This window comes from Thalassophryne amazonica, chromosome 21 (genome assembly GCF_902500255.1).
Source record: "Thalassophryne amazonica chromosome 21, fThaAma1.1, whole genome shotgun sequence".
Lineage (NCBI taxonomy): Eukaryota > Metazoa > Chordata > Actinopteri > Batrachoidiformes > Batrachoididae > Thalassophryne > Thalassophryne amazonica.
In genome coordinates this window covers 6,802,973-7,086,199 of record NC_047123.1, presented here as the reverse complement: position 1 = coordinate 7,086,199, position 283,227 = coordinate 6,802,973, and the positions used below count along the sequence as shown (strand labels likewise).

Here is a 283,227-nt window from a genome sequence, read left to right as displayed (position 1 = left end):
GAAGGCAACAAACAAACCAAACAAAAAAGCACCATTGGAATCATCTTTTGAGATATCTGCATGCAGTTTTTGTAATTTGTAAAAAGTAGAACGCCCCTCTCAGAATGCACATTGCTAAAATAATACACATTGTTATTGTGCTATTTTTAAAACGGTTTGCCCCACCCTCGTCTCCCAGCACAATGTGTTCAGTCTGAGCGGTTTGAACTGACACAGTTCAGTCTGCCTGCCAATTGAGCTGGCTTGAAAACCTGTTCATACAGCAGTATCAGCTGTGCACTGAGTTCCACCTTATTATCCACAAAAATAAATACAAGAGACATCAGACATGAGAGAAATCCAAAAAAGACCAAATGGAGTATCTTGAAAACTTCATGTCTCCCCCCCATCGTCCTCCAAATACACTGAACAAAAATATAAATGCAACACTTTTGTTTTTGCTCCAGTTTTTCATGAGCTGAACTCAAAGATCTGAAACATTTTCTATACACATAAAAAAAAAACAGTTTCTCTCAAATGTTCACAAATCTGTCTAAATCTGTGTTAGTGAGCACTTCTTCTTTGCCGAGATAATCCATCCCACCTCACAGGTGTAGCATATCGAGATGTTGATTAGACAGCATGATTATTGCACAGGTGTGCCTTAGGCTGGCCACAATAAAAGGCCACTCTGAAATGTGCAAAGGAGAAGTGCGCACTAACAGATTTAGACAGATTTGTGAACAATATTTGAGAGAAACATTAATTTTAGGGTCAAAGGTCACAGTCACTGAGCTGTACTTTGTCAAATCCTGCTGCAGAAAGTATTACTCACCAATGGTAAACTTTACAGCGTTTTCTCAGGGCACCATGAAGTAGGGCAGTGTGTGTTCGGGTTTATATATATATATATATATATAAGTCAGACAGAACTTTTATTAGAAATCATGAAAGCTATTGATTAGTCTCTTAAAGTTTGCCATTTTTATATATTTTGAAACCTTTTTTCAACCATTTAACTTAAATCTTTAGTTTTTGGTAACTGTTAATAACTTTAAAAAGTACAAATTCATTTGGGCCATTAGATCTAAAAATCCTGAATATTGACCCCGAATGAAAACGAAAATTATTTATATTTTTATTGAATAATTGTTTTTTAATAAAGTGGCCTTTCACTCTCAAAATTTAGTTATTTGATTTTTGCTCCTTTATTCCCCCCCCCCATTTATCCTCTGTTTAATAAGTAAAGTCTATTTTACTGTAAAGTCAAATCAAACTAAATTCAAAATAAATCTATTCAGCTAGATTAGAATAGAATAGAATAATTCTTTATTGTCTACTGATGTGGAAAATTGTCTTCGGCTCACCAGCACAAAAAAGACAACACTAAAATACAAACATATTCATACAAACACAAGAATAAAACAAAGATAAGATACATAAAATACATTGAAGTAAAGGAAGAAGTAGAATAAGACCTAGTAAGATAAATAAAATGTAAAATAAGATCTAATAAAATCAATAACAGAAGTAAAGCAGTTCAGGTTTTTTGTGGAGTGGTCACTTTTTTGAGTTCATTATGGCGACGGCATTGGTTTAAAGGATTTATTTAAAAGAACCTTTGGCCAGAGGAGCTCTGTAGCACCTCCCAGACAGGAAGTGCTACAGAGCGCTACAGGAATGGGAAATGCATATCTTGATGGTAATAAATTTTTTGATAAGTAGTCTTTACAATACAGCAATTTTAGTTGTAATGTAGTATTTCTACAGTGTGGTCGCACTAGTTTTACTTGAGTAAAAGGTCGGAATACATCGTCCACTACTGCATGTTCCGGTGCTGCTGTTTCTGTGCCTGCATGTAACAGAATGAAGAGCAATCAGAATTTCAGACATGCATGAAATTTCTATTTATTTGTTGTTCTTCGTCTTGTGCAGGTGGGTTTGCGTCAGCAGGACATGTCCCTGCTGTGCCAGCTGTGGTCGCTGCACGAGTCCATTCAGGAGTACAAGGGCAGCTGCCACGACCTGAGCGCCGCCTCCAGCCTCAGCATGATGGACAATGGATATTTCGACGAGGACGAAGAGTATTACCCAGAGCCCGGCTCCACGCCCACCGGGGAGCATCCCGACGGAGAGCTTGGAGACGGGACAGGAAGGATGTTGGGGACGGCCAAGAATGGGAGCAGTGGCAAAGACGACAGCTGGGACTCCTTTCACGTCACCATCTGAGGCCTCATTTCCCACCACGTAACTGCAGACGGAGGGAGATTTTTGGCGGTAAACAGACTGGGTTGTGGTGGAGGAAAAGTTGAGCGGGTTTGGAAACCTCTTGGCCCGGGAGGGAGTGGCTGGTTTGGAAAAGCATTCTATGGTATCTGGTTACCATAACGGATGGTAAAGGTCCAGCTCAACTTCTAACTCCTGCTCAGGTGAAACACAGCCCTGCTTTTGCTACAATATGTCCTTTTTTCTTCTTTTTTTTTTCCTTTCTGGCAGCCTAATCATTGACTTTACCAGACTGCTGAGTGACCGGGTGTCTGAGAAAATGGTTTGCTACCAGCCTGGAAAACACTCAGGAGTTGAGATGCATTTTTGTCATCAAAGTCTGGACTTTGTATATTCACTATTAGGCTGTATACCTTTGAACAAAACAGCTCTGCCATATATATGTATGTACACATACATATATAAAATCCAGCGGTTTTACTAACTGGGCTATTAGCAGAGTATTTTACTTATAAATATATGAAAAAGTTTACTATTTATGATATAATATAAAAATAACATTACCTTTTACCCTCTTAGAAAGTGTGTTTTTTACTTTTTAAATATTAAACTAGGACAAAAGGTACAGCATTTACAGGTAGTAAGTTCAAGAACTTACACAGGATCAGATCTGCAGTCGGCATTATTGGGAAGAGATAAATAACGTTGTAGACTTTCCGCATTGTCAAACCTTTCATTGTAGCCATCCAGAATGCAGAAAAAGTCCTCGTGCCAGTGGGCAGTGTAAAAAGATTGTTTCAGGATGACACTTCTGGCCTTTTGTAGATGGAGTTTGTGTTTGATCGGAAAATGTGAAACTTTAAAAATGCATGTAACAGTTTTGGCTGTTTAGGAGTTAAATCAGGAAGCTCGGTGTATTAAAGTGCTTCCTTGATTTATCAAACGTATTACTACGTGTACACGCTGTGGGTAACTTTGAAGTGTCACTCCTTGAGGTGGATGCGTGGCGGTCTGGTTGCTTCCTTGTCATTATCCGTGGCGTGTTTGGGGTTGCCTTCCCTTTTCGTTCTGCAACTGCGGCATTGACACTGTCGCATTTGTCATAGAAATGTCAGTCACAATCTCCAACGCTGAGTATGAAAACGGAGGGGTTGCAACTGCAAAAAAATTCAAACTTTTCAACACTTTTGTATCTGTGCTATCAGTAGACTAGGCACAAATATTCCAGGCTCTGGAACCTCACACGCTTGATACATGTGGGACATCAGCAACAATGAAAAATGTATCACAATGATGAGACGAGCGTTGAACTTCTTTGTCCGTGTCCTTGAGATGGGTAAGCGGTTGCTTCGTTCAAACTCTTGATGGCTGGTAGATGAAAATGTTTACCTCTGGAGACTTGTCCAAACTTTCCTCTCGCCAGGAAACCAGTGGTAACTCTGGCGTCAGTTGAAAATGAAACGGTGTATGCTGGATCTGCTGTACACTCTGAAGAACATGTTCTTCATTTTCTGGGATTTAACAGATTTCCAGTGGAGTGTGCCAGTATTCATACTGGACAGTGTTCTATCAACATGTTTTAATTACTGATGGGCTGTAGTAAAGAAAGTGCTAACCATGTTAGCATTAGCATATGTGATTGTTTCTAACTGCAAAAATGCTGCAGAAATTTGATAATTCCCAGAAAACGGTTGTAAGCAAGTAAAACTTTTCTTTTTAGCCATAACTGATATATTCACGTAGCAGTTGTCTGTTAATTTGCCATGGACGCTGTGGTTTTCAGGTGTCTGTTAGCCTGTTAAACCTTGTAGCAAATATCAGAAAACATTACCTGTACTCCTCATTATCATAATTTTGAACTTGACTTGCTCTTGGCGTGCATGCTGTGCAGCATTGTCTGTCGTTCTAGCTAATCAAAAGGCCAGTTTATATCAAAGGTATAACGTGCAGAACTGTAAGTATGTTCTAGCTTTGGATTTTTTAGCTGTTTGGATCTGTGTCTGAGAGTTAAATAACACAATTGCTGGAAAAGAGGTTTATAAATCTGCACAATCCGCCCTTGCCATTGCTTTTGGACTCTAATGCATTAGCAGGCGTTAATCGCATACAATCAGCTCTTGTTCTCTGCATAACCTGTTAAGAATGCATTTGGTTGAAACTCAACATGGAGCCAGCCCCTCTTTAGACATTTTACTGGTCATATATCTTTGGACAAGCAGAGACGTTTGCATTTGTGAATGTTATTAGCTACGTATAAACTAATCTGTGTGCTTTCTCTTTAAATTTTAAAGCCACTTTGGGTTTGAGGGGTGGAACAATACATTGTGAATTGTGATAATCGTATGTTTGGGCCTGTATCGAATCATATTTTATAAAAAAGAAAAGTGTATCGTGATACCGTGAAAAGCAGCAACTTCATGGAAGAAATAACCTGTTCCAAAATAATCATGAATAATTTATAAAATATCCAAAAAGGAATTTTGTTTCTTTAAAGTCAAACATTTAGCACAGATTACTTTTTACATACAGCGTGAACTGCACTGTAATTATGTATCATAATATCTCTTGAATCTTAGGTGTAAAGCTCCAGCGATTGATCAACTTTCATTGTCCGTTAATCATTTTGAGTCCTTCTCTCTCTCTCTTTTCTATTTTCAGCTTCTCAAATATGAATATTATTGAGGTTTCTTTACCTCTTGCAGATAACACAAAAATATTTGGGTTGTGGCTCCGACAAGACGTTTGAGGACGTCATCTTGGGATTTTGCAGTCACTATTTTCTGACAGTTTTATGGCTCGAATGAGTCTGTTAATCAAGAAAATAATTGTCAGATTAATCAAATATTAACGTAATCTTTATAGTTAGATCCCTGGCTAGGTGCATTGTCATATATAGCGTATTATGGAGCTAGCGTGTAGTTCCACCCCTAAAAGGTATAGTAGCATGTTATAGGCAACGCTGTGGCATATTTTATATCACAGTTACTTATCATTCGACCTACAGACAGACATTATAACACCTTTGGCAGCGCAGCAAAAAATGTGTTTACATTGAAAAAAAAATTTCAAATATCTATTCTTAAGCAGTGTGTTGATCAAGTATGAAGTTATATTTTGTGCTTGTAATACACAGAACAAAGAAAGCAGAGCACTTGATGTATGAAGGTGCCTTGACACTTGCACAAATTTGATCCACGTGGTGGTACGCAATCTGCCGTGCCAGAGAGTAAACGCGGTGTAAACTCCTTGTAAACCGGTGTCAACTGTGCGCGGCATCATGCAAGTGCGCAAAGAACATTTTGAAATGTTCAAAATCTCTGTCGCGCATTAATTATGTGAACGTCGCATGAGCATTGTGCAAATAATTAAAAAAAAAATCAGTTACTACGAGTCATTGCATCAGCGTAGTGCATCACAGCGTAGCTTATCTGAATGATTATGATGAGATGTTAAAGCTATCATAAACATACTTTTATAGCTAGAAGAAATGAAAATGCAACTGTTTTACCAAGCCATTACAAATAATTACCTTTTAGACTATTCTAAATGCGTTCTCCATGTTATGATGCACAAGAGAGGAAAAAACAGCTGTAGAAAATTCCTGTGATTCCGAAGCAATTAGAAGTGGTTTCATCAGCCAAACTCTGAGAGCAAATGATTAATCCGCTACGAAATAATTATTTTATATAACACATCTTGTGGCACAAAGCGCAGCACCCAGTGAGTCGCATTGGCACGATGATTTGCGCGGCAGTGCAGGGGTTAAATTGTGCAAACGTTGAAGTAGTGTCTTGACTTTCTGTTCTCAAATGGTTTGCCGATTATCTTTTACCGTGATAAGCATTGACCCTCAATGCAAATGTACAAGATTGCTAACATGTTTGCTGTGTACTCATGCGGATGACTGGTAATTGATGGAGTGATAACAAGACTTTTAATCCACTCTGTAGAATTCTTTCTCATTTTAATGTAAACCAGCTCAGACCCTACGCATGGAACCAAAGCTGGGAGTTCAGTTCTCACAAAACATTACAGCAGGAATGGTCAAAAATGTCAGATGTCGTATTTTAATCAGCTGTGCTACGTTTCCTAACGGGTACCTCTCCATCAGCTGTTAAATGAATTGAAAGTTTGCTGTTTTTTGTTTGGTTGCAGATCTTTTCCTCTTGAGGAACGTTATGCGTGTACTCTCGGTCTTGATGTTCTAAAGCATTTCCAGTCTAAAGATGGTTAGGCAGCAAAATCTAATGCTTGAAGCAAGTTGAAGAAAAAATACAAATTGGCTTCAATTTAAAAGGTGGAAGTTTAAAGATTTTATTGGATGTCTTCACAACTTGTGCCTTTTTGGGTCTTTTTCAGACCTGCAGCTTGCTGGTCACGTTGGAAGCATTCGTAACTCTTCGACTGCCCAGACTTTGAAATCTGATTGTTTTAGGAGCCTCTTAAATCTCTTCCTGGCACTTGTTGCAAAAGACGGCTCAGTCTCTGAGTGACCAGATGTTGTCAGTCTGTGCCACTTGGCGCGTTCTCTAAATCCAGAAATCACCCAGTGTCCCGGAAAGACCTCATTAAAATGCTCGGGTAAAAGTCTGACCAAAAAAAAAAACCTTTCAAGATGTTTTCCCAGAGTTCACACTAATCTTCCTTGTGTTTTTGTTGTTGTTGTGTTTTGTTTTTTTTGTTTTGTTTTGGGTTTTTTTGCCGTTTTTATCAAAGGTTTGTTTTGCATTTTAATGGGGAGACACAAGGGAGGACAGATTAGAGGTGCGCTCAACTTTCAGTGCCCCCTGCAACTGCTGTAGCTTCCCTTTTGAGGAACTTCCCACTAGTCCTAGAACTAAGGAGAGCATGTTGAAGTTGTTTTTACATTTATGGTCAGCTATACATTGCACTAAAGTACATTAAGTAATGTTATAATGTTACAAAAGTGTGACAATAAAAAAAAAAAAAATAATTATTGTGAATTGCCATTTGTTGATTTTCAATTCAACAAATTTATAGACAACAGTACAATTAAAGGTGATTAATGGTGTATGTCAACAGAACCATATTATTTTATTTTTATAAATCGAACAAAACCTGATCTGGTTTGTTAGCTGTTTGAAAGTATTACATTTATTTGTGAACTTTAAAATCAGTTTGGGGTTGTAATATACACTATCAAATCATATAAAGAGATTATAGGACTAGTGGACCCTCCCCTTCATTTTGTGTACGTTAATCTTGCATATCAGTTTGTTGCAAACCTTCAAGTGAATAAATGAAAGTGCGGTAGTGAAGGAAGTTTTCTGGAAATTACTGGATTTCGGGGGTACATTTTTCTACTTATGCCAGACATCTTTATGTTGACATGGCACATTTTGACTGGCAGGTTGTTTTCAACGAAAATGCTAACCTCACATTATGCTAATTGGTGTTAGCATGATCGTGTATGCTACTGCTAACCGTAGTTACAAACCCACCGGGATCACATCACACTGTCGGGCATAAGTAGTGGTATGTTCGAAAAGTGAGGAATTTCCAGAAAAGTTTCACTTCTGCTTCAACAGCAATGTACAACCTAATTTAACAATTATATTTTGTGTGACACGCCTTGAGGCAACTTTGTTGTGATTTGGCGCTATATAAATGAAAATAAATTGAAATATTTTTAACATTTCTAATAAAAGGGTAAAATGTCACTGATTCAACTTGCAAAATTTAATAACATTTTAGAGTTTTTGGCAATCAAGCATCTTGGTGCTCTACTCGCCTTTTTAAAGATTGTTTTGTTTCTAAGAAATCCTTATTTTAGGAATGAAAGCACGAGTTACGAGAGGCTAGGCAGAAGTTACGAAAATTTGCCGTATGATTTTTTTTTTTTTTTTTTTGAATTCCTGTTCAATGGCTGTGCAATTTGCCTTATTTCATCCGTGGATGCAGAGGATGATGTGGTTTGTACCCAAATAGACTCATAACTAATGTCTTCAGTGTTTTCATTTGTCATCACCAAATCAAAGTGTAGCTAGTTGGTTGTTGGATTGACCGCCTTTGTGGTTCAAGAATGTTGAAATACACACACCTCTTTCACGTTCTACAAAGTTCATGTCCTTCAGAAATAGTCCAGGTTTCCCAATCTAAGTCTCCAAATAATAGTTTGTGAATGGTTTTGATATTTTCTTTCTTGGCTGTTGTCAAGTCTTTTACTTGTTTTAGCAGATATTTAGGCTCAGATAAACACATGCTGTGACTAAGTTCTCCGATAAACTAAGGGTGGTGGTGATTCATGTTTCCTCTTTCGTTTAGAAAGTTAAAACAATTCGGCATCCACATCTTTATTTATGTACAGTGTTGTACGACAGCCTTCTTTATCTAACTTCATACCGCAAACCTCATAGAAATCATCAGTATTGTAAACTGACTGATCTAATCTTGATTAGTTTTGGTTCAGTGATTCCAGTGATATTTGGTAATTTTTCCATTTGTCTCTCAGTATTTTGTTTGGTTAGACAGCATTTGTTTTCAGAAGTAATATCCTTTTTTTTTTTTTCTTGCTTACTTTCTTATTCTGTCCATTGTTGGCATTGTTCTTTTTGTTCTGGTATTCCAGGAGTTGTCTATTAATTTTGTAGTGTGGATTGTTTTTTTAAAATTTCCTTGGCAGCCCCAACACTATTACGTAATATGCATTATCGCTCACTCACCATTGGCGTAGTGAGCATGTGCTACCATTGTGGCGTTTGGGTTCAGCATCCTGGCTCTGGTATTCTCACATTTTCTGATGTTGTAAAATGTGACACAAGTTGGGAAATGAAGATAAAATATACCAACTGTCATAGTGAGACTGTTTAGCAGTCCTGTGTTTTTAAAACAAACACAAAAAAAAGGTAGCGTAACGCCGATTGGAATCAAGACTCGGATCCAGCAGAGCATCAGTTCTCCATTTTTGGTCACTCAGGATTTTATACTTGCATATGTTATCAGTTTGTATGTCATTGCCGGTGTTGCAGACCGAACAGTCCACCCCAAACATCGGTCCGCCTTTTGCATCTGCGCATGCGTCATTTTGGAGCTCTGCCGCTCATGTAAGACAGAGTCTCTTCACCCAAAGCAATCAAATGGATTAATGAGATTATTAACCACTAGATGATAAAAGTAAAACCTCTTAAATCATTCTAAAGTCAGTTTTAAGAAGAAATAAGGCCACTTTAAGCAGAAACTTGACGCTTTGAAATGTCTGACGCTCAGTGAGTGCATCAGTTATCAGCTTGTTTAGCCGCTGCGCTCTGATTGCTTCCGCCACCTTTTATGATGAAATAATGCTGAATTTATGTTGAAATGATTGTTGTAGAAAGGCTTCAGATATCTGTCGCTGAGATAGATGATGACTGGAGGCAGTTTGAAGCAGAAACAAGGTTTTAATCCGTGAACCACGGCTAATGACGTATGCCCAGATGCAGAAAGAAGACCGATTTTTAGGGGGGACCGTTTGGTCGGTGACACCGGTGTGTTTTACTGAGAGAACTCGACAGATCTGGTTACGATCCAGAACTAATAAAGAACTGGTCCGATAAGCACAATCTACGTGTATAGTGGCATTGATGATGACAAAAGCTCACCTCGTTCGTAGTGTACCGGTGAGTAGAACTCTGGGGCTTGATTGCTAAATGTTTCATTGACGAATGTTAAAATAAAAAGGAAATGATTGTTTTGTTTACATTGGCCTTTGTAAAGGTGGTTTCCTTTTCTCGGACATTTCAGTGTTCATCTCTGACTTTCTTGTGTCCTCCTTGCGGCTGTTGTGTGTTTAATCTCCATTAACTCTGCCTGATCCTCTTAGACGTTGGTCTGTATTAGACCGGCACGTGGTGCTCCTCGTACACTCACCGCACTGTACACAAATCCAGCACAAGAAAGTACTAAGGATTAGAAAGGAGCCTTACGGAAATGGTACACCAGCAGTTTAGAATCGGTAGCATCCTTACGTCAAGCGGTTGAACAGTGCACGCCCTTAAAAAACACACACATTATTTCTCTTTGTGTGTGGATTTAATGTGATTTCAACTCAGGGGTAAAATATTTTGTGACGTCACCTCTGATATAAGTTATTCACCTGTAAAGATTTGATATTGATGTAACTGGTTTTTTTTTTGGGTGGTGGGCTTCTTTTTCCGTCCCACAAACAACTGGTCACATACACCCCAAAAACCGCATAATCAATCGTGCAGTGTTTGTTTGTTTGCCCCTCCCACCCCTCTTTTTTTTTTTAGTTTAAGATTTTGCATCAGTGCTGATTAATCCAATCTTAGACAGGACTCAGAGGGTGGAGCTTATATGATCACCTGACTGTATTTAATTTCTCAAAAATTGGTGGAAGCATTTTTTTTGTGCCGTTTTGTGGAGAGACGCCGCTTGTCGCTCAACAGCCAGATTTTGAGGCGGATTTGGATCCACGTTTTCTCTCTGTACTCTCTTTTCTGTTTTTTTCAAGCTTAAAAATATTTGTTGTATGTCATTTTTAGTGGCCTCAGCATGCAATGAAATTTACAAGGCAAATGTTGCATTAATTTGCACTCAGACCTCAGAATATTGCAAACGGATTGTTGTATTTCGTTTCCTTTTCAGTTCTTATTGCTGTTTAAACATTTCTGCTTTGAATTTCTCCTTTAAAAGAGGAGAAGAAAAGCCTAAAGAATGTTTGTGAGGACAAAACGAGTGTAAAATCCATGAACTCTCATCTGATTCAAGGTGATCAGGAAGAAACTTTAATTTTAAACTGTCCATCAGATCACTCAGTCAAGTAAATGTCATGTTAAGATGATTATGTACTTTTTCTGGTTGCTGGTTGTATCTATTAATTTGAATCGGGTTTGATGTAACATCAGAAATTCTGTATTTACCATCACAGATGTGCTACGTATGATTGGCCGTATTTAAATCACTGTCGTGAAAGGTTTGTGGTTCTGTGTTGCAAAAGAAGCTGTCATTCATTCCAGTCGCTCTTTAATCCATGGATGACCATACTACTGTTTCACTGGATGAGTTACTCATCACTTATTACTATATTGATATAACTTTAATAAAGTGATTCCATACTTGGTACTTTTTGAGTGATTTTTAATACACACAAGAAATCCTTCAATCCTCAGTGTAAATTTCACAAATTTAAGTTATAAAATCCAACATTTTTAATGGATCTTATGAATTATTTCTGATTTTTGCCTACCTCTGACTCTAAAACAAACAGTAGTTGGAAATGAAGTAAACTGATAAATGAGCTCATTTTGAGTTAAATACAAGTCAACCACACCTGCTCCTAATTTCCAAGTATCTTTTTGTTGATCTGGAGCGGTAGTGCAGCAGCTAAGAGCATATTTAGAGCAAAATCGTGCAAATGGTGATACAGCAAAAATGGTGACAAAGGTCAGTGTCAGTTTGTACAGGGGTCAAAACTTAAAGTTGCTCCAGTTTGGTAAAACATGATGCAAATTATTAGTTGAGTTAACAGTTTTAAAAAGGAATAGTTTGGACCATGTATCATGCTTAGTTACCATGTTACAGGGTCACACGTCATAGAATCCAATGGACGTGTCCTTGTTTGACCTTTGGAGACCAAATATTCAACACAATCAAAACTACTCAATTTATTAATCCTGTTAGCTCAACCAATAATTTGCATCAAGTTTTACCAAAATTGGAGCAACTTTAAGTTTTGATCCCTGTACAAACTGAAACTGACCTTTGTCACCATTTTTGCTGTTTTTACCCCATAACTCCTGATCATTCAGGCATAGATAGTCCAAACTATACTTTTTTGGAACGTTTACGATCAGACAATGTGGTATAGTTTTCAAAATGCTTTGAGCATTTTTAATTTTGACCACTGTGTAATTCTTCAATTGACCCCTACCTGGCTGCCTATTGAAAATTCAAGTGGCCAGTTGGTTTGTTCAAAAGAGTAATGTCTAAGGAGTATTTGTGCCAACTTTGGTGCTTGTATCACTATTTGCATGATTGTTTCAGTTATCTGCTGCACTACGGTTAAAACCAAAGTGTATTTATTTTATCCTCATTACATGCCCTCTGAATGTGGTGACCTTTTTTTTTTCCCCCCTTCTGTCATTTTTATTTTTTCCACTTATCCAGGTCTGGATCGGGGTGAGCATATCAAGCAACTCATTCCACACTTCCCTATTGTCAGTGAAGTGCTTTAACTGTCCCTAGGGGATCCCAGGGTGTTGCTAAGCCAGCCTCCAGCACGTCCTGGGTCTTCCCCAAGCGTCCTCCCAGTTGGACATGCCTGGGAGACGATCAGGGGACATCCTCACCAGATGCCGAGCCGGAATCTGTCCCAGATATTTGAGATATAGTCTTTCGGTCATTCCCCAAAGTTCATGAGAGCTTCATCTTCTGGCTCAGCTCTTTTGTTAAATCATACAGTCAGACAACTTGACTTTTTGATAAGCTGCAACACTGACCAATCACAGAGCAACCTGTAGTTTTCTTATCTCTGCTGCCCTACTTTTCTCGCACTGCGGCACAATTTCAGGCCGGGCTGTGCTTTGCACTGTCACAGTTTACGCAGCTGCTTTGATGTTCTGGCTTCACGCTGTGAGCTGCACATGAATTACTAAGGGGAAAAACACTCAGTTTCACATTCAAAAAACAGATTTTCAGTCTCACAGTACTTACAGAGAGGAAATGGGTCACACAGTCGTATATCAGCTCCGCAGGTGCAGTGTGATTTATGGGTTTGATCCAAGTCTCTTAAAAAAATGCTCTCTTTCAACTGACACACCATCTAGGGATAAAACTGGACACAACTGAAGCTCAGTGTTGGAACACACAGCAAGTGTGTTGCAGATACAGAGGAGTCGCACTTCTTAGAAACCTAGACCCAACCTGTGGGGCTTTAAACTACTGTTGGGTTCTTTTATGTGGTGAGTGATCTCAAAAAGAAATGGACAGGAAATGGACTTCAAAGTTTAGATGGTGTATTGAAAAAGTTCCCACACTGATACAGTCATCTACAGCACTGGGGTCTTTGGCCAGATCACATGCTACATCTGAAACAAAGAGCCCAGATCTTCTCTCTACGCTAACTTTTGTTCCTCCAGTCAGCCCCATGTGGGTGGCCCTTAGCCTGTCGTGAATCAGTGGTTATGTGATTGGCTACAAAGTGATGTAGGTGGTTATAAGCTGGTGTCTGCTCACGTTGCATTCAAGGTTGTTATGTAAAAATCTTATAGTGTTTGTGTATGTCGATGCCAAACAATAAATCAGTGTTCCATCATGCTGTCCAAATAGATGCAAATACTTTGGTTTTATCAGTTAGACAGCTATAAAAATATATGATGGTTTTATCAATTAGACAGCTATAAAAGGATCAGATGGTTGTGCCAAAAACAAGGACATTTTGTGCGTCGGCCATTTTGAAAAGCAGTTAGGTTAAAATCAGATGGTTACAAGGACATTTTGGATGTGCGGTGGCCATTTTGTGATATGCATCATGTAAAACTCTGACACTACCTTCAGCGGTTCTGTCACAAATGTCCTCTTTGAGTCTCCACTCCCACATTCTGTGTGGGCGTGGCTCACAGAACATGCAGGAGTACAGATATGGGCTTGTGTGACATATGTCACAGATGTCTGAAACAAACCATTCCAGGATAACATTTCAAAAACAGCAGGTAACTTTCTACGTGCTCACTCGTAGAATTGTGGGATTTGAAACATGAAAATCTAATCATATTTCACATATAAAGGTGGGAAAGAAATAGTTTGAAATAGAAATAGAAATAGTCTCATGTATTTTGTTCATAAATGCCATTATTATTATTATTATTATTATTATTATGGTGAATCCTCAAACAACAGAGTGCATTTTACCAACTGACAGAAATAATTCACTGTTGAAAATAAAATTCTAATTCTTATGGCTGAGTTTTCTGTCCGGCAGGTCAGCTTGTTTTTAAAGTGACGTCATTTTGAAGTAATACAGTACTAGTATATTTCCTCGAGGTATTCAAACACTATGCCTGTAGCTCTCGGCTTTATTCACACCGTAAAGGCTGCTAATTGTTTTTAGAGTGATTTAATCACTTAAGAGATTAACTCATGTTGACTGAGATTTCATTTAAGGAATCTGAATCACTGTAACATCAGTTGACATCCAGAGTAAAGGCCCCCTGACACTTGCACGACTTCTATCTGCGCACTTGTATGCACTCTCCAACACATTAATGATGTGAACTTCAAGTGAACATTAAGCAAACAATTAAAAAACACTGCGCAAGTGCAAGTGATTGCATCAGCGCACTGCATCACAGCGCATCTCATCTGAATTATAATGAGATGTTAAATCGATCACAGACATACTTTTACAGCCTCTCTCAAGAAGGAAAGAACATGCAACTGTTTTACCAAGCTATTACAATGTAAACATGACAAATACCTTTTAGATGGTTCCAATGTGTTCTCCACCTCATTAAGCGCATGAGAGAGAGATAGAGAAGAGCTGCAGCTGTAGATTCCTCTGTGATTCCGGAAGTGATTAGAGGCGATTGCAAAAGCCAACTCAGAGGGAAAATGATTATTCGGCCATGAAATAATTATTTTATATAAGCAGCGTCCAGCATACTAAAGCGCAGCATCCAGCAGAACAAAGCACGGCATCCAGCTGGGAACACAGCGGGTTGGATCGTTATGATGAATTAATGTGTTATGGAGATTTTGAACATTTCAAAAAAAAAATTTGGACACATGCACAAAGCCGCACACAGTTTACAATGAGTTTGAGACAAGTTTACTCTCCTGCACGGCAGACTGCGAAGTGTGCAGATCAAAGTCGTGCGTCAGGCGGCCTTCAGTTTAAGACCTATCATGTGGGTCGTCAGTCTGACGTGGAATCATTAATGCTTTCCAGTTTGTGTGCTGAAATGAAAAAGATCTGCAAGGAAACGTGCGTGTCTCCACTCATGGAGAAGACGCCGAACAAAACATTCCACACAGAACTACTCACAGGCCTGTAGGAACCTGTAGACACACACACACACAGAGTGCCCTCCAAAAGTATTCGACCTCTTGGCATTTGACATATTTTAATTTGTTTATGTCATTTCAAATACAAAAAGTAAATCAGGCGTCTCAATATAAACATTTCTAAAATTATCTTCCTTAAACTCAAACTCAAAGCAAATTTCTACAACTTGATATAAATTAATTAAAAATATAAAAGCCAAGATGATGGATTGCATAAGTAATGGGACACTTTGGTATAATACCTGTAAATAATCAGTTTTATTGCTGGTTTTCTTCAGACAAGTCAGGGGATGGATACATGAACATTTCCAAGTCACTGAATATGTCTTGAACTTTATTTACATCAGTTATGTAGAAATACGTACAAACAGTATGACACTCTGTGGTAAATCTGTGTGGAGTAGACTCAAAAACTGAGTGACTGTGCAAGAAGGAGAAGAGTGAGGAAAGCCACCAAGACACCCAGACAACCCAGAAGAAGTTACAAGGCATAGAGTGTCATACTGTTTGTATTTCTTCATAATTGATGTAAATAAAGTTCAAGACATATTCAGTGACTTGGAAATGTACATGTAGCCATCCCCTGACTTGTCTGAAGAAAACTGGCAATAAAACTGATTATTTACAAGTATTATACCAAAGCTTTCCATTACTTATGCAACCCATCATTTTGGCTTTGATATTTTTAATTCATTTATATCAAGTTGTAGAGATTTACTTTGAGTTTGAGTTTAAGGAAGACAATTTTAGATTTTTTTTTTATATTGAGAAGCCTGATTTATTTTTTGTATTTGAAATGGCATAACCAAATTAAAATGTGTAAAATACCAAGGGACCCAAAACCTTTGGAGGACACTGTACATATATGCACAGGGGTCAAAGAAACGATCAAATTTCACTCATTCTGTCAAAACAGACATTCAAGTTCAGACTGTTTGATATTAACAGACAGCACAGAGTCCATATATCAGTAGAATTTCTTTAGTGTCTCTCCAGCTTGAAGCAAACCTGCTTTTCAAGTTTGACATAATTTATTGAACGTGGTGAGTCACTGCCAAATGTTAATGACGAGTCTGGAACAGAAACTCAACGTGATTTCAAAAGGCAGAAAGACAGAAATAAAACATTCAAGAGCTGCTGTGAAATCACAAAGAGGCAACATGTGACAAATTGTTGCGCCCATAAGTATTTGGACAGTGACAATTTTGTGTGTGTGTGTAATTTTCCTCTGTATACCACCAGAACAGAATTTAAATGAAACAATAAAGATGTTTAGTTATGGTGTAGAATTTCCTTATTTTTTCACCGGATTTACAAAAAATATTTTACCAGCCCATGATTATTAGGATTATTAAGACAAATCATCACTTTTACACACAGGATTCTTCAGACAAGTCAAGGGATGGAAACATGAACATTTCCAAGTCACTGAATATGTCGTGGACATCGTTCACACCAGTCATGAAAAAATACAAGCAGTATGGTGCTGTATGATGAGTCTGTCTGGACTAGGCAGTTCTCAAAAACTGAGCGACTGTTGCAAGAAGGAAACAAGTGAGGGAAGCCACCAAGACAACCAGATAACTGATGGAGTTACAGGCTTCAATGGCAGTGACTGGAGAAACTCTGCTGTTTGGATCTTGTGTCTGTTGCTTCTGCAGCTATACAGCTTCATGGAGTGGAACAGATAAATTTCAGCTCTTAGGTACATGGAAGACTCAAAGGAAGACAAAGATCACAATGATTTTTGTTAACTCTTGAAATTGTGTCAAATGTTCAATTGTCTGTCTTATTTGATTTGAAATGAATCCATCACTTAAACTAGAAGGACACTCAGAGTGCAGAGTGTATACATACCTCCGCTAAGATTTAACAGCCCTCTCTTCACATGGTGATTTTCCTGACTTTGATCCTGATCACTTATCTTTGATTTTGTTAACTCATCTTTGATCCTAATTGCCCAATCTTAGTCCCATAACCTCCTGGAGGGAGGCTATTTTCTTTGGTTTGTTTTTCTGTCTGTTTGATCTTGATTCTTTTGATCCTGTAATCAGGATCATGATCAAAGGTAGGCTCTGGATCAAAGTAATCGGGCTCAACATTCAAAGGAAACAAATAAGTCAACATCCACCTCTTGATCCAAATCCTCACCAAAATTTAATCAATTTGTACTGGACTTGAGTTGAACATCTTGAGTAGATGTCCTTTACAGTTGTCCTACTGACAACAAACTGACAACCAGTGACTACAATGTAACCATAAAAGGGAAAAGTTAATTTTTTTTATTTCTGAACAGGAGATCTCAAAGCCTTCAGAGACCCAACAGGAATGCAACATCACCCTCGAAACCTGTCAGTGAGCCACAATCTACAGTAGTGTTCAGAATAATAGTAGTGCTATGTGACTAAAAAGATTAATCCAGGTTTTGAGTATATTTCTTATTGTTACATGGGAAACAAGGTACCAGTAGATTCAGTAGATTCTCACAAATCCAACAAGACCAAGCATTCATGATATGCACACTCTTAAGGCTATGAAATTGGGCTATTAGTAAAAAAAAAAATAGAAAAGGGGGTGTTCACAATAATAGTACCATCTGCTGTTGACACTACAAACTCAAAACTATTATGTTCAAACTGCTTTTTTAGCAATCCTGTGAATCACTAAACTAGTATTTAGTTGTATAACCACAGTTTTCCATGATTTCTTCACATCTGCGAGGCATGGAGTCAACCAACTTGTGGCACATTTTCAGCTGTTATTCCACTCCAAGATTCTTTAACAACATTCCACAATTCATTCACATTTCTTGATTTTGCTTCAGAAACAGCTTTTTTGATGTCACCCCACAAGTTCTCAATTGGATTTAGGTCCAGGGATTGGGCAGGCCACTCCAAAACATTTTGTTGGTTTGGAACCAAGATTTTGCTGGTTTACTAGTGTGCTTGGGGTCATTGTCTTGTTGAAACACCCATTTCAAGGGCATGTCCTCTTCAGCATAAGGCAACATGACCTCTTCAAGTATTTTGACATATCCAAACTGATCCATGATACCTGGTATGCGATATATAGGCCCAACACCATAGTAGGAGAAACATGCCCATATCATGATGCTTGCACCACCATGCTTCACTGTCTTCACTGTGAACTGTGGCTTGAATTCAGAGTTTGGGGGTCGTCTCACAAACTGTCTGCGGCCCTTGGACCCAAAAAGAACAGTTTTACTCTCATCAGTCCACAAAATATTCCTCCATTTCTCTTTAGGCCAGTTGATGTGTTCTTTGGCAAATTGTAACCTCTTCTGCACGTCTTTTATTTAACTTTGCGGGGGATTCTTGCAAATAAATTAGCTTCACACAGGCGTCTTCTAACTGTCACAGCACTTACAGGTAACTCCAGACTGTCTTTGATCATCCTGGAGCTGATCAATGGGTGAGTCTTTGCCATTCTGGTTATTCTTCTATCCATTTTGATGGTTGTTTTCCGTTTTCTTTCACGCATCTCTGTTTTTTTTGTCCATTTTAAAGCATTGGAGATCATTGTAGATGAACAGCCTATAATTTTTTGCACCTGCGTATAAGTTTTCCCCTCTCCAATCAACTTTTTAAGCAAACTACGCTGTTCTTCTGAACAATGTCTTGAACGTCCCATTTTCCTCAGGCTTTCAAAGAGAAAAGCATGTTAAACAGGTGCTGGCTTCATCCTTAAATAGGGGACACCTGATTCACACCTGTTAGTTCCACAAAATTGACAAACTCACTGACTGAATGCCACACTACTATTATTGTGAACACCCCCTTTTCTGCTTTTTTTTTTTTACTAATAGTCCAATTTCATAGCCTTAAGAGTGTGCATATCATGAATGCTTGGTCTTGTTGGATTTGTGAGAATCTACTGAATCTACTGGTACCTTGTTTCCCATGTAACAATAAGAAATATACTCAAAACCTGGATTAATCTTTTTAGTCACATAGCACTACTATTATTCTGAACACTACTGTATGTGATTAAGTCAAGCTGGCAGAGGCACCAAGCCTACTTTTCACAGTGGAGGAACATTTTTGTCCAGAGGAAATGTGCCGATGGCTGTCGCTTGTCTGTTTTGACAGTTATGACGACAGCAAACTCCCAGAGGCCGAGGCAGGTTCAGCCGCCCCTTCACAGGGGTGAAGTGGTAAATAAATACCCCTCTTTCCACAGTCACATGGTCTACTTTGGACGATTGTGTTACTCATTAAACATTGCCCTGTTTACAGACACACACTTCACATTCCAGTGGCACTAAGTGGGGGGTTTGATCACACTTGCCCACTGGCGTCTGTAGCTGCAGCTCCACTGGAAACCGCTTCAGATGCTTTTCCCTTGATAGGGAATGACTATTTAGTGACAAAATGTTCTGCTAATGCGTAAACAGAGTGAGGACCAGCACGTCCAAATCTGAGACCACAGAAAAAGGCCGATTGTCCCCAAGTGGAAGTGTTAATGCCCCAATTGGAGGAGTTCAAGTATCTTGAGGTCTTGTTGGCGAATAAGGTGGAACATGAGAATGACAGATGATTGAGGCTGTGTCGGAGGTCCGACAGAATCTGTACTGGAGACTCTCGATTTAAGCTCCTATCCTCGACGATGGGCATGAGCATTGGGTCATGACCAAAAGAACAAGACCTCTGATACAAGCAGCAGAAATGAGATCCCTCTGCCAGATAACAGGGCTCACACTCAGGGAAAGGATGAGCATCTTAAAAATTTGAGAGGGACTGAGTAGAGCCGCTGCTGCTGTGCATCAAAAACATTCAGCTTCCAGACACATCTAACTTGAAGGAGACCACAGGGAAGACCCAGGATATGCTGGAGGGATTATATCTACAGTCTGGCTTGGAAACACCTCAGAATCCCCCCGGAAGAGTTAGAGGACTTGGCCAAGGATCGGGAAGTGCAGGATGCGGTGCTTGATCTACTGTCATTGTGATCTGGTAGAAAATGAATGACTGAATGTGTAACTAGAGCACTGCACACATCGAGTGAGAACCTCCGCCAACACTAGTTTCCAATTACACAAAATTTTACCTTGGAAAAATGTTTCAAGGTCAAAGTCCTGTTAGAAGTGTCTTTTCATAAGTTAAATTAGATGTGATCAAATGTCATGAGGATGGATTTAGTTCATGCACTTGAATCAAAGTTTTTTTTTTTTTTTTTTTTTTGCTGTTGTCAGATTTTTTTTTTTCAACTTTTTCAGTTTCTGAATTCTTTTCAAATAATTTTCACAGAACATTGGTCATCTCTGCGATGCACAATTTGTTACTGCTTTTTGGCACTTTCCCAATGGATAACATAAAATTGGAGCCTCCATCCAATTTTGGTGGTGTGGTTAGATCCACAACAGAAAAATGAGAGTGATTGAGGCACTTCTGATTGAGATATAATGCAAAATGTACACCAAATGGACTTTTCAATATTAAATTCAAATGTCCACAAAATCCACAATCCGAATCAGATCCAGATCAAACTTTGTCAGGTGATAGTGAGTGCCAGACTGCACCTCACTTTCAAATATGAGAGTGATTGGGTCACGTTTGATTAAGATATGATGTAAAATATATAATAAATAGGGTTTTCAATGTTATATTTAAGTAGGCACAAAATCTGTAATCCAGATCGATCCAGATCAAACTTTGTCTATTGATAAAGGATACTATCGTACATAACGCTCTCAAATATGAAAGAAATTCCATTTTTATTGACAGAGTTATAAATTTTTGAAAATTTGTTCAATGTTAAAGGACTGGGATTTTTCACAACTTTGACCTTGAAAATTAAATCAGTTCTTGTCAGATCAGACAACACAGATGTCCACTATCCCAGTTCCAGTTACTAATACAAACTTTAACAATATAAAGAGCTTGTGAGCACTTTGTTTCTGCAAATAAGTGACAAAAAAAAAATCCACTTGTTACATTTAAATGGATACGTGAACCCAAATGCAGGACGCAGTATATATTTGTGTATGAACACAAATAGTTTATTGATAGGCTCATGAGCAAAACATAAATAGAGGTGAAGGGAGTACACAACGGCAGTCTCACATCCGGGTCACGTCACACTGCGGCACTGCTTCGCTTCATGTTTAGTGGGTTAAAAAGGGGGCAAACAGGGAGCTTGATAGCACTGATGAGCCTGGAAGGAGCAGAGAGTTGTGTTTCCATTTCCAAAAGTGTTGCTGTTAAGATCTGAGTGTGTGAATGTATTGATTTTGTGGAGACTGGCGATGTGGGTGGAGTGTAATCCTTCAAAAACAGGGTTGATCTCCAGCTCCAGATGACTGGAGTTCTGTACAGAGGCCACGCCCACTAAGCGGTGTCCACTTTCAAATGAAACAGTCTCAGTCTGATGAGGACGTGCAGCACAAATCATGCAAATGTCAAAACGTCCTGAACGCTCCATGGGAGGGTCCGACAGGCTTGAGCCATACATGTCTCTGACAGCAAGCCTACGAACACGGCCACCAACGACAGACGTCTGCTGCTGTTCAGAATCACTGGAGAAGAAACGGAGAGAAAAATCGCTGAAATTCTGAATGTGCACATAATTCCATCATCAGTTCTTTGACTTTCCTGCCAACTGGAATGAACAATCAATAAGACACAGAGTGGCAATGATTTTAAAAGGCATGTTTAAGAAGAAAACCTGATAAAAAGAAGGTTATCACCGGATCACAAGACCACAAATCACCAAACAAAATCTCATTGTTCCGTGTTCACCAGCAAGGAGCCAAAAACAATGGCACGGTTTATGCTTTTAGAGCTGCTGGTGAAGCAATCAAATGGCTTGTGAAATGTGGGACAAAACTGTTTGACTTCCAAGGTTTGGAACGTCAATACTATAACAGACGATGAGGGGAAACAAACCTGACCTCCTGTTGGTGCTGCAAAATGAGCTTATGATTTTACTGGCGTCTACAAGTTGAGTGGGTTCTTAACAGGATTACTCCAAAATTAAAGTTGAGGGTGCACTGGAATATTTCCTGAACGTGCTTCCCAATAAAACCAATGTGGTGATGGTATTGATGGCCTGGTCTTTACTGGGAACTGCAAACTTTGAGAGGGACGTTCAACTTTTCTCAAAGTAAACATCAGCATATTTTTGTCATTTTATTCTGAAAGCCTGAAGGTCCAAAATATATTTTGGACCTATTACTTCTATGACAAAGCTTGAAAAACAGTGGAGGCCTTGGTGGTCACCAGGAATAGGCTTTGGAAATTGAATATACTGGAAAAACTGAGCCTCAAAACCACACGTGCTCCTAATTTCGATCACGCACGTGATGATAAGATTACTGTGCCTTCCACAGTATAGTAAATCACAGCAGAGTAGAAGTCCTACTTTTTCCCTGTATGTGAAATTCACTTTGCAACACAGTTTAACAGAAACTCAGTGTAGCACATGTGCACACCACAGCCTGTGCTGTTTCTTAACATAAGGATTCTTAAATTAAAAAATAAGCAAGATGGGCAAATAAATGTGCATTGGAGAACATATTGGATGTTATTTGATGTGGTTTTGGACAGAACAAATTGGCAAATGGACACAGATTGCTGTCCCACAATGGTGTGAATACTACAAGAAAAACACAAGTCCGATAGATTTTTTTGAAAATTTGTAATTTCTGTGCACTGTTGTGTATTTTAACTATTGGTGTTTATTATTTTATCTTAAGTGTGTTATTGTTATTATTAGTATTATTATTATTATTCTCTGTGTTATCTGGCTAATATTCTCATGTGGAAATATTCTCTGGTACTATTTCCAGGTTCACGGGTCTCCGCGCTTCCATGTTTAAATGTTTACCCATCTTTATAAGCGTTCCCTCATCCCCAGATTGCATATATTCTTCCTGCTTTCTCGTGTATTGTTCCAGTGTTTTTGGATTGATCTGTAACTGATTTGAACTAATTTGTTGAAAAAAAAATTGCCAGTTTTTTGACCAAGCATACTAGTCTGCTGCTCTAGACTGTTATATTTTTCCTGCTGGGCAATGAACCCACTTTTACTTTCCATCCTTGTGGTTCTCTGTGTTGTGGTTGTTTTCCAAATGATTACACAACCAGTGTAATCTCCAAAATCTACCTTCAATCAGTGAAATGACCATTAAACAAACCTCGAATCGCCTGGGAGTTGAGCTGAGGGCAAACAGCTTGATGAGGCCCAGACACAGTGGGGAGTAGTCATGCTCCCAGATGACAGCAGGGATAAGGAGGACTTTGCCGTAACAGGACAACAGCAGGGACCTGAGGAGCAGATGGAACTCAAGGGTTCCACCCTGCAGATGATGCACTATGACCCAAAGGAAACACAGCACACCGCCGCAGAACGCCGCCAGCTCTACAGAACCAAGAGATGCATCAGAGAGTCACGTCAAATTCACACAATGTATTTAGGAAGGCAACTCATGCTAGCCAATTTTCATGCTAACGTTAGCATCACTAAAGGGCTAATATTAGCATGTATATAAGCATGTATTTCTTAAGCACATTATCAATCCTGTTGCTCACAATGGAGGCGCTCGGTTCCTGCTAACATTAGATGTGATAGGTGCAGACTCACGGACTCTGATATAGGAGGCCGATGTTCTAACGATGAGTCAAAAACCCAAGTGTTCTAAGGACTGCTACTAGAAATTCTTTTAGCACCAGGGAGCAAGGTTTTACTTACTGCACAGCACCTGTTGGCTATCGTTACACTCACTTCCTGAAATCTCACCCCATCTGGATCATAGAACCTACACTGGGCATGAACCTACAACCTTAGGGACGGGAGGCAGATTGGTTATACAACAACAAGGAAACTAAAATTCAAGGGTTTGCCACTAGAATGCCTTTTGGTGTCGGGGAGTGAGGCTAACACACCGCTATAAAACATCAATCTGACTCTAAAGTGATATAAACACGGTCTGTACAATTGACCCTTTAGTCGTGTTATCTTACCAAGGGCAGCCAGTCCAAACATGCAGTAGAACTCCACTGTTTGGTGTACCTGATGATGTCAGCGGGGTCACTGCTGTGCTCGGAGCCATGAAGCAGAGACCACCTGAGGTAGGCCTCACAGAGCAGACAGAACACACACAGCTTCCAATGGATCTAGAGTTCATAGAGGAGAAGACACAGAAACTAAGTGTTCGGTAGACGCTAGCAAAGGGGTAGATTTTTTTTAACTGGTTCAGACACAACTGTACCCAACAAAAACACAGTACATCTATACCTACGTGATCAAGATGACATACAGTATACAAGTCTGGAGATTAGAGTTGATCCCAACTGTATATTTGAGTTTTATATGAAATCACTGTTCTGCTTTTTCCAACAGAAACACTGCAAAATAAAACCAATCCTCTGTTGACATTGCAGATTTACAAAAGCCACCCATTCATTATGTTATACCTCAACCACAGGAAAATCTGGTCCATTTGGCTGAACAAACGTTCTTTATCTTGGCTGTACTTGTGCATAACTCTGCAAAAGGTTCTGGACTAAAACTCAACATGGATTGGATTACAAATCACAGTGCTGGCTTACAGTTGATATGACTCTTGAAAAAACCAACTAGACACCTGAATTTTCAATAGGCGGCCAGGTAGGAGTCAACTGAAGAATTACACAGGGGTCAAAATTAAAAATACTTCAATCAAATTGAAAACTACACTACATTATTTGTCCTGATCATAACGATTCCAAAAAGGTATAGTTTGGAACCATCTATGACTGAATGTTCAGGAGTTATGGGGTAAAAACAGCAAGAATGATGACAAAGGTCACTTTCAGTTTGTACAGGGGTCAAAAGTCAAAGTTCCATCAATTTTGGTAAAAAGTAAGTAAGTAAAATTTATTTAAATAGTGCTTTTCACAGACAGAGGTAACAAAGTCCTTTACAAGATAAAATATCACAATACAAAAAATAAAACATCAGGGTGCCAACCGTCTAAAAGCTTTGGAAAGCCTGTTTAAAAAAAGAGAGGCTTGAGTTGCCTTTTGAAAATCGCTACACAATCCAAAGAGCGTAAAGACAAGGGCAGTTCATTCCAGAAACAAGGCGCTGAGGCTTTAAGAGATCTGTCGCCTCGGGTTTTGAAGCAGGTCTTGGGAATCAACAGCAAGTTACATCCTGAAGACCTCAAACTGCGGGCAGAGGTGTAGGGCTAGATCAGGTCAGCAAGACATTCAGGAGCCTGTCCATGAAGGGCTCTGAATGTCAAAACTAGTAGTTTAAAGTTTATTCTGAAGGAGACCGGAAGCCAATGAAGAGACTCTAGAATAGGAGTAATGTGGGCTCTGCTATTACTGCAGGTCAGACGTCTTGCAGCAGAATTTTGGACATATTGTAAGCATTTCAGCTCCTTGTTGAGACAGGTGAACAAGCTATGACAGTAGTCCAACCGCGAGGAAATAAACACATGGATAATTGTCTCAAGCAGCATATGTCTCAGCTTGGTGATATTACGAAGTTGGAAAAAACTGTTTTTAACCAGCCTCCATGAATGTTGTGAGAGAGGCACAGCTTCATCAAAGATAACACTGAGATTACGCAGGCTTGCTTTGGCTGAAGAATTCAAGTTGCCCAGGTGCTGCTTAATGTCAGGGATAGCACTACTGGGAGCAATAATCTGCACTCTGCATTTAATCATTAGTGATTGATCTCTGCTGTCTTCCACAGCATGTCTTCTTCCTGATTCTCTCCCCTCAGCCCCAACCAGTCCCAGCAGAAAACTGCCCCTCCCTGAGCCTGGTTCTGCTGGAGGTTTCTTCCTGTTAAAAGGGAGTTTTTGCTTCTCACTGTCGCCAAGTGCTTGCTCATAGGGAGTCGTTTTGACCGTTGGGGTTTTTTCTGTGATATTGTATGGCTTTTGCCTTGCAATATAAAGCGCCTTGGGGCAACTGTTGTTGTGATTTGGCGCTATATAAATAAAATTGATTTGATTTGATTTGAATAATAAGTGCCTCGGTTTTCTGAGTACAATTGTATGTCATCAGCGAACACATCACTAAAGCGCTGAATTATTTGGCCAAGGGGAAGAACATCCAAAAGGAACAGGAGTGGCCCTAGCACTGAGCCTTGTGGAACATCACACTGTAAATCCACCGATTCAGACATAACACGGTTCACTGAAATGCTAAAACTCCTGCCAGTCAAGTAGGAGATAAACCAGTCCAACACAGGGCCCGTCATCCCACTAAATCTCGCAACCTGTTGACCATTATGGTGTGGTCGACCGTGTCAAAGGTGGAGGACAGGTCTAACAGAAACCAACACCGCGCACCTCCCCGAGTCAGAGAACATCATTATGTCGTGGGACATTTTCCGCAGTGCAGTCTCGGTAGAGTGGCGTTTCCGAAAACCTGACTGAAATTTATCATATATGTTCTTTTTCTCAAGATAAGATCTCAATTGTTTTGCAACCACGTTTTCAGCATTTTGATAGAAATGGGAGTTTGGATATTGGCCGAAAGTTCGGATTGATCCAGGTTAGGCTTTTAGAGTCTGGGTTCTATCACCGCATTTTTAAAAGAGGCTGGGAAAATACCGGATGAAAGGGAGAAGTAAAAGATTTTGGTAACCCATGGCCCAATTAAGTCAAGAACATTTCCAAAAAGCTTAGAAAGGAGGACATCAAATACACTAGATGTCAAACTCATTTTGCATGATAAAGCCACAATATCCTCTAAAGACACAGGACCGAAGAACGTCCAGGTCCGCCAGAGCAGCTTGGTCTGGGCAAAGCCAAAAGAAGAGGGTGAATTAATTTTTCTTTTATGCCTCTAATCTTTGTAATAAAGAATTTTTAAAAAATCATTGCTATCTGCCTCATAGGACAAAGAGAAAGCAGGAGCAGTTTGAGACACAAGTGTATTTATAGCATCAAATAGCACTTTTGGATTTCCCTTGAATGTTGAATGCTTGGTCTCCAAAGTAAAGGTCAAACAATGTCAACGTCCATTGGATTCTATGACATGTCAATCAATTCAATCAATCAATTTTTTTTATATAGCGCCAAATCACAACAAACAGATGCCCCAAGGCGCTTTATATTGTAAGGCAAGGCCATACAATAATTATGTAAAGCCCCAAACGGTCAAAACGACCCCCTGTGAGCAAGCACTTGGCTACAGTGGGAAGGAAAAACTCCCTTTAACAGGAAGAAATCTCCAGCAGAACCACGCTCAGGGAGGGGCAGTCTTCTGCTGGGACTGGTTGGGGCTGAGGGAGAGAACCAGAAAAAGACATGCTGTGGAGGGGAGCAGAGATCGATCACTAATGATTAAATGCAGAGTGGTGCATACAGAGCAAAAAGAGAAAAACAGTGCATCATGGGAACCCCCCAGCAGTCTACGTCTATAGCAGCATAACTAAGGGATGGTTCAGGGTCACCTGATCCAGCCCTAACTATAAGCTTTAGCAAAAAGGAAAGTTTTAAGCCTAATCTTAAAGTAGAGAGGGTGTCTGTCTCCCTGATCTGAATTGGGAGCTGGTTCCACAGGAGAGGAGCCTGAAAGCTGAAGGCTCTGCCTCCCATTCTACTCTTACAAACCCTAGGAACTACAAGTAAGCCTGCAGTCTGAGAGCGAAGCGCTCTATTGGGGTGATATGGTACTACGAGGTCCCTAAGATAAGATGGGACCTGATTATTCAAAACCTTATAAGTAAGAAGAAGAATTTTAAATTCTATTCTAGAAACAACAGGAAGCCATGAGAGAAGCCAATATGGGTGAGATAGCTCTCTCCTTCTAGTCCCCATCAGTACTCTAGCTGCAGCATTTTGAATTAACTGAAGCTGATAACTAAGCATGATACATGGTCCAAACTATTCCTTTTAAACCATGTTAACTCAACTAATGATTGCATTTGAATAAGGTGCATTGTGCGGCATCGGTCCAAGCTCCTAAATCTGACCTGAGCCATGTGTAAGAAACTGAAAAAAATTTAGATTACCGGTACTTACATTCAAAGTTGTGTTGAACAAAATGTGCCTGTAAGCCTGCGTCTTGCACAAAATGGCATCAATCAGGATGATAACCAGGTCGTATTCAATGTACTTGTCTACTGGCTTCTGGCAACTCTCCTGTGGAAAGACAGACAGGCAGACAGTCAACAAAAGCATCCGCTACAACGTAGTGCGATTTGGACCAAAACTGGCAGAATAACTGAGGATCAGTCAACGACAAGATGATTTGCTTTTGAGAAAAATCAGTTAAAAGTCAAAGCCACAGGTCAAGGTCAACAGCTGAGCCCACTGCTGATATACAAGAGATATTTAGAATGGCTGTTTTAAGGATTTGGTTAAAGATAACCTATTATTACTACTAAACAGCAGTACAAAATCATATATCACCTTTCTGTTGGTCTCATGACCTCTCACCTTGGATGATGCTGATAGGTCAAACTTAAGGTCATACTTTTCAATCAAACAGTTTGCCATTATTATGGATTAAATATGAGAGAAGGCTTGAATAAAGTGGTTTGGTCAGAATTGAACAATGTCATAATTTTGTGGATGACACCAAGTTATATCCTCCAATCTTGTCACTCACTGATCACGTAACATTATAGAAAAGCTAATCATACGAACCTAATAACCTAATAATAATAATAATAATAACCAAACCTAATAACCACTCGTATGGACTAACCATAACGAGTGGTTATTAGGTTTCAGTGAAGACAAATGTAAGGTCCTACATGTCTGTAACAGGAATCTATTTATCAGTATTATATGAATGGAAAGTGACTTGAGGTTGTTCATGAAGAGAAAGACCTGGGTGTTTTAATAAGTTGTCTTTATCCAAACACATTGCAAAGGCAACTACCAAGGCCAGGAGTTTATTAGGTATGATCAAACTGTCATTTTATATACTGATCAAGAATATTTCTTAGTTTCGCTCAAAAGCTATTCTAGGGGTATTGGGCTCTACTGGGGCTGCCCCTTGTCACCAGTCCTGTTTGTCATGTTCATGGATGGGATTTCAAGGTGCAGTCAGGGACTGGAGGGTGTCCAGTTTGCTGACCTCAGAGTTGCATCTCTGCTTTTTGCAGATGATGTGATTCTATTGGCTTTATCGTGCAGTCACCGCTGATGTGTACTAGGCAGGTTTGAGGCCATGTGTGAAGCATCTGGGATGAGAATCAGCACCTCCAAATCTGAGACCATGGTCTTCTGTTAGAAAAGGGTGGACTGTCCAACACTAGGTCAGGGGAGAACAATTGCTCCAAGTGGAGGAGTTTAAGTATCTCTGGGACTTGTTCATGAGTGGTGGGAAGTTGGAGTGTGAGCTCAACAGACATAGCGAAGAAGGAGCTGAGCCACAAGGCAAGGCATACACCAGTTGGTGTACGCTCCTATCCTCACTTATGGTCATGAATTGTTGGTAATGACTGAAAGAATAAGATCACGGATACAAGCGGTGGAAATTAGATTCCTCTGTTTGGTATCTGAGATTACACTCCTGGACAGGGTGAGAAGCCCAAATATATGCTGCTTCTTTGCATCAAAAGGAGCCAGCTGAGGTGGTTGGGGCATTTGGCGAAGATGCTTCCTGGTTGTTTCCCTAGGGAGGTCTTCCAGGCACATCCAACTGGGAGGATGCCCAGGACACACTGCAGGGATTATATTTCCCAGACGGCTTGGGACTGCCTTGGGATTCCCTAGGAGGAGTTACAGGACTTGGCTAAGGAAGTGTGGGATGAGCTGCTTGATCTGCTGTCACCATGGCCCAAACCGGATAAGAGGCAGACAATAAATTAATGAATGTCATTCTATGTACTATTTTCTACGTTTTATCCGGAAGTATAGTTTTTCAAACAGGTCAATACATAGATGGAATAATTTACCAAGTCATGTTATTCTCTCACAAGACATTTTTTAAAAATTAATTTGGACAATTTTTATATTTTTTATATTTCTTGGCAATTTTTATATTTCTATTATACATAATGTGGCTTTTTATGTACTATTTCACTTAAAAAAAAATCACACTAATAAATGAATTATAAATTTACATTCGATTCTCCAGGAGACAAATGACTAAACACTGCCATCTACCGGCGTTATGGTACTTTAAGGCGTCACGGAAGATTCTAAAAGAATGAAGGAGAAAGCTGCGAGATAACAACACGATCACTTATTAGGACATTTTTTGCCTCCCCATCATCAGGACAGCTCATTTACAAACACAATTTAAAAAGATACTAAATTGACGGGTTTTTTGATAAAGGGTGAACACAAACTAGGCAGGCTACAAAGATAGCTTAGCCTCACTAAAACAGAAGAATTATGAAAAACTAAGTTCAAAAATCCTAACTCACACATATGGTGATCTTCAAGATGCCGTTACTGTAGTCTCTGTACAGCTCCAATGCTTTTTCGCCACATTCCACACACATAAATCCACACTTACCCATGTCGCCCTTTAAAATTATGAAAACAAAGCATGCGGAAGTTTTTAATGGGCAATCCTCAGTGCCACCTTCAAATAAAGGTACGCAGAGTACTCGAGACCTATTTTGGTCTCGCACGGGTTTGGGGAAGTAGCTTAACTTAATAAGAATACAAAAAATAATTGTATTCCACTACAGTCAAATGTATAATCTCATTGCAGTTACATTTTGTTAAATGAAGATTACTTTATAGATTATACAATTTTCTGTACAAAGACACAATCTAACAAAATTAAGAGCCTACAAGCACCTCTACTCCAGAGACTTAACATCGTAAACGCTATCTTATCTCTATCTACTCTATCTAAATGAGTTACTCATTTTATCTCTTTGAAAAGCAGTTTGTGTTTAATAATAATAATAATAATAATAATATACATAAAAAAAAAAAACTCAGATAAACTGCCTATTCTGTTGTTGCATAAGGGAAATGCATCAAACCATTATTAGGTCACTTTAACATTTATGTAGAAATCAATAATATACAGTCAGATCCATCAGTAGTTGGGCCTGTGATACAAATGTTTGTAATCACAGAGGAGTTGAACAAAATGTGTGTGAATGTCAGGTCACAAGGTAAACTAACAGAAAATAATTTAATGTGAAATTTGGTATATTTTGTCTACCTCATTCAAAGGGCAGTAGATGTACATTATTGTACAGTACAGTACTATGTTATGTTACTACTATTTGTACTACAAATACAAAAAAATCTACTGTTAATATTATTATTATTATAACAACAATAACAATAATAAGCCTATTTTCGTGCAATTTTAGTAAACTTAATTGGTTTGACTTAATTTCGAAAAATAACAGCGGGAATATAACGTTGTGTTTAACTTGACGTTCCAGCCGCTTAGTTTATGGGAAATGTAGTTTAATATCGTCTTTACGCATACAGCGTTTTTGCCTCGCGCACAGAGGGCGTGGTTTGCCCAATGCTTCCGGTGTGTCGTCCACATGGCTCCTGCCAGCCGGGTTGTGGTTGTATCTGCGCTCTCACTCTGTCTGTGCCGGCTCGTCTTTTCCACAGAGTATTTCTCAACTCTCACGTTTTTTCAACAATGAGCTCCACAACAAGGATGTAGTTCGCTGTCCGACTGGGAAGAATACGCGGCTGACTGCGGTAAAAAAAAAGAACCTTCTTCTATTAGTTTGCCACCGTCCTCCTACAGCGAGCAGCGGCTGCTAACCTGTTTAGAAGCTAATGTCCGTATTTAATCATTTCTATCATAAAGTCCCAGTCACTGCTGCAGAGTCGAAATTTTGAAGCATAATCCAGAATTACATCATGAATCTGCTGTTTTCAGTATTAGAACACACTTGCCTTGTTACCTAAGTTAGACAAAATGTGCTTTAAACAAATTATTTGAAAGTGTATCAATGACTAAAAAGTTGATCAACCCTGCATGTTTTCTGTCGGTACCTGCGCAATCACAGCTGATTGGTCAGGTCCTGGTACTTAGTGCTCTTGATTGGCTGTGCACACCTGACTTGTTAATTAGCATGGCTGGAGCAGGGGGAGTTGTAAAGTATGTAAGGGAGGTGATCTCCAGGGATGAGGGGTTCTTGATCCAAAACCTGTCCCTTATTTGGCCCTTCTATCGTAGCTTATACTGATGAGTTACATAAACATCCGTCCCACAAACACTTGTGATGAGTGCGGGAAATTAGCTGTGGAGAGTCAAATCATTTTTTATTTTTTGGCACCAATGCTGTCAACATCTTATAACTTTGGGTCTTCTGTGGAATGACTCACTTTTGGAGCCAGTCTGAATTGGTCATTGTAGGAACCTGCGGGTTTTGGCATGTCCATTTTGGTATCCATTTATCAGTGCTGGAGGTAACTTCTTGGGTTAAAAATAGCAAAAAGTGGTTAGAGGCCAACTTTTGTTTGTACGTGGGTCAAGAATTATGACTGCCGCTTTATAAGGGTTTACACAGTGCCAAAACTAATGTGATTTTTTTTTTTTCAGCCTATAAGGTCGCAGGGCCCCCCCAAACTAGTAACAGTTACAAACGGAAACAAAAGCAACATATTCTTCAGAAATATGGTAATATTTCTTTGAGAAAAGAAGGTATAGTGGACTTAAAGGCTGTGAATTATTTGTTGAGGTAAATGGATCTGGACTGAATGTTAGAAAGAGTTGTTTGCTTATGGAATAGCCTTTCTGATAATATTGTCATTTTACCAGATAGTTACACTATACATATAATATAATTTGTTATAATCTTTATTGACATGTTAAAACATAAAGGTGCACATACAACATGTACAAGGTTAGTCCATGCTAAATATAATCCATCCATCCATCCATCCATTTTCTTCTGCTTTATCCGGAGTTGGGTCGCAGGGGCAGCAGCTCAAGCAAAGCCGCCCAGACCTCCCAATCCACACACACCTCCCCCCAGCTCCTCCGGGGGAACCTCAAGGCGTTCCAAGCCAGCCGAGAGAGTAGTCCCTCCAGCGTTTCCTGGGTCTTCCCCGGGGCCTCCTCCCAATGGGACGTGCCCGGAACACCTCTCCAGCGAGGCATCCAGGGGGCATCCGGAAAAGATGCCCGAGCCACCTCATCTGACTCCTTTCGATGTGGAGGAGCAGCGGCTCGACTCTGAGCTCCTCCCGAGTGGCCGAGCTCCTCACCCTATCTCTAAGGGAGCACCCAGCCACCCTGCGGAGGAAACTCATCTCGGCTGCTTGTACTCACAATCTCGTTCTTTCGGTCATGAGCCAAATCTCATGACCATAGGTGAGGATCGGAACGTAGATCGATCAGTAAATCGAGAGCTTTGCCCCCCTACTCAGCTCTCTTCACCACGATGGTCCAATACAGTGACCGCTTCACTGCAGATGCTGCACCGATCCGTCTATCGATCTCACGCTCCATCCGTCCCTCACTCGTGAACAAGACCCGAGATACTTAAACTCCTCCACTTGAGGCAAGGACACTCCACCGACCTGAAGAGGGCAAAGCACCTTTTTCCGGTCGAGAAACATGGCCTCGGATTTGGAGGTGCTGATTTTCATCCCGGACGCTTCACACTCAGCTGCAAACCGCCCCAGTGCACGCTGAAGGTCCTGATTTGACAAAGCCAACAGAACCACATCGTCTGCAAACAGCAGAGACGAGATTCTGTGGTTTCCAAGCCAGACCCCCTCTACACCCTGGCTGCGCCTAGAAATTCTGTCCATAAAAATAATGAACAGAACCGGTGACAAAGGGCAGCGAATGGTAGCAAAATGCTAGCTTTCCTGCCTTTTCTATTCCCAAACTGGTCCTCAGTGACCCATATGTGAGTTTTAGAGTACTGAATTGTCTTTCCAGGCCACCACTGTTGGCAACAGCTGAATCTAGCAGATTTTCTACAGTGCAGAGGCTTTCATTAAAGCCAAAACACCTCCCAACACAAGAACAAACATTCTGATTCAGACATTCTGTGTCATATGGAACACATTTAGCAATGTGGAGGGTGATGTCGGTATCAGTTTCTCATTCAGTGTCTTAATGAATACAGCTCCCTCTAAAAAAAATAATTTTTGATGATCCTTTTGATTTTTTTAGTGATTTAAATCATACCAGCCCTGGTTTTATAATTAATTATGTTTACAACACCACCACTTCTCAATTGGTTGATTTTGTTATTTTATTTTGTATGATGTATAACTTTCTTACACACTAATAAATTAATTATTATTATTTTAAGATTATAAAAAGGAGTACTTTGTGCGATTAGGAATTCTAAGTTAATCATGTTATGTGGCAAATGCAGTCCAGTGGGAATTACGTTTTTATGTACTATCCTTTGCAGATCAAACAGGATCAGAAACCAGTTGGACTTCCTGTGGTTTGCTTGAGATGAGGGTGTGACAGTAACGTCACTGTGTTTTGTTTACAAGTTATATACATTTCCTTCCTGTGTAAAGGTTGTTTATGATTAATTTTTATTTTATATTTTTAATTTTGTCAGCACAAAGTTGTATGTAGAAGCTGCATATGGTGAATAATCATCAAACCACTTGGGTTCAGCTCTTATCACATGCAGTGTCAAGGTCCTTGTGCTGAAAATGTCAGTCTTCTACCACAAACACAGCGATTAAACTCAAGGATGATCTTTGTTCACAGGATTTGTTGCGACAAATGGATTAACCAGTTTGTCATCTGCTAATCTCTACTTTTAGTTTTATGCAGAGGCAATTCCCTCAAAACAACTAGTTGTCAAGTTGCAGTAAGAAGCGACACCTCCGATCATAATGGTGATGTTGAGTTTTGAATAGAAATGAAGTATCTTTAAAAATAACTGTTAGCAAGCTGACTTTGAGTATAAACCAGTGGTGGGCACACTTCCGATAATCCGATAACAGATAATTATCGAAGATAATGCTTTCATTATCGGATTATCTTTTTAGATAAATTTAAAAACAATCATCGGACTTATTATCTTCCGATGAATTACCGTCCGATAACTTTTAGAGCGATAACATACTAAACTAAGCTGAACAGTGAAAAACATTTTTAAAACTGTTAAAGCTGTTGAGACCTACCTGTTAAAAGTTTCCTAATAGGCATGTTGTTCTACCCTCTGCAAACAGAAACCACTCTATCATCTGTAAGCAAAGGAGAACTGGTGACCAAAAAAAAATGTCATTTCCTTTAACACCATATTAATATAATCGCAATGTCACCAAGTCATCCAGAGGCATACATGTTTAACTTTTGGTTCAAATTTTAACCACTCATTTTAGACAAGCTATTTAAAATTAATGTCATGTCTGAAGTTTATAAAGTGAAAATATCAGATATTGTTTTCGTTTTAAAGTAATGTGCTAATTTTTAAGGTTTTGTGAGCACGTGCTGTGCCAGGCAGCAATGCATTATGGGTAGCATAAGGTAATCTCATGACAGGACAAATGACAGACACGCTGTTCAGGGTCCACAGATAACAGCATTAAACTCTAGTGCCTAAAACTCTCGTGAATATATTCTCTGGGTTTATAGACGTTAGTGTATTTGCGTTTGTTAAATTCCACGCATCTTAAATGTAGCAGACACGGATTATCTGGAATTTTGTTTGACATTTTTTCAAGGCCGCTACTGCCATCTACTGGCCAGGAGTGTTCATGGCAGTATTAAACGTCTGGGTACATGGCTGCTCTCAAAGTGTTGGTATTGTCCATTGTCCAGGTGCTTTTTGTGTGCATATATTTGTTAACTTTGTATTCTAAAACTACGGTTAGAAGTAATTCCGACTCCTTATCGGTCCACACGGATGAGGTTGGCGCCATGTTTTTAGTTTTTGTGGAAGTGACGACAAGAGAATAAGGCTCCTGATTGGATAGAATTTTAATCAGTACCGCCACCCAGAGGTTTGGCAGACTAATTACAACACATTTATACGGTTCGATGTGGATGGATTTTTTTTTTTAAACGATGTATGTGGTGATGAAGTTTTTTCCCCAAACTGAAAGGGTAAGATATTCGGTTTTACAAATACCCGACAACGTGTGTACATGGCCTTATGTCTGTGAAAGGCACTATAAATAAATTTACTTACTTACTTACTAATATTGAGTGCATGTTTTACAACATCATAAAAGTTTTAAAACATGCAATTGCGATGACACTTCCAGGGCTCCGTAAAAATGCCTGTTTTTACAAATAAACATGGAATATTTTACAAAAGCACATTTATCTTTAAACCAACACACGACACATCACATTAACGTGTTGGTTTACATAATGGATTACTGAACCAATCACTGTTTAGCACTTTTACCCAGAATGCTTTGCGGTCTGTGTTTGTTACAAAACCTCAGAATTAGTGCCTTATTCAACATTAAAAGATATATGTTTATTTTAACTTTGTACAAATGACAGAATTGACATTAATGGAGTTATTCTATCAGTATTTTCAAAAAACCATAAGTTAGTATGACTTTATTTTTCAAGACCTCCGCCTGACCGGAGTGTTGAAATTGATAGAGAGCTGGCCTTATGGCTGCTCTCGGTCTGTCACTGTGGTGAGAGCACTGTTGTAAACAAGAGCTTCCAGCAGGGGCAGAATGTTGAAAGAAAAATGATTATGATTAGTAAAGAGTTGATTTTGTGGGTGCTTGCAGGATTTGTCTGTGCTGCTTCCTGCAGGGGCAGTATGGTCAAACATTCTTTATTCTTTAGGTCTTTTACCGCTTTTGTGTTAAAAATCAATTTCAGCTGTTTAACTGCAAATGTCCCATAGACAACACCAGAATTTATCGGTTATTGATTATCTGTAACTTCCGATACATTTTTGGGTGGTTTATCGGTTTATCTTTATCAAAGATAACTTTTCAGTTATCTTATTATCTGTTATCGAAGTTAATTTTTTGGTTATCTGTGCCCACCACTGGTATAAACATAGATGCAAGACTGACTGCTCAGGTGAGCCTCTGTTTTGATGAAGTTAAAGAGTTTTGATGTAGATAATGCAGTGTTAAAATGCTCTTAAAAATAATAACAAAACAATTATTTTAGACACTTCATCACTTCTGAGACCGACCCCTCCCTTTACACACAATATAGCATCCTGCTGTTCCGTTGCTCCATCTGTGCAAGTGTTCAGTTACAAATGTGTGCAGTCAATGTATGTACTCGTGTGTGTACTTGACCTGAGATTTTTGCAAATTTCTTAAATAATAATAATAATAAATACATGTACATAAGTATTCACAGTGCAGCCGGTCTGCTCTGTGTAAGCCTGATCCCATCAGATCTCAGAAGCTAAGCAGTGCAGGATCTGGTTAGTACCTGGATGGGAGACCTCTTTGGAACACCAGTGGTTGTGTGTGTTTCTCTGGGTAAAACTGGAGTTGCGTCAGGAAGGGCATCCGGTGTAAAACGCCTGCCAAATACTAATGGGGATCTGGCTGTATCCGCTGTGGCGACCCCAGACATAAATGGAAGTAGCCGAATCGGCGACCACAACATCATAAGTATTCCCAGCCTTTGCTATGAAGCTCGAGATTGATATCAGGTGCCTCCTGTTTCCACTTATCATCCTTGAGATGTTTGTGCAGCTTAATTGGAGTCCACCTGGTGTAAAATTCAGTTGATTGGACATGATTTGGAAAGACACACACCTGTCTATATAAAGTCCCACAGTTGACAGAACATGTCAGAGCACAAACCAAGCATGAAGTCAAAGGAATCATCTGTAGACCTCTGAGACAGGATTGTCTCAAGGCACAAATCTCTGGAAGGGCACAAAACCATTTCTGCTGATTTGAAGGTCCCAATGAGCACAGTGGCCTCCAACATCTGTAAATGGAAGTGGTTCAGATCCATCAGGACTCTTCCTAGAGCTGCCACCAGTCTAAACTGAGCGATTGGAGGAGAGGGGCCTTAGTCAGGGAGGTGACCAAAAACCCAGTGGTCACTCTGTCAGAGCTCCAGCATTCCTCTGTGGAGAGAGGAGAACCTTTCAGAAGGACAACCCTCTGCAGCAATCTACCAATCAGGCCTGTATGGTAGAGTGGCCAGACAGAAGCCACTCCTTAGTAAAAGGCACATGGCAGCCCACCTGGAGTTTGACAAAAGGCACCCGAAGGACTGTCAGACCAGGAGAAACAAAACTCTGGTCTGATGAGACAAAGCTTGAACTCTTTGGTGTGAATGACAGGTGTCATGTTTGGAGGAAACCAGGCACCATCCCTACAGGGAAGCATGGTGGTGGCAGCATCATGCTGTGGGGATGTTTTTCAGCAGCAGGAACTGGGAGACTAGTCAGGATTGAGGGAAAGATGAATGCAGCAACGTACAGGGACATCCTGGATGAAAACCTGCTCCAGAGCGCTCTTGACCTCAGACAGGGTGACGGTTCATCGTTCAGCAGGACAATGACCCTCAACACACAGCCAAGATATCAAAGGAGTGGCTTCAGGACAACTCTGTGAATGTCCTTGAGTGGCCCAGCCAGAGCCCAGACCTGAATCTGACTGAATGATGGGGATTTTATGACTTGTTACCATTTATTTAATTAATCATTGCCTGCTTACATGATATTCAATGTAATCAAAAGTAGTCTGAGTTAAGTTTCTGCTTCTTGTGAAATGAACTGTATCAACTATCTGTTATCTGTGTGATGTGGGAGTGAAACCAGCCACAAGATTGAAAGAATGTGTCTTAGCTGATTTGTTAAAGGATTCTACATTTATTATTGTCTGAATTATATTCTTTTATACTTACTTTTATACTTACTCATTCAATCATATTAATTATGTACCCATTCATATGCTGCATTTAAGCTAAATGATTGCTCAGCCACATTGATGAACTAAAGGTTGTTTCAGGACTCTGTTGACATCTAAACTTAACTGCTTACTCCCTTCTTTCAGTTTCACAGGAAACCGTAACTCACAAGCAACCGTTCACCCCTCCCTTCCCCAAACGCAATGTACCCTAATGCTACGTTGTATTGTTTATGATTTTTTTTCTTTCCTAATAAAAGAGCAAGCGCGGGGGGGGCGCAGAGAGGAGCAGGAGAAGCAAGGTTGGTCTTAGTTTTGTACGCTCTCTCCGAAGCTTCTCCCCTTTGCGCAAAGCTCACAAAAGAGATCTCTGTCTAATGTTGTCTCTTTTTATGTGATTGTGCTTTGAGAAACTGTGTTTTGCAGGATACGATCTCAGGCACAGTTTAAGTGCCAGGTCCAGTTAGGGCAACGGACCTGACACTGAACATCTCTGGAGAGATCTGAAAATGTCTGTGCACCGACGCTCCCCATCCAACCTGATGGAGCTTGAGAGGTGCTGCAAAGAGGAATGGACACAACTGTCCAAAGATAATTGCACCAAGCTTGTAGCATCATTTTCAAGAAGACTTGAGGATGTAAGTGCTGTCAAAGGTGCATCAACAAAGTATTGAACAAAAGGTGTGAATACTTAAATACATGTGATTTGTTAGCTTTTATTTTTAATAAATTTGCAAAAATAAAAAACAAAACAAAACCCTTTTTTCATGTTGTTATTATGGGGTGTTGTGAGTAGAATTTTGAGGGGAAAAAATGAATTTACCCCATTTAGGAATAAGGCTGTGACATAACAAAATGTGAAAAAGTGAAGTGCTGTGAATACTGTCTGGATGCACTGTAAGTTCTTGACAGTATTGCACAATCATCTTATGATATGAAACTTGACATAATCCATCTCTGTGAATTTTTTTTTTTTTTTGTTCCGTCAGTCACTGCTGAAGAATTGTACAAACATTAAAATAATTCCACATATTAAACCTTTTTTTAATTGCCTCATATGGCTTGCAATATGTACAGATGGAAAAAAAAAACAGTTTGGTGCTTTCAGTAGGGCTTTATCTAATTATTTTAATTCAAGTTTCCATGTTTTTTATTTAAAATATATCATGAGTAAAATATGTTATAAGTTTGTTCAAATTCTTACTGTAATTTCATGTTTTTATTTTTGATAATGCTCAGACTATAGGGCTTGGATTTTTCTCATATATAATCTATGGTGTTATGGATTCTCAAAGTAATTGGCAGTTTGCATTCACTGGCATTGGTAGCTGTGCAATCTCAAAATTGACATTTTGAGATTGCCCATTCAGATTGTAATTAGAGCGCACCCTAGTCAGCCGCTACTACGTAGTAAGTAAAGTGTGATGCTTGCTACCTGACCAGAGTACCACGTGAACTGCGAAAATAAGGGCTCCGGTGAGTGGGTTGTAATTAAATATTTAAGGCTGACCGTGTGTGTTTGTGCACATACGCTTTCAACATAAGGGCCCCAGTGACCTCCCCCTTGGTGCCCCCAGTCACCATAGCAAGTTTGGTGTGGATTGCTTAATTACCGTGGCTGTACATAGTGAACACACACATGAGGTCAGCTTTATATATTTGATTTTTTTTTCTTTAGCCTAATTGAATTGAAGACCACAAAGCATTTCCTGTATTAGAATTGACCTACACTGTGTAAAATAAATATTGTTTAAAAATAAATTTTTTCAATTTACCTAAAAAAAGAGTAGTCTTCTCTTTGGCCTCCAAAGCTTGTTCGTAGCTTTGGAGGCCAGGCTGGGCGAATTGGAGACTCGGCTCCGCACCTTGGAAAATCCTACAGCTAGGCAGGCCCCTGTAGTTGGTGCGGACCAAGGTAGCTTAGTCGCCGTGAGATGTCCCCCAGCAGATCCCGAGCAGCCGGGAAAGCAGGCCGGCTGGGTGACTGTGGGGAAGAAGCATAGTTCTAAACAGAAGCCCCCTGTACACCACCAACCCGTTCACATCTTTAACCGTTTTTCCCCCTCGGCACCACACCCGCCGAGTAACAAACTCTGGTTATTGGCGACTCTGTTTTGAGAAAAATTTAATCAATTGTACTGGACTTGAGTTGAACATCTTGAGTAGATGTCCTTTACAGTTGTCCTACTGACAACAAACTGACAACCAGTGACTACAATGTAACCATAAAAGGGAAAAGTTAATTTTTTTTATTTCTGAACAGGAGATCTCAAAGCCTTCAGAGACCCAACAGGAATGCAACATCACCCTCGAAACCTGTCAGTGAGCCACAATCTACAGTAGTGTTCAGAATAATAGTGCTATGTGACTAAAAAGATTAATCCAGGTTTTGAGTATATTTCTTATTGTTACATGGGAAACAAGGTACCAGTAGATTCAGTAGATTCTCACAAATCCAACAAGACCAAGCATTCATGATATGCACACTCTTAAGGCTATGAAATTGGGCTATTAGTAAAAAAAAAAAATAGAAAAGGGGGTGTTCACAATAATAGTACCATCTGCTGTTGACACTACAAACTCAAAACTATTATGTTCAAACTGCTTTTTTAGCAATCCTGTGAATCACTAAACTAGTATTTAGTTGTATAACCACAGTTTTCCATGATTTCTTCACATCTGCGAGGCATGGAGTCAACCAACTTGTGGCACATTTTCAGCTGTTATTCCACTCCAAGATTCTTTAACAACATTCCACAATTCATTCACATTTCTTGATTTTGCTTCAGAAACAGCTTTTTTTGATGTCACCCCACAAGTTCTCAATTGGATTTAGGTCCAGGGATTGGGCAGGCCACTCCAAAACATTTTGTTGGTTTGGAACCAAGATTTTGCTGGTTTACTAGTGTGCTTGGGGTCATTGTCTTGTTGAAACACCCATTTCAAGGGCATGTCCTCTTCAGCATAAGGCAACATGACCTCTTCAAGTATTTGACATATCCAAACTGATCCATGATACCTGGTATGCGATATAGGCCCAACACCATAGTAGGAGAAACATGCCCATATCAATGCTTGCACCACCATGCTTCACTGTCTTCACTGTGAACTGTGGCTTGAATTCAGAGTTTGGGGGTCGTCTCACAAACGCTGCGGCCCTGGACCCAAAAAGACACAGTTTTACTCTCATCAGTCACAAAATATTCCTCCATTTCTCTTTAGGCCAGTTGATGTGTTCGTTTGGCAAATTGTAACCTCTCTGCACGTCTTTTATTTAACTTTGCGGGGGATTCTTGCAATACATTAGCTTCACACAGGCGGTCTTATAACGGTCACAGCACTTTACAGGTAACTCCAGACTGTCTTTGATCATCCTGGGAGCTGTATCAATGGGTGAGTTCTTTGCCATTCTGGTTATTCTTCTATCCATTTTGATGGTTGTTTTTCCGTTTTCTTTCACGCATCTCTGTTTTTTTTGTCCATTTTAAAGCATTGGAGATCATGTAGAGAACAGCCTATAATTTTTGCACCTGAGTATAGTTTTCCCCTCTCCAATCAACTTTTTAAGCAAACTACGCTGTTCTTCTGAACAATGTCTTGAACGTCCCATTTTCCTCAGGCTTTCAAAGAGAAAAGCATGTTAAACAGGTGCTGGCTTCATCCTTAAATAGGGGACACCTGATTCACACCTGTTAGTTCCACAAAATTGACAAACTCACTGACTGAAATGCCACACTACTATTATTGTGAACACCCCTTTCTTCTTTTTTTTTTTTACTAATAGTCCAATTTCATAGCCTTAAGAGTGTGCATATCATGAATGCTTGGTCTTGTTGGATTTGAGAATCTACTGAATCTACTGGTACCTTGTTTCCCATGTAACAATAAGAAATATACTCAAAACCTGGATTAATCTTTTTAGTCACATAGCACTACTATTATTCTGAACACTACTGTATGTGATTAAGTCAAGCTGGCAGAGGCACCAAGCCTACTTTTCACAGTGGAGGAACATTTTTGTCCAGAGGAAATGTGCCGATGGCTGTCGCTTGTCTGTTTTGACAGTTATGACGACAGCAAACTCCCAGAGGCCGAGGCAGGTTCAGCCGCCCCTTCACAGGGGTGAAGTGGTAAATAAATACCCCTCTTTCCACAGTCACATGGTCTACTTTGGACGATTGTGTTACTCATTAAACATTGCCCTGTTTACAGACACACACTTCACATTCCAGTGGCACTAAGTGGGGGGTTTGATCACACTTGCCCACTGGCGTCTGTAGCTGCAGCTCCACTGGAAACCGCTTCAGATGCTTTTCCCTTGATAGGGAATGACTATTTAGTGACAAAATGTTCTGCTAATGCGTAAACAGAGTGAGGACCAGCACGTCCAAATCTGAGACCACAGAAAAAGGCCGATTGTCCCCAAGTGGAAGTGTTAATGCCCCAATTGGAGGAGTTCAAGTATCTTGAGGTCTTGTTGGCGAATAAGGTGGAACATGAGAATGACAGATGATTGAGGCTGTGTCGGAGGTCCGACAGAATCTGTACTGGAGACTCTCGATTTAAGCTCCTATCCTCGACGATGGGCATGAGCATTGGGTCATGACCAAAAGAACAAGACCTCTGATACAAGCAGCAGAAATGAGATCCCTCTGCCAGATAACAGGGCTCACACTCAGGGAAAGGATGAGCATCTTAAAAATTTGAGAGGGACTGAGTAGAGCCGCTGCTGCTGTGCATCAAAAACATTCAGCTTCCAGACACATCTAACTTGAAGGAGACCACAGGGAAGACCCAGGATATGCTGGAGGGATTATATCTACAGTCTGGCTTGGAAACACCTCAGAATCCCCCCGGAAGAGTTAGAGGACTTGGCCAAGGATCGGGAAGTGCAGGATGCGGTGCTTGATCTACTGTCATTGTGATCTGGTAGAAAATGAATGACTGAATGTGTAACTAGAGCACTGCACACATCGAGTGAGAACCTCCGCCAACACTAGTTTCCAATTTACACAAAATTTTACCTTGGAAAAATGTTTCAGGTCAAAGTCCTGTTAGAAGTGTCTTTTCATAAGTTAAATTAGATGTGATCAAATGTCATGAGGATGATTTAGTTCATGCACTTGAATCAAAGTTTTTTTTTTTTTTTTTTTTTTTGCTGTTGTCAGATTTTTTTTTTTTCAACTTTTCAGTTTCTGAATTCTTTTCAAATAATTTTCACAGAACATTGGTCCTCTCTGCGATGCACAATTGTTACTGCTTTTTGGCACTTTCCCAATGGATACATAAAAATTGGAGCCTCCTCCAATTTTGGTGGTGTGGTTATGATCCACAACAGAAAATGAGAGTGATTGAGGCACTTCTGATTGAGATATAATGCAAAATGTACACCAAATGGACTTTTCAATATTAAATTCAATGTCCACAAAATCCACAATCCGAATCAGATCCAGATCAAACTTTGTCAGGTGATAGTGAGTGCCAGACTGCACCTCACTTTCAAATATGAGAGTGATTGGGTCACGTTTGATTAAGATATTATGTAAATATATAATAAATAGGGTTTTCAATGTTATATTTAAGTAGGCACAAATCTGTAATCCAGATCGATCCAGATCAAACTTTGTCTATTGATAAAGGATACTATCGTACATAACGCTCTCAAATATGAAAGAAATTCCATTTTATTGACAGAGTTATAATTTTTGAAAATTTGTTCAATGTTAAAGGACTGGGATTTTTCACAACTTTGACCTTGAAAATTAAATCAGTTCTTGTCAGATCAGACAACACAGATGTCCACTATCCCAGTTCCAGTTACTAATACAAACTTTAACAATATAAAGAGCTTGTGAGCACTTTGTTTCTGCAAATAAGTGACAAAAAAAAAATCCACTTGTTACATTTAAATGGATACGTGAACCCAAATGCAGGACGCAGTATATATTTGTGTATGAACACAAATAGTTTATTGATAGGCTCATGAGCAAAACATAAATAGAGGTGAAGGGAGTACACAACGGCAGTCTCACATCCGGGTCACGTCACACTGCGGCACTGCTTCGCTTCATGTTTAGTGGGTTAAAAGGGGGCAAACAGGGAGCTTGATAGCACTGATGAGCCTGAAGGAAGCAGAGAGTTGTGTTTCCATTTCCAAAAGTGTTGCTGTTAAGATCTGAGTGTGTGAATGTATTGATTTGTGGAGACTGGCGATGTGGGTGGAGTGTAATCCTTCAAAAACAGGGTTGATCTCCAGCTCCAGATGACTGGAGTTCTGTACAGAGGCCACGCCCACTAAGCGGTGTCCACTTTCAAATGAAACAGTCTCAGTCTGATGAGGACGTGCAGCACAAATCATGCAATGTCAAAACGTCCTGAACGCTCCATGGGAGGGTCCGACAGGCTTGAGCCATACATGTCCTCTGACAGCAAGCCTACGAACACGGCCACCAACGACAGACGTCTGCTGCTGTTCAGAATCACTGGAGAAGAAACGGAGAGAAAAATCGCTGAAATTCTGAATGTGCACATAATTCCATCATCAGTTCTTGACTTTCCTGCCAACTGGAATGAACAATCAATAAGACACAGAGTGGCAATGATTTTAAAGGCATGTTTAAGAAGAAAAACCTGATAAAAGAAGGTTATCACCGGATCACAAGACCACAAATCACCAACAAAATCTCATTGTTCCGTGTTCACCAGCAAGGAGCCAAAAACAATGGCACGGTTATGCTTTTAGAGCTGCTGGTGAAGCAATCAAATGGCTTGTGAATGTGGGACAAAACTGTTTGACTTCCAAGGTTTTGGAACGTCAATACTATAACAGACGATGAGGGGAAACAAAACCTGACCTCCTGTTGGTGCTGCAAAATGAGCTTATGATTTTACTGGCGTCTACAAGTGAGTGGGTTCTTAACAGGATTACTCCAAATTAAAGTTGAGGGTGCACTGGAATATTTCCTGAACGTGCTTCCCAATAAAACCAATGTGGTGATGGTATTGATGGCCTGGTCTTTACTGGGAACTGCAAACTTTGAGAGGGACGTTCAACTTTTCTCAAAGTAAACATCAGCATATTTTTGTCATTTTATTCTGAAAGCCTGAAGGTCCAAAATATATTTTGGACCTATTACTTCTATGACAAAGCTTGAAAAACAGTGGAGGCCTTGGTGGTCACCAGGAATAGGCTTTGGAAATTGAATATACTGGAAAAACTGAGCCTCAAAACCACACGTGCTCCTAATTTCGATCATGCACGTGATGATAAGATTACTGTGCCTTCCACAGTATAGTAAATCACAGCAGAGTAGAAGTCCTACTTTTTCCCTGTATGTGAAATTCACTTTGCAACACAGTTTAACAGAAACTCAGTGTAGCACATGTGCACACCACAGCCTGTGCTGTTTCTTAACATAAGGATTCTTAAATTAAAAAATAAGCAAGATGGGCAAATAAATGTGCATTGGAGAACATATTGGATGTTATTTGATGTGGTTTTGGACAGAACAAATTGGCAAATGGACACAGATTGCTGTCCCACAATGGTGTGAATACTACAAGAAAAACACAAGTCCGATTAGATTTTTTTGAAAAATTTGTAATTTCTGTGCACTGTTGTGTATTTTAACTATTGGTGTTTATTATTTTATCTTAAGTGTGTTATTGTTATTATTAGTATTATTATTATTATTCTCTGTGTTATCTGGCTAATATTCTCATGTGGAAAATATTCTCTGGTACTATTTCCAGGTTCACGGGTCTCCGCGCTTCCATGTTTAAATGTTTACCCATCTTTATAAGCGTTCCCTCATCCCCAGATTGCATATATTCTTCCTGCTTTCTCGTGTTATTGTTCCAGTGTTTTTGGATTGATCTGTAACTGATTTGAACTAATTTGTTGAAAAAAAAATTGCCAGTTTTTTGACCAAGCATACTAGTCTGCTGCTCTAGACTGTTATATTTTTCCTGCTGGGCAATGAACCCACTTTTACTTTCCATCCTTGTGGTTCTCTGTGTTGTGGTTGTTTTCCAAATGATTACACAACCAGTGTAATCTCCAAAATCTACCTTCAATCAGTGAAATGACCATTAAACAAACCTCGAATCGCCTGGGAGTTTGAGCTGAGGGCAAACAGCTTGATGAGGCCCAGACACAGTGGGGAGTAGTCATGCTCCCAGATGACAGCAGGGATAAGGAGGACTTTGCCGTAACAGGACAACAGCAGGGACCTGAGGAGCAGATGGAACTCAAGGGTTCCACCCTGCAGATGATGCACTATGACCCAAAGGAAACACAGCACACCGCCGCAGAACGCCGCCAGCTCTACAGAACCAAGAGATGCATCAGAGAGTCACGTCAAAATTCACACAATGTATTTAAGGAAGGCAACTCATGCTAGCCAATTTTCATGCTAACGTTAGCATCACTAAAGGGCTAATATTAGCATGTATATAAGCATGTATTTCTTAAGCACATTATCAATCCTGTTGCTCACAATGGAGGCGCTCGGTTCCTGCTAACATTAGATGTGATAGGTGCAGACTCACGGACTCTGATATAGGAGGCCGATGTTCTAACGATGAGTCAAAAACCCAAGTGTTCTAAGGACTGCTACTAGAAATTCTTTTAGCACCAGGGAGCAAGGTTTTACTTACTGCACAGCACCTGTTGGCTATCGTTACACTCACTTCCTGAAATCTCACCCCATCTGGATCATAGAACCTACACTGGGCATGAACCTACAACCTTAGGGACGGGAGGCAGATTGGTTATACAACAACAAGGAAACTAAAATTCAAGGGTTTGCCACTAGAATGCCTTTTGGTGTCGGGGAGTGAGGCTAACACACCGCTATAAAACATCAATCTGACTCTAAAGTGATATAAACACGGTCTGTACAATTGACCTTTAGTCGTGTTATCTTACCAAGGGCAGCCAGTCCAAACATGCAGTAGAACTCCCACTGTTTGGTGTACCTGATGATGTCAGCGGGGTCACTGCTGTGCTCGGAGCCATGAAGCAGAGACCACCTGAGGTAGGCCTCACAGAGCAGACAGAACACACACAGCTTCCAATGGATCTAGAGTTCATAGAGGAGAAGACACAGAACTAAGTGTTCGGTAGACGCTAGCAAAGGGGTAGATTTTTTTTAACTGGTTCAGACACAACTGTACCCAACAAAAACACAGTACATCTATACCTACGTGATCAAGATGACATACAGTATACAAGTCTGGAGATTAGAGTTGATCCCAACTGTATATTTGAGTTTTATATGAAATCACTGTTCTGCTTTTTCCAACAGAAACACTGCAAAATAAAACCAATCCTCTGTTGACATTGCAGATTTACAAAAGCCACCCATTCATTATGTTATACCTCAACCACAGGAAAAATCTGGTCCATTTGGCTGAACAAACGTTCTTTATCTTGGCTGTACTTGTGCATAACTCTGCAAAAGGTTCTGGACTAAAACTCAACATGGATTGGATTACAAATCACAGTGCTGGCTTACAGTTGATATGACTCTTGAAAAAACCAACTAGACACCTGAATTTTCAATAGGCGGCCAGGTAGGAGTCAACTGAAGAATTACACAGGGGTCAAAATTAAAAATACTTCAATCAAATTGAAAACTACACTACATTATTTGTCTGATCATAACGATTCCAAAAAGGTATAGTTTGGACCATCTATGACTGAATGTTCAGGAGTTATGGGGTAAAAACAGCAAGAATGATGACAAAGGTCACTTTCAGTTTGTACAGGGGTCAAAAGTCAAAGTTCCATCAATTTTGGTAAAAAGTAAGTAAGTAAATTTATTTAAATAGTGCTTTTCACAGACAGAGGTAACAAAGTCCTTTACAAGATAAAATATCACAATACAAAAAATAAAACATCAGGGTGCCAACCGTCTAAAAGCTTTGGAAAGCCTGTTTAAAAAAAGAGAGGCTTGAGTTGCCTTTTGAAAATCGCTACACAATCCAAAGAGCGTAAAGACAAGGGCAGTTCATTCCAGAAACAAGGCGCTGAGGCTTTAAGAGATCTGTCGCCTCGGGTTTTGAAGCAGGTCTTGGGAATCAACAGCAAGTTACATCCTGAAGACCTCAAACTGCGGGCAGAGGTGTAGGGCTAGATCAGGTCAGCAAGACATTCAGGAGCCTGTCCATGAAGGGCTCTGAATGTCAAAACTAGTAGTTTAAAGTTTATTCTGAAGGAGACCGGAAGCCAATGAAGAGACTCTAGAATAGGAGTAATGTGGGCTCTGCTATTACTGCAGGTCAGACGTCTTGCAGCAGAATTTTGGACATATTGTAAGCATTTCAGCTCCTTGTTGAGACAGGTGAACAAGCTATGACAGTAGTCCAACCGCGAGGAAATAAACACATGGATAATTGTCTCAAGCAGCATATGTCTCAGCTTGGTGATATTACGAAGTTGGAAAAACTGTTTTTAACCAGCCTCCATGAATGTTGTGAGAGAGGCACAGCTTCATCAAAGATAACACTGAGATTACGCAGGCTTGCTTTGGCTGAAGAATTCAAGTTGCCCAGGTGCTGCTTAATGTCAGGGATAGCACTACTGGGAGCAATAATCTGCACTCTGCATTTAATCATTAGTGATTGATCTCTGCTGTCTTCCACAGCATGTCTTCTTCCTGATTCTCTCCCCTCAGCCCCAACCAGTCCCAGCAGAAAACTGCCCCTCCCTGAGCCTGGTTCTGCTGGAGGTTTCTTCCTGTTAAAAGGGAGTTTTTGCTTCTCACTGTCGCCAAGTGCTTGCTCATAGGGAGTCGTTTTGACCGTTGGGGTTTTTCTGTGATTATTGTATGGCTTTTGCCTTGCAATATAAAGCGCCTTGGGGCAACTGTTGTTGTGATTTGGCGCTATATAAATAAAATTGATTTGATTTGATTTGAATAATAAGTGCCTCGGTTTTCTGAGTACAATTGTATGTCATCAGCGAACACATCACTAAAGCGCTGAATTATTTGGCCAAGGGGAAGAACATCCAAAAGGAACAGGAGTGGCCCTAGCACTGAGCCTTGTGGAACATCACACTGTAAATCCACCGATTCAGACATAACACGGTTCACTGAAATGCTAAAACTCCTGCCAGTCAAGTAGGAGATAAACCAGTCCAACACAGGGCCCGTCATCCCCACTAAATCTCGCAACCTGTTGACCATTATGGTGTGGTCGACCGTGTCAAAGGTGGAGGACAGGTCTAACAGAACCAACACCGCGCACCTCCCCGAGTCAGAGAACATCATTATGTCGTGGGACATTTTCCGCAGTGCAGTCTCGGTAGAGTGGCGTTTCCGAAAACCTGACTGAAATTTATCATATATGTTCTTTTTCTCAAGATAAGATCTCAATTGTTTTGCAACCACGTTTTCAGCATTTTTGATAGAAATGGGAGTTTGGATATTGGCCGAAAGTTCGGATTGATCCAGGTTAGGCTTTTAGAGTCTGGGTTCTATCACCGCATTTTTAAAAGAGGCTGGGAAAATACCGGATGAAAGGGAGAAGTAAAAGATTTTGGTAACCCATGGCCCAATTAAGTCAAGAACATTTCCAAAAAGCTTAGAAAGGAGGACATCAAATACACTAGATGTCAAACTCATTTTGCATGATAAAGCCACAATATCCTCTAAAGACACAGGACCGAAGAACGTCCAGGTCCGCCAGAGCAGCTTGGTCTGGGCAAAGCCAAAAGAAGAGGGTGAATTAATTTTTTCTTTTATGCCTCTAATCTTTGTAATAAAGAATTTTTAAAAAATCATTGCTATCTGCCTCATAGGACAAAGAGAAAGCAGGAGCAGTTTGAGACACAAGTGTATTTATAGCATCAAATAGCACTTTTGGATTTCCCTTGAATGTTGAATGCTTGGTCTCCAAAGTAAAGGTCAAACAATGTCAACGTCCATTGGATTCTATGACATGTCAATCAATTCAATCAATCAATTTTTTTTATATAGCGCCAAATCACAACAAACAGATGCCCCAAGGCGCTTTATATTGTAAGGCAAGGCCATACAATAATTATGTAAAGCCCCAACGGTCAAAACGACCCCCTGTGAGCAAGCACTTGGCTACAGTGGGAAGGAAAAACTCCCTTTTAACAGGAAGAAATCTCCAGCAGAACCACGCTCAGGGAGGGGCAGTCTTCTGCTGGGACTGGTTGGGGCTGAGGGAGAGAACCAGGAAAAAGACATGCTGTGGAGGGGAGCAGAGATCGATCACTAATGATTAAATGCAGAGTGGTGCATACAGAGCAAAAAGAGAAAAACAGTGCATCATGGGAACCCCCCAGCAGTCTACGTCTATAGCAGCATAACTAAGGGATGGTTCAGGGTCACCTGATCCAGCCCTAACTATAAGCTTTAGCAAAAAGGAAAGTTTTAAGCCTAATCTTAAAAGTAGAGAGGGTGTCTGTCTCCCTGATCTGAATTGGGAGCTGGTTCCACAGGAGAGGAGCCTGAAAGCTGAAGGCTCTGCCTCCCATTCTACTCTTACAAACCCTAGGAACTACAAGTAAGCCTGCAGTCTGAGAGCGAAGCGCTCTATTGGGGTGATATGGTACTACGAGGTCCCTAAGATAAGATGGGACCTGATTATTCAAAACCTTATAAGTAAGAAGAAGAATTTTAAATTCTATTCTAGAAACAACAGGAAGCCAATGAAGAGAAGCCAATATGGGTGAGATATGCTCTCTCCTTCTAGTCCCCATCAGTACTCTAGCTGCAGCATTTTGAATTAACTGAAGCTGATAACTAAGCATGATACATGGTCCAAACTATTCCTTTTTAAAACCATGTTAACTCAACTAATGATTGCATTTGAACAAGGTGCATTGTGCGGCATCGGTCCAAGCTCCTAAATCTGACCTGAGCCATGTGTAAGAAACTGAAAAAAATTTAGATTACCGGTACTTACATTCAAAGTTGTGTTGAACAAAATGTGCCTGTAAGCCTGCGTCTTGCACAAAATGGCATCAATCAGGATGATAACCAGGTCGTATTCAATGTACTTGTCTACTGGCTTCTGGCAACTCTCCTGTGGAAAGACAGACAGGCAGACAGTCAACAAAAGCATCCGCTACAAACGTAGTGCGATTTGGACCAAAACTGGCAGAATAACTGAGGATCAGTCAACGACAAGATGATTTGCTTTTGAGAAAAATCAGTTAAAAGTCAAAGCCACAGGTCAAGGTCAACAGCTGAGCCCACTGCTGATATACAAGAGATATTTAGAATGGCTGTTTTAAGGATTTGGTTAAAGATAAACCTATTATTACTACTAAACAGCAGTACAAAATCATATATCACCTTTCTGTTGGTCTCATGACCTCTCACCTTGGATGATGCTGATAGGTCAAACTTAAGGTCATAACTTTTCAATCAAACAGTTTGCCATTATTATGGATTAAATATGAGAGAAGGCTTGAATAAAGTGGTTTGGTCAGAATTGAACAAATGTCATAATTTTGTGGATGACACCAAGTTATATCCTCCAATCTTGTCACTCACTGATCACGTAACATTATAGAAAAGCTAATCATACGAACCTAATAACCTAATAATAATAATAATAATAACCAAACCTAATAACCACTCGTATGGACTAACCATAACGAGTGGTTATTAGGTTTCAGTGAAGACAAATGTAAGGTCCTACATGTCTGTAACAGGAATCTATTTATCAGTATTATATGAATGGAAAGTGACTTGAGGTTGTTCATGAAGAGAAAGACCTGGGTGTTTTAATAAGTTGTCTTTATCCAAACACATTGCAAAGGCAACTACCAAGGCCAGGAGTTTATTAGGTATGATCAAACTGTCATTTTTATATACTGATCAAGAATATTTCTTAGTTTCGCTCAAAAGCTATTCCTAGTGGGTATTGGGCTCTACTGGGGCTGCCCCTTGTCACCAGTCCTGTTTGTCATGTTCATGGATGGGATTTCAAGGTGCAGTCAGGGACTGGAGGGTGTCCAGTTTGCTGACCTCAGAGTTGCATCTCTGCTTTTTGCAGATGATGTGATTCTATTGGCTTTATCGTGCAGTCACCGCTGATGTGTACTAGGCAGGTTTGAGGCCATGTGTGAAGCATCTGGGATGAGAATCAGCACCTCCAAATCTGAGACCATGGTCTTCTGTTAGAAAAGGGTGGACTGTCCAACACTAGGTCAGGGGAGAACAATTGCTCCAAGTGGAGGAGTTTAAGTATCTCTGGGACTTGTTCATGAGTGGTGGGAAGTTGGAGTGTGAGCTCAACAGACATAGCGAAGAAGGAGCTGAGCCACAAGGCAAGGCATACACCAGTTGGTGTACGCTCCTATCCTCACTTATGGTCATGAATTGTTGGTAATGACTGAAAGAATAAGATCACGGATACAAGCGGTGGAAATTAGATTCCTCTGTTTGGTATCTGAGATTACACTCCTGGACAGGGTGAGAAGCCCAAATATATGCTGCTTCTTTGCATCAAAAGGAGCCAGCTGAGGTGGTTGGGGCATTTGGCGAAGATGCTTCCTGGTTGTTTCCCTAGGGAGGTCTTCCAGGCACATCCAACTGGGAGGATGCCCAGGACACACTGCAGGGATTATATTTCCCAGACGGCTTGGGACTGCCTTGGGATTCCCTAGGAGGAGTTACAGGACTTGGCTAAGGGAAGTGTGGGATGAGCTGCTTGATCTGCTGTCACCATGGCCCAAACCGGATAAGAGGCAGACAATAAATTAATGAATGTCATTTCTATGTACTATTTTCTACGTTTTATCCGGAAGTATAGTTTTTCAAACAGGTCAATACATAGATGGAATAATTTACCAAGTCATGTTATTCTCTCACAAGACATTTTTTAAAAATTAATTTGGACAATTTTTATATTTTTTATATTTCTTGGCAATTTTTATATTTCTATTTATACATAATGTGTGCTTTTTATGTACTATTTTCACTTAAAAAAAAATCACACTAATAAATGAATTATAAATTTACATTCGATTCTCCAGGAGACAAATGACTAAACACTGCCATCTACCGGCGTTATGGTACTTTTAAGGCGTCACGGAAGATTCTAAAAGAATGAAGGAGAAAGCTGCGAGATAACAACACGATCACTTATTAGGACATTTTTTTGCCTCCCCATCATCAGGACAGCTCATTTACAAACACAATTTAAAAAGATACTAAATTGACGGGTTTTTTGATAAAGGGTGAACACAAACTAGGCAGGCTACAAAGATAGCTTAGCCTCACTAAAACAGAAGAATTATGAAAAACTAAGTTCAAAAATCTAACTCACACATATGGTGATCTTCAAGATGCCGTTACTGTAGTCTCTGTACAGCTCCAATGCTTTTTCGCCACATTCCACACACATAAATCCACACTTACCCATGTCGCCTCTTTAAATTATGAAAACAAAGCATGCGGAAGTTTTTAATGGGCATTCCTCAGTGCCACCTTCAAAATAAAGGTACGCAGAGTACTCGAGACCTATTTTGGTCTCGCACGGGTTTGGGGAAGTAGCTTAACTTAATAAGAATACAAAAAATAATTGTATTCCACTACAGTCAAATGTATAATCTCATTGCAGTTACATTTTGTTAAATGAAGATTACTTTATAGATTATACAATTTTCTGTACAAAGACACAATCTAACAAAATTAAGAGCCTACAAGCACCTCTACTCCAGAGACTTAACATCGTAAACGCTATCTTATCTCTATCTACTCTATCTAAATGAGTTACTCATTTTATCTCTTTGAAAAGCAGTTTGTGTTTAATAATAATAATAATAATAATAATATACATAAAAAAAACAAACTCAGATAAACTGCCTATTCTGTTGTTGCATAAGGGAAATGCATCAAACCATTATTAGGTCACTTTAACATTTATGTAGAAATCAATAATATACAGTCAGATCCATCAGTAGTTGGGCTGTGATACAAATGTTTGTAATCACAGAGGAGTTGAACAAAATGTGTGTGAATGTCAGGTCACAAGGTAAACTAACAGAAAATAATTTAATGTGAAATTTGGTATATTTTGTCTACCTCATTCAAAGGACAGTAGATGTACATTATTGTACAGTACAGTACTATGTTATGTTACTACTATTTGTACTACAAATACAAAAAAATCTACTGTTAATATTATTATTATTATAACAACAATAACAATAATAAGCCTATTTTCGTGCAATTTTAGTAAACTTAATTGGTTTGACTTAATTTCGAAAAATAACAGCGGGAATATAACGTTGTGTTTAACTTGACGTTCCAGCCGCTTAGTTTAATGGGAAATGTAGTTTAACATCGTCTTTACGCATACAGCGTTTTTGCCTCGCGCACAGAGGGCGTGGTTTGCCCAATGCTTCCGGTGTGTCGTCCAACATGGCTCCTGCCAGCCGGGTTGTGGTTGTATCTGCGCTCTCACTCTGTCTGTGCCGGCTCGTCTTTTCCACAGAGTATTTCTCAACTCTCACGTTTTTCAACAATGAGCTCCACAAACAAGGATGTAGTTCGCTGTCCGACTGGGAAGAATACGCGGCTGACTGCGGTAAAAAAAGAACCTTCTTCTATTAGTTTGCCACGTCCTCCTACAGCGAGCAGCGGCTGCTAACCTGTTTAGAAGCTAATGTCCGTATTTAATCATTTCTATCATAAAGTCCCAGTCACTGCTGCAGAGTCGAAATTTTGAAGCATAATTCCAGAATTACATCATGAATCTGCTGTTTCAGTATTAGAACACACTTGCCTTGTTACCTAAGTTAGACCAAAATGTTGCTTTAACAAATTATTTTGAAAGTGCATCAATACTAAAAAGTTGATCAAGCCTGCATGTTTTCTGTCGGTACCTGCAGCAATCACAGCTGATTGGTCAGGTCTGGTACTTAGTGGCTCTTGATTGGCTGTGCACACCTGACTTGGTTAATTAGCATTGGCTGGAGCAGGGGGAGTTGTAAAGTATGTAAGGAGGTGATCTCCAGGAGGAGGGGTTCTTGATCCAAACCTGTCCCTTATTTGGCCCTTCTATCGTAGCTTATACTGATGAGTTACATAAACATCCGTCCCACAAACACTTGTGATGAGTGCGGGAAATTAGCTGTGGAGAGTAAAATCATTTTTTATTTTTTGCACCATGCTGTCAACATCTTATAACTTTGGGTCTTCTGTGGAATGACTCACTTTTGGAGCCAGTCTGAATTGGTCATTGTAGGAACTGCGGGTTTTGGCATGTCCATTTTGGTATCATTTATCAGTGCTGGAGGTAACTTCTTGGGTTAAAAATAGCAAAAAGTGGTTAGAGGCCAACTTTTGTTTGTACGTGGGTCAAGAATTATGACTGCTCCTTTATTAAGGGTTTATCACAGTGCCAAAACTAATGTGATTTTTTTTTTTCAGCATATAAGTCGCAGGGCCCCCCCAAACTAGTAACAGTTACAAACGGAAAACAAAAGCAACATATTCTTCAGAAATATGGTAATATTTCTTTGAGAAAAGAAGGTATAGTGGACTTAAAGGCTGTGAATTATTTGTTGAGGTAAATGGATCTGGACTGAATGTTAGAAAGAGTTGTTTGCTTATGGAATAGCCTTTCTGATAATATTGTCATTTTACCAGATAGTTACACTATACATATAATATAATTTGTTATAATCTTTATTGACATGTTAAAACATAAAGGTGCACATACAACATGTACAAGGTTAGTCCATGCTAAATATAATCCATCCATCCATCCATCCATCCATCCATTTTCTTCTGCTTTATCCGGAGTTGGGTCGCAGGGGCAGCAGCTCAAGCAAAGCCGCCCAGACCTCCCAATCCACACACACCTCCCCCCAGCTCCTCCGGGGGAACCTCAAGGCGTTCCCAAGCCAGCCGAGAGATGTAGTCCCTCCAGCGTTTCCTGGGTCTTCCCCGGGGCCTCCTCCCAATGGGACGTGCCCGGAACACCTCTCCAGCGAGGCATCCAGGGGGCATCCGGAAAAGATGCCCGAGCCACCTCATCTGACTCCTTTCGATGTGGAGGAGCAGCGGCTCGACTCTGAGCTCCTCCCGAGTGGCCGAGCTCCTCACCCTATCTCTAAGGGAGCACCCAGCCACCCTGCGGAGGAAACTCATCTCGGCTGCTTGTACTCACGATCTCGTTCTTTCGGTCATGAGCCAAATCTCATGACCATAGGTGAGGATCGGAACGTAGATCGATCAGTAAATCGAGAGCTTTGCCCCCCTACTCAGCTCTCTTCACCACGATGGTCCAATACAGTGACCGCTTCACTGCAGATGCTGCACCGATCCGTCTATCGATCTCACGCTCCATCCGTCCCTCACTCGTGAACAAGACCCGAGATACTTAAACTCCTCCACTTGAGGCAAGGACACTCCACCGACCTGAAGAGGGCAAAGCACCTTTTTCCGGTTGAGAAACATGGCCTCGGATTTGGAGGTGCTGATTTTCATCCCGGACGCTTCACACTCAGCTGCAAACCGCCCCAGTGCACGCTGAAGGTCCTGATTTGACGAAGCCAACAGAACCACATCGTCTGCAAACAGCAGAGACGAGATTCTGTGGTTTCCAAGCCAGACCCCCTCTACACCCTGGCTGCGCCTAGAAATTCTGTCCATAAAAATAATGAACAGAACCGGTGACAAAGGGCAGCGAATGGTAGCAAAATGCTAGCTTTCCTGCCTTTTCTATTCCCAAACTGGTCCTCAGTGACCCATATGTGAGTTTTAGAGTACTGAATTGTCTTTCCAGGCCACCACTGTTGGCAACAGCTGAATCTAGCAGATTTTCTACAGTGCAGAGGCTTTCATTAAAGCCAAAACACCTCCCAGACACAAGAACAAACATTCTGATTCAGACATTCTGTGTCATATGGAACACATTTAGCAATGTGGAGGGTGATGTCGGTATCAGTTTCTCATTCAGTGTCTTAATGAATACAGCTCCCTCTAAAAAAAATAATTTTTGATGATCCTTTTGATTTTTTTAGTGATTTAAATCATACCAGCCCTGGTTTTATAATTAATTATGATGTTCGATACAACACCACCACTTCTCAATTGGTTGATTTTGTTATTTTATTTGTATGATGTATAACTTTCTTACACACTAATAAATTAATTATTATTATTTTAAGATTATAAAAAAGGAGTACTTTGTGCGATTAGGAATTCTAAGTTAATCATGTTATGTGGCAAATGCAGTCCAGTGGGAATTACGTTTTTATGTACTATCCTTTGCAGATCAAACAGGATCAGAAACCAGTTGGACTTCCTGTGGTTTGCTTGAGATGAGGGTGTGACAGTAACGTCACTGTGTTTTGTTTACAAGTTATTATATACATTTCCTTCCTGTGTAAAGGTTGTTTATGATTAATTTTTATTTTATATTTTTAATTTTGTCAGCACAAAGTTGTATGTAGAAGCTGCATATGGTGAATAATCATCAAACCACTTGGGTTCAGCTCTTATCACATGCAGTGTCAAGGTCCTTGTGCTGAAAATGTCAGTCTTCTACCACAAACACAGCGATTAAACTCAAGGATGATCTTTGTTCACAGGATTTGTTGCGACAAATGGATTAACCAGTTTGTCATCTGCTAATCTCTACTTTTAGTTTTATGCAGAGGCAATTCCCTCAAAACAACTAGTTGTCAAGTTGCAGTAAGAAGCGACACCTCCGATCATAATGGTGATGTTGAGTTTTGAATAGAAATGAAGTATCTTTAAAAATAACTGTTAGCAAGCTGACTTTGAGTATAAACCAGTGGTGGGCACACTTCCGATAATCCGATAACAGATAATTATCGAAGATAATGCTTTCATTATCGGATTATCTTTTTAGATAAATTTAAAAACAATCATCGGACTTATTATCTTCCGATGAATTACCGTCCGATAACTTTTAGAGCGATAACATACTAAACTAAGCTGAACAGTGAAAAACATTTTTAAAACTGTTAAAGCTGTTGAGACCTACCTGTTAAAAGTTTCCTAATAGGCATGTTGTTCTACCCTCTGCAAACAGAAACCACTCTATCATCTGTAAGCAAAGGAGAACTGGTGACCAAAAAAAAATGTCATTTCCTTTAACACCATATTAATATAATCGCAATGTCACCAAGTCATCCAGAGGCATACATGTTTAACTTTTGGTTCAAATTTTAACCACTCATTTTAGACAAGCTATTTAAAATTAATGTCATGTCTGAAGTTTATAAAGTGAAAATATCAGATATATGTTTTCGTTTTAAAGTAATGTGCTAATTTTTAAGGTTTTGTGAGCACGTGCTGTGCCAGGCAGCAATGCATTATGGGTAGCATAAGGTAATCTCATGACAGGACAAATGACAGACACGCTGTTCAGGGTCCACAGATAACAGCATTAAACTCTAGTGCCTAAAACTCTCGTGAATATATTCTCTGGGTTTATAGACGTTAGTGTATTTGCGTTTGTTAAATTCCACGCATCTTAAATGTAGCAGACACGGATTATCTGGAATTTTGTTTGACATTTTTTCAAGGCCGCTACTGCCATCTACTGGCCAGGAGTGTTCATGGCAGTATTAAACGTCTGGGTACATGGCTGCTCTCAAAGTGTTGGTATTGTCCATTGTCCAGGTGCTTTTTGTGTGCATATATTTGTTAACTTTGTATTCTAAAACTACGGTTAGAAGTAATTCCGACTCCTTATCGGTCCACACGGATGAGGTTGGCGCCATGTTTTTAGTTTTTGTGGAAGTGACGACAAGAGAATAAGGCTCCTGATTGGATAGAATTTTAATCAGTACCGCCACCCAGAGGTTTGGCAGACTAATTACAACACATTTATACGGTTCGATGTGGATGGATTTTTTTTTTTAAACGATGTAGTGTGGATGAAGTTTTTTCCCCAAACTGAAAGGGTAAGATATTCGGTTTTACAAATACCCGACAACGTGTGTACATGGCCTTATGTCTGTGAAAGGCACTATATAAATAAATTTACTTACTTACTTACTAATATTGAGTGCATGTTTTACAACATCATAAAAGTTTTAAAACATGCAATTGCGATGACACTTCCAGGGCTCCGTAAAAATGCCTGTTTTTACAAATAAACATGGAATATTTTACAAAAGCACATTTATCTTTAAACCAACACACGACACACATCACATTAACGTGTTGGTTTACATAATGGATTACTGAACCAATCACTGTTTAGCACTTTTACCCAGAATGCTTTGCGGTCTGTGTTTGTTACAAAACCTCAGAATTAGTGCCTTATTCAACATTAAAAGATATATGTTATATTTTAACTTTGTACAAATGACAGAATTGACATTAATGGAGTTATTCTATCAGTATTTTCAAAAAACCATAAGTTAGTATGACTTTATTTTTCAAGACCTCCGCCTGACCGGAGTGTTGAAATTGATAGAGAGCTGGCCTTATGGCTGCTCTCGGTCTGTCACTGTGGTGAGAGCACTGTTGTAAACAAGAGCTTCCAGCAGGGGCAGAATGTTGAAAGAAAAATGATTATGATTAGTAAAGAGTTGATTTTGTGGGTGCTTGCAGGATTTGTCTGTGCTGCTTCCTGCAGGGGGCAGTATGGTCAAACATTCTTCTTTATTCTTTAGGTCTTTTACCGCTTTTGTGTTAAAAATCAATTTCAGCTGTTTAACTGCAAATGTCCCATAGACAACACCAGAATTTATCGGTTATTGATTATCTGTAACTTCCGATACATTTTTGGGTGGTTTATCGGTTTATCTTTATCAAAGATAACTTTTCAGTTATCTTATTATCTGTTATCGAAGTTAATTTTTTGGTTATCTGTGCCCACCACTGGTATAAACATAGATGCAAGACTGACTGCTCAGGTGAGCCTCTGTTTTGATGAAGTTAAAGAGTTTTGATGTAGATAATGCAGTGTTAAAATGCTCTTAAAATATAATAACAAAACAATTATTTTAGACACTTCATCACTTCTGAGACCGACCCCTCCCTTTACACACAATATAGCATCCTGCTGTTCCGTTGCTCCATCTGTGCAAGTGTTCAGTTACAAATGGTGTGCAGTCAATGTATGTACTCGTGTGTGTACTTGACCTGAGATTTTTGCAAATTTCTTAAAAATAATAATAATAATAATAAATCACATGTACATAAGTATTCACAGTGCAGCCGGTCTGCTCTGTGTAAGCCTGATCCCATCAGATCTCAGAAGCTAAGCAGTGCAGGATCTGGTTAGTACCTGGATGGGAGACCTCTTTGGAACACCAGTGGTTGTGTGTGTTTCTCTGGGTAAAACTGGAGTTGCGTCAGGAAGGGCATCCGGTGTAAAACGCCTGCCAAATACTAATGGGGATCTGGCTGTATCCGCTGTGGCGACCCCAGACATAAATGGAAGTAGCCGAATCGGCGACCACAACATCATAAGTATTCCCAGCCTTTGCTATGAAGCTCGAGATTGATATCAGGTGCCTCCTGTTTCCACTTATCATCCTTGAGATGTTTGTGCAGCTTAATTGGAGTCCACCTGGTGTAAAATTCAGTTGATTGGACATGATTTGGAAAGACACACACCTGTCTATATATAAAGTCCCACAGTTGACAGAACATGTCAGAGCACAAACCAAGCATGAAGTCAAAGGAATCATCTGTAGACCTCTGAGACAGGATTGTCTCAAGGCACAAATCTCTGGAAGGGCACAAAACCATTTCTGCTGATTTGAAGGTCCCAATGAGCACAGTGGCCTCCAACATCTGTAAATGGAAGTGGTTCAGATCCATCAGGACTCTTCCTAGAGCTGCCACCAGTCTAAACTGAGCGATTGGAGGAGAGGGGCCTTAGTCAGGGAGGTGACCAAAAACCCAGTGGTCACTCTGTCAGAGCTCCAGCATTCCTCTGTGGAGAGAGGAGAACCTTTCAGAAGGACAACTACCTCTGCAGCAATCTACCAATCAGGCCTGTATGGTAGAGTGGCCAGACAGAAGCCACTCCTTAGTAAAAGGCACATGGCAGCCCACCTGGAGTTTGACAAAAGGCACCCGAAGGACTGTCAGACCAGGAGAAACAAAATTCTCTGGTCTGATGAGACAAAGCTTGAACTCTTTGGTGTGAATGACAGGTGTCATGTTTGGAGGAAACCAGGCACCATCCCTACAGGGAAGCATGGTGGTGGCAGCATCATGCTGTGGGGATGTTTTTCAGCAGCAGGAACTGGGAGACTAGTCAGGATTGAGGGAAAGATGAATGCAGCAACGTACAGGGACATCCTGGATGAAAACCTGCTCCAGAGCGCTCTTGACCTCAGACAGGGTGACGGTTCATCGTTCAGCAGGACAATGACCCTCAACACACAGCCAAGATATCAAAGGAGTGGCTTCAGGACAACTCTGTGAATGTCCTTGAGTGGCCCAGCCAGAGCCCAGACCTGAATCTGACTGAATGATGGGGATTTTATGACTTGTTACCATTTATTTAATTAATCATTGCCTGCTTACATGATATTCAATGTAATCAAAAGTAGTCTGAGTTAAGTTTCTGCTTCTTGTGAAATGAACTGTATCAACTATCTGTTATCTGTGTGATGTGGGAGTGAAACCAGCCACAAGATTGAAAGAATGTGTCTTAGCTGATTTGTTAAAGGATTCTACATTTATTATTGTCTGAATTATATTCTTTTATACTTACTTTTATACTTACTCATTCAATCATATTAATTATGTACCCATTCATATATGCTGCATTTAAGCTAAATGATTGCTCAGCCACATTGATGAACTAAAGGTTGTTTCAGGACTCTGTTGACATCTAAACTTAACTGCTTACTCCCTTCTTTCAGTTTCACAGGAAACCGTAACTCACAAGCAACCGTTCACCCCTCCCTTCCCCAAACGCAATGTACCCTAATGCTACGTTGTATTGTTTATGATTTTTTTTCTTTCCTAATAAAAGAGCAAGCGCGGGGGGGGGCGCAGAGAGGAGCAGGAGAAGCAAGGTTGGTCTTAGTTTTGTACGCTCTCTCCGAAGCTTCTCCCCTTTGCGCAAAGCTCACAAAAGAGATCTCTGTCTAATGTTGTCTCTTTTTATGTGATTGTGCTTTGAGAAACTGTGTTTTGCAGGATACGATCTCAGGCACAGTTTAAGTGCCAGGTCCAGTTAGGGCAACGGACCTGACACTGAACATCTCTGGAGAGATCTGAAAATGTCTGTGCACCGACGCTCCCCATCCAACCTGATGGAGCTTGAGAGGTGCTGCAAAGAGGAATGGACACAACTGTCCAAAGATAATTGCACCAAGCTTGTAGCATCATTTTCAAGAAGACTTGAGGATGTAAGTGCTGTCAAAGGTGCATCAACAAAGTATTGAACAAAAGGTGTGAATACTTAAATACATGTGATTTGTTAGCTTTTATTTTTAATAAATTTGCAAAAATAAAAAACAAAACAAAACCCTTTTTTCATGTTGTTATTATGGGGTGTTGTGAGTAGAATTTTGAGGGGAAAAAATGAATTTACCCCATTTAGGAATAAGGCTGTGACATAACAAAATGTGAAAAAGTGAAGTGCTGTGAATACTGTCTGGATGCACTGTAAGTTCTTGACAGTATTGCACAATCATCTTATGATATGAAACTTGACATAATCCATCTCTGTGAATTTTTTTTTTCTTTTTGTTCCGTCAGTCACTGCTGAAGAATTGTACAAACATTAAAAATAATTCCACATATTAAACCTTTTTTTAATTGCCTCATATGGCTTGCAATATGTACAGATGGAAAAAAAAAACAGTTTGGTGCTTTCAGTAGGGCTTTATCTAATTATTTTAATTCAAGTTTCCATGTTTTTTATTTAAAATATATCATGAGTAAAATATGTTATAAGTTTGTTCAAATTCTTACTGTAATTTCATGTTTTTATTTTTGATAATGCTCAGACTATAGGGCTTGGATTTTTCTCATATATAATCTATGGCATTATGGATTCTCAAAGTAATTGGCAGTTTGCATTCACTGGCATTGGTAGCTGTGCAATCTCAAAATTGACATTTTGAGATTGCCCATTCAGATTGTAATTAGAGCGCACCCTAGTCAGCCGCTACTACGTAGTAAGTAAAGTGTGATGCTTGCTACCTGACCAGAGTACCACGTGAACTGCGAAAATAAGGGCTCCGGTGAGTGGGTTGTAATTAAATATTTAAGGCTGACCGTGTGTGTTTGTGCACATACGCTTTCAACATAAGGGCCCCAGTGACCTCCCCCTTGGTGCCCCCAGTCACCATAGCAAGTTTGGTGTGGATTGCTTAATTACCGTGGCTGTACATAGTGAACACACACATGAGGTCAGCTTTATATATTTGATTTTTTTTTTCTTTAGCCTAATTGAATTGAAGACCACAAAGCATTTCCTGTATTAGAATTGACCTACACTGTGTAAAATAAATATTGTTTAAAAATAAATTTTTTCAATTTACCTAAAAAAGAGTAGTCTTCTCTTTGGCCTCCAAAGCTTGTTCGTAGCTTTGGAGGCCAGGCTGGGCGAATTGGAGACTCGGCTCCGCACCTTGGAAAATCCTACAGCTAGGCAGGCCCCTGTAGTTGGTGCGGACCAAGGTAGCTTAGTCGCCGTGAGCTGTCCCCCAGCAGATCCCGAGCAGCCGGGAAAGCAGGCCGGCTGGGTGACTGTGGGGAAGAAGCATAGTTCTAAACAGAAGCCCCCTGTACACCACCAACCCGTTCACATCTTTAACCGTTTTTCCCCACTCGGCACCACACCCGCCGAGTAACAAACTCTGGTTATTGGCGACTCTGTTTTGAGAAATGTGAAGTTAGCGACACCAGCAACCATAGTCAAATGTCTTCCGGGGGCCAGAGCAGGCGACATTGAAGGAAATTTGAAACTGTTGGCTAAGGCTAAACGTAAATTTGGTAAGATTGTAATTCACGTCGGCAGTAATGACACCCGGTTACGCCAATCAGAGGTCCCTAAAATTAATATTGAATCGGTGTGTAACTTTGCAAAAACAATGTCAGACTCTGTAGTTTTCTCTGGGCCCCTCCCCAATCAGACCGGGAGTGACATGTTTAGCCGCATGTTCTCCTTGAATTGCTGGCTGTCTGAGTGGTGTCCAAAAAATGAGGTGGGCTGCATAGATAATTGGCAAAGCTTCTGGGGAAAACCTGGTCTTGTTAGGAGAGACGGCATCCATCCCACTTTGGATGGAGCAGCTCTCATCTCTAGAAATCTGGCCAGTTTTATTAAACCCTCCAAATCGTGACTGTCCAGGGTTGGGACCAGGAAGCAGAGTTGTAGTCTTACACAATTCATTTGAAAGCTTGACTCTTAGTCCTGTCCATCCAAATTGGAAGTCTCAAAAAACAGTTTTATTTGTTATTATCTATTGTCCACCTGGTCATTACTGTGAGTTTCTCTGTGAATGTTCAGACCATTTGTCTGACTTAGTGCTTAGCTCAGATAAGATAATTATAGTGGGTGATTTTAACATCCACATAGATGCTAAGAATGACAGCCTCAACACTGCATTTAATCTATTATTAGGTTCAGTTGGCTTTGCTCAAAATGTAAATGAGCCCACCCACCTTTTTAACCTCACTTTAGATCTTGTTCTGACATATAGCATAGAAATTGAAGACTTAACAGTAATCCCTGAAAACCCCCTGTTGTCTGATCATTTCTTAATAACATTTACATTTACTTGAATGGACTACCCAGCAGTGGGGAATAAGATTCATTACAGTAGAAGTCTTTCTGAAAGCGCTGTAGCTAGGTTTAAGGATATGATTCCTTCTTTGTTATGTTCTTCAATGCCATATACCAACACAGTGCAGAGGAGCTACCTAAACTCTGTGAGTGAGATAGATTATCTCGTCAGTAGCTTTACATCCTCATTGAGCACAACTTTGGATGCTGTAGTTCCTCTGAAAAAGAGAGCCTTAAATCAGAAATGCTTGACTCCGTGGTATAACCCACAAACTCGCAGCTTAAAGGTGCTGTTGGTAGCTGGATGAGAGTTGAGCTGCAGGTCGGTCTAAACATATTTTTCTTTTTACTACCTTATGCTGCATGTATACATTGTACACTGTAGGAGCCTCCTATCGTGACCCCAGTCTGAGTCAAAAAGGGCTTGTTTGTAAGGCGTAGTCCGCAGAGATTGGCCAGGTTTCTGACCCGATGGCGAACTAGAGAAGGAGCAGGCCTTAAGCGTATTGAGCCTACCTGAACAGAGAGTACCTCTCCTGCCAGGCTGGTAGGGGGCTCTTTGCAGCCCACCAAAATTCTCCCAGTGTACCCACATCACCCATTGCCTCTGCCATCCACACACACCCCACGGACTCTCCTGTGCACTTACCTCCCTCTGGAACCCGGTCAAATCCAGGCAGGGCTTTGAACTATGTGTGTGTGACTGGGCTGCTGTTTTCTGGAGTTGCCTTTTGCTCTGTTGCTGGACTTTTGATGTACTGCAATTCATTGAGCGGAACGTGGACTTTGCCGACTTGGTCTTCGGAGTGAGATTGCATCAGAATTTTGGCTCTCTGTTGGGACTGTTTACACAGAGACTGCTACCTGCTGCTTTGGACTTGAACTAACAGTCTTTTTCAAGACTTTTTTACTTTTTTACCTTTTTACTTTTTTTTAACTTTTTTTACTGTGCTCCAACGCCTAAGGAAGACCTCTAACGGTCGAAACATCGCGACGGAGCACTTTTATCAGCTAACTTTCATCAGCGTTGGCAAGCTAACTAGCTTGCTAATGCTTTCGTTTTTTTTTTTTTTAGCACTGTTGTCGTGCGTTATCTGTGCTGCTCCACAGCGTGTTTAGTCGATTTTTATTTTATTTTAGCACCGTTGTCGTGCGTTCGCTGTTGTCGTGCGTTGCCTGTGCTGCTTCATGGCCTGTTTGGTGCCTTGATTGGGGCACTCCTTCTGCTGAATCACCTCTAAATTATTTACACATTATTCACTTTGTGTGTTATTAGGAATCCGCTAGGTTGCGTAGCTACTAGCTCTTAGCCGATTTAGCATGGTGGCTTCTCCTGTCTCTCCCGTACTTTTCTGCTCTGGGTGTGAAATGTTTAGTTATTCCTCGGCCTCCTTTAGCAGTAACGGTACTTGTAATAAGTGCAGCTTATTCGTAGCTTTGGAGGCCAGGCTGGGCGAATTGGAGACTCGGCTCCGCACCGTGGAAAATTCTACAGCTAGCCAGGCCCCTGTAGTGGGTGCGGACCAAGGTAGCTTAGCCGCCGTTAGTTTCCCTCTGGCAGATCCCGGGCAGTCGGAAAAGCAGGCTGACTGGGTGACTGTGAGGAGGAAGCGTAGCCCTAAACAGAAGCCCCGTGTACACCGTCAACCCGTTCACATCTCTAACTGTTTTTCCCCACTCGACGATACACTCGCCGAGGATCAAACTCTGGTTATTGGCGACTCTGTTTTGAGAAATGTGAAGTTAGCGACACCAGCAACCATTGTCAATTGTCTTCCGGGGGCCAGAGCAGGCGACATCGAAGGACATTTGAAATTGCTGGCTAAGGCTAAGCGTAAATTTGGTAAGATTGTAATTCACGTCGGCAGTAATGACACTCGGTTACGCCAATCGGAGGTTACTAAAATTAACATTAAATCGGTGTGTAACTTTGCAAAAACAATGTCGGACTCTGTTGTTTTCTCTGGGCCCCTCCCCAATCAGACCGGGAGTGACATGTTTAGCCGCATGTTCTCCTTGAATTGCTGGCTGTCTGAGTGGTGTCCAAAAAATGAGGTGGGCTTCATTGATAATTGGCAAAGCTTCTGGGGAAAACCTGGTCTTGTTAGGAGAGACGGCATCCATCCCACTTTAGATGGAGCAGCTCTCATTTCTAGAAATCTGGCCAATTTTCTTAAATCCTCCAAACTGTGACTGTCCAGCGTTGGGACCAGGAGGCAGAGCTGTGGTCTTATACACCTCTCTGCAGCTTCTCTCCCCCTGCCATCCCCTCATTACCCCATCCCCGTAGAGACGGTGCCTGCTCCCAGACCACCAATAACCAGCAAAAATCTATTTAAGCATAAAAATTCAAAAAGAAAAAATAATATAGCACCTTCAATTGCACCACAGACTAAAACAGTTAAATGTGGTCTATTAAACATTAGGTCTCTCTCTTCTAAGTCCCTGTTGGTAAATGATATAATAATTGATCAACGTATTGATTTATTCTGCCTAACAGAAACCTGGTTACAGCAGGATGAATATGTTAGTGTAAATGAGTCAACACCCCCGAGTCACACTAACTGTCAGAATGCTCGTAGCACGGGCCGTGGCGGAGGATTAGCAGCAATCTTCCATTCCAGCTTATTAATTAATCAAAAACCTAGACAGAGCTTTAATTCATTTGAAAGCTTGTCTCTTAGTCTTGTCCATCCAAATTGGAAGTCCCAAAAACCAGTTTTATTTGTTATTATCTATCGTCCACCTGGTTGTTACTGTGAGTTTCTCTGTGAATTTTCAGACCTTTTGTCTGACTTAGTGCTTAGCTCAGATAAGATAATTATAGTGGGCGATTTTAACATCCACACAGATGCTGAGAATGACAGCCTCAACACTGCATTTAATCTATTATTAGACTCTATCGGCTTTGCTCAAAAAGTAAATGAGTCCACCCACCACTTTAATCATATCTTAGATCTTGTTCTGACTTATGGTATGGAAATAGAAGACTTAACAGTATTCCCTGAAAACTCCCTTCTGTCTGATCATTTTTTAATAACATTTACATTTACCCTGATGGACTACCCTGCAGTGGGGAATAAGTTTCATTACACTAGAAGTCTTTCAGAAAGCGCTGTAACTAGGTTTAAGGATATGATTCCTTCTTTATGTTCTCTAATGTCATATACCAACACAGAGCAGAGTAGCTACCTAAACTCTGTAAGGGAGTTAGAGTATCTCGTCAATAGTTTTACATCCTCTTTGAAGACAACTTTGGATGCTGTAGCTCCTCTGAAAAAGAGAGCTTTAAATCAGAAGTGTCTGACTCCGTGGTATAACTCACAAACTCGTAGCTTAAAGCAGATAACCCGTAAGTTGGAGAGGAAATGGCGTCTCACTAATTTAGAAGATATTCACTTAGCCTGGAAAAAGAGTTTGTTGCTCTATAAAAAAGCCCTCCGTAAAGCTAGGACATCTTTCTACTCATCACTAATTGAAGAAAATAAGAATAACCCCAGGTTTCTTTTCAGCACTGTAGCCAGGCTGACAAAGAGTCAGAGCTCTATTGAGCTGAGTATTCCATTAACTTTAACTAGTAATGACTTCATGACTTTCTTTGCTAACACAATTTTGACTATTAGAGAAAAAATTACTCATAACCATCCCAAAGATGTATCGTTATCTTTGGCTGCTTTCAGTGATGCCGGTATTTGGTTAGACTCTTTCTCTCCGATTGTTCTGTCTGAGTTATTTTCATTAGTTACTTCATCCAAACCATCAACATGTTTATTAGACCCCATTCCTGCCAGGCTGCTCAAGGAAGTCCTACCATTATTTAATGCTTCAATCTTAAATATGATCAATCTATCTTTGTTAGTTGGTTATGTACCACAGGCCTTTAAGGTGGCAGTAATTAAACCATTGCTTAAAAAGCCATCACTTGACCCAGCTATCTTAGCTAATTATAGGCCAATCTCCAACCTTCCTTTTCTCTCAAAGATTCTTGAGAGGGTAGTTGTAAAACAGCTAACTGATCACCTGCAGAGGAATGGTCTATTTGAAGAGTTTCAGTCAGGTTTTAGAATTCAGCATAGTACAGAAACAGCATTAGTGAAGGTTACAAATGATCTTCTTATGGCTTCGGACAGTGGACTTATCTCTGTGCTTGTTCTGTTGGACCTCAGTGCTGCTTTTGATACTGTTGACCATAAAATTTTATTACAGAGATTAGAGCATGTCATAGGTATTAAAGGCACTGCGCTGCGGTGGTTTGAATCATATTTGTCTAATAGATTACAGTTTGTTCATGTAAATGGGGAATCTTCTTCACAGACTAAAGTTAATTATGGAGTTCCACAAGGTTCTGTGCTAGGACCAATTTTATTCACTTTATACATGCTTCCCTTAGGCAGTATTATTAGACGGTATTGCTTAAATTTTCATTATTACGCAGATGATACCCAGCTTTATCTATCCATGAAGCCAGAGGATACACACCAATTAGCTAAACTGCAGGATTGTCTTACAGACATAAAGACATGGATGACCTCTAATTTCCTGCTTTTAAACTCAGATAAAACTGAAGTTATTGTACTTGGCCCCACAAATCTTAGAAGCATGGTGTCTAACCAGATCGTTACTCTGGATGGCATTTCCCTGATCTCTAGTAATACTGTGAGAAATCTTGGAGTCATTTTTGATCAGGATATGTCATTCAAAGCGCATATTAAACAAATATGTAGGACTGCTTTTTTGCATTTGTGCAATATCTCTAAAATCAGAAAGGTCTTGTCTCAGAGTGATGCTGAAAAACTAATTCATGCATTTATTTCCTCTAGGCTGGACTATTGTAATTCATTATTATCAGGTTGTCCTAAAAGTTCCCTAAAAAGCCTTCAGTTGGTTCAGAATGCTGCAGCTAGAGTACTGACGGGGACTAGCAGGAGAGAGCATATCTTACCTGTGTTGGCCTCTCTTCATTGGCTTCCTGTTAATTCTAGAATAGAATTTAAAATTCTTCTTCTTACTTATAAGGTTTTGAATAATCAGGTCCCATCTTATCTTAGGGACGTCGTAGTACCATATTACCCCATTAGAGCGCTTCGCTCTCAGACTGCGGGCTTACTTGTAGTTCCTAGGGTTTGTAAGAGTAGAATGGGAGGCAGAGCCTTCAGCTTTCAGGCTCCTCTCCTGTGGAACCAGCTCCCAATTCAGATCAGGGAGACAGATACCCTCTCTACTTTTAAGATTAGGCTTAAAACTTTCCTTTTCGCTAAGGCTTATAGTTAGGGCTGGATCGGGTGACCCTGGACCATCCCTTGGTTATGCTGCTTTAGACGTAGATTGTGGGGGGGTTCCCATGATGCACTGTTTCTTTCTCTTTTTGCTCCGTATGCATCACTCTGCATTTAATCATTAGTGATCGATCTCTGCCCCCCTTCACGGCATGTCTTTTTCCTGGTTTTTTCCCTCAGCCCCAACCAGTCTCAGCAGAAGACTGCCCCTCCCTGAGCCTGGTTCTGCTGGAGGTTTCTTCCTGTTAAAAGGGAGTTTTTCCTTCCCACTGTGGCCAAGTGCTTGCTCATAGGGGGTCGTTTTGACCGTTGGGGTTTTTCATAATTATTGTATGGCCTTGCCTTACAATATGGAGCGCCTTGGGGCAACTGTTTGTTGTGATTTGGCGCTATATAAGAAAAAAGTTGAAAGTTGAATTACTTAAAAAGCCATCACTTGACCCAGCTATCTTAGCTAATTATAGGCCAGTCTCCAACCTTCTTTTTCTCTCAAAAATTCTTGAAAGGGTAGTTGTAAAACAGCTAACTGATCATCTGCAGAGGAATGGTCTATTTGAAGAGTTTCAGTCAGGTTTCAGAATTTATCATAGTACAGAAACAGCATTAGTGAAGGTTACAAATGATCTTCTTATGGCCTCAGACAGTGGACTCATCTCTGTGCTTGTCCTGTTAGACCTCAGTGCAGCTTTTGATACTGCTGACCATAAAATTTTATTACAGAGATTAGAGCATGCCATAGGTATTAAAGGCACTGCGCTGCAGTGGTTTGAATCATATTTATCTAATAGATTACAATTTGTTCATGTAAATGGGGAGTCTTCTTCACAGACTAAGGTTAATTATGGAGTTCCACTAGGTTCTGTGCTAGGACCAATTTTATTCACTTTATACATGCTTCCCTTAGGCAGTGTTATTAGAAAGCATTGCTTAAATTTTCATTGTTACGCAGATGATACCCAGCTTTATCTATCCATGAAGCCAGAGAACACACACCAATTAGTTAAACAGCAGGAATGTCTTTCAGACATAAAGACATGGATGACCTCTAAGTTCCTGCTTTTAAATTCAGATAAAACTGAAGTTATTGTACTTGGCCCCACAAATCTTAGAAACATGGTGTCTAACCAGATCCTTACTCTGGATGGCATTACCCTGACCTCTAGTAATACTGTGAGAAATCTTGGAGTCATTTTTGATCAGGATATGTCCTTCAATGCGCATATTAAGCAAATATGTAGGACTGCTTTTTTGCATTTGTGCAATATCTCTAAAATTAGAAAGGTCTTGTCTCAGAGTGATGCTGAAAAACTAATTCATGCATTTATTTCTTCTAGGCTGGACTACTGTAATTCATTATTATCAGGTTGTCCTAAAAGTTCCCTGAAAAGCCTTCAGTTAATTCAAAATGCTGCAGCTAGAGTACTGATGGGGCCTTGAAGGAGAGAGCATATTTCACCCATATTGGCCTCTCTTCATTGGCTCCCTCTTAATTCCAGAATAGAATTTCTTCTTACTTATAAGGTTTTGAGTAATCAGGTCCCATCTTATCTTAGGGACCTCTTAGTACCATATCACCCCAATAGAGCGCTTCGCTCTCAGACTGCAGGCTTACTTATTGCTCCTAGGGTAGGTAAGAGTAGAATGGGAGGCAGAGCCTTCAGCTTTCAGGCTCCTCTCCTGTGGAACCAACTCCCAATTCGGATTAGGGAGATAGACACCCTCTCTACTTTTAAGATTAAGCTTAAAACTTTCCTTTTGAAAAAGCTTATAGTTAGGGCTGGATCAGGTGATGCTGAACCATGCTTTAGTTATGCTGGTATAGACTTAGACTGCTGGGGGGGTTCCCATGATGCACCCAGTGTTTCTTTCTCTTTTTGCTCTGTATGCACCACTCTGCTTTTAATCATTGGTGATTGATCTCTGCTCTCTTCCACAGCATGTCTTTTTCCTGATTCTCTCCCCTCAGCCCCAACCAGTCCCAGCAGAAGACTGCCCCTCACTGAGCCTGGTTCTGCTGGAGGTTTCGTCCTGTTAAAAGGGAGTTTTTCCTTCCCACTGTCGCCAAGTGCTTGCTCATAGGGGGTCGTTTTGACCGTTGGGGTTTTTCTGTAATTATTGTATGGCTTTTGCCTTACAATATAAAGCGCCTTGGGGCAACTGTTTGTTGTGATTTGGCGCTATATAAATAAAATTGATTTTGATTTGATTTGATTTTGATTGAATACAGCACTCTAATATAGTCATTATGTGTAAATGAATAACAACTGTTATTTTATGTTGTGTCTGTAATGACAAATTCAATTGTCATTTTTTAAACTGAAAAATTACTTTTTCCTGCTTTCTTAAACTACAGTCAAACTTATGTAAAATAGCAATAATTGTCAAAAATTAATCTGTCTATTTTTATCATTAAATGGTTTATATATCTATATCTATATATATATCTATATATAAATATATATATATATATATATATATATATATATATATATATATATATAAAACAAAAAAGTTGTGTCCAGCAGTATTCAGTGTCAGTAAAACCAGTTGTTGTTGTCGTCGTCGTCCATTCGGCTGCTCCCGTATGTTTGGGGTCGCCACAGCGGATACAGCCAAATCCGCATTGGTAGTTGGCACAAGTTTTACGCCAGATGCCCTTCCTGACGCGCATCTCCAGTAAGCTGGACAAACACACACATCTGCTGGTGTTCCAAAGAGGTCTCCCATCCAAGTACTAACTAGGTCCCTCACCACTTAGCTTCTGAGATCTAGCGAGATCAGGCAGTTCTGCTGCTGTGTCAGTAACACCAGTATCACTTTATTTTACTAAACTGGATCCTCTTTATGGCATTATTTTTTGTCTAACTGTTGTGAATTTGGCCCAATCACATTACAGACTTGCCTTTTGCTGTCGTGTTCCATTAGGCCTGATTGATTGATACTTGAGAATTTTTTATTTTCATGAATAAATTGACAAATGTGTTACATGTTTGTCAGTTTAATAATGTCAACACTGTAGACGCTATTGATGGACATAATGCACACACAGTAAGCTTCCACTGTATTAACTGCTTTGAATAATTGTCTTTTCAGAGTCTTCTATTTTACAGTTGGAGGACCCAGACTGTGAGGAGGGAAGCAACCTGCCCTGCGATTCAGTCTTTTCACTTAACGCTGAGAAGATCCTGGTGAGATAACACAAGCGTGTAGTGGTGCACATGCACAAAGCAGGTGTAGCCCAGAAAGTATCCACCTGCTTCCTTTTAGAGGAAAGAAAAAAATGCTTTCTCATCCATATTAAATAGTTTCTGCCATTTTAGAAATGTATTTTTGGCTTTGGTTTTTTATTATAAACTGTAATTATGTACAAAGTCACAAAAGTATATTGAACAATTTTATATTTTAATCTATCTAAATGAAACTAGTGTGATACCAACAGGAGAGCAGTTTCATAAGTATATTTGTTGCCGGTTCAGTACACACAACCATAATCATGGGGAAAACTGCTGACTTGATAGTTTTCCTGAAGGCACTAATTGATGCTCTCCATGAGGAGGGTAAGCCATTAAAGGTCATTGCTGAAAGGGCCGGCTGTTCACTGAGTGCTGTATCAAAGCATAATCATGGGATGTTGACTGGATGGAAAAAGCAGTGTAGGAAAAGATGCACAAGCAACAGGGATGAACGCAGCCTTGAAAAGATGGTAAAGCAGACCATTCAAGAACTTGTTGGAGCTTCACATGGAGTGAACTGAGGCTGTCTTTGGTGTATCAAGAGCCACCTCGCACAGCCGTGTCCTGAAAATGGGCTGCAGGTGTTGCATTCCTGTTGTGGAGCCGTTCCTGAACCTGAACCAGAGACTGATAGAATCATCTTACCTGGGTTAAGGACAAAAAGAACTGGACCGTGGCTCAGTGGTCCAAAGTCTTCTTTTTAGAGGAAAGTAAATTTCGTATTAGTGTACTTAATTGACCCCATAGACGATACCCGTAAATTCTCTATGGGGTATTCTCACCAGACCTGACAATGCAGATGAGCTGAAGGCTGCTATCATAGCAAGCTGGGCTTCCATAACACCTCAGCAGTGCCACAGGCTGATTGCCTCCCTGCCACACTGCACTGATACAGTCCTTCACTCAAAACGAGCTCCAACCAAGTATTGAGTACACAATACTTTTCAGAAGTTCAACATTCATTTATTATTAGTTTTTTAATTGATTATATGAAATACTCTAATATTTTGAGATACTCATTTTCTGTTTTTTGAATGATTAAAATTTGAAAAATGCTTGAAACATTTCAGTTTGTATGTAATGAATCCAAAAAATTTAAAATTTCCACCATCTGACATAATAAAAAAAACTCTCACTCTCTCTCTCACTGAAAAAGTCTGGGTGGAGTAGCGCTTCTACTTAAAGTGTGAGGTCACATTATGTGTGGTTCAAACATTTGCCAGAAATGGATCACTTTTGCCAGTTCTGGATCACGACACTCTGTGTCACTTTGGAGTCATTCCTGGCATCTGGTTGGAGCCCTTCTAATGCAGAATGATACACACTGTGCCCGAGAATGTGTTTTGAACACAACATGATAGAAATTATACTTATTAAATGAGCATTTACTTTGTTTCGAAAAGCGCCGTTATATGTTTTTACGAGCAAAAAAAATGAAGTGTGGAGGTAAGATTTCTCCTGAATTAAAAATTTAAAGCCCACACATTTATGTCCATTCGTGATTTTGAGATGACCCCCAAAGTCCACATGACTCACAACTAAAGACACAAGGCTGCTGCTTCAGTGATCCGCAGCCGGCAAATTTTCACGTCGGAGATAAATGCGCGCAGCAATTAAACAGCAAGACATAACACACTGACATTTTCTACCCAAGTAAGTAAGTATTTTCCCACTCTAGAACCAAAAACACCAAACAGCTAACTCACCTTTGCTACGTTTTAGAGATCGTTACTTTAAAATTTGCATGAATGAGTGAGTCAGAAAATGCGCGCACACCGCAGACACCGGGATGTTTTGATTCCTCTGCTGATCACAAGGATGGCTGGATCCGGTCGAGCTTGTGGTCGTTTGTAGACAAAACATCAGTCTTTCCATTGGTACCAAGTATTAGCTTATTCATGCTGATTACGAGAAACGGCGGTGCAAAAACTACAGCAGTGATCCGGAACTGGCAATGATCCAGAACTGGGCAAGTGTGTGTGTGTGTGTGTGTGTGTGTGTGTGTGTGTGTGTGTGTGTGTGTGTGTGTGTGTATGTGTATGTGTATATATATATATATATATATATATATATATATATATATGTGTGTGTATATATATATATATATATATATATATACGAGGTCTGTTAGAAAAGTATCGGACCTTTTTATTTTTTTCAAAAACCTGATGGATTTGAATCACGTGTGTTTGCATGAGCCAACCTTGAACCTTCGTGCACATGCGTGATTTTTTTCACGCCTGTCGGTTGCGTCATTTGCTTGTAAGCAGCCTTTGTGTGAGGATGGGTGTAGTCTCTCGTCGTTTTTTCTTTGCAAGGAAATGGCGGAACGACTGGAGCAGCGCAACTTCATCAAATTTTGCCACAAACTGGGCGCCAGCCAGGTGGAAACCATTCGGATTATTCAGACGGCTTTCGGTGACGATCCTCTGGGCATCACACAGATTATGGAGCAGTACAACCGGTTTAAAGACATCTGCACAACAGTGGAGAGCGAGCCGCGCTCCGGGCGGCCATCAACACACTGAAACGACCGGATTATTTCCAAAGTGCACGTTGTGGTGATGTGGGACCGTTGTGTGACTATCCGAGAAATTGCGGAAGAGGTGAACATCAGCACTTTTTCGGCACATTCCACTGTGACAGAAGATTTTGCCATGAAAAGCGTTGCAGCGAAGTTCATCGGCACAAAGCTGATGGCGGAGCAAAAGCGCCTCCGTGATGAAGCCTCACAAGACATGTTGTAACATGCCCTGACATGTCCAGCTTGTCCACAATTTCTCGGATAGTCACACTACTGAAAAGCCACCGAAAGCCGTCTGAATCTTCCGAATGATTGACGAGCTGGGCATGCCCATGTGGGCATGGGCACCAGTCCCAGCAGAAGACTGCCCCTCCCTGAGCCTGGTTCTGCTGGAGGTTTCTTCCTGTTAAAAGGGAGTTTTTCCTTCCCACTGTCACCAAGTGCTTGCTCACAGGGGGTCATTTTGACCGTTGGGGTTTTTCTGTAATTATTGTATGGCTTTTGCCTTACAATATAAAGCACCTTGGGGCAACTGTTTGTTGTGATTTGGCGCTATATAAATAAAATTGATTTGATTTGATGCCGATCGGAGCGTGGTGCGCTCTCCACCGTTGTGCGGACGTCTTTAAACCGGTTGTACCGCTCCTTAATCTGTGTGATGCCCAGAGGATCGTTACCGAAAGCCGTCTGAATAATCCGAATGGTTTCCGCCTGGCTGTCGCCCAGTTTGTGGCAAAATTTGGTGCAGTTGCCCTGCTCCAGTCGTTCCGCCATTTCCTTGCAAAGAAAAAACGACGAGAGACTCCACCCATCCTCACACAAAGGCTGCTTACAAGCAAATGACGCAATCGACAGGCGTGAAAAAAAACACACGCACACTAAGGTTCAAGGTTGGCTCATGCAAGCACACGTGATTCAAATCCATCAGGTTTTAGATAAAAAATAAAAAGGTCGGATACTTTTCTAAGACCTCGTATATGTGTGTATATATATATATATAAAATAAAATATAATGTGCACCTATTAAAGCTTTGTGGAAACTTGATAATACATTGACCACTAAGAGTCTCTGGTTTGTTTGGTGGTTTATGAAGTATTTGTTGCTCCTTTAACTTTTTAAAGTTTAATTTGCATGCATGTCTTTGCATGTCTGTGCGATTTCTTAGTTTTGATTCTGTTTTTGCCCCCCACCCCATGTCTCTCAGAACCAGGCCAAGTTGTTTCTTGAACAGAAAAAAATTCCTTTCCCTGTAGATACCCACAACACAAATGAAGAACTTGGTAAGTTGACATATTTTGTTTAAAGGCATAAACATTTTAAAATAATTTTACCTTTTTTTTCCTCCCCAATTTGTTATATCTCACCATTGTTTTCTCTCCTTGCAGCTATAGGCTACGTTCTGATCGGCAACGGTCTTTACGATGAAGCCATTAAACATTTCTCACTCTTACTACAGGTCTGTTTGCATCACTCCGATCTCACTATACTGGATTCAGATATCTGTTTCTTCTTAAGCCCCTTTCACACCAGGCCAACGTAGAGTTGCGTAATGCTGCGTACCGACTATACCGAGTTTATGCTGCCCTATGTGGCAATATGCTGAGTGACACAAAGGGGTCTGCGAAATGGACGCAAAAAATTAAACATTTAATTTTTTTTCACGGACTGTCAGCGTAGAGCATGTACGCAGTGTTATACGCAAGTTTACACAACACTCCGCTACTGTATGTAAGTCTACACAATAGTTTGCTACTGTACAACAAGCCTCCACAATTGTACACAACCCTACACCAGGGCGAAAAATCCTTTTTAGTTTTTTATTACTACAAACCTACAATGATAGATTTTATTCATGCTGCTGGACTTTGCTGGCAGTGACGCTTCAAAACCATGGAAGAAGAAGAGGCGGATCAGCCAAGCTTCCACATCCAGTAACTCCCCATGGACAGATCGCCAGAGAGAGGACATCTCTACATCCAATATAACTCTTCACGGACAAATGGCCAGCGAGAGGACATGTCCACCGTCCACTCTTCATGGACGGATCGTGCACCATCACCGGCTGCAGCGCCGCAGCTTTCTTTCACCTCTAAGTTCTCTCAAGATTGTGGCATATTAAATAAAGCCCATTAACTCCTGCTCATGGACCAATCACCAGTGAGAGGACATGTCCACGTCCACTTACTCCTCACAGGTGGATTGTGCACATGACTGCTGGCTGAAGCTCCTCCTACACATCCCCAAGTTCTCTCACGATTGTGACATGTTAAATAAAGTCCATTAACTCCTGCTCACAGACTGATCGCCAGCGAGAGGACATGTCTCCTATCCACTCATGGATGGATCGCGCGTGCGATTCCTGGGTGCAGCTCTGTGCTACTTTCACTTTCTTATTGTGGCACGTTAAATAAGGTCCATTAATTCGTGGATAATGTATTATGACCTTTTACAATGCATCAAATCCATTTGCGTGTCCAGGCAGTGTGAAAATGGAGCGCCGTGTAGTCAAGCTTCTTTTTTTTTTTTGTGTGTGTGTTTTTCTTCTCTCTCCCTGCGAGCAACTTACACAGCCATTCCTGTGTACTAGATACGCAGCACAATGCAACTCTATGCAAGCCCAGTGTGAATGGGGCTTTACTAACCACAGCAGGTGACTCAGTGGGATAAGGAGCTAGATTACCTCTACCTCTATATAGACCTGGGTTTGAGTCCTGATCACACCAGAGGTGGGACAAAGTCACTCTCAAGTCATGAATGGGCAAGTCTCAAGTCATAATGACCACCAATTGTTTGCAAGCTGACTTGAGACTTGACTTGAGACTTGCCGGTTAATGAATTGAGAATGACTTGACAGTGACTTTGTCCCACCTCTGGATCACACTCCTGGTCTGTGTCCTACTGTATTGGTCTCAGAGTTTTTCATCTCGTCTCTTAAAGTGAATCCATCCACGATGAGAAGGAAACCCATTTTAGGTTCTTGTATGCTAATCACGCTGTCACGTTAAGTGTTGAAGGTGAAAGTTGAAACTTAACATTGACTGGAAAACCTCAGCTCAGCTATATGACACTGACATTATTTTGCACATCAGTCCAACACGATGCCCCCGGTGCTGCTGCTGATACCCTCGTCCAGGGGGTGGCTTGTTCTGGTTCTCTGAATTCAAGATCAGCTGCATTTGGGTACAAATTCTTCTCCACAGGTCTGTTTTAGCTCAGACCTGTGAAGACTATAATTGTTTTTTATTCTAAATTGTTGTGTGTGTGTGTGTGTGTGTGTGTGTGTGGGGGGGGGGGGGGGGGGTTAATTAATTTTTGTTTTGTTGATGAGCCTTTATGTGTTTGATACAGGGTGACCCAGAGCTGGTCAGTGCCATTTATGGGCGAGGGATTTCTTACGGGAAGAAAAGTCTCCAGGTAACTGTCAGCTGTAATATGTTTCTTTGTATACTTGGGGGCAGAATCCAAACGTGGTTGAAATGCATTGCCTGACTATGAGTCATGACCACTTCTTTCTTTTCAGTTGCCAGAATGCCTGCAACTCCTTAAAAACATCTTTTGTGTGTGTGTCTGTGTGTATGTGTTTTTATGTATGCATGCATTTTTTTTATTCTTTTGTAGTCAGTACTATTAAAAGTATTTTATCTGAAATATTGCTTAGTCCTGGAAATATGGTGAGACCAGAATATCTAAGTTTGACAGAGCAAATAAAAGAGTAAACAGGTCTGTTTTTTGTCAGACTTGTATGAAAGAGAAAACAATCCTATAATTATAATTAACGGCTAATTTAGCTCTTCTAACAAGAACTAGCTTATTGTCGTTATTTACATTTTTATTTACATGGTGTAGATTTTTATGATTCATCAGTTTGTGTTCTTTTTAAAGATATCAGCGTATAGTACCTTAGTTCTTAGGTTTCCATTTGATAGCATATAGATTATGCTTTTTATTTTCCTATAGTATGCCAGCATACTAGCTACTTTAGATATATAAAAATACATATTACATCATAGCTTCTGTTTCTGTAATAAAATACCATGACCAAATCTTCTCCTGTATTATTATTTAGGTTTCAATACCTACTCCTGTATATTATATAGTACCATATTTATTGTATATGTTGTTTATTACCCTTAATATTTTAATATAATTATATATATGATGTCTTATCTTTCTTATGTCTTATTATTTATTATATTATATATACCTTTTTCTTGAGCCGCTTGAGTGGGTAGGGAGAGTTCCCATGGGGTAAAAAAGCTTTTCAACCTACCATCCCTGGTTCTCAAGACCAGGCACCTAAGTGTCTCTACTCTACTCTTTTCTACTCTTCTATTTTACTCTTCCTTTTTAGATATTTAGATATACCTTAGTATACTAGCATAGTTCCACCTTTGAATTGGAATATAATATATAAGATATACCTTACTGAATTTTCATAAGCTTGTCTATTCCAAACTTTTTTTGCTCACCCCAAAATTGTGTGGTCCAAATCAAAACATGCTGTATTCAAAATTTCAACACATCTAGTTGTAAATACAGAACAAAAAGTTGATATTCGATCTTCAGTGTACATTAAAAACAAAGTGTGAACCGGCAAATTCTCTGCCCAGCTCTGGGTGAAATATGGTACTGGATAACCTCATTACAATCATCTGGTACCTAGCAGGAGCCTTAAGGTTAATTGTAGACTTAGCAAAAATTTTATATGTCCAGCTTAAGTAATATATAGACTCTACGGGCTAAAATATAGTTTTACACTCACTGGCCTTGTGCCCTAATTAATATGCAAATATAATTTAAACTATAGCCTCCAGCAGTACAATGTTCAGGCAGATGGGAGATAACGAATTGGTCATCTCATAGTTTGCTTTTCCCCAATGATTACTTTGTCTAAATTGCTTCGAACTGGCTCAAATTTGCAAAAATCTCAAACTTTTTTCACATTGGCATTATGGGGTATTGTATGTAGAATTTTTTTTGGGGGGGGGGGGGGGGATTTCCTCCATTTTGGAATAAGTCTGTAACATAAAATGTGTAAAAAGTGAAGCGCTGTGAATGCTTTCCAGATGCACCGTACTCGTATGTTCTTTGAGTTCTGGAGATGTTGGGGTACACCTAACTCTGGATTTAACATAGTCATTGTTTTTTGTCTTTACCTCTCTCCTTGCCAGGACATTAAAAATGCTGACTTGGCACTGTATGAACTCAATCGAGTAATCGCTCTCGAACCGAACTGGCCAGAAGTCTATGAACAGAGAGCAGAGGTGAGACCAAACCTTTCAAAGGAAGTGAATTCAGCTGATTCAATATGTCTGACAGGTGAACAGCTGTGCAATAGTCATGCATTATTTAAATATACATTTTCTCTTTTTTGTGTAATTGTGGAGGACTGTGGAAAGTTTGGATAACCTTTCTTCAATTCCAGCTGGTTTAGAGCACAGACGTTTCAATGTCATAACTTTTAAGATAAGATAAGAAAAGCCTTTATTCATCCCTCAATGGGGAAATTTCAAGCACTTTGAAAAGCTGTGATGCAGGTCTGAAGTGCTGCAGACGCAAAAACCAATTCTGCCGGTGTCGCTTTCTACTGCACGCTGTGATCACATGCTGGTAACTGAATCAGTCGCTGTGAATATCAGCTTGCTCTTAGAAAGCTCAGAATAGCAACAGTAAAGTGGACACATTGTTTATGGCAGCTGAAGTAAACAAAGGAAGAAATTAATATCCACATCATTTGGCTGACAACTCTAGAATGAAATTACCGGCTTGTTCCTGAATAGTGATGCCGGTAACGCGTTACTCTAATCGAACCACTTTTTTTAGTAACGAGTAATCTAACGCGTTAATCTTTCCAAATGAGTAATCAGATTAAAGTTACTTCTCCAAGTCACTGTGCGTTACTATTATTTTTGCATTGTGGGTCGATAGCAGCATTAAACTTGGTCCGTGGGCAGGAGGTCGGGGTTCGACTGAACTGCCCACTTTAAGCGAGCTGTGAGCTTTTCATCAGCTACGACTCATCCTCACCTCTTAAAGTGCGGTGATCAGCACACCTGCACTGAGCTTTACAAAGTCATTTTTATGCTTTATTTTTCTCCTTTATTTAGAATTCTGAGCTGAGCCGCTCCGTATCGTCTCGTTAAAAACAGCTGATCCTCCGCGACGTGTCAACAACTAACACTATTTTCCACTCAAATGCACCTAAACTCTCTTTCTGAGGACCACATGATGTGAAAACGCAATAAAATTTCTTACCTGTAAATCTGGTCATGTTTTCTGCATAAATCAGTCAACTTCAATCAACTTTTTTCTTGTATAGCGCCAAATCACAACAAACAGTTGCCCCAAGGCGCTCCACATTGCAAGGCAAGGCCATACAATAATTATGAAACACAGTCTACGTCTAAAGCAACATAACCAAGGGATGGTCCAGGGTCACCCGATCCAGCCCTAACTATAAGCCTTAGCGAAAAGGAAAGTTTTAAGCCTAATCTTAAAAGTAGAGAGGGTATCTGTCTCCCTGATCTGAATTGGGAGCTGGTTCCACAGGAGAGGAGCCTGAAAGCTGAAGGCTCTGCCTCCCATTCTACTCTTACAAACCCTAGGAACTACAAGTAAGCCCGCAGTCTGAGAGCGAAGCGCTCTAATGGGGTAATATGGTACTACGAGGTCCCTAAGATAAGATGGGACCTGATTATTCAAAACCTTATAAGTAAGAAGAAGAATTTTAAATTCTATTCTAGCATTAACAGGAAGCCAATGAAGGGAGGCCAACACGGGTGAGATATGCTCTCTCCTGCTAGTCCCCGTCAGTACTCTAGCTGCAGCATTCTGAACCAACTGAAGGCTTTTTAGGGAACTTTTAGGACAACCTGATAATAATGAATTACAATAGTCCAGCCTAGAGGAAATAAATGCATGAATTAGTTTTTCAGCATCACTCTGAGACAAGACCTTTCTGATTTTAGAGATATTGCGTAAATGCAAAAAGGCAGTCCTACATATTTGTTTAATATGCGCTTTGAATGACATATCCTGATCAAAAATAACTCCAAGATTTCTCACAGTATTACTAGAGATCAGGGAAATGCCATCCAGAGTAACGATCTGGTTAGACACCATGCTTCTAAGATTTGTGGGGCCAAGTACAATAACTTCAGTTTTATCTGAGTTTAAAAGCAGGAAATTAGAGGTCATCCATGTCTTTATGTCTGTAAGACAATCCTGCAGTTTAGCTAATTGGTGTGTATCCTCTGGCTTCATGGATAGATAAAGCTGGGTATCATCTGCGTAACAATGAAAATTTAAGCAATACCGTCTAATAATACTGCCCAAGGGAAGCATGTATAAAGTGAATAAAATTGGTCCTAGCACAGAACCTTGTGGAACTCCATAATTAACTTTAGTCTGTGAAGAAGATTCCCCATTTACATGAGCAAACTGTAATCTATTAGACAAATATGATTCAAACCACCGCAGCGCAGTGCCTTTAATACCTATGACATGCTCTAATCTCTGTAATAAAATTTTATGGTCAACAGTATCAAAAGCAGCACTGAGGTCCAACAGAACAAGCACAGAGGTAAGTCCACTGTCCGAAGCCATAAGAAGATCATTTGTAACCTTCACTAATGCTGTTTCTGTACTATGATGAATTCTAAAACCTGACTGAAACTCTTCAAATAGACCATTCCTCTGCAGGTGATCAGTTAGCTGTTTTACAACTACCCTCTCAAGAATCTTTGAGAGAAAAGGAAGGTTGGAGATTGGCCTATAATTAGCTAAGATAGCTGGGTCAAGTGATGGCTTTTTAAGTAATGGTTTAATTACTGCCACCTTAAAGGCCTGTGGTACATAACCAACTAACAAAGATAGATTGATCATATTTAAGATTGAAGCATTAAATAATGGTAGGACTTCCTTGAGCAGCCTGGCAGGAATGGGGTCTAATAAGCATGTTGATGGTTTGGATGAAGTAACTAATGAAAATAACTCAGACAGAACAATCGGAGAGAAAGAGTCTAACCAAATACCGGCATCACTGAAAGCAGCCAAAGATAACGAAACATCTTTGGGATGGTTATGAGTAATTTTTTCTCTAATAGTCAAAATTTTGTTAGCAAAGAAAGTCATGAAGTCATTACTAGTTAAAGTTAATGGAATACTCAGCTCAATAGAGCTCTGACTCTTTGTCAGCCTGGCTACAGTGCTGAAAAGAAACCTGGGGTTGTTCTTATTTTCTTCAATTAGTGATGAGTAGAAAGATGTCCTAGCTTCACGAAGGGCTTTCTTATAGAGCAACAAACTCTTTTTCCAGGCTAAGTGAAGATCTTCTAAATTAGTGAGACGCCATTTCCTCTCCAACTTACGGGTTATCTGCTTTAAGCTACGAGTTTGTGAGTTATACCACGGAGTCAGACACTTCTGATTTAAAGCTCTCTTTTTCAGAGGAGCTACAGCATCCAAAGTTGTCTTCAATGAGGATGTAAAACTATTGACAAGATACTCTAACTCCCTTACAGAGTTTAGGTAGCTACTCTGCTCTGTGTTGGTATATGACATTAGAGAACATAAAGAAGGAATCATATCCTTAAACCTAGTTACAGCGCTTTCTGAAAGACTTCTAGTGTAATGAAACTTATTCCCCACTGCAGGGTAGTCCATCAGGGTAAATGTAAATGTTATTAAAAAATGATCAGACAAAAGGGAGTTTTCAGGGAATACTGTTAAGTCTTCTATTTCCATACCATAAGTCAGAACAAGATCTAAAATATGATTAAAGTGGTGGGTGGACTCATTTACTTTTTGAGCAAAGCCGATAGAGTCTAATAATAGATTAAATGCAGTGTTGAGGCTGTCATTCTCAGCATCTGTGTGTATGTTAAAACCGCCCACTATAATTATCTTATCTGAGCTAAGCACTAAGTCAGACAAAAGGTCTGAAAATTCACAGAGAAACTCACAGTAACGACCAGGTGGACGATAGATAATAACAAATAAAACTGGTTTTTGGGACTTCCAATTTGGATGGACAAGACTAAGAGACAAGCTTTCAAATGAATTAAAGCTCTGTCTAGGTTTTTGATTAATTAATAAGCTGGAATGGAAGATTGCTGCTAATCCTCCGCCCCGGCCCGTGCTACGAGCATTCTGACAGTTAGTGTGACTCGGGGGTGTTGACTCATTTAAACTAACATATTCATCCTGCTGTAACCAAGTTTCTGTTAGGCAGAATAAATCAATACGTTGATCAATTATTATATCATTTACCAACAGGGACTTAGAAGAAAGAGACCTAATGTTTAATAGACCACATTTAACTGTTTTAGTCTGTGGTGCAATTGAAGGTGCTATATTATTTTTTCTTTTTGAATTTTTATGCTTAAATAGATTTTTGCTAGTTATTGGTGGTCTGGGAGCAGGCACCGTCTCTACGGGGATGGGGTAATAGGGGGATGGCAGGGGGAGAGAAGCTGCAGAGAGGTGTATAAGACCACAGCTCTGCCTCCTGGTCCCAACGCTAGACAGTCAGTTTGGAGGATCCCAAAAAATTGGCCAGATTTCTAGAAATGAGAGCTGCTCCCTCTAAAGTGGGATGGATGCCGTCTCTCCTAACAAGACCAGGTTTTCCCCAGAAGATTTGCCAATTATCAATGAAGCCCACCTCATTTTTTGGACACCACTCAGACAGCCAGCAATTCAAGGAGAACATGCGGCTAAACATGTCACTCCCGGTCTGATTGGGGAGGGGCCCAGAGAAAACAACAGAGTCCGACATTGTTTTTGCAAAGTTACACACCGATTCAATGTTAATTTTAGTGACCTCCGATTGACGTAACCGAGTGTCATTACTGCCGACGTGAATTACAATCTTACCAAATTTACGCTTAGCCTTAGCCAGCAATTTCAAATGTCCTTCGATGTCGCCTGCTCTGGCCCCCGGAAGACAATTGACAATGGTTGCTGGTGTCGCTAACTTCACATTTCTCAAAACAGAGTCGCCAATAACCAGAGTTTGATCCTCGGCGAGTGTATCGTCGAGTGGGGAAAAACGGTTAGAGATGTGAACGGGTTGACGGTGTACACGGGGCTTCTGTTTAGGGCTACGCTTCCTCCTCACAGTCACCCAGTCAGCCTGCCTTCCCGACTGCACGGGGTCTGCCAGGGGGGAACTAACGGCGGCTAAGCTACCTTGGTCCGCACCGACTACAGGGGCCTGGCTAGCTGTAGAATTTTCCACGGTGCGGAGCCGAGCCTCCAATTCGCCCAGCCTGGCCTCCAAAGTTACGAATAAGCTGCACTTATTACAAGTACCGTTACTGCTAAAAGAGGCCGAGGAATAACTAAACATTTCACACCCAGAGCAGAAAAGTACGGGAGAGACAGGAGAAGCCGCCATGCTAAAACGGCTAAGAGCTAGTAGCTACGCTAAGCTAGCGGATTCCCAAACAGGGAATCCGACACTAGACAGGCTGTGGAGCAGCACAGGTAACGCACGACAACAGTGCTAAAAAATAAAATAAAATAAAAATAAAAATCCACTGGACAGGCTGTGGAGCAGCACAGGCAACGCACGACAACAGTGCTAAAACAAAATAAAAATCCACTAGACAGGCTGTGGAGCAGCACAGGTAACGCACAACAACAGTGCTAAATCAGAATCCACTGGACAGGCTGTGGAGCAGCACAGGTAACGCATGACAACAGTGCTAAAAAATAAAATAAAAATAAAAATCCACTGGACAGGCTGTGGAGCAGCACAGGCAACGCACGACAACAGTGCTAAAACAAAATAAAAATCCACTGGACAGGCTGTGGAGCAGCACAGGTAACGCACAACAACAGTGCTAAATCAGAATCCACTGGACAGGCTGTGGAGCAGCACAGGTAACGCACGACAACAGTGCTAAAACAAAATAAAAATCCACTGGACAGGCTGTGGAGCAGCACAGGTAACGCACGACAACAGTGCTAAATCAAAATCCACTGGACAGGCTGTGGAGCAGCACAGGTAACGCACGACAACAGTGCTAAAACAAAATAAAAATCCACTGGACAGGCTGTGGAGCAGCACAGGTAACGCACGACAACAGTGCTAAATCAAAATCCACTGGACAGGCTGTGGAGCAGCACAGGTAACGCACGACAACAGTGCTAAAACAAAATAAAAATCCACTAGACAGGCTGTGGAGCAGCACAGGTAACGCACAACAACAGTGCTAAAAAATAAAATAAAAATAAAAATCCACTGGACAGGCTGTGGAGCAGCACAGGCAACGCACGGCAACAGTGCTAAAACAAAATAAAAATCCACTAGACAGGCTGTGGAGCAGCACAGGCAACGCACGACAACAGCGCTAAACAAAAATCCACTGGACAGGCTGTGGAGCAGCACAGGCAACGCACGATAAATAAATGTTATCCATTCTTTGTGCTCAAACGCCAAAGCAGGGGCGAATCCAGATGGAATGGGGGCGTGGGGCAAGGATGTGCCCCCCTCCCCCACAACACCCCTGGATTAAAGGTCCAGTTTTGAAGCCATTTTTTTTACTACAACTACTAATACTACTTAAATTAATAATAATTTTGACAAGTAAAATGTTTATAGAGAATTTAAATGTTAGAAAAATGTTAGAATTTAATATTTACATTTATAAACAATGTAGGTTAGAAATTGCAAGTTCAGCTGTTACAGTGCTGTCAACAGTTAAATATGAGGTCAAGAAAGATTATTTTACTTTTTATAAAACAAGTATTTATTTTCATTGAAGTCAAGAAAGGGTGACTATAAAGTGAGTTTTGGCAAAACAGGTATCATTGTCATGTTGAGGTGGCAGAGGGTTGTTGTTGGCAGCTGGGGAAAGTAACTAAAAAAGTAACTAGTATTCTAACTTGGTTACTTTTACAATTGAGTAATCAGTAAAGTAACTAAGTTACTTTTTCAAGGAGTAATCAGTAATCAGTAATTGGATTACTTTTTCAAAGTAACTGTGGCAACACTGTTCCTGAATATAATATTGTGTATGAGGTTTTTATGCCCTCGTTCAGTGAAGCTGTCTTGATGGTGTATTGGGGGAAGCAAAAGGAAGGTTCCTTTTGAAAATACCCATCATCCATTATCCAATATGGCCGCCACAGATGACATCTTGATTTTTATGGATAGATAGAGACTTTGTTGGCCATTTGTACTTGCACTAGGCATGTGGAGATTAATTGAAACCAGTCGGTATCTAGATACAAACGTGCATGAGGTGAGCGCATCAATTCATTCAGTGTGTATCGATTCATTTAACGGGGTTGAATCGTGATGTATTGATTCCCCCCCTCCCCGATGCACAATGAATGCACCACGGACGGAAGGCAGGAAGCACATTTCTACCACAACAAACATAATGACATCAATAGCCTTTTTATTTAATGATTTTCTTATCGGTGCTTCAGTTTGGGACACCAGAGTGGCCGTTGTTATAGATGGTGAAATAATCATTTCTCTACATTGATTGCAGACTGCAGCGGGTCTGCTTGAAGCAACGAAGCAGCGCTTCGACACGCTGTTTGCTGGTTCTCTGCTTCACTTCCAGCAGCAGGTCTGCAATGTCTTCATTAACCCTCTCAAAGCCATTTAAAGGTGTCAGTCGTGACTCGTGAGTCACCTTTGTGTGGATTAAAGTCACGAACTGGGATTCTTGTCCTGTTGCGGGCAAGAAACGAGAATCTTCCAACGTTCTACACTGGAGTTTTACGTGAATGGTTCTCTGGCGTGATCACCAGCCGCTGCCTAAACTGAAGTTGTCCATCAAGTAAAGGAAATAATAATAATAATAACTAGGACTGCAAGCAGTCATATACGGGCCCTCGTTCCGCGCGACCGCCTACCCAGGCCAGTGGGTGCCATTGTGACCACATGTGGGCATGTGCATGCAGGGGCAACCACTCATCACACAGTTAAAATTTTAAACAAATCACACAATGCATGAAGGAGTTATGACATGTTGATTGTTCATCCTCTAGGGGCGCTCAGTGTACAAACAGAGGGGCCGGGTGTCTTCAGGGGCCAACCGTCATCATACAAAGCATGAAGGAGTTATCATGATTTGATGTTCCATGGCAAAGGGTCAAAATGGCAGCACCATAGCGGCCACACCCTTCAACATAGAGAAAAGCTTTCGATAACTTTTGGTCAGTATCATCTTTGGATGCTGTCAAAGAAATTTGAAGTGCATTGGACAAAATCTGTAGGAGGAGTTCGTTCAAATACAACATGTGGAAATCACGCCAAAATGAGAAGGAAATTCAAAATGGCCGACTTCCTGTTTGGAGTAGACCCATGGTGCAAGAGACTTTTTTGTACGTCTATGCAAGTCACACGTGTACCAATTTTCATCTCCCTACTCCAAAAAAAACCCCTATGTGGAAGGGTTTTTGAAAGTTTCAAGGGGGCGCTATTGAGGCATTTTGCCCCGCCCATGGGCGACGCCCCTATGAATTGTAAAAGGTTGTCGTGCTCGACCTGTGTCAATTTTCATGATGATGTGACAAAATTAAAGCCGTCAAAAGGAACAACGTAATTTCATGGCGAATGGTCAATATTCGGCACGCCGCCACACGGACGCCGTTACTCGTAACTTCACAGCGTTCATCGCTTACGTTCACCAATTTGTTGTGCATGTTTTAGAAGTGGAATGAAGTTGATTGGGTTAAGTATGTGACATCAGGACCTCTTAAAGTAAAAATAGGACATTTCCCGCCACTACCGGGGGGCGCTATGGCGCAGGTGGGAACTTAAGATATGTAAACGTTCAGGGCGGAGCCCTCATCATGTCCAGCACGTTTGAAGGATCTACGATAAAGTATGTGGGCGTGACAGCCGTTCGAAGTGAAATGGCGTGCTCCGAAAAGCTCGTCAAAGTTTGACGACCCCTAGCAGCCACGCCTTTTGACTTAATTAGAATCTTTTGATATCTTTTGATCACCATTGTGTTGTGATGATTTTGACCAAATTTGAAGACAATCGGATGAAATCCCTAGGACGAGTTTGTTCAAATGTAAGTAGTGGAAATGGCCAAAAATGGCAAAAATTTGCTCAAAATCGAAACTTAAAATCAAAATGGCCGACTTCCTGTCGATATTTCACCATGACAGTAAGAGACTTTTTCGTGCGTCCTGGCATGGTAAATATGTGTACCGAATTTCGTGAGGCTACGATGAAAAAAGCCCAATGAGGAGGGGTTTTTGAAAATTTCTAGGGGGCGCTATTTCGCGATTTTTCTGCGACCATGTGCGACGCCCCCAAAATATCGAATTTCGGATCCGGCCGGACGACTTTGGAAAGTTTGGTGAGTTTTTGAGCATGGGAAGAGGCCGAAATTTCGATTTCAAGAGTGAGAATAATAATAATAATAATAAACAGCACAATTACAATAGGGTCCTCGTAGGACGTTGCCTACTCGGGCCCTAATAATGTTCTCTGTTTTGTGGGACTAAATGCACAGCTCCAAAGAGCTGCTCAGATTTCAGTCTGAATTAATCATTTCAGAGCGAATCGCTGTTTTAAATCAAATGACACCTCTTTCCAAACATTCTAATACAAACAATAACCTACAAATGACCAAACCCGTTTCCCCCCCCCAAAATGACACTTCCTCCTTTTTTTTATCCTGACGCGCAGCCAGCTGCAAGAACTCAGCTCAGAGGCTATGGAGCTACATTTGTGTCATTAATATCTGAAAGGAAATGCTTTTGACAAAAACCTCAGACTTTGTTCATTTCTATTTCTGTCTAGAGATGTAGGATCCATCATGTACATCAAGGATCCAGTGACTAATTTCAGATTTATTCACTCAATAAAATGTTGTTGACATAGAAAACCTGTAAAGCCTACTTTTAGTACACAGAAAATTCACAAGCGGTATTGATAAAGGAATTGATAAAGAATCGGATCGATAAGTGGAATCGATAATGGCGTCAGTATTGATAAAATGTTATCAATACCCATCATTAATCATATTGCATTGTGAGAAATTGAATCGCCATCAAATACATATCAGATCGCATCGAATCGGGAACAGGGACGAATCGTATCATCAGTATTGTTATGTATCATATCACTGGTAGTGTACTGAGGTGCGTATCAAATCATTGTCAGTAATGAGATTCACATGCCAAACTCACATGCAACATTTGGGTACATTGGAACTAAAGTACTTGTTTAAAGTTTTATTTTAGTACTTGACTGTCTCCGTTTGGTAATAGTGGCAACTTGTGATTCATTTCGGCACATCTGATCCAAGTTTCTGTTTGAATGTGTGATCACTGAAGTGTTTCGTTGTCTTCTGGAAAACGTGTGCTGTTGAGTATCTCAGTACAACCCTGTAGTGTGTGGAAAACTGGAACATGGTTTCATTTGTGTTTCTCAGTTTAATAGAGCTGGAAAGAACAACACAAGGATTCACTTTGTTTTCAGACACATCAGTCTTCTAAATAATTGCATGTTTGGCGTTTCGAGGCAGTAAAACACAACAAAATGAAATAAAAATGATTAAAATCTTCTTTCTGTTTAGCAAATGGTAATGGCTAAATTCACAAGGGTACATAATTGTGAACATTATCATTTATTGACGGTAGCTTGTGATCTACTAAAAACACGATTGAAGCCACAATTTACATAGATTATATTAACTGGCAGATTGCAAAGCTCAAAGAAGTATGTTGTCATATTGAAAGTTTCGCTCTGAAGCCTGTTATTTCCTGTGTGTAAATGTCAAGATGGTCTTTACTGGTGTGTGTATGTACACACATACTCACACCACCGCATACACACTTGGACGTAGCACACAGGCCGTTAGATAAGGCTTTACTGGGGCTATCAGATAAGAGAGCACTGATCCGATCCTGTTAGAATTTATTATGGTTAACAACAGAACAACAAATCTGACCTCACATGAACAGGATGCTAAATGTGTAATTTTTCTGGGGTGGTGGGGGGGGGGGTGTAGGTGGTTTACCACTATCATCAGAACATTTACTCATGAGGTGTTAAGGCCTAAACCTTAATGTCGAGATGTTGGAGTTCACCACTTCATCCTTTCTCTTGGGGGACAGTCGGGCATCATGTTACGTAACTCAGACAAATAAGTTTATAAAGTCAAGTTTTGTGAATAGATGCATAATTTCTATGAACAAGCGTAAGGTTTCCTGCTAAAAATAACAAGAGCGTCACAGGGTAGGGTTTTTTTTAACTAAGTTCTGTGTTTTCATCTGAGGAAACCAGATAATATCACTGTCTTAAGATGATATTTGTTGAGGCACGAAACATACAGTCAAAATGTTTAGGTTTGCAGTACCTAGAAAATACCTACTCCACCTTTTCCTGCCAAACAGTGCTGACGCTCCAAAAGGAAGCACTGCTCTTTCCTCACCATAGATTGTACATAAACAAGCCTGTGGGCAGACTTATGATGACTAAATGGTGACAAGGAGCCCAAGTCACCAGTACCAAAGAGGGCAAACGTTTCCAGAGCAGCAGTGAACAAAAACAAAAAAAAAATACATGGTCGCCTTGAGTATTGTGCTAGCTTTTTACTTCCACCAACAAAGTTGGAGGAGGTTATGTGTTTGTTTGCCTGTCTGTGAACAGCCTGGAGCCAACAGTCTTTCATATATCGTTATGAAATTTTTACTGAAGTTTCATATTCTGATAGGCAAGAACTGATTACATTTTCAAGGTCAAAGTCAGGAAAAATCTTGGGAAATTGGAAAAATCCCTATCGTTAACATTGAACAGATTTTCAGAAAAAAAAGATGTCAAAAAAGCTAACATTTCTTTCATATTTGAGAGTGTTATGTAGGGTGATGTCCTTATATATATCTTAAACAAATATGCCTCTATCACTCTCATATTTTAATGTGAGGTGCAGACTGACATTCACTATTGCCTGACAAAGTTTGATCCGGTCGCTCTCATTTTTCTGTTATGGATTTACCTACACCACCAAAATTGGATGGAAGTTCCAATTTTATACCTGTTTGCCTTCCAGTTGTCAGTCAGAATCCAAGTGCCAAAAAGCAATGACAAATTGTGCATAGCCGAGATAACCAATGTTCTGTGAAAATGATCGGAAAAAGAATTCAGAAAATGAAAAAATGGGGGGGAAAAAACCTGACAACAGCACAAAAAACTTTGATTCCAGTGGATGAACAAAATACATACTCCGGGCATTTCATTACATCTAATTTAGCTAATGAAAAGGCACTTCTAGCAGGACTTTGATCTTTAACATTTCTTCCAAGGTAAAATTTTGTGGAATTGGAAACTATTGTTGACAGAGGTTTGCGCTTTCTGAGCATAGTGCTCTAGTTGTATTCTTCGGTCATGTTGGATGAGTTTCTGCATTGATGCAATGGCAATACATACTAGGGAAAGGGTGTCCACCCTCAGGCTTATTATGCACCCCCCCCCAATACACACACACACAAACCAACATTTGTGCACTATACAGTAGTGTTCAGAATAATAGTAGTGCTATGTGACTAAAAAGATTAATCCAGGTTTTGAGTATATTTCTTATTGTTACATGGGAAACAAGGTACCAGTAGATTCAGTAGATTCTCACAAATCCAACAAGACCAAGCATTCATGATATGCACACTCTTAAGGCTATGAAATTGGGCTATTAGCAAAAAAAAAAGTAGAAAAGGGGGTCTTCACAATAATAGTAGCATCTGCTGTTGACGCTACAGACTCAAAACTATTATGTTCAAACTGCTTTTTTAGCAATCCTGTGAATCACTAAACTAGTATTTAGTTGTATAACCACAGTTTTTCATGATTTCTTCACATCTGCGAGGCATTAATTTTGTTGGTTTGGAAGATTTTGCTCATTTACTAGTGTGCTTGGGGTCATTGTCTTGTTGTAACACCCATTTCAAGGGCATGTCCTCTTCAGCATAAGGCAACATGGCCTCTTCAAGTATTTTGACATGTCCAAACTGATCCATGATACCTGGTATGTGATATATAGGCCCAACACCATAGTAGGAGAAACATGCCCATATCATGATGCTTGCACCACCATGCTTTACTGTCTTCACTGTGAACTGTGGCTTGAATTCAGAGTTTTAGGGGTCGTCTCACAAACTGTCTGCGGCCCTTGGACCCAAAAAGAACAATTTTACTCTCATCAGTCCACAAAATATTCCTCCATTTCTCTTTAGGCCAGTTGATGTGTTCTTTGGCAAATTGTAACCTCTTCTGCACGTCTTTTATTTAACAGAGGGACTTTGCGGGGGATTCTTGCAAATAAATTAGCTTCACACAGGCGTCTTCTAACTGTCACAGCACTTACAGGTAAATCCAGACTGTCTTTGATCATCCTGGAGCTGATCAATGGGTGAGTCTTTGCCATTCTGGTTATTCTTCTATCCATTTTAATGGTTGTTTTCCATTTTCTTCCACACGTCTCTGGTTTTGTTTGTCCATTTTAAAGCAGTGGAGATCATTGAAGATGAACAGCCTATAATTTTTTGCACCTGTGTATAAGTTTTCCCCTCTCCAATCAACTTTTTAATCAAACTACGCTGTTCTTCTGAACAATGTCTTGAACGTCCCATTTTCCTCAGGCTTTCAAAGAGAAAAGCATGTTCAACAGGTGCTGTCTTCATCCTTAAATAGGGGACACCTGATTCACACCTGTTTGTTCCACAAAACTGACGAACTCACTGACTGAATGCCACACTACTATTATTGTGAACACCCCCTTTTCTACTTTTTTTTACTAATAGCCCAATTTCATAGCCTTAAGAGTGTGCATATCATGAATGCTTGGTCTTGTTGGATTTGTGAGAATGTACTGAATCTACTGGTACCTTGTTTCCCATGTAACAATAAGAAATGTACTCAAAACCTGGATTAATCTTTTTAGTCACATGGCACTACTATTATTCTGAACACTACTGTATATGGATTGGTCTGTCTCTGTTCATGTGTTTTGCGAGCGAAACTGGTCAATCTCAATGAAACATCACATAATAGTAGCATATCGTGTGAAGGATGCATCACACTGCATGATATTGACTTCATAAGTCCAAGTTCTCCAAAATAGTTATTTGGATTTCAGTGAAATTTTGCACAGTGGTAGCACACCATGTGCAGATTCCTATGAAGGAAAATCATTCTGGTCTGACATCATTAAGGGGAGACGATTGGACTTTTGTTGCCGTTGTTGTTTTAAATGTATAATATTTGTCAATTACATCTACAGTGGTTGACCAGTTGGCAATTTGGGCGAAAGATATTCAAGCAACTAGTATGGCAGAGTGAGGGCATCATTTCATGAGCTTCACAGATCTCTAGTTTTCATACATACGCTGCAATATACATATTGCATACTACACTCTGTCTGTCACACAGTGAGGACATTCATAAGACAAAAATAGAATAGAAGGCTTTTTATTGTCATTATACACAAGGTACAACAAAATTAAAAGACAACTCCCGTAGTGTAAAGGTGTAAAAAAGTAATATAAAAAGACAAATAAGAACATCTACATGTATTTGCAAAGGAGCCAGTAGGTGTATATAAGTTAGCCAATCGTAGAATAAATGTATTGCACTGTTAATAAGTATATTACTTAAGGTAGAGACACTGTGGGTATGTGAGAAATATAAACAATATAAATCAATCAATCAATTTTATTTATATAGCGCCAAATCACAACAAACAGTTGCCCCAAGGCGCTTTATGTTGTAAGGCAAGGCCATACAATAATTACGTAAAAACCCCAACAGTCAAAACGACCCCCTGTGAGCAAGCACTTGGCGACAGTGGGAAGGAAAAACTCCCTTTTAACAGGAAGAAACCTCCAGCAGAACCAGGCTCAGGGAGGGGCAGTCTTCTGCTGGGACTGGTTGGGGCTGAGGGAGAGAACCAGGAAAAATACATGCTGTGGAGGGGAGCAGAGATCAATCACTAATGATTAAATGCAGAGTGGTGCATACAGAGCAAAAAGAGAAAGAAACACTCAGTGCATCATGGGAACCCCCCAGCAGTCTAAGTCTATAGCAGCATAACTAAGGGATGGTTCAGGGTCACCTGATCCAGCCCTAACTATAAGCTTTAGCAAAAAGGAAAGTTTTAAGCCTAATCTTAAAAGTAGAGAGGGTGTCTGTCTCCCTGATCTGAATTGGGAGCTGTTTCCACAGGAGAGGAGCCTGAAAGCTGAAGGCTCTGCCTCCCATTCTACTCTTACAAACCCTAGGAACTACAAGTAAGCCTGCAGTCTGAGAGCGAAGCGCTCTATTGGGGTGATATGGTACTATGAGGTCCCTAAGATAAGATGGGACCTGATTATTCAAAACCTTATAAGTAAGAAGAAGAATTTTAAATTCTATTCTAGAATTAACAGGAAGCCAATGAAGAGAGGCCAATATGGGTGAGATATGCTCTCTCCTTCTAGTCCCCGTTAGTACTCTAGCTGCAGCATTTTGAATTAACTGAAGGCTTTTCAGGGAACTTTTAGGACAACCTGATAATAATGAATTACAGTAGTCCAGCCTAGAGGAAATAAATGCATGAATTAGTTTTTCAGCATCACTCTGAGACAAGACCTTTCTAATTTTAGAGATATTGCATAAATGCAGAAAAGCAGTCCTACATATTTGTTTAATATGTGCTTTGAATGACATATCCTGATCAAAAATGACTCCAAGATTTCTCACAGTATTATTAGAGGTCAGGGTAATGCCATCCAGAGTAAGGATCTGGTTAGACACCATGTTTCTAAGATTTGTGGGGCCAAGTACAATAACTTCAGTTTTATCTGAGTTTAAAAGCAGGAAATTAGAGGTCATCCATGTCTTTATGTCTGTAAGACAATCCTGCAGTTTAGCTAATTGGTGTGTGTCCTCTGGCTTCATGGATAGATAAAGCTGGGTATCATCATAATACTGCCTAAGGGAAGCATGTATAAAGTGAATAAAATTGGTCCTAGCACAGAACCTTGTGGAACTCCATAATTAACCTTAGTCTGTGAAGAAGATTCCCCATTTACATGAACAAATTGTAATCTATTAGATAAATATGATTATAATAAAATAAAAATAAAATAAAATTTTATGGTCAACAGTATCAAAAGCAGCACTGAGGTCTAACAGAACAAGCACAGAGATGAGTCCACTGTCTGAGGCCATAAGAAGATCATTTGTAACCTTCACTAATGCTGTTTCTGTACTATGATGAATTCTAAAACCTGACTGAAACTCTTCAAATAGACCATTCCTCTGCAGATGATCAGTTAGCTGTTTTACAACTACCCTTTCAAGAATTTTTGAGAGAAAAGGAAGGTTGGAGATTGGCCTATAATTAGCTAAGATAGCTGGGTCAAGTGATGGCTTTTTAAGTAATGGTTTACTTTACTGCCACCTTAAAAGCCTGTGGTACATAGCCAACTAATAAAGATAGATTGATCATATTTAAAATCGAAGCATTAAATAATGGTAGGGCTTCCTTGAGCAGCCTGGTAGGAATGGGATCTAATAGACATGTTGATGGTTTGGATGAAGTAACTAATGAAAATAACTCAGACAGAACAATCTGAGAGAAAGAGTCTAACCAAATACCGGCATCACTGAAAGCAGCCAAAGATAACGATACGTCTTTGGGATGGTTGAGTAATTTTTTCTCTAATAGTTAAAATTTTATTAGCAAAGAAAGTCATGAAGTCATTACTAGTTAAAGTTAAAGGAATACTCACTCAATAGAGCTCTGACTCTTTGTCAGCCTGGCTACAGTGCTGAAAAGAAACCTGGGGTTGTTCTTATTTTCTTCAATTAGTGATGAGTAGTAAGATGTCCTAGCTTTACAGAGGGCTTTTTTATAGAGCAACAGACTCTTTTTCCAGGTTAAGTGAAGATCTTCTAAATTAGTGAGACGCCATTTCCTCTCCAACTTACGGGTTATCTGCTTTAAGCTGCGAGTTTGTGAGTTATACCACGGAGTCAGGCACTTCTGATTTAAAGCTCTCTTTTTCAGAGGAGCTACAGCATCCAAAGTTGTCTTCAATGAGGATGGAAAACTATTGACGAGATACTCTATCTCACTTACAGAGTTTAGGTAGTTTAGGAGTTTAGGTAGCTACTCTCTCTACTGTGTTGGTATATGGCATTAGAGAACATAAAGAAGGCATCATATCCTTAAACCTAGTTAAAGCGCGTTCTGAAAGACTTCTAGTGTAATGAAACTTATTCCCCACTGCTAAGGAAGTTATTATGAGTAACATACTATACATGAACTATGTATCCAAAAATATAGAATATAGTATATAGAATATAGCATAATATATAAAATATAGTATAGTATATAGAATATGGTGTAGCATAACATAACATATAATTAAAACATATAATATAATAATGTTACTGCTTACCTTTTCTTTTATTGTGTTTTTATTTGAAATGATAAAATTAGTCAACTCAAGCAAAGGCTGCAGAATTGAATACAAGCCAAGCCATTTGTTTTATTTTACATAGAAATAAAGTTGTAACTTACCCACAAGAGCCATGTGTGTTATGTTTGTGTAGGCATGATGTTATCTCTTGAGCCATATGTGCAGCAGCTATATAGCAAAGAAACAAGGAGGTTGTACCATTGACTGTATACAAGGTTTCACACAACAGTGTGGAGTCAACTTTCGCATTTGTCCAAATGCAGTGTGACTTTCAAGAAGCTGTATTGATGTGTGTGTGTGTGTGTTTGTTCAGATCCTGTCTCCTTTGGGTCGTATCAGCGAGGCCCTTGGTGACCTGTCTAAAGCCATCCATCTGCAACCCTCAGCTCGCCTGTACAGACACAGGGGGACTCTGCTTTTCATCTCAGAGGTTTGTTGTCACAAGTGTGCAGTGCCTGGATACAATACTGACCCCTTCAGGTTGTAATTGAGTTTTGTTGACATCAGAATTTTTATTTTGTTTAAAATGTATTTTAATTTAGGCTTTTTAAAGCAAATTTTTTTTAAATGGGGCTTTCACTGTCAAAGTATAGATAAATGTCTGAGTTATGTTTCAGTTTATTTGCCATTTGCAGTAAAACTACATTGGAAAAAAACGTTGCAAGAGCTTAGTGTGCATAAACATACATTTTAAAAACATGGACACAAAGACATAATAAATGAATAAATAGATAACACTTGCCACAATAAAAGCAATAAGAGCAATAAGAGATAATAAAAAATAGTAAAGTGCTTGTCAGTCAGTGTGCACAGTTCAAAGCCATCATAGCTTGTGGAAAGAAGCTGTTTACATGGCGAGACATGGTGCATTTAATAGAACGATAGTGTTTCCCAGAAGGAAGAAGCTCAAATAGTTCTTAGCAGGATGGGTGGGGTCATTAATGATCAGTAATGCCCGCGAAAGAAGCCTGCCTTTAAAAATGTCCTCCAGGGCTGGCAGCTCACAGCCTATTACCCTGCGAGCAGAACGCACCACTCTGTTTAAAACTATTTTTTCTTTACATGTAAGATTTCCAAACCACACAGAGATACAGTTTATAAGGAGACTTTCAACAGCACAGTTATAAAAATTTAAAAGAATGTGCTTATTTAGAGTAAACTCCTTAAGTTTACGTAGAAAATAGAGCCGCTGTCTGGACTTTTTGGCAATAGTTTGAGTGTTAGCATGCCAGCTCAAATCATTAGAAAGGGTCACACCAAGAAATTTCACACTGTCAACCCTCTGTACCTCTGTGTTGTTAATAATAATAATAGGCAAGTGAACATTGCTTTTCCCAAAGTCAATAATCAGTTCATTTGTTTTGGAAGTGTTAAGAACTAAATGATTTTGTTCACTCCACTGGACTACATACTGAACCTCTGACCGATAGAGTCATCACCATCTGAATTAACAAGACCAATAATAGTAGTATCATCTGCATATTTGATGATCATATTATTGGAAAAAGACGCAACACAATCATATGTGTACAAAGTGTAGAGCAGAGGACTTAGAATACATCCTTGCGGAGAACCTGTATTCACAAGAAGTACATGTGAAAAACAGTTGTTAATTTTAATCCTCTGTGGTCTACCAGTTAAAAAGTTTAAAATCACTTGCAAATGGCATCACATAAGCCAAGAGTTTTCAATTTGTGAATGAGCTGCACTGGAACAAGAGAATTAAAAGCAGAGCTGTAGTCTATAAAAAGCAATACGACATAGATTTTCCTTTATCCAAGTGCTTATTCACAGAGTTCAGCGTGAAGGAGATGGCATCTTCGACACTCCTGTTGCGGCTGTAGCAATTGGAGCGGGGTCCACAGACACTGGTATTTGATTTTAATATAGTCCAACACCAGACGCTCAAAAGTCTTCATTAAAACAGAGGTTAAGGCCACAGGCCGATAGCATTAAAACAGGTCACAGGCCATCTTCTAGGTACTGGTATTATGTCTGACTTTTTAAAAGATAAAGGGACAGTACAGTACCATAGTGACAAGTTAAAAAGGTCTGTTAAAACAGGAGCTAGTTTCTCTGCACACAGTTTGAGCACCCGGGGTGGGATTCTGTCCGGTCCAGGGGCCTTCCTCACCTTGGTCCTGGACAAAACCCTTTAGACTTCTTCAGAGTGATGGTAAGTCCACTCTTCTCAATGAAAAGACAACAGGCTCAGTGTTCCCAGTTTCAAATCTACAATAAAACTGATTAAGATCATTTGGCAATGAGGGACAAAGTCAGTAATGTTCGCTTCTTTAGGTTTCCTTGTGGTTGCAGCATTCAGTCCCTCCCACATTAGATGTGGGTCATCTGCATTGAGGTAACCTTCCATTTTGTCACCCCAGGAGCATTTTGCGGCTCTAATAGACTGCTCCAAAGAGTATCTGGCTTGCTTGCAAGCAGCATGGTCACCAGATTTAAAATCCCCAGCACGCTCCTTTAATTTTTGTCTCACATCAGCATTAATCCAAGGTTTCTGACTAGGATGATGTGTGATAACCCTCTGCGAGACACATATATCGATACAAAAATTAATATATCCAATAATAGCATTGCAGTATTCGTCCAGATCCTCTGACTGGAGGACAGACCAATCTGTCGCATCAAAGCAGCCTTGGAGTTGAACCTCACTGTCCCTGGTCCAACACTGTACAGTACGGGTTATTGGCTTCAGTTGTCTACTCCTCTGAATGTATGAAGGAAGCAGAAGAATGGAGGAGTGATCTGACTTGCCGAAGGGGGGTCTAAGTAGGGACTTATAAGCTGATTTAACATTACTGTAACAGTGGTCTAAAATATGTGCCCCCCTTGTGGGGAGTTTCACATGCTGATAATAGTTAGGTGAGACCGTTTTAAAATTACTTTTATTAAAGTCCCCAGCCACAATAATCACTGAGTTTGGGTGAGAGTTTTCATAAGTATGTATGATGTCACTCAATTTACTAAGAGCATCAGAAGTGTCAGCCCGTGGATGAATGTAGACAGCGCATAAAAACATTTCAGAAAACTCTCGGGGGAGATAAAAGGGGCGACATTTGATGACAAGGCACTCCAGGTTAGTTGTGCAAGTTTGATTCATTATAACAGTGTCCGTGCACCAGTGTTCATTAATAAAAAAACACACACCTTCCTCCTTTTGACTTCCCGGTGCGTTCTCTCACTCTGTCGAGCGGTAAATAGAGAAGCCCGGCGGCTGAATGGCAGAGTCTGGCACCTCACTGCAGAGCCATGTCTCCGACAGGCAGTACACGGAGCAATCTTTGGCCTCGCGCTGGGTCTGGATGCGGCTCAGCAGGTCATCCGTCTTGTTTGGCAGAGACTGGACGTTCGCCAAATAAATAGACGGCAGCAGGACTTTGCAGGGGCATCCGCAGAGTTTAACGAGCAGACCTCCTCGCTTTCCCCTGTGCTTACACTTACGATACGATACACTTTATTGTCCCTTCCAGGAAATTTGTCTTAGACTCCAAGAGCTGCACAAGTAAAAGTCAAACTGCCATGACATAATTACATAACTCATACAGAATTTACATAACTTAATACACACATCAATCATACATATTGCACAATCCCTAATACACATATCCAAATTACACATGCCCGTATTACACAGCGGTCTCCCATATAATTCATGCATATTGCACATATCCCTAAAAACACATACCCCTATTGCACAGCCACATCTCCCACATATGGTTATGGAAAATACTAAATGAATAAATACACATAAAATAACAATGCCACCATGTCATTAACGCACAATCCTACTACCTATCCCAGGAACCATATTTAAGACACTAATTGATGTGGGCACAAATGAGTTTTTAAAGCGATTCAGTTTGCACTGAGGGACTCTGTATCGCCCTACCAGACGGTAGGAGTTCATACTCAGGATAGAGGATGTTTGACTTCCTACGCGGATTGTTGTAGGTGTCCCCATCGTGGAGCTCAGTCGGCGGCGGTACACGGCGTTGGCTCCGCACCGGTCCCCTCGCTCTGCTCTCCGGCTCCCCTGACTTGACTCTTGCCCCTGTAGCCTCGCATGGGGCAAACATTAAAGTCAGCACACCTCAGTTCAGGGATTACATGGCATAGGCCACCAACTTTATCCCGATCTGAATAAGTAATTCACGATCATACGTGACAGTGGCAAGTGTTCCAAAAACGAATAAAAACAACATAAAACACATAGCACACAAGTGAGCTCTTGCTCTTGCGACGGCGCCTTCCTCGGCGCCATCTTGCCCTGACTTTATGTGCTACATAAAGTCCAAAAAGAAACACAAAATAAGAGATTGTGCAGTAAGTACTCAGCTCCTTCATGGCACAACTAAATCAGCAATCCACTATTGCAAAATGTATTTCATTTCATTTATTTTGACCACATTTTCACTTGAGAGTAATTTTTTTTACAAAGTATCTTGAATTTGTGCAATTTAGATTTGATGTCACCAAAAAATAAAACCTTTAAAAAAGCCCAAAAGGGGTAAGTAATTTCATAGGCATAGTCCCATGTTTCTATATGTTGAGTCTCTTGTACACCTTCCAACCAGGGATTATGTAGCCGCTATGGAGGACTTCCAGCAGTCTTTAGAACTGAAGAAAAAATCAGCCTATCGCCATGCTCTATAAGGCTTGACCTTCTTCCACAGAGGCATGCTAAAGGTACAGTACATTCGTTTACTGGCATTTGCAGTAATATAGCTTGGGGATTCTCAGCCTTTTTTACTTTAAGACAACTGTTACACAAAAGGCTATACCAGCACCGTAAAGAGGGCGCCAGTGGACCTCAGTCTGCAGTTCATCTCCACCTTAAAGACACTAACTACACGTTTGAGGACAAAGAAGTTAAAATCTTAGCCAGAGAGAAGAAATGGTTTGAGAGAGGGGTTAAGGAGGCATTTGTGAAACAGTTGAAACCCAGCCTTAACCGGGGAGGGGTTCTGAAACACGCTTTGTCCCTGTTTACAATGGGGTACTCAGGTCAAAGCAGTTTCAGTCTTTTTTTTTTCATGGTAATGAGTCATTCACATCATCAGGAGAGGCGTCAGTCCCATCGTTAGGAGGGACAGCTGCCCTGTCCTTAGGAGGGTGCTAACTAGAGCACAATAGGTGCTAATTAAAGCCATTGTTAGTCACTAGCCGATAGCAGTGTGCCTCTCTGTAGGAGGCGTATGGTTAGGTTTTAAAAACTCCAGCTTTTGTGGCTTCTGTTTGTTCTTCTCGACAAGGGTCAGACAGACGTCAGACTACCAGAGCCAAGAATTTTAGCTGAGAAAGCTTCTGCGATTTGAAGCGAAACGGTCTTCGCGTCAAGCAACCCAGTCCAGTTGAAGATTCAAGCTTCTGTACCTTAAGGCCCACCTACGGGTACTTTGTAAGGAATATTTAATTATTCAAATAAAAATAGAAGAGCTCTGCATAGCCTAACACATTCAGAATGGTCTTGGTGGCTTCTCTCATTAGTCTCCTCCTTGCACAGTCACTCAGTTTTTGAGAACTGACTGCTCTTTATTTACCATGGACTACTACTACTGCTTGAGGCCTCTAGAGGCAACACGTGTGATGTGTTCATTTATACTGTCTGCTGTAAACTGAAACTACAGTGGTTCCTTTTGCAATAACTACATGCGATCTGAAACTTCTGAGATACTGTATTTCATCTGAGCTGTTTCACTGGGCTTTTTATGAAAACCTAATACTTTTTTTCTTCTCCAGGAAGCCATTGAGATATTCAAAGAGGCACTAAGCTGAAGTCTGACTTCATAGATGCATATAAGAGCCTTGGACAGGCCTACAGGTACACTGTGAATAATCCTTTATAGAAGTTGAAGCACTGATGTTATCACATCGAGGCTAACATTGTATTCACTCTTGGCATTATACAAATATAGTAATGTGTTAAAGTATTTTCCTCCCTTCTGATGTCCTCAGTTTTTGTTTAACATAAAGTAAAAAAAAAAATTCAGGTATTTAAAAACAAAAAAAAACAAAACACAAAAAATCCCAATTTAAGTGGTCTATATTTTTTAATGGCCTCCCTATGAGCTCTCTGCCGCAGTGACTTCCATGCTGGCCAGAATGGCTCGGAGTAGTACCACCTCGTTGGCGATGCAGTCCTGCCATCTAATTCTCATAATACTGGAGCTTCTGTTGCTGGAAATGCTTCTTCACATCACGGCGACACTCCATCCACACTTCTGAACTGTACAAGAGGTGTGGAGAGAACAATGGCTCTGAAAGATCATGATCTTGGTTTGGAGAGTGAGGTCATGGTTCATGAAGACGCCTTCCGTAAACTGCATGCACCATTTGATCAGGTTCTTGATGTCCTTCTGACTGTGGCATTGCTAGAAAGAAATGCTGGCCCTTGTATGGGAAGGAATTTACAGTTTCAAACACAGTTTTGTGAATTTGGACATTGCTGGGGTTGGGAGGGTGGTTGATCTGTCAGTTGCTTGTACCAGGATTTTGTCTTGGAAATGTTGGTTTCAAGCCATAGCGGGTGTAAGTGTCATTAAAAACCCAGCATCTGACTGGCAGCGGCCACAGTGTGCTCAAGAGTACTATTAATCATCTGTGTACCGGAGTTGCCTTATCGTGCTTATTGTGGTGAAGGCTTCCACCCCTTCTGTAGCAGATCTCAACACCAGGACAGGTAGCTCTTGTATCATGGCTCTAAAGTACAGGGAAAACAGTGTAGGAGTAAGGACACAGCCCTGTTTCAGGCCTGCCATTATTGGGGAAGGGGGCCAAGAGGGTATTGTTGATGGTGACCGTGGCCAGACATGTCCTTGTGAAATGTCCTGATGAGGTCGATGAACTACTTTGAGCATCCAAAGCGTAGCAGGTAGCTCACATGGTAATCCTCGGGACACTGTCAATAGCTTTTTCAGGGTCCCAGAAAATGAACATAAGTGGTTATCCCGGGACCTTTCCTGGAGAAGACGGGCGCAGAAGATCATGTCTGTTCTTCCTTGTGATGGGCAGAAAAAACATTGGGATTCTGGGATGACTTCTTCAGCAACTGCCATCAGCCAGTCCTGTAGGATATTGGCAAATATCTTTCCTACATGCTAAGGAGGGACATCCCACAGATGGAGTGATCTCACTTCTTGAAGATGTGGATGATGGTTGCATCCTTGAGGTCATCCAAGAATATCCACTGCTCCCACATGAGTTGGATCAGCATGAAGTGACGGGTTCTCATGAGATACAATCTCCGGGGGCGCATTGTTGGGACCTGGTGCTTTCTACGTCTTCATGAGCATTCTCAAATTAATCGTGTAATGGTGAAGTCGACATACAGTACCGTACCAGATATTGAAGGATGTCTACTCTCTGGAAATGATCCTTCCACCTTTTGGAGGATATCCCGGTCATGCGTGAGTGGGGCAGATCCATCTTCAGACTGGAGTGTGTTTGTTCCAGATTGGATGGAATCATGAAGCTCCTTTGTCACTGTGTAGAAACGTTTGTTATCCCTGCAGTCTGTGGAGGCCTGTATCTTGCGTGCCTTTCCTTGCCACCAGGTGTTTTGCAGTTCCTTCACTTTGCACTGGCAAGTGGGCTTGACATCCAGTAGACTGCGCAGACGAGCATGTGTTGGCTTATTCTCTCAGGCAAGTCTGGCAGACCTCTTTTGGTCAAACTAGTCATGGTGGAAGCAATGAATGATTCCACCTGCATAATTTGAGGCGGGGGTCAGTTACCTTTTCACATGGGTGAAAATTTAAATTAGACTTTTCTTTTGCTTCAACAAATAGAAATGATTTAAAATCTATTTTTTTGTTGCTTGAGTTGCCTTTGTTTTATGGGGAATAAACAGAAGGAATCAGGATGAGGCCAATACATTTTCTCAGCACTTTCACGCTAACTTTATCTTGTCATTTTCTTCTTCTTAGAGAGCTTGGAGATTTTGAATCGGCAATGGAGAGCTTCCAAAAAGCCCTTATGCTAAACCAGAATCACATTCAGTCTCTCCAGCTTCGAGGCATGATGCTGTACCACCACGGCTCTCTACAAGAAGCCATTGGCAACTTTAAAGTAGGGGATTCTTCCTGGTTCATGTTAAATAACTTTCATGTGTTCCATATATTTGTTCTGTTATTTTATCTAAAATTGTCACCAATCCATGAGCTCACTAATCTGGTCTGCTTCAATATATGACCAGCCTACTAATTTTAATCACGAGCTCCATCCTTCTCATCTTTGGCCTTAATCTTTCTCTTTTCTGCCCTTTAGAGGTGCCTTCAGTTGGAGCCCTATAATGAGGTGTGTCAGTACATGAAGGGTTTAAGTCATGTGGCCATGGGACAGTTCTATGAAGGCATCAAAGCTCAAACTAAGGTCATGTTGAATGATCCTATGTTAGGGCAGAAAGCCAGCTCTGAGTACCTCAAAGTCAAATACCTCAGAGGTTAGTTTCCTTCTGTGTACACTCCCATATTGCTCGTGTTTGCGCACACGCACACATGTGGGGCATTAAAATTGGAAACATTCAAATGTGATTTTTCACAGGTAGAGTTGTTCTACTGTTTGCCTTTCATTAGAATCTGTGAACTCAGAATGTACTGGCTATACACCCCATGTGGCTGAGTGCCAGTCCCAAGCCCGGATAAATGAGCATAGAAGTGGCAAGGGTGTACACCTTAAATTTTGTCAAATCTCAGCCACATTGGATGCACAAGCCAGTGCATTCAGCATATCAGTCCCACTCACTCACTCACTCACTCATCTTCAGCCACTTACTCCAATTAAGGGTCTGGAGCCTATCCCAGCAGTCATAGGGCACGAGGCGGGGTGCATTTTGGACAGGACGCCAGTCTCGCGGGGCCACATCTAGACAAACAAACACATTCACACCCGCATGCACACCTATGGACAACTTAAAGTTTCTAGTCTACCTGACCTGCATGCCTTTGGATGTAGGAGGAAGCAAGAGCACCGAGAGAGATCCCATGCAAACACGGGGAGAACATGCCAACTCCACAGAGAAAGGCCACAGGTGGGAATAGATCCCATGACCTTCTTGCTTTGAGGCAACAATGCTAACCACTAATCCACCGTGCCACCTACATCATTCCCAACCCCTAATGAATATGGTTGTATCTGGAAGGATATCCAGCATAAATTTGCCAAACAAAACCTCCAGATAACAAATTGAATTTCCATATTAGGTCAGTCAAGGCCTGGATTAAGGATGATAGCCAATAGTGCAATTGTCCAACAGGCTACCAGCAGAAATAGTCCTACTGTTGGGTGAGGAAAACACTGAGAATGTGCCTGAGTGATTGTGGCTGTTTGCTAAAGGTCATTGTCCTGCTGAAATATGAACCATCACCCCAGTCTGAGGTCAAGAGCGCTCTGGAGCAGGTTTTCATCCAAGATGTCTCTGTACATTGCTGCATTCATCTTTCCCTCAATCCTGACTAGTCTCCCAATTCCTGCTGCTGAAAACATCCCCACAGCATGATGCTGTCACCACCATGCTTCACTGTAGGGATGGTGCCTGGTTTCCTCCAAACATGACACGAAAGAGTTCAGTCTTTGTCTCATCAGACCAGGGAATTTTGTTTCTCCTGGTCTGAGAGTCCTTCGGTCCTCCCTGCCTTCACTGCGCATACCTGCCAAATTCCAGGCGGGCTGCCATGTGTCTTTTACTAAGGAGTGGCTTCCATCTGGTCACTCTACCATACAGGCCTGATTGGTGGATTGCTGCAGAGATGTTGTCCTTCTGGAAGGAGCTTTGATAGAGGTTCTCTTCTGTCTGTCTAAAGCCCCTTTCATACCGGGCCAACTTCGAGTTGCGTCGTGCGGCGTCGTCATGACGCCGCATGTATGCAACCTCATGCCGAGACGATGTAGCTCAATACCAGAACACCGTGTCGGATGCAAAGGACGAAGTGAATCGGACGCCAAAAATTAAACATGTTTAATTTTATCCTGCGTCGAGCAGAGGACGCAGAAAGGAAGTGGTTTCAACACAAGTCAGGACACAGCAACGGTACTCGACGTGACCGGAAGCCACACCCTCACAATACAACATTACCTGACCAATTTATGATTCCTGCTATGTTCCATTGTTCGAGCAGTATAAATCATGCAGGTTGGTTTTTATACCGTGTACACAATGCAGTGAAACTACATGCACAAAAAGAGCACAGAAAAAAAAATGCTGATTGCAGCCTGACTGCTGCTTCAGCTCCTCGCTCTTAAATTATCTCACAGCTATATTTAAATAAAGTCCATAAAAGTCCTGCTCACAGACTGATTGCCAAAGACAGGACATGTCCACATCTAGTAAAAAGTCCGGACATCTGCAGTCCACTCACAGACGATTTGCTTGCACGTGCACATGTGAACAATTAAAAGAAAAACTGGCTGGCCGCAGGCAGTTCCTCACTCCCCCCTCAAACTCTCTCATCATTGTGTTAAATAAAGGACAAATAGGACATGAGTTAAGTCCTGCTCACAGACTGATTGCCAGAGACAGGACATGTCCATATCAAGTATAACTCCAAACATCTCCACATTTACTCATAGACAGTTCGTTCTCGCGCGCACGGTCAAAGAAAGAAAGCTCAACTATAGCAGAAATCAGAGCGCAGCCCTGCACAGCTTCTTCCATTTAAAAATAACGGAGGCCACTGTGCTCATTGGGACCTTCAAAGCAGAAATGTTTCTGTGCCCTTCCCCAGAATTGTACCTTGAGACAATCCTGTCTCGAGGTCTACAGACAATTCCTTTGACTTCATGCTTGGTTTGTGCTCTGACATGTTCTGTCAACTGTGGGACTTTATATGTAGACACGTGTGTGTCTTTCCAAATCATGTTCAGTTAACTGGATTTACCCCAGGTGGACTCCAGTTAAGCTGTAGAAACATTTCAAGGATGATGAGTGGAAACGGGAGGCACCTGAGCTCAATTTTGAGCTTCATGACAAAGACTGTGAATACTTATGTGCATGTGATTTCTCAGTTTTAATTTTTAATAAATTTGCAAAAATCTCACCTTTTCACATTGTCATTATGGGGTATTGTGTGTGGAATTTTGAGGGAAAATTAATTTCATCCATTTTGTAATAAGGCTGTAACATAACAAAATGTGGAAAAAGTGAAGTGCTGTGAATACTTTCTGGATGCACTGTACATCTCCTTGGCTTTTTTCCAATCGTTGGCGTCCTCATCACTCACGCACAATAGTGCCAGATTGTGTCCAGAGATGTGCACGTTCCCTCATGTCAAATTATTTTGAAGCACTCTGTTACTCAAGCAAATTAGAGTCTGGGTTCATGTGCTTGTGCTGCTTGTGCATTTACCACATCGTGAAACTGCCTTGGTTTCTGGATGACAACCATCCAGGCAGACAACCAATCCATACCCATTTCTCGTAAGTAACCACCTGCTTGCCACAGCCAGGTGATATGTGGGCGTCACCTTTGCTTTCTGCAGTCACTGAGTTCATCAAAACTGAGGCAGCTCATGCCCAGAAAAATGTGCCACATGGTCAAAATGTCATTAGAGTTTCAAGTGATAATCCTCATCTGAGTTATTATAAACATGCATAATTTTGCTATTCTTGCATATTGAGTAATAGAAGTATTTGATAGTTTTTACAGTTTATGCTTTTCTTGCATAATGATAGCCTGCTTTTCTGCCAGAGTACTCTCGCTATCTACATTCTCACCTGGACATTCCAGTGGCAGAGTACAATGTGGACCATGACTTGCCGGGAAACTTTAAGAATCACTGGGCTAAGAACTTGCCTTTTCTACTGGAGGACTATGAAGAACAGCCGGGCCTACAGCCACATATCAAGTAGGTGTGACGGTCCTACTTTAATTATAGCAATTACTATAAAGTACAAAAGATTATTTTACAATTTCAAGAGCGGCACAGTAGCAGCTGAAAAATAATGAATTCCTATTTAAAACTGTACAGTCCTCCACTTCAATACAGGTTAGACAGGATTTGGAAGTTTTATAAATGAGGACTTTATAATTTCCACAGCCATATTTGCAGAAATATTTGAGCTCACAGTGCGGTGACAGTTAAGGTATTTTGTGGCTTAAAGCTAACAGTAGAGATCTTTCTGCATCTTATTCCATCAGTGTTCAGGCAGATATTCATGTGTTCCTGTTAGCACAGTTAAAATTATTTTTATCCACAAATGTTTCAAAAATTAGCCACAATCCAGTCCATTAAAAGTTTCACTTTCAGATCACTTTGAAAGTTGATCTTGTATGTTCTCAATACTGTTGTAGGGATGTGCTGCCACAGAACTTTGACAGCTACAGCAGTGAGATTCAGAAACTGATCTGCACAGCTGACCATCTGGGTGCACTAATGCAATATGACACGCCAGGTTTCTTACCAAATAGGAGAATACACAGAGGTACGACTAATAAATAATCTACCTCATAAAGATGGTTAAAAGTGTAGTAATAATAATTGCCTGTAAATTTCAGCAATGGGCTTAGGAACCCTGGAGGTGATGCAGACCATGCACAGGACATGGAGCAACTCCAAAGTGCGGGTCAATGGCAAGACCCGGCAAATGCAGTGGAGAGACATGTTCGACATAGCTGTCAAATGGAGGAGGTGAGAAGAGTTTCCTCTACAGGAATGATTCTAGTCTCTTCAATGAGCATCCTGTTTAACCCTAATCACTTCACATGGGGTCCAAACGAATCCCAGGGGTAAATTCTATTGGCATATTTTGTGAACTCTTATATTTATTTAAGTGTAATTGTCACCTATAGTAGTGTTCAGAATAATAGTAGTGCTATGTGACTAAAAAGATTAATCCAGGTTTTGAGTATATTTCTTATTGTTACATGGGAAACAAGGTACCAGTAGATTCAGTAGATTCTCCCAAATCCAACAAGACTAAGCATTCATGATATGCACACTCTTAAGGCTATGAAATTGGGCTATTAGTAAAAAAAAGTAGGAAAGGGGGTGTTCACAATAATAGTAGTGTGGCATTCAGTCAGTGAGTTCGTCAATTTTGTGGAACAAACAGGTGTGAATCAGGTGTCCCCTATTTAAGGATGAAGACAGCACCTGTTGAACATGCTTTTCTCTTTGAAAGCCTGAGGAAAATGGGACTTTCAAGACATTGTTCAGAAGAGCAGCGTAGTTTGATTAAAAAGTTGATTGGAGAGGGGAAAACCTATATGCAGGTGCAAAAAATTATAAGCTGTTCATCTACAATGATCTCCAATGCTTTAAAATGGACAAAAAAACAGAGACGCGTGGAAGAAAATGGAAAACAACCATCAAAATGGATAGAATAACCAGAATGGCAAAGACTCACCCACTGATCAGCTCCAGGATGATCAAAGACAGTCTGGATTTACCTGTAAGTGGTGTGACAGTTAGAAGACCCTGTGTGAAGCTAATTTATTTGCAGGAATCCCCCGCAAAGTCCCTCTGTTAAATAAAGACGTGCAGAAGAGGTTACAATTTGCCAAAAACACATCAACTGGCCTGAAGAGAAATGGAGGAATATTTTGTGGACTGATGAAGTAAAATTGTTCTTTTGGGTCCAAGGGCCGCAGACAGTTTGTGACGACCCCCAAACTCTGAATTCAAGCCACAGTTCACAGTGAAGACAGTGAAGCATGGTGGTGCAAGCATCATGATATGGGCATGTTTCTCCTACTATGGTGTTGGACCTATATATCGCATACCAGGTATCATGGATCAGTTTGGATATGTCAAAATACTTGAAGAGGTCATGTTGCCTTATGCTGAAGAGGACATGCCCTTGAAATGGGTGTTTCGACAAGACAATGACCCCAAGCACACTAGTAAACCAGCAAAATCTTGGTTCCAAACCAACAAAATTAATGCCTCGCAGATGTGAAGAAATCATGAAAAACTGTGGTTATACAACTAAATACTAGTTTAGTGATTCACAGGATTGCTAAAAAAAGCAGTTTGAATATAATAGTTTTGAGTTTGTAGCGTCAACAGCAGATAGCCCAATTTCATAGCCTTAAGAGTGTACATATCATGAATGCTTGGTCTTGTTGGATTTGTGAGAATCTACTGAATCTGCTGGTACCTTGTTTCCCATGTAACAATAAGAAATATACTCAAAACCTGGATTAATATTTTTAGTCACATAGCACTACTATTATTCTGAACACTACTGTATATAGTTTCTTACGTTTCACTTCTTGTGATCCCATTTGATTCAGTACTCTGGGCTTCATAATCATTTTTCTTATGGAATCTGCTTGGACCCGTTTGATATTATGACGCCTGGTTGGACTCGAGAAAAATTTAGAGCTTGGCGTTAGTTTTTATTAATAACTACTGTTAGAGCAGTTTAATCATAATATTTGCATCAGAACACCTGCAGGGATTTGGGATTATTGAGGGTTTTTTTTGTTATTAATTATTTTATTGTATTGAAAAGACATGTTCAAAAAAGAGAGAAAAATTTGGGAAGAAATGGAAGTACAGCAAAGTTTAAAATACACAATCTGTTGTAGTTGCACAAAATGGCCAAAAGAGGTCTGTAGTGTCTGAATTTCAGGCCAAGTCTTAGCTCTGCTGTTTCTGGGCAGTTCTGGATGAAAGTTAAGCCCAGAAAAGCACCATATTTATCTTTATTTATTTATTTACCATCATTTGTCGTGTGAAATGGATGGCTGGTACCCAGTTACATCTCAGTGAACTGAAGCAGGGTTGCCAACTCTCACACATCTGGCGTGATACTCGCACTTTCAGCATCAATCTCATGCTCTTACGCACAAGCAAGAAATGTCACACCAAAAAAAAATTCTCCCATTAATTTTCTGTTGATGACTAGATTAGACCAGACTACAGCGCGTTGTTTCTTAATGAAAGGAGAGGAGTTTAAGACGCACACGCAAAACAGCTGTTAACATCTGCTGACAACATTCTGACTGCAGTATTCTGTGATCAATAATTCGCTCAAAACTGTGCACGTGATACGCAGTGATGCCTAATCTGACCACTTTTTTTTTTCGGTAACAAGTAATCTAATGCGTTAGTCTTTCCAAATCAGTAATCAGATTAAAGTTACTTCTTCATGTCACTATGCATTACTATTATCTTTGTATTGTGAGTTGATCACAGCATTAAAACCAGCCTGTGAGCAAGGGGAGGTCAGAGTTCGACTGAACTGCCAACTTCACCCACATTTCGCAGGCGTTGCACTCAGGCGGCATCAAAGACACACCACACACAGGGCTGCTGTTAGCGTTGGCCGGCCCGGGACAAAGTCATTTGAAAGCCCACCCCCTCTCCATACAAAGTAATGAGTTCCCAATTCTCGGCCCTGCCCCTCCCTCCCTGGGCCCGAGACAACTGACCTGTAATGTAGACTGTTTTGGCTGCACATGCGCACATACGTAGCTTAACCCACCCCCATCACCATCACTATACACACACAACCTTTGAGCCTAGCAGCTAAGCGAGAGAGAGAGAAACTGTCAACACGACGTAAAAAGAAAAGTTCCTAAATGAGTTCAGAAAACTAGGAGGAGGGTGAAAGTGGAGGAGAGAAGAGAAAGGCAGAATCTGAAGAGCAATGTAAAAGTAAAATTCTTTGGAAATTAAAAAAACAATGCTAAAATAGCTACGTTGTGTGCGTTTTGTTTGTGTACACTAATTTCTCCCAAAATACGATAATTTTGAGGTTTTGGTACGATAGTTGCATATTTCCTATCTGGCAACACTGGCTGCACGTGAAGAGTTCAGAGAGAATTTCAGCATAGGTTCAAATCTTGTTTCTGAGTCGGCCATTTTTGGATGACAAGGTAAGCCAATAAATGGCCTAACAAATCAATAATCTATTGCCTAAAAAAATTGTGTCCTTTGTCACTACAGACGTAGCACAATCAGGCTAATTGTGTGTTGAGACAGTAGATTACAGACTTCAACTAGTTGTAAACTAGGTCGTACATGCGTACTATGTCATATGTTAATGTGCTGGTTAGCAAGTATTCATGATTTTAAGTCTATCTGTGCACATGCGCTAAAAAATGTGGTCACTGATGTATTTTATTACTAAATTATTACTGACGGAGAAACCAAAGTGTTTTGAACCAATGACTCAATATGAAGCAGTTTTAATGAATTGTTTTTGTGTTTAGAAGCTTTTGATACAGTTAAATATGGCGACGTGCTGGCCAATCGTTAACATAGCACGTGCATAGAACAATGAAACAGGCACTGTTATGTATTTTAAATAATAAAGGTTCTATGTGCATCTTGAAATTTTTGACTATATTTTCATTTAAAGACAATAATAATATACTTGTGTTATATTTTGATTGGCGTCATGAAATACTGTATGTAATAGCGATATAAAAAGTGAAATGTTTGTGCAGCTAGCACAAACTGTTATGACCATAGTTGTAAAATGTTTTTTTTTTTATTTAAAAACAAGATCATTTCAGTGGTATTAGGCTTGGATCTGTTCCTCACACGGCACAGACATTTGTGTCACATTTTGTCCAGCTTGTAAAGAGTTTGATAAAGAACTCTCCATCCTCCCTATTTCTCCTCACAAATTCACTGCAGAAAATGGTTCTGGGGAGCATTAGCATGGCTAAAACCCTTCAGCTTCCCCCCCTCCAACCAGGGCCCTCTTCACCTCCAGCCATTGTACAGTGGAGGCAAGGTGGGGCGGGGGACCATTCGGTCAGCGACACCAGTAGAGCTGATTTCACTCTACAATAGAGTGTTTTTGCTCTATTTAGACTGGGATCAAATGTTATATCAGCAGAGTAAAATTTAGTTGCTAAGATAGCTGGTTTAAAAAACAAAACCCTACAGAATATATGTTCTTAATTCGTAGATTTGCAGGAGAAGCATTGCATAACATCGTAACTCACGCTGTTACAAAGATATGCATTACTGTCACTCAGCACATTCACTGTCTCACTGCAGGTTGTGCATGTATAACTGTGCACGTGACAAATACATTTTTTTCATGTGACTAAAGCTAATCAGTCCTCGATCACTGCAGGCAGTTACTGTCAGTGTGCCTTTGTGCTGTGAAAGATCTTCATTGCAGATATGTTTGTTGTGGATACAAGCAGAGTACATCATTAGGCAACAACTACACATATGCACAACACAACACGTACTACAAAACTAAAGTTTTCAACAAGCATTTTAAGTGCAACTGACATAATTTTTTCTCACTGATTCATATTATTTTGTGATAGTATGCGACGTTCTGTTGAAGAAAAAAAATTGAATGATTGAATTGTGATCATAACACACATTATTTTGGCCAAATATTACCCAGAGGCACCGTTGTGTGACTTCACAGAGGTATTTTAGTAGACTCGTTGCACTGGTCTCAGGCCACTCGGTACATGCAAACAATGCAGATGTCCACAAGCAGAACAGGAGTCCCCATTAGCTACAACGACTTAATAATGTTAAATTGTAATGTAGCTTTATTGAATTAAATATTAAATTATATATTAAATGCATACAAATCAGAAGGTTTTACCAAAAAATATAACACCAGACTGGTCCTAACAACTCAGTGTTAATTTTTATTGTTACAGGGACTTTCACTGTTATTTTAATAAATTGCATCTGTACAAACATCCCTGATTGGCTGATTTATTATATGTTAGAACCAACACACAAGTTACTGTAATGTGTGTGTTGGTTTTTACAAATAAATGTGTTTTTGTAAAGTGTCTTCTTTTTTTTTTTCATTTGTTAAAAAAAGGCATTTGCAAAACGGAAAATTCTGTTTAAGTGTGATTTGGCAGCGCAACAACCGTGTGATATTTGGGCGGGCACTATTGTCACTGCCAGTAGATGACAGTGTCCTATGCATTTTGCCCGAGCGGCGTGCTCCATCAGTCTCTGGCTTCCCACATGGACAGCGCAGGCCTCAGTTCACATTTTCAGTACAGGTGCTTCAGAGGGCAGAGCCTGTTCCGGAGCAGTGCACAGCCACAGAGAGAAGGCGGTGCGATGCGGGCGAAATGTGGCCATTGCGGTATATAGTCCCTTATGTGCAATCTTATTCTATAAAACATCAAAAACCATGTCACTTGCACTTTAAGCTGCATACACGCTGTTTGCTGGTTCTCTGCTTCACTTCCAGCAGCAGGTCTGCAATGTCTTCATTAACCCTCTCAAAGCCATTTAAAGGTGTCAGTCGTGACTCGTGAGTCACCTTTGTGTGGATTAAAGTCACGAACTGGGATTCTTGTCCTGTTGCGGGCAAGAAACGAGAATCTTCCAACGTTCTACACTGGAGTTTTACGTGAATGGTTCTCTGGCGTGATCACCAGCCGCTGCCTAAACTGAAGTTGTCCATCAAGTAAAGGAAATAATAATAATAATAACTAGGACTGCAAGCAGTCATATACGGGCCCTCGTTCCGCGCGACCGCCTACCCAGGCCAGTGGGTGCCATTGTGACCACATGTGGGCATGTGCATGCAGGGGCAACCACTCATCACACAGTTAAAATTTTAAACAAATCACACAATGCATGAAGGAGTTATGACATGTTGATTGTTCATCCTAGGGGCGCTCAGTGTACAAACAGAGGGGCCGGGTGTCTTCAGGGGCCAACCGTCATCATACAAAGCATGAAGGAGTTATCATGATTTGATGTTCCATGGCAAAGGGTCAAAATGGCAGCACCATAGCGGCCACACCCTTCAACATAGAGAAAAGCTTTCGATAACTTTTGGTCAGTATCATCTTTGGATGCTGTCAAAGAAATTTGAAGTGCATTGGACAAAATCTGTAGGAGGAGTTCGTTCAAATACAACATGTGGAAATCACGCCAAAATGAGAAGGAAATTCAAAATGGCCGACTTCCTGTTTGGAGTAGACCCATGGTGCAAGAGATTTTTTGTACGTCTATGCAAGTCACACGTGTACCAATTTTCATCTCCCTACTCCAAAAAAAACCCCTATGTGGAAGGGTTTTTGAAAGTTTCAAGGGGGCGCTATTGAGGCATTTTGCCCCGCCCATGGGCGACGCCCCTATGAATTGTAAAAGGTTGTCGTGCTCGACCTGTGTCAATTTTCATGATGATGTGAAAATTAAAGCCGTCAAAAGGAACAACGTAATTTCATGGCGAATGGTCAATATTCGGCACGCCGCCACACGGACGCCGTTACTCGTAACTTCACAGCGTTCATCGCTACGTTCACCAATTTGTTGTGCATGTTTTAGAAGTGGAATGAAGTTGATTGGGTTAAGTATGTGACATCAGGACCTCTTAAAGTAAAAATAGGACATTTCCCGCCACTACCGGGGGCGCTATGGCGCAGGTGGGAACTTAAGATATGTAAACGTTCAGGGCGGAGCCCTCATCATGTCCAGCACGTTTGAAGGATCTACGATAAGTATGTGGGCGTGACAGCCGTTCGAAGTGAAATGGCGTGCTCCGAAAAGCTCGTCAAAGTTTGACGACCCCTAGCAGCCACGCCTTTTGACTTAATTAGAATCTTTTGATAACTTTTGATACCATTGTGTTGTGATGATTTTGACCAAATTTGAAGACAATCGGATGAAATCCCTAGGACGAGTTGTTCAAATGTAAGTAGTGGAAATGGCCAAAATGGCAAAAATTTGCTCAAAATCGAAACTTAAAATCAAAATGGCCGACTTCCTGTCGATATTTCACCATGACAGTAAGAGACTTTTTCGTGCGTCCTGGCATGGTAAATATGTGTACCGAATTTCGTGAGGCTACGATGAAAAAAGCCCAATGAGGAGGGGTTTTTGAAAATTTCTAGGGGGCGCTATTTCGCGATTTTTCTGCGACCATGTGCGCGCCCCCAAAATATCGAATTTCGGATCCGGCCGGACGACTTTGGAAGTTTGGTGAGTTTTTGAGCATGGGAAGAGGCGAAATTTCGATTTCAAGAGTGAGAATAATAATAATAATAATAAACAGCACAATTACAATAGGGTCCTCGTAGGACGTTGCCTACTCGGGCCCTAATAATGTTCTCTGTTTTGTGGGACTAAATGCACAGCTCCAAAGAGCTGCTCAGATTTCAGTCTGAATTAATCATTTCAGAGCGAATCGCTGTTTTAAATCAAATGACACCTCTTTCCAAACATTCTAATACAAACAATAACCTACAAATGACCAAACCCGTTTCCCCCCCCCCAAAATGACACTTCCTCCTTTTTTTTATCCTGACGCGCAGCCAGCTGCAAGAACTCAGCTCAGAGGCTATGGAGCTACATTTGTGTCATTAATATCTGAAAGGAAATGCTTTTGACAAAAACCTCAGACTTTGTTCATTTCTATTTCTGTCTAGAGATGTAGGATCCATCATGTACATCAAGGATCCAGTGACTAATTTCAGATTTATTCACTCAATAAAATGTTGTTGACATAGAAAACCTGTAAAGCCTACTTTTAGTACACAGAAAATTCACAAGCGGTATTGATAAGGAATTGATAAGAATCGGATCGATAAGTGGAATCGATAATGGCGTCAGTATTGATAAAATGTTATCAAACCCATCATTAATCATATTGGCATTGTGAGAAATTGAATCGCCATCAAATACATATATCAGATCGCATCGAATCGGGAACAGGGACGAATCGTATCATCAGTATTGTTATGTATCATATCACTGGTAGTGTAGTGGTGCGTATCAAATCATTGTCAGTAATGAGATTCACATGCCAAACTCACATGCAACATTTGGGTACATTGGAACTAAAGTACTTGTTTAAAGTTTATTTTAGTACTTGACTGTCTCCGTTTGGTAATAGTGGCAACTTGTGATTCATTTCGGCACATCTGATCCAAGTTTCTGTTTGAATGTGTGATCACTGAAGTGTTTCGTTGTCTTCTGGAAAACGTGTGCTGTTGAGTATCTCAGTACAACCCTGTAGTGTGTGAAAACTGGAACATGGTTTCATTTGTGTTTCTCAGTTTAATAGAGCTGGAAAGAACAACACAAGGATTCACTTTGTTTTCAGACACATCAGTCTTCTAAATAATTGCATGTTTTGGCGTTTCGAGGCAGTAAAACACAACAAAATGAAAATAAAATGATAAAATCTTCTTTCTGTTTAGCAAATGGTAATGGCTAAATTCACAAGGGTACATAATTGTGAACATTATCATTATTGACGGGTAGCTTGTGATCTACTAAAAACACGATTGAAGCCACAATTTACATAGATTATATTAACTGCAGATTGCAAAGCTCAAAGAAGTATGTTGTCATATTGAAGTTTCGCTCTGAAGCCTGTTATTTCCTGTGTGTAAATGTCAAGATGGTCTTTACTGGTGTGTGTATGTACACACATACTCACACCACCGCTTATACACACTTGGACGTAGCACACAGGCCGTTAGATAAGGCTTACTGGGGCTATCAGATAAGAGAGCACTGATCCGATCCTGTTAGAATTTATTATGGTTAACAACAGAACAACAAATCTGACCTCACATGAACAGGATTGCTAAATGTGTAATTTTTCTGGGGTGGTGGGGGGGGTGTAGGTGGTTTACCACTATCATCAGAACATTTACTCATGAGGTGTTAAGGCCTAAACCTTAATGTCGAGATGTTGGAGTTCACCACCTTCATCCTTCTCTTGGGGAACAGTCGGGAATCATGTTACGTAACTCAGACAAATAAGTTTATAAAGTCAAGTTTTGTGAATAGATGCATAATTTCTATGAACAAGCGTAAGGTTTCCTGCTAAAAATAACAAGAGCGTCACAGGGTAGGGTTTTTTTTAACTAAGTTCTGTGTTTTCATCTGAGGAACCAGATAATATCACTGTCTTAAGATGATATTTGTTGAGGCACGAAACATACAGTCAAAATGTTTAGGTTTGCAGTACCTAGAAAATACCTACTCCACCTTTTCCTGCCAAACAGTGCTGACGCTCCAAAAGGAAGCACTGCTCTTTCCTCACCATAGATTGTACATAAACAAGCCTGTGGGCAGACTTATGATGACTAAATGGTGACAAGGAGCCCAAGTCACCAGTACCAAAGAGGGCAAACGTTTCCAGAGCAGCAGTGAACAAAAACAAAAAAAAATACATGGTCGCCTTGAGTATTGTGCTAGCTTTTTACTTCCACCAACAAAGTTGGAGGAGGTTATGTGTTTGTTTGCCTGTCTGTGAACAGCCTGGAGCCAACAGTCTTCATATATCGTTATGAATTTTTACTGAAGTTTATATTCTGATGGCAAGAACTGATTACATTTTCAAGGTCAAAGTCAGGAAAAATCTTGGGAAATTGGAAAAATCCCATCGTTAACATTGAACAGATTCAGAAAAAAAAGATGTCAAAAAAGCTAACATTTCTTTCATATTTGAGAGTGTTATGTAGGGTGATGTCCTTATATATATCTTAACAATATGCCTCTATCACTCTCATATTTTAATGTGATGTGCAGACTGACATTCACTATTGCCTGACAAAGTTGATCCGGTCGCTCTCATTTTTCTGTTAGGGATTTACCTACACCAACAAAATTGGATGGAAGTTCCAATTTTATACCTGTTTGCCTTCCAGTTGTCAGTCAGAATCCAATTGCCAAAAAGCAATGACAAATTGTGCATAGCCGAGATAACCATGTTCTGTGAAATGATCGAAAAGAATTCAGAAAATGAAAAAAGGGGGGGGAAAAAAACCTGACAACAGCACAAAAAACTTTGATTCCAGTGGATGAACACAAATACATACTCCGGGCATTTCATTACATCTAATTTAGCTAATGAAAAGGCACTTCTAGCAGGACTTTGATCTTTAACATTCTTCCAAGGTAAATTTGTGGAATTGGAAACTATTGTGACAGAGGTTTGCGCTTTCTGAGCATAGTGCTCTAGTTGTATTCTTCGGTCATGTTGGATGAGTTTCTGCATTGATGCAATGGCAATACATACTAGGGAAAGGGTGTCCACCCTCAGGCTTATTATGCACCCCCCCCCAATACACACACACACAAAACCAACATTTGTGCACTATACAGTAGTGTTCAGAATAATAGTAGTGCTATGTGACTAAAAAGATTAATCCAGGTTTTGAGTATATTTCTTATTGTTACATGGAAACAAGGTACCAGTAGAGTCAGTAGATTCTCACAAATCCAACAAGACCAAGCATTCATGATATGCACACTCTTAAGGCTATGAAATTGGGCTATTAGCAAAAAAAAAAGTAGAAAAGGGGGTCTTCACAATAATAGTAGCATCTGCTGTTGACGCTACAGACTAAAACTATTATGTTCAAACTGCTTTTTAGCAATCCTGTGAATCACTAAACTAGTATTTAGTTGTATAACCACAGTTTTTCATGATTTCTTCACATCTGCGAGGCATTAATTTTGTTGGTTTGGAAGATTTTGCTCATTTACTAGTGTGCTTGGGGTCATTGTCTTTGTTGTAACACCCATTCAAGGGCAATGTCCTCTTCAGCATAAGGCAACATGGCCTCTTCAAGTATTTTGACATGTCCAAACTGATCCATGATACCTGGTATGTGATATATAGGCCCAACACCATAGTAGGAGAACATGCCCATATCATGATGCTTGCACCACCATGCTTACTGTCTCACTGTGAACTGTGGCTTGAATTCAGAGTTTTAGGGGTCGTCTCACAAACTGTCTGCGGCCCTTGGACCCCAAAAGAACAATTTACTCTCATCAGTCCACAAAATATTCCCTCCAGTTCTCTTTAGGCCAGTTGATGTGTTCTTTGGCAATTGAACCTCTTCTGCACGTCTTTTATTTAACAGAGGGACTTTGCGGGGGATTCTTGCAAATAAATTAGCTTCACACAGGCGTCTTCTAACTGTCACAGCACTTACAGGTAAATCCAGACTGTCTTTGATCATCCTGGAGCTGATCATGGGTGAGTCTTTGCCATTCGGTTATTCTTCTATCCATTTTAATGGTTGGTTTTCCATTTTCTTCCACACGTCTCTGGTTTGTTTGTCCATTTTAAAAGCAGTGGAGATCATTGAAGATGAACATCCTATAATTTTTTTGCACCTGTGTATAAGTTTTCCCCTCTCCAATCAACTTTTTAATCAACTACGCTGTTCTTCTGAACAATGTCTTGAACGTCCCATTTTCCTCAGGCTTTCAAAGAGAAAAGCATGTTCAACAGGTGCTGTCTTCATCCGTAAATAGGGGACACCTGATTCACACCTGTTTGTTCCACAAAAACTGACGAACTCACTGACTGAATGCCACACTACTATATTTGTGAACACCCCCTTTTCTACTTTTTTTACTAATATGCCCAATTTCATAGCCTTAAGAGTGTGCATATCATGAATGCTTGGTCTTGTTGGATTTGTGAGAATGTACTGAATCTACTGGTACCTTGTTTCCCATGTAACAATAAGAAATGTACTCAAAACCTGGATTAATCTTTTTAGTCACATGGCACTACTATTATTCGAACACTACTGTAGAGGGATTGGTCTGTCTCTGTTCATGTGTTTTGCGAGCGAAACTGGTCAATCTCAATGAAACATCACATAATAGTAGCATATCGTATGAAGGATGCATCACACTGCATGATATTGACTTCATAAGTCCAAGTTCTCCAAAATAGTTATTGGATTTCAGTGAAATTTTGCACAGTGGTAGCACACCATGTGCAGATTCCTATGAAGGAAATCATTCTGGTCTGACATCATTAAGGGGAGACGATTGGACTTTTGTTGCCGTTGTTGTTTTAAATGTATAATATTGTCAATTACATCTACAGTGGTTGACCAGTTGGCAATTTGGGCGAAAGATATTCAAGCAACTAGTATGGCAGAGTGAGGGCATCATTTCATGAGCTTCACAGATCTCTAGTTTTCATACATACGCTGCAATATACATATTGCATACTACACTCTGTCTGTCACACAGTGAGGACATTCATAAGACAAAAATAGAATAGAAGGCTTTTTATTGTCATTATACACAAGGTACAACAAAATTAAAAGACAACTCCCGTAGTGTAAAGGTGTAAAAAAGTAATATAAAAAGACAAATAAGAACATCTACATGTATTTGCAAAGGAGCCAGTAGGTGTATATAAGTTAGCCAATCGTAGAATAAATGTATTGCACTGTTAATAAGTATATTACTTAGGTAGAGACACTGTGGGTATGTGAGAAATATAAACAATATAAATCAATCAATCAATTTTATTATATAGCGCCAAATCACAACAAACAGTTGCCCCAAGGCGCTTTATGTTGTAAGGCAAGGCATACAATAATTACGTAAAAACCCCAACAGTCAAAACGACCCCCTGTGAGCAAGCACTTGGCGACAGTGGGAAGAAAAAACTCCCTTTAACAGGAAGAAACCTCCAGCAGAACCAGGCTCAGGGAGGGGCAGTCTTCTGCTGGGACTGGTTGGGGCTGAGGGAGAGAACCAGGAAAAATACATGCTGTGGAGGGGAGCAGAGATCAATCCTAATGATTAATGCAGAGTGGTGCATACAGAGCAAAAAGAGAAAGAAACACTCAGTGCATCATGGGAACCCCCAGCAGTCTAAGTCTATAGCAGCATAACTAAGGGATGGTTCAGGGTCACCTGATCCAGCCCTAACTATAAGCTTTAGCAAAAGGAAAGTTTTAAGCCTAATCTTAAAAGTAGAGAGGGTGTCTGTCTCCCTGATCTGAATTGGGAGCTGTTTCCACAGGAGAGGAGCCTGAAAGCTGAAGGCTCTGCCTCCCATTCTACTCTTACAAACCCTAGGACTACAAGTAAGCCTGCAGCTGAGAGCGAAGCGCTCTATTGGGGTGATATGGTACTATGAGGTCCCTAAGATAAGATGGGACCTGATTATTCAAAACCTTATAAGTAAGAGAGAATTTAAATTCTATTCTAGAATTAACAGGAAGCCAATGAAGAGAGGCCAATATGGGTGAGATATGCTCTCTCCTTCTAGTCCCCGTTAGTACTCTAGCTGCAGCATTTTGAATTAACTGAAGGCTTTTCAGGGAACTTTTAGGACAACCTGATAATAATGAATTACAGTAGTCCAGCCTAGAGGAAATAAATGCATGATTAGTTTTTCAGCATCACTCTGAGACAAGACCTTTCTAATTTAGAGATAGTGCATAAATGCAGAAAAGCAGTCCTACATATTTGTTTAATATGTGCTTTGAATGACATATCCTGATCAAAAATGACTCCAAGATTTCTCACAGTATTATTAGAGGTCAGGGTAATGCCATCCAGAGTAAGGATTCTGGTTAGACACCATGTGTTCTAAGATTTGTGGGGCCAAGTACAATAACTTCAGTTTATCTGAGTTTAAAAGCAGGAAATTAGAGTCATCCATGTCTTTATGTCTGTAAGACAATCCTGCAGTTTAGCTAATTGGTGTGTGTCCTCTGGCTTCATGGATAGATAAAGCTGGGTATCATCATAATACTGCCTAAGGGAAGCAGGTATAAAGTGAATAAAATTGGTCCTAGCACAGAACCTTGTGGAACTCCATAATTAACCTTAGTCTGTGAAGAAGATTCCCCATTTACATGAACAAATTGTAATCTATTAGATAAATATGATTATAATAAATAAAAATAAAAATAAATTTTATGGTCAACAGTATCAAAAGCAGCACTGAGGTCTAACGAACAAGCACAGAGATGAGTCCACTGTCTGAGGCCAGTAAGAAGATCATTTGTAACCTTCACTATGCTGTTTTCTGTACTATGATGAATTCTAAAACCTGAACTGAAACTCTTCAAATAGACCATGCCTCTGCAGATGATCAGTTAGCTGTTTTACAACTACCCTTTCAAGAATTTTGAGAGAAAAGGAAGGTTGGAGATTGGCCTATAATTAGCTAAGATAGCTGGGTCAAGTGATGGCTTTTTAAGTAATGGTTTACTTTACTGCCACCTTAAAAGCCTGTGGTACATAGCCAACTAATAAAGATAGATTGATCATATTTAAAATCGAAGCATTAAATAATGGTAGGGCTTCCTTGAGCAGCCTGGTAGGAATGGGATCTAATAGACATGTTGATGGTTTGGATGAAGTAACTAATGAAAATAACTCAGACAGAACAATCTGAGAGAAGAGTCCTAACCAAATACCGGCATCACTGAAAGCAGCCAAAGATAACGATACGTCTTTGGGATGGTTGAGTAATTTTTTCTCTAATAGTTAAATTTTATTAGCAAAGAAAGTCATGAAGTCATTACTAGTTAAAGGTAAAGGAATACTCACTCAATAGAGCTCTGACTCTTTGTCAGCCTGGCTACAGTGCTGAAAAGAACCTGGGGTTGTTCTTATTTTCTTCAATTAGTGATGAGTAGTAAGATGTCCTAGCTTTACAGAGGGCTTTTTTATAGAGCAACAGACTCTTTTTCCAGGTTAAGTGAAGATCTTCTAAATTAGTGAGACGCCATTTCCCTCTCCAACTACGGGTTATCTGCTTTAAGCTGCGAGTTTGTGAGTTATACCACGGAGTCAGGCACTTCTGATTTAAGCTCTCTTTTTCAGAGGAGCTACAGCATCCAAAGTTGTCTTCAATGAGGATGGAAAACTATTGACGAGATACTCTATCTCACTTACAGAGTTTAGGTAGTTTTAGGAGTTTAGGTAGCTACTCTCTCTACTGTGTGGTATATGGCATTAGAGAACATAAAGAAGGCATCATATCCTTAAACCTAGTTAAAGCGCGTTCTGAAAGACTTTCTAGTGTAATGAACTTATTCCCCACTGCTAAGGAAGTTATTATGAGTAACATACTATACATGACTATGTATCCAAAAATATAGAATATGTATATAGAATATAGCATAATATAGAAAATATAGTATAGTATATAGAATATGGTGTAGCATAACATAACATATAATTAAAACATATAATATAATAATGTTCTGCTTACCTTTTCTTTTATTGTGTTTTTATTTGAAATGATAAAAATAGTCAACTCAAGCAAAGGCTGCAGAATTGATATACAAGCCAAGCCATTTGTTTTATTTTACATAGAATAAAGTTGTAACTTACCCACAAGAGCCATGTGTGTTATGTTTGTGTAGGCATGATGTTATCTCTTGAGCCATATGTGCAGCAGCTATAATAGCAAAGAAACAAGGAGGTTGTACCATTGACTGTATACAAGGTTTCACAACAACAGTGTGGAGTCAACTTTCGCATTTGTCCAAATGCAGTGTGACTTCAAGAAGCTGTATTGATGTGTGTGTGTGTGTGTTTGTTCAGATCCTGTCTCCTTTGGGTCGTATCAGCGAGGCCCTTGGTGACCTGTCTAAAGCCATCCATCTGCAACCCTCAGCTCGCCTGTACAGACACAGGGGGACTCTGCTTTTCATCTCAGAGGTTTGTTGTCACAAGTGTGCAGTGCCTGGATACAATACTGACCCCTTCAGGTTGTAATTGAGTTTTGTGACATCAGAATTTTTATTTTGTTTAAAATGTATTTTAATTTAGGCTTTTAAAGCAAATTTTTTTTAAATGGGGCTTTCACTGTCAAAGTATAGATAAATGTCTGAGTTATGTTTCAGTTTATTTGCCATTTGCAGTAAAACTACATTGGAAAAAAACGTTGCAAGAGCTTAGTGTGCATAAACATACATTTTAAAAACATGGACACAAAGACATAATAAATGAATAAATAGATAACACTTGCCACAATAAAAGCAATAAGAGCAATAAGAGATAATAAAAAATAGTAAAGTGCTTGTCAGTCAGTGTGCACAGTTCAAAGCCATCATAGCTTGTGGAAAGAAGCTGTTTACATGGCGAGACATGGTGCATTTAATAGAACGATAGTGTTTCCCAGAAGGAAGAAGCTCAAATATATTCTTAGCAGGATGGGTGGGGTCATTAATGATCAGTAATGCCCGCGAAAGAAGCCTGCCTTTAAAAATGTCCTCCAGGGCTGGCAGCTCACAGCCTATTACCCTGCGAGCAGAACGCACCACTCTGTTTAAAACTATTTTTTCTTTACATGTAGATTTCCAACCACACAGAGATACAGTTTATAAGGAGACTTTCAAACAGCACAGTTATAAAAATTTAAAAGAATGTGCTTATTTAGAGTAAACTCCTTAAGTTTACGTAGAAAATAGAGCCGCTGTCTGGACTTTTTGGCAATAGTTTGAGTGTTAGCATGCCAGCTCAAATCATTAGAAAGGGTCACACCAAGAAATTTCACACTGTCAACCCTCTGTACCTCTGTGTTGTTAATAATAATAATAGGCAAGTGAACATTGCTTTTCCCAAAGTCAATAATCAGTTCATTTGTTTTGGAAGTGTTAAGAACTAAATGATTTTGTTCACTCCACTGGACTACATACTGAACCTCTGACCGATAGAGTCATCACCATCTGAATTAACAAGACCAATAATAGTAGTATCATCTGCATATTTGATGATCATATTATTGGAAAAAGACGCAACACAATCATATGTGTACAAAGTGTAGAGCAGAGGACTTAGAATACATCCTTGCGGAGAACCTGTATTCACAAGAAGTACATGTGAAAAACAGTTGTTAATTTTAATCCTCTGTGGTCTACCAGTTAAAAAGTTTAAAATCCACTTGCAAATGGCATCACATAAGCCAAGAGTTTTCAATTTGTGAATGAGCTGCACTGGAACAAGAGAATTAAAAGCAGAGCTGTAGTCTATAAAAAGCATACGGACATAAGATTTTCCTTTATCCAAGTGCTTATTCACAGAGTTCAGCGTGAAGGAGATGGCATCTTCGACACTCCTGTTGCGTCTGTAAGCAAATTGGAGCGGGTCCACAGACACTGGTATTTGATTTTAATATAGTCCAACACCAGACGCTCAAAAGTCTTCATTAAAACAGAGGTTAAGGCCACAGGCCGATAGTCATTAAAACAGGTCACAGGCATCTTCTTAGGTACTGGTATTATGTCTGACTTTTTAAAAGATAAAGGGACAGTACAGTACCATAGTGACAAGTTAAAAAGGTCTGTTAAAACAGGAGCTAGTTTCTCTGCACACAGTTTGAGCACCCGGGGTGGGATTCTGTCCGGTCCAGGGGCCTTCCTCACCTTGGTCCTGGACAAAACCCTTTAGACTTCTTCCAGAGTGATGGTAAGTCCACTCTTCTCAAATGAAAAGACAACAGGCTCAGTGTTCCCAGTTTCAAATCTACAATAAAACTGATTAAGATCATTTGGCAATGAGGGATCAAAGTCAGTAATGTTCGCTTCTTTAGGTTTCCTTGTGGTTGCAGCATTCAGTCCCTCCCACATTAGATGTGGGTCATCTGCATTGAGGTAACCTTCCATTTTGTCACCCCCGGAGCAATTTTGCGGCTCTAATAGACTGCTCCAAAGAGTATCTGGCTTGCTTGCAAGCAGCATGGTCACCAATTTTAAATCCCCAGCACGCATCCTTAATTTTGGCTCACATCAGCATTAATCCAAGGTTTCTGACTAGGAGATGTGTGATAACCCTCTGCGAGACACATATATCGATACAAAAATTTAATATATCCAATAATAGCATTGCAGTATTCGTCCAGATCCTCTGACTGGAGGACAGACCAATCTGTCGCATCAAAGCAGCCTTGGAGTTGAACCTCACTGTCCCTGGTCCAACACTGTACAGTACGGGTTATTGGCTTCAGTTGTCTACTCCTCTGAATGTATGAAGGAAGCAGAAGAATGGAGGAGTGATCTGACTTGCCGAAGGGGGGTCTAAGTAGGGACTTATAAGCTGATTTAACATTACTGTAACAGTGGTCTAAAATATGTGCCCCCCTTGTGGGGAGTTTCACATGCTGATAATAGTTAGGTGAGACCGTTTTAAAATTACTTTTATTAAAGTCCCCAGCCACAATAATCACTGAGTTTGGGTGAGAGTTTTCATAAGTATGTATGATGTCACTCAATTTACTAAGAGCATCAGAAGTGTCAGCCCGTGGATGAATGTAGACAGCGCATAAAAACATTTCAGAAAACTCTCGGGGGAGATAAAAGGGGCGACATTTGATGACAAGGCACTCCAGGTTAGTTGTGCAAGTTTGATTCATTATAACAGTGTCCGTGCACCAGTGTTCATTAATAAAAAAACACACACCTCCTCCTTTTGACTTCCCGGTGCGTTCTCTCACTCTGTCGGAGCGGTAAATAGAGAAGCCCGGCGGCTGAATGGCAGAGTCTGGCACCTCACTGCAGAGCCATGTCTCCGACAGGCAGTACACGGAGCAATCTTTGGCCTCGCGCTGGGTCTGGATGCGGCTCAGCAGGTCATCCGTCTTGTTTGGCAGAGACTGGACGTTCGCCAAATAAATAGACGGCAGCAGGACTTTGCAGGGGCATCCGCAGAGTTTAACGAGCAGACCTCCTCGCTTTCCCCTGTGCTTACACTTACGATACGATACACTTTATTGTCCCTTCCAGGAAATTTGTCTTAGACTCCAAGAGCTGCACAAGTAAAAAGTCAAACTGCCATGACATAATTACATAACTCATACAATTTACATAACTTAATACACACATCAATCATACATATTGCACATCCCTAATACACATATCCAAATTACACATGCCCGTATTACACAGCGGTCTCCCATAATAATTCATGCATATTGCACATATCCCTAAAAACACATACCCCTATTGCACAGCCATCTCCCACATATGGTTATGGAAAATACTAACTGAATAAATAACACTAAAATAACAATGCCACCATGTCATTAACGCACAATCCTACTACCTATCCCAGGAACCATATTTAAGACACTAATTGATGTGGGCACAAATGAGTTTTTAAAGCGATTCAGTTTGCACTGAGGGACTCTGTATCGCCTACCAGACGGTAGGAGTTCATACTCAGGATAGAGGATGTTGACTTCCTACGCTGATTGTTGTAGGTGTCCCCATCGTGGAGCTCAGGTCGGCGGCGTACACGGCGTTGGCTCCGCCCGGTCCCCTCGCTCTGCTCTCGGCTCCCCTGACTTGACTCTTGGCCCCTGTAGCCTCGCATGGGGCAAACATTAAAGTCAGCACACCTCAGTTCAGGGATTACATGGCATAGGCCACCAACTTTATCCCGGATCTGAATAAGTAATTCACGATCATACGTGACAGTGGCAAGTGTTCCAAAAACGAATAAAAACAACATAAAACACATAGCACACAAGTGAGCTCTTGCTCTTGCGACGGCGCCTTCCCTCGGCGCCATCTTGCCCTGGACTTTATGTGCTACATAAAGTCCAAAAAGAAACACAAAATAAGAGATTGTGCAGTAAGTACTCAGCTCCTTCATGGCACAACTAAATCAGCAATCCACTATTGCAAAATGTATTTCATTTCATTTTATTTTGACCACATTTTCACTTGAGAGTAATTTTTTTTACAAAGTATCTTGAATTTGTGCAATTTTAGATTTGATGTCACCAAAAAATAAAACCTTTAAAAAAGCCCAAAGGGGTAAGTAATTTTCATAGGCATAGTGCCCATGTTTCTATATGTTGAGTCTCTTGTACACCTTCCAACCAGGATTATGTAGCCGCTATGGAGGACTTCCAGCAGTCTTTAGAACTGAAGAAAAATCAGCCTATCGCCATGCTCTATAAGGGCTTGACCTTCTTCCACAGAGGCATGCTAAAGGTACAGTACATTCGTTTACTGGCATTTGCAGTAATATAGCTTGGGGATTCTCAGCCTTTTTTACTTTAAGACAACTGTTACACAAAAGGCTATACCAGCACCGTAAAGAGGGCGCCAGTGGACCTCAGTCTGCAGTTCATCTCCACCTTAAAGACACTAACTACACGTTTGAGGACAAGGAAGTTAAAATCTTAGCCAGAGAGAAGAAATGGTTTGAGAGAGGGGTTAAGGAGGCATTTGTGAAACAGTTGAAACCCAGCCTTAACCGGGGAGGGGGTCTGAAACACGCTTTGTCCCCTGTTTACAATGGGGTACTCAGGTCAAAGCAGTTTCAGTCTTTTTTTTTTCATGGTAATGAGTCATTCACATCATCAGGAGAGGCGTCAGTCCCATCGTTAGGAGGGACAGCTGCCCTGTCCTTAGGAGGGTGCTAACTAGAGCACAATAGGTGCTAATTAAAGCAATTGTTTAGTCACTAGCCGATAGCAGTGTGCCTCTCTGTAGGAGGCGTCTGGTTAGGTTTAAAACTCCAGCTTTTGTGGCTTCTGTTTGTTCTTCTCGACAAGGGTCAGACAGACGTCAGACTACCAGAGCAAGAATTTTAGCTGAGAAAGCTTCTGCGATTTGAAGCGAAACGTCTTCGCGTCAAGCAACCCAGTCCAGTTGAAGATTCAAGCTTCTGTACCTTAAGGCCCACCTACGGGTACTTGTAAGGAATATTTAATTATTCAAATAAAAATAGAAGAGCTCTGCATAGCCTAACACATTCAGAATGGTCTTGGTGGCTTCTCTCATTAGTCTCCTCCTTGCACAGTCACTCAGTTTTTGAGAACTGACTGCTCTTTATTTACCATGGACTACTATACTGCTTGAGGCCTCTAGAGGCAACACGTGTGGATGTGTTCATTTATACTGTCTGCTGTAAACTGAAACTACAGTGTTCCTTTTGCAATAACTACATGCGATCTGAAACTTCTGAGATACTGTATTTCATCTGAGCTGTTTCACTGGGCTTTTTATGAAAACCTAATACTTTTTTTCTTCTCCAGGAAGCCATTGAGATATTCAAAGAGGCACTAAAGCTGAAGTCTGACTTCATAGATGCATATAAGAGCCTTGGACAGGCCTACAGGTACACTGTGAAATCCTTTATAGAAGTTGAAGCCACTGATGTTATCACATCGAGCATAACATGTACTTCCTCTTTGGCATTATACAAATATAGTAATGTGTAAAGTATTTTCCTCCTTCTGATGTCCTCAGTTTTTGTTTAACATAAAGTAAAAAAAAAAATTCAGGTATTTAAAAAAAAAAAAAAACAAAACACAAAAAATCCCAATTTTAAGTGGTCTATATTTTTTAATGGCCTCCCATGAGCTCTCTGCCGCAGTGACTTCCATGCTGGCCAGACTGGCTCGGAGTAGTACCACCTCGTTGGCGATGCAGTCCTGCCATCTAATTCTCAATAATACTTGGAGCTTCTGTTGCTGGAAATGCTTCTTCACATCACGGCGACACTCCATCCACACTTCTGAACTGTACAAGAGGGTGGAGAGAACAATGGCTCTGAAGATCATGATCTTGGTTTGGAGAGTGAGGTCATGGTTCATGAAGACGCCTTCCGTAAACTGCATGCACCATTTTGATCAGGTTCTTGATGTCCTTCTGGACTGTGGCATTGCTAGAAAGAATGCTGCCCTTGTATGGGAAGGAATTTACAGTTTCAAACACAGTTTTGTGAATTTGGACATTGCTGGTGTTGGGAGGTGGTTGATCTTCAGTTGCTTGTACCAGGATTTTTGTCTTGGAAATGTTGGTTTTCAAGCCATAGCGGGTGTAAGTGTCATTAAAAACCCAGCATCTGACTGGCAGCCGGCCACAGTGTGCTCAAGAGTACTATTATCATCTGTGTACCGGAGTTGCCTTATCGTGCTTATTGTGGTGAGGCTTCCACCCCTTCTGTAGCAGATCTCAACACCAGGACAGGTAGCTCTTGTATCATGGCTCTAAAGTACAGGGAAAACAGTGTAGGAGTAAGGACACAGCCCTGTTTCAGGCCTGCCATTATTGGGAAGGGGGCCAAGAGGGTATTGTTGATGGTGACGTGGCCAGACATGTCCTTGTGAAATGTCCTGATGAGGTCGATGAACTACTTTGAGCATCCAAAGCGTAGCAGGTAGCTCACATGGTAATCCTCGGGACACTGTCAATAGCTTTTTCAGGGTCCCAGAAAATGAACATAAGTGGTTATCCCGGGACCTTTCCTGGAGAAGACGGGCGCAGAAGATCATGTCTGTTCTTCCTTGTGATGGGCAGAAAAAACATTGGGATTCTGGGATGACTTCTTCAGCAACTGCCATCAGCCAGTCCTGTAGGATATTGGCAAATATCTTTCCTACAATGCTAAGGAGGGACATCCCACAGATGGAGTGATCTCACTTCTTGAAGATGTGGATGATGGTTGCATCCTTGAGGTCATCCAAGAATATCCACTGCTCCCACATGAGTTGGATCAGCATGAAGTGACGGGTTCTCATGAGATACAATCTCCGGGGGCGCATTGTTGGGACCTGGTGCTTTCTACGTCTTCATGAGCATTCTCAAATTAATCGTGTAATGGTGAAGTCGACATACAGTACCGTACCAGATATTGAAGGATGTCTACTCTCTGGAAATGATCCTTCCACCTTTTGGAGGATATCCCGGTCATGCGTGAGTGGGGCAGATCCATCTTCAGACTGGAGTGTGTTTGTTCCAGATTGGATGGAATCATGAAGCTCCTTTGTCACTGTGTAGAAACGTTTGTTATCCCTGCAGTCTGTGGAGGCCTGTATCTTGCGTGCCTTTCCTTGCCACCAGGTGTTTTGCAGTTCCTTCACTTTGCACTGGCAAGTGGGCTTGACATCCAGTAGACTGCGCAGACGAGCATGTGTTGGCTTATTCTCTCAGGCAAGTCTGGCAGACCTCTTTTGGTCAAACTAGTCATGGTGGAAGCAATGAATGATTCCACCTGCATAATTTGAGGCGGGGGGTCAGTTACCTTTTCACATGGGTGAAAATTTAAATTAGACTTTTCTTTTGCTTCAACAAATAGAAATGATTTAAAATCTATTTTTTTGTTGCTTGAGTTGCCTTTGTTTTATGGGGAATAAACAGAAGGAATCAGGATGAGGCCAAATACATTTTCTCAGCACTTTCACGCTAACTTTATCTTGTCATTTTCTTCTTCTTAGAGAGCTTGGAGATTTTGAATCGGCAATGGAGAGCTTCCAAAAAGCCCTTATGCTAAACCAGAATCACATTCAGTCTCTCCAGCTTCGAGGCATGATGCTGTACCACCACGGCTCTCTACAAGAAGCCATTGGCAACTTTAAAGTAGGGGATTCTTCCTGGTTCATGTTAAATAACTTTCATGTGTTCCATATATATTTGTTCTGTTATTTTATCTAAAAATTGTCACCAATCCATGAGCTCAACTAATCTGGTCTGCTTCAATATATGACCAGCCTACTAATAATTTAATCACGAGCTCCATCCTTCTCATCTTTGGCCTTAATCTTTCTCTTTTCTGCCCTTTAGAGGTGCCTTCAGTTGGAGCCCTATAATGAGGTGTGTCAGTACATGAAGGGTTTAAGTCATGTGGCCATGGGACAGTTCTATGAAGGCATCAAAGCTCAAACTAAGGTCATGTTGAATGATCCTATGTTAGGGCAGAAAGCCAGCTCTGAGTACCTCAAAGTCAAATACCTCAGAGGTTAGTTTCCTTCTGTGTACACTCCCATATTGCTCGTGTTTGCGCACACGCACACATGTGGGGCATTAAAATTGGAAACATTCAAATGTGATTTTTCACAGGTAGAGTTGTTCTACTGTTTGCCTTTCATTAGAATCTGTGAACTCAGAATGTACTGGCTATACACCCCATGTGGCTGAGTGCCAGTCCCAAGCCCGGATAAATGAGCATAGAAGTGGCAAGGGTGTACACCTTAAATTTTGTCAAATCTCAGCCACATTGGATGCACAAGCCAGTGCATTCAGCATATCAGTCCCACTCACTCACTCACTCACTCATCTTCAGCCACTTACTCCAATTAAGGGTCTGGAGCCTATCCCAGCAGTCATAGGGCACGAGGCGGGGTGCATTTTGGACAGGACGCCAGTCTCGCGGGGCCACATCTAGACAAACAAACACATTCACACCCGCATGCACACCTATGGACAACTTAAAGTTTCTAGTCTACCTGACCTGCATGCCTTTGGATGTAGGAGGAAGCAAGAGCACCGAGAGAGATCCCATGCAAACACGGGGAGAACATGCCAACTCCACAGAGAAAGGCCACAGGTGGGAATAGATCCCATGACCTTCTTGCTTTGAGGCAACAATGCTAACCACTAATCCACCGTGCCACCTACATCATTCCCAACCCCTAATGAATATGTATGGTTGTATCTGGAAGGATATCCAGCATAAATTTTGCCAAACAAAACCTCCAGATAACAAATTGAATTTCCATATTAGGTCAGTCAAGGCCTGGATTAAGGATGATAGCCAATAGTGCAATTGTCCAACAGGCTACCAGCAGAAATAGTCCTACTGTTGGGTGAGGAAAACACTGAGAATGTGCCTGAGTGATTGTGGCTGTTTGCTAAAGGTCATTGTCCTGCTGAAATATGAACCATCACCCCAGTCTGAGGTCAAGAGCGCTCTGGAGCAGGTTTTCATCCAAGATGTCTCTGTACATTGCTGCATTCATCTTTCCCTCAATCCTGACTAGTCTCCCAATTCCTGCTGCTGAAAACATCCCCACAGCATGATGCTGTCACCACCATGCTTCACTGTAGGGATGGTGCCTGGTTTCCTCCAAACATGACACGAAAGAGTTCAGTCTTTGTCTCATCAGACCAGGGAATTTTGTTTCTCCTGGTCTGAGAGTCCTTCGGTCCTCCCTGCCTTCACTGCGCATACCTGCCAAATTCCAGGCGGGCTGCCATGTGTCTTTTACTAAGGAGTGGCTTCCATCTGGTCACTCTACCATACAGGCCTGATTGGTGGATTGCTGCAGAGATGTTGTCCTTCTGGAAGGAGCTTTGATAGAGGTTCTCTTCTGTCTGTCTAAAGCCCCTTTCATACCGGGCCAACTTCGAGTTGCGTCGTGCGGCGTCGTCATGACGCCGCATGTATGCAACCTCATGCCGAGACGATGTAGCTCAATACCAGAACACCGTGTCGGATGCAAAGGACGAAGTGAATCGGACGCCAAAAATTAAACATGTTTAATTTTATCCTGCGTCGAGCAGAGGACGCAGAAAGGAAGTGGTTTCAACACAAGTCAGGACACAGCAACGGTACTCGACGTGACCGGAAGCCACACCCTCACAATACAACATTACCTGACGCCAATTTATGATTCCTGCTATGTTCCATTGTTCGAGCAGTATAAATCATGCAGGTTGGTTTTTATACCGTGTACACAATGCAGTGAAACTACATGCACAAAAAGAGCACAGAAAAAAAAATGCTGATTGCAGCCTGACTGCTGCTTCAGCTCCTCGCTCTTAATTATCTCACAGCTATATTTAAATAAAGTCCATAAAAGTCCTGCTCACAGACTGATTGCCAAAGACAGGACATGTCCACATCTAGTAAAAAGTCCGGACATCTGCAGTCCACTCACAGACGATTTGCTTGCACGTGCACATGTGAACAATTAAAAGAAAAACTGGCTGGCCGCAGGCAGTTCCTCACTCCCCCCTCAAACTCTCTCATCATTGTGTTAAATAAAGGACAAATAGGACATGAGTTAAGTCCTGCTCACAGACTGATTGCCAGAGACAGGACATGTCCATATCAAGTATAACTCCAAACATCTCCACATTTACTCATAGACAGTTCGTTCTCGCGCGCACGGTCAAAGAAAGAAAGCTCAACTATAGCAGAAATCAGAGCGCAGCCCTGCACAGCTTCTTCCATTTAAAAATAACGGAGGCCACTGTGCTCATTGGGACCTTCAAAGCAGCAGAAATGTTTCTGTGCCCTTCCCCAGAATTGTACCTTGAGACAATCCTGTCTCGGAGGTCTACAGACAATTCCTTTGACTTCATGCTTGGTTTGTGCTCTGACATGTTCTGTCAACTGTGGGACTTTATATGTAGACACGTGTGTGTCTTTCCAAATCATGTTCAGTTAACTGGATTTACCCCAGGTGGACTCCAGTTAAGCTGTAGAAACATTTCAAGGATGATGAGTGGAAACGGGAGGCACCTGAGCTCAATTTTGAGCTTCATGACAAAGACTGTGAATACTTATGTGCATGTGATTTCTCAGTTTTAATTTTTAATAAATTTGCAAAAATCTCACCTTTTCACATTGTCATTATGGGGTATTGTGTGTGGAATTTTGAGGGAAAATTAATTTCATCCATTTTGTAATAAGGCTGTAACATAACAAAATGTGGAAAAAGTGAAGTGCTGTGAATACTTTCTGGATGCACTGTACATCTCCTTGGCTTTTTTCCAATCGTTGGCGTCCTCATCACTCACGCACAATAGTGCCAGATTGTGTCCAGAGATGTGCACGTTCCCTCATGTCAAATTATTTTGAAGCACTCTGTTACTCAAGCAAATTAGAGTCTGGGTTCATGTGCTTGTGCTGCTTGTGCATTTACCACATCGTGAAACTGCCTTGGTTTCTGGATGACAACCATCCAGGCAGACAACCAATCCATACCCATTTCTCGTAAGTAACCACCTGCTTGCCACAGCCAGGTGATATGTGGGCGTCACCTTTGCTTTCTGCAGTCACTGAGTTCATCAAAACTGAGGCAGCTCATGCCCAGAAAAATGTGCCACATGGTCAAAATGTCATTAGAGTTTCAAGTGATAATCCTCATCTGAGTTATTATAAACATGCATAATTTTGCTATTCTTGCATATTGAGTAATAGAAGTATTTGATAGTTTTTACAGTTTATGCTTTTCTTGCATAATGATAGCCTGCTTTTCTGCCAGAGTACTCTCGCTATCTACATTCTCACCTGGACATTCCAGTGGCAGAGTACAATGTGGACCATGACTTGCCGGGAAACTTTAAGAATCACTGGGCTAAGAACTTGCCTTTTCTACTGGAGGACTATGAAGAACAGCCGGGCCTACAGCCACATATCAAGTAGGTGTGACGGTCCTACTTTAATTATAGCAATTACTATAAAGTACAAAAGATTATTTTACAATTTCAAGAGCGGCACAGTAGCAGCTGAAAAATAATGAATTCCTATTTAAAACTGTACAGTCCTCCACTTCAATACAGGTTAGACAGGATTTGGAAGTTTTATAAATGAGGACTTTATAATTTCCACAGCCATATTTTGCAGAAATATTTGAGCTCACAGTTGCGGTGACAGTTAAGGTATTTTGTGGCTTAAAGCTAACAGTAGAGATCTTTCTGCATCTTATTCCATCAGTGTTCAGGCAGATATTCATGTGTTCCTGTTAGCACAGTTAAAATTATTTTTATCCACAAATGTTTCAAAAATTAGCCACAATCCAGTCCATTAAAAGTTTCACTTTCAGATCACTTTGAAAGTTGATCTTGTATGTTCTCAATACTGTTGTAGGGATGTGCTGCCACAGAACTTTGACAGCTACAGCAGTGAGATTCAGAAACTGATCTGCACAGCTGACCATCTGGGTGCACTAATGCAATATGACACGCCAGGTTTCTTACCAAATAGGAGAATACACAGAGGTACGACTAATAAATAATCTACCTCATAAAGATGGTTAAAAGTGTTAGTAATAATAATAATTGCCTGTAAATTTCAGCAATGGGCTTAGGAACCCTGGAGGTGATGCAGACCATGCACAGGACATGGAGCAACTCCAAAGTGCGGGTCAATGGCAAGACCCGGCAAATGCAGTGGAGAGACATGTTCGACATAGCTGTCAAATGGAGGAGGTGAGAAGAGTTTCCTCTACAGGAATGATTCTAGTCTCTTCAATGAGCATCCTGTTTAACCCTAATCACTTCACATGGGGTCCAAACGAATCCCAGGGGTAAATTCTATTGGCATATTTTGTGAACTCTTATATTTATTTAAGTGTAATTGTCACCTATAGTAGTGTTCAGAATAATAGTAGTGCTATGTGACTAAAAAGATTAATCCAGGTTTTGAGTATATTTCTTATTGTTACATGGGAAACAAGGTACCAGTAGATTCAGTAGATTCTCCCAAATCCAACAAGACTAAGCATTCATGATATGCACACTCTTAAGGCTATGAAATTGGGCTATTAGTAAAAAAAAGTAGGAAAGGGGGTGTTCACAATAATAGTAGTGTGGCATTCAGTCAGTGAGTTCGTCAATTTGTGGAACAAACAGGTGTGAATCAGGTGTCCCCTATTTAAGGATGAAGACAGCACCTGTTGAACATGCTTTTCTCTTTGAAAGCCTGAGGAAAATGGGACTTTCAAGACATTGTTCAGAAGAGCAGCGTAGTTTGATTAAAAAGTTGATTGGAGAGGGGAAAACCTATATGCAGGTGCAAAAAATTATAAGCTGTTCATCTACAATGATCTCCAATGCTTTAAAATGGACAAAAAAAACAGAGACGCGTGGAAGAAAATGGAAAACAACCATCAAAATGGATAGAAGAATAACCAGAATGGCAAAGACTCACCCACTGATCAGCTCCAGGATGATCAAAGACAGTCTGGATTTACCTGTAAGTGGTGTGACAGTTAGAAGACGCCTGTGTGAAGCTAATTTATTTGCAGGAATCCCCCGCAAAGTCCCTCTGTTAAATAAAAGACGTGCAGAAGAGGTTACAATTTGCCAAAGAACACATCAACTGGCCTGAAGAGAAATGGAGGAATATTTTGTGGACTGATGAGAGTAAAATTGTTCTTTTTGGGTCCAAGGGCCGCAGACAGTTTGTGAGACGACCCCCAAACTCTGAATTCAAGCCACAGTTCACAGTGAAGACAGTGAAGCATGGTGGTGCAAGCATCATGATATGGGCATGTTTCTCCTACTATGGTGTTGGACCTATATATCGCATACCAGGTATCATGGATCAGTTTGGATATGTCAAAATACTTGAAGAGGTCATGTTGCCTTATGCTGAAGAGGACATGCCCTTGAAATGGGTGTTTCGACAAGACAATGACCCCAAGCACACTAGTAAACCAGCAAAATCTTGGTTCCAAACCAACAAAATTAATGCCTCGCAGATGTGAAGAAATCATGAAAAACTGTGGTTATACAACTAAATACTAGTTTAGTGATTCACAGGATTGCTAAAAAAAGCAGTTTGAATATAATAGTTTTGAGTTTGTAGCGTCAACAGCAGATAGCCCAATTTCATAGCCTTAAGAGTGTACATATCATGAATGCTTGGTCTTGTTGGATTTGTGAGAATCTACTGAATCTGCTGGTACCTTGTTTCCCATGTAACAATAAGAAATATACTCAAAACCTGGATTAATATTTTTAGTCACATAGCACTACTATTATTCTGAACACTACTGTATATAGTTTTCTTACGTTTCACTTCTTGTGATCCCATTTGATTCAGTACTCTGGGCTTCATAATCATTTTTCTTATGGAATCTGCTTGGACCCGTTTGATATTATGACGCCTGGTTGGACTCGAGAAAAATTTAGAGCTTGGCGTTAGTTTTTATTAATAACTACTGTTAGAGCAGTTTAATCATAATATTTGCATCAGAACACCTGCAGGGATTTGGGATTATTGAGGGTTTTTTTTGTTATTAATTATTTTATTTGTATTGAAAAGACATGTTCAAAAAAGAGAGAAAAATTTGGGAAGAAATGGAAGTACAGCAAAGTTTAAAATACACAATCTGTTGTAGTTGCACAAAATGGCCAAAAGAGGTCTGTAGTGTCTGAATTTCAGGCCAAGTCTTAGCTCTGCTGTTTCTGGGCAGTTCTGGATGAAAGTTAAGCCCAGAAAAGCACCATATTTATCTTTATTTATTTATTTACCATCATTTGTCGTGTGAAATGGATGGCTGGTACCCAGTTACATCTCAGTGAACTGAAGCAGGGTTGCCAACTCTCACACATCTGGCGTGATACTCGCACTTTCAGCATCAATCTCATGCTCTTACGCACAAGCAAGAAATGTCACACCAAAATAAAAAATTCTCCCATTAATTTTCTGTTGATGACTAGATTAGACCAGACTACAGCGCGTTGTTTCTTAATGAAAGGAGAGGAGTTTAAGACGCACACGCAAAACAGCTGTTAACATCTGCTGACAACATTCTGACTGCAGTATTCTGTGATCAATAATTCGCTCAAAACTGTGCACGTGATACGCAGTGATGCCTAATCTGACCACTTTTTTTTTTTCGGTAACAAGTAATCTAATGCGTTAGTCTTTCCAAATCAGTAATCAGATTAAAGTTACTTCTTCATGTCACTATGCATTACTATTATCTTTGTATTGTGAGTTGATCACAGCATTAAAACCAGCCTGTGAGCAAGGGGAGGTCAGAGTTCGACTGAACTGCCAACTTCACCCACATTTCGCAGGCGTTGCACTCAGGCGGCATCAAAGACACACCACACACAGGGCTGCTGTTAGCGTTGGCCGGCCCGGGACAAAGTCATTTGAAAGCCCACCCCCTCTCCATACAAAGTAATGAGTTCCCAATTCTCGGCCCTGCCCCTCCCTCCCTGGGCCCGAGACAACTGACCTGTAATGTAGACTGTTTTGGCTGCACATGCGCACATACGTAGCTTAACCCACCCCCATCACCATCACTATACACACACAACCTTTGAGCCTAGCAGCTAAGCGAGAAGAGAGAAACTGTCAACACGACGTAAAAAGAAAAGTTCCTAAATGAGTTCAGAAAACTAGGAGGAGGGTGAAAGTGGAGGAGAGAAGAGAAAGGCAGAATCTGAAGAGCAATGTAAAAGTAAAATTCTTTGGAAATTAAAAAAAACAATGCTAAAATAGCTACGTTGTGTGCGTTTTGTTTGTGTACACTAATTTCTCCCAAAATACGATAATTTTGAGGTTTTGGTACGATAGTTGCATATTTCCTATCTGGCAACACTGGCTGCACGTGAAGAGTTCAGAGAGAATTTCAGCATAGGTTCAAATCTTGTTTCTGAGTCGGCCATTTTTGGATGACAAGGTAAGCCAATAAATGGCCTAACAAATCAAATAATCTATTGCCTAAAAAAATTGTGTCCTTTGTCACTACAGACGTAGCACAATCAGGCTAATTGTGTGTTGAGACAGTAGATTACAGACTTCAACTAGTTGTAAACTAGGTCGTACATGCGTACTATGTCATATGTTAATGTGCTGGTTAGCAAGTATTCATGATTTTAAGTCTATCTGTGCACATGCGCTAAAAAATGTGGTCACTGATGTATTTTATTACTAAATTATTACTGACGGAGAAACCAAAGTGTTTTGAACCAATGACTCAATATGAAGCAGTTTTAATGAATTGTTTTTGTGTTTAGAAGCTTTTGATACAGTTAAATATGGCGACGTGCTGGCCAATCGTTAACATAGCACGTGCATAGAACAATGAAACAGGCACTGTTATGTATTTTAAATAATAAAGGTTCTATGTGCATCTTGAAATTTTTGACTATATTTTCATTTAAAGACAATAATAATATACTTGTGTTATATTTTGATTGTGGCGTCATGAAATACTGTATGTAATAGCGATATAAAAAGTGAAATGTTTGTGCAGCTAGCACAAACTGTTATGACCATAGTTGTACAAAATGTTTTTTTTTTTATTTAAAAACAAGATCATTTCAGTGGTATTAGGCTTGGATCTGTTCCTCACACGGCACAGACATTTGTGTCACATTTTGTCCAGCTTGTAAAGAGTTTGATAAAGAACTGCCTCCATCCTCCCTATTTCTCCTCACAAATTCACTGCAGAAAATGGTTCTGGGGAGCATTAGCATGGCTAAAACCCTTCAGCTTCCCCCCCTCCAACCAGGGCCCTCTTCACCTCCAGCCATTGTACAGTGGAGGCAAGGTGGGGCGGGGGGACCATTCGGTCAGCGACACCAGTAGAGCTGATTTCACTCTACAATAGAGTGTTTTTGCTCTATTTAGACTGGGATCAAATGTTATATCAGCAGAGTAAAATTTAGTTGCTAAGATAGCTGGTTTAAAAAACAAAACCCTACAGAATATATGTTCTTAATTCGTAGATTTGCAGGAGAAGCATTGCATAACATCGTAACTCACGCTGTTACAAAGATATGCATTACTGTCACTCAGCACATTCACTGTCTCACTGCAGGTTGTGCATGTATAACTGTGCACGTGACAAATACATTTTTTTCATGTGACTAAAGCTATAATCAGTCCTCGATCACTGCAGGCAGTTACTGTCAGTGTGCCTTTGTGCTGTGAAAGATCTTCATTGCAGATATGTTTGTTGTGGATACAAGCAGAGTACATCATTAGGCAACAACTACACATATGCACAACACAACACGTACTACAAAACTAAAGTTTTCAACAAGCATTTTAAGTGCAACTGACATAATGTTTTTCTCACTGATTCATATTATTTTGTGATAGTATGCGACGTTCTGTTGAAGAAAAAAAAATTGAATGATTGAATTGTGATCATAACACACATTATTTTGGCCAAATATTACCCAGAGGCACTTACGTTGTGTGACTTCACAGAGGTATTTTAGTAGACTCGTTGCACTGGTCTCAGGCCACTCGGTACATGCAAACAATGCAGATGTCCACAAGCAGAACAGGAGTCCCCATTAGCTACAACGACTTAATAATGTTAAATTGTAATGTAGCTTTATTGAATTAAATATTAAATTATATATTAAATGCATACAAATCAGAAGGTTTTACCAACATAAATATAACACCAGACTGGTCCTAACAACTCAGTGTTAATTTTTATTGTTACAGGGACTTTCACTGTTATTTTAATAAATTGCATCTGTACAAACATCCCTGATTGGCTGATTTATTATATGTTAGAACCAACACACAAGTTACTGTAATGTGTGTGTTGGTTTTTACAAATAAATGTGTTTTTGTAAAGTGTCTTCTTTTTTTTTTTCATAGGTTAAAAAAAGGCATTTGCAAAACGGAAAATTCTGTTTAAGTGTGATTTGGCAGCGCAACAACCGTGTGATATTTGGGCGGGCACTATTGTCACTGCCAGTAGATGGCAGTGTCCTATGCATTTTGCCCGAGCGGCGTGCTCCATCAGTCTCTGGCTTCCCACATGGACAGCGCAGGCCTCAGTTCACATTTTCAGTACAGGTGCTTCAGAGGGCAGAGCCTGCTCCGGAGCAGTGCACAGCCACAGAGAGAAGGCGGTGCGATGCGGGCGAAATGTGGCCATTGCGGTATATAGTCCCTTATGTGCAATCTTATTCTATAAAACATCAAAAACCATGTCACTTGCACTTTAAGCTGCATTAGATGTACAGAGTCAGAATTATTTTTTGCGACATGCAGAAAACAACCAAGTAGCTTATTGCAGTGAGTGTACAAATATATATGAACTGAGACAAACTAATAGAAACATACAACCCCAATTCCAGTGAAGTTGGGATGTTGTAAAAATGTAAATAAAAACAGAATACAACAATGATTTGCAAATCCTCTTCAACCTATATTCAATTGAATACACCACAAAGACAAGATATTTAATGTTCAAGCTGATAAACGTTATTGTTTTTGTGCAAATATTTGCTCATTTTGAAAAGCTGGGACAGTGGTAAACATACCACTGTGTTACATCACCTTTCCTTCTAACAACACTTAATAAGCATTTGGGAACTGTGGACACTAATTGTTGAAGCTTTGTAGGTGGAATTCTTTCCCACTCTTGCTTGATGTACGACTTCAGTTGTTCAACAGTCCGGGATCTCCGTTGTCGTATTTTGTGCTTCATAATGCGGTAGACATTTTCAATGGGCGACAGGTCTGGACTGCAGGCAGGCCAGTCTAGTACCCGCACTCTTTTACTACGAAGCCACGCTGTTGTAACACATGCAGAATGTGGCTTGGCATTGTCTTGCTGAAATAAGCAGGGACGTCCCTGAAAAAGACGTTGCTTGGATGGCAGCATGTGTTTCTCCAAAACCTGGATGTACCTTTCAGCATTGATGGTGCCATCACAGATGTGTAACTTGCCCATGCCATGGGCACTAACACACCCCCATACCATCACAGATGCTGGCTTTTGAACGTTGCGCTGGTAAAAATCTGGATGGTCTTTTTTCTCTTTTGTCCGGAGCACATGACATCTATGATTTCCAAAAACAATTTGAAATGTGGACTCATCAGACCACAGCACACTTTTCCACTTTGCGTCTGTCCATGTCAAATGAGCTCGGGCCCAGAGAAGGCGGCGGCGTTTCTGGATGTTGTTGATGTATGGCTTTCACTTTGCATGGTAGAGTTTTAACTTCCACTTGTAGATGTAGCGACAAACTGTGTTAACTGACAATGGTTTTTCTGAAGTGTCCCTGAGCCCACACAGTAAGATCCTTTACACAATGACGTCTGTTTTTAAGCGATCGAAGGTCACGGGCATTCAATGTTGGTTTTCGGCCTTGTTGCTTACGTGTAGAAAGTTCTCCAGATTCTCTGAATCGTCTGATTATATTATGGACTATAGATGATGGAATCCCTAAATTCTTTGCAATTGAACATTGAGAAACATTGTTCTTAAACTGTTGGACTATTTTTTCACACAGTTGTTCACATAGTGGTGATCCTCACCCCATCTTTGCTTGTGAATGGCTGAGCCTTTTGGGGATTTGGGCATTCATCAACTTTCCCAGTCTTTTGTTGCCCTGTCCCAACTTTTTTGAAATGTGTTGCAGGCATCCATTTCAAACTGAGCAAATATTTGCACAAAAACAAAAAAGCCTATCAGTTTGATCATTAAATATCTTGTCTTTGTGGTGTATTCAATTGAATATAGGTTGGAGAGGATTTTCAAATCATTGTATTCTGTTTTTATTTACATTTTACACAACGTCCCAACTTCATTGGAACTGGGGTTGTACAAGTTGGAACTTGCTATCAGTCAAAACATAGAATTAGTGAAACTGCAGTAGTTGTACCTTCCACCGTGGATAATTGTCATAATTGCAACCTGTAAAACAAAACGTCCTTTGCTCTTGTTTGAACATGTTGTCATTGAACAGAAAACATTTAAATATTGGTTGCTGTGTGACTTATGTAGGCTGTGTGCAACAATTTGTCTTCAAAATACTTTCTTACATCTAAATCCCACCTTTGTAAGGGTCAAAGGGGTACTATGCTTCTGGGATTAGCAGTGTAGGGGCTCAGTGACCTCTCAAAATCAGATTTGTTTTCGGTTCAAGGACAACTCAATCTACAGCCTGATACACAGCCATCCTCAGCTTAAAAACACAATTGCACAACCATGAATCCTGTAGGGCAGGGGTGGCCATGTTCGGTCCTCGAGAGCCACATTCCTGACACTCTTAAGTTGTCTCCCTGCTCCAACACACCTGAATCCAATGAAAGGCTTATTAAAAGTCTGCTAACGAGTCTTTCATTTCATTCAGCCAGAGACCAGACCTGAATTTGATTGAACATCTTTCGGTTCAGACGGTGCCTGCTCCCAGAACACCAATAACCAGCAAAAATCTATTTAAGCATAAAAATTCAAAAAGAAAAAATAATATAGCACCTTCAATTGCACCACAGACTAAAACAGTTAAATGTGGTCTGTTAAACATTAGGTCTCTCTCTTCTAAGTCCCTGTTGGTAACATCCACACAGATGCTGAGAATGACAGCCTCAACACTGCATTTAATCTATTATTAGACTCTATCGGCTTTGCTCAAAAAGTAAATGAGTCCACCCACCACTTTAATCATATTTTAGATCTTGTTCTGACTTATGGTATGGAAATAGAAGACTTAACAGTATTCCCTGAAAACTCCCTTCTGTCTGATCATTTTTTAATAACATTTACATTTACCCTGATGGACTACCCTGCAGTGGGGAATAAGTTTCATTACACTAGAAGTCTTTCAGAAAGCGCTGTAACTAGGTTTAAGGATATGATTCCTTCTTTATGTTCTCTAATGTCATATACCAACACAGAGCAGAGTAGCTACCTAAACTCTGTAAGGAAGTTAGAGTATCTCGTCAATAGTTTTACATCCTCATTGAAGACAACTTTGGATGCTGTAGCTCCTCTGAAAAAGAGAGCTTTAAATCAGAAGTGTCTGACTCTGTGGTATAACTCACAAACTCGTAGCTTAAAGCAGATAACCCGTAAGTTGGAGAGGAAATGGCGTCTCACTAATTTAGAAGAGCTTCACTTAGCCTGGAAAAAGAGTTTGTTGCTCTATAAAAAAGCCCTCCGTAAAGCTAGGACATCTTTCTACTCATCACTAATTGAAGAAAATAAGAACAACCCCAGGTTTCTTTTCAGCACTGTAGCCAGGCTGACAAAGAGTCAGAGCTCTATTGAGCTGAGTATTCCATTAACTTTAACTAGTAATGACTTCATGACTTTCTTTGCTAACAAAATTTTGACTATTAGAGAAAAAATTACTCATAACCATCCCAAAGATGTATCGTTATCTTTGGCTGCTTTCAGTGATGCCGGTATTTGGTTAGACTCTTTCTCTCCGATTGTTCTGTCTGAGTTATTTTCATTAGTTACTTCATCCAAACCATCAACATGCTTATTAGACCCCATTTCTGCCAGGCTGCTCAAGGAAGTCCTACCATTATTTAATGCTTCAATCTTAAATATGATCAATCTATCTTTGTTAGTTGGTTATGTACCACAGGCCTTTAAGGTGGCAGTAATTAAACCATTACTTAAAAAGCCATCACTTGACCCAGCTATCTTAGCTAATTATAGGCCAATCTCCAACCTTCCTTTTCTCTCAAAGATTCTTGAGAGGGTAGTTGTAAAACAGCTAACTGATCACCTGCAGAGGAATGGTCTATTTGAAGAGTTTCAGTCAGGTTTTAGAATTCATCATAGTACAGAAACAGCATTAGTGAAGGTTACAAATGATCTTCTTATGGCTTCGGACAGTGGACTTATCTCTGTGCTTGTTCTGTTGGACCTCAGTGCTGCTTTTGATACTGTTGACCATAAAATTTTATTACAGAGATTAGAGCATGTCATAGGTATTAAAGGCACTGCGCTGCGGTGGTTTGAATCATATTTGTCTAATAGATTACAATTTGTTCATGTAAATGGGGAATCTTCTTCACAGACTAAAGTTAATTATGGAGTTCCACAAGGTTCTGTGCTAGGACCAATTTTATTCACTTTATACATGCTTCCCTTAGGCAGTATTATTAGACGGTATTGCTTAAATTTTCATTGTTACGCAGATGATACCCAGCTTTATCTATCCATGAAGCCAGAGGATACACACCAATTAGCTAAACTGCAGGATTGTCTTACAGACATAAAGACATGGATGACCTCTAATTTCCTGCTTTTAAACTCAGATAAAACTGAAGTTATTGTACTTGGCCCCACAAATCTTAGAAGCATGGTGTCTAACCAGATCGTTACTCTGGATGGCATTTCCCTGATCTCTAGTAATACTGTGAGAAATCTTGGAGTCATTTTTGATCAGGATATGTCATTCAAAGCGCATATTAAACAAATATGTAGGACTGCCTTTTTGCATTTACGCAATATCTCTAAAATCAGAAAGGTCTTGTCTCAGAGTGATGCTGAAAAACTAATTCATGCATTTATTTCCTCTAGGCTGGACTATTGTAATTCATTATTATCAGGTTGTCCTAAAAGTTCCCTAAAAAGCCTTCAGTTGGTTCAGAATGCTGCAGCTAGAGTACTGACGGGGACTAGCAGGAGAGAGCATATCTCACCCGTGTTGGCCTCTCTTTATTGGCTTCCTGTTAATTCTAGAATAGAATTTAAAATTCTTCTTCTTACTTATAAGGTTTTGAATAATCAGGTCCCATCTTATCTTAGGGACCTCGTAGTACCATATTACCCCATTAGAGCGCTTCGCTCTCAGACTGCGGGCTTACTTGTAGTTCCTAGGGTTTGTAAGAGTAGAATGGGAGGCAGAGCCTTCAGCTTTCAGGCTCCTCTCCTGTGGAACCAGCTCCCAATTCAGATCAGGGAGACAGATACCCTCTCTACTTTTAAGATTAGGCTTAAAACTTTCCTTTTCGCTAAGGCTTATAGTTAGGGCTGGATCGGGTGACCCTGGACCATCCCTTGGTTGTGTTGCTTTAGACGTAGACTGTGGGGGGGTTCCCATGATGCACTGTTTCTTTCTCTTTTTGCTCCGTATGCATCACTCTGCATTTAATCATTAGTGATCGATCTCTGCCCCCCTTCTCGGCATGTCCTTTTCCTGGTTCTTTCCCTCAGCCCCAACCAGTCTCAGCAGAAGACTGCCCTTCCCTGAGCCTGGTTCTGCTGGATGTTTCTTCCTGTTAAAAGGGAGTTTTTCCTTCCCACTGTGGCCAAGTGCTTGCTCATAGGGGGTCGTTTTGACCGTTGGGGTTTTTCATAATTATTGTATGGCCTTGCCTTACAATATGGAGCGCCTTGGGGCAACTGTTTGTTGTGATTTGGCACTATATAAGAAAAAAGTTGATTGATTGATTGATCTTTGGAGAAATCTGAAAGTGGCTGTGCACTGACGCTCCCCATCCAGCCTGATGGAGCTTGAGAGGTGCCCCAAAGAGGAATGGACCAAACTGCCCAAAGATAGGTGCACCAAGCTGGTGGCATCATATTCAAGAAGACCTGAGGCTGTAATTGCTGCCAAAGGTGCATCAGCAAAGTATTGAGGGTGTGAATAATTCAGTTTCATTTTATAACATTTATATCACGCCAAATCACAAGAAAGCTGCCTCAAGGCACTTTACAAAAGTAAGGTTTGACCTTACAAACTCCTAGAGCAAGCACACAGGCGACAGTGGTAAGGAAAAACTCCCCCTGATGATATTTAGGAAGAAACCCCAAGCAGACCAGACTCAAAGGGGTGACCCACTGCTTAGGCCATTCTAACAGTTACAAGGGTTTTACAAAGTTTTATAGGGCTGAAGATCTGCTGCATCAGCTATCGAAGACAGAATACTTGTGTATTACAGCTAAATTAATAGTTGCGTATATCACAGTTCTTGTGTATTTTTATTTTCTCTGAACAAAATAAAATATCCTTTCATGCCTGAGTTACTTATGTACACGTGATTTCTTAGTTTTTTATTTTTAATAAATTTGCAAACATTTAAAAAAATTTTTCATGTCATTATGGGGTGTTGTGAGTAAAATTTTGAAGGGGAAAAATGAATTTACTCCATTTTGGAATAAGGCTGTAGCATAACAAAATGAAAGTGAAGCTGTGTGAATACTTTCTGGATGCACTGTAAATGTTGAGTGTTTCTCCAGATTTGCAACAATCCTAAATGGTTTCTGTCTTACAAAAATGGAAAGTGCAGCTAAAGCATCATTATGTAATCTAATCCCGTTTGGGAAATTGGTTTAAAACAGAAAGGTGGGAATGAAAAAAGGGACATTGATAGCCGATAGCCAACAGTTACACATATCTGAGCCTCAGAGTCTGGACTGAAACTCTGCTGCTCCTTCGTGTTCCTGATAGTGCTGAAGTCACAACATGGGGAACCTTCAGTGTATAAAATGTCTAAATACCATTGAATGAATCAAGGAGGTAGACAAAGGAACAAATTCCCTTTTTTTATGAACAAAAAAAAATGTTTGTTCCTGTTAAATGACTGGATTATAGTGCTGTCATGCTACATGTGGCTTTTATTGTGCTCAAGAATTGCAGATCCAGATCAGCCAGTTTTGTGGTTAGACCAAATGCCAGCCAGGAGTCTCAGTCGAGGCTTCAACAATCACATCAATCTCATCAGGTAACACCTTTCTCCCAAGTCCTTTCTAACACACTTAATCCTTCTCATTTACTTTTAAAGGTTATTTGTAACATACAACATGCATTTGCTGTTACTTAAAAACAACAGAAAGTAGTTTGAAACCATGTTTTCTTCTCTTTAGGGGGCAGATTATCAACATCAGATATCTTGCCTACTTTGACAATATCCTCGATTTCATCAAAGACAGAATACTTGTGTATCACGGGTAATTTAATACTTGTGTATTATGACAATTCTTGTTTTTTTTTTGTTTTTTTAGTTTTCTGTGAACAAATTAAAATGTCCTTTAGTGCCTGAGTTATGATGCATTCATATTAATTCAAGACAATGATTCACTCAGAAGTTAATTTAAGTTAAAAATGGCCTAAACACAATTTCAGAATAATTTAAACCTAAATGTTTGATAGACACATTTGATGTCACAGGTTTGTATACACACTGACTAGACATTTTCAAACTTGTTATTACAAGTCCACATATGTCATTACCAAACAATTGTGTACATGTTAAGTCAGTTACACTGTCTACTTCATTTCCATATAAAGTAGTTAGATGATTATTGTGTCCCTAAGAACATACAACCAGTACAATCATTTACTGGATTCAACTGCTTCCAGCAGAATCCAGAAATTGATTTAACTACTTTGCAAAGCTTTTGAATGAATCACTGGCATAATTAGGGGTTAACTGGCACGGGTGCATGAATGCACTAATTCTACAGGTCAGCCTTTGCCCCTAACTATGCCAATTAGTACCGTATTTTCCGGACTATAAGTCGCACTTTTTTACATGTTTTGGCCTGGGGTGCGACCTATACTCCGGTGCGACTTATAAATGAAAAATATACCGGTAGGATCTCAATTAATTTACTGTAACAAAACAATTTTACGTGACAGAGTCGATCTATGTTTTAAAAAAATGGCCACCAGAAAAGGAAATGCAATGCATCATGGACACTGTAGTATGGCGGCCATCCTATAAGTCACGCTGGTCACGATAACCAATCAGAGAAAAGAACGTTGGACGCGTATTCCTCACCTCACCCACAGCGTGTGAAGCTGACGAATACGGTGCTTGCTGTTATTCCGGCATGGCGAACAAAACAGCTTCAACCCTTGGATATCAGTGTGAACAGAGTGTTTAAGTTGACGCTGAGAGCTGCGTGGGAGCACCGGGTGAGCGACGGCGGAGGATTAGTGTGTGCACTTGGAAGGAGCTGGCATCGAAGATTGTGAAAAGCGTTTGAAGCAGACGAACATGGTGTTTATTCCGGGACGGCTAACAAAACAGCTTCAACCCTTGGATATCAGTGTGAGCAGAGTTGACGCTGAGAGCTGCATGGGAGCACTGAGCGACGGCGGAGGATTAGCGTCTGCACTTGGAAGGAGCTGGATCGACACCGCTGGGAGGTCATGAGCTGCGCAGGTAGGCGCTGCATGGTTCGGCTCGCAATGTGGTCCGCAAAATACAAACATATCTGTAGGTAAAATGCAGCTCACGAGAGGGCACTCAAGGCTTGTGTGACTGTTCCTGCGACTTCTGACTACCATAGAAAAATAAAAATTTCAACATTACTGATAACTTAACAAGACAACGGAGAAGGCCCGAAAAAATGCCACCAAAAAGAAAATCATACTCTGCAGATTGTAAGTTACGACTGGTGAAATATGCATCTGAAAACGGTAGCCGTCACAATATTATCATCTGAACTTTTCATGTTAAGTTAACATACCTGTATGTCCATGGGACTTATAGTCCAGTGCAACTTATTTATGGTTTATTTTTCTTTATAATGATAAAGTGGCTGGTGCGACTTATACTCCGGTGCGACTTATTTATGGTTTATTTTTCTTTATAATGATAAAGTGGCTGGTGCGACTTATACTCCGGTGCGACTTATTTATGGTTTATTTTTCTTTATAATGGATAAAGTGGCTGGTGCGACTTATAGTCCGGAAAATACGGTACTTAAAAAATTTTAAGAAGTCATTCCAATTTCTTCGATCTTGCGTGCTGGTTAAAGAGGTGGCTATTTTGGTTTGTGTGTGTGTGTGTGTGTGTGTGTGTGTGTGTGTGTGTGTGTGTGTGTGTGTGTGTGTGTGTGTGTGTGTGTGTGTGTGTGTGTGTGTGTGTGTGTGTGTGTTAACCATTTTACACGAAAATAAATTTTCCCAGTTTTTGTTTTTTTTTACTAATTTTTTTAACTAATCTTTCCTAGGGCATACAATCCTAGAGGGCTCCTAGAAGTGCGTCAGGCCCTTGAAAATGTTAATAAAGTAGAAGATCTACTTCCTATAATGAAGGTAAGGGGGGGGAATTAGTTTGTAAAGGTTAATGAAATGGTAAAAATATCTGCATCTGTATGAACTGAGTAAACACTTGTGTGTTAGATTTAATCTGCACTAGCGTGATGGAGAATGACCAGAGATGCACATAAGTGGCACAGCCATATAAATATGTGGCCTTAAATGTAAATTTGTGCCAGAGTTCATTGATAAATCCTCCTTTCTGGATTTTTAAAGCCATGTTGTTGTGTAAGTTACATTGATACATAACCAGAAGTGAAAGCAAATTAAGTCAGTTTAGAAAACAATGGGGCCTTGGTGCTATGTATGTCCATTTATCAATACCTGCTTTATTCTGTCTATTAAAAACAAGCAAAATAAAAAATAAATGAATAAAAACCTCCTAAAAGCAACAGCTTATCGAAAGATAAGCTTTTAAATCCAGATAAAACTGAAGTTTTGGGTATTTGTGCAGCTTGAAGGCATCAGAGTCAGAGCTGCGTCAGTCACAGTCAGTCAGAGCTGCGTGTCGTCAGAGTGAGCTGCAAAAAGTTTGTACCTGAGTTTTCAGAGGTGGTGTTTGTAGTTGCCATCTGCCACGCCGGTGTTTGCCAACCCGGACAGTGGGAATACCACCTCAACCGGCAACTTAGCCCAGCGACTGGACAGCAACAACGTCCGAGGCCCAACGTGAATTCACTGAGGCCGCGCACTGCGTCACGAGTGCCGCTTCCCCGAGGCCTCGTGCAGCCACCGCGGATCCATCAGCGCGGAAACACCGAGGCCGCGCGGCACCAGCGCAGTGCAGATCCATCCCGGTGACAAACAACGCAGGCTGTTAACATCGGCGATCGACAAGCTGCTCATAAGCCGACCATGGGGCCTAAGAAGGTTCTGACAGCGGAGGAAGGTGACGATATTAAAAAATCTCTGGACTTTTTATCAGAGGAGATTTCTGTTGTGAAGCAGCAACAGAAATCAATCATGGATCTGGTGGAGGAGGTGAAGGCATTACGGCTCCAGAATGCCGAGAAAGACCGGCATCTGGTGCAGCTGGAAAATAGAGTGGCTGAATTGGAGCAGTACACCAGAATTAACGACGTCATCATCACAGGTCTTCATATCAAACCACGGTCCTACGCACGGGCGGTAACAGATGAGAGCGGAGGGGAGCCCAGTGAACAGGAGGTCAGCTCTGTGGAAAAACAGGTTGCTGATTTCCTCCTATCTAAAGGTATAGAAATGGATTTAAATAACATTGAAGCGTGCCACCCTCTGCCCCGGAGAAATGACGGTGATAAACGAACCGTCATCATGAGATTCATCAACAGAAAACGCAAAACAGCACTGTTAAAACAAGGAAGAAAACTGAAAGGGACAAACGTATTCATCAATGAACATCTCACCAAACGGAATGCCGACATCGCCAGGAAAGCACGCTTCTTGAAGAAACAGGGAAAAATCCAGCACACATGGACTTCAAACTGTAAAATATTCATCAAACTGAACGGATCACCAGAACAAGCAAAAGTCATGGCAATAAGGAACATCGAGGAGCTGGACAAATATGAATAGTGTTTCTTAAAGTGAGGATCTGGACAAATATGACCAATAAGGTATGAGGACACAAACACATCACAACACCATGACACAGACCAGAGGAACCTATTCATCTACTACCTATTCATCTACATCTGGAGACAAGAAGGATATAACTCAAAGGATTGCTGATCATGGAAAAGTAGAACTGAGAACATTTAAATACACAGACCACAATGTACTGGACTTGGAGCACGATATAGACCCGGACAATAATTTCTTCTCAAATATCAATGACAGTTGTTGCTATTATACAGATGAACAGTTTAATCGGATCATTAAAACGGATAACAAATTATCAATAATCCATTTCAACAGCAGAAGTCTATATGCAAACTTTAACAACATTAAAGAATATTTAAGTCAGTTTAAAAAAATATTTAACATAATTGCTATATCAGAAACATGGATCAATTCCATTCCAGCTTATTAATTAATCCAAAACCCAGACAGAGCTTTAATTCATTTGAAAGCTTGTCTCTTAGTCTTGTCCATCCAAATTGGAAGTCCCAAAAACCAGTTTTATTTGTTATTATCTATCGTCCACCTGGTCGTTACTGTGAGTTTCTCTGTGAATTTTCAGACCTTTTGTCTGACTTAGTGCTTAGCTCAGATAAGATAATTATAGTGGGCGATTTTAACATCCACACAGATGCTGAGAATGACAGCCTCAACACTGCATTTAATCTATTATTAGACTCTATTGGCTTTGCTCAAAAAGTAAATGAGTCCACCCACCACTTTAATCATATCTTAGATCTTGTTCTGACTTATGGTATGGAAATAGAAGACTTAACAGTATTCCCTGATAACTCCCTTCTGTCTGATCATTTCTTAATAACATTTACATTTACTCTGATGGACTACCCAGCAGTGGGGAATAAGTTTCATTACACTAGAAGTCTTTCAGAAAGCGCTGTAACTAGGTTTAAGGATATGATTCCTTCTTTATGTTCTCTAATGCCATATACCAACACAGTGCAGAGTAGCTACCTAAACTCTGTAAGGGAGATAGAGTATCTCGTCAATAGTTTTACATCCTCATTGAAGACAACTTTGGATGCTGTAGCTCCTCTGAAAAAGAGAGCTTTAAATCAGAAGTGTCTGACTCCGTGGTATAACTCACAAACTCGTAGCTTAAAGCAGATAACCCGTAAGTTGGAGAGGAAATGGCGTCTCACTAATTTAGAAGATCTTCACTTAGCCTGGAAAAAGAGTCTGTTGCTCTATAAAAAAGCCCTTCGTAAAGCTAGGACATCTTTCTACTCATCACTAATTGAAGAAAATAAGAACAACCCCAGGTTTCTTTTCAGCACTGTAGCCAGGCTGACAAAGAGTCAGAGCTCTATTGAGCTGAGTATTCCATTAACTTTAACTAGTAATGACTTCATGACTTTCTTTGCTAACAAAATTTTAACTATTAGAGAAAAAATTACTCATAACCATCCCAAAGACGTATCGTTATCTTTGGCTGCTTTCAGTGATGCCGGTATTTGGTTAGACTCTTTCTCTCCGATTGTTCTGTCTGAGTTATTCTCATTAGTTACTTCATCCAAACCATCAACATGTTTATTAGACCCCATTCCTACCAGGCTGCTCAAGGAAGCCCTACCATTATTTAATGCTTCGATCTTAAATATGATCAATCTATCTTTGTTAGTTGGCTATGTACCACAGGCTTTTAAGGTGGCAGTAATTAAACCATTACTTAAAAAGCCATCACTTGACCCAGCTATCTTAGCTAATTATAGGCCAATCTCCAACCTTCCTTTTCTCTCAAAAATTCTTGAAAGGGTAGTTGTAAAACAGCTAACTGATCATCTGCAGAGGAATGGTCTATTTGAAGAGTTTCAGTCAGGTTTTAGAATTCATCATAGTACAGAAACAGCATTAGTGAAGGTTACAAATGATCTTCTTATGGCCTCGGACAGTGGACTCATCTCTGTGCTTGTTCTGTTAGATCTCAGTGCTGCTTTTGATACTGTTGACCATAAAATTTTATTACAGAGATTAGAGCATGCCATAGGTATTAAAGGCACTGCGCTGCGGTGGTTTGAATCATATTTGTCTAATAGATTACAATTTGTTCATGTAAATGGGGAATCTTCTTCACAGACTAAAGTTAATTATGGAGTTCCACAAGGTTCTGTGCTAGGACCAATTTTATTCACTTTATACATGCTTCCCTTAGGCAGTATTATTAGACGGTATTGCTTAAATTTTCATTGTTACGCAGATGATACCCAGCTTTATCTATCCATGAAGCCAGAGGACACACACCAATTAGCTAAACTGCAGGATTGTCTTACAGACATAAAGACATGGATGACCTCTAATTTCCTGCTTTTAAACTCAGATAAAACTGAAGTTATTGTACTTGGCCCCACAAATCTTAGAAACATGGTGTCTAACCAGATCCTTACTCTGGATGGCATTACCCTGACCTCTAGTAATACTGTGAGAAATCTTGGAGTCATTTTTGATCAGGATATGTCATTCAAAGTGCATATTAAACAAATATGTAGGACTGCTTTTTTGCATTTACGCAATATCTCTAAAATCAGAAAGGTCTTGTCTCAGAGTGATGCTGAAAAACTAATTCATGCATTTATTTCCTCTAGGCTGGACTATTGTAATTCATTATTATCAGGTTGTCCTAAAAGTTCCCTAAAAAGCCTTCAGTTAATTCAAAATGCTGCAGCTAGAGTACTGACGGGGACTAGAAGGAGAGAGCATATCTCACCCATATTGGCCTCTCTTCATTGGCTTCCTGTTAATTCTAGAATAGAATTTAAAATTCTTCTTCTTACTTATAAGGTTTTGAATAATCAGGTCCCATCTTATCTTAGGGACCTCGTAGTACCATATTACCCCAATAGAGCGCTTCGCTCTCAGACTGCAGGTTTACTTGTAGTTCCTAGGGTTTGTAAGAGTAGAATGGGAGGCAGAGCCTTCAGCTTTCAGGCTCCTCTCCTGTGGAACCAGCTCCCAATTCAGATCAGGGAGACAGACACCCTCTCTACTTTTAAGATTAGGCTTAAAACTTTCCTTTTTGCTAAAGCTTATAGTTAGGGCTGGATCAGGTGACCCTGAACCATCCCTTAGTTATGCTGCTATAGACGTAGACTGCTGGGGGGTTCCCATGATGCACTGTTTCTTTTTCTTTTTGCTCTGTATGCACCACTCTGCATTTAATCATTAGTGATCGATCTCTGCTCCCCTCCACAGCATGTCTTTTTCCTGGTTCTCTCCCTCAGCCCCAACCAGTCCCAGCAGAAGACTGCCCCTCCCTGAGCCTGGTTCTGCTGGAGGTTTCTTCCTGTTAAAAGGGAGTTTTTCCTTCCCACTGTAGCCAAGTGCTTGCTCACAGGGGGTCGTTTTGACCGTTGGGGTTTTACATAATTATTGTATGGCCTTGCCTTACAATATAAAGCGCCTTGGGGCAACTGTTTGTTGTGATTTGGCGCTATATAAAAAAAATTGATTGATTGATTGATTGATCAATGAAGATAAAGGAATGGATTTTGAACTGGATGGATATGAATTTAATTGTGTAAACAGAAAAAATAAGAGTGGAGTGGCTGTGTATGTGGATAAGAACATGGATTATAAAATAGTAGACAATATGACAACTGTGATTGATAACTTATTAGAATGTATAACTATTGAAATATGTGAAGAAAAAAGCAAAAATGTATTAGTCAGCTGTATATATAGAGCACCAGGATCTTGTATTGAAACATTCACTGACTGTATGGGAAAAATGTTCTCAAAAACTAATCAAAAAACTGTGTTCATTTGTGGTGACTTAAATATTGATCTGCTCAATCCAAATAAGCATAAAATAACAGATGAATTTATCAGTATAATGTACAGTATGAGTTTATATCCAAAAATCACCAGGCCAAGCAGAATTACATCCCATAGTGCCACCTTAATTGATAATATATTCAGCAATGATATTGAGAATAACACTGTGAGTGGATTATTAATCAATGACATTAGTGATCATCTACCAGTTTTCATCGTTTATAATAGAAACCATCGGCGGAATCAGCCAGAGGAGAAAATAAAATACAGGCGAGTGCGGACAGAGGAAAACATGAACACACTAAAGAAGGATTTACAGGAGCAAAACTGGGAAAAGGTATACAGTGAAAGTGATGTTGATAGTGCATATGAAACTTTTTTACAAATATTTACATCATTATATGATAAAAATTGTCCAATTAAACAAGACTACAGAAAACAAAAAATCCAAGCTCGACCATGGATGACGAAAGGGTTACGAAATGCATGTAATAAGAAAAATACACTGTATAGAGAATTCATAAAACTAAAGACTAAAGAGGCAGAAAATAGATATAAGAAATACAAAAATAGATTAACTAATATTATACGGGTATGTAGGAAGGAATATTATAGTAACATATAATAACAAAAACAATATTAAAGGAATATGGGATATATTAAATAGCATTATCAAAAATGGTAATAAAAAACAGAGTTACCCTCAGTATTTCATTGATAATAATGTCAAGAAGGAAAATAAGGATGAGGTAGTCAACGGTTTTAATAATTTTTTGTAAATATTGGACCAAGCTTGGCAGAAAAATTCCCGATTCCCAACCTGAGGATTGGGATAATAATCTCATAGAAAGAAATCCCTGTTCAATGTTCCTCACAGCAGTGGATGGAAATGAAATTATAGACATTGTGAATAATTGTAAATATAAAACATCTACCGATTTAAATGAAATTGATATGGTGGTGGTAAAACAGGTCATTGAATGGATTGTAGAACCATTAACATACATCTGTAACTTATCATTTCAAACCGGTAAATTTCCCAATCAAATGAAAATAGCTAAGGTTGTGCCGCTGTATAAGACTGGGGATAGACACCACTTCACAAATTATAGACCTGTTTCTTTGCTTCCACAATTTTCCAAATTATTAGAAAAGTTATTCAATAATAGATTAGACAAATTCATAAATAAACATAAATTACTTACTGATAGTCAATATGGATTCAGAGCACATAGTTCAACATCACTTGCATTAATAGAATCAGTTGAGGAGATTACAAACGCCATAGACCACAAATTACATTCAGTTGGAATATTTATAGACCTTAAAAAGGCTTTTGATACAATTAATCATGACATATTAATCAATAAACTTGAACAGTATGGGATTAGGGGGTTGGTGTTGCACTGGGTGAGAAGCTACTTAAGTAACAGAAAACAGTTTGTGAAGTTGGGGGAATATACATCATCATGCTTGGACAATGCTTGTGGCGTCCCACAGGGGTCAGTATTGGGTCCAAAACTGTTTCTAATTTATATAAATGATATTGTCAATGTTTCCAAAATATTAAAATTAGTATTATTTGCAGATGACACAAGCATTTTTTGTTCAGGGGGGGATTTGCAGGAGTTACTGAGGAGGATCAGTATAGAAATGGGAAAATTGAAAATATGGTTTGACAGAAATAAATTATCATTAAACTTATGTAAAACAAAATACATGTTATTTGGCTATTGTAATACAGACATACAGGTTCAGTAACAAGTCGAGGGGGTAGATATTGAAAGGGTACATGAAAATAAGTTTCTGGGGGTGATAATAGATGATAAGATAAACTGGAAGACTCATATAAAACATATACAAAGTAAACTGTCAAGAAGCATTTCAGTTCTAAACAAAGCGAAACATATTCTGGACCACAACTCACTCCGCATTCTTTACTGCTCACTGGTTTTACCATATTTACAGTACTGTGCAGAGGTATGGGGTAATACTTATAAAGGTACAACACAATCACTATCAGTAATGCAGAAAAGAGCTATAAGAGTTATTCATAATACTGGCTATAGAGATCATACAAATCCACTATTTTTACAATCCAAATTCTTAAAATTCACAGACTTGGTTCATTTTCAAACAGTACAAATTGTGTATAAAGCAATAAACAATTTACTTCCAGCAAATATTAAAATATGTTTTTTAACAGATCAGGGGATTACAGTCTGAGGGGGAAATTTAATTTAAAGCATCAGTGGGCACGAACAACATTAAAAGGTTTCTGTATTTCTGTCTGTGGGGTGAGGATGTGGAACAGATTGGGAGTGGGGCTCAAGCAATGTCCAAGCATGAACCAGTTCAAACAGCGGTACAAAAATATGTTTTTTTTCTGGGTATAGGGAGGAGGAAGGGTAATGAGGGTTAGGGTGTTTTTGTTTTTTGCTTCGGCTTGTAAATATATAGTATTTTGTATGTAAGTAGGTATGTGTAGGTGTATATTTATGTTTGTGTATATATATATGTGTATATATGTATATGTGTATGTATGTTGATGTGTATATGTATGTGTATGTGTATATATATGTATATATATATATATTGATATCGGTTTAGGTGTGTAGGAATTTATGTGTATATGTGGCAAAGGGTATTACTGGTTGTGGGGAAGAAGGGGTAGGGATAAATAAGCTGATGCTTCACCCTACCCCTTTTCGGACATGTTGGGTACACAGTAGGAACTTTTTTGTTGTTGTCTTTACTGATCTATCTTGTAATTGTTGTTGTATCAAATGTTCGAAATAAACAGTTTTCATTCATTCAAAGATAAAGAAAAATGGTAAATGGACGCCATTTATAGTGCTTTTCCATCTGAATCAGAAGCTCAAAGTGCTTTACAACGATGTCTCGCACTCACGCAATGATTTTAGGGTGCTGCCATACGAGGTGTCCACGACACACCGGGAGCAAGCTGGGGATTAAGGACCTTGGCCAAGGGTCCTTGGTGATACTCCAGTCAGGCTGGGGTTTGAACCGAGCATCTTCTGGTCTCAAGCCCAATGCTTAACCACTAGACCATTGCAGAAATATCTGCAAATAAAAGGTCTCACATGTGAGTTGGCTTTTCCAAGCTGGTTATCGACTGTCCAGGATGAAAACATTTGCATCCCCCACACTCTTACCAGCTTGGAAAACAAACTGTAACGGGTCTAATTTACCATCAATGATGGAGATGATCATATCTTTCAAGATCGAGGATGTGCGTGCTACAGGTCTTAAAGTCTTCAGTTCCTTGCCATACTTTATTTTGTAATGGGTATGTTTTCCACACTTTAGGTATTTAGCTCACTTCGGCGCACATCTGGAAGAATTTAGTGAAAACTTCACAAAGTTGTTCTGCACAATGGTGCACAGTCTGCCCACAGATAGTTAGGAATAGCCACCTTGTGTTCACCCCTTTAAGAAAAAGGCTGTGGCACCTTCCTAAGAAGCCTTAGTGACCAGCGAGCAGTTGTTCAACTGGTCATGCCACTGATCATGTGGTTATATATTCGTGGGCCAATCAGCTGTAGTCATTCATTCGCCAGCTCTCATACAGAACAGTACTTTCCAATAAACACTTTAATGAAGATGTGCATTTGTGGCAACACTACCCAGCTGTTGTTGCTGCTCCATCTGTAGCTGAACCATCATATGCTTGAGTCTTCTTGGTACGAACAGATCACCCATACTGATACTGGCGGTAATATGCCAGACTGAGATGAGCCCTAATACATACATACTCAGCTACATGGTGGAATAGAGCGGAGAAGGATTTTCTTTCACCAAAACAGATCAAATCTAGGCTTGCTGCTCAGATGTACCTTGTGGCAATTTGTAGCTGAACTAAACTTTCAGGTCTTTTTAAGAAAATCCTCCTCTGTATAACGTGACAATAAAATGCAAAGCTTGCACTCTGCACAATTTCTCCAATCACAGCCACATAAGCCTATAATGTCTTTCTTCATACTTTTCCTTCTTGCACAGTCACTCAGTTTTCAAGAACTGTCTACTCCATTCAGATTTACCATAGGGTGCCATACTGTTTGTATTTCTTTGTACTTGATGTAAATAAAGTCCAAGACATGTTCAGTAGCAGCTTCACCATCAGAGAGCCTCGTGCACAAACTACCACAAAAGACTCCAAGCTGTCACTGTATTAAGAACAGGGGTATGTAAACTTTTGATCAGGATCATTTGGGTAGTTTCTCTTGTCATTATGATTTAAAAAGAGCAAACACAGTTGTTTGACAATAAATGACTTCACACAGCCATTAACCATGAGTGAAAAAAAGTTTTTGTGTTATTCATATTCTCTAAAAAATGGCCATAATGTAGTGTCGTGTAATTTTTGGTTGCTTTACATCTGGTGGTTTATGTATGTTTGTGTGTTTATTTTTTGAAGCAGTTCAACAGTAAAACTAGAGATGGCTTCACGGTCAACTCCAAAGTGCCAAGTACGAAGGATCCTGGGAAAGAGTACGATGGTTTCACCATCACCATCACTGGAGATAGGTGCAGCCCGGCTTTGTTTTCTACCCATTTCCTACAAATTTTATAAGAGGTGTTAACATATTACTTCTGGTGATGGCATTACAAAGAATTGATATGGGTAAATACTACATTGTGGTTGCTAAACAGCTTCCTTCAAATAAATTTGCTGGAGAAGAAAGAAAATTTTAAATAATGTAAAAATTAAATTATACTAATACATTTGTTATGGGAACCACTAAATACTGACAATGGTTGTGACACAGATGAGGGCAGGGAACACTCCAAGGGTCTAAGGCATTGGAGCAGCGCTCCACCAGGCTGGTAGAGATGCTGTTCTGCTGGCATTGTAGACTATATATGTTTTTGTCTGTCTGTTTAGAGCAGCAGGTTAATTATACAGACTGAAAGAAATGACCCATCATCCCATTCTGGAAAGGGTTTACAATAATTACATGGGTATTCTATGCCAGGAAAGGTTCTTGCAAGTATTATTGTAATAGTATTCAGTACCAGTTACTTGCTCATTGAACTGTGGACCGCATTAGGTACTGGTAGTGCCACATTGTACGGGGCAGAATCTCTGAATTTTCCCCAGTGGAAATTGGCGTTTGTTAGGGACATGTTCTGTCTACTGCACTATTCAATGACTTCCTGCCCTTGACTTCCCTTGTGACGCTGTGATCTTTATAGAAGTAGACACCATGATTGTAGCACTCGGAAGCTTTGGAGGAATTTGAATAGCTGAGATTGTGATGGTTCTGGACCAAGATGAAAATCCAGAGTTTCAATGGATTCAGCCATTAGAAGTGTATTTGTGTTGAACTTGTAGAGCCATTCATTGATTTCTGCAGTGTCATTCATGTGTCTGGGACCTCGGCCTTTTAGATCAGGAGATGCCAGGAGAGAGCTTACACAGTAAATTTTGCTGAGTAAAATTTACTCTGCTGGGATAACATTTGGTCCCAGTGTAAATAGTTAAATATACTCTACTACAGGGCTAAATTAACTCAACACAGTGTAAAATCAACTCTTATTGGAGTAGAACCACTTGCATTGACTAGACGGTGTCGCCGACCAAACGCCCCCCCCCCCCCCCCCCCCTAAAAATCAGTCCGCCCTGCCTTCACTGCACAGGCGTCATCAGCCGCGGTTCACGGATTATCACCTCGTTTCTGCTTAAAACTGCACTCCAGTCATCATCTATCTCAGCAACAGATATCTGAAGCTTTTGTACAACAATCATTTCCATATAAATTCAGCATTATTTCATCATAAAAAACAGGAAGCGATCAGAGCGCTGCAGCCACATGGGCTGCTAGCTGTTGCCTTCACTGCTCATCCGTCATTTCAAAGCGTCAACGATTATTGCCTCATTTCTGCTTAAAACAGCCTTGTTTCTGCTTAAACTGACTTTATAATGATTTAAGAGGTTTTACCTTTATCATCTGATGGTTAATAATCTCATTAATCCATTTGATTGGGTGAAGAGACTCCATCTCACAGGGGCTGCTGTGGTCGTAAATGACGCTTGCGCAGTGGAGGCAGGGCAGACCAGTTTTTAGGGGTGGACTATTCAGTCGATAGAGCTGTTTTCACTTAGGAAATTACCCTGTTGTATCTGATGATTTGTGGACGTTCATGCTGGTTATACGGTCACAAACAGAGCTTAACGGCGACGCGTTATCTGTATCAGAATCCAATCAATACTTTCGTATGGTAGCTTAAATTCACCCATTTCGGCGACGGTGGCGGTGTTGGTACGCAACTTTCTCTTGCTCTCAAATAACAGCGCTAACAGCTAGCAGCACGCAGCCGGTGTTCTGTAGAATTGTGCGTCTCATCACATAAATCGACAGTTCCATGTTCCGACTATATTGCATGCGCAGTTGCGCGGAGGACAGGAATGAAATTCAACAGGAATGACATCTCATCAGAACACCGGTCAGGGTGCAGAGTAATACATCCAAATGTGAAACGGTCGAGTATTTTGCCACCGTTACCCCGATATTATACAGTGTGAAATCTCACACACTTAACCAGTCAGATTCGTGGAAAAACTGTAATTGGATTAGAATCTATAATAGAGTGTATTTTACTCTATTTAGACTCGGACCAAATGTTAACTCGGCAGAGTATATTTTACGCAGCAAAATTTACTGCGTACAGGCTTAGCCCTGTCCAGTTCCCTCATGATTCCATAAATGGAGTCATGAGGTGAGTGGACAGAGGTGTTTGGTGATGCTGTCTGTACAGGAGAATGAGGATCCAAGCTTTTAGGCTCCTGGTCTGTCCTGTCCTATATGATTGTGAGACTTTTGACACTCACCAGTGACCTAAAAGGACAACTTGATATCTTTGTTACAAGGTCTCTTCAGTGGGTTGTTTGGTACCGTTGGAATGCATGATCCAGCACGCGGGTGCCTCAGCGTTGAGGATGCAGCAGCTGGAGTAAGGGGGGATGTCCACCTTTCAGCTGGCTGCAGCAGATAGATGGATATTTTTGATGGAGTGGTTGTCTGATTGGGTGTCTGCCATGCAGTAGCCAAGGTGGTGTCGTAGTATGTTGGATGCAGAGACACGTGGCACCAGTGCATGCTCCCAGACCTGTTCCTACCTAACTTTGTCCCACCCTGATATTTTCTACAAAATTTATATGTGGGGGTAACTAATGACTGTGTGAGATGATAGAGTAGAGACAATCAGTACGAGTAAATATTACATTTTGATTGTGAACAGAACTTTGTCCAACACAGTGCTTCTTTTACATATATTTATTGGAGTAGAAAAAAGTTAATTTATTATAAATTAAATTACAATTACACATTTGCTACGCCGGCATCAGATGTATCTTGTTTGTTTTGTATTAGGGTGGGCAACATGTTATTCTCAGTGGAGACTCAAACCACAGAAGAACGCACACAACAGTACCAGTCTGAGATAGAGTCCATCTACAAGGACCTTACTGCCAAAGGGAAGGCGTTAATGCTGTCCACAGAACTTGGGGTAAGAGTCACTTCTTCTTTTCTCATTCCATCGTAACTCAAAAACTGATGAAAACCTTTTCTATTTTTTTTAAAAAGCCAATTTATCAGACATAATTTTACATGTTGCATTAGTTTTGGCTTCTGTGTATGTGTGTGGACACACTGAGACTGACCATATGGACTCTAATGATTTTTGTTCTTTCAGGATGCAGATGCCGTGTGCAACTTGATCCTGTCCTTAGTTTATTATTTCTGCAACCTCATGCCTCTCTCCAGAGGGTCCAGGTAAATACACTGAGGAGGAAGAATGTTTGTACAGTTTTGGTTTTCAGCCACCTCAAGCTAAAAAAAAACTACTGCTGCAGTGAGTAGGAAACTTACGCAAGTCGGGTCATATCAGGTCTGAGAGCATGTGCTGGTGCCACAAGTTGCAATCACACCATGGAACCAACCTGGGACCTGACTTTCAACAACCACCAACAGTCCATCCTCACCACCTGATAACAGCCATCTATGTGGTGGTAAGGGGACTTACTTTATATGAGTGCAGTGGTTGGTCTAGCTAGCTGCAAACTCCGTTTCATTTGTCTGTAAAAGCTAGTGAGAAATAAACATTTCTAAAACTGAAAATGCTGTTTTGGGACCTGGTAACACCTCTAAAGTGATTTACAAGACATTTCACTGGCGTTAGCATGGTGTCGTCACAGGCTGGTCTAGCCAGCTGCAAACTCTGTTTCGATTGTGTGTAAATATAACCTGTTTCTCATATATTATGTAAAAGCTAGTGAGAAATAAACACTTCTAAAACTGAAAACGCTAGGGGTGCTGGAAAAAAATTGATTCATGTCCGAATCGCGATTCTTATTTATTAAGATTCTGAATCGATCCAAAATGTCCAAGAATTGATTTTTAAAAATACTTGCTGCGTGTACTGTTTGTCAGGCAATGGCCTCCGTACTACAGTGTCCCTGCTAGGGGAGGGTGTGGTGTGCTTCAAACATTCGTGAGCTGCAGCTTAGCATGGTGGACGAAGAGCTAATTTTGGATTTTATTATTTGCTGCGTAAGAAGGAGTTTGACATGACTTATGCAGTGTGCAGAATCTGCAAAATGAAAGTCAAGTACTTCGGAAACACTTCAAATCCACAAGCCCACATGCTACACCATCACCCGGAGCTAAAAGAAGCGGAGCAGCAGTCGCTGCCGACTACAGACCTGCGCACACTCCATCACTTCACTAAACTTCCAGGCAACTCTGAACGAGCAAAGCAGATAAGCAAATTTACTTCTTTAGAATCACTTGATTAACCTTGTAAAGCTGCATTTTCTTAAACACAAACATTTTTTAAGTAATATAACTATTTCTCAGAGCTCTTTCAATCGAAAATCGATTCTGAATTGAATCGTCACCCCAACAATCGGAATCAAATTGAATTGTGAGTTGTAAGATTCACATCCCTAGAAAATGCTGTTTTGGGATCTGATAACAGCTCTAAAGTGATTTACAAGACATTTCACGGGCATTAGCATGGTGTCGTCACAGGCTGGTCTTCTATTCTATGCTATTCTACACCATTAAACAGTAAATATTGTTTGTTTGATTGATTGATTGAGGAGCTTTATTGAACATGTACGAATTGTACATAAGACAATAGGATCTTCATAAATAACAATAAATGTATAATTTGTGTTTTTTGGCATTGCATTGTTTTTTTATTTGTTTTTTTTATGGGATTCAGATTAAACCAGATGACAGAATAGTGCAATCGTTAAACAAAACATAGCAATGAAGAAAATGAGATGATCCCTGTTCAAAGGGTTACATACTCTTAGTCCTTCATACAGTGTATTTCCCTTTTTAGCATCAGTGACAGCTTGCGGTCTTTTGTGGTCGTTGTGGATGAGTACCTTTACTTTCTCAGATGATAGAGCTGCCCATTCTTTTTCACAAAAAGCTTCCACAACCTGTAACGTCTTTGGCTGTCTTGCATCAACTGCATATATGAGATCTCCCCAAAGTTGTTCTTTTTGTGAATATTGTGGTCAGGAGACTTTAATGGCCCTTTCACAACCTTCACCTTTTTTCTGATACACTGGCTTTGTGCTTCAGATCATTGTAATATTGGAAAGTGTGTCCCATGCACAGCTTTTCAGAATCAAAGTAAGTTCTCACATACAATGAATTTGATCTGGTGTCATTGGTGCATAAACAGTAAAAGAAAATATGTCTATACAAAGTAATAGGTGCATAAACAACAGTAAAAAGAAAAGGGAAAAAATACTTCTACAAGAGTAAAGGAGTCAAATAGTCAAATGGGCTAAACTAAGTTTACTGTCAAATAGATATAGTGGAATGGGGCTATGCAGGCATACAGATGAACAGTCAGGGATGATCAGTCTGTACTTTGTGGGAGTGGCGGGGGGAGGCAGGGTAAATGGGGTCTCTGACATTATTTATAAATCTAGCTGCTGATGGAAAGAAGCTGTTTTTGTGTCTTGAGGTTTTAGTCCTGATGGACCTCAGCCATGTACCAGAGGAGAGGGTGACAAAAACTTTGTGTCCTGGGTAAGAGGGATCAGCTACTATCTTCCTTACTCGCCTCAGGGCCCTGGAGGTGTACAGGTCCTGTAGGGATGGCAGATTGCAGTTGATCACCTTCTCTGCTGCGTGGATGATATGCTGCAGTGTGTTCCTGTCCTTAGCAGCGGCAGTAGTGTACCAGACACATACAATGCGGTCTTTTGTGGTAGTGATATAGGAAGAGATGATGGACTCAGTGATGGCAGTGTAGAAGTTCACCATCATTGTTTTTGGCAGGTTGAACTTCTTGTGCTCTCTTGGTGATAGAGTTGATGTTCAGCTCCCACTTGAGGTCCTGGGTGATGGTGATCCTCACGTAACGGAAGGACTCAACAATGGCGACTGAGGAGTCACACAGGATGATGGAGTTAGCTGGGACTGGGTTCTTCCTGAAGTCAACAACCATCTTCACTGTGTTGAGAGCATTGAGCTCCAGATTGTTTTGCTTGCACCAGGACACCAGGTGATCGATCTCCAATCTGTAGGCCGACTCGTCCCCATCGGGGATGAGTCAGATGAAGGTTGCATGTTCAGCGAACTTCAGGAGCTGTACAGACTGGTGGCTAGTGGTGCAGCTGTTGGTGTACAGGGAGAAGAGTAGAGGAGAAAGAATGCAGCCTTGGGGGAATCCGGTGTCCCCGACCGAAAGGCCTGCCCCGCCTTCACTGAGCATGTGTCATGTCTGAGCGTCATCAGCTGCAATTCACTGATTATCACCTCGTTTCTGGTTCAAACTGCACTCCAGTCATCATCTATCTCAGTGACAGATATCTGAAGCTTTAGTCCAACACATTTCCACATAAATGCAACATTATTTCATAATAAAGGACAGGGGACCGATCAGAGCGCCACGTGCTGTTGCTGTGCCTACATCATTTCGGAGCGCCATTCACCGATTATTGCCTTGTTTCTGCTTAAAACCGACTTTAGAATGATTTAAGAAGTTTTAATTTGTCGTCTGATGGTTAATAATCATGTTATTCCCTTTGATCGCTTTGGGTTTGGAGAGTCAGTCTCAGACGAAGGCACAGTGAAGGCAGGGTGGACCAATTTTAGAGTGGGCTGTTTGATCTGCAACACCAGTACTGATGAGTGCAAATTGTCCTCAAATATTTTTTGATAACATAACTTAGTGGTTAGTACTGTTGTCTCATGACAAGAAGGTCCTGGGTTCCCTTCCCGCCTCGTCCTTTTTGTGTGGAGCTTGCTTCTTCACCCGGGTTTGCTCTTGGTGCTCCAAAAGACATGCTGGTTAGGGGAATTGGTGACTCTAAATTGACTGTAGGTGTGAGTGAGAGTGTGTCTATATGTGGCCGGTGTAGGGTGTTTCCCACCTCTTGCACAGTGACTGCAGGGGCAGGCTCCACCCCCCGTGACCCTTGGTCAGTAAGGGTCAGTACAGCCATAGGTGAAATGTGCTCAGGTCTCACGAGAGCTACACAACTCATTGAGTGTTTATGCACAGGCACAAATTACAATCAAACCTCACGGCAACAGGTGTGGAAACATGCCCTTAAAAGCCAAACATTCAAGGGTATGTAAACCTTTGATCGGGATCATTTTTGTGATTTCAGTTATTATTTAAAAAGGGCACATGCAGTTATGTGATAAATATATCCCATTGATTATTCTGTCCCCAGTGTGGTGGCCTACTCAGTCGTGATGGGGGCACTGATGGCCAGCGGGAAAGAGGTTGCCGGTAGGATCCCTAAAGGAAAGGTAGGGTCCACAAAATTTCCTTAAGTACAAACTACTGCATGTTGAGCTCTGGAAGTTTGGAGCAGGAACCTCGTTTTTGGAGCTATGTTAACATCTTTTCACATATGACCATAACATTTTTTTTTTTTTCAAACGGAGTTGCACAGATAAGGAGCTCAGCTACCAGTATGTAGACCTGAGTTTAAATCCTGCTCATGTTTCCTGTCTGTTTCTCTTCATTTACATTGTCCCAGCCCACCCAATTTACTGTTGTCAACCTGTTACAACAGAGTTTTAGTGTTTTTTTACAGTTGTATTAAAACAGGATGCTTTGTCTCTGATGGCTGATGGATGGATTGAACGTAAACTTTTGTGACAAATGATTCAGAGTTACCAGATTGAAAGCAGGTGACACACAATCCATCGCTCGCTCTCTCTTTTCTCATCATTAAAGATAAAACAATGTTTGTTCTTGTTACTGTGGCAAGCAGTGAAAGATGAACATTTTAAATTTTAGTTTTATAAACTCCTGGTGTATCACCAGCTGCAATCTGCAAGTTTCTCCAAATACCATTGCTTGGAACTTCCATTTAACTTTTTTCTTTGTTTTTGCCATTTCCATCTCTTCATTTTTCCGTTCATAATCCAACTCTTGATCACAGGAAAACTCAGCATCGTCGCCTCGTGTCACTCTGAAAGGCTGATGGCACCTGTTCAGGAGCTCAGTGCACGTGTTCTTTCTTTTTCCTGTCGAGCACATAGTCATTTAATGTTTTTCTTGTTATTTGTACCATTTATTGCTTAATTTTGGAATGTATTATTTGGAAAAGCCACGACATCTCAGATTCTCTAACTTATCCACTCTGGAGATGAACCATCCCTTAGTTATGCTGCTATAGACGTAGACTGCTGGGGGGTTCCCATGATGCACTGTTTCTTTCTCTTTTTGCTCTGTATGCACCACTCTGCATTTAATCATTGGTGATTGATCTCTGCTCCCCTCCACAGCATGTCTTTTTCCTGGTTCTCTCCCTCAGCCCCAACCAGTCCCAGCAGAAGACTGCCCCTCCCTGAGCCTGGTTCTGCTGGAGGTTTCTTCCTGTTAAAAGGGAGTTTTTCCTTCCCACTGTAGCCAAGTGCTTGCTCACAGGGGGTCGTTTTTACCGTTGGGGTTTTACATAATTATTGTATGGCCTTGCCTTACAATATAAAGCGCCTTGGGGCAACTGTTTGTTGTGATTTGGCGCTATATAAAAAAATTGATTGATTGATTGATTGGAGATCATCTTTAGAAAAACAGTTAGATGGTGTGAATGGATGACCAGGACAAGGAAGAAATGGTTCGATTCCTGTCATAGTGTGAACTTATCCTTGTCTTGTTTTTCCCTTCAACTCAGCTGGTGGATTTTGAAGCCATGACAACTTCCAGCCCAGACAGCTTCAGTAAAACAGCAAAAAGTTGGATGAATCTAAAGAGGTGAGACGATCCTTCAGTATTCTTAGTTTGCTGGTGTTTGTCAAACGTCCGTCATTAATTCTGTGGTTTGCACTCGGTTGCGCTACACTCTCTTACATTTCTCTTTTCCACCAGTTTACCAAGCTGGTACCAGAGTCTTCCATCTGTAGCAGAGACGTTCCCGTCCACTAGAACAATGATCGAGGTTCTCAATACAGATTCTTCTTCACACTGTCCAAAGAAGTCTTAACACAACTTCCATACGGGGCGGAGTCTGTTCAGTAGTCTTAATCCAAGCTTGATAAAACCAAGGGACTTTCCTTTTTGGCAACTAAGGCAACTTGGACTGAGTTCTCCAAATGTATCTTGACTGCTAAGATGATCTGTACGCTTTTAGTTATTTAGATTTTAAGGAACAAAATGATGACTGTGCTGGGTTATTTCCTGTCATCCTCTCTTAAATACTCTCTGCTTTTTTCCAGACCTTAATCATCTTTTTTAAAAAAAAATACATATTTACAGTAGTGTTCAGAATAATAGTAGTGCTATGTGACTAAAAAGATTAATCTAGGTTTTGAGTATATTTCTTATTGTTACATGGGAAACAAGGTACCAGTAGATTCAGTAGATTCTCACAAATCCAACAAGACCAAGCATTCATGATATGCACACTCTTAAGGCTATGGAATTGGGCTATTAGTAAAAAAAAAGTAGAAAAGGGGGTGTTCACAATAATAGTAGTGTGGCATTCAGTCAGTGAGTTTGTCAATTTTGTGGAACAAACAGGTGTGAATCAGGTGTCCCCTATTTAAGGATGAAGCCAGCACCTGAGGAAAAACGGGATGTTCAAGACATTGTTCAGAAGAACAGCGTAGTTTGATTAAAAAGTTGATTGGAGAGGGGAAACTTATACGCAGGTGCAAAAAATTATAGGTTGTTCATCTACAATGATCTCCATTGCTTTAAAATGGACAAAAAAAAAAAAAAAACAGACGCGTGGAAGAAAACGGAAAACAACCATCAAAATGGATAGAATAACCAGAATGGCAAAGGCTCACCCATTGATCAGCTCCAGGATGATCAAAGACAGTCTGGAGTTACCTGTAAGTGCTGTGACAGTTAGAAGACGCCTGTGTGAAGCTAATTTATTTGCAAGAATCCCCTGCAAAGTCTCTCTGTTAAATAAAAGACATGTGCAGAAGAGGTTACAATTTGCCAAAGAACACATCAACCGGCCTAAAGAGAAATGGAGGAATATTTTGTGGACTGATAAGAGTAAAATTGTTCTTTTTGGGTCCAAGGGCCACAGACAGTTTGTGAGACGACCCCCAAACTCTGAATTCAAGCCACAGTTCACAGTGAAGCACAGTGGTGCAAGCATCATGATATGGGCATGTTTCTCCTACTATGGTGTTGGGCCTATATATCGCATACCAGGTATCATGGATCAGTTTGGATATGTCAAAATACTTGAAGAGGTCATGTTGTCTTATGCTGAAGAGGACATGCCCTTGAAATGGGTGTTTCAACAAGACAATGACCCCAAGCACACTAGTAACCAAGCAAAATCTTGGTTCCAAACCAACAAAATTAATGCCTCACAGATGTGAAGAAATCATGAAAAACTGTGGAATACTACTTGTTTTTTACTAATAGCCCAATTTCATAGCCTTAAGAGTGTGCATATCATGAATGCTTGGTCTTGTTGGATTTGAGAGAATCTACTGAATCTACTGGTACGTTGTTTCCCATGAAACAATAAGAAACATACTCAAAACCTGGATTAATCTTTTTAGTCACATAGCACTATTATTCTGAACACTACTGTATCTTGAGATTAAGTAGCAGATGCCCGCATGGTTGGATATTTATGAAAATTTAAATCCAAGTTTCACTCCATCTGATGGGCAAAAATGGTATGCAATACCGAACAAGCACTTTTACGATTTTGTTTGTTTGTTTGAGATGTGGAACTCATTTGTGATTACTTTATGTTGAAGTTCTCACCTGGTGGACTCTTGATCTTACATGGGTTAATGTTACGTTGAGTTTAAATTTTCTCATTATTTTGTTATTTGTTTGTTTTGGGTCCACAACAAAGCTTCGTACATTTGCACAACGCCACCAACAAGTTGCATCCACACTGTATCTAAAGTACTTTTATTTCGCTTGGAAAACTAATGGCACTGAAATGTTCCTTCAAGCAGTGTTGACGTTTTACTTCAATTTGTATAGTTTTTGAGATATGAAGCAAATACCTTCAGGGTCGTTTGGCTTCACGTGGGAAACATGAACATTTAAAGAAAAATGGCTTTTTTTTCATTTGTTTTATTTTGTAAACTTTGTTTGTTTTTTAATCATGTGTTGAGCCCCTTCACTTTAATTGTGACCAGTAATGGTTTTAAAACACAACAAGTTTGGCTGTCGAACAAACACAAGAGCAACACTGAGATTTTGGTGTTATTTCAAGGCACTAGTTGCATTTCTTGACATAATGGGCACTATCGTAACATCTATAGCGCATGATTTAAAGTGCTGTTTGGGCCGTCGAAGTCTAGTTTTCAATTTGTGTGGCTCGTTCTCTGTGTACAGAGTAAAGCTTTTGTTTGGTCAGTCCATCAGGGGGTGTTTTAGGTTTTGGATGTAATCTGACCTTAACCAGACTATCGTCTTTTAAGAGAAATCTAAGTTTTGCAACTTGGTAGATGACAGAAGTCGAAAAAAACTGGTTGTGCACAGACTATTTATTGGAGTGCAGAACTTGAGCACCTTCCTGCAATGCTTCCTTTGCCATCCTTTTTGGTCTGTCTCCATTACCGCCAATAACACACAGACCCCCATCTGAGTCTGTTGGAAACTAGCGATAACTGCTGTGCTCCAATTTGCGCCGGTGTTAGATGGAGCCCGATGGCTTTTGCCTTCCACAGTGCCAGGACACACAGCGCAAAAGACGTTTTCTTACCGAGCATTTAGATGTCAGATTATAATGAGGCCCCATTACAAAAAAAAACATTTATTTTATCATCTTGGCATCAGAAAAAAAGTGGTAAGGTGGATTTTCTTTTTTCTTAGAGACACAACAAACAATACAGTAAAATTTTGAAGTTGGGAAATGAAACTTCCCCTAATAAGACACAAAGACGATAGTATAGTTTTCTATTATAACCAAAGCATCCTCACAGCTTTGCAATAGTATTTTGTTATAATCCACAAAAATAGATGTCATCCAAAATCTCCTCTTAATGCAGCAGATAAGTGAAACAATCATGCAAATCGTGATAAAAGCATTAACCTTTGCAGAAATACTCCTTAGACACTCCTCTTTTGAAACAACCGATTAGCCACTTGACTTTTCAGTCGGTCATCAGGTAGGGGTCAATTGAAGAATTACAGAGGTCAAAATTAAAAGATGCTCCAATCATATTGAAAAATATTCCAATTATTTGCCTGATCATAAAGATTCCAAAAAGGTATAGTTTGGACTATCTATGACTGAATTCTATGGATTTACGGGATAAAAACAGCAAGAATGGTGACAGTGGTGACAGTGTCATTTTGTACAGGGATCAAAAGTTAAAGATGCTCCAATTTTGGTAAAAAGTGATGCAAATTATTGGTTGAATGGAATAGTGTTGACACTGTTGAATGTTTGGTCTCCAAAGTAAAGGTCAAACAATGACATGTGACATACTTGTATGTTACCCTGTAACATGATAAGTAAGGATGATACATGGTCCAAACTATTCCTTTTTAAAACCGTGTTAACTAGCAATTTGCATCACTTTTTACCAAAATTGGAGCAACTTTAACTTTTGACCCCTGTACAAAATGAAACTGACCTTTGTCACCATTTTTGCTGTTTTTATCCCATAACTCCATAGAATTCAGTCACAGATAGTCCAAACTATACCTTTTTGGAATCCTTATGATCAGGCGAATAATGTGGAATATTTTTCAGTATGATTGGAGCATCTTCAATTGACCCCTACCTGACCACCAATTGAAAATTCAAGTGGCCAATCGACTTTTTCAAAAGAGGATTGTCTGAGGAGTATTTCTGTCGAATTTGATGCTTTTATCACCATTTGCAGGATTCTCCTGCAAATATATTGAATATTCTCTTGTCCGCTGCACTATCTAGGACAGGGGTGGCCAAGTTCGGTCCTCAAGAGCCACCTTCCTGACACTCTGTTGTCTCCCTGCTCCAACACACCTGAATCCAATGAAAGACTCATTAGCAGACTTTTAATGAGCCATTCATTGGATTCAGGTCAGGAAGGTGGCTCTCAAGGACCGAACTTGGCCACTGATCTAGGAGATGGGCGGGCTGCAAAATTCACCTTGCAGCCATTGTACTGAGTGTCCAAGCTACCTCCATTGTCCAGCAAACCACATGATGCCACATGCATAATTTCTTTAAGTATGGCTTATGGTCACCCGTACCATGGCTGCTTCAGCTTCTTGGCCTTATCAGCGATCTGCACCCCATTAGTGCCATCGTCCTCGTGTGTGTGTGTGTGTGTGTTTGTTAGTGACAACAAGCAGCAAGCTCCGGGCCTGACTCAGTAAACTTAGGCCTTCTTCGGCCAAAGCATATTTGCCACCTAGTCGCCGGTTCTTGCACCAGCTGTACCTCCGTCAGTGAAATTCCCAAAAAAAAAACAACAAAAAAATGATGTGGACCGATTTCAGCATGCAGGCGAGGATGATAAACTGTTTTTGTTGTTTTGTTTTTAATGGGCCTATAGCCATTGAAGTGTGAATGCGGCTGTGTCACTTTGATTTTGGAACTGTTATTTATTTATTTATTTATTTTTTGGTTTCCATTTGAAGTGGTTATGTTCACATATAGTCAGTAAAACCTCATAACCTCAGTGACTGTTCAAAATATGAATGTTCAAAATCTGGAGGACTTCAAAAAGCACATATTCTCATTAGTTTCTTTTTGTTTTTGGTTTATTTTTAATGGCTCCTCTTTGATCAACTTTGAAGGGTGTCATGGATTTGGGTCATTTGCATTCATCCACAACACGTCTCTTATCTTCCTTAAATTTTGCTGAATCCTTTGTATGTTACCACATTATGTTCACAAATGAAATAGGAGAAACATCTGTATCATCCGGATTACAGATGTAAAGGAGAAGACTGGCTGTTTGGAGGCATCCACCTAAGAAAGCTGTAATTTTAATTAGTGGTTAATTAAGTTTTATATTTGGATTTCTTAAGAACAACAGGCTGAAGTCTGTCTGTACACTGATGTCTGAATATGTTAATATAAATTTTAATGGAAGTAGAGCATGCAGTGAGGCAAGTGTTCAAAAGTGAAGTGTTTATTTTATTCTGTTTTATTTTTTGGGGACTCCAAATTAAATTTTGTTATAATCCGTAAAGTTCTTTATAATATTGTTCATTAAATGACATTTAGAAGTGTTTGTGAGACCATTTACATGCCAATGTGGTGTTAATTTGGCCACCTGGTCTGTTGTTACTGCAGTCGAATGCCCTGAAAATATTTATTGCTCAACAGATTTTACGTTTAATTTCCATATATTCCAATTGAAAGGCCTTTTGTTCATTATTTTTAATCGATTTTTCATTTTTCCCCAATAATGTTGTTGGCTCAGTGACTAGTAATATTCAACCTGTCTGGAAACTTGAAAGAGATGTTTGAGGAGATAGTTAGCAGTCAATAAAACTGTTCAACTGACTGGCAAACATAAAGGGCTTTGTGTTGTTCTTCGCGATCCAGGGGGCTGTTTAAAAAAAAAAAAGAAAAAAAAATATTTTTCAGTAATCCAGGCTGGTTTTAGTCAGAATTCTGTTTTAGGAAAGCAGTCGAGCATAAATAATCCAGTAGTTATTGTGGAGATTTATTCTTCTGAGCTGACACTACCTCACACTGCAAGTGATGCTCCTCATCTTAGTCTCCCTAAGTAACCTCTCTTTTGACACAGTCATTCTAGGGCACCCAAGGATCATCTGAGGAAACCTAGTCCCAAAGACGTCACATTGTGTCCTTCAGTTAGCATCCCACTGCTTAGCATCAAAATCTCACAACCACGAGAAGATGGGTCACACCTGCATCACCAAACACCTCTGTCCAGCGACCTCATGACTCCATGAGCTCTTCCTTTGTGAACTCAAAGGGGAAGGACCCAGAGATGTGATCATCACTGCCAACAAGTTCAACAGTTTCTCCACTTCCGATGAGTCCAGGAAGTCACTGAAAGCCTGGATCTTAATCTTGATCCAGGACAATCACAAACCCAGACACCCCCAAGTCCTTACTCAGTTTTTCAAGTGTTACAATCACAGTATCCATTGATTCCACAAACATCACGTCATCTGCGAATTCAAGGTCGGTAAACGTGCGTCTCGCCGCAAAAATCAACAGTTCCGCATCTCAACAATATTGAGCATGCATGCACAGTTGCGCGGGGCGCAGAGTAATACATCCAAATGTGAAAGGTTTGAACATTTTGCCACCGTTACCCCGATATTATACCATCTGAAATCTCACACAATTAACCAATCAAATTTGTGGGAAAAATGTAATTGGATTAGAATGTTAATTATTTTAAATAATAATAATTTTAAAAAATCTCCAGTAAATAACCACATTGCAACTGTATAACACTAGGGATGGGATTTAGAGTGATCGAGACAGAGACGCATTACAAACCTAAATAAGCCGCGATCCTCTGGCATCATTTTCATCTAATTCTGGCGTCATCAGAGATCAGTACCAACCTGAAAGGCTGTAAATAATCGGCAAAATTAATGTGATATCCACTGCTGCGTTGCTGTTTCACACCCCGTGTCGTCAACTTAGGTTAGCTTTGTGACACGTGGACACACTTTTGGAGTTCTTAACAGGTTTTGGGCGCTTCTGTCAAAGTGCTCCACAGCAGCGTCTGACAGGCCTCATCTGTCCAAGCCTGCAGGGGATAGTGAGCCTGTGTTTTCCAGCCAGTGATTGACCCCAGATGTGACCGGCTTGAAATGCACGTTGACACAATGCAGCTCTGGTTGTTGGGATGTTGTGCAGCTTTCATTTCCCGAAAGCAAACAGCCGTTCCTGTGCTGCAGTGGGGTTGCATGTTTGTGGTGATGGATGACAAATCTCTCCAGTATGTCTAAATCATCCTCACTCGATGTGGGGCGGGATCGTCTGCTGAAGAAAGTGACTTTGAAACCTCCGGTGAAGACCATCCTTCAAAATGCCAACACAGTCACAGCCTGAGAGGTTGTGTAAAAATAATCAAGTACTCCACATTACATAGGGAAACCAGCGGGTGTGGGGTTCAAACCGGGGACCTTCCGCACTGGACCCAAGCACACTAACCACTTAGTCACCACCCCTGCTTTGAATGAATTCAGCATGAAAGAAAACATCAAACACTTCATTTGCCTTCCCAATCGGACCGGGAGTGACATGTTTAGCCGCATGTTCTCCTTGAATTGCTGGCTGTCTGAGTGGTGTCCAAAAAATGAGGTGGGCTTCATAGATAATTGGCAAAGCTTCTGGGGAAAACCTGGTCTTGTTAGGAGAGACGGCATCCATCCCACTTTGGATGGAGCAGCTCTCATTTCTAGAAATCTGGCCAATTTTCTTAAATCCTCCAAACCGTGACTATCCAGGGTTGGGACCAGGAAGCAGAGTTGTAGTCTTACACACCTCTCTGCAGCTTCTCTCCCCCTGCCATCCCCTCATTACCCCATCCCCGTAGAGACGGTGCCTGCTCCCAGACTACCAATAACCAGCAAAAATCTATTTAAGCATAAAAATTCAAAAAGAAAAAATAATATAGCACCTTCAACTGCACCACAGACTAAAACAGTTAAATCAATCAATCAACTTTTTTCTTGTATAGCGCCAAATCACAACAAACAGTTGCCCCAAGGCGCTCCACATTGCAAGGCAAGGCCATACAATAATTATGAAACACAGTCTACGTCTAAAGCAACATAACCAAGGGATGGTCCAGGGTCACCCGATCCAGCCCTAACTATAAGCCTTAGCGAAAAGGAAAGTTTTAAGCCTAATCTTAAAAGTAGAGAGGGTATCTGTCTCCCTGATCTGAATTGGGAGCTGGTTCCACAGGAGAGGAGCCTGAAAGCTGAAGGCTCTGCCTCCCATTCTACTCTTACAAACCCTAGGAACTACAAGTAAGCCCGCAGTCTGAGAGCGAAGCGCTCTAATGGGGTAATATGGTACTACGAGGTCCCTAAGATAAGATGGGACCTGATTATTCAAAACCTTATAAGTAAGAAGAAGAATTTTAAATTCTATTCTAGCATTAACAGGAAGCCAATGAAGGGAGGCCAACACGGGTGAGATATGCTCTCTCCTGCTAGTCCCCGTCAGTACTCTAGCTGCAGCATTCTGAACCAACTGAAGGCTTTTTAGGGAACTTTTAGGACAACCTGATAATAATGAATTACAATAGTCCAGCCTAGAGGAAATAAATGCATGAATTAGTTTTTCAGCATCACTCTGAGACAAGACCTTTCTGATTTTAGAGATATTGCGTAAATGCAAAAAGGCAGTCCTACATATTTGTTTAATATGCGCTTTGAATGACATATCCTGATCAAAAATAACTCCAAGATTTCTCACAGTATTACTAGAGATCAGGGAAATGCCATCCAGAGTAACGATCTGGTTAGACACCATGCTTCTAAGATTTGTGGGGCCAAGTACAATAACTTCAGTTTTATCTGAGTTTAAAAGCAGGAAATTAGAGGTCATCCATGTCTTTATGTCTGTAAGACAATCCTGCAGTTTAGCTAATTGGTGCGTATCCTCTGGCTTCATGGATAGATAAAGCTGGGTATCATCTGCGCAACAATGAAAATTTAAGCAATACCGTCTAATAATACTGCCCAAGGGAAGCATGTATAAAGTGAATAAAATTGGTCCTAGCACAGAACCTTGTGGAACTCCATAATTAACTTTAGTCTGTGAAGAAGATTCCCCATTTACATGAACAAACTGTAATCTATTAGACAAATATGATTCAAACCACCGCAGCGCAATGCCTTTAATACCTATGACATGCTCTAATCTCTGTAATAAAATTTTATGGTCAACAGTATCAAAAGCAGCACTGAGGTCCAACAGAACAAGCACAGAGATAAGTCCACTGTCCGAAGCCATAAGAAGATCATTTGTAACCTTCACTAATGCTGTTTCTGTACTATGATGAATTCTAAAACCTGACTGAACCTCTTCAAATAGACCATTCCTCTGCAGGTGATCAGTTAGCTGTTTTACAACTACCCTCTCAAGAATCTTTGAGAGAAAAGGAAGGTTGGAGATTGGCCTATAATTAGCTAAGATAGCTGGGTCAAGTGATGGCTTTTTAAGTAATGGTTTAATTACTGCCACCTTAAAGGCCTGTGGTACATAACCAACTAACAAAGATAGATTGATCATATTTAAGATTGAAGCATTAAATAATGGTAGGACTTCCTTGAGCAGCCTGGCAGGAATGGGGTCTAATAAGCATGTTGATGGTTTGGATGAAGTAACTAATGAAAATAACTCAGACAGAACAATCGGAGAGAAAGAGTCTAACCAAATACCGGCATCACTGAAAGCAGCCAAAGATAACGAAACATCTTTGGGATGGTTATGAGTAATTTTTTCTCTAATAGTCAAAATTTTGTTAGCAAAGAAAGTCATGAAGTCATTACTAGTTAAAGTTAATGGAATACTCAGCTCAATAGAGCTCTGACTCTTTGTCAGCCTGGCTACAGTGCTGAAAAGAAACCTGGGGTTGTTCTTATTTTCTTCAATTAGTGATGAGTAGAAAGATGTCCTAGCTTCACGAAGGGCTTTCTTATAGAGCAACAAACTCTTTTTCCAGGCTAAGTGAAGATCTTCTAAATTAGTGAGACGCCATTTCCTCTCCAACTTACGGGTTATCAGCTTTAAGCTACGAGTTTGTGAGTTATACCACGGAGTCAGACACTTCTGATTTAAAGCTCTCTTTTTCAGAGGAGCTACAGCATCCAAAGTTGTCTTCAATGAGGATGTAAAACTATTGACAAGATACTCTAACTCCCTTACAGAGTTTAGGTAGCTACTCTGCTCTGTGTTGGTATATGACATTAGAGAACATAAAGAAGGAATCATATCCTTAAACCTAGTTACAGCGCTTTCTGAAAGACTTCTAGTGTAATGAAACTTATTCCCCACTGCAGGGTAGTCCATCAGGGTAAATGTAAATGTTATTAAAAAATGATCAGACAAAAGGGAGTTTTCAGGGAATACTGTTAAGTCTTCTATTTCCATACCATAAGTCAGAACAAGATCTAAAATATGATTAAAGTGGTGGGTGGACTCATTTACTTTTTGAGCAAAGCCGATAGAGTCTAATAATAGATTAAATGCAGTGTTGAGGCTGTCATTCTCAGCATCTGTGTGGATGTTAAAATCGCCCACTATAATTATCTTATCTGAGCTAAGCACTAAGTCAGACAAAAGGTCTGAAAATTCACAGAGAAACTCACAGTAACGACCAGGTGGACGATAGATAATAACAAATAAAACTGGTTTTTGGGACTTCCAATTTGGATGGACAAGACTAAGAGACAAGCTTTCAAATGAATTAAAGCTCTGTCTAGGTTTTTGATTAATTAATAAGCTGGAATGGAAGATTGCTGCTAATCCTCCGCCCCGGCTCGTGCTACGAGCATTCTGACAGTTAGTGTGACTCGGGGGTGTTGACTCATTTAAACTAACATATTCATCCTGCTGTAACCAGGTTTCTGTTAGGCAGAATAAATCAATACATTGATCAATTATTATATCATTTACAAACAGGGACTTAGAAGAAAGAGACCTAATGTTTAATAGACCACATTTAACTGTTTTAGTCTGTGGTGCAATTGAAGGTGCTATATTATTTTTTCTTTTTGAATTTTTATGCTTAAATAGATTTTTGCTAGTTATTGGTGGTCTGGGAGCAGGCACCGTCTCTACGGGGATGGGGTAAAGAGGGGATGGCAGGGGGAGAGAAGCTGCAGAGAGGTGTATAAGACCACAGCTCTGCCTCCTGGTCCCAACGCTAGACAGTCACAGTTTGGAGGATCCCAAAAAATTGGCCAGATTTCTAGAAATGAGAGCTGCTCCCTCTAAAGTGGGATGGATGCCGTCTCTCCTAACAAGACCAGGTTTTCCCCAGAAGCTTTGCCAATTATCAATGAAGCCCACCTCATTTTTTGGACACCACTCAGACAGCCAGCAATTCAAGGAGAACATGCGGCTAAACATGTCACTCCCGGTCTGATTGGGGAGGGGCCCAGAGAAAACAACAGAGTCCGACATTGTTTTTGCAAAGTTACACACCGATTCAATGTTAATTTTAGTGACCTCCGATTGGCGTAACCGAGTGTCATTACTGCCGACGTGAATTACAATCTTACCAAATTTACGCTTAGCCTTAGCCAGCAATTTCAAATGTCCTTCGATGTCGCCTGCTCTGGCCCCCGGAAGACAATTGACAATGGTTGCTGGTGTCGCTAACTTCACATTTCTCAAAACAGAGTCGCCAATAACCAGAGTTTGATCCTCGGCGAGTGTATCGTCGAGTGGGGAAAAACGGTTAGAGATGTGAACGGGTTGGCGGTGTACACGGGGCTTCTGTTTAGGGCTACGCTTCCTCCTCACAGTCACCCAGTCAGCCTGCCTTCCCGACTGCACGGGGTCTGCCAGAGGGAAACTAACGGCGGCTAAGCTACCTTGGTCCGCACCGACTACAGGGGCCTGGCTAGCTGTAGAATTTTCCACGGTGCGGAGCCGAGCCTCCAATTCGCCCAGCCTGGCCTCCAAAGCTACGAATAAGCTGCACTTATTACAAGTACCGTTACTGCTAAAAGAGGCCGAGGAATAACTAAACATTTCACACCCAGAGCAGAAAAGTACGGGAGAGACAGGAGAAGCCGCCATGCTAAAACGGCTAAGAGCTAGTAGCTACGCTAAGCTAGCGGATTCCCAAACAGGGAATCCGACACTAGACAGGCTGTGGAGCAGCACAGGTAACGCACGACAACAGTGCTAAAATAAAATAAAAATCCACTAGACAGGCTGTGGAGCAGCACAGGTAACGCACAACAGTGCTAAAAAATAAAATAAAAATAAAAATCCACAGGACAGGCTGTGGAGCAGCACAGGTAACGCACGACAACAGTGCTAAAACAAAATAAAAATCCACTAGACAGGCTGTGGAGCAGCACAGGTAACGCACGACAACAGTGCTAAAAAATAAAATAAAAATAAAAATCCACTGGACAGGCTGTGGAGCAGCACAGGCAACGCACGACAACAGTGCTAAAACAAAATAAAAATCCACTGGACAGGCTGTGGAGCAGCACAGGTAACGCACGACAACAGTGCTAAATCAAAATCCACTGGACAGGCTGTGGAGCAGCACAGGTAACGCACGACAACAGTGCTAAAACAAAATAAAAATCCACTAGACAGGCTGTGGAGCAGCACAGTGCGTTACGCACAACAACAGTGCTAAAAAATAAAATAAAAATAAAAATCCACTGGACAGGCTGTGGAGCAGCACAGGCAACGCACGACAACAGCGCTAAATAAAAATCCACTGGACAGGCTGTGGAGCAGCACAGGTAACGCACGACAACAGCGCTAAATAAAAATCCACTGGACAGGCTGTGGAGCAGCACAGGTAACGCACGACAACAGCGCCAAAAAAATAAAAAAAAATCAAAATCAAAATCCACTGGACAGGCTGTGGAGCAGCACAGGTAACGCACGACAACAGTGCTAAAAAATAAAATAAAAATCCACTGGACAGGCTGTGGAGCAGCACAGGTAACACACGACAACAGCGCCAAAAAAATAAAAATCAAAATCCACTGGACAGGCTGTGGAGCAGCACAGGTAACGCACGACAACAGTGCTAAAACAAAATAAAAATCCACTGGACAGGCTGTGGAGCAGCACAGGTAACGCACGACAACAGTGCTAAATCAAAATCCACTGGACAGCCTGTGGAGCAGCACAGGTAACGCACGACAACAGTGCTAAAACAAAATAAAAATCCACTAGACAGGCTGTGGAGCAGCACAGGTAACGCACGACAACAGCGCTAAATAAAAATCCACTGGACAGGCTGTGGAGCAGCACAGGTAACGCACGACAACAGCGCCAAAAAAATAAAAAAAAAAATCAAAATCAAAATCCACTGGACAGGCTGTGGAGCAGCACAGGTAACACACGACAACAGTGCTAAAAAATAAAATAAAAATCCACTGGACAGGCTGTGGAGCAGCACAGGTAACGCACGACAACAGCGCTAAAAAATAAAAAAAATCAAAATCAAAAACCACTGGACAGGCTGTGGAGCAGCACAGGTAACACACGACAACAGTGCTAAAAAATAAAAATCAAAATCCACTGGACAGGCTGTGGAGCAGCACAGGTAACGCACGACAACAGCGCTAAAAAATAAAATAAAAATCCACTGGACAGGCTGTGGAGCAGCACAGGTAACACACGACAACAGTGCTAAAAAAAAATAAAATAATCAAAATCCACTGAACAGGCTGTGGAGCAGCACAGGTAACGCACGACAACAGTGCTAAAAATAAAATAAAAATCCACTGGACAGGCTGTGGAGCAGCACAGGTAACACACGACAACAGTGCTAAAAAATAAAAATCCACTGAACAGGCTGTGGAGCAGCACAGGTAACACATGACAACAGTGCTAAAAAATAAAATAAAAATCCACTGGACAGGCTGTGGAGCAGCACAGGTAACACACGACAACAGTGCTAAAAATAAAATAAAAATCCACTGAACAGGCTGTGGAGCAGCACAGGTAACACACGACAACAGTGCTAAAAATAAAATAAAAATCCACTGAACAGGCTGTGGAGCAGCACAGGTAACGCACGACAACAGTGCTAAAAAATAAAAATCCACTGAACAGGCTGTGGAGCAGCACAGGTAACGCACGACAACAGTGCTAAAAAATAAAAATCCACTGAACAGGCTGTGGAGCAGCACAGGTAACGCACGACAACAGTGCTAAAAAATAAAAATCCACTGAACAGGCTGTGGAGCAGCACAGGTAACACATGACAACAGTGCTAAAAATAAAATAAAAATCCACTGAACAGGCTGTGGAGCAGCACAGGTAACACATGACAACAGTGCTAAAATAAAATAAAAATCCACTGAACAGGCTGTGGAGCAGCACAGGTAACACACGACAACAGTGCTAAAAAATAAAAATCCACTGAACAGGCTGTGGAGCAGCACAGGTAACGCATGACAACAGTGCTAAAAAATAAAATAAAAATCCACTGAACAGGCTGTGGAGCAGCACAGGTAACACACGACAACAGTGCTAAAAAATAAAAATCCACTGAACAGGCTGTGGAGCAGCACAGGTAACGCACGACAACAGCGCTAAAATAAAATAAAAATCCACTGAACAGGCTGTGGAGCAGCACAGGTAACACATGACAACAGTGCTAAAAAATAAAATAAAAATCCACTGGACAGGCTGTGGAGCAGCACAGGTAACACACGACAACAGTGCTAAAATAAAATAAAAATCCACTAGGCAAGCTGTGGAGCAGCACGACAACAGTGCTAAAAAATAAAACAAAAATAAAAACGTTAGCCTGCCAACGCTGATGAAGGCCAGCTGATAAAAGAGCTCCGTTGCGATGCTTCGACCGTTAGAGGTCTTCCTTAGGCGTTGGAGCACGGTGAAAAAGTAAAAAAAAGTAAGTAAGTCTTGAAAAAGACTGTTAATTCAAAGAACTCAAACAGCTCAGTTCAAACAGCTAACAGATACAGCAGAACACCGCTGTGCTCCGGAACAGGAAGTCAACTCAGTAAGCACATAAACACATTTTTACTGGTGATGATCAAATGTGGTCTATTAAACATTAGGTCTCTCTCTTCTAAGTCCCTGTTGGTAAATGATATAATAATTGATCAACATATTGATTTATTCTGCCTTACAGAAACCTGGTTACAGCAGGATGAATATGTTAGTTTAAATGAGTCAACACCCCCGAGTCACACTAACTGCCAGAATGCTCGTAGCACGGGCCGAGGCGGAGGATTAGCAGCAATCTTCCATTCCAGCTTATTAATTAATCAAAAACCCAGACAGAGCTTTAATTCATTTGAAAGCTTGACTCTTAGTCTTGTCCATCCAAATTGGAAGTCCAAAAAAACAGTTTTATTTGTTATTATCTATCGTCCACCTGGTCGTTACTGTGAGTTTCTCTGTGAATTTTCAGACCTTTTGTCTGACTTAGTGCTTAGCTCAGATAAGATAATTATAGTGGGCGATTTTAACATCCACACAGATGCTGAGAATGACAGCCTCAACACTGCATTTAATCTATTATTAGACTCTATTGGCTTTGCTCAAAAAGTAAATGAGTCCACCCACCACTTTAATCATATCTTAGATCTTGTTCTGACTTATGGTATGGAAATAGAAGACTTAACAGTATTCCCTGAAAACTCCCTTCTGTCTGATCATTTCTTAACATTTACATTTACTCTGATGGACTACCCAGCAGTGGGGAATAAGTTTCATTACACTAGAAGTCTTTCAGAAAGCGCTGTAACTAGGTTTAAGGATATGATTCCTTCTTTATGTTCTCTAATGCCATATACCAACAGTGCAGAGTAGCTACCTAAACTCTGTAAGTGAGATAGAGTATCTCGTCAATAGTTTTACATCCTCATTGAAGACAACTTTGGATGCTGTAGAGAGCTTTAAATCAGAAGTGCCTGACTCCGTGGTATAACTCACAAACTCGTAGCTTAAAGCAGATAACCCGTAAGTTGGAGAGGAAATGGCATCTCACTAATTTAGAAGATCTTCACTTAGCCTGGAAAAAGAGTCTGTTGCTCTATAAAAAAGCCCTCCGTAAAGCTAGGACATCTTTCTACTCATCACTAATTGAAGAAAATAAGAACAACCCCAGGTTTCTTTTCAGCACTGTAGGCTGACAAAGAGTCAGAGCTCTATTGAGCTGAGTATTCCATTAACTTTAACTAGTAATGACTTCATGACTTTCTTTGCTAACTAAATTTTAACTATTAGAGAAAAAATTACTCATAACCATCCCAAAGACGTATCGTTATCTTTGGCTGCTTTCAGTGATGCCGGTATTTGCTTAGACTCTTTCTCTCCGATTGTTCTGTCTGAGTTATTTTCATTAGTTACTTCATCCAAACCATCAACATGTTTATTAGACCCCATTCCTACCAGGCTGCTCAAGGAAGCCCTACCATTATTTAATGCTTCGATCTTAAATATGATCAATCTGTCTTTGTTAGTTGGCTATGTACCACAGGCTTTTAAGGTGGCAGTAATTAAACCATTACTTAAAAAGCCATCACTTGACCCAGCTATCTTAGCTAATTATAGGCCAATCTCCAACCTTCCTTTTCTCTCAAAAATTCTTGAAAGGGTAGTTGTAAAACAGCTAACTGATCATCTGCAGAGGAATGGTCTATTTGAAGAGTTTCAGTCAGGTTTTAGAATTCATCATAGTACAGAAACAGCATTAGTGAAGGTTACAAATGATCTTCTTATGGCCTCGGACAGTGGACTCATCTCTGTGCTTGTTCTGTTAGACCTCAGTGCTGCTTTTGATACTGTTGACCATAAAATTTTATTACAGAGATTAGAGCATGCCATAGGTATTAAAGGCACTGCGCTGCGGTGGTTTGAATCATATTTGTCTAATAGATTACAATTTGTTCATGTAAATGGGGAATCTTCTTCACAGACTAAAGTTAATTATGGAGTTCCACAAGGTTCTGTGCTAGGACCAATTTTATTCACTTTATACATGCTTCCCTTAGGCAGTATTATTAGACGGTATTGCTTAAATTTTCATTGTTACGCAGATGATACCCAGCTTTATCTATCCATGAAGCCAGAGGACACACACCAATTAGCTAAACTGCAGGATTGTCTTACAGACATAAAGACATGGATAACCTCTAATTTCCTGCTTTTAAACTCAGATAAAACTGAAGTTATTGTACTTGGCCCCACAAATCTTAGAAACATGGTGTCTAACCAGATCCTTACTCTGGATGGCATTACCCTGACCTCTAGTAATACTGTGAGAAATCTTGGAGTCATTTTTGATCAGGATATGTCATTCAAAGCGCATATTAAACAAATATGTAGGACTGCTTTTTTGCATTTACGCAATATCTCTAAAATCAGAAAGGTCTTGTCTCAGAGTGATGCTGAAAAACTAATTCATGCATTTATTTCCTCTAGGCTGGACTATTGTAATTCATTATTATCAGGTTGTCCTAAAAGTTCCCTAAAAAGCCTTCAGTTAATTCAAAATGCTGCAGCTAGAGTACTGACGGGGACTAGAAGGAGAGAGCATATCTCACCCATATTGGCCTCTCTTCATTGGCTTCCTGTTAATTCTAGAATAGAATTTAAAATTCTTCTTCTTACTTATAAGGTTTTGAATAATCAGGTCCCATCTTATCTTAGGGACCTCGTAGTACCATATCACCCCAATAGAGCGCTTCGCTCTCAGACTGCAGGCTTACTTGTAGTTCCTAGGGTTTGTAAGAGTAGAATGGGAGGCAGAGCCTTCAGCTTTCAGGCTCCTCTCCTGTGGAACCAGCTCCCAATTCAGATCAGGGAGACAGACACCCTCTCTACTTTTAAGATTAGGCTTAAAACTTTCTTTTTTGCTAAAGCTTATAGTTAGGGCTGGATCAGGTGACCCTGAACCATCCCTTAGTTATGCTGCTATAGACGTAGACTGCTGGGGGGTTCCCATGATGCACTGTTTCTTTCTCTTTTTGCTCTGTATGCACCACTCTGCATTTAATCATTAGTGATCGATCTCTGCTCCCCTCCACAGCATGTCTTTTTCCTGGTTCTCTCCCTCAGCCCCAACTAGTCCCAGCAGAAGACTGCCCCTCCCTGAGCCTGGTTCTGCTGGAGGTTTCTTCCTGTTAAAAGGGAGTTTTTCCTTCCCACTGTAGCCAAGTGCTTGCTCACAGGGGGTCGTTTTGACCGTTGGGGTTTTACATAATTATTGTATGGCCTTGCCTTACAATATAAAGTGCCTTGGGGCAACTGTTTGTTGTGATTTGGTGCTATATAAAAAAAATTGATTGATTGATTGATACTGTCAACATTTAATGGTAAAAAGCACAAAATTTATGTTTAATAACCAAAAATTTGACATCCTCCCATGCTCAATTTTTCACCCCTCTCCGCTGGGGATAATAAATAGCAAAATCAAGATGCCCACTTTGCCCTTCCTGAACATATTCAAAGCTGGAGCTCATTGTACATGCATTAGATGCATACATTATCCTCCCTTGGGGGGAGGAGGAGCAACAGGAAGACAGAGGATGGGAAGGAGAGGATCAGTAGTAGCCAGTAAACCAGCAGTGAGCAGTATTTCTGGTATTTACATTTGCAAATTCTGTTTTACTTTCACTTTTGCTGCTCTGTGTGCTTCTTACCCTGTGTGCTGCTATACAATGCAGCTGGCACCTCAGTTTCCATGATGGAGTCTTCCCAAGAGATTAATAAAGTTCTGTCTAACCTAATATTGCTCCATTTGAAGAACCTTGACTTCAGGCTCCTGTGGGACTCTGCAACCAGCAACCAACCTTGTGCTTATATTAGTAGATGTTCTCTTTAGTAACATGTCATATAAATGAAGTGTTGTTTTCTATATTTTCTTACACACTGAATCCATTCCAACTACAGTTACATTTTTTTTCTTTTTTTTTCTTTTTTTTTGTGGAAAAAACAATTGAGCTTTGCATGATATCTACTTTCTTTTGTTATAGATCAAACAGTTATGCAAAATTTGGTGCTTCTACCATAAAGCTCACAATTACTTTTGTTCTTATGAAATATATGAACAGATTGTAGTTGAAATATTTTTAGTGTATACTGACAAGTATATCAACAAACATCGAAGCATACTTGGTGTATACTGAGAAATATACAGCAAAGTGTGTTTGGTATATACTGGCAAATATAGTAGAAAAACAAAATATGCTTTGGGAAACTAGTTGTAGTTGTTTACACTTGACAGTGCTTGTGGCATCGTATTCAAGAAGACTTGAGGCTGTAATTGCTGCCAAAGGTGCATCAACAAAGTATTGATCAAATGCAATTTGTTGGCTTTTTATTTTTAATAAATCTGCAAAAAAAAAAAAAATCAAGTAAACTTTTTTCACGTTGTCATTATGGGGTGTTGTGAGTGGAAATTTGAGGGGGAAAAATGATTTAGTCCATTTTGGAATAAGGCTGTGACATAACAAAATGTGGAGAAAGTGAACACATTAAGGTGTCAGCAAAACGTATGAATGAATCATGAGACTCAAATTCCTTCCTCCACTGCCAACTCAGACCGTCTATTCTGTCCTGCACTTCCTCATGCTCACCACTAGGTGCTTCCTTAGTTCATGAGAGACCACGTGACTGGTCACATGATCAGGGTTGACTCCCCTCGCGGATGTCAGTGCTGACCGAGTGTGAGAACATGAGTGAAGGTCCGACTGTGTCACTGGAGACTTTAACTAGTAGTTTGTCTCTGCTGGTTAATTTAGGAACAGATCTTCTCAAAAATGCCAAACAGGAAGCAGAAGGTAGGAAACCTCCTTTAATCCGGCCTGAAATCATTAATTCACTGCCTCTGAGCACCTTATGAACCTTTTTAAGATGAAATATGACTAATATTAACTTGAAATTTAAAAAAAAAGAACATACTCAACTAATCAAATGTTATTATTTATAACATAGGTCCACATATAAGTAATCATGAGCATGCATTTATGAATAAATAACCTCCTTATCACAGCTAATGTTTTATAATTGGCATAATTCAGCCTCATGTGGATTCCTGCAATTACACTTTTGTTCACACAACCGGGCAAAATTTCCATCTTTGTCATCCTAGAGCTACAGTTGTGCTTTCTACAGGTAATCGAATGAAAGAGTCTGAACTTTTGCGTGTCACTTCATAAAAATTCTATTTTACCTCATTCCTGGATAGTTTAATTTTAGATTCATAAGCTCCTGATTATTAAAAAAAATTTCATTAAAAATGATTTCCAAAATTAGATGGATGTCACACTTAGACATTATTATTATTATTATTATTATTATTATTATTATTATTATTATTGTGGAATTAAAAAAAATACAGCTAACATTTATTTTTGTTGGAACTGAGTTTGCGTTGAAATGCCAATAAAAAAGGGGACGGGGCATCAAATGTTACTTTTGCACAGTACTTACTGTATGTTAAAAGTGATTATGTACATTTCTACACCATAAATTCCTGGATTATATACATTTATTTCCTTTGGGGGAAAAACTCAGCATTTTCTCAAAATAAAGAAAATGGATATATTTCATTTTAGAAACAGTCTGAAAATTTGTTTTTACATGAAACCATGGCTGTGAGAGAATTTAGTCAGTAGATGTACCTGAAAGAAGTCAATCTTTATTAAAAAAAAAATAAAAATCATGGTCAGATCAGAGGACAAACATGACCCATTTTAGACCTGTTGGAGGAAACAAATTTGTTAAATCTCATCACCTGTGTCATCCTTCCAAATATGTGCCTGTGAATAGATGATAACCTTAACATATTAACATGATAACCTTGCGTATTCTCCAGAAATTTGTTACAGTTTTGTCTTACTTTAGCTCCTTTTGGACAAAAAGCCATTTGTAGCTTCCTACAGAGTGAAAAATATACACCCCAGAGACCAGCTGATGCCATAATTCAAAAACCTGGATGTAATCTAGTAAATATCTGTAATGTTACCTTGCTAGATGATTTCATTATAAAAGTATAATCCCCTGAAGTTGGAAAATTTCTGTTTCTCACGTGGATTTTTTTTGTGCAAAATATCTCTATTTCCTAAATGATGACACTAATATTTTGCTTAGAGGGTAAAAATAAATAGATTTACAAATTAGAAATATTCCAACAAAATCTGAAGGAGTGACCTGCGAAGCCTGAGGTGAGTTGCCATTATATGTATATAGTATAATATAGTATAGGGTCATTCCGTATTTATAGAAGGTCAGATTGACATTGGATGAGTTTTCATTCTAATTGTGGCCACCAGAGGGCTTAGTCTTTATATACTTGTGTACAATATTTCTTGACAGACTTTACTCATCAAGGTGAAACTTGTTAAACAAGATTAACTCACTAAGACCTTGGACAAGTTCAGCATTGGGCACATTTGAACTGGCCAAGAACGGTCTGAGTCTCTTAAGCATTGTGTACATGATATCTTGACAAATACTTTGTGTGTCAAGGTGAAAGTTGGTACACAAGGTCACCTTAATAAGACATCAGACCGGTTTGAGGTTGGGTGCATTTTGATTCTAATAGTGGCCACCATTTAGACGAGTCTCTGGAACATTGTGTATGAGATAATGCCTCCAGGTTCAAGTGGATTGTGATTAAGTTCCTGCTGTAGATTATACTTTGCTAAGGGCTTGCGCACATTTGAGTTGGATTCGGCAATGCAGGTTAGGACCAGCATTACACTTGTTTTGTTTGTTTATTTTTTTAATCAAAAGATGTTTAATTCAGTGCAAATCAAATAACATTTCACTATGTTGTATCATTGTTTTTCACTCAACTGTATTTAACATGTGGACTTCTGATAATTGTATTTGTGTCCAGAAGAAGTTAGAAAACTTGTAACATCTTTTTAAAGCTAAGAATTAAAATGTCTGTTACAATATAATAACCCTGTCACACTTCTATGCAGTGCATAGGAGCTTTAACTACAGCCTTTTGTTTCCATGCAGCCTCCATGGAAACTTTTGTCCCCTATAAGATCACCACTTTACTCCGCCTGATCTCATTAGGGGCAAATTTCTTTGAAAGGTAGGTAATTCATATATTTATAGATTATTAATTAGTTGAAATGCAACATAAGATCTTGTCATGGTTCAATAAAAATAAATAAAATACTGGCACATTTTCTTTCAGTAACGTTAGTGTGTTAATGTTTTTATCAGCCTTGGAGTGAAGACGAAGAGTGAAGCAGAATCCATTTGGCAGAAATCATACCAGTAAGTAAGATGTTAGAATAAAAATAACCAGTTCCATTGGTCACTGGTTGTTATTATTATAGTATTATTATTATGAGTGGCACACTGGTTTTGTGCACTGAAAAATTATCAAAATATCTCCAAATGACATCCTTTGCTTATGTTTCTAATTGAGAACATTTTTGTAACTGGTTGCTCATCCAGGGTGTACCCCACCTCTCACTCAATATTTGTTGGGATAGGCTCCAATACCCCCATTACCCCCATTACCCTTACATGGATTAGGCAAGTACAGAAAATGGATGGCTTATTAAAATAATTATTGTTCAACAATGAGAAAAAATGTGACGGGTAACCAGTGGTGGAAGAGGTCTTAAGATGTTTTACGTAAGTAATAACAGTAATACAACACTCCTGCATTGAAAATGTTATTATTGCCATCAAAACTGCACCTGAGCTCATAGCAAAGGCTGTCAATACTCATATACATGTGATTTCTTAGTTTTCGTTTTTTATATATAAATTTGCAAAAATCTAAAAGAAAAAAAAAACCTTTTTTGCATTATCATTATGGGGTATTGTGTGTAGAATTTTTAGATTAAAAAATGAATTTCATCCATTTTGGAGTAAGGCTGTAACATAACAAAACGTGAAAAAGTGATGTGTTACGTAAGTAATAACAGTAATACAACATTATATACTACTGTGTTGTAAGTAAAAATCCTGCATTGGAAATGTTATTATTGGCATCAAAATATACTCAAAGTACTAATAGTAAAAGCAAAAGCTCATTTCAGAATAATACTGGATTATGATTATTGATATTATTGTTTAGGTATGATCGTCAAAGGAACCAGTTTTATTATTGTTTTTTTTTTTTAGATACCTCCTCTTTAAGCTAACATGACTTATCAGTTAATCTTTAAAGTTCAGAAAACATAAAATATTTTGACTTCACTTTGTCCAAATCATGGCTTTGCTGAACTAATAAATGTTTTAAAAGTAGTTTATTGTAGATCTGCATGCTAAACTTCTTTGACAAATTGTTTAACAACAGCTAACTAAATTGTTTATTTGTTTGTTAGCTGTTTTCTAATACACTCAACAAAAATATAAACGCAACACTTTTGGTTTTGCTCCCATTTTGTATGAGATGAACTCAAAGATCTAAAACTTTTTCCACATACACAATATCACCATTTCCCTCAAATATTGTTCACAAACCAGTCTAAATCTGTGATAGTGAGCACTTCTCCTTTGCTGAGATAATCCATCCCACCTCACAGGTGTGCCATATCAAGATGCTGATTAGACACCATGATTAGTGCAGAGGTGTGCCTTAGACTGCCCACAATAAAAGGCCACTCTGAAAGGTGCAGTTTTATCACACAGCACAATGCCACAGATGTCGCAAGATTTGAGGGAGCGTGCAATTGGCATGCTGACAGCAGGAATGTCAACCAGAGCTGTTGCTCGTGTATTGAATGTTCATGTCTCTACCATAAGCCGTCTCCAAAGGTGTTTCAGAGAATTTGGCAGTACATCCAACCAGCCTCACAACCGCAGACCATGTGTAACCACACCAGCCCAGGACCTCCACATCCAGCATGTTCACCTCCAAGATCGTCTGAGACCAGCCACTCGGACAGCTGCTGAAACAATCGGTTTGCATAACCAAAGAATTTCTGCACAAACTGTCAGAAACCGTCTCAGGTAAGCTCATCTGCATGCTCGTCGTCCTCATCGGGGTCTCGACCTGACACCAGTTCGTCGTCATAACCGACTTGAGTGGGCAAATGCTCACATTCGCTGGCGTTTGGCACGTTGGAGAGGTGTTCTCTTCACGGATGAATCCCGGTTCACACTGTTCAGGGCAGATGGCAGACAGCATGTGTGGCGTCATGTGGGTGAGCGGTTTTCTGATGTCAGTGTTGTGGATCGAGTGGCCCATGGTGGCGGTGGGGTTATGGTATGGGCAGGTGTCTGTTATGGACGAAGAACACAGGTGCATTTTATTGATGGCATTTTGAATGCACAGAGATACCGTGACGAGATCCTGAGGCCCATTGTTGTGCCATACATCCAAGAACATCACCTCATGTTGCAGCAGGATAATGCACGGCCCCATGTTGCAAGGATCTGTACACAATTCTTGGAAGCTGAAAATGTCCCAGTTCTTGCATGGCCGGCATACTCACGGACATGTCACCTATTGAGCATGTTTGGGATGCTCTGGACCGGCGTATACGACAGCGTGTACCAGTTCCTGCTAATATCCAGCAACTTCGCACAGTCATTGAAGAGGAGTGGACCAACATTCCACAGGCCACAATTGACAACCTGATCAACTCTATGCGAAGGAGATGTGTTGCACTGCATGAGGCAAATGGTGGTCACACCAGATACTGACTGGTATCCCCCACAATAAAACAAAACTGCACCTTTCAGAGTGGCCTTTTATTGTGGGCAGTCTAAGGCACACCTGTGCACTAATCATGGTGTCTAATCAGCATCTTGATATGGCACACCTGTGAGGTGGGATGGATTATCTCAGCAAAGGAGAAGTGCTCACTATCACAGATTTAGACTGGTTTGTGAACAATATTTGAGGGAAATGGTGATATTGTGTATGTGGAAAAAGTTTTAGATCTTTGAGTTCATCTCATACAAAATGGGAGCAAAACCAAAAGTGTTGCGTTTATATTTTTAAGTGTATTTATTTATTTATTATTATTTATCACTAATTTAGAAGATCTTCACTTAGCCTGGAAAAAGAGTTTGTTGCTCTATAAAAAAGCCCTCCGTAAAGCTAGGACATCTTTCTACTCATCACTAATTGAAGAAAATAAGAACAACCTCAGGTTTCTTTTCAGCACTGTAGCCAGGCTGACAAAGAGTCAGAGCTCTATTGAGCTGAGTATTCCATTAACTTTAACTAGTAATGACTTCATGACTTTCTTTGCTAACAAAATTTTGACTATTAGAGAAAAAATTACTCATAACCATCCCAAAGATGTATCGTTATCTTTGGCTGCTTTCAGTGATGCCGGTATTTGGTTTGACTCTTTCTCTACGATTGTTCTGTCTGAGTTATTTTCATTAGTTACTTCATCCAAACCATCAACATGTTTATTAGACCCCATTCCTGCCAGGCTGCTTAAGGAAGTCCTACCATTATTTAATGCTTCAATCTTAAATATGATCAACTTATCTTTGTTAGTTGGCTATGTACCACAGGCTTTTAAGGTGGCAGTAATTAAACCATTACTTAAAAAGCCATCACTTGACCCAGCTATTTTAGCTAATTATAGGCCAATCTCCAACCTTCCTTTTCTCTCAAAGATTCTTGAGAGGGTAGTTGTAAAACAGCTAACTGATCACCTGCAGAGGAATGGTCTATTTGAAGAGGTTCAGTCAGGTTTTAGAATTCATCATAGTACAGAAACAGCATTAGTGAAGGTTACAAATGATCTTCTTATGGCTTCGGACAGTGGACTCATCTCTGTGCTTGTTCTGTTGGACCTCAGTGCTGCTTTTGATACTGTTGACCATAAAATTTTATTACAGAGATTAGAGCATGTCATAGGTATTAAAGGCACTGCGCTGCGGTGGTTTGAATCATATTTGTCTAATAGATTACAGTTTGTTCATGTAAATGGGGAATCTTCTTCACAGACTAAAGTTAATTATGGAGTTCCACAAGGTTCTGTGCTGGGACCAATTTTATTCACTTTATACATGCTTCCCTTAGGCAGTATTATTAGACGGTATTGCTTAAATTTTCATTGTTACGCAGATGATACCCAGCTTTATCTATCCATGAAGCCAGAGGACACACACCAATTAGCTAAACTGCAGGATTGTCTTACAGACATAAAGACATGGATGACCTCTAATTTCCTGCTTTTAAACTCAGATAAAACTGAAGTTATTGTACTTGGCCCCACAAATCTTAGAAGCATGGTGTCTAACCAGATCTTTACTCTGGATGGCATTTCCCTGACCTCTAGTAATACTGTGAGAAATCTTGGAGTCATTTTTGATCAGGATATGTCATTCAAAGCGCATATTAAACAAATATGTAGGACTGCCTTTTTGCATTTACGCAATATCTCTAAAATCAGAAAGGTCTTGTCTCAGAGTGATGCTGAAAAACTAATTCATGCATTTATTTCCTCTAGGCTGGACTATTGTAATTCTTTATTATCAGGTTGTCCTAAAAGTTCCCTAAAAAGCCTTCAGTTAATTCAAAATGCTGCAGCTAGAGTACTGACGGGGACTAGCAGGAGAGAGCATATCTCACCCGTGTTGGCCTCTCTTCATTGGCTTCCTGTTAATTCTAGAATAGAATTTAAAATTCTTCTTCTTACTTATAAGGTTTTGAATAATCAGGTCCCATCTTATCTTAGGGACCTCGTAGTACCATATCACCCTAATAGAGCGCTTCGCTCTCAGACTGCAGGCTTACTTGTAGTTCCTAGGGTTTGTAAGAGTAGCATGGGAGGCAGAGCCTTCAGCTTTCAGGCTCCTCTCCTGTGGAACCAGCTCCCAATTCAGATCAGGGAGACAGATACCCTCTCTACTTTTAAGATTAGGCTTAAAACTTTCCTTTTCGCTAAGGCTTATAGTTAGGGCTGGATCGGGTGACCCTGGACTATCCCTTGGTTATGCTGCTTTAGACGTAGACTGTGGGGGGGTTCCCATGATGCACTGTTTCTTTCTCTTTTTGCTCTGTATGCATCACTCCGCATTTAGTCATTAGTGATCGATCTCTGCCCCCCTCCACAGCATGTCTTTTTCCTGGTTCTTTCCCTCAGCCCCAACCAGTCTCAGCAGAAGACTGCCCCTCCCTGAGCCTGGTTCTGCTGGAGGTTTCTTCCTGTTAAGAGGGAGTTTTTCCTTCCCACTGTTGCCAAGTGCTTGCTCACAGGGGGTCGTTTTGACCGTTGGGGTTTTTCATAATTATTGTATGGCCTTGCCTTACAATATAAAGTGCCTTGGGGCAACTGTTTGTTGTGATTTGGCGCTATATAAAAAAAAAGTTGAAGTTGAAGTTGATTGGAACATACAAGCATAAGGGTTTTTTTTTTGTTTGTTTTTAGCTTGTTCACTGTTGTAAAAGTATTACTTATGTGTAGCGCCTTGAGGCAGCTTTGTTGTGTATAAATGAAATAAATTCAAAATTCAAATTCAACCAGTCAAACAACTGGAAATCTTGTATACGTCATCAATAGAAAGACTGAAACGCTATTCAAATCCATGTGTAGTGTTGTTAGAAATACTAGAAACTGAAATTGGGTGCTCTTTTGCTTTTTACCAGAATTCAATCCAATCCAATTCAATCCACTTTATTTCTATAGCACATTTAAACAACAGAACAGTTTCCAAAAGTGCTGCACATAAAAATGATTATACAACTATACAAAACAATAAACCCACTCAGATACTAATAAATAAATAAACATAAAAACAATAAATAAATAAAACACTGGGCCAAAGACAACAGAGGATCATACAACTCATGCAGAGCTAAAAGCCAGAGAATAAAAGTGGGTCTTCAGACGAGACTTAAAACACTCCACTGTGGGGGCTGTTTGAACGTGGAGAGGCAGAGCGTTCCAGAGTCTGGGCCCAGCCACAGAGAAGGCCCTGTTCCCCCTGGTCTTAAGTCTCGTCCTAGGCACCACAAGCTGGAGCTGGCCCTCAGACGTCAGAGCACGCGCTGGGGAGTAAATTTAGAGGAGGTCTACAATATATTGTGGGGCCAGTCCATTTAAAGCTTTAAAAACAAATAATAAAATTTTAAAATCAATCAATCAATCAATCAATCAATTTTTTTATATAGCGCCAAATCACAACAAACAGTTGCCCCAAGGCGCTTTATATTGTAAGGCAAGGCCATACAATAATTATGTAAAACCCCAACGGTCAAAACGACCCCCTGTGAGCAAGCACTTGGCTACAGTGGGAAGGAAAAACTCCCTTTTAACAGGAAGAAACCTCCAGCAGAACCAGGCTCAGGGAGGGGCAGTCTTCTGCTGGGACTGGTTGGGGCTGAGGGAGAGAACCAGGAAAAAGACATGCTGTGGAGGGGAGCAGAGATCGATCACTAATGATTAAATGCAGAGTGGTGCATACAGAGCAAAAAGAGAAAGAAACACTCAGTGCATCATGGGAACCCCCAGCAGTCTAAGTCTATAGCAGCATAACTAAGGGATGGTTCAGGGTCACCTGATCCAGCCCTAACTATAAGCTTTAGCAAAAAGGAAAGTTTTAAGCCTAATCTTAAAAGTAGAGAGGGTGTCTGTCTCCCTGATCTGAATTGGGAGCTGGTTCCACAGGAGAGGAGCCTGAAAGCTGAAGGCTCTGCCTCCCATTCTACTCTTACAAACCCTAGGAACTACAAGTAAGCCTGCAGTCTGAGAGCGAAGCGCTCTATTGGGGTGATATGGTACTACGAGGTCCCTAAGATAAGATGGGACCTGATTATTCAAAACCTTATAAGTAAGAAGAAGAATTTTAAATTCTATTCTAGAATTAACAGGAAGCCAATGAAGAGAGGCCAATATGGGTGAGATATGCTCTCTCCTTCTAGTCCCCGTCAGTACTCTAGCTGCAGCATTTTGAATTAACTGAAGGCTTTTAAGGGAACTTTTAGGACAACCTGATGTCCTAAACTTCACAGGGAGCCAGTGCAAAGACGCGAGAATGGGTGTAATATGTTCATGTTTTTTGCTCCCCGTTAAGAGGCGTGCAGCAGCGTTTTGGACTAACTGCAATCTGTGAAGTGTATTTTGATTAATTAAAAAAAAAGTGAATTGCAGTAGTCCAGGCGTGAAGAAATAAAAGCATGCATGAGGCGCTCCAAGTCAGAAAAGGATAAAATTGATTTAATTTTGATTAAAAGACGAAGTTGATAAAAGCTGGATTTAACAACCGCCTTGACCTGCCTGTCCAGTTTAAGATCAGAGTCCATAATGACGCCAAGGTTGGTGACTGTGGGCTTCATGTGTTGACTGAGAGGGCTCAGGTCTAATCGAGCTGTGGAACCAACACTGGGCCCAAACACAATCACCTCGGTTTTGTTCTCATTTAAGCTAAGAAAATTTTGAGCCAACCAAGCCTTGACGTCTTCCAGGCACACAAGCAAGGGTGTCAGGGGGCTGCTAGAGTTCTTCTTAATAGGCAAGTAAATTTGAGTATCATCTGCATAAAGATAAGATATGCCATGTTTTCTAAACACCTGACCTAACGGGAGAAGGTACACGGTGAAGAGAATAGGCCCAAGAATAGAACCCTGGGGGACTCCACAGTTCAGAGGAACAGAAGACGAGGTGGACTCCCCCAGCCTGACAGTAAATGAATGGCCTGTAAGGTAAGAGTGGAACCAGTCCAAGGCTGTCCCCCAGACCCCCATAATTCACACACAACAATTCAGAATCACTGAGCAGCGTAATTCGCTAATTATGCTGCTCAATTCCAAATTGGAAGTCCCAAAAAACAGTTTTATTTGTTATTATCTATCGTCCACTTGGTCGTTACTGTGAGTTTCTCTGTGAATTTTCAGACCTTTTGTCTGACTTAGTGCTTAGCTCAGATAAGATAATTATAGTGGGCGATTTTAACATCCACACAGATGCTGAGAATGACAGCCTCAACACTGCATTTAATCTATTATTAGACTCTATTGGCTTTGCTCAAAAAGTAAATGAGTCCACCCACCACTTTAATCATATCTTAGATCTTGTTCTGACTTATGGTATGGAAATAGAAGACTTAACAGTATTCCCTGAAAACTCCCTTCTGTCTGATCATTTCTTAATAACATTTACATTTACTCTGATGGACTACCCAGCAGTGGGGAATAAGTTTCATTACACTAGAAGTCTTTCAGAAAGCGCTGTAACTAGGTTTAAGGATATGATTCCTTCTTTATGTTCTCTAATGCCATATACCAACACAGTGCAGAGTAGCTACCTAAACTCTGTAAGGGAGATAGAGTATCTCGTCAATAGTTTTACATCCTCATTGAAGACAACTTTGGATGCTGTAGCTCCTCTGAAAAAGAGAGCTTTAAATCAGAAGTGTCTGACTCCGTGGTATAACTCACAAACTCGTAGCTTAAAGCAGATAACCCGTAAGTTGGAGAGGAAATGGCGTCTCACTAATTTAGAAGATCTTCACTTAGCCTGGAAAAAGAGTCTGTTGCTCTATAAAAAAGCCCTCCGTAAAGCTAGGACATCTTTCTACTCATCACTAATTGAAGAAAATCAGAACAACCCCAGGTTTCTTTTCAGCACTGTAGCCAGGCTGACAAAGAGTCAGAGCTCTATTGAGCTGAGTATTCCATTAACTTTAACTAGTAATGACTTCATGACTTTCTTTGCTAACAAAATTTTAACTATTAGAGAAAAAATTACTCATAACCATCCCAAAGACATATCGTTATCTTTGGCTGCTTTCAGTGATGCCGGTATTTGGTTAGACTCTTTCTCTCCGATTGTTCTGTCTGAGTTATTTTCATTAGTTACTTCATCCAAACCATCAACATGTTTATTAGACCCCATTCCTACCAGGCTGCTCAAGGAAGCCCTACCATTATTTAATGCTTCAATCTTAAATATGATCAATCTATCTTTGTTAGTTGGCTATGTACCACAGGCTTTTAAGGTGGCAGTAATTAAACCATTACTTAAAAAGCCATCACTTGACCCAGCTATCTTAGCTAATTATAGGCCAATCTCCAACCTTCCTTTTCTCTCAAAAATTCTTGAAAGGGTAGTTGTAAAACAGCTAACTGATCATCTGCAGAGGAATGGTCTATTTGAAGTGTTTCAGTCAGGTTTTAGAATTCATCATAGTACAGAAACAGCATTAGTGAAGGTTACAAATGATCTTCTTATGGCCTCGGACAGTGGACTCATCTCTGTGCTTGTTCTGTTAGACCTCAGTGCTGCTTTTGATACTGTTGACCATAAAATTTTATTACAGAGATTAGAGCATGCCATAGGTATTAAAGGCACTGCGCTGCGGTGGTTTGAATCATATTTGTCTAATAGATTACAATTTGTTCATGTAAATGGGGAATCTTCTTCACAGACTAAAGTTAATTATGGAGTTCCACAAGGTTCTGTGCTAGGACCAATTTTATTCACTTTATACATGCTTCCCTTGGGCAGTATTATTAGACGGTATTGCTTAAATTTTCATTGTTACGCAGATGATACCCAGCTTTATCTATCCATGAAGCCAGAGGACACACACCAATTAGCTAAACTGCAGGATTGTCTTACAGACATAAAGACATGGATGACCTCTAATTTCCTGCTTTTAAACTCAGATAAAACTGAAGTTATTGTACTTGGCCCCACAAATCTTAGAAACATGGTGTCTAACCAGATCCTTACTCTGGATGGCATTACCCTGACCTCTAGTAATACTGTGAGAAATCTTGGAGTCATTTTTGATCAGGATATGTCATTCAAAGCGCATATTAAACAAATATGTAGGACTGCTTTTTTGCATTTGCGCAATATCTCTAAAATTAGAAAGGTCTTGTCTCAGAGTGATGCTGAAAAACTAATTCATGCATTTATTTCCTCTAGGCTGGACTATTGTAATTCATTATTATCAGGTTGTCCTAAAAGTTCCCTAAAAAGCCTTCAGTTAATTCAAAATGCTGCAGCTAGAGTACTGACGGGGACTAGAAGGAGAGAGCATATCTCACCCATATTGGCCTCTCTTCATTGGCTTCCTGTTAATTCTAGAATAGAATTTAAAATTCTTCTTCTTACTTATAAGGTTTTGAATAATCAGGTCCCATCTTATCTTAGGGACCTCGTAGTACCATATCACCCCAATAGAGCGCTTCGCTCTCAGACTGCAGGCTTACTTGTAGTTCCTAGGGTTTGTAAGAGTAGAATGGGAGGCAGAGCCTTCAGCTTTCAGGCTCCTCTCCTGTGGAACCAGCTCCCAATTCAGATCAGGGAGACAGACACCCTCTCTACTTTTAAGATTAGGCTTAAAACTTTCCTTTTTGCTAAAGCTTATAGTTAGGGCTGGATCAGGTGACCCTGAACCATCCCTTAGTTATGCTGCTATAGACGTAGACTGCTGGGGGGTTCCCATGATGCACTGTTTCGTTCTCTTTTTGCTCTGTATGCACCACTCTGCATTTAATCATTAGTGATTGATCTCTGCTCCCCTCCACAACATGTCTTTTTCCTGGTTCTCTCCCTCAGCCCCAACCAGTCCCAGCAGAAGACTGCCCCTCCCTGAGCCTGGTTCTGCTGGAGGTTTCTTCCTGTTAAAAGGGAGTTTTTCCTTCCCACTGTAGCCAAGTGCTTGCTCACAGGGGGTCGTTTTGACCGTTGGGGTTTTACATAATTATTGTATGGCCTTGCCTTACAATATAAAGCGCCTTGGGGCAACTGTTTGTTGTGATTTGGCGCTATATAAAAAAATTGATTGATTGATTGATTGATTGATTATCCTAAAGGGCACCCAATTTCAGTTTCCAGTATTTCTAACAACACTACACGTGAATTTGAATAGTATTTCAGTCTTTCTTTTTTTGACAGATACAAGATTTCCAGTTGTTTGACGAGTTCCTTTGATGATCATACTAAATGAATGTAAATTAGCATATTTTGAGCTCTTCCGCCCCTTCTATTGTTCTCTATTTTTAATATGTTATTCCTGGGGTATATCAGAGGAGAATCCCAAATAAAAAAATTTTTTGTTTGTTTTTTTTGTTTTTTGCTATTGCTGGTGGGTCGAGTTTTAATATGACTGGTCTATAAGGTGCCTAGATATTTTTGGTATCGAGCATCTTTGGAGGATCCTTGGGTACCTCTAGAATGACTTGGTGTTGAACGAGTGGTTACTCGGATGAGGACTTGCATCATGAGGGATCTCAGCTATGACATTCTGGCCACATTTTTCTGGACGTGATTCGGCACAGAGATGCCTCAGCGTTGAGAACTCTAGCAACTGGAAAAAGCCAAGGCAATGCCCACATAACCTAGCTGGAGCAGATAGAAGGCTACTTTTGAGAGGTGAAGCTGAAATGGGCATCTTCCCAGGTGGTTGCCATCCAGCACCCATGTAGGTTCTATTATGTGGTGAATGCGACAGCGTACAGGAGCAGAGAGCATTGCCTGACCTGACCAGACCTGTAAATGGCTAGAAAAGATAAGAAATGTGGAAATGTCCACGTCGGTTTGCCTGGCATAGGTATCAAACTGTGGCCTTCAAGGTATTGTGATGTGGCAAACACTTAGGCCAACGTTTAGCGGGTGGAGTTTGTGATGACATCATGGAACAGAGTGTTTGATGTTGATGTTTTTCTTTGACACCTTCTTATTTTTCAGTCATGAAGCAGTAAGAGAAAAGGTTGAAGAACTCCAGCAGCTGGAGGTTTGCAGATTTTTTTTCTTTCATGCTAAACAGTTTGTCCATGTCGATTTATCAAACAGCTCCACATTCATCCATGTAAGATGGGGAAGTAACCACAAAATTGAAAAATTTCAGGTTTCTCCTGTTTTTATTTTTTAAATAAATCCAGTTGGGTTTGTTTTAGGTCTTTATGGATAATTGGTTGTTTGTGGGGCTGTTTTATTCCTACAGTATCTGGGAAACCTCTTGAGCTAGGTGCTTAAAATTTTGTAGGGTTAATATATGCACTTCTCTGCTCCCCTCCACAGCATGTCTTTTTCCTGGTTCTCTCCCTCAGCCCCAACCAGTCCCAGCAGAAGACTGCCCCTCCCTGAGCCTGGTTCTGCTGGAGGTTTCTTCCTGTTAAAAGGGAGTTTTTCCTTCCCACTGTAGCCAAGTGCTTGCTCACAGGGGGTCGTTTTGACCGTTGGGGTTTTACATAATTATTGTATGGCCTTGCCTTACAATATAAAGCGCCTTGGGGCAACTGTTTGTTGTGATTTGGCGCTATATAAAAAAATTGATTGATTGATTGATTGACTCTATGAATGTGAGTAGCACAAGTACAACCCAAAACCAAAAGAAGTTGGAATACTATGGGAAAATACAAATTAAAGGCTAAACAAAGTGCAATGATTCTTACATTTACTTTGACTTCTGTTTCACTGCAGACAGCATCAACCCAAAATATTTCATATTTGCCAACGTCTTTTCATCTGTTAATATACAACACATTCCAAAAAAAGTTGGTATTAAAGGATGTAAGGATTAAATCATCACTTTCACAGCCAGTTTTTTGTTTTGATTTTTGTTTTTTGAGACAACGTGGATGGATACATGAACATTTCCAACTCCAAGAAATATAAACAGTGTGCGAAATCTGTGTCAAGTGGGCAGTTCTCAACAATTGACTGACCATGCTGGAAGTAGACTTGTGAGGGAAGCCACCAAGACGTCTATGACATCTCTGAAAGAATTTTAGGCTTCTGTGGATACAAGTGGAGAAACTGGGAATGGTGCGATATTTACCCATTGCATCTCCAATCACAGCTTTATATTGGAGTCAATTCGTGGAGGAATATAAAAACCGTAAACCGATCAAATCTAGGCTCAGGTTCCCCAGGTGCCTTCTGGCAAACTGCAGCTGAAATTTCACATATTCTTTTAAAGAAAGGCCTCCACGATGCTATTTCATCATGAACAGAAGCCTGTAACTCCTTCAGAGTTATCTGGGTGTCTTGGTGTCTTTGGGGTTGTCGATATAGATATACAGACTGGTATGTATAGGTTTATCATACTGTCAAATATTTATAGTGTGATTTTATAGGCCTTATACAAACATTTGTAGGAAAACAGTTTTATGATTCTGCTGCCAATAAAGTTGTGGTTTCAGCCCTTATTTGTGTGTGCAGGCGGGATGGGACTCCTTCCTGGAGAGTATTGACAGACAGCTACAGACATCAGATGGACAGCTGTCTGCGGGACAGATGGCAGACGGTGCGATCGCCGACACCATCCTCACCGATGGAAGGAGTGGACAGTGAGTCAACACACACGGACTGACTGGGAGTCCAGCTCTACTTCCATTCCATACAACTAAATACTAGTTTAGTGATTCACAGGATTGCTAAAAAAGCAGTTTGAACACAATAGTTTTGAGTTTGTAGCGTCAACAGCAGATGCTACTATTATTGTGAACACCCCCTTTTCTACTTTTTTTACTAATAGTCCAATTTCATAGCCTTAAGAGTGTGCATATCATGAATGCTTGGTCTTGTTGGATTTGTGAGAATCTACTGAATCTACTGGTACCTTGTTTCCCATGTAACAATAAGAAATATACTCAAAACCTGGATTAATCTTTTTAGTCACATAGCACTACTATTATTCTGAACACTACTATATGTGCACCTGCATGGCCATGAGTTATAAGCACAATCTCTGCTCGAGGATCAGCTTTGTGCACGATTAATTATGAGTGTTGTTATTAATAAAATCTAAAAAATAAAAAATATATATCTGCTGCCGGAGGAAAAAAACATTGTGGAGGCATTCATGTAGCTGAAAGGAACGAATTGAAACAGTGCATGCTGAGCAGCTCTCTCACACACACACGCGCACACACACACACACATTCCAGCTCCAAATTCACACTCAGAGTAAAGAAAGAAGCTTGCCAGCTCCACCGATTTAAAAAAAAAAAAAATAAATAAAAAATTAAAAAGTGGGGAAAATCCTGACAGACTTACTGTTTAGATTGTTTTCCAAATGTAAACTCCACATGATCAAAAAAGTGCGCCCGTGCACGCACAATCGCCGGCTGCAGCTTCGCCATTGTGGCATGTAATATAACATCCATTAAGTCCTGGAAATAATGTGTTCTGACTTTTTCCATCTCCGTGTCCAGGCAGTCTGTAAAAACAGTGTCATGGAGATGTCCCACGTCCATGTCCACAGCTTCAGTAAACCAGCATCCACACAAACAGCACGTCGCTACACTTTAGGCTCCAAAATCTGACACTCTGAAAAAGTTAAGAGTTTTGTGGTGAAGCGTTTCGTCTCCTCTCTGTAAATCTGAGCCATCACTTTCGAACAGCAGCTCAGAAGCTTCGTTTTCGGATCGAGCAGGTTTGTTTCCCCTCTTTCGGTCATTATTATTATTATGCTTATTCTAAAATGTGCACACTGAAAAATACAGAGAATTGCCGAATGAGACGTTTTCCAGAAATGCACCTGCTGACGCTCAGAGTGAGAGGAATAAAATACATCAGCGACCACTAATTATCAGCACATGTGCGAAGAGACTTACAATCATGAGTACTTTTTTGTTGTCTTGCTAACTGGGACATGAAAAATCGCGCAACATGTCCTTTAAACAGATTGACGAAAGACCATCAAGCTGTTCTGTGTTTTTGGTAGCGTGTATGCTTTGGAGCGATCAATTAAAATAAAGTGTAGAGCACACACTTCCGCAAAGGACAAACACTCCTCTAGTTACATGGTGGATTCTTTTTATATATTTTTCAGTGTGTGAGGGTAATTCTTGCTATATTTTCTCTGACATTCTTTGATCATGATTGCTGACCTTTGATCCTGCTTGTTCTTCTTTTCTGATTCCTGACCTCGGATTCTCTTCATGTTCGTTTTCCTGACCATTCATCCTTGATCACAAATCTTTGATAACTGATCTCTGATTTGACCTCTTCCTAATCGGCAAGCTTTGATCTGATATTCAATCCTAATCACACTTGATCTTTGAGTTTTTTTCTCATCTTTGATCCTGATCAGCAAGCTTTAATCTTGTACTTGATCCTGATCACTCCTCTTGCATGCTCCTCCTCTTTGATCATGTTTTCTCAGCTTTGATCCCAATAACTAATCTTTAAATCTGACCTTTGGTCTTAATTCTGATTTTTTTTTTAAATATTGACTTTGATCCAAAGCATTTGTGTGTATAGAAATAAAAACTATTATAAGGGTTTTGAGCTTCATTCACTTTTTTAAAAACACACTGTTATTTTGAACACAATTGTACCTCTGTCCAAGTTTAACTGGAATGTCTTCATGTCCTTTTGAGATGTCCTATTACCAGACAAAACTTTGAGATTTGAGTATTTAATTTTAGTGCACAGGTTGCATTCTTGTTCCCGAAGCTTTGTTGTGTGTTTAAAGGAGTGTGACTCTGGGGCAGTACTTTGGTCAGGGGCAGAAGCTCCTGCTGGTTCTCATCAGACATTATGGATGACTGCCGTGACGAGACCACGTGGCTGAGCTGCAGGCCAATCAGGTTGGTTTTTACCTCCGTTCCCCTGAAACCAGTTTTCTAAACAGGTTTCTTCCTTGCTGCACATCAGGACGATCTCAAACTCCACGATAAGCAGTTGTAAGCTACACCTAAACTGAGAGCCAACCACATAACTTTAAGAACTCAGACCAATCAAATGGTACGAGGGAATAGAGATATTGAATAGTTTTTGTTTGTACTTCTGCTTATTTGTTGATGTGATTGTTTTTCTCTGCATCTGTTCAATCTCTTTGAACAAGCTACAACTTAAACGGCTGAACATAAGACAGCGCATTTTTTTATTTTATTAATTTGTACTTTTTATTTCATTAATTTATTTTCTGCAGCTGAGTCCAGGTTAGCAGTTGGCAGTAGAGCAAGCAGCTCATCCCACATTTCCCTATCCTCAGCCAAGTCCTGTAACTTTTCCCAGGGGATCCCAAGGCATTCCCAAGTCATCTGGCAAATATTATCCCTCCAGCATGTCCTGGGTCTTTCCTGGTGCCTGCTCCATCCCTAGAAGACATAACCAGAGGACATCCTCTCTAGATGCCATAACCACCTCAGCTGGCTCCTGTTGATCCAAAGAAGCAGCAGCTCTAATCTGAGTCCCTGTGTAAGCCCAGATAGCTGATGGAGGAATCTCATTTCCACCACTTGTATCTGCGAACTTGTTCTTTCATCATTACCCAAAGTTCATGACCATAGTGGAGAATAGGAGCATAAATTGACTGGTAATACAGAGTCTCAGCTTCTAGCTCAGCTCTTTCTTCACCCTGATGGTCTGGTACAGCATTCGTAAAACATCAGACACAGCGAACAGCTCATGAACAAGACCCCAAGATACTTAAACTCCTCCACCTGGGGCAGTAACTCTCCCCAGACAGTCCACTCTTTTCCAGTAGGGCACCATGGTCTCAGTTTTGGAGGTGTTCTTCACCCAGTCACTTCACACTCGACCTCAAACCTGTCCAGTGTGCATCAGAGGTCACTGCCTGATGAAGCCAAGAGAACCTCAAAAGGCAGCAATGTAATTCATCAAACTGGACACCCTCCTGTCCCTGAGTGAGCCTTCAAATCCCATCCATGAACATCACAAACAGGATTGGGGGCATGGGGCAACCCTGGAGGAGTTCAACACCCACCCAGAACAGGTCTGATGTAATGCTGAACATGCAGACACAGCTTCTTCTTTGGTCTTATAGAGGCCGGATCACGCACTACACCAGCTGCAGTATTCCGTACTTCCACAAGATCCCCTGCAGGACACCTCACAGAATCTGACCACTTTTTCCAGCTCTACAAAACACATGTAGACTGATTGGTCATACTCCCAACCCTCTTCTAATATCTTTGCAAGGGTAAAGCGCTGGTCCACTGTTCCACGACCAGGACAGAACCAGTGCTCTTCTGAATCTGAGGTTCGACTAACACCTAAGTCTCATCTCTTTCATTTTATTTCTGTATTTTATTTTTGGACTTTTGGATTGAGAAAAATTTGGTCATTTTATAATCCAGGTGGTACCAAATTGTTGTGAAGTAAATATTCTTACCTGAAAGAACTTGCTCCTCTATCTAGCTTACAGTGCCGCATGAAAAACAAATGCATATTGTCCTGTGTGGTTCAAAAATTGGTTAAGTTAACCAGAACTACAAATTTTAAGTTCATGTTGATAAATGCAGCAGTCATCAAAAAACTCTCAAGCAGCCAAGAAATATTTTTAAAGCCTTAAAAATTCTGACATTCAGAAAAGCTCACCATAATCTTAAAAGCAGCAGTGTGTCGTTTGGAATTGTTGAAATAAACTGACAGCTCAACAAGTCAATACTCTCAACGTATAGTTTCCTGAATATGTTTGTATAATCAAAAGTATTTGAATTTTAAAGCAGAGGTAGCAGCACCCAGAACACAGTAACAATTTTGAACAAAGCATGTTTTTAGGACTAAAAGAACAAACAGGTGGGTGTACTTAAAATTTTTTTTTTTTGCCTGTCTGTCTACAGGCTTTACTGGAGGCTCAGTCCGTGCGAGTCTTGGTGGTTTCTTTTGGCAGCGTGGAGGGAACACAGCTGTGGATGCAGCAGACCGGATGCACCTTCGACATGCTGCTGGATCCACAAAGAAAGGTTTCCCGGTTAACGAGAAGATTATTAAAGTTGTACTACATTAACTGCTTGAACTCTGCCTCTTAAACTGGCCTTGCGGTTTCAGATACTGTGTGGATGTTTGATCTCGTTGCCAGCTTCCAAATGCATGAAAGGTTTGCAGATGGAACTGTTAAGCTGTGGAAACCTGCTCAGTCAGACTGTCCGTGGTGAAACGTCAGCCTCCAGATGTTACCACGGAGATGGGAATGACAGCAAGGAAACAAAAATGAGAGCAGAAAAATTTCCACATGTGAAACGATGAATCATGAACCACACATTTTGAACTGAGCAAACCATGTGAAAACACTTGTGTGTGTGTGTGTGTGTGTGTGTGTGTGTGTGTGTGTGTGTGTGTGTGTGTGTGTGTGTGTGTGTGTGTGTGTGTGTGTGTGTGTGTGTGTGTGTGTGTGTGTGTGTGTGTGTGTGTGTGTGTGTGAGAGATTCTTATGGACATGATGTTGTGACATATTATGTATCACTTTGTACATCTCATTGGTGATCTGGCTTGCTCCCCAGTCAGAACCACAAGGCTTTTTCCGTACTGTTGTGGATTTAGCAACATGCCTACAACTCCCCTGGATGGGACTCCAGCCCATCACAGGTTACTCCGTCAGCCAAGGTGGATAAACCTGGAATCAAATCCTGTGCTGTATATTGGTAGTCCAACATCTACACCACAAAGCCATCTGTTCCACCTTGTGAAGAAGAAGTCCTGTATAGCGTTGGAGCTTATTTCCAGATCTGTAAAAGACGGTCGCCAGTCTGATACAGGTTACTTTCCCAGCCACTGCTGGTTCCACAGAGACAGACTCAGGACACAAGCATGAGGACGATTTGAGCCCAGGTCTTCATATTATCATGAAAGTAAAGTCTTCTTTTGGCTCAAAAAAATCAAACAGATTTTCCAAAACCCATTTATACAGACTGACGGTTGTCATTTCGTTTTCATTCGGACATAACTGTAACATCATTTGATTACTGTGTTTTTTGGAGTATAAGTCAGTTTTGTTTTGTTTTTTTTACTTCCTTGTGATGTCCTGTGAGCTGTACACTGGCGCAACTTATACCCCCTCCAAAAAAATGTTATTAATAATAATTATAATAAGTATTTCTATAAAGCACTAAACTAAACTACAATAATAAACAAATAAATGGCAGTAGTAAAAGGTACACTGCAACAATACACAGAAATCCCGTTAAAATGCTGATATTGTAGAAAAAAGTGTGACTTATACTCCAGAAAATCAGTGTGTGTGTCAGGAGGCCTATAAATTTGTAAATGCAAATTTTTACAAATTTATAGGCCTCTTGATAATATTTGTAATATGGACCCTCCCTGGAGGTAATTATTCATCAAATTTCAAAAGGATTGGCCCACAAGCAATCAATAAACACGACTGAATCATTGTTCACCAGATGGAAAACTGAATAGAAAAAGGACATTTTTAAGAATTATTTATAGATATTGAAGAAATCTGCACAGATGGGGCACCATGAGATTTAATGAAGGGCACACGGTTGTTTGCACTGGCCGTCCTTTGTCCTCAGTTGTTGGGTGGTTCCTCCAGCAACGTCTGGTTGGGTCGCTTTTTGCTTGACTTGTGATAGAGACACATTTGGGTTTTGCCTTCATCCAAATAGTGAGACATCTGATGTCTTTCTACCTCAAGTCTTCCACAAGCCTACTGTAAACCACACCTGGTTCAGTGAATATCTGGGCATCTACGTGAGAGCCGGTCCCACCAAAGCTGAAGACAACCTATCATCTCCAAGTATTGACCTAGACTTTGTCTGTAGAGCTGCTTCTTAAAAGGAAACCAGGTTTAACATCTACTGAACATGTTTTGTTTTCATCATAAATTGTTCTTGCAACAAAGGCCTTAAATGTTCCTACAACAAACTCTGCAGAGACAAAGTCCTGTGTCCTTTCTGCCACAGATCTACAGAGCTTTTGGCCTTGGCTCATCGTACAGCAAAGTTATGAAGTTCAACATTCTGCTGACGTACTCGGAGTATGCAGCTGCAGGCAGAGACTTCCCTGACATCCCCCCTCATCTTCTGGGAGACATATATCAGGTAGAACTGGGCAAGACTTGTGCAGCGTCGATCAGAATTCCAAATTAATCTTCAACTATGGTAAAGTCTCTACATTCTTACAACAAAGTATTGATTTTTGTTGTTGGCTTTATTTCTTTCAGATGGGGGGCGACTTTTTACTTGATGAAAGCGGGAAGGTCGTCTTTTCTCATGCATCCAAAACCTCTCTGGACAGACCGACTGTCAAAGACATCATACAGGCTGCCGAGCCTGAAGGTGCCTCCAGCAAGTCAGCGGTGAAACGGCGAAATCTGGACCCCAAGCTGTGAAATATGAACCACTGAAACACGTTGATGGAAGAATCAGTGGCTTTTTAATGCGACACTGACGCCGTGGACGGAGAGCAGCTCTTTGACATGTCTCCATAGTGATGTCACGTCTTGCACTCATGACTCCATGAAGAGTCGTGACTGATGATAAGGAGAATGGTGAAGACCACTGCTCTTCTTTGTTGTATCAGCGTTGTAACATGTTAAACAGGGTTTCAAATAGGGGTGGGACATCTTTGGACACTTCAAAAATGATTATCTACACATCTTGATGCATCTCTATTCACACGGTGGGACTAAGTGGTAATTTTCAGTCAAAGTATTGTATTGATCCATAATGAATTTACTTCCAATAAGTGTTGACACAGTTACTTTGAAAACTTACTTCATTAGTTACTTTATACAGGACAACTTGCAACTAATACATGATGCCACTAATAAAGTTACTAGTAATCGAACTTGGTTATTTTTTAAGATTGAGTAATCAGAAAAGTAACTGTTAGTTGGCATGCTGTGTGCTTGTCTATCCAATCACAGTGTGTTTTGCACAATAAAACACCTTCCAAATCACCAATGGTGAATATGAGAGACCTCAGGGTTCTGTTTTTGGCCCTTTGTTGTCTTCACTTCATGAAATAACCTGGCCAACAACATGTGGGCTCACGTTTACTTGCTAGTTTGGTCAGAAAACAAAGAATTTAAGATTTATCATTTTAGGCATTTATCTTTTCAGAATAGACTGAAAAGCAACAGGTGGCTGACTCAAACCCTGAATCTATGTCCAATAGTTCATGTTACCAATCAATCACAAATATTTTGCTGATCAGTATAAATTTTAGATCATTTCTCTAGCCTTCTTGGTTGTGGAGATATAGCAGAAAATATGTTTTTAGGAAAGTTTTTTTGTCGATCTTGATCTTTGCCTGATACTCTCAAAACATTATCTTGAAATATTTGCCCAGATAATATCCATACCAAGCAGGAAGGTTAATTCTAGTAAAATAATGGTGCGTAAATTGCTTTAAGATGAGTAGTACTAATTACCTCGGTTAACATCTTAGGATCTTTGTGAGGTCAATCTTTGCTTAATCTGTTAAACTAAACTATTTGACTATCTTGTTTGACCAAATTATCTGAGTGTTAACACCTACTACCCCTGGCAAAAATTATGGAATCACCGGCCTCGGAGGATGTTCATTCAGTTGTTTAATTTTGTAGAAAAAAAGCAGATCACAGACATGACACAAAACTAAAGTCATTTCAAATGGCAACTTTCTGGCTTTAAGAAACACTATAAGAAATCAAGAAAAAAAGATTGTGGCAGTCAGTAACGGTTACTTTTTTAGACCAAGCAGAGGAAAAAAATATGGAATCACTCAATTCTGAGGAAAAAAATTATGGAATCACCCTGTAAATTTTAATCCCCAAAACTAACACCTGCATCATATCAGATCTGCTCCTTAGTCTGCATCTAAAAAGGACTGATCACACGTTGGAGAGCTGTTGCACCAAGTGGACTGACATGAATCATGGCTCCAACACGAGAGATGTCAATTGAAACAAAGGAGAGGATTATCAAACTCTTAAAAGAGAGTAAATCATCACGCAATGTTGCAAAAGATGTTGGTTGTTCACAGTCGGATGTGTCTAAACAGGGAAGGTTGTTAAAGGCAAACATACTGGTAGACCAAGGAAGACATCAAAGCGTCAAGACAGAAAACTTAAAGCAATATGTCTCAAAAATCGAAAAATGTACAACAAAACAAATGAGGAACGAATGGGAGGAAACTGGAGTCAACGTCTGTGACCGAACTGTAAGAAACCGCCTAAAGGAAATGGGATTTACATACAGAAAAGCTAAACGAAAGGCATCATTAACACCTAAACAGAAAAAAACAAGGTTACAATGGGCTAAGGAAAAGCAATTGTGGACTGTGGATGACTGGATGAAAGTCATATTCAGTGATGAATCTCGAATCTGCATTGGGCAAGGTGATGATGCTGGAACTTTTGTTTGGTGCCTTTCCAATGAGATTTATAAAGATGACTGCCTGAAGAGAACATGTAAATTTCCACAGTCATTGATATGGGGCTGCATGTCAGGTAAAGGCACTGGGGAGATGGCTGTCATCACATCATCAATAAATGCACAAGTTTATGTTGATATTTTGGACAATTGAAAGGATGTTTGGGGATGATGAAATCATTTTTCAAGATGATAATGCATCTTGCCATAGAGCAAAAACTGCAAAAACATTCCTTGCAAAAAGACACGGTCAATGTCAATGAGCAGATCTGATTTGATGCAGGTGTTAATTTGGGGGATGAAAATTTACAGGGTGATTCCATAATTTTTTCCTCAGAATTGAGTGATTCCATATTGTTTTTCCTCTGCTTGGTCTAAAAAAAGTAACCGTTACTGACTGCCACAATCTTTTTTTCTTGATTTCTTATAGTGTTTCTTAAAGCCAGAAAGTTGCCATTTGAAATGACTTTAGTTTTGTGTCGTGTCTGTGATCTGCTTTTTTTCTACAAAATTAAACAACTGAATGAACATCCTCCGAGGCCGGTGATTCCATAATTTTTGCCAGGGGTTGTATTTTTCTTTCTTTTTACAAATAAAACGTACACACAATATTTTAGTTCATAAAATCTTTATTTAAAAAAAGCATTTGCACACAGTAATTCCTTTCCTATTTTACAGGGGAGAAATACATTTTTCTGCAAGACAAACACTAACGATCTGAACACACGACATACAGTTTTTGGGTTTCGATTTGACATACGACTCAAAAATCTTGCTCTGATTTCTACAGATGTTGAGGAATACACAACCGAGCTGGCAGAAACACCCTTTATAACATCTGCAGAGGTCAGAACTCTGCAGTGTGAGACAGTAACACTGCATAATATCTGTACAAATACACAGTGAGGCGAGCAGGTCTTAGAGTTAAGCCTGTTTAATCTATCCCAGGCTCAGACAGGAATGCTTTCAGCTTTTTATGGTTTTGGTTTTTGGAGACTTTGGGCTGTTTTAGATTTCAGGTGTGAATCGCAGAGAAAGGCTTCACATTCATATTGCTACAGCTGCATTTCCAATAATGATATAATAAACAGACTGAAAGGGCCAAGAAGTTTGTATTTAGTGTTAAAGTTAAAGGACATGAGTTTGTGCTTATACATGTTTTTTGTTGCTTTGTTTGGGGGAGTTCACCTTGAGTTCAAGCCAAGTTTCTACTTCCTTTCTACAAGGAGTTTGCATATCCTTCATGCAGAATACCGTAGGCTATTTCTTCATGTAGATCTGTAGTTGCATCACGAAGGCATTCAGGGTAAAACATTTACCAAAACAATATGTGGATCAATTATTTTTATAATTTTTTAAAGCATCACACCCATCTGCATGTTTTAGATCATCTCTAGCGCTATTGGTTGTGGAGATACATGCAACATCATTTCATGGTGTTTTAGAGATACCATCATGACAGCAGTATCAGCTTTAGATTACCCCTACTGGTTTAGGAGATATCCTAGAAAAACTGTCTGACAATTATGATGTCATTTCATGACATTTTTAGGACTGTATCATAACTCATATCGTATGCTTACAAATAATTACAAACGATTTGCTGATTTATACAGTTATCTCTCTAGACCCGCTGGTTGCAGAGATTTCTTTCATCAATATGCTCTGGTTAATCATCTGGACAGTGAGTGCATTTCATTGGGAAAATAATATTATGCCAATTTCTCTACATGATTGTTTGGAGTTTAGTGACCACTTTGTCTTCAGACATATTGTAGTCATTATTACTCCTCAGAAATCAAACCCAACCCCTATATACAAGGACAGCAAGCCAAGAACATATTAATTCTGTACATGGGAACATTAAGAATATTGTTAAAATGTATAAAAAACTTGTAACCATAATCTGTAAATATCATACAGACAGCCATTTACTCAATTACCACATGGGGACATTATAGAAATATTTATATTTCATATATTTTTTGGCTCAGACACTAGTTGTTAGTAATAATTATTTTATGTAAAATGGTAGTTTAACTATGAGTGGCATGCTAAATTCCAAAATGAGCAAAAAATAAGTAAATAAAAAAGCTCTCTTTTGAGTAGGAAAGTTGTATTATGGACAAGCACTTTATTCGTAAATACCTGGTGAACCCTGACAAAAACATTTTGGTACTACTTTCGTGCAGACACAACCACTGTAAACAAACGTACGCTCAAAAACATGAATTTGAGGACATTGTGAAATACTCATAGAAGGGTAGATTATGTCTGACTACTTATACTAACACACATGCTTACCTTTACCTGTATAAAGTTTACAAGCACTTTTGTGCAATTCTGACCAGTACTTAAGGTGTATAAAAGCGTTAACTGGTGTATTATGGGTACTTTCAAAATGAAACTCCTATCAGAGCTGTGCCTTTACTAAGGTTATATGTTCACAAAGTTTAGTGAAAATTGGTTTTGTGGTTTTCGCGGTATTACATGCAAAACCTTTGTACGGAAGAAAATCATAAAGAATTTGATGCACAATTTTGGTATAAAAGTGTGATTGAAGGTTTCGGTATCTGCTCGTTTTTTGCAGTACTTGAATGCCTCTTTCTTTTGGTATCAATTGCAAACAAATCAGCTCTCTACTTTTCACGCTACAATATGCTAAAATTTAGGGTATAATAACAATAAATGTATACTCTAGGTTTCAGATAACTCGTGGTCCAATTTTGTGGACCCCAACTTGCGTGAGTTAATGGGGTTTACCTGTACTATGATTGTGGCAGATGGCCCCTTCCAACGGTCTGTTTCTGCTTGAGGTTTCTACCTGTTACATAAAAGTGATTTTCCTTGCCACTATCACCTTGTGTTTGCTTTTGGTGGAATATTGCTTCTCTATAAATTAGATCGTACAGACAGCAGTCTAGAGCTGCTGTACATGTAGAGTGTCTTGAGATATTTTCTGGAGTTTGGCGCTACATAAATAACATTAATGCAGATAATATATTTCTGAAACATATATCAGTCGCATTTTCTCTTAATCATATTGTGCAAATTTCTAAAAAACCTGAAATTGTTCTGTTTTAGGATGTCGCCTCAGTGTCGATAATATTTCTTTGGGCTAAATTTTATATATTTTTATATACGTCCCCATGTGAGCTTAATTAAAAAGGTGTATAATAAGGATCCTTTGCAAGGGAATAAGTTATTCGAAAGCGCAACATGTTTGTATCAACAGTAATTCATGAACGCTAACATTATTACAGAGAAAAATCTTGTAAAAAGTGCTGATTCTAAAGTGCCACCCTGTCATCAAACTCGCACAGATAGTTCATGTTCCGATCACAGTACTGGTCCCACCAGTCGCCGTCGTCGGATGACATCGCTACACAGTTTTCCCTCTTCCCCCCATCCGGTTGGCTGGACAGGAAGTGCTTGCGCCACTGGAAGTACGTCACTTGCGTCCCATCATCGAAGAGGTACAAGCCCTCAGAGCGCAGGTCGTTAATGCCCAGCCAGACCGGCCAGTTTCCTGGATGGAAGAATGACTTGACATAATGTGCCAAAGCCTCCTGCTCTTTGCGATCGCGGGGCATCGCCATGCGGCCGCCTCTTTCCAGACACTTTCTAGATGCTCCAGCATAGTCTTTGTAGCTGTTATACACCAGATAACATTTATATCCAACCCTCAGTCCTTTTTGGCAACCTGTGTAGAAAAAAATAAGATTGTCAGTGCTGAATTCATCCACAACATAATTAATTATTGTTAAAGAGGGTTGCTAAGTTAAAGAATAATTGTAGGAAATGATCATGTGAGGCTTCATGAAGCATTTAGTATTTTTCTGAGACCACTAGATGCCCGTCTCTTTTCAAAAAATACATTACAAAGCTCAAAGTACTTCACTTTGAAGTGAAGCTGAGTAGGTACTGACTAATACTTTCTTAGTTTTTTAATTTTTAAGAAATTTGCAAAAATCTCAACTTTTTTCACATTGTCATTATGGGGTGTTGTGAGTAGAATTTTGAGGGAAAAAATTAATTTACTTCATATTGAAATAAGGCTGTAACATAAATGTGGACAAGGTGTAGCATTATGAATACTTTGCGGATGCAATGTATAGCCTCGTTTTAAAAACTTAAACAATGCCATAAAGCAGGGGTGGCCAAGTTCGGTCCTCGAGAGCCACCTTCCTGACACTATCAGTTGTCTCCCTGCTCCAACACACCTGAATCCAATGAAAGGCTCATTAAAAGTCTGCTAACAAGTCTTTCATTGGATTCAGGTGTGTTGGAGCAGGGAGACAACTTAAGAGTGTCAGGAATGTGGCTCTCGAGGACCGAACTTGGCCACCCCTGCCATAAAACATCAGTAGCTTTAGAGAGACATCAACAGAATACCAAGTGCTAGAAAAAGGTCAAAGGACAAAGAAGTGCTGATACCTTCCAGTCTTCCAATCTCCTTGCGGTTATCCTTGCTGTGATGATAGGCTTCCCGGATGGTGTCTTCCAGTTCTCCAACTTTAGCTGCCATATTTGCAAGCAGGACACAGAAACAAGGAAATATATAAGGCATTTGTATGATACCCAATTTGTTCACTCACATTAAAATACACTTGTATATACAAACTGAATATAATGATAAGTAACTATTCAGTGCCAACATCAAGATCAGAGGGAAGAACTTGTGTTTTTGAAGTCAACGTCAAAGTTTGCCTAGTTGATGAGCATGGATGCCGTTTCAGATGGTTAGTCGTTTAGACGAGCAGAGAGGATTAGGTACTCAAGAGAAAGACTTGAGCATGTCTTCCTAAGTAACCACTCACAATCATTACAATGGTACCAAAAGACACCCATTTGTCACCATTGGAGTCGAAAACCCAATCTCAGTTCTCTCCCTTTGCCCTACCACTTTGTCATTTCTTCAAAAGGGTGAAATGAGGGTATTGCGATTGAACCCAGGTCTCAAATCTATACAATAAGTAAGCTTGAAAGCACCGGGACACTGAAGATGCTGGCACTGACAAACAGCTCTGTCCACCAACCGTCATTACTCCATTAGATCTTCTTGGATGCCTTTCCAAGTTATTGGCTGAGCTCCCAGAGACATGAATGTCCACAGGTTGGTCATATATGCCACATACACTGCTGATAGCTCAGTTTGCAACTGCAAATATGTAGAGATGCTGCCTTGATCTGGGACAGACAAAGGAGCAGGCCCTATGTTTTTGATTGTGGGAGGGAAACCCATGCAGACACTGGAAGATCATGCAAACTCCACACAGAAAGGAACTGGGAAAGGGTGGAATCGAAGCCCAGAACTTCTTGCTGTGACAGAAGAGTGCAAACCACTGAGCTACCATGCTGCCCCTGATATTTCTGGTGACTGTAATCCAGATTTGGCAAAAAAAAAAAAAGTCTAAGATGAACACTAATGCTCGCTAATCCCTCAGATGGCATTGCATTAAGATTTGTCATTCATCAATAGCTGATATAACCACATGGGCAAGGGATTACTTTGGGAACCTTTGTCAAACACTACACTACAACATGGAGTTACATGTACAAATGCCACTTTTTACTGTGTAAAAATGAAGCCTTGTGTTAACCTTGTCCACAAGCAGCACCAATGTCTCTGGGCTTGGGGGCATGGCATTGCGGTTGGACCATCAAACAGTAGAAGTGTGTATTATGGCCAAAAAATAAAAAAATAAAATAAAATAAAATAAACAAATAAAAAAAACAGCATTACAATATTTTTTAGAAGAAAGGGACGCTGTGTCCTCTGGACCAAAGATGAAAAGGACTATGCAAAAACAAGTGCAAAAGCCAGGGTCTGCACTGATATCAGGTTGTGTCAGTGCCCTTGGCAAAAGGAATTTACACTTCTGTGATGGCAGCATTAATGCAGACTTTTGAGATTTTAGACCAATATATGCTGCCTTCAAGGCAACATCTTTTCCAGGGACCTCCAGGTATTTTCCAGTAAGACAATGCAAAACCACATTCTGCACACATTACAAAGGGATGGCTGCAGAGATTTGTGGCTACGGGACTGGCCTGCCTGTAGGGTCCTACCTGCAATAGAGAATGTGTGGAGAATTTTGAAAGGAAAAATGCAATAATGATGACACCGTACTTAAGGCATTTGCAGGAAGAATGGGACAAAATAACACCTGAAATGCTTCATCACTTGATTCGTCACTGCCAAAATGTGAGGCAGAATCACAAAATTACAAACTGAGAAGTGCTTCAGTGCCTCCCTTGTTTTTTTGTTTGTTTGTTTTGGGGTTTTTTGTTTTGTTTTGTTGTGTGTTTTGATGCGTTGCAGGCTTTAAATACAAGATGTATAGCAACAAAAGAAAAAAACGTTGGCCAGAATAGACCTGAACTATCTTGAGTTTACACCGTCTGCAATGAAATCAAAGTCAAAGTAAATGTCAGCCTCACTGCACAGGGTTTTCATATTTGCATTTCCAATACTTCCAGCCTTTTTCTCATTTGGGGTTACAGATGGTCATTGAACCACAACGTGGCAATTTCTTGCACAGATTCTCAAGTGCTGCAATCAGGGCAAAGTTTACGCAACACAGATTACAGCATTGTCCATAAAATCACAATCAGTGAACCTTTCCTCACTGACAAAAGAATCCAGCTTAGTGGACTCTGTGACCTGGTGTGTTTTAAAGCACTGAACAGAGTAAGATTTAGGACATATCCCTGAGGAATATGATAACAGGTCAGAAACTCTACCTCCACTCCACACAGCGCTCACAGTGTCTGTGTGTAATTACTTTTTTTGGCTCCCACTAACCAACTAATCAGTGGATCTGATCACCATTTACAGCTGAGTGTCGCCGTATTCTTCAAAAAGACACCGAACTCTGAAAAACGGCGTGAACTAAGAACATGTTGTCCATCTAACCTCCATCACTGAAAAAAGATGCAGGGGAAAACATTTGTTTGTCCTTATAACTGAGGAGCCACATCTTTAAAATCTACATGGATGTGAAGTAGATAAGAAAGAGATGGTCAAAAGAAGGCTTTCGGATAAAGAAAGAGTAATTTTGACCAAATATGGGGAAAGTGACAAAAGCAAGTCATTTCTATGGATTTGCATGAAATTGTTTACACTTTCTGGGAGGCCAACGGTGTTTCAGTCAAAAAGTCCAAGTATCATTGAAGTAAGAGCTGTTTGTACTAAATTTCAAAAAAATCCCAGTGACAGATTTTCTTCAATAAATTGAACACTGTGAAAAAATGGTTCAATGAGAAAGTCCCATTTGCCATGAGCAGATACTCCACCAAGGACTGTTAGCACCAACTTTCAGAAAAAATTTATGAAGTTTTTCCAGAAGACTGGGGCACACTGATAGATTTCCAGCCTTTAACTGTGCAAACACACCAAAGTTTTAACTGCGTTTTGGTCTAAGTGCAGGTTTGATGTGAAAACTGACACACAGATGAAAGGACGCCATAGAGAAAGAGAATCACGGATGCTGTGGTTTAGTCAGAAAAGGTGATCATCTTACCATCCATCCTGGACAGAGAGTCCAGCAGCTGGCTGACTTTAACATCCAGAGTGTAGTGACCTACATTCAGCTTATGAATTGCCTGGTCCATACCGGCCAGTCTGGACACTGGACAAGAGACAAGAGGATGCAGACGTGTTTTACAGACAGATTTAAAATCCAGGCATGGATCTGTTACGGTGACACATAACCAACCCAGTTTATATGACGTCTTAATCAATAATAGTATAAATTAAAACACCCACAGACGTAGTTGTATGAATTTTCAAAATCTGACAGCGCATTGGTCGGCTCTGGTTCAGGCTCTGGAAGAATGTCAGGGACGTCCCCTCGTGTCTTTTTCACCTCTGGCAGGGATTCCTAACACACACACACACACACATACACACGATTGAAATTCCTTAATCTGCCATATAAAAACACCTGTGAGCAACACCATCACTGTGAGTGATGATTATAGAAACACATCATAAAGACATTTTGTATCAACTATATGTGACCGTAGGACCTTTGGGGGTAGCAGGATGAAGGTCGTAGGTCCTGATTGAAAAGACATTCCCACTAGCTTGGATAACGGGGAATTCCCCTTTGGCTGACCTGGTAAAGGAACGGCCTTTAGTGCGAGCCGTCCGGGGTTTGATCCCACCGCCGTCCAGGCCACAAAGGTCCTATGGTCACAATCTTGGAAATCCAGTGGGGTTTCTCTGCACGGGTTCGAATCCTGCCAACAACGCCAACTGTGACTGTCGGACCTTTGTGGCCGGGACTTTTCCAATACAGTAAAGATGCAAAGCAACATTGAAAATTTTACAAATGATTTGTATTATATCCACATGTAATTCCTTTGTAATCACCAGTATTTTAACTAGTAAGTGTAATGTAATTACATTTTTTTTTCAGAGTAACTCTAAGATTATAGTCACACTTATTTTGTAATTTAATTACATGCAACTTTTACTTTTTTTTACTAATTACATGCAACTAGTTCTTCTTGTTAGGGGCCACCACAGCAGATCATCTATCTCCACTTCATCATGTCCTCTTCCGTCACACCAACCAACCTCATGACATCCTCAAACCTCCTCTTTGGCCTCTTTCTTCTCTTCCTGCCTGGTGGGTCCATCCTCAGCATCCTTCTCTCTATATATTCCCTTCATCCCTCCTCTGTACATCCATACCATCTCAATTCCTATCTGTCCTATCTACATGGTCCCTCTGATTTCTAATCATTCCCATCATTCCCAAGGAAAATCACAACAATTTCAGCTCTGCCACCTCCATCTCTGCCTCCTTTTTGTTAGTCACCTCCCCCTAAGTTCTACAACAGCTGGGCGCACTATCATCTCATAAATCTCTTTCAGTCTTGCAAATCCTCTGGTATCACACATCACTCCTGCCCTTCTTCATCACCTGTCTACCACCCTCACTGTTACTTTGTCTACCTTCATCACCTCTACTTCTTGCAACCTCATGTCCAATCATCACTGAACTATGACATAATCAAACACGGAATGGTGACATATTACATCATCTAAAGTTAAATATGACGTAAGAACACGTAGAATTCTTACCTCTGTTGGTGCTGGAAGAACGTTCACACCCAGAGAACATAGACACAGCACGGTGAGAGAGGTGACTGCTGGTCCCATTTTCTGCTTCCACCTCTGCTTCTCCTTTAACAGTGAACGACTTCACTCGGCACCTCCACGTCTCTCCTCCTCTTTCTCCTCTGGTCTTTGTCTTTGAGCTCCTCTTGCTTTCAGACCATCTCACAGATGTAGTCCACAGTGACACATGACGAGCAGCAGCAAAGTAGCTCCCGTTTCCATTTGAATGTGGAGAAAACACAGAATGTGAGATTAAAGTCGCCGGCTGGGTGTGTGCAGTCTGTCCGCTGTCTCTCCTCTCTCCAGCTCTCCTTTCCTCCTAAACAACAGGAAAACTGTTCTTGCTCCCACCTCCCATTTCCACTCTTTGTGTGAACACTGCAGCTTCACAGTCACTGTACAGAGAAGAACACAAACCTCAGACAAACAAACAAACACCATCAAAACATTTTCAACAGAATCTTATTTTACAGTTTTAGATTAGATTAGATTGGACAGAACTTGGGAAGACTCCCTCAGAGAAATTGAGGTTCCAGCAGCATTGTATAGCAGCACACAGGGTAAGAAGCACACAGAATATCAAAAGTGAAAAAGAAAAACAGTTTGCAAATATAAATATAAATATAAATACCAGACATACTGATCAATACTGGTTACTGGCTACTACTGTTCCTCTCATTCCTGACTTCTGTCTTCCTGTTACTCCTCCTCCCCATTCAAAGAATGAAATCAGAGTGTAATGCTTCATCCATGTGCAGTACAGCACATCTAAAAGCTGTAACTCCCTTTAACAACATTTCACTTTTATAAATTAAAGTAAAAAACAAAAATAGATGAAAACATTGCAGCATTTCTGCCTTTAGTGGTTAAATCCTAACTTTGGCAGGCGGTTTGCTTTAGAACTCACATGTTGCCACATTGAGCATTCAAAATGCTACTGTGTGCGCACAAGCTGCAGTTGATTTGCACAATTTAATTAATATGTTTGCACATTTGATTAGTTCATGCACTGTGCCAAGTTGAGTAAAGCAGAGTGCGTAAAATGAGGGACAGATATTATGTGAGTTATGTTATCTGGTTAATATCAAACACGGAAATACATTTATTAAATACAGATTTCTTTGCTCGTAGAGATGTAAGCAGAAGGAATGAATGTCAGTTTCTGTTCTCGAAATAAAGACCTTTAATTTTAAGTAAAATATCAAATGATGTGGATCATATAAAACAAATAATGAGTGTTTTCAATTCATGCAGTCGAAAGAATATTTTCATTCACTGAATGATGTACCAGTTAGTGTACCAGTCATCTTGCAACTCATGCAAATATTCTTACCATTGCACTCATAAACATTATGTTATATTTTTTGCCAGCTGACACTGTCCCAAAGGCGATGGCCCCTTAGCTACTCCTAAGGAGGAACCTCATTTGTGGAGATGCTAATTTTGCTTTGGAAGCCTGAGTTCTTTTCTTTATTGTTCCTGCTCTTACATGCAAGAAGGCAGCAGCTCTTCGGGTAGGCCTGTAAATACAGCAGATGGATCCTCAATTAATCCTGAATTATGCCAATTGCTCATTCAGTAGCTTTTACAAGTATTCCGGGTGATTCCAGATATTTAAGGAATTTCTGGTTAAAGCTATTGAATGACTAATTGACATAATTAGGTGTTAATTAGAAAACCATTATTTATATTTAAAGGCCTACCTACAGAACAGTACCTTCTTGCATTTAACTGCAGGTTGGGGCGGGGATAAAAGATAAAATGAGATAAACTTTATTGATCCCATACTGGGGAAAATCACTTGTTGCAGCAGCAAGAGTCGTACAGCAGTAAAGAAAAAGAAAAAATATTTACATTAAAGGTGACTAAAGTATATTGTGATGTTTGCTGGTGGGTGCATAAATATTGATGTGAAAAAATTCAGTGAAAAATACAGTATAGTGAGTATAAGTATGTATAGATATGGTAAAATTATTGCACAGGATAAACTGCACAGTTGTACATGTAATAAAGCACAAAAAGTGGTGGTAGACGTAGTTAATAGTACAAAGGTGATTATGGTGCTAGAAACATTTTGAGGTATTATACAGTCTGACTGCAGTTGGATTAAATGACGTGCGGAGGCGTTCTGTTTTGTTTAGTTAACATCCTCCTCTCACCCACCTCTATAGGTAAAGAATAAAGCCAAGGTTTCCAGAGCACAATTTTCCATCACCAGTTACTCCATGTGAGTCATGCGACTTGGTGGGAGATCTGTGAGCATGCCCACCTCCCCACCACCAGAAAATTTTATATATTTAGAGAAGCTTTTTTCCTGCATTCTAAGACAATCAGGGAAGTTAAATGTGGATTCTGTAGTCGTTTTTAATGTTCCGTTTTTATTTGAAACTTGGAGAAACGTTCTGATTCTGCACACAGCAACATTAATCAATCAGCTTTTCTGTATGCAAGACCTTTCCCATATTTTATCATATCTTGGGTCAGCAGCTCAAGGGGAGTTGCAACCCCCCCCCAGATCTGCCACTGCATAGGTATACACACATTCCATCAAATAATACACACTTTCCGAGCTTTGTCAGTACGATTCATTAAATGTGCGGTTAAGAGGCTGGAATTTTTATTCTGCAAAGAAAATTATTACCAAAGGAGAAAGACCCTATGGAAACATGTGTGTCCATTTACACAGCCTGAAGCAGAAGCCATGATGCCAGTAAAAACGCTACAAGAATCTGGCAGAATGTCCAAGCATATTGAACTGGGCCTGGCTCTGAGATCTGGGGATTTGGGAGGAGCTCAGGCTGAACGCCGGACGTTCAGCGGTGTGTTTGAATCTGCAGGACGGCTGTTCAAACAAAGAGCTCTCTGCACAAACATGTTCCAGACATCAGTGTAAATTCAAACACAAGGTGGTCATACGGTGCTGCAAACTGTGACATGTGAAAAGAGGGTTTGTCCTTTTTGTGCAGTTAAAATGCAATCAACTGATGATTTTGTATTGTGTCACTACAGCAGACTGCTGGTCTCCTCTGCACTTTGGTCCTATTTCTATGGATTTCTCATTCGTTTAAAGCATCTGGTTTTCCATGTCGAAAGCACATTAAATACACAGTAGGACTCTTGGTTGCAGTTTTAATAAGATGCAATGAATTGGATTGGTCCAAATGTGGCAGAAATATGTGAATGAGGCCACAAAGCAGCCATTCAGTGTTCTGACGAGTTGGGTGGCTCAGCAGGAAGGCGGCTGCAGGGACAGAGGTGGTTCAGTTTGGTCAGGTATAATGAACACATACCGCAACTCAAAGGCCAGCACTGAGAGTCTGGGCCAGGAGGGGTCAGAAATACCACTTTCCTGAAAGCTATATATCTCTAGAGTTCATTCTAGCATCAGTATCATGTAGCTTCTTGATTTTACAGCCTTTCAAACAGATCCACTATTGACCAAAGAGGACACAATTATTTGCCCCTTATGAAATTTAAAGTTTTCTTTGAAAAAAATCCCAAATGCTTTTTTAACAGGACAGGGAATTTTCAACACAAAATTTATAAACATCCTAGTTTTATCATTTTGCTTTGCACACACAAACAACATTATTTCACAAAAATCAAAAACTACCAGGGTCAAAATTATTATCCGCCTTTAAGATAATAAAGGTAATCCGCCTGGCATTTTGGTATTGGGTATTGTATCACTTCCTGTTCCGGAGCACAGCGGTGTTTTTCTGTATCTGTTAGCTGTTTAATCTGCGCAGTTAGATTGATCTAGTTATCTAGATTACGATTTGTTTCCCAGTGTAATCTTTACGTGCCTTAACTAAAGCACTCCTTCTGCTGAATCACCTCTAAATTATTTACACATTATTCACTTTGCGTGTTTTAGGAATCCGCTAGCTTAGCGTAGCTACTAGCTCTTAGCCGATTTAGCATGGCGGCTTCTCCTGTCTCTCCCGTACTTTTCTGCTCTGGATGTGAAATGTTTAGTTATTCCTCGGCCTCCTTTAGCAGTAATGGTACTTGTAATAAGTGTAGCTTATTCGTAGCTTTGGAGGCCAGGCTGGGCGAATTGGAGACTCGGCTCTGCACCGTGGAAAATTCTACAGCTAGCCAGGCCCCTGTAGTTGGTGCGGACCAAGGTAGCTTAGCCGCCGTTAGTTTCCCTCTGGCAGATCCCGAGCAGCCGGGAAAGCAGGCCGACTGGGTGACTGTGAGGAGGAAGCGTAGCCCTAAACAGAAGTCCCGTGTACACCGCCAACCCGTTCACATTTCTAACCGTTTTTCCCCACTCGGCGACACACCCGCCGAGGATCAAACTGGTTATTGGCGACTCTGTTTTGCGAAATGTGAAGTTAGCGACACCAGCAACCATAGTCAATTGTCTTCCGGGGGCCAGAGCAGGCGACATTGAAGGAAATTTGAAACTGCTGGCTAAGCGTAAATTTGGTAAGATTGTAATTCACGTCGGCAGTAATGACACCCGGTTACGCCAATCGGAGGTCACTAAAACTAACATTAAATCGGTGTGTAACTTTGCAAAAACAATGTCGGACTCTGTAGTTTTCTCTGGGCCCCTCCCCAATCGGACCGGGACTGACATGTTTAGCCGCATGTTCTCCTTGAATTGCTGGCTGTCTGAGTGGTGTCCAAAAAATGAGGTGGGCTTCATAGATAATTGGCAAAGCTTCTGGGGAAAACCTGGTCTTGTTAGGAGAGACGGCATCCATCCCACTTTGGATGGAGCAGCTCTCATTTCTAGAAATCTGGCCAATTTTCTTAAATCCTCCAAACCGTGACTATCCAGGGTTGGGACCAGGAAGCAGAGTTGTAGTCTTACACACCTCTCTGCAGCTTCTCTCCCCCTGCCATCCCCTCATTACCCCATCCCCGTAGAGACGGTGCCTGCTCCCAGACCACCAATAACCAGCAAAAATCTATTTAAGCATAAAAATTCAAAAAGAAAAAATAATATAGCACCTTCAACTGCACCACAGACTAAAACAGTTAAATGTGGTCTATTAAACATTAGGTCTCTCTCTTCTAAGTCCCTGTTGGTAAATGATATAATAATTGATCAACATATTGATTTATTCTGCCTTACAGAAACCTGGTTACAGCAGGATGAATATGTTAGTTTAATGAGTCAACACCCCCGAGTCACACTAACTGTCAGAATGCTCGTAGCACGGGCCGGGGCGGAGGATTAGCAGCAATCTTCCATCCCAGCTTATTAATTAATCAAAAACCCAGACAGAGCTTTAATTCATTTGAAAGCTTGTCTCTTAGTCTTGTCCATCCAAATTGGAAGTCCCAAAAAACCAGTTTTATTTGTTATTATCTATCGTCCACCTGATCGTTACTGTGAGTTTCTCTGTGAATTTTCAGACCTTTTGTCTGACTTAGTGCTTAGCTCAGATAAGATAATTATAGTGGGCGATTTTAACATCCACACAGATGCTGAGAATGACAGCCTCAACACTGCATTTAATCTATTATTAGACTCTATTGGCTTTGCTCAAAAAGTAAATGAGTCCACCCACCACTTTAATCATATCTTAGATCTTGTTCTGACTTATGGTATGGAAATAGAAGACTTAACAGTATTCCCTGAAAACTCCCTTCTGTCTGATCATTTCTTAATAACATTTACATTTACTCTGATGGACTACCCAGCAGTGGGGAATAAGTTTCATTACACTAGAAGTCTTTCAGAAAGCGCTGTAACTAGGTTTAAGGATATGATTCCTTCTTATGTTCTCTAATGCCATATACCAACACAGTGCAGAGTAGCTACCTAAACTCGGTAAGGGAGATAGAGTATCTCGTCAATAGTTTTACATCCTCATTGAAGACAACTTTGGATGCTGCAGCTCCTCTGAAAAAGAGAGCTTTAAATCAGAAGTGTCTGACTCCGTGGTATAACTCACAAACTCGTAGCTTAAAGCAGATAACCCATAAGTTGGAGAGGAAATGGCGTCTCACTAATTTAGAAGATCTTCACTTAGCCTGGAAAAAGAGTCTGTTGCTCTATAAAAAAGCCCTCCGTAAAGCTAGGACATCTTTCTACTCATCACTAATTGAAGAAAAATAAGAACAACCCCAGGTTTCTTTTCAGCACTGTAGCCAGGCTGACAAAGAGTCAGAGCTCTATTGAGCTGAGTATTCCATTAACTTTAACTAGTAATGACTTCATGACTTTCTTTGCTAACAAAATTTTAACTATTAGAGAAAAAATTACTCATAACCATCCCAAAGACGTATCGTTATCTTTGGCTGCTTTCAGTGATGCCGGTATTTGGTTAGACTCTTTCTCTCCGATTGTTCTGTCTGAGTTATTTTCATTAGTTACTTCATCCAAACCATCAACATGTTTATTAGACCCCATTCCTACCAGGCTGCTCAAGGAAGCCCTACCATTATTTAATGCTTCGATCTTAAATATGATCAATCTATCTTTGTTAGTTGGCTATGTACCACAGGCTTTTAAGGTGGCAGTAATTAAACCATTACTTAAAAAGCCATCACTTGACCCAGCTATCTTAGCTAATTATAGGCCAATCTCCAACCTTCCTTTTCTCTCAAAAATTCTTGAAAGGGTAGTTGTAAAACAGCTAACTGATCATCTGCAGAGGAATGGTCTATTTGAAGAGTTTCAGTCAGGTTTTAGAATTCATCATAGTACAGAAACAGCATTAGTGAAGGTTACAAATGATCTTCTTATGGCCTCGGACAGTGGACTCATCTCTGTGCTTGTTCTGTTAGACCTCAGTGCTGCTTTTGATACTGTTGACCATAAAATTTTATTACAGAGATTAGAGCATGCCATAGGTATTAAAGGCACTGCGCTGCGGTGGGTTGAATCATATTTGTCTAATAGATTACAATTTGTTCATGTAAATGGGGAATCTTCTTCACAGACTAAAGTTAATTATGGAGTTCCACAAGGTTCTGTGCTAGGACCAATTTTATTCACTTTATACATGCTTCCCTTAGGCAGTATTATTAGACGGTATTGCTTAAATTTTCATTGTTACGCAGATGATACCCAGCTTTATCTATCCATGAAGCCAGAGGACACACACCAATTAGCTAAACTGCAGGATTGTCTTACAGACATAAAGACATGGATGACCTCTAATTTCCTGCTTTTAAACTCAGATAAAACTGAAGTTATTGTACTTGGCCCCACACATCTTAGAAATATGGTGTCTAACCAGATCCTTACTCTGGATGGCATTACCCTGACCTCTAGTAATACTGTGAGAAATCTTGGAGTCATTTTGATCAGGATATGTCATTCAAAGCGCATATTAAACAAATATGTAGGACTGCTTTTTTGCATTTACGCAATATCTCTAAAATCAAAAAGGTCTTGTCTCAGAGTGATGCTGAAAAACTAATTCATGCATTTATTTCCTCTAGGCTGGACTATTGTAATTCATTATTATCAGGTTGTCCTAAAAGTTCCCTAAAAAGCCTTCAGTTAATTCAAAATGCTGCAGCTAGAGTACTGACGGGGACTAGAAGGAGAGAGCATATCTCACCCATATTGGCCTCTCTTCATTGGCTTCCTGTTAATTCTAGAATAGAATTTAAAATTCTTCTTCTTACTTATAAGGTTTTGAATAATCAGGTCCCATCTTATCTTAGGGACCTCGTAGTACCATATCACCCCAATAGAGCGCTTCGCTCTCAGACTGCAGGCTTACTTGTAGTTCCTAGGGTTTGTAAGAGTAGAATGGGAGGCAGAGCCTTCAGCTTTCAGGCTCCTCTCCTGTGGAACCAGCTCCCAATTCAGATCAGGGAGACAGACACCCTCTCTACTTTTAAGATTAGGCTTAAAACTTTCCTTTTTGCTAAAGCTTATAGTTAGGGCTGGATCAGGTGACCCTGAACCATCCCTTAGTTATGCTGCTATAGACGTAGACTGCTGGGGGGTTCCCATGATGCACTGAGTGTTTCTTTCTCTTTTTGCTCTGTATGCACCACTCTGCATTTAATCATTAGAGATCGATCTCTGCTCCCCTCCACAGCATGTCTTTTTCCTGGTTCTCTCCCTCAGCCCCAACCAGTCCCAGCAGAAGACTGCCCCTCCCTGAGCCTGGTTCTGCTGGAGGTTTCTTCCTGTTAAAAGGGAGTTTTTCCTTCCCACTGTAGCCAAGTGCTTGCTCACAGGGGGTCGTTTTGACCGTTGGGGTTTTACATAATTATTGTATGGCCTTGCCTTACAATATAAAGCGCCTTGGGGCAACTGTTTGTTGTGATTTGGCGCTATATAAAAAAATTGATGATGATGATGATGAAGAAGAACTGACCTATACTGGTTGAACCAGAACACAAACCACAGTTGTGCAATGATGTGCTTTAACTTTGTACTTTAACTTTGTGAAATCAAGTTAAAAGTGAGGCTTATCTTCCAATGTACACAGTATTAAAACTTCCGCCAGGGTTTGAGCTGTTATTTGAGAAAACAAGGGTCAAGAACTGGAGTGAGAAGTATCATGAAGAAATTCAAAGTGAGAGATTTCAAAGACTAGTGAGAGAACAACTGAAAAGACACAAGTGAAATTTCTTTTTTTGTTATAATTTGCAGGGGTGTTTTTTTTTTTGTAAAATAAATAAATCAATAAAATAATTAACACTGGTATGTATTTATGAATCAAACACCATCTTATTGTATTATTAATACCTCAAAAGCAGCATAATTTAGCATTAGGGGTTCATTACAGCTCCACTATGTTTGTACCATTTAAACTAAATTCCCACCTTTGCCTTCACAAAATTAATAGTAATAGCTATCAAGAAGTATTCTGATACCACAAACTAAAGGTTTGCAAGCCATTTTATGAAATACTGTGGTATCACTTTCCTATATGGTTTGGTTTCCAATTTATAAGCTCCTAAATATGAAAAAAAAAAGAATATTTACAAAACTTTTCATGTGAATAAAATGAAGCCATGAGCGTTAGATATTCTTTGGAATGATCTCATATGAACCAATCAGGAAAACATAAGGATCCTAAACCATAGCCACAAGGCCAAATCAAGAGGGCAAAAATGGCTTTTAGAGTACTTTGAAGGGTGGAACTACTTTAAAACATTTAGAATTCATCACCAAACTGTGTTTCCCTGGCAACTTGCATACCTGTGAGTACATAATGTCTCTATAATTGCTGAGTTATGATGAGAAAGTTCTAAGTAGCCAGACAACCAACCTGGACATGAATTGGGCCGGATATTGGCCTCCATTTTGGAGTGAGATTTCCCACTCCTAAACAACCACAAGGAGAGCAGTGCTGGAAATCCCTCTCCTAAACAACCAATAGGAAAACAGTGCTCATGCTACATCAACGTGAGGCTGACACATGGGCTCAGCTGCCAACCAATCACAGGGTAGGAGAGAGAGGTCAGTATCTGGCCCAGTTAAGGGCCAGTTGTTGGGCTTAGTCTAAGTTGTTTGATATTTTGAGGAGCTCATCTGTACGGTTCCACCATGCGTATTTCCCCATATTAGCCAAATATATCAATCAATCAATTTTTTTATATAGCGCCAAATCACAACAAACAGTTGCCCCAAGGCGCTTTATATTGTAAGGCAAGGCCATACAATAATTATGTAAAACCCCAACGGTCAAAACGACCCCCTGTGAGCAAGCACTTGGCTACAGTGGGAAGGAAAAACTCTCTTTTAACAGGAAGAAACCTCCAGCAGAACCAGGCTCAGGGAGGGGCAGTCTTCTGCTGGGACTGGTTGGGGCTGAGGGAGAGAACCAGGAAAAAGACATGCTGTGGAGGGGAGCAGAGATCAATCACTAATGATTAAATGCAGAGTGGTGCATACAGAGCAAAAAGAGAAAGAAACAGTGCATCATGGGAACCCCCCAGCAGTCTACGTCTATAGCAGCATAACTAAGGGATGGTTCAGGGTCACCTGATCCAGCCCTAACTATAAGCTTTAGCAAAAAGGAAAGTTTTAAGCCTAATCTTAAAAGTAGAGAGGGTGTCTGTCTCCCTGATCTGAATTGGGAGCTGGTTCCAGAGGAGAGGAGCCTGAAAGCTGAAGGCTCTGCCTCCCATTCTACTCTTACAAACCCTAGGAACTACAAGTAAGCCTGCAGTCTGAGAGCGAAGCGCTCTATTGGGGTGATATGGTACTACGAGGTCCCTAAGATAAGATGGGACCTGATTATTCAAAACCTTATAAGTAAGAAGAAGAATTTTAAATTCTATTCTAGAATTAACAGGAAGCCAATGAAGAGAGGCCAATATGGGTGAGATATGCTCTCTCCTTCTAGTCCCCGTCAGTACTCTAGCTGCAGCATTTTGAATTAACTGAAGACTTTTTAGGGAACTTTTAGGACAACCTGATAATAATGAATTACAATAGTCCAGCCTAGAGGAAATAAATGCATGAATTAGTTTTTCAGCATCACTCTGAGACAAGACCTTTCTGATTTTAGAGATATTGCGTAAATGCAAAAAAGCAGTCCTACATATTTGTTTAATATGCGCTTTGAATGACATATCCTGATCAAAAATGACTCCAAGATTTCTCACAGTATTACTAGAGGTCAGGGTAATGCCATCCAGAGTAAGGATCTGGTTAGACACCATGTTTCTAAGATTTGTGGGGCCAAGTACAATAACTTCAGTTTTATCTGAGTTTAAAAGCAGGAAATTAGAGGTCATCCATGTCTTTATGTCTGTAAGACAATCCTGCAGTTTAGCTAATTGGTGTGTGTCCTCTGGCTTCATGGATAGATAAAGCTGGGTATCATCTGCGTAACAATGAAAATTTAAGCAATACCGTCTAATAATACTGCCTAAGGGAAGCATGTATAAAGTGAATAAAATTGGTCCTAGCACAGAACCTTGTGGAACTCCATAATTAACTTTAGTCTGTGAAGAAGATTCCACCACCAGAGGGCGCCCTGCCTGGAGTGCGGGCTCCAGGCACCAGAGGGCACCGCCACCTCACGGGAGCAGCCTCGGTGACAGCTGTCACCCATCACCTGAGACAGCTGACGGCAATCATCAGTGGGGTATATCAGCAGGACGGCATCTCCACCTCATTGCCGAGATATCGTTTCTACCGGAGAGGTAACGTATCGAAGCTAACGGAGTGTATCTTTTTGGATTGAGCTAGTTTTTGGATTACTGTTCCAACGAGAGGTGGAGGTAACTTTCCTGCTGTTCGGAGTCCTGGGTGCAAACGCGCCCCCATCTAACTGTTCTTTGTTCCTCGCCAGCAGTACCAGGTCCGACACGCGGAGGCAGTGGCCACCTGGGAGTTCGGGACTTGGCGGCTCCAGTATTCCCGGGGTCCTGTGGCGGAGGAAGCCGTGTGGTTCCGGTCTTACCTTGGAGAGGCGTCTCCTATCTTCGAGCCTGCCCACACGACACTTTTGTGAATTGACTGTTGTCCATTTCTGTGATTGGTTGTATTCGTTGTGCACATTCACAACAGTAAAGCGTTGTTATTTTGACTTACTCCATTGTCCGTTCATTTGCGCCCCCTGTTGTGGGTCCGTGTTCCTACACTTTCCCAACAGGATATCTCGGCCAGCGTCATGAATCCCGAGGGGCGTCAACCGGCTGTTGAACGGCCAATGGAAGAACAAGGCGCACAGGCGTCCGCAGGAGGGGTAATCGGTGAGTTGCAGCGGATCCTCACCGCTTTCACGACTCAGTTGGATTTGATGACCGAGCAGAACGTCCTCCTGAACCGCAGGGTGGAGGCTCTCGCCGCGCAGGTGGAAGCGCGCCCTCCGGGCGCCGCTGCGGCTCTCCCTCCCGTAGACCCTGTGCGTAACAGCGACGTTCCACTGGTTGTCCAACGACCCCTCCCACCTTCCCCTGAAGCATACATAAGCCCCCCAGAGCCGTACGGAGGCTGTGTGGAGACGTGCGCGGATTTTCTTATGCAGTGTTCGCTCGTCTTCGCACAGTGTCCCGTCATGTACGCGACCGACGCTAGCAAAGTAGCTTATGTGATAAATCTGCTTCGTGGTGAGGCACGCGCTTGAGGCTACAGCGCTCTGGGAGCAAAGTTCACGGCTCCTTCTGACATATGATGGGTTTGTGAGGGAGCTCAGAACGGTGTTCAATCACCCTAATAGAGGAGAGACCGCTTCAGCCGTGCTGCTGTCAATGAGACAGGGGCGCCGGAGCGCAGCTGCCTATGCAGTCGACTTCCGCATCGCGGCTGCGAGGTCCGGCTGGAATAGCACTGCCCTCCGCGCCGCCTTCGTAAACGGACTGTCGTTGGTCCTCAAGGAGCACCTGGTGGCTAAGGACGAACCGCGGGATTTAGATGGGCTTATCGATCTTGTCATACGATTAGACAATCGGTTAAATGAGCGCCGTCGGGAACGAGACGAAGGGCGTGGCCAGGCACGCGTCGTCCCTCTCCCTTCCGGTTCCGACCGCGTTCCGCCCTCCCCACGCTCTACGGCCCCTGCGCTCCGTGCGGTTACAGCCCCCCCTGCTGACGAAGCTATGGACACGAGTAGGGCAACATTTAGGGCACCGGTCACACAAAGGAGGCTGGCCCGCGGGGCGTGTTTTGTTTGTGGCTCGATTGAGCATCAGGTAAGAGACTGCCCCGAGCGGTTAAACACCAACGCCCGCCCCTAGAAACTGGGCTAGGGGTGGGCCGAGACGTTCACGTGGGACACACCCACATCGCCACACGACTCCCAGTTACAATCCTTTATGAGGATTTAACCCTGAAGGCCCCAGCACTGGTGGACACAGGCTCAGAAGGGAATTTGCTAGACAGCAAATGGGCCAGGGAGATAGGGTTCCCTCTGGTGGTGCTTACCTCGCCTGTGCAGGTACGGGCGCTAGATGGCTCCCTACTCCCTCCAATCACTCACAAGACACCACCAGTAACTCTGGTGGTGTCGGGGAATCACCGGGAGGAGATCGAGTTTTTCGTGACTCCGGCCACCTCCCGTGTGATTTTAGGTTTTCCCTGGATGTTGAAACACAATCCCCGGATCGATTGGCCGTCCGGGGTAGTGGTTCAGTGGAGCGAGACCTGCCATCGGGTATGTTTAGGTTCCTCGGTTCCTCCCGGTTCCCAGGCCAGGGAGGTGGTCAGAGCCCCGCCCAATCTAGGGACGGTGCCGGTGCAGTACCATGACCTTGCGGAGGTGTTTAGCAAGGATCTGGCGCTCACCCTTCCCCCGCACCGCCCGTATGATTGTGCCATTGATTTGGTTCCAGGCGTTGAGTTCCCGTCCAGTAGGCTGTACAACCTCTCACGACCTGAACGCGAATCAATGGAGACCTACATCCGGGACTCTTTGGCTGCCGGGTTGAGCCGGAATTCCACCTCCCCGATGGGTGCGGGTTTCTTTTTTGTGGGGAAAAAGGATGGCGGATTACGTCCATGCATTGATTACAGGGGGCTGAACGAAATCACGGTTCGTAACCAATACCCCTTACCCTTGTTGGATTCGGTGTTCACGCCCCTGCATGGAGCCAAGATATTCACCAAGCTTGATCTTAGGAATGCGTATCACCTGGTTCGGATCCAGAAGGGAGACGAGTGGAAGACGGCATTTAACACCCCGTTAGGTCATTTTGAGTACCTGGTCATGCCGTTCGGTCTTACAAACGCTCCCGCGACGTTCCAAGCATTAGTTAATGACGTCTTGCGGGACTTCCTGCACCGATTCGTCTTCGTATATCTAGACGACATACTCATCTTTTCTCCGGATCCTGAGACCCATGTCCGACATGTACGTCAGGTCCTGCAGCGGTTATTGGAGAACCGGCTGTTTGTTAAGGGCGAGAAGTGTGAGTTTCACCGCACCTCTTTGTCCTTCCTGGGGTTCATCATCTCCCCCAACTCCGTCGCTCCTGATCCGGCCAAGGTTGCGGCGGTGAGAGACTGGTCCCAACCCACAAGCCGTAGGAAGCTGCAACAGTTCCTCGGCTTTGCGAATTTCTACAGGAGGTTCATTAAGGGCTACAGTCAGGTTGTTAGCCCCCTGACAGCCCTGACCTCACCAAAAGTCCCCTTCACCTGGTCGGATCGTTGCGATGCCGCGTTCAAGGAGTTGAAACGGCGTTTCTCGTCTGCACCCGTTCTGGTGCAGTCCGATCCTAGTCGCCAGTTAGTGGTTGAAGTGGACGCCTCGGACTCAGGGATAGGAGCTGTGCTGTCCCAGAGTGGGAAGACCGATAAGGTCCTTCATCCGTGTGCCTATTTTTCCCGCAGGTTGACCCCGGCTGAACGGAACTATGACGTCGGCAACCGAGAACTCCTTGCGGTGAAAGAGGCTCTTGAAGAGTGGAGACATCTGTTGGAGGGAACGTCCGTGCCATTCACGGTTTTCACTGACCACCGGAACCTGGAATATATCAGGACCGCCAAGCGGCTGAATCCCAGGCAAGCCCGCTGGTCACTGTTCTTCGGCCATTTTGACTTCCGCATCACCTACCGGCCCGGGACCAAGAACCAGAAATCGGATGCCTTGTCACGGGTACACGAAGACGAGGTCAAAACGGAGTTGTCGGATCCACCGGAACCCATCATCCCGGAGTCCACTATCGTGGCCACCCTCACCTGGGACGTAGAGAGAACCGTCCAGGAGGCCCTGGCACGAAGCCCGGACCCCGGGACTGGACCAAAGAACAGACTTTACGTCCCACCAGAGGCAAGGGCTGCAGTCCTGGACTTCTGTCACGGCTCTAAGCTCTCCTGTCATCCAGGGGTGCGAAGAACTGTGGCAGTTGTCCGGCAGCGCTTCTGGTGAGCATCCCTGGAGGCCGACGTCCGGGACTATATCCAGGCCTGTACCACCTGCGCCAGGGGCAAGGCCGACCATCGCAAGGCTCCGGGACTGCTACAGCCGCTGCCCGTGCCTCATCGCCCCTGGTCCCACATCGGCCTGGATTTTGTCACGGGCCTCCCGCCGTCCCAGGGAAACACCGTCATCCTCACGATAGTGGACCGATTCTCCAAGGCGGCCCACTTCGTGGCCATCCCGAAGCTCCCAATGGCCCAGGAGACAGCGGACCTCCTGGTCCACCACGTCGTCCGCCTGCATGGAATACCATCAGACATCGTCTCCGATCGCGGTCCCCAGTTCTCCTCGCATGTCTGGAGGAGCTTTTGCCGGGAACTGGGGGCCACGGTCAGTCTCTCATCCGGGTATCACCCCCAGACCAACGGGCAAGCAGAGCGGGCCAATCAAGAAATGGAGCAAACGCTACGTTGTGTGACAGCCGCGCACCCGGCGGCCTGGAGTACTCATCTGGCCTAGATCGAGTACGCCCACAACAGTCAAGTGTCATCAGCCACCGGCCTCTCCCCCTTTGAGGTGTGTTTGGGGTATCAGCCCCCATTATTCCCGGTGGTTGAGGGAGAGGTCGGTGTGCCCTCGGTCCAGGCCCACCTGCGGAAGTGCCGTCGGGTGTGGCGTGCCGCCCGTTCTGCTTTGCTGAAGGCCCGGATGAGGGCGAAGACCCATGCAGACCGGCGGCGGACCCCGGCCCCTACGTATTGCCCCGGGCAGGAAGTGTGGTTGTCCACCAAGTACATTCCACTGCAAGTGGCCTCCCCAAAACTGCAAGACAGGTACATAGGTCCGTTTAAAATTCTCAAGGTCATCAATCCCGCCGCAGTGAGGCTTCGGCTTCCAGCCTCACTGCGGATCCATCCAGTATTTCATGTGTCAAAAATCAAGCCCCATCACACCTCGCCCCTCTGTACACCCGGTCCGGCACCACCTCCTGCCCGGATCATCGATGGCGAGCCGGCTTGGACAGTGCGCCGGTTGTTGGACGTCCGACGGATGGGCCGGGGCTTTCAATATCTGGTGGACTGGGAGGGGTACGGTCCCGAAGAACGCTCCTGGGTGAAGAGGAGCTTCATCCTGGACGACTTCTACCGTCGCCACCCGGCCAGGAGGCGCCCGTTGAGGGGGGGGGTCCTGTTGTGTGGGCCGCTGAAGAGGAGGTACTGCTGGCCCACCACCACCAGAGGGCGCCCTGCCTGGAGTGCGGGCTCCAGGCACCAGAGGGCGCCGCCGCCTCACGGGAGCAGCCTCGGTGACAGCTGTCACCCATCACCTGAGACAGCTGACGGCAATCATTAGTGGGGTATATCAGCAGGACGGCATCTCCACCTCATTGCCGAGATATCGTTTCTACCGGAGAGGTAACGTATCGAAGCTAACGGAGTGTATCTTTTTGGATTGAGCTAGTTTTTGGATTACTGTTCCAACGAGAGGTGGAGGTAACTTTCCTGCTGTTCGGAGTCCTGGGTGCAAACGCGCCCCCATCTAACTGTTCTTTGTTCCTCGCCAGCAGTACCAGGTCCGACACGCGGAGGCAGTGGCCACCTGGGAGTTCGGGACTTGGCGGCTCCAGTATTCCCGGGGTCCTGTGGCGGAGGAAGCCGTGTGGTTCCGGTCTTACCTTGGAGAGGCGTCTCCTATCTTCGAGCCTGCCCACACGACACTTTTGTGAATTGACTGTTGTCCATTTCTGTGATTGGTTGTATTCGTTGTGCACATTCACAACAGTAAAGCGTTGTTATTTTGACTTACTCCATTGTCCGTTCATTTGCGCCCCCTGTTGTGGGTCCGTGTTCCTACACTTTCCCAACATCCCCATTTACATGAACAAATTGTAATCTATTAGACAAATATGATTCAAACCACCGCAGCGCAGTGCCTTTAATACCTATGGCATGCTCTAATCTCTGTAATAAAATTTTATGGTCAACAGTATCAAAAGCAGCACTGAGGTCTAACAGAACAAGCACAGAGATGAGTCCACTGTCCGAGGCCATAAGAAGATCATTTGTAACCTTCACTAATGCTGTTTCTGTACTATGATGAATTCTAAAACCTGACTGAAACTCTTCAAATAGACCATTCCTCTGCAGATGATCAGTTAGCTGTTTTACAACTACCCTTTCAAGAATTTTTGAGAGAAAAGGAAGGTTGGAGATTGGCCTATAATTAGCTAAGATAGCTGGGTCAAGTGATGGCTTTTTAAGTAATGGTTTAATTACTGCCACCTTAAAAGCCTGTGGTACATAGCCAACTAACAAAGATAGATTGATCATATTTAAGATCGAAGCATTAAATAATGGTAGGGCTTCCTTGAGCAGCCTGGTAGGAATGGGGTCTAATAAACATGTTGATGGTTTGGATGAAGTAACTAATGAAAATAACTCAGACAGAACAATCGGAGAGAAAGAGTCTAACCAAATACCGGCATCACTGAAAGCAGCCAAAGATAACGATACGTCTTTGGGATGGTTATGAGTAATTTTTCTCTAATAGTTAAAATTTTGTTAGCAAAGAAAGTCATGAAGTCATTACTAGTTAAAGTTAATGGAATACTCAGCTCAATAGAGCTCTGACTCTTTGTCAGCCTGGCTACAGTGCTGAAAAGAAACCTGGGGTTGTTCTTATTTTCTTCAATTAGTGATGAGTAGAAAGATGTCCTAGCTTTATGGAGGGCTTTTTTTATAGAGCAACAGACTCTTTTTCCAGGCTAAGTGAAGATCTTCTAAATTAGTGAGACGCCATTTCCTCTCCAACTTACGGGTTATCTGCTTTAAGCTACGAGTTTGTGAGTTATACCACGGAGTCAGACACTTCTGATTTAAAGCTCTCTTTTTCAGAGGAGCTACAGCATCCAAAGTTGTCTTCAATGAGGATGTAAAACTATTGACGAGATACTCTATCTCCCTTACAGAGTTTAGGTAGCTACTCTGCACTGTGTTGGTATATGGCATTAGAGAACATAAAGAAGGAATCATATCCTTAAACCTAGTTACAGCGCTTTCTGAAAGACTTCTAGTGTAATGAAACTTATTCCCCACTGCTGGGTAGTCCATCAGAGTAAATGTAAATGTTATTAAGAAATGATCAGACAGAAGGGAGTTTTCAGGGAATACTGTTAAGTCTTCTATTTCCATACCATAAGTCAGAACAAGATCTAAGATATGATTAAAGTGGTGGGTGGACTCATTTACTTTTTGAGCAAAGCCAATAGAGTCTAATAATAGATTAAATGCAGTGTTGAGGCTGTCATTCTCAGCATCTGTGTGGATGTTAAAATCGCCCACTATAATTATCTTATCTGAGCTAAGCACTAAGTCAGACAAAAGGTCTGAAAATTCAGAGAAACTCACAGTAACGACCAGGTGGACGATAGATAATAACAAATAAAACTGTTTTTTGGGACTTCCAATTTGGATGGACAAGACTAAGAGACAAGCTTTCAAATGAATTAAAGCTCTGTCTGGGTTTTTGATTAATTAATAAGCTGGGATGGAAGATTGCTGCTAATCCTCCGCCCCGGCCCGTGCTACGAGCATTCTGACAGTTAGTGTGACTCGGGGGTGTTGACTCATTTAAACTAACATATTCATCCTGCTGTAACCAGGTTTCTGTAAGGCAGAATAAATCAATATGTTGATCAATTATTATATCATTTACCAACAGGGACTTAGAAGAGAGAGACCTAATGTTTAATAGACCACATTTAACTGTTTTAGTCTGTGGTGCAGTTGAAGGTGCTATATTATTTTTTCTTTTTGAATTTTTATGCTTAAATAGATTTTTGCTGGTTATTGGTAGTCTGGGAGCAGACACCGTCTCTACGGGGATGGGGTAATGAGGGGATGGCAGGGGGAGAGAAGCTGCAGAGAGGTGTGTAAGACTACAACTCTGCTTCCTGGTCCCAACCCTGGATAGTCACGGTTTGGAGGATTTAAGAAAATTGGCCAGATTTCTAGAAATGAGAGCTGCTCCATCCAAAGTGGGATGGATGCCGTCTCTCCTAACAAGACCAGGTTTTCCCCAGAAGCTTTGCCAATTATCTATGAAGCACACCTCATTTTTTGGACACCACTCAGACAGCCAGCAATTCAAGGAGAACATGCGGCTAAACATGTCACTCCCGGTCCGATTGGGGAGGGGCCCAGAGAAAACTACAGAGTCCGACATTGTTTTTGCAAAGTTACACACCGATTTAATGTTAATTTTAGTGACCTCCGATTGGCCGTAACCGGGTGTCATTACTGCCGACGTGAATTACAATCTTACCAAATTTACGCTTAGCCTTAGCCAGCAGTTTCAAATTTCCTTCAATGTCGCCTGCTCTGGCCCCCGGAAGACAATTGACTATGGTTGCTGGTGTCGCTAACTTCACATTTCTCAAAACAGAGTCGCCAATAACCAGAGTTTGATCCTCGGCAGGTGTGTCGCCGAGTGGGGAAAAACGGTTAGAAATGTGAACGGGTTGGCGGTGTACACGGGGCTTCTGTTTAGGGCTACGCTTCCTCCTCACAGTCACCCAGTCGGCCTGCTTTCCCGGCTGCTCGGGATCTGCCAGAGGGAAACTAACGGCGGCTAAGCTACCTTGGTCCGCACCGACTACAGGGGCCTGGCTAGCTGTAGAATTTTCCACGGTGCGGAGCCGAGTCTCCAATTCGCCCAGCCTGGCCTCCAAAGCTACGAATAAGCTACACTTATTACAAGTACCATTACTGCTAAAGGAGGCCGAGGAATAACTAAACATTTCACACCCAGAGCAGAAAAGTGCGGGAGAGACAGGAGAAGCCGCCATGCTAAATCGGCTAAGAGCTAGTAGCTACGCTAAGCTAGCGGATTCCTAAAAACACGCAATGTGAATAATGTGTAAATAATTTAGAGGTGATTCAGCAGAAGGAGTGCTTTAGTTAAGGCACGTAAAGATTACACTGGGAAACAAATCGTAATCTAGATAACTAGATCAATCTAACTGCGCAGATTAAACAGCTAACAGATTCAGCAAAACACCGCTGTGCTCCGGAACAGGAAGTGATACAATACCGCAGTGAGAGCCAACCACCAGTAGAGGCAAGCCTCTACACATATATATATAGTAAATATGTGCAATACAGACATGGGGCCAAATACAAAAGTATTTGTATATGAAAATACTTAAATACATTTTTTGGAGTATTTGTATTTTCTGATTTTGATTTCAAAGTATTTCTATTTGTATTTCAAATACATCGCAGAGCCCAAGTATTTCCAAATACTTTTCAAACTTGGGAATCTCTGTGACACCGTGTTGAGACACACCAGGAAACTATAAGCTCTGCATTATTGTGATTGAGATACAATAATACAATATGGTGAGACGAGAAGATATGACATTTTATTATTGTTTTGTGATATGGTGGATACAAAAGGATGCAATATTGATGGAAACAGAATATATACGTATTGTGATAGTTTGATTATTGCCTGTGATATGATAATAGTGAGTTTGTGATAAAACATTCAATCCTTTACTTATCAATAGTATTTGTTCATGCTATTTTCACAATAAATTGTCACCAGTTTATCAGTTTTTGTGTTGATTTTTTGTTTGTAGTTCATAGAAAGTATTTGTATTTGGAATTTGAAAATCTAAAGTATTTGTATTTGTATTTAAATACAATGCAAAGTATTTGACCCCATGTCTGGTGCAATATGAGTTTCTTAGGTGGTTCCATTATGAGCCCCTGGAGTTTGGGGAAAAAAAGACACATTTTCATATACGGCATTTTTTAGGGTCAGGTTTCAAAGGCTTCTACCACCTAAACTAAGAGGAATTGAAAGCTAATGATTTTCATAGTAATATACAGACCAACAGGATTTTTTATATTTTTAACCACCATCTTGGATATTGGCGGCCATATTTGATTTAGCTTTAGTGTTATGCAAAACTGAATATTAAATATATTTAGTTTTCTATTTAGTATTTATTTGTGTTGCCACTACACTGAAATGAACCCTGGAGAGACATAGGTTTAAGGGGGGAATCTAATATTTCCCTCCCCTCCAAGTTGTAGTTATGAGTCAAATGTAGTGGATGTGGCCCACACACACTGTGATACTGGACAGTGAAATTAATCTCTTCACATATTTGTGTGGATCTCATAATGTGTTGCTGGACACATTTTGCTTTTATAGAACTTAGTGAAGCCATTACAGCAGAGTTGAAGCACAACCACAAGATCTAAATCCGGGGTTGACGTTTGATGATTTGGGGCCCAACTGTCTGTTTAGTTTAAACCCTTTGGTTAGTTTCCACGGAGCACTAGGCATCCTTTCCTTCTCATCTGATAAAACATGTTTCTGATCTGCTGCAAATTACAGCTGGAGCAACTCAAGTTATTAAACTGCGGTCAAAAAGACTGCAAATTTGGTTTTCAGGGTTCAAGTGACTCATACGACAAAAACTTTCATTCCTGAACCTTTAAGTCAAACTCAGTTTTTATTACATGTGGGATCCCCAGCAGCAAATTTAAAGACCTGCAGAAACTACTGATTTAAAACGTAGGTCAAATGTGGGATAATATGCTAGTGCTGTGGGTCACTCCACCACAGCACCAAACCTACAGTAGTGTTCAGAATAACAGTAGTGCTGTGAGACTAAAAAGATTAATCCAGGTTTTGCGTATATTTCTTATTGTTACATGGGAAACAAGGTACCAGTAGATTCAGTAGATTCTCACAAATCCAACAAGACCAAGCATTCATGATATGCACACTCTTAAGGCTATGAAATTGGGCTATTATTAAAAAAAAAGTAGAAAAGGGGGTGTTCACAATAATAGTAGTGTGGCATTCAGTCAGTGAGTTTGTCAGTTTTGTGGAACAAACAGGTGTGAATCGGGTGTCCAACATTTAAGGATGAAGCCAGCACCTGTTGAACATGCTTTTCTCTTTGAAAGCCTGAGGAAAATGGGACGTTCAAGACATTGTTCAGAAGAACAGCGTAGTTTGATTAAAAAGTTGATTGGAGAGGGGAAAACTTATATGCAGGTGCAAAACATTATAGACTGTTCATCTACAATGATCTCCAATGCTTTAAAATGGACCAAAAAAAAAAAATTAAACAGAGACGTGTGGAAGAAAACGGAAAACAACCATCAAAATGGATAGAAGAATAACCAGAATGGCAAAGGCTCACCCATTGATCAGCTCCAGGATGATCAAAGACAGTCTGGAGTTACCTGTAAGTGCTGTGACAGTTAGAAGACGCCTGTGTGAAGCTAATTTATTTGCAAGAATCCCCCGCAAAGTCCCTCTGTTAAATAAAAGATGTGCAGAAGAGGTTACAATTTGCCAAAGAACACATCAACCGGCCTAAAGAGAAATGGAGGAATATTTTGTGGACTAATGAGAGTAAAATTGTTCTTTTTGGGTCCAAGGGCCGCAGACAGTTTGTGAGACGACCCCCAAACTCTGAATTCAAGCCACAGTTCACAGTGAAGACAGTAAAGCATGGTGGTGCAAGCATCATGATATGGGCATGTTTCTCCTACTATGGTCTTTTTCCTGGTTCTCTCCCTCAGCCCCAACCAGTCCCAGCAGAAGACTGCCCCTCCCTGATCCTGGTTCTGCTGGAGGTTTCTTCCTGTTAAAAAGGAGTTTTTCCTTCCCACTGTCGCCAAGTGCTTGCTCACAGGGGGTTGTTTTGACCGTTGGAGTTTTTCCGTAATTATTGTATGGCCTTGCCTTACAATATAAAGCGCCTTGGGGCAACTGTTTGTTGTGATTTGGCGCTATATAAATAAAATTGATTTGATTTATGGTGTTGGGCCTATATATCGCATACCAGGTATCATGGATCAGTTTGGATATGTCAAATACTTGAAGAGGTCATGTTGCCTTATGCTGAAGAGGACATGCCCTTGAAATTGGCGTTTAAACAAGACAATGACCCCAAGCACACTAGTAAACCAGCAAAATCTTGGTTCCAAAGCAACAAAATTAATGTTTTGGAGTGGCCTGCCCAATCCCCGGACCTAAATCCAATTGAGAACTTGTGGGGTGACATCAAAAAAGCTGTTTCTGAAACAAAACCAAGAAATGTGAATGAATTGTGGAATGTTAAAGAATCTTGGAGTGGAATAACAGCTGAAAGGTTCCACAAGTTGGTTGACTCCATGCCTCACATATGTGAAGAAATCACAAAAACTGTGGTTATACAACTAAATACTAGTTTAGTGATTCACAGGATTGCTAAAAAAGCAGTTTGAACATAATAGTTTTGAGTTTGTAGCGTCAACAGCAGATGCTACTATTATTGTGAACACCCCCTTTTCTACTTTTTTTTTTTTTTACTAATAGCCCAATTTCATAGCCTTAAGAGTGTGCATATCATGAATGCTTGGTCTTGTTGGATTTGTGAGAATCTACTGAATCTACTGGTACCTTGTTTCCCATGTAACAATAAGAAATATACTCAAAACCTGGATTAATCTTTTTAGTCACATAGCACTACTATTATTCTGAACACTACTGTATGTGCTGAATTATGCCCAGAAAAATATGTCACACAGCCAAAATGTCATAGCTGACGTTCACTCCCAGTGCAAGTGACACCCCTCATCTCCATCTCCTTAAGCAACCACTTGTTTGACCCAAAGTCATTCCCCTGCTGCCCATTCGATCTTATGCAGAGATCCAGTAACAAATACATTGTCTTTGGTCACTGGTTAACCTCCAAGTCTCACAACCTTACAGTAAGACAGGAAGCAGCAGGACCCTTACGACTTGGTCCTTCATAGGACTGTCACCACTGCGGTCGCTGATGACAACATCACAAACTTTGTAACACAGGGTGCCACCGTATCTGGGTCTCAGCAGCAGTGCACAGAGCATCAGAGGTAGCAAAACGGGCGTGTGATAAAATCGAAATAAGGCACAAACTGTGCAGATTGACAGCTGGGACAATCTAGGAGACATTTTTGGTTGAAGTCTGGCTGCTTCACAGGTGTCTCGTTCCCGTCTCTGCCCCATCATGGATTTTTGAGGACCCTTGTTGGACATTTTACTCAGTTCTGCAACACTGACCAAAAGGAAAGTGCTGCCCGCCCCATGAAGGCCTCCGCTGCCCGGCCTCATCGCTGGGGTCTTGGTAGGCTGTTCTTCAACCCAGCAGGATGCCCCCTAGCCAATCAGAGATACCCAGTCTCTCCCAGCTATCATCCGACAGCACTCACGGCGCTCCAGCAGTGCCAGGCTGGGAATCTGTCTCAATTACAAATATCGGCGGGAGTTCGTAAACTTGGTATTGAAATCGTGGCAATACTCTTGCACCCGTTGTCTGTACCCAACAGTGGCAGCCAAGCCTCTGGGGCCCAAAACCAGAGCCACCAGATGTGTTAGAGAGCCGTGCTCTCCTGCACAGACGAGTGAATGTTTCTACAAGTTTTGCACATTTCAACAGTCGATATTTTATGTAAAAAAACTTACATACAAGCTGGAGTACGGATGATTTAAATGGTTGCTACAAGGGCTGCATCAGTATCACCGCAAAGGCACATATTAAAACGTAAAGTGGGAAGCATGTGATGAACAGTTATGAAGACTTGAAGAAAATGTATAGACAGGAAGCTGATCAGATCCTGGAAAAATACATGTACATCAAAAATAACAGGAGAGAAACAGCAGAGTCTTATTTAATATACCTTTAAGATACAAACAGTAGATAAATGATAAATATAAATTTATGTAAAATAATATTCGTCATGTAAACTGGATTTTACTTAAATCTGACAAATCACTAAACTATTTTAAACATTTACCTAAAACACAATGTTGTAGTGACCATTTTCATGAAGATGCTTGCATGTGCAAAAAATAAATGAGCAGGTTTTTTTCTCCTTTGGTTTTCTCCCAATAATAAACGTACAATTTTTTAAATAATTTTTTTCCTTCTCCCATTTGAACACCTTGAAAATATACACCCTGATGAGTGGGGATGATTTCTAAGATGCCAACTGTTTTTGCTGTGGGGCTACAAGTTATAGGACTTGTAACTTTATAGTAATATTTAAGCATTGCTGCAGCAGCTCGAGTAGTAACCATCACCACTGTAATAGTTATTTCAATGAGAGATTGAGTAAAATGGACCACCTCTGCAAATGTAACTAGCAAATATGACACATTTTGTCATAATTTTAACCAAACTATACCCAAAACAAATCAATCTTCCAATCACCTCCCACTGAAGACATCAGACCACAATGATTTACTTTGATACACAGCTTCATACGGTGTGCTACCATCGTCTGACCTTTCACTGAAACCCAACCACCAGTTTGGGAGGAGTTGCATTAACAAGACTCATGGGCAACATCCCTTAACAAAAAAAAAAGTTGGGGGAGGCATAATGGGCACGAATACACACGTAAACTGATTTTTTTTTTTTTTTTATGCATTTTTATGGTCAAAGCACTTTACAGTGATGCCTCATTCACCCACACACCAATGGCAGGGTGCTGCCATGTAAAGGCATGTGAGCTACACACAGGAAGCAACTTTGGGATTAATGCCCTTGTCCAAGAGTGATTTTCTGGTCTGGCAGGGATTTCAGAGGATCCTCTGGTCACAAGCCCACTTGATCATTAACCCACCTGACCATCACTTAAGTAAACTATTATTGCAACAGTTAGTATTGTAATTAATGCCTCTTCCCATTACTATAGAATTCTAAGGACTCCGAATCAGATAATCACAACAATGGGTAAAATTCAACAAATGTAAAAGTTACTCTAATAATGCTCCAGATTGCTATGCAATTTCACCTACTGCAGTAATTACTACAATGTACAAAACAGTTAACCTGACCACTCCTCCTATCAATATTTGTATTGCAACTAATCTCACTTACTATATATATATATACACATACATACATACCTGTCTACACATTCCTAGATAATATCCACTTTCCTAATTGTTAGAAAAATGGATGAAACCATTACAATATTAGCTGAATTTCATGTGCAGTTTTTCAAACCATTGTAATAATTATTAAGTGACAGTAATCAGACTCAGAATCTGTAGACAGTTTTTTTTGTGTGTGTGTTCATGGACAGCGGCAGTCATAACATTGCTAGCTGCGGTTGTCGTGCATTTGCACCGGTTACTGTAATTTTTACAATAAAATCTGTTATTACATAAACGGTTGCAACAACGCATAAATAAAAGCACAACAAATCCCAAAACTCTTCACGAGAGTCTGAGGTTGTTCGTGTTTTGCACAGATGGAAAACTGGTTCTGCTAACACGAAGTGATCCTCAAGAGCTCAAAGTGTTTAGGAGTTAAAGCAGCACTGGATGTCGGTGCTTTTTACTACGCCACAGACTGATCGGCGATTTTGACAAATGCGTTTAAACATCCAAACTTGCAAGCTGAGAAAATGTGGCTGCAGAACATTTTACAGCGTCAACGACGATCCCATTTCTTGTTTCCGCGCACAGCAAGTGGAAAATCACACGAGCAATTACACTCGTTCCTCATATGTAAAACTTTTATTTGGTAGAACAGTTTTAAAAGGACCCACAAAAATTTAATTTAGTGTTCACTTTTGTATGCGATTCATTTATTTACTTTTTAAAATGACAGATTACTGCAGCTATACGCTACTTTAACAGTACTGTACCGTCATAAAAACAAACCAGCTCCACAACAGGTAACAGGTTTGGCACAAACAACTGCTCATTAAAGGAAACGCCAAAGAATGACAAAGCAAGAACGTGTCAACTTCAAATGTAGTCGTGTAGATCAGCAGCACAGCTACTCTAACACAGCAACGTTTGGGCCAAAAGAACCACAATGCAAACGCACAGTGACTGATAGCACACAGACGCGGCTAACAGATTACCGATACAGACTATGTGACTCTATGCGAAGTTTCAGCTCTAAACAGCAAATTCAGGAGGAAAAACACCCGTACAAGAGCTGACACGAGGTCGAAGCAAGTCACTAACTAAAGGGACAGAAAGTGGTTTAATTTAAGCTCTGGCATTTCTTAAATACAGCTGTGGAAGTGTGTGGTCGCGGCAGTGCGGTCCTCCTTCAGAGTGATGATGTCAGTGACTCATTCAGAGTTCAGTCTGGACGCGGCGGCTGGTTTACCAGTTGTCCAGGAAATCGAACCCAGTCTTCAGGATGTTGCTGCTCGTGTTGAACTGATGAAAGTAAAGAGGACACAGAGACAAAGAAAGACAACAGGTGTCAAAAATGAGGGAGTAAAGGAAAAAAAAAAAACTGATTTTTTTTTATGATTATTTCTGTAAATCAGCCAAATCATAAGCGCTTCACCATCTAACTTTTTATAGAAAAGTTTGTGAACACATCCCAGCATTTAAAGTAAAACAAGGTGGAGACAGCAAACAATCAGAATCAACAGAAATCTTTTAAAATACAAAAGATTAAATACGAGATGTCTTTTGCCTGGTCAAAAAAGGATGAGCAGAAATTTAAGAAATTGTTTCATTTTCTCTTCATACAGTATTTAGAATAGGCAAATTCACTGGCAAACATAAAAAAAAACCTGCTTTCTCTTATTCATGTAAGTTAGTGCAGCGGATAAGAGAATATTTAGGGGGGAATCCTGCAAATGGTGATAAAAGCATCAAATTCAGCAGAAATACTCCTCAGACAATCCTCTTTTGAAAAAGAAAAAAAAAACAAAAAAACAATTGACCACTTGAATTTTCAATCGTCATCAGGTAGGGGTCAATTGAAGAATTATAGAGGTCAAAATTAAAAGATGCTCCAATCATACTGAAAAATATTCCACATTATTTGCCTGATCATAAAGATTCCAAAAAGGTATAGTTTGGACTACCTGTGACTGAATTCTATGGAGTTGCGCAATAAAAACAGCAAGAATGGTGATAAAGGTCAGTTTAATTTTGGACAGGGGTCAAAAGTTAAAGTTGCTCCAATTTTGGTAAAAAGTGATGCAAATTACTAGTTGAGTTAACATGGTTTTAAAAAGGAATAGTTTGGACCAAGTATCATCCTTACTTATCACGTTACGGGGTAACATATGTCACATGTCCCCCGTGTCCATGTCGGTCTAGTGGTTAAGGTGTTGGGCTTGAGTCCAGAAGATCACGGGTTCAAATCCCCACCTGACTGGAAAAATCACTAAGGGCCCTTGGGCAAGGCCTTTAATCCCCTATTGCTCCCGGTGTGTAGTGAGCGCCTTGTATGGCAGCACCCTGACATCAGGGTGAATGTGAGGCATAATTGTAAAGCGTTTTGAGCGTCTGATTCAGATGGAAAAGCGCTATATAAATACAGTCCATTTACATGTCATAGAAGCCAACAGACGTAGACCTTGTTTGACCTTTACTATGGAGACCAAACATTCAACACTATTCCATTTATTAATCCTATTAGCTCAACCAATACACACTTTGAGCCCATTCACAGCTGTGTGTTTGGGACAATATAGATGAAGTGCCTTGTCCAAGCACACATACATGTGATTGGGAAATGACCCCATGTGTACATATTGGTAGCCTGAACACTTTCATTTGATTTTAATCATGAATTAAATACATTAGTGCATTAAAGCCCAAGAGGTGCCAAATGTCTCATGCCAGAGTACATTTACAGGTAAACATGGTTTCACTTGGGCCAATCAAGTTCTTCATGTGACCATCCTCCAATCTGCAGGTTGTATGTGGGTAAAGAAACCCACATTGTCCATAAGCAGCTTCGCTGGGCAGGTCACGTCTGTCGATGGACTGGGGATCCCTCACCCTGAAAACTGCTCTTTGGTGGGCTCACCATCAGTCGACCTTCAAGACTTACAGCATCCCTCCCTCTAACCTGGAACAACTCACCTTTACCTGGGATGAGTGGTGCTCAATGGGGAGGGTATTCGGTGTTCAATCTGTGGGAAATTCTGCATTTCCAACTTTGGATTCCGAAGCCATCAAAGGAGACCCCCCCCCCCCCCCCCGCCTTAGCTTCCTGAATTCCCCAAGTCACACCATGAATGTTGTGGTTGACATTCCTCATATTTGTCAGTGAAATCCTGACAGTCTACAGAAGTGTTACACTCTGAGGTATTAATACATTTCAGCACTACGGGCCAACAAATCCACACATTTGGTGGCAAAAAATATAAACCTATGCAAAAACAAGCCAAAGTAATTTTACCCAATTCAATTCTTTCCTTAACATCACATGTCAAAATATGACATTCACACGATGCAACTATGTAATAATTTGTGTAACCCACATTTTAATTCAAGTTATCTGTATTTTTGGGTGATGTACCTCCAAAGTGTGCTTGTACTCTAAGTGTTGTCTAGTTTTCCCATGAATTCTGATGTGATGTGTCCTGAAGGCACGGCTTTTGATGAAAAACGACAGATTCCCCAGATAGTCGAGGAAATTGCCGGCACCCCACAGAACAACTCCTCCTTAGAGAGGTCATATTCCAGCCACTTTAAACAGCTGTATCTTTTCACTCCTACAGCTGTCTTTTGTGTTTCTAGTTCAAGTTGTGTAATCATGTTAGCAGTTTTAGCAGGCTCAATACTTTACTAGACCCAACATCCTGGCAGCTACTAGCTAGCTGGCAATGAGTGCAGTTAGTACTCACACAAAACTGCTTGCTAACAGTAACATTTAACAGTTTGCCATTTTTGTAATGACTGGTTGTTTCTTCAACTCCACATATTGACATTTGTATAACTATTAAGTAATGCTGCACTTGTGAAGGCGGGTGCTGCGGCGGCCACACGTAGCAGCCTACACAATATTTGATAGCCAAGGCTAATGTTGAAATTCTGACATAAGTTGGCTTTTTCAGGTACCCGACTCCATATGATGCTCTGAACCATTAGAGGATTTGAGGTAGTGTTCGATCCACATACTGACATAAGTACTTCAGTCAGTCTGTTTCCCCAGAAGGTCTGAATTCAACTCTTTTACAGAAGAAAGCTTTAAACAATTACATGGTTTTGTTGAAATTTGAAAATTCAAATACTGTTCATTGTCCACCATCAGTTGCTTCTGAATAACTCTAAGCTTCCAGACTGAAACTGACACAACGTATTGAAACATTGGGAGAACACAGGAGAAGTCAGTCAACATCTATTTCTAGCCCTGAGCCAGTCATCAATTTTGACCTAATCAGTACCACATAAGGCTACAGCTACCACCCTGGGATGGTTATCATGTATTTTTGTGTAGGTCATGGTACACTGAGGCTGGATTCTAAGTGTCGTTTCATCACCTGAAGTGGTACAAAAAAAAAAAAAAAAAAAAAAAAAAAAAAAAAAAACCTGCTTGGCCCGTAGACTAAAACCATTTGTTCGTGAAAGCAGAAATATTCTTTGGCCGCTAATGAACAGTCACTCCAGCATGATGTTTCCAAATTATCAAGCCTGTCACACTCAAGAAATACTTGTTAAAATATTCCAGCTCACAGACTCTGCCAGAGACAGAAACTGGTGGTCACCAATTTTATACATATAAACACAGAATCATAAAAAGTCGATTTTAAGCAACCATTAGTTTCCCATTTTCAGATAATACTGCGCAAAACATTAAAATGCTGTTGTACATTGTTTAAATGAAGTAAACAAGAGCAAGTGCTTTACCAGCGCAACTTAAACCACAATCCATGAAGACTGTTAAGTCCTCACACTTGGGATGTGAATCTTACAACAACTCATGATTCAATTTGATTCCGATTCTTGGGGTGACAATTCGATTCAGATTTAAAGAGCTCTGAGAAAGTTATATTCCTTAAAATGTTTAAGAAAATGCAACTTTACAAGGTTAATCAAGTGATTCTAGATGTAAATTTACTTATCTGCTTTGCTCGTTTGGAGTTGGCTGGCAGTTTAGCGAGCACTGGTCAGTAGTCGGCAGAGACCGCTGCTCCGCTTCTTTTAGCTCCGGGTGATGGCGTAGCATGTGGGCTTGCGGATTTGAAATGTTTCTGAAGTACTTGACTTTCATTTTGCAGATTTTGCACACTGCATAAGTCATGTCAAGCTCCTTACGCAGCAAATAAAATCCAAAATGCGCTCTTCAGCAAAGACGGTGCTGGCTGAATTAGCTCTTTGTCTGCTATGCTAAGCTGCAGCTCACAAATGTTTGAACCCTCTCTTCGCGGGGACGCTGTAGTATGGAAGCCGTTGCCTGACAAACAGTACACGCGAGTAAGCAAGAAAATGGTAAAAAAAAAAAAAAAAAAAAAAAAAAAGCTTTTTAAAAATCGATTCTTGGACATTTTGGATTGATTCAGAATCGTAATAGATAAGAATCGGGATTCGGACGTGAATCGATTTTTTCCGAAACCCCTACCTCACACACACACGGTTTCAGAGACTCTCTTCCTGGTGGCCACAAGTAGAAAAATGTTCTCAATGTCAAACACGCAAAGTTTTAATGAGGTAACTTTATGTACCAAGTATCACATTGATACCTTGTCAAGATCTTGCTTACCCAAGGTTTTAAAGACATGCCCCGTCCCCCCTTGTGGCCACATTTGGAATCAAACTGTGCCAAACATTGAGCTTGTCTGCAACCATGTTGACCAAAATTCCCCGACATACACAGTATTTGTAAAGATATCACACAGTAACCTTTACCAACACAGGATAATACAGCTCATGTCTGTGTCCTTGGACAAGATACTTAAACTAGGTTGTCTCATCCTCCTAAGCTGTAAATTGGTACTCGCCTTGACTGGGGAGGTTACTGTGTCAGACTACCAGAGGAGCTCACCGTCATGCAATTTCTGCATATGTTGATCTAAATTACGCGTCTCTGACACAACTTACTTGGGAGAAGGTGGAGCTGGCATCAAAGGTGGGTGAATCCTCTTTGACTTTCTCTTTGTCCAGGGTAGTAGGCAGGTTGGAGGATTTGGACATGAGGCTGGAGGAGAACATTTCATCCAGAGTGTTGCTAACAGATGGCAGGGTGCTCTGCGCTCGCTCCCAGCCCGCCTCATTGGAGGGCCCGGTAATGGGCGGGGCTGGACTGGGCGAAATGGAGATGGATGCCGGCGTGGCTGCGACAGCTTCAGGTGCAGGTGGCTGGGGGGCAGGAGGTTTGGGCGCACGCTGCTTTGTGGACCTCCCAGGAGGTGGAGGATGAGAGTCGGCAACTTCATGCTCCTTGGAGAACACAGCAGACACATATCTTCAGTGGCCATCCTGTTAACTACTCAGACGCTGCAGAAAACAAATTCTCCTTAAATAAAGAAAAATAAACTGATCTCATGGCACAGAGTCTGGAATTTATTTTTAGAATATACACTTGGTGCAGTACAATATAATCTCATAAGATGCACAGAGAGGAAAATAAGTTTGATCAAACAGGGACATTTACAAAACAGAAGGTTTATGTTCACAATGTCAATCCAGATGTTTGGGCTGCTGTGTCACAAGTTAGTACAGTTCCAGACGATGATGTCATCTGTTCCATGTCTGGAGACATGGCAACAACAGCAGACAAAAACTAGTCATTTGGTCACAGACCGGTTATGTGCATAAGTCATTAAGCATCGATATTTAGCTTCTGTGGCTGCGACTGGAGAAAAAGGATAGTTCAGCTTTTGTCAGTGGCACAGAGGGAAAATTATTTTCTTAAAAAAAAAAAGTGAAATTTCAGTTACAGTTTACCAGAAGGTACAAATGCCACTCCACAGTGTTTCAGCAGGGTGGCCACTTTTACAGCCTGAGTGATTTGGATCAGGAAGGTGATTTTGTGAGAGGAAATCTGACTTGTTTGAAAACTTCATTTTATTGTTACTTTCCGTTTCCAATATTGGGATTACATACCCACCATATTGGATGTTGGTCGTGCAGGGAATTGTGGGAAATGTGTGCCTGCTGCAGACGCACAGACACGCTCAGAAAGTCAACAAGACTCAGAGTGCCGGTGTCGCAGACTGAATGCCCTCCCCCCTAAAACTGGTCCGCCCTTCCTCCGCTGCGTATGCGTCATTTTGGACCACAGCAGCACGTCTGAGACGAAGTCACTTCACCCAAAGTGATCAAATGGATTAATGGGATTATTAACCATTAGATGACAAAGTAAAACCTCTTAAATCATTCTAATGTCAGTTTTAAGCAGAAACAAGGTGATATTCTGTGATGCTCTGAAATGACGGACACCCAGTGAACGCAACAGCTAGCAGCCTGTGTAGCCGCATCGCTCTTCTATGATAAAAATAATGCTGAATTTATGGAGAAATGATTGTTGTACAAAAGCTTCAGATATCTGTTGCTGAGATAGATGATGACTGAAGTGTAGTTTGAAGCAGAAACGAGATGATAATCATTGAACCGCGAGATACCTGTCGGCGGTAGGAGGGGAGCGATATTTCTCCTTTCTCCAGGGATTTAATCTGGCTAGGTGTCAGGGACTGGAAGTCTGCTTTCTCTCCCTCCAGCTTGGACCTCTCAGCACTGATCTTCCAGAAAGAAGACTCCTCCTCTGGCCTCCAGCCCTCACCACCTGCCACCTGTAGAATAACAAAAAAAAATTCTCACAATGTCCCTCTGAAAATCACAAAATCTTGGCCAATCAAATGGCAGTGCACTTCATTCTTTTGAAATTTCTTAATTTAACAAGGGGCAGACGTGCCAACATCGAAAAAATTCTTTGGTTGGTGATTGAGGGGTTGTTGATGTGTCTTTTATAACATTACTTCAAAACTTGTTCCAATAAATTACGGGGTGCCACAGGGTTCTGTACTGGGCCTTTTGCTGCTCTCTCTTCATACAGCACCTCTCAGACAGATATTGAGATGTTCTGGAATTTCTTTTCACGGGCATGCTGATGACACACAACTTCATACGTAGATCAGAGTTAATCTTGCTCAAATGAAGGAGCTTTGGGGAATCGGTTGGCATCTGTCCCACAAGACACACATCAGTTTGACCAGTTGTCAGACTGGATACATTCAACATCATAATAAAGTTCTTCAGGAACAGCCAGAGCATTTGTTCAACACAAAGCCTCCTGCTGCCAACTTGAAAGCTTTTGTATAATTTTTGTGTCTGTAACAGCGCACTGGGAGTGTCAAATGTGTAGTGGTTACATAAAATGTGCATCAATTGGCAGGTCTGCAAGGTGTTAGAAGTAGAGATGTAGTTTGTAAAATGCAACTTAAAAAAAAAACAAACAAACAAGAAAAAACATGAGCGAGTTACAAGTTAGGCATGTCTGTTCCATCTGAAACACAGACATGAAAACCACCACAGTAAAGTCACAACAAAATTAGTATGTCTAACAAAAAGTATAATCATACCTTGGATCCTGACGCAGTCTTACTAAGCTGGCTGGAATGCAGTCCCTTTACAGCCTTTGAGTCTGCCTGTGAGGTGGGGATCCCCTGGTCCGAAGAGCCCGATGTCAAGCTGAACTCTAACTGGCTCTACAGGGTGGAAGCAAAGTCAATTCCAGGAAAAAAACCATGACAGACAGTACAACTCCGGACATTTTTACAAAATGACACCATGCTGCTAAATTACAATATTTAAACTGTGCACAATGAGAAATTTCCAGCCAGAGTCTGAAAAATTCATGTGACTCAAGGATTACCTTTGTTTCCCATGAGAAGGGAGCTGAATGCTCATCCTGCCAGGTAATATCCTAAATGGAGACACGCGTGATAAATGCATAGTTCGAAGCATATGTACAGACGACTGTCCTTCTAGAAGGTAACAAAACAGTTGTACTATTACACCACACACACACACATCCAAAGCATTCTGTTCCAGCAGCAGTACAAGAACATAACAGGACTGCCACATATCCAGTCCTGTTCCCCGCTGACTGTCTGTTAGAAAAGGTTTACTTTTTCATCTGAAATATGAACCTAAACGTGAAAATGTACAGATCTGCATGTGTTGAGAGAGACAGAGACTTCAGTAAGGAGTTGAGCCAGAAGGTGAGGTTCTCAATTTACACTCCTATCCTCACCTATGATCATGAACACTGTGTAATGACCAAAAGAATCAGGTCATGGGTAGAAGTGGTGGAAATGAGATTCCTCATTAGAGTATCTGGGCTTACACTCTTGGACAAGTTGACAATCTCGACTATTCAGGAGAGACTCAAGAGTTGAGCCGCTGCTTCTTCGCATCGAAAGGAGCGGAGTGAGTTGGTTCAGGTATCTGGTAAGGATGCCCCTTGGACGTCTTCCTAGGGAGGTCTTCTAGGCATGTCCAACTGGGAGGATGCCCCAAGGAAGACCCAAGACATGCTGGAGGGATTACGTTCTCCAGTTGTCTTGGGAACGCCTGAGGATCCCCTGGGAAGAGTTACAGGGTTTGGCTAAGGATAGGAAAGCGTGGGATGAGCTGCTTAGTCTGCTACCACCGTGACTTGGACAAGCGGCAAAGAATGAATGAATGAATAAATTGGCCACCATGGTGGCTCCTAGGAAAATGAAATTATTTAATTTCTGATTGACTATTGCAAACACTTTCCAAAAATGTGTAGTTTTACAAGTCTCCACAAAATTTCAATGACATTCTAACAAATTTGACTAATGGGGAAATACAGTCAGATGCATAAGTATTTGGAAAGTGACACCATTTTTAAAAGTTTGCCTTTGTACACCACCACAACACAGGTAAAATTAAAGAATCTAGATGCCAAATGTGTTTGCAGTGTAGACCGATTTAATTCATGGGGTTTAACAAAAATATTGCATTAATCATTTTGGAATTATAGCCTTTTCAACACCATGAGCAGTTCATCCAGTCACTGGCACAGAAGCCTATATTGCTTTCAGAGTTGTCTGGGTGACTTCTATAATGAGCCGCCTTCTTGCACAGTAGCAGTTATTAAGAACTACCTCCACATTTACATACAGTACTGTGCTATTTGCAGGAATGACTGATGTAACACCCCTATTCCACAGAGCACCATGCTATTACAGTACCCCACGATCCAGAAAAAGCGCAAAAACAGGATGAAATGGCTTACTACAGCATGCCTCCTATCACAATGGCGTATAAATTGCAGACCTGGCAACTGGCTGACTTATAAAGCATATACCTGCCAACCTATATGAAAACAAAAGTAAAGCTGCAGTTAGCTGCTTTCTCAGCCAGAACTGCAACAAATGCTGCTTTTGTCTCAAAATTTTACCCCAGTGGAACACAATCAATAACGTTTCAAGCTGTACTCACTATGACTACCCCATTTAAAAATGTGTGAACATGACAGAAGCTTGTTAAGATGACAAACACCCAGACATGACCAAGTAATGCTGGCGATTTAGCGAATCAGGCTGCATTTTTTTTTTTTTTTTTTTTTTTTTAAACAGTTTGAAAATTTCACCCCGATTTCAAAATTGGTGCCGATGATGGCCGTAACTTCTGCATATACCAAGTTTGTTCAAGATTGACAAAAGATGGATCAAGAAGTTACTGTGATGCCTCATAACGCACCAATTTGCTATTCAGGGTGAAACAGGAAGGAAGGGCACTCTGTAGAATAGGTGTATAAATAAAGTCCAAGACATTCATGGACTTTGAAATGTTCATGTCGCCAACCCCTGACTTGTCTATAAAAAAAATAAATAAAAAAAAAGACTGGCTGGAAAAGTTATGATTTGTGCTAACAATAAGTGGTCTTGTCACATATGCTCTTTGAAAATTAAGGTAAGTAAGTCCCTTTGGCTTCCTGAACCAAATCCACATTACATGGGGTGTCTTCAAATTGGGGGGGGAAGAGAAGCACACTTAGCCGCTTACCACCACCCCTGCCCAGTTTCTCTGTGCATTATCCAGCATGAAGGTGCCTGAATTTTGATGACTCCAGTAGCTGGAAGAGGCCCATGGGATGCCTATATTTCACATTAGGGATGGGACCAATCCGATCAGGTTTTACACCGGATGCCCTTTGATGCAACTCCACATTACATGGAGAAATGTGGCAGGGGTGGGATTTGAACCCAGAACCTTCTACACTGAAACCAAGCGCATTAACCACTTGGCCACCACCCCTGCCTACAAAAATAAGGCTATAAAAGTTTATAAAAAAATAAAAGTACTTAATTCTTTCACCAAAACATCAAGTCTAACCTTTCATCTTAGATATACACCTTCTGGCCAATTGTAGCTCAACTTTCAGGTCTCCTTTTTAAGAAAATCCTCAAAATCAACAATAATGATAATAATAATAATATTAAAGCAAACAGAGTTCTGGTATCGGATCAGAAAAGTATTGGTATCAGCAGATATCCAAATTCAGGTATCGGGATTGGATCGGAAGTGAAAATTGTGGATCAGTGCATCCCTATTTCACATGCTGACGTCAAATAGGTGGCGACCCGGTTGTCTGCAGTGGGTGTTTGACATCCAGGACACAAGCGGAGCACCGGTGCATGCTCCCAGACGTGACTTGTGGATGTTGTGCATCCTTACACCCATAATTCTACTATCTGTTGTGGATGTGTTATCAGGATTTGTTTTGTTTTTCTTGTGGCTTTTTTAAAGTGCAATAAAAAAAAACAATACCTGTCGGAGGAAATCGTTCTTTTAATGTTTTTCCAATTGCACTAGGATTAGTCTGTTCTTTTAATTCATTTTTACCATAATTTAGAGCTCAGATTTCCAAAAGCTTCACTAATTTCCCAGACTAGCGCGCCGCCTGCCGACCGCTTGCGTCCTAAAAACGTCCTCCTGCGCACAACGCAAAACGTCATTTCTCAGCTGTCAAATATAAATTGCTTTTCACTTTATTAAAGTAAACAAATGATTCCGAAATCGTTGGATTCAATTATTGCTCGTGCCTCGTTTTTCAGTGATATTCTCTGTATTAGCACACTTGTGTTAGCATGGTGTTAGCTTTGAGGATTCCGTGCGTTTGGTGTCTCTTTACATTAATCCCGCATTTCCACTTTTGCTGTTTTTTTTAAGTCATTCAATACAACAGATACTGGCCAAATGACCACATTTATAACTGACAGACGAGTCAAAGTAGGATGGTTCGTCAGAAAAGCAGTCAGGCTAAAAACAGCTAACAGGCTAAAAACACTGGCCCACAAGGTCATAGTTCAGTTACCTCGTCGCCGAAATGCACGACCTTCTGCCCCGTTTGTAAGAGCAGTTTGGGGTAACAGACCACTTCTTCTCGGTCCACCCGGTGCATCGCGTACCGAGCTCGGATGTGAGGATCCATCATGCAGTTATCGATGGCGCTGTCCTGCTCCTGCGGCGTCATTTTCTCCCAGGTCAAGCCGTGCTTGGTTTTAATTTTCTCCCTCTCCTGCATTATTTTCTTAGCCATTGAATTGATAGAAGAGAAATACTCGAACTTCTTCTCCTCCATACTGTGGCTGTCAGGCCCCGCTACGGTCGCGGCGGCCATTTTCAGCTGCTTTCGGCTGTTTTTATTGTGAAGAAAAAGGAAGTTGTTGGCGGTAGGCGGGGCATCTACGTGTTGGATGAACTCAACAGTGTGGCAATGGCGCAACCTAGTGGTGACGAGAAGATGGTGCGGGTGGGGTGGGTTTGGGAGGAGTCAACCAATCCGGACAGCATGACGTAAACTGCTGCTTTGCATAGAATACCCATGAACGCTTTTGTGAAAGTAGACGCATTTATTTCATCAACATCAGCGAATTATCATAGAATTTACTCAGAAATCCTCTGAACTATTTAATAATTTTTTTTCACCATGAATTCATGTTTTGAAGAGAACCATGAGTGAGGCTGTGCTATGGCGAGTGGCCTTTATATACTGTGATAAAAACATACAGTTACTGTGCCACAACAGTAGCACATATACTAAAATTGGAACGATACAGAGAAGATTAGCATGGTCCCCTGCGCAAGGATGACACGCAAATTTGTGAAGCGTTCCATCTTTAATTTTTTTCATTTTCATCATTAATTATGTCTTATTTCATTATATCTTTTATTTAGTTTCCTTTTTGTCAAACAATTTTACTTTTTTTTTTTTTTTTTTTTTTTTTTTTTACAGATTTCACATTGCATGAAAATGCATCACAGTTCGTGGCAGGCCGTACTGTAGCTCACAACACAACTGCAGCTCACTGTTTTGTTTGCCAACTTTTATTTTCATTAAAACGACAAAAACTACCAACAACCAGTCATATTTTACATGACTCACTCAAAATGATTATTTCTCTACTTTGATTACAAACAGTGTTGTATAAAGTACTGGAAAATCACACTTAAGTAAAAGTACAGATACCCATTAAAAAATGACTTTGGTAGAAGTTCAAGTCACTGATTGAAATGCTACTCAAGTAAAAGTCTTAAAAGTATCTCGTATTTATTGTATTTAAGTATGACAAATAATGTACAACTAAATGTACTCAAGTATTGAAAGTAAAAGTACAAGTAAATGTTAATAATCAAAAACGGACTGATTTTTTTTTTTTAAATAAAAGTTGATCTAGGTTTGTAAATGACTGGTAGTATTAGTCAATATACTGAAAATTGTGCACATCACACAAAAACACTTCAGAAACAAGGTTTCAAAACCTAAATGAGAGTAGGCTACTCACTAGGTGTTCACAGGAAACAGTTATTTATTTCTATATGTATTTATTTATTTTCATTGTTACATGGTTTTATCTTTTCTGTTGTGTTTGTTTCATTAGGTTCTTTGTCTCTTTCTCTAAAATTGTACTGTAACATTATTAGTCTATTATTATTGACTATTATTGTCTATTATGTAGACTATTATTGTTGTTGCTATAATATATGAATAAAAAAAAATACAATTTGACTCTTTTACGACAACGAACGCTGAGCCATTATTTATACAGAAAACAAATCAACACAAACGTGCTGATGCAAACAGCTTAATGCTAACTTTAACATTGAAAACGCCATAGACATGCTAAAGCGTTAGCATCGGTCCTGTTTTTAAGTTATAAAATACATCTATCAACTGTTTCGGAAGACTATAACAGGCCGGTTTAATATAAAAACATTAAATATTACTCACAGACATGCTCTTCGGGGTTTTACCGGGGAAAAATGAGGATAAAGTGAAATATAGCAATCAATCCACGAATCATAAATCGAAGCACTGCTTCGACCTGTGAATCACTGCTTCGATTGGTTCAAGGTTCAAAGCAAAGCTGCACTACAGAAAAGTTGATTACAGACCCACTGCAGGTCTGTAATCAGTGTAGAGAAATGATGATTTTCCTGATAAACAAGTGCACAAGTGCGCAACTGCAAAAAAGCCTATCGGACATGCCTCATGACAAATTGGCCTGACTTTGTTGCAGTAACTAGTAATCAGTGGTGTCTCTGGGTGAAAACACGACTTTTTTTGTGTGTGTGTGTGTGTGTGTTTTTTGTAACGAGTAACGGCATGGTGACTAGAAAATGTCTTGGAGTAGAAGTATGCAATTAAGGTTGGAAATGTAGTGAAGTAAAAGTGAAAGTAAGCTGAATTAAAAAAAACTCAAGTAAAGTACAAAGTCTCCCAAAACATACTTTAATTCGGGAAAATCTTACCTCCACACTTAATTTTTTGCTCGTAAAAACGTATAACGGCGCTTTTCGAAATGAAGTAAATTCTCATTTAATAAGTATAATTTCTATCATTTTGTGTTCAAAAGACATTCTTGGGCACAGAAGCGCTACTCCACCCAGACTTTTTCAGCTAAATAACATCCAAATACCCAATAGAACAATACACAATTAAAGGACAATCAGTTGCATTATGGCTCCGTATAGCAGGACTTTAAAAAAAGGTGATCCGGAACTGCAACCGTCTGTAGTGAAGTATTTTTATTTAGTTGCTATACAACACTGATTACAAACCTTGTAGCGGGTCTGTATAATCAACCATTTCTGCAGTGTGGCTTTGCTTTGAACCTTGAACCAATGAAGCAGTGCTTCAATCTTCAATCTGCTGCTTTGTTGGCTCTTTGATTTATTTCACTTTATCTTCATTTTAACCTGCTAAAACCCTAAAGAGCATTTGTCTGTGAGTAATATTTACCTTTTTATGTTAAACCGACCTGTTACGGTCTTCTGAAACAGTTGCTGGATGTATTTTATAACTTAAAAACGGGACTGATGCTAACGCGTTAGCATGTCTATGGCGTTTTCAATGTTAAAGTTAAAGCGAGCCATTATCAACCTTCCCTCCCCAGAGCGCCAGTGATTCTGAGATATTCTAAAACCGTGAATACATATATTTTTTAAATTTGCTCTTTGCAAACACCTTTTCCATTCTGTTGAATTTTATGTTTATTTTATTTCTTCCTCAGACCTTTATAAGTCTGAGTGTGGCTTACTCAGGTTTATAGACAGGGCGGAGCCTGGTAAAAAACTGCCATTTTTTCCTGTCAAGGTTTTCTCAATGGATTCTGGTACTTCAGATGATACTAATCAAAATAAGATTTTGTGCCATCTTAAAATTTGTCCAGAATCCAAGATGGCTGCCAAAAATCCAGATGGATGCCAAGATACATAAAGTTGGTCTTAAGTGGTAGGAACTTGTCTAAAGATCTGTTTTTTTGTTTTGTTTTGTTTTGTTTTTTGGTATGATTTGGTGAGTTATAACATCATAACCAGGCTTTTCCATTGTGCAAATCCAAGATGGCCACCGGGCGCGGCCCCCTAAACTTCAAAGTGTCATATCTCCTATTCTAGAAGGACTACGGCCACACTTCTGGTGTCTGTCCATAGGTTTTTATGGTTAAGGAATCCATTTCCACCAGTATTTTGCAAATTGGATCATGCAGTCTATCAGAAAATTCAATACGGCTGCCAAAGCCATTGCTTTACTATAGTAAATGGTCTAGGACTTGCTTTAAAGCTGATCAATCAATCAATCAATCAATTTTTTTATATAGCGCCAAATCACAACAAACAGTTGCCCCAAGGCGCTTTATATTGTAAGGCAAGGCCATACAATAATTATGTAAAACCCCAACGGTCAAAACGACCCCCTGTGAGCAAGCACTTGGCTACAGTGGGAAGGAAAAACTCCCTTTTAACAGGAAGAAACCTCCAGCAGAACCAGGCTCAGGGAGGGGCAGTCTTCTGCTGGGACTGGTTGGGGCTGAGGGAGAGAACCAGGAAAAAGACATGCTGTGGAGGGGAGCAGAGATCGATCACTAATGATTAAATGCAGAGTGGTGCATACAGAGCAAAAAGAGAAAGAAACAGTGCATCATGGGAACCCCCCAGCAGTCTACGTCTATAGCAGCATAACTAAGGGATGGTTCAGGGTCACCTGATCCAGCCCTAACTATAAGCTTTAGCAAAAAGGAAAGTTTTAAGCAATGAATGATGTAGCAATAATTTGTGATCAAGGGGCATAGTTTGGTGAATTCATATTTTCAATTCAATTTAAGGGTTCTCGTCCCGTTTCTGAGTACTAGATTGGCGGGAAAGCTTGTTATCTCTGATTTGCAAAATCGACACTCCTGGTATGTTAGTTTTTAGTTTACCTAAAATCATCGAAATATCATTTATGAATCTATTATCCAGTTCACAAAATTTTATGGCTAATTTACTGGTATATAATAACCTGTAAAAACTAAAGTTTTTTTTTATAAACAAAACGTATTTTGACCATGCATTTCATGATTTTGTCTGAAGTGGCCAATTTGCAATTGTGTGTCTTTGATCATGGGGTTGCTCTCTCCATTATTTTGATGGGATAAATAACTAAGATTTCTTTGCAGATTGTGTGATGCTGTGATTTTATTAGAGAATGTTAGCGTGGACAAGAAATAGACTTTTGTGGAAGCTACGGCAATGACAGCTAAACCCTTCTTGAGCCATGGAAACAGTGAGGGAGAACTGTGCATTCTTTGCAACAGTTACATTAAAGCGAATGATAATTTTTCTAAGGTGGCTAAAGATGGACTGAAACTGTACCGTGAGTTAGCAGACAGGTTGTCAAAATTAAAAACAAAATTGAAACTGTCAAGAAGCATTTAAGTACTGAGTAAGGCAAAACACATTCTGGACCACAAATCACTCCAAGTTCTCTTCCGTTTACTTAGTTTACAATATTTAAATAACTGCACAGCCAGGGGTGATTATCAAATGGTGAGTGCTCTTGGTTTCAGTGTGGATGGTTCTTGGTTCAAACCCCACATGCAAATGAAGTGACAATAATAGTTTTGGTAATTTCCATTCAAGTTTTTACAGATACAATTTTTTTTAATTATCTTTTATAACTCCATTCCAGGATAGATGATTTCAGCATTCCGATCATAGTGCAGGTAGTTTGCTAGTGTGTTTGTTTATTTAATATATAAATAAATAAATAAAAATCTGAAAACAGTCACTACTTGTAAAAAACAAACCAAAAACTTTATTTTAGGTGTTTCAATTACAATTTTTAATAATTTATTTTTTTTCTGTCTTCAATAAAATTACATTTGTTTTTATTTTTTTTCCAAGGTTTGTAAAATGCAATTTAAGTAAAATGATAGTTAAAAATGAATTTCATTATATGCTTGCAAATGTTTATGTCCATATTAACAATCTTTCTTTCTTTTTTGAATTTGACTTTTGCTGATCCTTTAGTGCCGTAGCTGCACTGAAGGTTGGGATATGGTTTGCTTGAGGTTTTTGTTTGTAGCTGCATCCAAAGGGCAGTTCACTCTAAAGGTATATGTGCAACTCTATGTCCAGATGAGACTCATAACCAAGGCAGAGGTTGTTACATAACAGTAGGTGTTACATTTGCTGAAACTGAAAACAAACAAATAAATGTATTTATTAATTAAAAGGTAGAAATGGGCGTGGCACATTGTAGAACATTCAGTACACTGAAAAGAATATGGGACGTTTGATTGGTTGAATGTTGACTGCAATGTGTATTTCAGGTCAAAATGCATTTTCCTTTAATACAGCGCCACCTGCAGGTGAGTAAATGTGATTTGTTGTATATGAGTAACATCAACAGATCCATAAACTTTTCAGCTTGATACGTTGTACAGTGTGAGCCACGCCCCCTTTAACATTATAACTCATATTTAAAAAGAAATTTAAAAAAAATATAGTAAAGTTGGACTTAAATTAAACAGAAAATTTAAACTTAATTTCTGCACAAAAGGGAACATTTCTTTCAACTTTGGTGGTATTTGATGGAATATATGGAAATATATTAATTTTAATATGATTAACTATATGATATGAAGTTTCAGCTCTGAAGGACAAACAGTTGAGTTTTGGTGAAATTTTGAAAAGAGAGAGAGATATTCTCAAGGTCAGTTTCCATAATGAGGCACGCCCACTTAGTTGTAGGGTTCAACTCGGCCCTGGTTCCCAATCATACCAGGTGAATTTCGTGTAGTTTTGTGACTGTTTTTTTTTTTGTTTTGTTTTTTTTGCATTTGTGGCGCCCCCTGGTGACTCACCTTTACAAAATGTGGCATTTGTCCGGAGGTAGGATACTGAACTTAGTGCAGACACTCGATCGGGTTCTCCTAGTAGTTTGGTCAAACATCACTTTGGATGTTTTAAAATTAATTTTATAATAATAATAATAATAATAATAATAATAATAATAATAAGCTTGTATTTCCTTTTAATAGCAAAAACACGTGTTAATATTTAAAATTAATTATCTCATATGTAAATCAGCCTTTTTATTGCAAAATTATAATAATGCCATACTTATAGTACATTTGATAGTATATCTTTGTTTTGAAGTGAAAACACAATTTTTATTTTTATTTCATTCTTTTATTCCTGTATTCCTTTGTTTTATATCACACTTGCTTTGCCAATGTAAACGTGTGTTTCTTGTAGCAATAAAGTCCCTTTGAATTGAACTGAATTGAATTAAAATCATACTGCTGCTGGCTTCGGTTGGGGACAGAAAATGGATAGATGGATGGATGGATGGATGGATGGATGGATGGATGGATGGATGGATGGATGGATGGATGGATGGATGGATGGATGGATGGATGGATGGACGAGAATCACACTGCTTTGTGATCATTTTGTTTGTTTTTTAGGTGGAGCTGTCCGTGGTGCTGACCTGTTTCAGCCCCGGACAGAGGTCCTGATTTACAGAGATCTCAGTATTTATTTTCAAAGAGTAAATGTGCAGTTGACTGTGGTAGAAGGTCGTATGTAAATGAGAATTTTGCACGTGTTAATGAACACAAACCTATTTTAATTGAGCACATAAGTAAACCTGTAATTGCAAACAAAGGTTTCTGTACCAAATATTAAGGTCTGTTTTTCTATTGTATCAAACACTTATTTTATGCAGTAAAATTGAAATTAATTGTTTAAAAATGATACAATGAGATTCTGTCTCTCACAGTTGAAGTGTATAAAAATTACAGACTTCTCCATTCTTTGTAGGTGGGAAAACTTGTGAAATCGACAGTGGATCAAATACTTATTTGCCTCACTGCATCTGGCTGGGCTGCATCTCCCTCAAATACTTCTCTACTACTCACACAAAACCACAACTCTTCTCTTATTCTTCTCTTCTCTGGCATTAGCTTTCTTTAAGCCCACAATCAATCAGTGAACTTGAACTCATTCTTTGATCTTTGCTGGTCTTTGATGGATAAGTTGTTGAGATGTGAATTTCATGCTTTTTCTATGCAGCGTTTTGTTAATTTTTCTGTGTCACTGGACCATGTTTCATGTTTACTGGACTTACTTTTTGAAGATATGCCAGACTTCCTTTTTTGACAACCTGCAGTGGATTTTCTTCTGTAACTTTGGCAGCTTTGAGTGATCATCTTTAAAACATAAGGCCTCGACTGCCCATCAAATATATGTGCAACTCAAAGTGCAGCGGATGAAACAGTAGGTGTTACATTTGTTGCAATTTAAAATAAGTAAATAAATAAAGTTATTTATTAAAACATTTTCCCTGAAATCCAAAAACAAAACTTTTTAAGAAAAAAGGGAATCAGTTTATTTTGAGGAGCTGGTGGTTATCAAACTGATACAAGAATGGGGGGGGGGGGGGTGTCAAAAATCTGTGTCCGATCCCTGCATCCTCTTCCTCTTTGTGACATCGACAGACTTGTAAATCCAGGTGGTTGACGCATTTTATGTGACAGGAGTCAATCAATCAATCAATCAATTTTTTTATATAGCGCCAAATCACAACAAACAGTTGCCCCAAGGCGCTTTATATTGTAAGGCAAGGCCATACAATAATTATGTAAAACCCCAACAGTCAAAACGACCCCCTGTGAGCAAGCACTTGGCTACAGTGGGAAGGAAAAACTCCCTTTTAACAGGAAGAAACCTCCAGCAGAACCAGGCTCAGGGAGGGGCAGTCTTCTGCTGGGACTGGTTGGGGCTGAGGGAGAGAACCAGGAAAAAGACATGCTGTGGAGGGGAGCAGAGATCGATCACTAATGATTAAATGCAGAGTGGTGCATACAGAGCAAAAAGAGAAAGAAACAGTGCATCATGGGAACCCCCCAGCAGTCTACGTCTATAGCAGCATAACTAAGGGATGGTTCAGGGTCACCTGATCCAGCCCTAACTATAAGCTTTAGCAAAAAAGAAAGTTTTAAGCCTAATCTTAAAAGTAGAGAGGGTGTCTGTCTCCCTGATCTGAATTGGGAGCTGGTTCCACAGGAGAGGAGCCTGAAAGCTGAAGGCTCTGCCTCCCATTCTACTCTTACAAACCCTAGGAACTACAAGTAAGCCTGCAGTCTGAGAGCGAAGCGCTCTATTGGGGTGATATGGTACTACGACGTCCCTAAGATAAGATGGGACCTGATTATTCAAAACCTTATAAGTAAGAAGAAGAATTTTAAATTCTATTCTAGAATTAACAGGAAGCCAATGAAGAGAGGCCAATATGGGTGAGATATGCTCTCTCCTTCTAGTCCCCGTCAGTACTCTAGCTGCAGCATTTTGAATTAACTGAAGTCTTTTCAGGGAACTTTTAGGACAACCTGATAATAATGAATTACAATAGTCCAGCCTAGAGGAAATAAATGCATGAATTAGTTTTTCAGCATCACTCTGAGACAAGACCTTTCTGATTTTAGAGATATTGCGTAAATGCAAAAAAGCAGTCCTACATATTTGTTTAATATGCGCTTTGAATGACATATCCTGATCAAAAATGACTCCAAGATTTCTCACAGTATTACTAGAGGTCAGGGTAATGCCATCCACAGTAAGGATCTGGTTAGACACCATGTTTCTAAGATTTGTGGGGCCAAGTACAATAACATCAGTTTTATCTGAGTTTAAAAGCAGGAAATTAGAGGTCATCCATGTCTTTATGTCTGTAAGACAATCCTGCAGTTTAGCTAATTGGTGTGTGTCCTCTGGCTTCATGGATAGATAAAGCTGGGTATCATCTGCGTAACAATGAAAATTTAAGCAATACCGTCTAATAATACTGCCTAAGGGAAGCATGTATAAAGTGAATAAAATTGGTCCTAGCACAGAACCTTGTGGAACTCCATAATTAACTTTAGTCTGTGAAGAAGAGTCCCCATTTACATGAACAAATTGTAATCTATTAGACAAATATGATTCAAACCACCACAGCGCAGTGCCTTTAATACCTATGGCATGCTCTAATCTCTGTAATAAAATTTTATGGTCAACAGTATCAAAAGCAGCACTGAGGTCTAACAGAACAAGCACAGAGAGGAGTCTACTGTCCGAGGCCATAAGAAGATCATTTGTAACCTTCACTAATGCTGTTTCTGTACTATGATGAATTCTAAAACCTGACTGAAACTCTTCAAATAGACCATTCCTCTGCAGATGATCAGTTAGCTGTTTTACAACTACCCTTTCAAGAATTTTTGAGAGAAAAGGAAGGTTGGAGATCTTCTAAGTTAGTGAGATGCCATTTCCTCTCCAACTTACGGGTTATCTGCTTTAAGCTACGAGTTTGTGAGTTATACCACGGAGTCAGGCACTTCTGATTTAAAGCTCTCTTTTTTAGAGGAGCTACAGCATCCAAAGTTGTCTTCAATGAGGATGTAAAACTATTGACGAGATACTCTATCTCACTTACAGAGTTTAGGTAGCTACTCTGCACTGTGTTGGTATATGGCATTAGAGAACATAAAGAAGGAATCATATCCTTAAACCTAGTTACAGCGCTTTCTGAAAGACTTCTAGTGTAATGAAACTTATTCCCCACTGCTGGGTAGTCCATCAGAGTAAATGTAAATGTTATTAAGAAATGATCAGACAGAAGGGAGTTTTCAGGGAATACTGTTAAGTCTTCAATTTCCATACCATAAGTCAGAACAAGATCTAAGATATGATTAAAGTGGTGGGTGGACTCATTTACTTTTTGAGCAAAGCCAATAGAGTCTAATAATAGATTAAGTCCAAGGTGTCTGTGATTTTGGAGACACTGAGATGCAGCAGGTGGAGTCCGGCCCCTCCCATCCTCAGTATCACTCATGGAAAAATTAACAGATGAATTATTATAAAATATCTTTTTATCCATCCATCCATCTGTTTTTTCTTAAACCTGCTTATTCCAGTTCTCATCCACAGGCCAAGCAGGTTTTTGGTCCCACTTAAAGTACATACGTATCTCTGGTAAACTGACTGTTCTAAATAAATGAATAATTAAGAAAATATTGATGTACTGTGTTTTATTTATGGTGCAATTAAGTCATAAACAGGGTCAAAAGATGGAAATTACTGGTTGAGCAAAAAAAAAAAAAAAAAAAAAAAAATTAATAAATGGAATTGTTTTGACTGTGCTGAATGTTTGGTTCTCAACTAAAGGTCAAACATGGTCAGCATCCATAGGATTCTATGACATGTGACCCTGTGACATGATAACTGAGCATGACAGATGGTGCAAAATATTCATTTGTAAAACTGTTAAATAAACAAATAATATGCATCACCTTTTTACCAAAATTGGAGCAACTTTAACTTTAGACCCCTGTACAAACTGAAATTGACCTTTGTCACTATTTTTGCAGTTTTTACACCATAATGTTCAGTCACAGATCATCCAAACTCCCTTTTTGGAATATTTATTATCAAAGAAATATTGCCCCAACATGGGTGTTTTATGTTACATGAACATAAGTGCAACATGTAGCTTCTACAACCCCAATTCCAATGAAGTTGGGATGTTGTGTGAAATGTAAATAAAAACAGAATACAATGATTTGCAAATCCTCTTCAACATATATTCAGTTGAATACACCACAAAGACAAGATATTTAATGTTCAAACTGATAAACTTTATGGTTTTTGTGCAAATATTTGCTCATTTTTGAAACTGATGCCTGCAACATGTTTCAAAAACGCTGGGACAGTGGTATGTTTACCACTGTGCTACATCACCTTTCCTTCTAACAACACTCAATAAGCATTTTGAGCCTTTTGGGGATGCTCGTTTAATAGGTAATCATGACACTCACAATTTGTGTCTTCAGTTCCCAAACACTTATATAAAATCAAGTTTTATGAGTGAACATATTCAAATCATGCAGTTTTAACTTAACAAGAACTTAAAATCTAACTTGCTCAGTGAACACAATAAAATTATAGAAAGTATTTCCACCAAAGTATAGTGTGTTAATGTAGCAAGAAAGAATTTTGTTGAGTGACCAAAATGTAAATTTGTTGGGTCAACATGATGAATTTGTGTTACTGTTACTCAATTACCATGGTTCAGGCCAACTAGATTTGTAAGGGCAAATGTAACAAAAAATGAAAAGTAAGTCCCTTCAGCTTCTCCCTTATTTGTGCTCGGGGTTTGTCACAGCAAATCTGAGGTGGCTCTGTATGTTGAATTGGCACAAGTTTTATGCCGAATGCCGTTTCTGATGCATACATAATTTTATTATGTTCCCTGAGCAAGTTAGTTTTTGAGTGTACATTTTAATATGATTAAAATATGTTGCTGCTTCTGGATCTTCAAGTGTCGTAGAGCTCGGGGTGGGAGTCTTCCTCCAGGCTTGCCTTCATTCTGTATGGCACCTGCTCCTCCGTTGTCAAAGCGTGCCACTGCAAACAGACAAAAACACACTGTCAGCACACACACGGCTCTTCAGTGATGAAGCTGTGAATGTCTCACACATCAACACTCACTTTATCTCCCAGAATCCTGTTCACAATGGCACCGTTGGTGATGTTGTACTCCATCTCGACGGCTCTCCGCTGCTCCCGGGCAAAAAAGTGAAAGGCGTTAGGAGGCCTTTTTTTTGCCTGTTTCTTGGAAAGCTGGGTCTTTGCCTTTCTCTTCTTGGTCTCTCTGTTGGAATGCAAAAACAAACAAAAAAAGGATACATTTTCAGGCCTTCACATGAAGCATTTTGTGATTAATGGTGGTGCCAGTGGAATTCCCCAGAAAAGTTTGAAAAACTATTTTAAAATGAAGCTGTTTCCTGCATTCTGGCCTCTAAATGCCACCTGAAGATGGATGTCATTTTTAGTAATATTAGCTTTACTAATCCTTCACCTTTGTGTCCTGCAACCAGCCACAGGATCACAGACTTTACATTTTCCATATTCTAATGCAGATCTGGTGCGTTGACTGTTGAACACAATTAGTTCATTCACGTTTAATTTAGTCTTTTCTGCTTCTTATTTTAATGAGCCCAATAAAACAAAGTCAGTTCTTGTCTGTGGCGTGTTGTTAAAATTGAACACCTCACTCCTGAATTATTTAAAACAAAAAAGGTGAACTGAAGAGAAGTAGATTCCAACATAAGATGAAGTGTTGAAAAGTGATGTGTGTCATTGTGTTTCTCTTTAATGTGTGTGTGACTTACAGTCCAACAGGCTGCTGGCTCCCAGCTGAGGTTCCAGGTGTAGGTGTGGAAACATCTGCCTGGTCCATGAAGGGAAACCACATATGTACAGGCTGCAACATACAAAAAGAGAGAATTCAATCAATCAATCAATTTTATTTATATAGCGCCAAATCACAACAAACAGTTGCCCCAAGGCGCTTTATATTGTAAGGCAAGGCCATACAATAATTACGGAAAAACCCCAACGGTCAAAACGACCCCCTGTGAGCAAGCACTTGGCGACAGTGGGAAGAAAAAACTCCCTTTTAACAGGAAGAAACCTCCAGCAGAACCAGGCTCAGGGAGGGGCAGTCTTCTGCTGGGACTGGTTGGGGCTGAGGGAATTAGCTGCAGATGTTTTTCAATGAAGACCTGTAGGTCATCCAGGTCCTGTGGAGAATGAGGGAAGCTTCAAGAGAACACAGACGGACTGGGTCATCACGGCCTTCCAGGGTCTCATTTATAAACCTCTGCATACAGTCACCACAAAAACTACATGCACGTACACAGGCAGAAAGGCAGAAATGAGCATGCAGTCCATGAAGTTCTACAGCTTCATGGGGGGGGACAGATAAGGATTTTCTTAAAACAAGACGTCAGATTTCAGTTAGTTTGCCAGAAAGCACATGAGAGATTTAAGCTTAAATGTGATCTGTTTACTCGTATCAAAATTATTCTGTGTCAGATAATATTCCTACTGAGGGTGAGTGCTTTTATCACTGTATGCATTAGAAGCTAGTCATTAGCTGTTTATTGATGTCATGGAAATAAATCCAAAGAGGGCCACTTTTTATTTTGAAGAAAGCACTGAGACAAGGCTTTGGGATGAAGGACTTCTCAGAAGTTTTCTGCCAGAAAAAACTTTAATATGGATACGAGACCAAGAGCAACAGATAAAAATAACAGTGGACTCTTTCTCCAATCACAGCTACAGAAGCCTGTTGGCAGCATGTTTCCTCAACCCGTTTGTGTTATCAGTTTTTGCAGTGATGTATATACACATATACCATCATTAAAGCGATCTGTGGTTCTTCTGCAGGCGGACGTAGAAGAGCAGAGAGGCTTTCAACTGGCTGTTCTGTCAAGAACGCCTCTGCCGCTGCTGCTGCTGCCTTTTCCATCTCCTCGATGGTCGCCTCTACTTCTTCCCAACTCATCTGGGCAATGGTGTCCTCAAATGTGATCAACAGATCAGCCCCATGAAATGGCTCCATGGGGAAGCCTGTGGGTCAGCTGGCTGGAAGTTCTTCTTTGATCAATAAGCTGACTGGTTTCTTGTAACACACATCAATGAAAATCATCAGTTCTTTACTTGGACCTCTGGGAACCATCAGGAACCAACGTCTGTGATGATCAAAATCAGACTGATCCAAGGCATTTATCTGATTGATCAGAATCAGTTAAATTAAAATTGAGTCATCAAGTAAGTGCGTGAGCCTTTAAAACATTTTAAAAACATTTTAACACTTTGCTCTAATGAGGTCATTGACACAGAACATCAGTCTTCCTGTTTGATAAACTTGGAGCAGTAAGAGGTGCGGTTCACAGTTGACACAGTGCGAGTTCTCTTTTCCACAGCCCAGTGTTGGTAGGTGCGCCCCCTACAGTTCATAAAATTGTTACACAATTCAAGAAGGTTCTCTTTATAATTTGGACAAATTTACTGTCATTAAAAAAAAAAAAAAAAATTCTACTCAGATCAATTTTCATCACTTTCTTTCCCCACAAACAATAAATCCAGATGAAACAGGATGTGTATTTTTTTATTTAAAAAAAATTATTTGTGCACCTTTCAATTATCCTAACTTGTTATCCAGTTATAAAAGGGACCATTCCAGATTCTTTCTTTTCTTTTAATTTTTTTGAACAATTACAGGTGAGTAGTTGACCAATAATAATTGATGAATAGAAACTAAATTGAATCTGTGTTTTTCTGTCTATAATCACTGGTATACAATTTTTAGAAGGTGTCTGCTTCAGAAATAAAATGTGATATTTATTATAGATTTTGGCAGGCTGAATCAAATATGACCCTGAAAATGGCTGATGTTTCCAAGATATTTAAGTTTTGGGTTTTTTTTTAACACAATTCAAGCAATTTGAAATAATTTCAGTGCAAAGACAAAGGGAGCAAACTGAAGCTGAACACCGATGATCTCTAATTCCAACCCCATCAGGAGCTGCGACCCTGTTACCTGTTGCCTAGACAACACAAATGTTCTCTTTTTAATTCATATAAATTTACTAATGCAAAAAGTTATTTCTATTTAGATCTTTCAGATCTCACAATTTTTTTTTAATACATGCATAAAAAGCAGTTTTCCAAACACTGCTTTCACCTACAGGTTCAAAAATGCCACGTGTAATTATTATAAATAAAATCTAGGTGTGACAAACAATCTAACCTGTTTTTGTTTACTTCCTACCTGTTGCCTAGACGACACGAACATTCTTTTTAATTTACTAATGCAAAGTTATTTCTACACAGATCATGTTTCACTATATTTTCCTCACAAACAGCAAATTCAGATGAAACAGGATGTGCATCTTTTGTAAAATTATCGTTATTTGCGCACCTTATCCTGTTTAATTACACTAACGGTTATGATCGTAATTTGTTTTATATTTATTTTTTAAAAATCATCTGAGTTTACCTGTTTTACTTGTAATTCCACAAACAACTGCTGAAGAAGTTGTTTCTTGTGGAAAAAACTCACAGACAAGTTATTTTTTTGATCGGAGCTGACAACTGCGTGAACCTCCGTCTGGTTTCACCAACTCACTTTGCGGACTGACACATTTGTATTAACGCGCGCGCTATTTAAAGGTACGTGTGACGTCATGTGACGTCATTTGTGTTCTTGACCAATTTTAGTAAAATTGCAACTTTTGTTTTAAAATCACACACACAAGAAAATCAAGTTTGAAATTAAATTAACTCCTGATTTCTGTTTTTAAATCCACTTCATTTTAAATTATTTCAGGTTTAAATCAGGGAAACCCAAATAAACACAAAGTACAGTTTAAAATTCTTCTTCTTACTTATAAGGTTTTGAATAATCAGGTCCCATCTTATCTTAGGGACCTCATAGTACCATATCACCCCAATAGAGTGCTTCGCTCTCAGACTGCAGGCTTACTTGTAGTTCCTAGGGTTTGTAAGAGTAGAATGGGAGGCAGAGCCTTCAGCTTTCAGGCTCCTCTCCTGTGGAACCAGCTCCCAATTCAGATCAGGGAGACAGACACCCTCTCTACTTTTAAGATTAGGCTTAAAACTTTCCTTTTTGCTAAAGCTTATAGTTAGGGCTGGATCAGGTGACCCTGAACCATCCCTTAGTTATGCTGCTATAGACTTAGACTGCTGGGGGGTTCCCATGATGCACTGAGTGTTTCTTTCTCTTTTTGCTCTGTATGCACCACTCTGCATTTAATCATTAGTGATTGATCTCTGCTCCCCTCCACAGCATGTCTTTTTCCTGGTTCTCTCCCCTCAGCCCCAACCAGTCCCAGCAGAAGACTGCCCCTCCCTGAGCCTGGTTCTGCTGGAGGTTTCTTCCTGTTAAAAGGGAGTTTTTCCTTCCCACTGTCGCCAAGTGCTTGCTCACAGGGGGTCGTTTTGACCGTTGGGGTTTTTCCGTAATTATTGTATGGCCTTGCCTTACAATATAAAGCGCCTTGGGGCAACTGTTTGTTGTGATTTGGCGCTATATAAATAAAATTGATTCATTGATTGATTGACCTTTAAAGTTACTGTGGTGGGGGTGGATTGGTAAAATAAAGATATTAATTTATGAATTCAAACAATCACCAATAAATAATAAATAACATGTAATTGGTCCATTTTTGTTGAACATGATGTTTGGATTTGTTGCGTCAGCTCCCACAGAAAGCCTGGGTTTCTTGAGCTTGTGTCACAGTGCAGAGCCCTGGACAGGTGACGAAAGATCACACACACACACACAAAAAAACAAAAAACACACGTTAACACTGAAAACTTTATGTAAAAAAAACAAAAAACAAACAGCAACAAAAGACTGCTGAAAACAAATCACGGCAGCAACACTGCCTCCACTTTGTAAACATAAAAAGGGTGAAAACGTTCTTCAAGCATCTGCGTAACGAGCGTGAACCAAACAGAGAACATCCCAGAAGAACGTCAACGTGTCAGCCTGCAAGAGAAAGGACAAGAGAAGAAAGTTTTAATCACACGTCATAACGCCGGCAACAAATGTGACGGATCCAAACAACTCCTGTCTTCAGTCAGATGTTCTTCACAGTCATTTGGAAGTGTTTGAGCTACAGAGATGATAATAAAGGACTTTATTTAAAAAAAAAAAAAGTTGAGTTAAGGTGGTGATGATGAATAAAAGAGCCACGTTGTCAGTCCACTGACACCAGATCAAACATTAGCTTAGTGTACAGCACACTGGGCGCAAAACGCACTTTGAAACTCAATTCTAAATCCAGAGCTTCAATAAGTTCTTAAAAGATGAATCCAATCAAATCTCAGAGCTGCAGCGGTTTCTCTGTGGCTCCACCCATTTCTTCATGGCGAGCGTCAGCAGCTGCGTGTTGGTGAGCCGAAGCAAAGACAGGCAGAAATGTGATCCAACACAGAATAACTCAGAACCACCCACCTCAAAAAGACACGTGAATCACTCAGGTGACCGTGCTGCTCTGACTAGTCAGACGTTCCTTCTAATTTGTAGGGAACATTTTTAGAGGACAGATAATCATCGCTGCAGTCCCTCAGTGGTGAGTAAGACGCATGGATTGATCTAGAGATGCCTGTGCGTGGGTTTGTTTCACGTGGGAATGTCACTGCAGGCTGACAAACGCATGATCCTCAACACATCCTTAACCTGGTCAAATGGCTGGAAAATCCCGGACGAGTGCAGTCTGAGGACCTGCTGCAGCCTTCACATGCATTGGGTGATCCACTGCTGAGAACTTCTTGTTTCACCAGAACCCTGTTAACAGTTTCATGTCGGGGTTCCTGTTAGTCCTTCATGATTAGCACAGCAGCCACGGGGCACACAAGGCCCCCACTGTATTTCACCCCAACAGGCCACCCGTTACCCAGGTGCCACAACGTGACTGAGGGGACAGATTTCAACACTCACAGGACAGATACTGACAAAAATTAAAACTTTATTTTGAACTTTGTATGCACTTTATTATAGAACAAGCAGTAAATACTGTCTTTACAGTTTAATGGGGCTGTTTCACAAAGCACTGTTCCTTCCTGTTTCATCCCGAATAGTAAATTGTGGCACGTTTTGAAGCATCACAGTAACTTCCTGATCCATCTTTGTCTATCTTGAACAAACTTTGTATTTGCAGTAATTATGCCCACCACAGGCACCAGATTTGAAATCGAGTTCCAATTTTTGAACAGTTTAAAAATTTCATCCCGATTCTTGAAACGGTTGTATATGTATTGTATGTAGTAACCTCCAGGTATTCATAGTCCTAATGGCTTCAATCATGTTCAAACGTCTTTAAACAAAGTGTTCATCATGACTACGGCTTACAACGTGGTGAGTTTGCTCCATCGAGGTAAAATTGGAAGCAGAAGCAGTTTTTGTTGTGGTTTTTGATCATTTCTGGCTGAGGGCGCAGCTCCTTTTTAATTTTCGGTTGGGTTGCCAGGTCTGCCAGGGTTTATCATCCAGACAGATAGAAGGCAAGTTGGATTCAGATGGTCATCCCTTTTTATACACTCTTTTGGACCATGGGTGATCATAGTACAATGGCGCCCTGTGGAACAGCCCTGTTATATATATTTCAGGCACAGGAGCACATTGGGTGGGCAGACATTCAATCATCTTAACACCTATATTTAATGCCCCTTTTGACAGATATGTGTTAGAAATCATCACATATGGATCAGTCACATAATACAGCAATGAAGTTGGCACCATACCCGCATCCATGTGACAGTGGGGGCCTCCAGCACTATGTACAGGCAACCGGTGACGACATGGACTCCTGTCACTCCAGCTGCGATCACAGTTGGAGTGACAGGCTAAGAAGAGTGTCTTGGAGCAGGGACACAGCATCGCCGAAGCAACCAGTCAGTCCCGCTTTACGACAACTTTCGCAACATCCACGCTTTGACTGAGGCATTTTTCTCCGTGGAGTTCTGTGGATCTGAGGACACTGATTTATATCTGTTCTACAGATCAGTGTCCGCGGGCTTATAAAAGTTGCACGTTGTTAAAAAAACAAAACACTTTGCAATAGGTATTTTAAAAACTCAGTGACAATCACAGAGAAAAAACACTAACACCCACCCCCTTCTCCCCATGATGAAATCTGTGGAATTCCTCAGATCTACTAAGTTTTCACAGTCCTGCGTATATACTGGTCCATGAAGCTCAAACCATACTGAACTGCAATAAGCAGACAAAGAATAACTTCACCACATGACAGCTTTAAATGTGTCTTTTGTAAAAGATGAAAACCTACATGAACAGAGTTTTGCCGAGTTACAGGATTTCTAAACTCCGGTACAGTCGAGCTCAGCCAGGCCGCTCTTCACCAGAGGCAAATGGATCAACTCGCCATCTTTGTACAGCAACACCTTCAGCTCTGGTTCCTGAGCCTGAACGGACGACAAAAAAAATACACAAATTCATTAAAAAGTAAATAAAATAAAGCTGGACAATACATTTAGTCTCTACAGACTCAATAAAAACCACAGAGTACTTTGACTTGACCAGGGTGCTGACCTGGGCCTCTACTGTCATTATGTCTCCACAAAGAAATTTGTCCTCTGCTTTTAATCCATCTTAATTACAGTTACACACAATCTGACCACGAGCAGCAGCAGCCAGCCACAGTTTGGCGCCTGGGAACAAACTCCAGATGTAGAGATGCTGCCACGGTCAGGGGCAGAGAAAGAAGAAGATCTGAATGTGCATGTTTTGATGGAGAGAGGAAACCGGAGTGCCAAGAGAAACC

General features: G+C 40.5%; 8 protein-coding genes and 1 non-coding gene across 9 annotated transcripts in view; 4 read left to right on the top strand and 5 right to left on the bottom strand.

Moving 5' to 3' along the window:
* The window catches only part of fam89a (family with sequence similarity 89 member A), a 4,458-nt gene extending 1,731 nt beyond the window's left edge, over positions 1-2,727 (top strand). Inside the window, exon 2 of the mRNA XM_034162393.1 lies at positions 1,915-2,727. Coding sequence (XP_034018284.1) covers positions 1,915-2,208 — 294 coding nt within the window. The 3' untranslated portion in view covers positions 2,209-2,727. The remainder of the gene's footprint in view (positions 1-1,914) is intronic.
* An 18,305-nt stretch (positions 2,728-21,032) lies between these two features.
* Positions 21,033-30,669, bottom strand: LOC117503453 (protein ARV1-like). Its single transcript, XM_034162679.1, is given in 7 exon segments — positions 21,033-21,760; positions 23,381-23,401; positions 23,404-23,604; positions 24,207-24,239; positions 24,242-24,359; positions 28,214-28,333; positions 30,574-30,669. Coding segments are annotated over 7 exon segments (717 nt in total). The 3' UTR covers positions 21,033-21,632.
* Positions 30,670-45,286: 14,617 nt separating this feature from the next.
* On the bottom strand, positions 45,287-54,376 carry LOC117503553 (protein ARV1-like). Its single transcript, XM_034162813.1, has 5 exons — positions 54,248-54,376; positions 51,875-51,994; positions 47,862-48,015; positions 47,034-47,258; positions 45,287-45,414 (listed from the first exon to the last, which is right to left on the bottom strand). The coding sequence occupies exons 1-5, from the start codon at positions 54,341-54,343 to the stop codon at positions 45,287-45,289; spliced, it is 723 nt and encodes a 240-aa protein (XP_034018704.1). The 5' UTR covers positions 54,344-54,376.
* A 961-nt stretch (positions 54,377-55,337) lies between these two features.
* Positions 55,338-173,198, top strand: ttc13 (tetratricopeptide repeat domain 13). Its single transcript, XM_034162263.1, has 23 exons — positions 55,338-55,510; positions 74,044-74,138; positions 77,913-77,988; positions 78,094-78,164; positions 80,057-80,122; positions 81,880-81,972; positions 99,465-99,581; positions 131,700-131,810; positions 132,860-132,942; positions 135,044-135,185; positions 135,390-135,564; positions 138,818-138,974; positions 139,423-139,553; positions 139,631-139,763; positions 151,648-151,740; positions 151,883-151,966; positions 153,980-154,064; positions 163,894-164,003; positions 166,850-166,985; positions 167,172-167,251; positions 171,187-171,265; positions 172,642-172,721; positions 172,836-173,198. The coding sequence occupies exons 1-23, from the start codon at positions 55,345-55,347 to the stop codon at positions 172,948-172,950; spliced, it is 2,478 nt and encodes an 825-aa protein (XP_034018154.1). The 5' UTR covers positions 55,338-55,344; the 3' UTR covers positions 172,951-173,198.
* Positions 173,199-192,222: 19,024 nt separating this feature from the next.
* selenol (selenoprotein L) lies at positions 192,223-215,061 on the top strand. Its single transcript, XM_034162608.1, has 9 exons — positions 192,223-192,374; positions 194,566-194,644; positions 194,779-194,832; positions 206,184-206,229; positions 207,660-207,787; positions 209,920-210,034; positions 212,036-212,158; positions 214,118-214,255; positions 214,378-215,061. The coding sequence occupies exons 1-9, from the start codon at positions 192,242-192,244 to the stop codon at positions 214,543-214,545; spliced, it is 984 nt and encodes a 327-aa protein (XP_034018499.1). The 5' UTR covers positions 192,223-192,241; the 3' UTR covers positions 214,546-215,061.
* A 2,034-nt stretch (positions 215,062-217,095) lies between these two features.
* On the bottom strand, positions 217,096-226,155 carry clec11a (C-type lectin domain containing 11A). The gene is made up of 5 exons (XM_034162651.1): positions 225,669-226,155; positions 224,343-224,457; positions 224,098-224,205; positions 221,009-221,092; positions 217,096-220,274 (listed from the first exon to the last, which is right to left on the bottom strand). Exons 1-5 carry the CDS (start codon positions 225,744-225,746, stop codon positions 219,862-219,864), a joined length of 798 nt encoding a protein of 265 aa, XP_034018542.1. The 5' UTR covers positions 225,747-226,155; the 3' UTR covers positions 217,096-219,861.
* A 26,481-nt stretch (positions 226,156-252,636) lies between these two features.
* On the bottom strand, positions 252,637-263,928 carry c21h1orf198 (chromosome 21 C1orf198 homolog). The gene is made up of 6 exons (XM_034162082.1): positions 263,577-263,928; positions 260,100-260,150; positions 259,807-259,932; positions 258,850-259,017; positions 257,327-257,665; positions 252,637-252,694 (listed from the first exon to the last, which is right to left on the bottom strand). Exons 1-6 carry the CDS (start codon positions 263,880-263,882, stop codon positions 252,638-252,640), a joined length of 1,047 nt encoding a protein of 348 aa, XP_034017973.1. The 5' UTR covers positions 263,883-263,928; the 3' UTR covers position 252,637.
* Positions 263,929-264,278: 350 nt separating this feature from the next.
* Positions 264,279-264,385, top strand: LOC117503676. Its single transcript, XR_004558627.1, has one exon. It is a non-coding gene; the product is annotated as a U6 spliceosomal RNA (small nuclear RNA).
* An 18,363-nt stretch (positions 264,386-282,748) lies between these two features.
* The window catches only part of rnf17 (ring finger protein 17), a 125,488-nt gene continuing 125,009 nt past the window's right edge, over positions 282,749-283,227 (bottom strand). Inside the window, exon 37 of the mRNA XM_034162083.1 lies at positions 282,749-282,868. Within this exon, the coding sequence (XP_034017974.1) occupies positions 282,764-282,868 (105 nt within the window). The 3' untranslated portion in view covers positions 282,749-282,763. The remainder of the gene's footprint in view (positions 282,869-283,227) is intronic.

Excerpts from the sequence above, each read along its gene's own strand:
- ttc13 (XM_034162263.1), top strand. The coding sequence starts at position 55,345 with ATGGCTCCTGCCAGCCGGGTTGTGGTTGTATCTGCGCTCTCACTCTGT. Across the intron at positions 131,811-132,859 it reads TCCACAGAGGCATGCTAAAG|GAAGCCATTGAGATATTCAA; the intron begins GTACAGTACATT and ends TTTCTTCTCCAG. Across the intron at positions 167,252-171,186 it reads CCTCTCTCCAGAGGGTCCAG|TGTGGTGGCCTACTCAGTCG; the intron begins GTAAATACACTG and ends TTCTGTCCCCAG.
- LOC117503553 (XM_034162813.1), bottom strand. The coding sequence starts at position 54,343 with ATGGGTAAGTGTGGATTTATGTGTGTGGAATGTGGCGAAAAAGCATTG. Across the intron at positions 48,016-51,874 it reads TGTTCAACACAACTTTGAAT|ATCCATTGGAAGCTGTGTGT; the intron begins GTAAGTACCGGT and ends TATGAACTCTAG. Across the intron at positions 47,259-47,861 it reads GTTTGGACTGGCTGCCCTTG|AGCTGGCGGCGTTCTGCGGC; the intron begins GTAAGATAACAC and ends TTGGTTCTGTAG.
- clec11a (XM_034162651.1), bottom strand. The coding sequence starts at position 225,746 with ATGGGACCAGCAGTCACCTCTCTCACCGTGCTGTGTCTATGTTCTCTG. Across the intron at positions 224,458-225,668 it reads TTCTTCCAGCACCAACAGAG|GAATCCCTGCCAGAGGTGAA; the intron begins GTAAGAATTCTA and ends TGTGTGTGTTAG. Across the intron at positions 221,093-224,097 it reads CTCTCTGTCCAGGATGGATG|CTAAAGTTGGAGAACTGGAA; the intron begins GTAAGATGATCA and ends CAAATATGGCAG.
- c21h1orf198 (XM_034162082.1), bottom strand. The coding sequence starts at position 263,882 with ATGGCCGCCGCGACCGTAGCGGGGCCTGACAGCCACAGTATGGAGGAG. Across the intron at positions 257,666-258,849 it reads TCCCCTCCTACCGCCGACAG|GAGCATGAAGTTGCCGACTC; the intron begins GTATCTCGCGGT and ends GTGTTCTCCAAG. Across the intron at positions 252,695-257,326 it reads CCAGCTCCACCTTCTCCCAA|TTCAACACGAGCAGCAACAT; the intron begins GTAAGTTGTGTC and ends TACTTTCATCAG.